A 288,358-nucleotide genomic window follows, 5' to 3' on the forward strand; every position below is an offset into this window, starting at 1 on the left:
AAGTTTCCAATTCCAAGTAATACCCCTTCACCCCATCTCTCTTCCCTGCATCCCCCAACCACATGGTGTATCAATTTCTCCCATTATTTCCCGCACTCCCAGTTACCCTGTTTCTTTCCCCTCATCCGTACATTCATATTCCGGTGAAGCCATGCGGCGGTGGTGAAGCCTTGCAGGTTGACCTGCCGTTGGCGGTCGATGAGGGCTTGAGGGAACTGCCATGGGGGAGGGAGGGGGAGAACAATGAAGGACCCGACGTGCCACACACTCATCTCCCTGCTACCTTCAGGTAGAAGGTACAGGAGCCTGAAGACTGCAACAACCAGGTTCAGGAATAGCTACTTCCCCACAGCCATCAGGTTATTAAACCTGGCTCGGACAAAACTTTGATTATTAATAACCAATTATCTGTTATTTATACTTTTATCATTTTATTTATTCATGTGTGTATATAGTGTTGTAGTAAATGCCTACTATGTTCTGTGTGCTGAAGCAAAGCAAGAATTTCATTGTCCTATCAGGGACACATGACAATAAACTCACTTGAACAACTACATTCCTCTCTCTGGCTTTACATTTTACTCCCCTTTCCCCCTTAAACTGACACACTTTGGCTCCTTTTCACATTCTGCCCTTGTCACTTACTCGATCCATCTGCCAATGAAATCCTCCCTCACCTCTATCCATCTATCACTTAACATAGAACATATAACTGTACAGCACAAGAAAAGGTCCTTCGACCTACAATGTCTGTGCCAAATTTGAAGCCAAGACCATCTCTTATCTACGTGCATATAATCCATATCCCTGCATCCCTGAATATTCATATGGCTATCCAAAAGTCCCTTAAATGCCACTATAGTATCTACCTCAACCACTGCACCTGGCAGCATGTAAGATGGCGGCGCCTCGCGGCAGCGGCCTCTCCAGTCCGTCCGTCTTTTGTTTTCTTTTTGTCTGTTAAGTGGATGTCTTGGTTTTAGTAGTTTATATTATTTTTAGCTGTGTATATGTGGGGGGCGGGGGGTGTGGGGGAAACTTTTTAATATCTTCCCTGTACGGGGACCCGACTTTTTCCTTGTCGAGTCTCCGTTGTCGTTGGGCCTAACATCGGCGACCTCCAACCAGAATCGACTTGGGGCTCCAGTTGCAGAGCCTGCGGACTCACCATCGCGGAGCTGGCCGACTTCGGAGCTTCGGAGGCTCCGGCTGCAGCCCCTGTGGATGGTAATGTTGGGAGCTCGCGGGTCCCTGGTGGGAGACCGCTTTTCGGAGCTCCCGCAACGGCAAACTTCGCCCGCCCGTATCGAGGGGCTTAAATCGACCCGGAGCGGGTGCCTTACATCGCCCGGCGTGGCTTAAACGGCCGCGGGACTTACCATCGCCCGCTGGGGGGGGGGGGGGGGGCTCCAAGAGCCTCGATCAGCTCGATGCAGCAGTTTGACTGCTTGACTGCGGGAGAAGAATAAGAACAGAGAACAGGGAAGAGATAAGTCTTTTGCCTTCCATCACAGTGAGGAGGTGTTTGGGGATTCACTGTGATGGATGTTTGTGTGGAATTGTGTGTTGTTGTTGTTTGTTGTTATGACTGCAGAAATGTAATTTTGTTTGAACTTATGTTCAAATGACAATAAACGGCATTAAAAAATGTTTAAAAAAAAAATAATAATAATGTTCCAGGCACTCAACACTGTGTAAAGAAGCTGCCCAGAAATCCCCTTTCGACCCCTCTCAACTTAAAGCTGTGTCCTCTGGTCTTTGATTTTTCCACCCTATCTGTGCAGCTCATAATTGTATATATTTCTATCAAGTCTTCTGGCAACCTCCAGCATTCCAGTGAAAACAATAAAGGTTTGTACAGCCTCTCCCTGTAGCTAATATCCCCTAATCAAGTCATCATTCTGGTATACCTCTTCAACAGCCTTTCTGTAATAGGTCGACCAGAACTGTACACAATACTCCACATGTGGCCTAACCAAAGTTGTATAAAACTGCATCATGATTTCCTGACTTTTATACTTAACTAGACCAAGTGCAGACCTGTTGGGTCCGCTCCCACAACGTAAGATTCCACCAGTCACCCGTTCCCCCAACGCAAACCGTTCCCCTAACGCAATATTGCACCACTCACGCTTAGCCCCCGACAGCGCAGGCGCGGCTCATTTCTCCTCATCCCCGAGCACTCCCTCCTCCTCCTCTTCACCCTCCCTCTTCAATCCCTAGAGGAGGGGGGGTAGAGAGGGAGGGATGGTAGAGATGGAGGGGTGGGAGGGAGGGCAGAGAGGGAGGGGGGTCGTCCCTGACCCCGGACCCAGGTTCGTCCTTGGTTCCAGCGGCAGCTTCTTTCTCGGTCCCGGCCCCATCCCAAGCCCCGGGCTCGGCCCTCACTCCAGCTCCAGCACCACCCTCCCCACCGGGCGTTGGGCGCCGGCAGTCATCGCCACTCCTCGTTCACAGCGAGCTCTAGAGTGCCCCCCCCTCCCGGAGTGTCCCGTCCTGCCTTGCCGGTGCATTGTGACGTCACTCGGGTTTTCTTTTCCGAAATGGGTGAGTTTTCGTGCTGTTTTTAAAACTTTAAAAGATTAACAACTTCGGAAATATAGGTGGCAATGCGACGGGAAGATGTTTATCGCCTCGATGGGAAAATGTGAGTAGGATGTGTGAAAATGGGAAGGCTATGGCCTAGCGTTTGGAAGAAAATAGGAATTAACCAGATATTGACACACACATACACAGCCACAAACAAGACAAAGAGTTTTAGTATTATAGAGATGCCCCGAACCATGAAAGCGAGCATACCAATACCATATGCCTTATTTACCACTCTATCTACTTATGTTGCCACTTGCAGAGAGTTATGGACTTGGACCCCAAGAACACTCTGTACTTCAATAAGGCTCATGTCATCAATTATATATTTTCCCTTACATTTGACCTTCCAGAGTGCAACACCTCGTACTTGCTTGGATTTTACTTCGGAGACACGTGAGTGACTACGTGAAGAAGCCCGCCAGGCGCATGCGTGCCATTGCGCTACACGCATTGCAACTCGTCATTGTCGGGAGGAAGGACGTTCCTCCCGAACGGCAGGATTTCGAACCTGCAACAGTAAGGTAAGGGAACTTCGTTCCATACTTACCTTTTTTCTACAGAAGGCTGTTGAAAGCTGGCGGGGGGATTTAATAGAGGCTTATAAAAACCTCACTGACATCAGCAAACCATCCATCAGATTGGTAGCCAAAGTAATTGGCATAATGATGGCTGCCTTTCCAGCCACACAATTTGGACCTCTACATTACCAAAACATACAGAGAGCAAAAAACAAGCACTCTAAATTATGCAGGTCACTTTGACAGATCTGTGAAACTACCAATCAGGCTAAAATGGAACTAAAATGGTGGATAGATAACTCTAGCCTTGTTCCTATCCAAGCATTGTCAGTAACCTTTTCCATGGTACTACAAACTGATGCCAGTACAATTGGTGCGGAGCCACCAATACCAATACCACCGTGGTAGCATACATTAACCACAGGGTGGAAACAAATCGACATCATGTGACAATCTGGCCATACAAATTGGCAATGGTGTCTCCAGAAAGATATTTGGATATCAACCACTTATCTACCAGGAAGACTAAATTCAGTGGCAGACACCAGGTCCCAGTTATCAAGTTATGTCACACAGGAACCAGACCCTGGGGCAGCGGCGACAGATGCATTTTTCGCTGCATTGGAGGGGAAGGGGAAATTGTTTATTTACGCATTCCCTCCTTTCCTGCCTCATCAGTCGGGTATTAAGGAAATACAACAGACTCTGCATCTGGAATTGGTAGTACCCGATTGGCCTACACAACCATGGTTCCCAGTGGTATCAAACATGGAATCAGAGACATGAACATCCCATCTGTTCTGGAATATCTGGCAGGCCTCCACTACGATGAGGGGCTCAGTTACAGTGCCATCAACTGCACCAGAAGTGCCCTATCGACTTACCTATGGCAGGGGACAGACCATTACACTGTTGGGACTGACCCACTGGTACAAAGCCTATGAGGAGTACCAGATACTCCCATATATGGGATGTGAGTATAATCCTGAAGATGCTCAGGAGTGGTCTCCAGCAACAGTTCTGTCCTTACACAGACTGACATTAAAACGGTCATGCTAATGGTATTGGTCACGGCACAGAGGAAACAGTCACTGCAAAACAAGACTGGTCAACATGACTTTCTCAACGGAAAATATTACGTTTCATATTTATGAGATAGTAAGCAGAACAGAAAAAGGGATCAGCAGGCCTCTATATACAATTAGGTCATACCCAACAGATGACCGTCTGTGTATAATAAAACATCTGTCGTTACACATGGAGAAAACAAATATCCTAAGAGGCAATGAAAAGGCACATTTTTTATCAGCCACTAGCAACCACACCAAGAGTGACGGTCCAGACCATCTCAAGATGGCTGAAACAGTTGCTAAACACAGGCTGGGGTGGATACTAAAATTTAAAAAATCTCTTTCCACCAGAGCTGCAGCTACATCGGCAGCGATACAGTTGGATGTACCAATGGACCAAATCCTCAAGGCAGCAGGATGGTCTGGAGGGGAAAAACATTCCAATTATTTGTAATAAACCAGTAATGAAACCTGGAACATTTGCAGAAACAATTTAAGTTCTGTAAATTTATTTAAACCCATATAAAGGGGTTATAAACTTGTGTTAAAAATTTTATGATTTCAATGTCGAATTCATGTCCAAATTATGTTAACACAATCCTCCCAACAGTCAAGGCAGACGTGATGCATGGACTCGTTCCACGGCATGAAATCACAGAGCTTTAAAATCTTCACGTAGTCACTCACGTGACTCCGAAATAAAATAGTAAGATTAAACGAGAACTTACCAGTTTGAAGTTTGATCTGTATTTTATGAGGAGTTACGATGAGGGATTACGTGCCCTCCGCTCCCACCCAGATCATATACTTAACTGGTACCTCTTCTCTAATCTTACTATGTTTAGTCATTACAGTTATCTGTGATTCCACACCGCTGCTTTGAAGAATGACACGCATGCGCCTGGCGGGGTTCTTCACGTAATCCCTCATCGTAACTCCTCATAAAATACAGATCAAACTTCAATGGTAAGTTCTCGTTTAATCTTACTATTAAACTCCATCCGCCATTTCTCCACCCATTTATGTAGCTGATCTATATCCTGCAGTATATTTTGACAGCTTTCTTCACAGTCCGTTATCCAGTAATCTTGGTGTCATCTGCAAACATACAAACCAATCAATATAGATGGGAGATAGTTACTATAAATACGTAGAAGGGGCTGGGAAAGAGGTGACTAAGAGGGTTCAGTCAGGGGCTATCGCTTTGCCTCCATGAGTTCCTCCAGCATTCTTTTATTGCTCTAAATTACAGCAACTGCAATCTCTCGTATTTCCATTTTCCAACTCCAAATTTTCCAAGATATGCCTGATTTGAAAAGGTTTTCCTCCTCTCTTTGATGGGCGTTTTTTGAGTTCCTCACTCACTGCTGCTCCTCTTTGGTTTCTACTGCTCTTCGACCTCATTCCACCCATCTTCCGCCAGCTCCTCATCGCCCCTCTCTAAGAGACACAAATTGCTGGGGTAACTCAGAGTAGTTGGGCATCATCTCTGTAGAAAAAGATGGGTGACGTTTCCGGTCGGGACCCTTCTTCAGACCCTTCTTCTCCTGACCTGAAACGTCACCCACCCTTTTCTCCAGCACTTTGTGTCTGTCTATCTTCTGTATAAACCAGTATCTGCAGTTTGTTTCTACGCCCCTCTCTCTAACCACTTTATTCTGGCTATTGCTCGTCTACACTCTCAGTCCAGAAACACTGATCCCTTTGCTTCCACATATGCTGCCTGACCAGCTGAGTTCTTCCAGCAGTTTATTTTTTTGCTCTGAAAATAAGCAGCTGTAAATCTGAAATCGCCCCTAACATTTAACAGTTTTGTAAAAGTTGATGTTAACTCTAATTCTCCTCCTAGAGATACTGGCTGATCCAAAGTCTTTTCACTCATTTATATTTACATTAAAAAAAATCCAATACTTTCACATTCAGTAAATCTTTAAGGAAATGAACGATCCTTCATACTGCATATTTCGGCTCGTTGGTCTAGGGGTATGATTCTCGCTTTGGGTGCGAGAGGTCCCGGGTTCAAATCCCGGACGAGCCCATTTTTAATCACATGGCGCTGGTCAATGGTTCACTTCAGACACATTTTGCTGGGAGACTTGGAGGAAAGCATTTGCGTTTCAGGCCGTGGTCATCGTGAGTCTGAAGAGGTGTCGCGATCCGAAATGTCTATTCTCTCCACAGATGCTGCCTAACCCGCTAAGGTTCCACGTTATTTTATATTTTGGTTAGGATTCCAGCACCTGCTGTTCTTCGCATCTTTAGATATCTAATCACATTTAGTCTGCATTAGCTTCATATAAACTGACGCCGAAAAGCTCGTTACAGCGGCTCGTTGGTCTAGGGGTATGATTCTCGCTTTGGGTGCGAGAGGTCCCGGGTTCAAATCCCGGACGAGCCCATTTTTTGTCGACAATGACCCCATTATATAATTTTGTTACTTAAAGTAAAATGAACCACCCTTCTTTTTACGGGTACACGTTTTACTTCAACACCATATTATAGATCATCGAGTAAAGGGAACTTCTCGTTGAGATCCAACGGTTTGAATTATTACCTAATTAGTAATTAATTATTACCCAATGAGTAGTTGAGAAAAATGATGTCAAGATGAATCGGTCCCATAACCAGGAAAATCTGCAAAAGTTGGGCTCGTCCGGGATTTGAACCCGGGACCTCTCGCACCCAAAGCGAGAATCATACCCCTAGACCAACGAGCCGCTCTTACGGTAATATGGAACCAGTTTAAATAAAGTAACATGCGATGTAATGTTGGGATTACTTGTTAGGTTATCATAAAACAACATCACAAAGGTTAAAATAGAAGGCGTATAAAGGAGTTACGGCATGTTGCAGTGAAACGAGCTGTTTTACCTGGGCTGAGCGCAGGTTGCTCCAGCAGCAGGCGTGCTGAGCCCCAGCAGGGGGAGCCCCCGCTGCAGCAGCTGCTGCCCGGGCCAGCAGCGCGCCAAAGGCAGACTTTCATTCATAAAGGCGAGCGCCAGCGTGACTGCTTAATTATATACCTGTTATCCGCACCTCCCGCAGACTTCACCCCTGCAAAGCAGCCTCCACAACTCGTCCACCCGTCAATCTTCTTAATTTGATTTAGTTTGAAAAGTGGAAATATCAATTATACCAGATTATAAATAAAATTCAATGAGTGTATATTTCATAAGATGTAATATAAATATATAAAGTGCTGGGGTAACTCAGCCGGTCAAGCAGCATCTCTGTCGAATTTCTCCATGATACAGCCTGACCTGCTGTTACTCCAGCGAGTTTTGTGGCTTTGGAATTTAACTTTTGGGGTCAGGAGCTAGTTTGGGAGTATAAAAAATATCTCTGTCAAGCGATTTAAAAAAATCGAATATGGATGTTATTACAGGAACTGCAGGTGCTGGTCTATCTAATATGGATGTAATGTATTTGCAAATATATTGAGATAGGTTCAATACACTTCAAAGGGGTAGTAGTTTATTTATAAGGCAGAACATTAACCTGGATACAGGTTGAATATTAAGCTTCTGTCACTGATCATTTGGACAAATACATGGATAGGAGAGGTTGAGGGGGATATGGGCAAAACGCGGGCAAGTGGGACTAGTGTAGATGGGGCATTTTGGTCGGCATGGGCAAGTTGGACCGAAAGGCCTGTTTACATGCTGTGTGACTACCACTCTATGACTAAGTATCAGTCAATGCTCCATTCTTACAAAGCAAGTAAACTGTACCACATTCCTGTGCAAGTTTCACAGTGTGTTCAGAGAGCAGTAAAAATAAAAGTCTGTGATGAGACTGTTACTTGCTAACTTTTAAAGTGATTAACAGAGAAAAACAGGTTGGCCGTTTATTGTCAAACTTGATGTACACAAAGGGAAGACATGGCAAAATGTGAGAATATTAAAAAAAATCTCTAGGTTTTACTCCTGTCAATATGGTTCCACATCGGCACACCTTCCATCCTCTGCTCTTTCAGCATTCTTAAGGGACCATTCGCTTTGCGATTCCCTGGTCCACTCTTCTCCAGTATTCTCCTCATGCAACCACAGAAGATGTAAGATCTGTCCTTTTACCTTTCCCTTTCCACCATCCACGGGCCTTTTACCTTTCCCTTTCCACCATCCACGGAACCAAGCAGTCCTTCCAAGCAAAACAGCTATTCACTTACACTTCTTCCAAACAAATGTTCTGCATTTGGTGGTCATGATGTGAGAACATTCTACATTGGAGAAATCTTACACAGATTGTCGGATAGTTTTGAACACCTGTGTTCAATTCCTGCAACCCTCAGCTACCATTTTGCTCTGACATTTAATTCTCCTTCTCACTCTCATCTATCTGTTTATCCGTTCCTGCACTATTCTAACAAAGCCCAAAGTTTGAGGAACAAAATATTGTAAACTCATTATTTAATTCTACAAATTTACTTCATCTATCAATCAGAACTGGTCAGTTCTGTATGCCATTCATTTATATCACTGGCTCAGTTTGTGTATCTTAATTAGCACTGCCTAACCTGCTGAACATTAATTGTCACTGTCCTGATTAGTAATAATAATAATATAATAATAATATATCTTTTATTGTCATTGCACGTCAGTGCAACGAGATTTAGTGTGTAGCTCCACTGATGTACAAGAAAGGTAAATAAATACAATACATAAATAAGCAAGCTGAATTGATTGACGTGACCATCTGAGGGAGACTGTCCAAAGGGAGTGGGTGGGGGGCACTCATTAGGGCCGGTTCAGAGCCGCTATGTTATCCCAAACAATAATAATTGGTTTGGGATAACATTGACTCACCAAGTTTCCATTTATTACAAAGTAAGTTACATTCTCATTGGTTTATCTGAATTCCAAAAAGATTACAAGTAAATTTGGTGAAAAAATGGGATTGTTCTGAGACAGCATAGACTCAGTGGGCAAAACAACCTCTTTCCATATCATAAAAACATATATAAACTAAAAGCCCTCTTGCATTTCCTACAGCTCTGCATTTGGCAGTTTTTATATTCCTTCATGTTCTCACTCCTATAATGTCTCATCGTGTTCCTCTATTCTCTCTAATTAGTAACCTATCAATCAGATGACTTCATGAACAGCTTTATCTACAGCATCAAGCAAAGTGCGGGAGTAACTCAGCAAATCAGGCAGCATCTGTGAAGGGTATGGACAGGTGGCGTTTTGGGTCAGGACCCTTCTTCAGACTGATTGTAATAAGGGGGAGAAAGCTGGAAAACAGAAGTGGGAATTGGACAAAGCCTGGTAAGTGATACGTCCATATAGGTGGGTGGGGGCTTAATTGGCAGATGAATGGGGTAAGTGACAAAGGCCAGAGATGAAAAAGAGACCAAAGGGTGAAAGAAGGAAAAAAGGAGTGAAATGTAAAGCCAGAGGGTGGGATATAGGTGGAAGGGGACGGCCAGGGAGGAGAGCGAAACAACTTTTTGTATTAAAATTTTGCTTGATTTTTATCTAATTTCACATCTGTTCCTATACTTGTATCAGTTTAGGATTTGTATCGGTTTAGGTCTGATTACAATAAATGAAAATTTATTGTTCCTCCTTCAGGTTAATATTTTAGTTGTATATAATTTATCCAAATGTATGTCTATTCACATATTTGTATATGTTTAAGATTGGATTAAGTTTTAAGATGTTCATATTAGTTTAGGTCTAATTACGGTATCTTCAAATTTATTGTTGCTCCTTGAGATAAATATTTAGGTGTATAAAATTTATCCAAATGATGGTGTATTCACATATTTGTATACATTTAGGATTTGATTATGTTTTGGGATTCGTGTAAGTTTAGATCCAATTACAGTAATGCAAATTAATTGTTCCTCCTTCAGATTAATATTTAGTTATATAAATGTATCCAAATTCACATCCATACATACATTTGTATAAATTTAGGATTTGTAAAAGTTTAGGTCCAATTCACTGCAAATTTATTGTTCATCCTTTGGATAAATATTTAATTGTATAAGATTTATCCAAATTCAGCTCTATTAAATATATTTGTATTAGTTAGGTCTAATCTAACTGCAAACATATTGTTCCTTCTTCTGATAAATATTTAGTTGCATTAAAACAAAATACAAAATACTGCAGACTGTATCAGAAGAAAGGAGCTTATTTGTTAAAACCCTGCTATCTTCTGTAATAGTCATACAATCATACATCATGGAAGCAGACCTCTCAGTCTAAAGGGCCTGTCCCACTGTACGAGGTAATTCAAGAGCTCTCCCGAATTAAAAAAAATCAAACTTGTGGTAAGCACGTAGAATGTACTTAGTAGCTACGTCGGAGCTCGGGACGTCTCTTAGCGGCTCGTAACGCTAACGGCAGGTACTCGGGAAATGCGGTAAGCTCGTGAAGACTTTTCAACATGTTGAAAAATGTCCACGAGAGCCCCGAGTACCTACGAGCGGCTATTACCGTAATTCTCCGAGTTCGAATCAGGGGAAACTCGGGAGAACTCTTGAATTAGCTCATAAAGTGGGACAGGCCCTTCACTTACCCAGGCCAACTAAGCGGTCTCAAACACACTAGACCCACCAACCCATATTTGGCACACATCCCTCTAACATCTCATGTCCATGAATCTGTCCAAATGTCTTTTAAATGTTGAAACAAAAAACTGCTATCTGGTGATTACACAAAAGGACACAAAGTGTCAGCAGGTTACACAGCATTTCTGGCGAACATGGATAAGTGATGTTTTGAGGCAAACCGTCACCTATCCATGTTCTCCAGAGATGCTGCCTAGCCCGCTGAGTTACTCCAGCACTTTGTGTCCTTATATCTTTTAAAAGTTGTAAAAATATCTACTTGAACTACCTCCTCTGACAGCTCGTTCTATATATATAACGAGTTGCTCAAATACTTATTAAAACTGAACTCTCTCACCTTAAACCTATGCCCTCTGATTCTTCATTTCCCTTAAGATAGACACAAAGTGCTGGAGAAACTCAGCAGTTCAGGCAGCATCTCTGGAGAAAAAGGATGGGTGACATTTCGGGTTGGTACCCTTCCGTCTATACGGAGTTTTGAACACCTGTGTTCAATTCCTGCAACCCTCAGCTACCATTTTGCTCTGACATTTAATTCTCCTTCTCACTCTCATCTATCTGTTTATCCGCTCCTGCACTATTCTAACAAAGTCCAAAGTTTGAGGAGCAAAATATTGTAAACTCAATATTTAATTCTACAAATTTACTTTATCTATCAATCAGAACTGGTCAGTTTCCCCCCCACATTCCAAAGACATACAGGTTTGTAGGTTAATTGGCTTCAGTAAAAATTGTAAATTGTCTCCAGAGTAGGATAGTGTGAGTGTACTGGAATTGCTGATCTGCGCAGAGTTGGTGAGCCGAAAGGCTTGTTTCCACGCTGTATCTCTAAACAAAAAATATGTTGCCTGACCTGCTGAGTTACTCCTGCAATTTGTGTCTAGTTTTGGTATAAACCAGCATTTGCAGTTCTTTGTTTCTGTTTCTTGATTTCCCCAACTCTGGGTAAAATACTCTGTACATTCACCCACGGCTTCTCCCCTCACCGCGGCTACGGGCAACTGCATCCCCCCCCCCCCCCGCCCCGGGGCTCGCGCGAAGCCGCCCAGAGCGCGCGCTCCCCCCGCCCAACCGTCAGAGCCCGCCCAGAGCGCGCGCTCCCCCCGCCCAACCGTCAGAGCCCCCCAGAGCGCGCGTTCCCCCCCCGGGGCTCGCGCGAGCCCGCCCAGAGCGCGCGCTCCCCCCGCCCAACCGTCAGAGCCCCCCACAGAGCGCGCGCGAGCCCGCCCCGCTAGAATCTTTGCTCCCCCCCCCCAATTCGAGCTGCCCCAGGCCACGCCCCCATTCGAGCTGTCCCAGGCCCCGCCCCCATTCGAGCTGTCCCAGGCCCCGCCCCCCGGGGGAGGGGCAGGGGCGGGCAAGCGACAAGTGACGTCACTGCGGCAGCAGCAGCAATCGCCCCGGGCCAGCGCTGGATGGAGCGGGCGGTGCAGAGAGGATAGAGCGCTTGCCTCCTATTCCCCCCCCCCCCTCCTACACACAAAGACCCACACACACACTAGCCTACAGCCTGACACCCTCACACCCTCCGCATCTCACACCCAAAACGCAGGTAGGAGACGCTGCAACTCTTGAGCCCCAGAATTATCATCTCTTTGTTGCTATGAGGGATCGTGGACGTTTTTTGACAAGGGAACTACTGTATTGCTGAATTCATATCCGTGTGCATCTCTTAAGGCGAGAGAGCCAAGCGATCGCGTTTGCTTCTTCTCGTCGGTGGACAAGCACCCTCGGAGGTGAATGAGCGGTTGCTGGCTTGTTTATTGTGTGTATGCATTGTAAGTACCACAGAATATGATTCCCACCTCCTTCCTATTTTGCAGTGGAGAAACGCTGCACTCTGCATACATAAGATGCCTCTGGGAGAGATGGACAAAACATGGAAAAAGAAGGAGGAAATTAAAGTGGCGTATGACTTCAAGGAAGTCCTGGGAACGTGAGTACAATCCGCTTTTTTTCTTGGGGTTTTAATCGCTTCTGGGAGCTGATTATATTTCTAAGAAAGGTGGAGACTCCGAGCTGGCATCTGAATCAATTCACATCTTAAAATGTGTGAATATTCTTCTGCCCTGAGACACTGGCAAGAACGCCTCAAACTTCCTTAATTTCATCGGGTTGCATAGTGGTCTAACTTTGCCTCCATATCGAACCAGTTGCAAGTAGACTACGCTGTTACTGGAATGGATTTGCATGAGACACAGAGAAGCAAGCAACGCCACTGTAGCATTAGTATGGAAAGACCTTCAAACTAGAATTAGTTCACCGTTTACATAATCTGATTAAGTCCTCGTCGAACCGAATACGTACACACATGCATCCTCTTCCGAAGTCAAGGAAAAGTAATCAGAAGAGGGAACTCCAGCAGCGATGCAGAGACAACCATTGCAGGACTGGGGTGTTAGAATTAAAATTAGGGTTAACAGACAAACTAAAGCACGTTCTTCTGGCACTGCCACCTGCCACTACAGTTGTTATATCTAAATGTCTAAAACAAGTTATTTCTTAAAGCGTGCGTCATGCCATTGAAACTATAAAAATATAAATTATCATACGATCTAGAAAAGGGTTTCGTAGATTGAGTTATTTTTAACCAATGTTGCTGTGTTTTTCCCATTCAGTGTCTTGTATTCTGTGGGCAAATGATAAAACCTTTTTTGTTATTGCCGTTACACCACTGAAATTATGTCGCTGTATGTAGTACACTGTCCTTCCTCTTTTTTTTGGCTTGTTGCTAGCCTTGAATACAATTTAAAATGTCTTTTCGCCAGCTGGTTAGACCTATCTTTGACTGATTCTATTTATTTCTGTCTAGTCAGAGTTAAAGAATCAAATGCTTTGGTATTCATCTGTAAAAACAAAGAACTGCAGATGCTGGTTTATACCAAAGATAGACACAAAGTGCTGGAGTAACTCAGCAGGTCAGGCAACATCTCTAGAAAAAAAGAATGGTTGACATTTTGGGTCTTCAAACTGAAAGTAGGGCGTGAAGAGCTGGAGGCAAGAAAAGACCAGGATCAATATTTTAATTTTTATTATATTGTATTTATATTGGTGTTCATCTCAAGAGCTCCATTTTGTTCATCTGCCACCACTCTACTCCTCATCACACCTCGATTACTTTTTTGAATTCCCTCATAACTTGACCAATACCAATGGCTGAACAATAAACAACATCTTGAAATAGCAAATCGAGGCCCTGGCTGCCAAATGCAATCTGGGATGAAGTAGTAGCCAGAATGAGAGGATTACAGACATCTCATGAGGTTATATGACTGGAGGATATTTAGAAGCCTGGACCCTGGAAGGATCTGTAAACTGAGACATAAACTTTAAATCAAAGCAATGCTTAATTGAGATCCAGTATCGATGAGCAAACAAATTAGTGATATATGAAGAGAAGAATGTATACATTAGGGTAGAAGAGTATTGAATGACCTCAGGTTCGTGAAGAATGTAATAAAGGAAGCTGCAAAACGTGGAATAAACAAACCTAAAACTAACTATCCTCAGTTAAATCCTCACAAAATCCAATGACCAATTTGTTTTTCTACCCCAGCCACAAATTCTCCACCCTTTTCTCTCATCAGTATTGCCTAGTATGTTTTATAGCAGGAGGGTTAGCTTGGAAGTTGTATCAGTTTCCGTAAGTACCTTGAGTATAACTTTTAGTTTAGTTTAGAGATATAACAATGGAAACAGGCCCTTCAGCCCACTGAGTACCACTATCGATCACCTGTTCACACTAGTTCTATGTTATCCCAATTTCTGATCCACTCCCTACACACTAGGGGCAATTTACAGAGGCCAAATGGCCTACAAACCTGCACGTCTTTGTGATGTGGGCGAAAACCGAGCACCCGTAGGAAACCCAGACGCTTACAAGGAGAGCATGCAAACTCAACAAAAACAGCACCTGAGACCAGGATTGAACCTGTGTCTCTGGCGTTGGCATTGAAACCAGTTTGAGCATTATTCTGGTGTAGGCATTTGTTGCAAAATAACCAATTTTCAGTAAACTAACCAAATATTTAACTAATTTTAGCAGGTTAGGCAGCATCTGGAGAGGGAATGAAGAAGGAACCCAACCTGAAAATTCAACGGTCCTTTCCCTCCCCAGAAACTGCCTGACCTGTTGAGTTCCTTCTTACATTCTGCTCATGATGGCAGCAGCTGCGTTTTTTTGTGTCTCATAACGTAATTTTATTGCCGTGTGTGCGTACACAAGTCCCTTGCTGCTGGATTATGTTGTACAAGGCTGCAAATATTCAGTCTGATTTTTGATTATGTTTCTATGTCTATTTTATCTGTTGCATACCTTGTTTATATCCATAAGAACAGTCTTTAACTATTGCAAAAGATTCACAAATAAAATCAGCCAAAGCTTCAAGCAAACTAATATCGAATAAGTTTTGTCCCAACAGTTTTGCAGAACCCGTTACATTTTATTACAAAAAAAATAGTCAAACATTACAAGAAGGAATTGATGTGCAATATTCTCTCAAATAATGGAATGGTGAAATCAAGATAGAAAATTAAAAATCAATTGATGAGAAAAATAGCCCTTACAAATAAAGTTTCATTCTACTGAAAGACATTTTGGACTCTATGTTTGAATGCTGAGTGAGTAAGACATGCTCGATATAAAACCTCCCAGTGAAACTGGAATGAGCGTTATACGCACAATTAAATGAATTTCTAATTGTAATTTCAAACTGATAATTGGAATAGGCTCCATTGAGAATACTGAATTCTAACAATTAAACATAAAAAGTTTTTGATGAAGCACCTGATGGGTTAATTTTTACACTTGCAGAAAATAATAGCTTTCTGACTAGCCTTTAATCCAATGTTCCTTTTAATGTGAGATTTAACTGAGTGAAAAGCAGTCTGTGTGAGATGTATAAAAAAAAAACATCCTGTCCTGGACAGTCTGAAATGGACATGAGAAATTAAATGATTGCTTTAATGCCAGGAAAAGATAGAAATCCCCTGGGAGGAGAACATTTGACATGAATTTCATTGCAATTGTAAAGTGATAGTAGTCATTTGAAATTGTTGACAAATTTATTTTGGAGTGAACTGCTTTAATCAAGGGCAGCTGATGTTTGTGGTATACAAAAGAATTGCAGGGCATGAAATAAAATGTAGCTCCATTAACCCCACACCCAAAATGTTATGTCGTGTGCTTTATATTGAGAGCTTGATGCATCTTTCTCTGGCAAATTCACAGTAATTTGCTGGGAAAACTTCCCTTGTGAGCTAGACAGTGGATTTTTTAGTAAAAATAAATGGAATGCTTTCCATTTTAATCTCACAGCAAATGTTTTTTTTAATGCCAAGGATTACCAAGTCTATTAATAAATTCACTTTGCCTGCATCCGGTGCCAAATGCTCTCGTAATTCCTATTCTTTAGATCATATCTCTATACAAATAGCAAGTCTTTTACTTGATCTGGTGTTGTTCAACGTAACATTTAAAGACATCTCAGTTGAGAACCTCTGTCTCGCTGCCTGTCTTGCTTGCTCTCCGCTTCTTTCTCTGCATTTAGTTTTCTTGTCCTTTATTTTTTGTTCGTTCATTTGCCCATCCTCCCTCATATGGATTGTGTGATCTGCAGCCTATAGGTATCCTATATATCCAGAAACGAATGTTTCTGGATATTTGGGATACGAGCACGATATGAGGAGGGCTCTGACACGTGTGAACACGAGGAAAGCTGTAGGCCCAGATGGTATATCTGGGCGAATACTTAAGTTTTGTGCTACTCAGCTAGCTCCAGTGCTCACCACAATATTCAACCTCTCCCTGGCCAAGTCCGTGGTCCCTGCCTGCTTCAAAAGATCCATCATTGTACCTGTACCAAAGATTGCCTCTCCAGCTTGTTTGAATGACTACCGTCCGGTGGCCCTCGCCTCAGTAGTCATGAAATGCTTCTAGACGCTGGTCAAGAACCACATCTGTGGCTTCTTCCCTCACAACATGGACCCGCTACAGTTCGCATACCGTCCGAACAGATCCTGGGATGATGCGGTCTCCCAGGTTCTGCACACCGCTCTCTCTCACCTTGACAGCCAGAAGGGGGCTATGTGAGGATTCTGTTCATAGACTTCAGTTCAGCTTCCAATACGATAGTCCCCACCAGACCTGCTGAGAAGCTGTTGCAACTGGGGCTTAACACTCCCCTGTGTGCCTGGGTCCTGGACTTTCTCACTGCCAGGCCCCAGGTAGTCAAGATGGGAGGAAATACATCGAACACCCTCACCCTGAACACAGGATTCCCCCCAGGGTTTCGTCCTCAGTCCCCTACTGTACTCCCTGTACACACATGACTGTGTGGCCAGGTTCAGCTCCAACTCTATAATCAAGTTTGCTGATGACACTGTGGTGTGGGTCTGATCTCCGATAACAATGAGAAGGTCTACCGGGAGGAGATGGCTGATCTGGCAGTCTGGTGTCATGACAACAGCCTCTTGAATGTCATAAAAACTAAGGAGCTGATTGTGGACTTTAGAAGGGCACAACATCCGAGGACGTATACGCCACTGGAGATAAATGGGGCTAATGTGGGCAGGGTGAGCTGCTTTAAATACCTGGGAGTCCACATCACAGAAGATCTGACATGGCAAGGCAGCGCCTTTACCACCTCAGGCAGTTGAGGAAATTCAGAATCACTCTGAGGATCCTTCAGTGCTTCTACTCAGGGGCTGTAGAAAGCATCTTGTCCGGCAACATCACAATCTGGTTTGGGAACTACTCTGCCCAGGACAAGAAGGCTTTGCAGAGAGTAGTGCGTTCGGCCGAACGCACTATGGGAACTACACTTGCCTCGCTGAAGGAACTATACATCAGAAGGTGCAGATCCAGAGCCAGCAACATCATGGGGGATCCCTTCCACCCCAGCAAAGGACTGTTCCAGCTGCTACGGTCAGGCAAACGCCTCCGCTGTCATGCTTTGAAAACAGAGAGGATGAGACGGGGTTGCTTCCCACAGGCCATTAGGACTGTAAATTCTTATCTCACCAGGGACTAAATTACTGTATATATGGGATACAATTTATTGTTGTGTTGTGCCTTTTTAAAATTGCTGGGGTTTTTTCTAATATGTAAATACTGATTCTGTTCTATTCTGTTCTGTTCTGTTTTTTGCACAATCCGCAGGCATTGCTACTTTCATTTCACTGCACATCTTGTATGTGTATGTGGCAAATAAACTTGACTTGACTTGACTTGAGTTAGTCAAAGTACTTGATAAAATTCTAGGAATTGTTATCTTTCTTTGCTCGCGTTGTGCAGCTGACTGCTGGGAAGGGACGGTGTGCAGCTCGGCTTCCTGCATTTCAGATCTTTAGCTGCACACCAGCAGGTTAATGAGAGAGTCGGGCAACATCTGCCCTTTTCTCTGTTCCCAGCGGGTTGACCAGACAGCCTGGAACTACCTGGTCTACTCTCAGAAGCTGTCTGAGATCAGAAACTCACAGGAGAGGGTGCTTAAAGCTTGACTATTCTGCTGCACATAAGGCTTTGTACCTGATCTGTCCATGAAATTATTTCAAACACCTACTTTTCACAATAAACGTATTCCTCAATAAAACCTTGAAACACCATTATTACTTTGCTCTCTAAATCACGCGTTCCAGACTATCTCTGCCAGCTGTATTCGCCAATAAATTTTGATTTTTTTGCCTAACAGTTTTATGGAGATCACTGCAACTGGAGTCTTACCGACATGTAGTATTCTTGTGTGTAATCCACAGCACTCTAAGGCAATGTACAGTATCTGTTCGTGTCAGTTTCATTTCCTGGTGCTGCCTCACAAGTTTCTGTCAGCACCTTCTTACCACTGTCATAACTTACAAACGCCACAGAATCACTATTATGTCCTTGGTTCCATAAACTAGTCATCTGATAAAGTCACAAACGGTGCTTTTATTTTCAGTCTTTTCACCCGTACCTTGTCTGAGACACAAATATATGTACAAGTGAAGGAGTTCTATTTCTGTGAGGAATTCCCCAGACTAATATCTGGATTGCAAGGGTAAAATGTTAAAGAGGAATTATGCAAATTAAAATTGTGCTTCCTGAAATGTGAAAGGCAGAGAAGAGATGTTTCAGACTATTGAAATATGATGAAGGGTGGGTGGAACAAAACTATTACCTGCTGTTGGAGGGCCAACGACCAGAGGGCAATGTGTACACATCAGACCAGATGTTGCAGGAGTGGAATTAGGAATAATTTCTAGCTGCATAGGGTCAGACAGATTTGCAATTGTCTCTGAGCAAACTTCAATTTATGCCAAGTCATTGGTAATTTTCATATGTGATTGTTAGATGATAAGCAAAATAAACTTTTTCTGTTCTAAATATTAATATTGCTGGGAAGCCCATTCTATATAGAGCCATATAGCACAGAAACAGGCCCTTCGTCCTAACTCATTCACTTTGACCAAGATGCTCATCGAAGCTTAACCCATCTGCCTACATCTGACCCATATCGCTCTAAACCTTTCCTATCCATGTACATGTCCAAATGTCTTTTAAATGTTGTTACTATTCCTGACCCAATCACTTCCTCTGGCAAAATGTGTAAGAACGAACTGCTGATGCTGGTTTACACCAAAGATAGACACAAAATTCTGGAGTAATTCAGTGGATCAAGCAGCATCTCTGGAGAAAAAGAAAAGGTGACGTTTCTGGTAGAAGCCCTCATGGTTTATACATATCAATAAGATTACCCCTCAGTCTCCTTTGATCCAAGGAATAAAGTCCTACCCTGCCCAACCTATCATTATATCCCTCCCTTGAGTCCTGGCAATATCTCCCTATGTAATTTCTGTAATTTTTCCAGCTTACTGACATCTTTCCTTTAGCCGGGTGATCAACTCTGACCACAATATTCCAAGTATGGCTTCACCAATGACCTGTACAACTGCAGCATAACATATCATCCTCTATGTGTAGGAAGGCACTGCAGATGCTGGTTCAAATCGAAGATAGACACAAAATGCCGGAGTAACTCAGCGGGACAGGCAGCATTTCTGGAGAGAAGGAATGGGTGACATTTTGGGTTGAGACCCTTCTGCAGACTGATGTCAGGGAGGTACATAGATAAGGAAGTGTAAGGTGTGAAAGCGGGACAAAGGGAATTGGGTTTCAAGGTAAATGTAGAATAGATTATTGTTAGTTGGGAGAAGGTAAAAACAAAGCCAACAGATAAAATGTAGTCGGAGACAGTAAGACTAGTCGGAGAACTGGGAAGGGGGAGGGATGGAGAGAGAGGGAAAGCAAGGGTTACTTGAAGTCAGAGCAGTCTGTACGTCTTTGGAGTGTGGGAATAAACCAGAGCTCCTGGAGAAAACCCACGCAGGCACGGGGAGAACGTACAAACAGCACCAAAGTCACAATCGTTCCAGGGTCTTTGGCACTGTAAGGCAGCAACTCTACCTCTGCGCTACCATACCTACTGTAAAGGTCAAACCGCAGAGGTCCAGGGCCTAAAAAAGAGGCCAGAACATCTAGGGAACTGGTGCAGTTTGGTATGGATCTGCTGGCATTTTTATGCATAATTGTCATAATTCCTGCACAATTGTTCTAGACGTTCTCTGGGCTGTTTCTGACTGCTTTGACAATCAACGTGGAGGAGCATAAGCTTGCTGCAGCTCCCCAACTGATTAGAGCAAGGGCTAATCAGAACAGGTAGGGCTAAAGGAATCAAGGGATATGGGGAAAAAGCAGGAACGGGTACTGTTTTTAGATGAACAGCCAAGATCATATTGAATGACGGTGCTGGCTCTAATGGCCGAATGGCCTACTCCTGCACCTCTTTTTCTATGTTTCTAGAACACACAGTGCTGGACAAATTTAGTGGGTCAGGCAGCATCTGTGGAGGAAGACGGGCAACGTTTTGTGTTAAAGAATCAGTCTGAAGATGGATCTTGACCTGAAACATCGCCTGTCCAGTACCTCCACAGATGCTGCCTGACCCACTGAATTACTCCAGTGCTATGTGTTTTGCTCAAGATTCCAGCGTCTGCAGTTCCTTATGTCTCCATCCCTGATTAGACTTGGGGTAGGAGCAGTGAGTCCATTCATTTCAATGGAAGGAACGGCTGGCAGGATCAAAGGAAGGATCTTAACATGGTTTTTTATTTAATTATTGGATTAATTGGCTCTTTTATTAATTATTTGCATTTACAAAATGAAAAATATTTTAATTAAATGTCAGTATTTTAATAGTATTTAAATGTTTCTGAATGACCTTGATGTCTAGAAACATTTGAAGTCAGAATGTGTGGCCAAGACATTTATCAAAGGTTTACTAAGCTTCACCATGTGAAGGCATTGCACCAGTCATCACTCCCACACCACACATGCCCATGCTCAGAAGATCATAAGTGATAGGAGCAGGATTAGGCCATTCAGCCCATCAAGTCTAAGCCATTCAGTCATGGCTCACTCCTAACCCCATTGTCCTGCCTTCTCCCTATAACCCCTGACACCTGTACTAATCAAGATTCTACAGTGCATTCAGAAAGTATTCTTACCCCTTCACTTTTTCCACATTTTGTTACGTTACAGCCTTATTTTAAAATAGATTAAATTCAATTTTTTTATCATCAATCTACTCACAATACCCCAGAATGAAGAAGCGAAAACAGGTGTTTAGAAATTTTTGCCAAGTAAAAAAAGAAATAACTGAAATATCATATTTACATACCACCCATGGCGGTAAGGTCGAGGGGGAGGTCTCTGACAAAGAGCAATCCAAACAAGACCTCAACGGTGGAACAGGCGGAGGACGATGGCTGACCTTAGTGGAGCGTCACAATGGCTGGGAAGGCAGATGAAGGCTGCAGCAGAAAAGGGTCTCCGGTCGTCTTGGACTCCATGCCACTGGATCCTGACCCAGATCTGTCAAGGACCGTGGGGTGGCTATCCGTGCACCAGTCTCCCCACGTTGAACAAAGTCACGCGCAGGCGTCCTCCATATAGGGAATAGCACCCTGGAGACACCCATGGTCAGACATGACCGAAGGGGGCCTAAGAAGAAATGTGCGTGGTGGTGGAAAGATTGGTAAAAACAGGGCCGCGATGTGAATGTTCTTTTCTTGACTCCATTTACTTAAATATTCAGACCCTTTGCTATGACACTCAAAATTGAGCTTAGGTTTATCCTGTTTCCATTGATTATCCTTGAGATGTTTCTACAACTTGATTGGAGTCCACCAGTGGTAAATTAAATTGATTGGACATGATTTGGAAAGGCACACACCTGTCTATATAAGGTCTCACAGTTGACAGTGCATGTCAGAGCAAAAACCAAGCTATGAAGTTGAAAGAATTGTCCGTAGACCTCCAAGATGAGATTGTGTCGAGACACAGATCTGGGGAAGGGTGTAAAATATTTGCTGCATTGCGGGTCCCAAAGAGCTCAGTGCCCCCCATTATTCTTAGATATAAGAACTTTGGACTCTTCATAGAGCTGCCACCCGGCCAAACTGAGCAATTGGGGGAGAAGGGCCTTGGTCAGGGAGGTGACCAAGAACCCGATGGTCACTCTGACAGAGCTCCAGAGTTGCTCTGTGGAGATGGGAGAACCTTCCAGAAGGACAACTATATCTGCAGCACTCCACCAATCAGGTCTTTATGGTAGAGTGGCCAGACGGAAGCCACTCCTCAGTAAAAGGCACATGACAGCCCACTTGGAGTTTGCCAAAAGGTATGAGAAACTAGATTCTCTTGTCTGATGAAACCAAGATTCAACTCTTTGGCCTGAATGCCAAGTGTCACGTCTGGAGGAAACCAGGCACTGCCCCTCACCTGGCCAATACCATACCTACAGTGAAGCATGGTGGTGGCAGCATCATGCTGTGGGGATGTTTTTCAGCGGCAGGAACTGGGAGACTAGTCAGGAATGAGGGAAAGATGAACGGAGCAAAGTACAGAGACATCCTTGATGAAAACTTGCTCCAGAGTGTTCTGGACCTCAGATTGGGGCAGAGGTTCATCTTACAACAGGACTACGACCCTAAGCACACAGCCAAGACAATGCAGGAGTGGCTTTGTGACAAGTCTGTGAATGTCCTTGAGTGGCCCAGCCAGAGCCCGGACTTAAACCCGATCGAACATCTCTGGAGGGACCTGAAAATAGCTGTGTATCGACGCTCCCTATCCAACCTGACAGTGCTTGAGAGGATCTGCAGAGAAGAATGGGAGAAATTACCCAAATACAGGTGTGCCAAGCTTGCAGCGTCATACCCAAGAAGACTTGAGGCTGTAATCACAGCCAAAGGTGCCTCAACAAAGTACTGAGTAAAGGATCTGAATACTAATGTGAACGTGATATTTCAGTTATTTCTTTTTAATGACTTTACAAAAATTTCTAAACACCTGTTTTTGCGTTTTTATTATGGGGTTTTGTGAGTAGATTTATGATAAAAAAATGAATTTAATCCATTTTAGAATAAGGCTGTAACGTAACAAGTGGAAAAAGTGAAGCCTGAATACTTTCTGAATGCACTGTATCTATCTCTGCCTTAAAAATATCAATTGACTTGGCCTCGACAGCCTTCTGGTGACACAAAAAATGGTGAAGGGACGACAGATGGCACAATGGGCTAAGTGTTCGGCTGGCAACCGGAAGGTAGCTGGTTCGAATCCCGCTTGGAGTGCATACTGTCATTGTGTCCTTGGGCAAGACACTTCACCCACCTTTGCCTGTGTGTGTCCTTGGGCAAGACACTTCACCCACCTTTGCCTGTGTGTGTGGATGTAATTATGTGAAGCACTTTGGGGTCAATGCAAGTTGACTAAAAATGTGCTATATAAATAAAGAAATTTAATTTAATTTATTTTCTGTGGCAAAGAATTCCATAGATTCACTGTCCTCTCACTATAGAAATTCCTCCTCATCCCCTCCCTAAAAGAATATCCTTTAATGGTGAAGCTATGACCTCTAGTCTTAGACTCTCCCACTATTGGTTTGTACTGGGGCAACCTCAGGTGATAATTTGATGTCTTCTTGTGCCAACATATTCATGTATACTACTGACTTTAAGATGGGAGGTTTGTGCAGTTAACATCCTTCAGTCTAAAGTGCATCGCAATTTCAATGCTTAACCTGAATGCTGTAAATTATTGATTTATGAAGGAATACTTGCTTCATCGCTTGTGGACAGACATCTGTTGGCATGATGTACCCAAGCATGCAGTAAATGTAATAATTCAGCGCATTTTATAAAATCCATTGTGAATTTTCTTGAATTTACAAAAAAGTTAAAAGAAAGACCAACTTCTAGTGCCTCTTGCATCTATTTCAGGATATGCATTTAAAATCAGTGACATTTTTGATTGGGTGACACAGTGGTACAGTGGTAGCGTTGCTGGCTTGAAGCGCCAGGTTCCATCCTGACTGTGGTCTGTATGGAGTTTGTGTGTTCTTCCTGGAACCGTGTGGGTTTTCTCCGGGTGCATCAGTTTCCTCCCACATCCCAAAGACTTGTAGGTTTGTATGTCAATGTGTCTTCTGTAAAATTTGTCCCTAGTGTGTAGGATAGAAATATTGTACGAATGATCGCTGGTCGGCGTGGGCTGAAGGGCCCGTTTCCACGCTGTATCTCTAAACTAAATTAAAGTAAACTAAATCTAACCACAATCATAAATTAAGAAACAGGCCAGACAATGTATGCAGATTACTGTCCCACAAACAGCAATTTAGTAAGAACCAGATAATCTGTGCTAAATAATGTAAAATGAGGGATAAATATCGGGTAAGAATCTGGGATAACTCCTCAGCCTTTTAAAATGCTTCCACAAATCTTTTAAATCCATCTGAGAGCACATAGGATTTCAACTTAACGTCATTGAAAAAACAAGTGAATGCATAAAGTACTCTTAAAGGAGTACTTCACTCATGGGTAAAGTACTCTTGAAGTGCAGGCTTTTGACCATCTGAGAAGCAAGATCATTGCTTTGGTCGAGAAAATGGACTGACAATTGGAAGTACTTTATTTCACTGTTGTTTTAGATCACAACCTTTTAAATCTACAGGCTTTCGGTGACAAAACTGTAGGGTTTTTAAAGCATAATTTTCAAAATTGAATTGAATATCACATTTCAAAGTGAAAAATGGGTGACTATAGAATGAGGCAAGTTGAATCTGGAAAAATGGCAAGATGTGCAGGTATTGTTTGAAGTGGAAATTCTACTCAAAGCTTTTAGGGCCTTGGCAGGTGCTTGGAAATGCAAAGATCAGTTGATATTGCTCCTTTGATTACTGGCAATCTGCACTTGAAATACTGATAAGATGGTGCAGTAGTCTTTAGCGCTTGGTAACAGAGCAACACCACACTGGTTAATAGGCTGGATGGCGCTGAAGCCAGCTTGCGCCTCCACTGGTGGCTTATAGATACCTCTATCCCTTGTGGCCACATGACTTCCAATGTCCTGCTGCTATTCCATCGAGCAGGCTGCAAACAGAAACAAGCTCTAGGCCATGGAGAGAAAGCCCATGGATCACCTGAAGCTCATATTGTCAGAAGACTTATTAATCGGTTTCCAAATTTCTCAGATGAGCAGAGATTGTTAGAAACAGATGGAAAATCATGTAAGTCATTAAAAATGGTAATACATTAGTCCATTTAAAACCACATTTTTGCTTGTGTAAATTATTTAAAATATTAGCAAACTAAATCATCATTAACGACAAGGAATAGGTTAATGTCTGCCCACTGAGATGCAAATCTTACGGTCCAATCATTTGTACGCAGTATACCCCCCAAAACAGCATTAACGTCCGATAATATCAAAATAGCATTAACAAGCATGATGAAGCATATTACAAAAATCTAAAAGGAAATGCTATTAGCTAACAATCAACTTCTACTCCGGCTTAGAAACTGAACTCACAAGATACAGCTGTGTTAAAAAAAAAGCTCCTTGTTAGAAAAATGCACAGCAGGGAGCCACTTGACGCAAGTGGTCTGGAAGCTGATCACTGCACTGATGCAATGATTAGTTCCTCCATGTGCACATACGCGTGTATATATATGTGTTGGAAAAAAATCTAGAGATGGGGCCTGGGGCCAGTTTTGCAAATAGCAAATCAGCAGGTAACGAGGACAAAAACAAAAGAGCATAGATTAAAATAAATTTTACAAAATCCACCACTTGCCATCACCTGCCTATTCAGAGAAGGTCATCGTCATTTAATGTAAAGGGGCTGTGTTTGATGTGCCAGCTATGGTTAAACAAAGTGTATTCAGCCAGAGAACTCCACTGAACTCCTGGACCCAGTAGTAACACGGGGTGTCGGATATGCCACCACATAACCGCCAATGTGCTCTGTGCGTCCATACTGCAGTGTGGGCATGGACCTCTCGAGTTACTGACACGCACACCATAGCCAGCCGGTCCTTCAGTATGGAACTGTAGACTTACTTAGAGTGTAGTATCTCATCTTGAACATCCACTTATTCCACTTAATGAGTCAGTAACAGGCAAGTAGCTTACCGAGAAAACTGTCTCACTACCTAATATGTGGCACAGTGGCACAATGGTAGAGTTGCTGCCTTGCAACACCAGAGACCCAGATTCGATCCTGTCTGCGGATGCTGTCCGTATGCAGTTTTAATGTTTTCCCTGTGACCCGTGGGTTTTCTCCGGGTGCTCCGGTTTCCTCCCACTCTCCTAAGATGTACAGGTTTGTAGGTTAATTAACTTCGGTAAGTTGTAAAAATTGTCCATGCCGTGTGTAGGTTAGTGTAAGCTATGATCGCTGGTTGGTGTAGACGGACGGTCAGCTGAAGGGCTGTGCCGTGTCCATAAAGCCTGCAAGTCTAAAGCATACAGCTTTTTTGTTTCTTTATAATAAATCAGCAAATAAGTTTGATCAGCTAGTTTTTATTTCTTTGCATGCCCTCAACCTAAAATTCACCTCCTGAGGCAACCAATGTGTATGGTTCTGATGGCTTCAGTGTTAATGTAACACTACAGGTCTCCCAAATACAATTTGTGAAAGTTCCATGAAGACCGTGAATTCTATTTGTGAATTCACAGAAGAGTGTTTGTTAGGTTTTGCTGGGTAATGGCAAGCGAGTACTGACATTCAGTTTGAATGAGGTTCACTATTGATGTGTTGCAAGTTCGCACTTTTCTCAGCAAGCAGCACAACATGTGTGATATTTGCAGGAAACTCTTAAAGGCACATACCGATGCAAGCAAAACGTTTCCAGTGACTGGTGAGTTTTGCTGTTGTAGGGTGGATGCTGAAATCGGGGACTGGTGCAGTCTTCAGGGGTCCCAGGGAAATGGGGAGGTTGCAAAGTGCCTGCAGGAGGCATGAAACACACAGCTTCCTCCCTTCCCTGACGAAGGGCAATAGCCAGCCATTCCTAGCAGGAACAATTGAGAACGTCTAGCAGCAGATGTGACAGCAGGTTGCCTGAGATGGTAGATTTCGAAATGATGTCTTGAAGGCTACAACATGATCGGGTGGTTATGGTGGACCATATTGTTAAACGTGCAGGAGGATTGGATGATCTGTCATCACTGCTGACTTAACTCACCATACTCTCACGCTCTGACCTATCTGTTTCATTGAAATTGAACATCCAGGTTCAGGAACAGTTTCTTCCCAACAACTCAGTTTATTGACCACAACAAACTGCAACTGAACCCTGAACGACTTTGGTTGCTCTAGGGACTTTGAGCTTTGTTTTGTTCTGCACTATATTGGGGTTTTATTTATTTAACTTTTTTTCCTTTCCTTTTTATATAATCTATTAAGTACTGTATTTACAAACCTGTTGTGCTGCTGCAAGTAAGCATTTCATTACTCCGTTTCAGTACATATGACAAAAAAACACTCTTGACTCTCTTGACACTTCTTGAGATTTGACTACATGGATGAAAAATCATGTCAGATGCTGAAAACCAGCAATAAGACCAGGAGATGCCCAGCAGGTTAGGCAGCATCTGCGGAGGGAGAAACAGAATTAGTAGGCTCGAGTGTATGACCTGATGCCCACAACCCCCTTACTGTTGGGTTGAAGCCACACCATGTCCCACTGGCATTCTTCAGGGTTTAGAGAGAGCATCCTCTCATGCTCGCAAGCATGAGTTTAAAACATTGAAGAGAACATTGACAATGTAAGTACCACCAGCTTCTGCCAAAATATCATGGGCCAACCTTGTTTTTCAGGCAGGCCCCTTCATGGGGTGGGGAGGACATGACCAGTGTGTTGATTACAACACTTGCTTCCTTTCCCCAGGTTTGCCAGGGATAGGATTATGTTTCCAGGTGATGAGGGATGAGGAACAGGTTCATACCTACATCCTATGAAAGGATACAGCTGACAGATGTCTTCAGGGTTTTTAAATCAATCGTTTGGAGAAAGCATGAGTTTAAAACATTTAACAGCATGTTTTAAAAGACAATTAGAACTAGCTTCTGCCCAAAAATATAATGGATATGTTGGCGTACATTTCGGGCAAGATTAACCAGGTACAGTCGGCATAATGGGGCAGTTTTTATTTTATTTTTATTTTTTTTTAAAAAGATTATTTTTATTAGAAGTAAGTACAATAATATGGTACCATAGGTACCTAGTATATATTGGCATGTTACAATTCATATACAGCTTCTTCTTATTTTTATTTTAACAATAAAAAGGAGACAGAGAAAGAATAGAAAAGAAATAGAAACGTGTGTGATATCAGAAAGTAAGAAAGGGAAAATGAAGAAAGAAAGAGAATGAAAAGAAAAGTAGCAGAGGTAGAAAGCAGAAGAATAAAGGAGAGATAGCTATTTGTTATTCTTGGCCACCATTCACCCAGTCCTGAAACGGATTGTTTCTACGTTTGTATTGCACCATATGCTTCCAAGAAATCGACAAATGGAGACCAAATCCTTTGGAATTGGTCTACTTTGTCTGTTAGGAGGTATCGTATTTCTTCAAGATGTAGGGTTTCCAACATGTTTGAAATCCATATCTTGAGCTTTGGTACGGGTGTATTTTTCCAAAATGTCAATATAAGTTTTTTTGCCGTTATTAAACCATAATTAAAAAATGATTTTTGAAACTTATTCAATTTATTCTCGCCTTCCGGTAATCCAAATATAATCAATTCAGTGTTAGGGTCAAGTTTTATCTTAAGTAATTTTGTGAAAACTTCAAAGATTTTGCTCCAAAGTTTGTATAATTTCATACAAGAAACAAAGAGTGTGTTATAGTGGCATTCTGAAATAAACATTTATCACAAATGGGGGAAGTATTTGGGTAGAATTTGTGCAATCTAGTTTTCGAATAATATAATCTGTATAGAATTTTAAATTGAATTAAATTATGTCTTGCATTAATCGAACATTTATGTGTATATATATCAAGTGTTTTTCCCAAGTTTCTTTCGGGATTTTTATCAGTAGTTCTCGTTCCCATTCTTCTCTAAGTGCCTCTGTCTGTGGTAATTCTCTATTTAAGATACTATTGTATAAATATGATATTAATATAATGGGGCAGTTGATAGAGCTACTGCTTCACAGCGCCAGAGACCCGGGTTTGATTCTGACCTTCGGTGCTGTCTGTGTGAAATTTTCATGTTCTCCCTGTGACTGTGGGTTTCCTCCCAGGCTCTGGTTTCCCACCACATCTCAAAGACGTGCAGGTTTGTAGGTTAATTGGCTTCTTTAAATTTGCCCCATATGTATTGGGAGCAGATGCATCCTGAGGTAGAATAGAACCTCGAGTAAACCTAGTTGAAAAGAAGGACTAATGGGGAGAACTTGACCATTTACTTGAACTTATAGCTGAGACTATAATGACCTGCCATTCCTCACAAATTTACATGACTGAGGTAGGAGTTGTTACAGTGTCCCACAGATGGAAACCTGGGTTGATTTTTCCCTCTATAGAGCATAGAACACAGAGTAGTACAGCACAAGAACAGGCCCTTCAGCCCACAATTTCTGTGCCGAACATGATGCCAAGACAACCACATATCTACCTGCACATAACCTGCATTGCCATATCATTATCATTGCCTGCATAACCATATGCCTATCCAAAAGTATTTTAAATGTCATTATTGTATCCACTTCAACCACTACCCCCAGTAGCAGATTCCAGGCACTCGCCACTCTTGGTGTAAAAAAAACTTGCTCTGCACATCTCATGTAAACTTTGCTTCACTCGCGTTAAAGCTAAGCCCTCTAGTATTTGATTCTTCCATCCTGGGAAAAAGATTCTGACGGTCCATCCTATCTATGCCTCTCATAATTTTATATATTTCTATCAGGTTTCCAGAGAAAACAATACAAGTCGGTCCAACCTCTCCCTGTAGCTAATACCCCCTAATCCAGGCATCATTCTGGTAAACCTCCTCAGATTTAGTCCTGTTTTCATCTCACCTCCAACACCATTGAAAGTCACGTCTTACATTATTCAGGAAGGGAAGAGGTCTGGATGTCAACTTGTTGTAATAGGCAGAACATCTTCCTTGACACTCAACAGGAAACAGAGTTGTTGTCATTGAAAAGAGGCTTCAGATGAGGTTTGTCACAGAGATCTTCTCCGAGTTTAACCTTCCCAGTAAGCTTGTAAGACACAGAGCACTACTGTTGCCTACACTGGTGCAGCAGATTTTATCAAGGTTTTTCCATTCGCAAAGATTTCTCGAGTTTGAATCTTTGGATCACAGTTTTTTCAACGAAACAAATAACACGGTAGATCCTACTACCGATTTGCAGACATAATTGCGGGTTTGGGTTTGCATCAGTAATGGATGATTGTACACCCACCACTCTTTCACACAAAGGGTGGTAGGTGTATGGAACAAGCTGTTGGATGAGGTAGTTGAGGCAGGTAGTCACAACGTTTAAGAAGCATTTAGACAGATACATGGATTGGACAGGTTTTGAGCGATATGGGTCAAAGGCAGGCAGGCAGGTGGGACTAGTGTAGATTGGACATGTTGGCTGGTGTGGGCAAGTTGGGTCGAGGGGCCTGATTCCAAGCTGTAAGATTCAGAGTATTAGAGTCGAAGTCTTAGACTTAGAATCTAAGTAAGCAAGATGATGGCAAAAATATAATCACAGCTTGGATCAGGGTGTGAAATTGACCTGCCACAACAACTAACATCCCACAGAAATTCTTGGGCATACATTTCTATGGTGTACATTACTCAGCTACAGCAAACGGGTTCCAAAGCATGACACATGGCAGGCTGCGTAATTATCTGCTATGTAAATAATTCTGATTATCAGCTTCAGTTTGAGTGCAATGGCTTGACTATGTGGTATTTATTGCACTAAAAACTGGCCAAGTCAAGCATGTGATCTCCGGTGCATGATGCCAGAATGTAAGGAAATTGAATTGTTCTGTGGTTCACTGTCTCTGTCACATCACACCCAAGATTGCATATTTAATATCTGCCAGCAGAAGTGTCCTGTTAGCTGGTAAAATGTTCAAACATTCTGGTTGATTTTTTTGGTGAGGACCACAGCATGAGGAGAGGTTACAAGTTAAATCTAAGCATGTGGTGGGGAAATAATGAAGATCGTTGCAGAGATGGATGACCAAATGGTTAAAGCTATGAATAATGGAATTGAGGCAATCAATTGTCAAAGATGGAAAAGGAGAAGGGAGGTACAAATGGGAGAAGCCTACAGTGCAGCAAACCTATATACCTTTCTAAAAACATACAACATGAACCTTGTCCTACATTCTTAATCTAAATTTTGGCTAATTGAAGCTTTTGATGAATAATCACCATCACAATAAGTATTGGTTGAAAAAGGTGGGCCATGGGCCACTCCATTTAAGGGCAGTGTTCTCAGTAGAAGTGCAGCACCACAGGATTTCACACTTAGTCTCCTGAGAAGTGTCTCTCAAAAAAAAGGAGAACCAAGGGTCAGGCAGGGGCGGCACAGTGGCCAAGCTGGTAGAGCCGCTGCCTCACAGCACCAGACAGCCGGGTTCATTCCTGACCTCGGGTGCTGTCTGTGTGAACTTTGCACTTTCTTCCTGTGACGGCGTTTGTTTCTTCTGGGTGCTCCGGTTGCATCCCCCATCACAAACACGTGTGGGTTCGTAGCTTAATTGACCTCTGTTATATTGCCCCTAGCGTGTGAGGAATGGATGAGAAAGTGAGATAACATAGAACTAGTGTGAATGGGTGATCAATGGTCGGCGTGGATTCGGTGGGCCGATGGGCATATTTCCATGCTGTATCTCTAAACTCATGCGTGTCGGAGATGAAAAAGTTGGATTTCGATGGATGGGGGTTTTATCTACCTATAGAGTCTACCACCTTCGGAATCAAATATATAAATATGTTGGGATAAAGACTCGGAAAGACTACCTGAAGTGCCTCCATTAGGTTCTGAGGGATTGATGATTGCAGAAGGATGGTATGTAATTTAATTGATCACTTCTGTGAAGATGTGAAATAGTAATTGGTCCCAGAAGGATCAGTTATTGTTGGAAGAGTTGCAACAAGGGAGTTTTTTATATTGCTTTATTTTGTTTTCATTTGATCTGATCCAGGCCTTTTGCTCCTGCGACCTGACCAATGTTGGAAGTAGTGCAGGAGAGTTTCTGTTGCAGCCCTCCAATAATATTTTACAGTCTCCTTCCTGCGATTTGAGAAGGCTCAGTGGCAAAGGAACGTGAGGAGAAGTAATCCTGTCATTTGTTTGGCCTGCACCATTTTGTTGGGTTTTCAGAAACATAAAGCTATTGATTATTATTTTCTAAATTGCATATGGCAAGGTGCCTTTGATTCTATTTCTTTACTTTTGAGGAAAGCCTGGAGTTCCCAGCAAGCCACTAAAATAAAAATAAAATAAAAACTAAAATAAAAACCGAAAAGCAAAAATAATTGCAGATGTAAGAAAACTGGAATAGCAACTGATGACGTTGGAAATACTCAGTGGTTCAGGTAGTATCAGTAGAGAGAGATCAGCAAAGCGAAATGGAGTTGACATTGGAGGTCGATGATCGATTGTTCACCTGATTTTTAATCTTTTGATAAGTAATTGACTTGAAACTTCAACTATGTTTTTGTCTTCATAGTGGCTGATTGACCTGTTGAGTATTTCCAGCATTTTATGTATTTATATGTGCAATAAAAGGTGATTTTAATTCAGGGTGAAACGATAAAGGAGTTGGTAAAATAAGATGATCAGGCTTTGTTTGAAATAAATGACCATGGCACTTTAGTCATGCAAAATAAATAAATTGAACTCTTTGATAATGCTCTACCCACTGGATCAGTGAGAAATAAGCACATGACATCCTTTAGAAAACGAATTTCCCTCTGTTGTTTTTAATTATAATTGCAAAACTCTTCACAAAATTATAAGAGGTATTTCACGACACAATTCATAACATTACTTGCCAATAATGGGAGAAATTTACTATTTCTAGACAGTTTCTAAACATTGAGAGACTCTGGAAATTACAGTTTGTGAAGGAGTTGGCTTTAAAAAAGCAGCCATTTTGCAAAACTGCAATTGAACAAAATGATATGCTAAAAATGAAAAGCTTTCCTGGTACAATATGAAAAGATGCAGAAAGCAGCATGTATTTTGGACTGCTACTAAACCAAGTAGGTGAGAAAAGGCAGGCCTAAAGTGCTGGAGTAGCTCAGCGAGCCAGGCAGCATCAGAATGAAGAAAGGTCCCAACCCGAAATGTCACCTATCCATGTTATCTAGAGATGCTGCCTGATCTACTGAGTTATTCCAGCAATTTGTGTCTTTCTTTGTAAACCAGCATTTGCAGTTCCTTGTTTCTATTAGCCACGAAAAGGCAGGTTTCTATACTATTAAGATACTGGAATTTCTTGTAAATGTGACACAAAGCTGGAATAACTCAGCGGGACAGACAGAACCTCTAGAGAAAAGGAATAGGTGACGTTTTGGGTAGAGACCCTTCTTCAGACCATTGTATGTGTGTTTCTTGTAGAATCTTCTACACAGAATTAAACGAAGATCTTCAAATGTGAAAATTAATTATTACATAAGATGCTGTTTATTGCAAGGTGTATTCCATTTTTATAATTTAAATAAAAAGTTAAAACTCAGAATAATACCATAAACCTCATTTTGTCTTTTTTAAACATTACATTAATTATTTTAATTTAATGTCGGCGGTATATCAATGTGACAGGTTTATTAAGCAGTCTTTGATGGGGTCATATTATTGACAGTGCTGCAGTCTCCTGTCTGCAATTGATGAATATTGTGGTGGGCAGTCAGTGTGTGAAAGATGGACGTTTGCTGCACTGCTTTGGGTCATTTGTTTCAAGAACTCACTGGGTATTGAAAAAATGCATGGTAACCTGAACAACCTTGGTTAGGTAATTTAGTCCCTTCAGTTGCATGAGTTTAGTCTATCCAGTAATGGTGCTGTATGACATTAAATGTGTTTTGCAATTATTTAAAATTGGGTGTCAAAGTCCAAGGAGTCACGTTTTACATGTTTCTTCAGCAAATTGTTTTTTTTTTTTAATCAGAAGGCAGTTGCAGCAATGTTTAAAGTAGAAAATAGCCGCTTTTCCTTCCTGTTTTGGTTTCCAAAGTGATGCCCTGTTATTTTGTGTTGAATGGTAAAATAAACAGCAGTTTGTGTAGAGACATCATTCCAACTTTCAATAATAATGTGTTGCTTCATTTTAGAAGTTTCCCGATGTCCCAATTTGAAAACCACCACAAAGTGGTTATCTTCTATGTTAAATGTTCCTGATATAGGAGAAGAGATTGGGTTGGTCAGGACTATATTGATTGGAGTTTTGAAAAATTAAGAGGTAACCTTATTGTAACTTAGTAGAATCAGACTGGGTAGTGTGAAGAAAGAATCCTGACCCGAAACATTGCTTATCCATATTCTCCAGGTATGCCTTGACCCGCTGAGTTACTCTCGCACTTTGTGTCTAATCAGACTGGTTTACTGGAGGCAAGGGAGTCCAGAACCACAGCACTTGGCCTTAGGACAATGGGCCATTAAGAACAGAGATGAGGAGAAATGTATTCCCCCAGATATTTGTGAACCAATGGAATTCTCTACCACAAAAAGCTCTGGGGGTTGTCATTAAATTTATTCAAGAAGGAAGTAGCTGTATCTTGAAATGCTGACAGGATATTGGAGAAGGCGGGAACAAGGTACTGAAGTGGATGATAAGCTGTGATCGTGTGCAATGGGCCCACTGAGCCCACTCATGCAACTATTGTCTGTGTTTCCATAAATGTACATAACCACGGCAAGCAGCGCAAGGAATTAACCCTATTGTGATTCATCTTGGTGGGTTTCCAAGTGGCACGTATTCAAAGTTAAAATAAATCATGTTGATTACCTACTCTGACACAATAATCTCTCCCTTCTTGGAAAATACTGGCTTTAAGCACTAAATCAATTGGGATACTTTCAGCGTAAAAGAAAATGTAGTTAGCAAGCTCTTACTAATAATTACCTGAGGAAATGTTTGGAAAGACACATACATAACTGAAAATAAATTGGGGCTGTAGAAGATTCAGCCTTTCGTTTCCATAGAACGATAAATTTTCTAAGTTTGAAGTGTGCATGTATTAATTTGTGATTATTTATTCTTGAAGTCGTAACATTTGGTTAGTTATGTCTGAAGTTTAAGTTGCATCTTTTTAAAATGTAATCAGCAGAAATATCTACTTTTAAAGCCAGTTTAGTTTTTAATTCTGGTCAAGGTTAAGACTGTTAATTGAAAGGATATGACTTTGAGAGAGAAAATTGTTTAACGTAATATAATCCCCAAATATTGTAAATTCTGCTCACACTGCTAAGATTATAAAGCAAGTAGTCAAAGACTGGAGGGCATGGCTTTAAGGCAAGATGGGCAAAGTTAAAGGGGATGCGTTGGGGCCAATGCTTGACCACAGAGGATGGTGGGTGTCCAGAATCCGCTGCGTGGCAGCGGAGGTAGATACAATTGTGGGGTTGAGGCTTTTTGATGGGTTTATGAATACGCAGGGCATGGAGGGATAGATATCATGTGCAAGCAGATGATATCAGTTTATCTTGGCATCATGTTTGGCCCATATATTATGGGTGGAAGGGCCTGTTTCTATACTGTATTTCTCTATGTTCTAAGTGTTATGGCGGATTTGAAACTGTTTCTCACTTTGTGACTATATAAATTCCACACATAAGCAAGACCTATTGTCTTTTTTTAAAGGATTAGAATTTGGATACAATCGGACTCTTTTTATGCATGATTTCGATTTTTTTTTAACCTGGGTTAGACACTGCTAGAAATCATTTTGGGGTGTAATTGTGCCAGCTGAAAATTGGCCTGGATATTTTTATGTCCATTTCACACCCGGTGTCCAATTAACACGTGATTCTGTCACAAGTTGCACACCATGTTTTCCCCTCTATCCATTTTTCAGTCCAATACAGGTCAGGAGAGGCCATGTTACTGACTTGCATTTGAGTCCATGGGTAACCTAGCTGGACAGGCGACTCAGACAACTTTGAGTCCACTGAGTGTGTGCTAACTCAAACAGGAAGTGTTTTTGTAACATTCAGCCGCTGAGATAGTGACTTGGTGGTGGTTGGCAACATGGTTGGGGCATTTCTATGCCAATGACTGACCAAGCAGCGAGCTGAGGACTCCTGAGCTGGAGACAATGAGATGCTATCAGTGAAGAGTGTCCTACTAAAGCTTCTTCAGTCACACCCAAAGCCTCCTGGTGAATAATGTTTCTCAGGCTTAGGCTCAGCTTTTCATCTCTAAGGTGTGTGACATTCATTGGAAAGACCTTTGGATGTTGCCGTTTATATCTTGGATGAGAATATTCAGGTAATTCTCACTAAATCTAGGCAGATCCCACCACCCTACAGGCTCCACGTGGCAGCTAACATGGTGTTTGACCACCAAGGAACATGTACCTTTAAACTCCTTGGTTTTTAGGCTCAAGATTGCAGCATCTGCAGTCTCTTGTGTCTACCTTTTAAGAGCTGATGTCTTGGTCTGATTGCTGCAAGAAGAGTGTTTCCAGGTGCTCGAAATTGGATGCGGTCCCATTGGGACCTGCCCAGGTTCTGCGTTATGGCAGGGAATGGGTGTAAGAACATAAACATAGGAGCATGTATATCAGGAGCAAGAGTATGCCATCTGGCCCTACGAGCCTGCTCTGCCTTTGATCAAGATCATGATTGATTTTGGCTTTATTTTCCCGCACAGTTCCCTGATTGAATTTATATTCAGAAATTTATTGACCTCTGTTTTTGAAGGTACTTGACTGAGCCTCAGCAGCCCTTAAGCATAAATAATTCTAATGACCTTCCGCATGAATAAATTACTCCTCAGTATGGTCATAAATGTCTTGCCCCTTATTCTTATGGCCCTGTCCCATGGTACGAGTTCATTCCAAGAGCTCTCCCGAGTTTAATAAAAATCAAACTCGTGGTAAGCACGGAGAATGAACGTAGCGGGTACGTTGGAGCTCGGGGACGTCTCAGCGGCTCGTAACGCTAACGGCAGGTACTTGGGAAGACTAGCTAACGGCAGGTAAGCACGGGAAGACTTGTGAAGATTTTTCAACACGTTGAAAAATGTCCACGAGAGCCCCGAGTACCGACGAGCGGCCATTACCGTAAAAGCCCGTACGAGTTCATTCCAAGAGCTCTCCCGAGTTTGCCCTGATTCGAACTCGGAGATTTACGGTAATGTCTTTGCTTTCTGTTGTAAAATAATTCTCATTCCTCGCACTTTCCCAAATCATATGTGCTCTAACCTTGTTGATGAAGTTCCTGTGTGTAGTGCCTTATCGAAATCTTTCTGAAAAGTCTGCACTGGTTCTCACTTATCTTAGCAATGTTATAAAATTTTGAGATTTTAAAAATCAAGTCTGCAATTTATCCCATCAGATAAAGCATAAAAAGAAGTTTAACTTGACACCTAATTCACTTTCATATCTCATGTATTTAAAAAGTTATGGCCATTTTCATACTCGGAAATTAGCATCTTGTTCCCTATTGATTTTCTATGGACATAACAAAAAAGCTGTGATCGTGGACAGTCAAAAGCCCATAACTTTTTTAAAAATTAAGAGAACGGAATGAAATTTTCAGTTATCATAGATTGAAGCATTCTGAAACAAATATAAAATAATCTTACTTGGATGACCTGAAATTAAAGCATATAATTAGTTAGTTACCCAATTGTAGCTAATTCCAAACTTCAATTACTAGATCTAAACATCTATCCATTTTTTAATAAATGATTAACATTTTTAAATACAGGTGCACAACCTTTTATCCGAAAGCCTTGGGACCAGACACTTTTCGTAATTCTGAATTTTTCTGCTTTCGGAATGGAAGATTTTTAGCGTAGATTTTAACGGCTGGCTCAGTGGTAGAGTGCTCGGCTCATATCCACAAGGTCGCGAGTTTGCGCCTCGATCCCGGCAGTTACTCGATCGCGAGTTTGAGTCTTCAATGTAGTTTTTTCTTCCAGAATAGGAGCGAATTGGGAGGGTTAGGCTGGGATCATTCTCTGCGAGATGATCTTAGTGCGGGAGACAAGTGTAGGAGAGGTGTACTGACTGTGTGGGCAGAACTTTGGAAGTGATTGCCCACCATTCTCAAAAGCCGCTGTGTCTCCCTGTCCCTCCAACTCCAGAGGAATCCGCTCCCCGATGGGCCGCGACGGCGACAAGTGGCAGTTCGCCCACAGCCCGAGCTGCGCCACCCCAAGAACAAGACGTACCTTGCACACCATCAGCTACTGCCCATCTGCGTGTTCCTCTGGAGTTGGAGCGGGGAAAAACCTCGATTTGAACAGCCTAGGGAAAATCACGTTTTAAACCCGCCCCCCTCTAAACGGCGCCAAAATCGCGCACACGGGCTGGGACAGATTTTCAGCGATCTTCTGGTACGTTTTGCAACATACCTACTTATCTGTTCAGCCAGTCAGGTTGTCAAAGGTCTCCGGTTTAATCATAATCATAATTATACTTTATTAGCCACGTATATTTTGCAACATACAAGGAATTTGATTTGCCATAGTCATACTAATAAAAACAACAGAACACATAAAATACATTTTAGCATAAACATCCACCATAGTCACTCCTCCACATTCCCCACTGTGACGAAAGTCGCAAAAAAGGTCAATCTCTTCCCTTCTTTGTCCTTCAGCAGTCGGGGGCCTCTAACCTTCCGTTGACGGGACGATCTTACTCCCGTAGCCAGCGACGGGCCTCCTCGTCAAGGCGATCAAGCTCCTGCATCGGTGGGGGGCGGGGTGATCTCAGCTCCCCCACGCTGTGCGATCTACCTCGGGTCGGGGCTAGTTGAACGTCATGCGGTTTTGGAGCTTACCGACTTGGTCTCTCCCGAGTCTGCGAGCTCCTTAATGTTAAAGTCTGCAGGCCGCGGTTGTAGCGTCGCTCCCAGGCAAGAGATCGGCTCCAATGGTAAGTCCACACTCCGTGGTGGGGCTCAAAGTCAGTCCCGAGCAAGGCCTTCAGCTCCACGATGTTAGGCCGCAGAGCGACCGGAGATACGACCCGGAAAACAATCACATCTCCGACAAGGTAAGAGATTGAAAAAAGTTTTCCCCGATCCCCCCCGCCCAACCCCCATATAAAACAAACCAGAGAACATTAACACAAACTTTTTAAACATACTAAAAATAACAAAAAAAAGACGAAAAGGACAGACAGACTATAGGCGAGGTTGCCATCAAAGCGAGGTTAGTCATTGTTATGGAGTCATACAGCACAACCAACGGGCACTTTGGACTAATACATCCATGCATTTCTTTTGCTCATCTGCACTAATTCTATTTGCCCGCATTAGGACCATACCTATCCATGCCTTGCCAATTAAGTGTCTGTCTGAATGCCTCCTAAGTGTAGAAACCATACTTGATTCCACCATCACTTCTGCCATTGCATTTATGTGGATAGTTTAACAGGAAGAAGGACCATACTGGACTGTTTTTCACTGGCATTTCAGTGAGAACATTTGGGAACAGAGATAGTTATGAATAAGGGTAGGTCAGGATTTGGGAGAGGTACTAAATTGGGGCAGGGCAAATTACAACATTATTAGGCAGTGCTAGGGAGAGTAAGTTGGGAGCATCTGTTATTGAGTTAGCCCACATCTGACATGTGGGTGTCATGTAAAGGCCAGCTAATTAGAGTTCATGACCATCATGTTCCAGCAAGGAGGATGGGCAAGGATGGGAAGATAAGGGAACTGTGGATGATAAAAGAGGTTGGAATTTGGTCAAAATGTAATCAGATTTAAGTTCTGGCAGCTGACATCAGACAGAATCTTTGAGGAATATTTTGTATAAAGCAAGAAAGATCTATTAAGTGGCGTAAAAGGGGCCTTCCAACATCCTTGTAGGATTAAAGAAAATCTCGTGGCTTTTTATGCATATATTAAAAAACAGGGTAACTAGGACGAGGGTAGGACAAGGATAAAGGAGAAAAATTATGCTTAGAATCGGGATGCAGCAGGACTAAACAAGTACTTTGCATTGTATTCACCAAGGAGACCAATGTGAATTATAGTGAGATCAGTGTGCACTTTAGGAGGTCGGATGAAAAGGGAAAGAAACTATACAGTTTATGACAGGACCCTTAATAACATTAATGTCGAGTGGGATATGGGGGTCCAAGTCCATAACTCACTGAATAGAGCACCACAAATAGCGAGAGTGGTAACAGGGCTGCCAACTCTCACGCTTTGAGCGTGAGACTCACGCCCTCAAGCAAACTCTCACGCCCTCATGCTCATCAGACATTTCTCACGCTCAGTGGTGAGAAATTTTGTGATCAACGAAAATGTCAAAACTCGGATAAACTGCATGGCCCGCGGGTGTTGGAGAGCAGGGGCTGCGGGAGGGATGGGAGTGGAACCAGCGGCGGGAACAGATGCGGGGAGCCGGGACGGACGAGTGTTTGCCGGGGCCGGCGTGTCGCTCGCTGCAGCTCTGGCCATGGAGCGCTCCGGACAGTGCATGTCCCGGGCGTCGGAGTCGTCGGAAGCGTTGCTGCCGCTGCCGCGAAAGTCTCTGTGCCGAAGGGACAGACTCTCAAAGGGAGGTGGAGAGAGAGAGAGGGGAAGGAGACAGGGAGACAGTGGAGAGAGAGAGGGGGGGGGGGGAGATAGGAGGGAGAGTGAGGTGGGAGAGGGGGGGGTGGAAGTGAGAGGGAAGAAAGAGGGAAGAGAGAGGGGGTAGAGAGGGGAGAGTGTGTAGAGGGGGAGATAGAGAGGGAGGGAGAAAGAGGTTGGGGGAAGCAAGGAGGCGAGAGGGGGTAGAGAGAAGAGGGGGAGAGAGAGTTAGGGGAAAGAGGGGGGAGAGAGAGTTAAGGGAGAGAGGGGACAAGAGAGAGGGGGAAGAGTAAGGTGGGAGGGAGAGAGGGGGGAAAGGGGGAGAGCGAGAGGGGGGAGAGAGAAGAGAGGGAGGGGGGGAGAGGGGGTGAGAGGAGAGACTGAGAGGGGGAGAGAGGAGAGAGAGAGAGAGGGGAAAGAGGGGGAGGGGAGAGATAGAGGGGGAGAGAGAGAGAGGGGGGTTGAAAAGAGGAGAGAGTGGAAGAGAGGGGGGAGAGAGAGAAAGTCTCTGTCGAATTTGCCCAGGTGACCGGCATGGATCAGGCTGCGGCTCGGTGCATCCTGGAGGACAACCAGTGGCTGCTGGAAGTAAGTACCAAGCACTGGGTAGAAACGGTGGAAGATAGTGGACTTCAAATGGGGGTGGTTGGTGAAAGCATCCTGTTTGCCTGCTAGATTTTCACTTACTGTAACTGCAGGAAAAATGTTCCCGATGTTGGGGGCGTTCAGAACCATGGGTCACAGTTTAAGAATAAAGGGGGGGGGGGCAGTTAGGAATGAGATGAGGACAAACTTTCTTCACGTAGAGAGTTGTGAATCTGTGGAATTCTCTGCCACAGAAGGCAGTGCAGGCCAATTCACTGGATGTTTTCAAGAGAGAGTTACATTTAGTTCTTGGGGCTAACGACATCAAGGGATATGGGGAAAAAACAGGAAAGAGGTACTGATTTTAGATGAATAGCCATGATCATATTGAATGGCAGTGCTGGCTCGAAGGGCCGATGGCCTATTCCTGCACCTATTTTCTATGTTTCTATGCTTGAGTATATGGCAATAAAACTCGATCACTTGATTTTGAAGCATTCATGCATGGTGGAGGTATAATGTAGTCATAGAGTGATACAGTGTGAATAAAGGCCCTTCGGCGCAACTTGCCCACACCCGCCAACATGTCCCAGCTACGCCACCTGCTTTTGGTCCATACCTCCAAACCTGTCCTATCCATGTATCAGTCTAACTTTTTCTTAAATGTTGGGATGGTCCCTGCCTCAACTACCTCCTCTGGCAGCTTGTTCCATACACCCATCACCCTTTGTGTGGATAAAGTTACCCCTTACAAAGTTACCTCTTAAAAATACTTCATACAAAAAACATTGAAATCATACTTCTACAGTGCACTAAAACATGATTTTAATACATCAAATTTCAAAAAGTTCCTTCTTCCACACCCTCTTCCCACTCGGTTGCTCCACTCCCTCACCGGGTACCCCCAAGGCCAGTGATCAGTTATCGCACAGCCTCCCCCTTTCAAAAACGCTCCAATCCAATTTAAAGCATATATATTGCATTCAAAGGTAAGTTATAAGACTCGCTACAGTATGCACCATATTGCACAATTTCAAGCTGAAAAGCCTCCTCCCTCCCCCCCCCCCCCCCCCCCCCCCCCCCCCCCGTCGCGATGCTCCCTCGGGCTTGGTCTATCGCAAATTTCTCACTCCCAACTCTCACCCAATGTTGGCAGCCCTGGTGGTAAGGAATATGTATGATACGCTTGCCTTTATTGGTTGGGGCATTGAGTATAAGAGGCAAGAAGTCACGTTGCAGCCTTGTAAAACTTTAGTGCAGTTGTGGTTCATTCATTACAGAGGATGTGGTGGATGCAGATGAGATTTAACAGAATACTGACTGGATTAGAGGGTATTAGCTATAAGGAGAGGTTGGACAAACCGGGATTGTTTTCTCAGGAACGTTGTAGAATAAGGAGAGAACTGGTAGAAGATTATAAAATTATGAGAGTATAGATGAGGTAGGTAGTCCATATCTTTCCAAGGGTGGAAATGTCAAATAGTAAAGGGCATAGATTTATTGTGAGAGAGGGAAAGTTTAAAGGAGATGTTTGGAGCAAGTTTTTTAAACTGAGAGTGAAACGCTTTGAACGCTTTGGGAGCAGATATGGTCATGGTGATTAAGAGACTTTGCGCCACTGATTTGAATATGCAAAAAATGGAATGATATGGAGCACATGCAGGCAGATGGGATGAATGTAATTTCATGGCATGTTCGACAGACAACCTGAGACCGAAGGTCTGTTCCTGTGCTGTTTTGTTCAATGTTCAATTCCAAATGTCAACTATTCACTGTGTAAAAAATAAAATACCCCTCAGATCCCCTTTAAAACTCCTTCCCCCTCATCTTACACCTATGCTCCCTTGATACACTTACCATGGGGAGAAAGGTATTGACCATTCTTCCATTTCTAAATCTTGTATACTTCTATCAGGGTAACCCCATTGATGGGTGAAACCTAATCTCTAGGCAGATGTGCCAGCATTGAGGGTGGATGTTGCTTTAGTTTTGATGATCAGGTTCATCCCATCAACATCAATGTGTTTCTAGAGGCTATACCTAGATCAGTTGACATTGGGCTCAGGATAAGGAGTGAAATTGAGCTGTACTTTCAATAAAAGTGTCGAAAATTTTATTGCTGAAAATAAAGTGTGAACGGGCAATCAATATGTTGATGTATCTTGCCGCTTTATAGTAGGATCTCTCAACCGTTGGGTAATAAGGACAGAATTAACTGATACACTTTCAATGTTGCTGCTAAACTGTTCCTTTAAAGCTCAGTGTGTGGGGCAGTCCAACAACACATTGGATGACACATTTTAATTACTGGCAGTCAGAGAGATTTCAAAGCTTATTTGATCTACCCTGAATATGTGTACAGTCATTAAAGCAGTGCATGTTGAGTAACTGGTCTTTTAAATGTGCAATGTGTAGCTTGCGTGCTTCTGAAGACATAAAGATTGAGAAGTTCCTATACCTTGTCGAACAGTGATTGCGATTGTTAATAAATTATTGTTATATTTTTCTAAATGTTACATATTTTCAAACCTGAGGGAAAAAAATCGCAATTTATAATTGATATAAATCAAATTAATAAATTTAATTTTACATCATTAGTTAAAATATTCAGAAGGATTCTGACATGAAACATTGCCGATCCATGTTCTGCATGGATGCTGCCTGATCCACAGAGTTACTCCAGAATTTTGTGTCCTATCTTTGGTATAAACCATCATCTGCAGTTCCATAAAAAAATACTACATAGTTGAATTTTGAATTTGAATTTGAATAATGTAGCCAAGTATGTATACATACAAGGAATTTGCCTTGGTGCTTTGGTCGCAAGTAACAACACGATATACAGTAAACAATTAAGAACAATGCATTATAATTTAAACATGTGAAGAATTAAATAAAATACCAGAACTAAAGGAGGCTACAGACTTTTGGTTGGTGAGTAGGGCTACTGATCGTGGGGGGGAAAAAGCTGTTTTTATGTCTGGCTGTGGCAGCCTTGATAGTCCGGAGTCGCCTACCAGAGGAAAGTGCTTCAAAGAGTTTGTGATCAGGGTGAGAGGTGTCAGAGATGCTCTTACCCGCTCGCTTCCTGGCCCTTGCAGTGTACAGTTTGTTGATGGGGGAACGGTTGCTGCCAATAACCTTCTCGGCTTATCGAACGATGCGCTGCAGCCTCTGGATGTCATGCTTGGTGGCTGAGCCAAACCAGACCACGATGGAGAAGGTGAGGACAGACTCTATGATGGCAGTATAAAACTGGACCATCATTGCCTGTGGCAGATTGTGTTTTCTCAGCTGCCACAGGAAGTACATCCTCTGTTGGGCCTTTTTGACTGTGGAGTCAATGGTGGCCTCTCATTTAAGGTCCCTGGAGATGATGGTTCCAAGGAACTTAAATGACTCCACAGATGTGACTGTGGTGTTGTTGATGGTGAGTACGAGGAGGGGAGGGGGAGCTCTCCTAAAGTCTACAATCAATTCCACTGTCTTAAGAGCATTGAGCTCCAGGTTGTTGCGATGGCACCAGGACGCCAGCTATGTCACTTCCTGTTGGTAGGCAGATTCCTCCCCATCCTGGATCGGTCCAATCACGGTTGTGTCGTCCGCAAATTTGAGAAGCTTGACAGAGGAGTCTGTGGAGGTGCAGTCGTTGGTGTAGAGAGAGTAAAGGAGAGGGGAGAGTACACAGCTTTGCGGTGTTCCAATGCTGAGGGTCAGCGGGTTTGAGATGTGCTTTCCCAGCCTCAGGCTGCTTCCTGTCTGTCAGGCCGTTGATCCACTGGAAGACGGGTTCAGGCACAGTCAACTGGGAGAGTTTGGAGTGTAGTAGCTCTGGCACAATGGTGTTGAATGCAGAGCTAAAATCCACAAACAAAATCCTTGCATAGGTCTCCTGGCGGTCTCAGAAGTCAATTGTTTTGTATTGAGCAAAGGACAATATTGTTAGGCATAAATATTCTATTATTTAGTTGTTTTTTGTTAATAATATTGATAATAGTTGGAGATTGAAAGATGAACAGCCTGGATCTCTCTTGAAAAAGTTGGCAAAGTGTCCCTTGGGAAAAAAACAAAATTAGAATCATAGGATTATTGTGTAATCATAAATTCTTTGACTTTTTTGTAGAATATCCATTTTCCCTTTCCACCACTCTTTCCCCATGGCACTCTGTTATTTCCCCTCAATTCCCACCTATCTACCTTTTGAGAGTTCTGACAGACTCCATGCTTAAAGGCAGTGAGTGCCAGAGCCACTCTGTGCAAAATAAAGGCTTTTTTTTCACATTGACACTATATCCTTCGTCTCTTACTTTTCAATTTCTGTTCTCTGGAGACAGAGGTCATTGTTATGACGTAGTCATCTACAAATCAAATGAAGAATTCAGAAGAAACTTTCCTATCCAAAGTCCTGAATAAGTAGAACTCACTCGTAGTTGAGATGAAGAGCATAAACTCAATCAATGGTTCAATGGTGCTTTTGACTGTGCCCATGAGCAGGCTTGACAAGCAAAACAAAGGGCTTGGGAATAAAGGGATGTGGTAGTAGATGAGGAAGGATGTGAAAGGGAAGTGGTATAAATTCCCACAATGACTAGTTGGGACAGATGACCCATGTTTGAGCACTGTGTAATTGGGGACAATTGAACGCTTCCCGTTTGGGCATCCAATGTCAATATTGAGCTCTCCTTGTGTAGGAATGAACTGTAGATGCTGGTTTACACTGAAGATAGACACAAAATGCTGGAGTAACAGCGGGATAAGCAGCAACTCTGGATAGAAGGAATGGGTGACATTTCGGATCGAGACCCTTCTTCAGATTCAGTCTGACAAAGGGTCTCAACTCAAAACGTCACCCATTCCTTCTTTCCAGAGATGCTGCCTGTCCTGCTGAGTTATTCCAGCATTTTATGTCTATTTTGAACTCTCCTGGTAGCCCTGTCCCACGGTGCAAGTTCATTCCAAGAGCTCTCCCGAGTTTAAAAAAAATCAAACTCATGGAAGCACGGAGAATGAATGTAGCGGGTACGTCGGAGCCCGGGGATGTCTCTTAGCGGTTCGTAACGCTAACGGCGGGTACTCGGGAAGACTCGCTAACGGCAGGTAAGCACGGGAAGATTCGTGAAGATTTTTCAACATGTTAAAAAATGTCCACGCGTGCCCTTAGTACCGACGAGTGGCCATTACCGTAAATCTCCAAGTTTGAATCAGGGCAAACTTGGGAGAGCTCTTGGAATGAACTCGTACCGTGGGACAGGGCTTTTAGGTGTTGCATAGTTGGAAGTAAAACTCCACTCTATTTTGTTCCGTTTGATACATTCCCTGATACACCAGAGAGATGGCAGAATTTATTTATTAATTTCTAGCCTGCTTTTAATAAGAATTAGAAGAAAGCTATCACCACAATAAATCGGACTCTATTGCATATTCAGAATATTTATTCACCTTCTTGTCAAATACATCAACTCTATTTTTTTAAATGTTTTATATTGTAATTTTATATCATTTTAAATTAGTACATTTTATTTGGGTCATTCTCTTCATATATTGGAAGATTTAATTAGGACTTGTCATTTTGAAAAAAACAAAGTCCAACTCTCTTAACCTTTTTGCTTATAACTTAAATTCCTGATAACCAGAATCATCGCTTGGCTCACTACCTTCAATCATATGAGTTAGTTGACCCAAACAGCGCACACCATTCCAGACAGAGTTTGGCCTTTGCCTTATATAGCAACGAAAACACCCTTTCTTGGCTTGCTACATTTTAAAGGTTTTAGTATTTTCCTCGTTGTCAGTTTTCTCTCTGATACATCTCCTTCACACACCACCTCCCTGCTAATTATAATTAATTGATTGTTTAGTTGTAATTTTGAGATACAACATGGAAACAGGCCCTTTGGCCCACCGAGGCTACACTGAGCTTCGACTACCCATCAACACTATTACTTCACTGCCTACACATTGGCGACAATTTTACAGAGGCCCATTAGTCTCCGAACCTATACATTTTTGGGAGGGCAGGAAACGGAGCACCTGAAGGAAACCCACACGATCACAGGGAGAACATGCAAACTCCACACATACAGCTCACGAGGTGATTAAACCCGTTTGATTGAAAGACACAGCCCATCGGCCCACTGAATCCACGCCAACCATCGTTCACCCGTGCACACCAGTTCTATGTTTCTCATCCGCTTCCTACACACTAGAGGGCAATTTACAGAGGTCAATTAACCTTCAAACCCACACATCTTTGGGATGGAGGAAGAAACTGGAGCACCCGGAGGAAACCCAAGCAGTCACAGGGAGAATGTGCAAACTCCACACAAGACAGCACCTGAGGTCAGGATTCAACCTGGGTCTCTGGCACTTCGCTCGTGTGTCAGACGACGTTCTGCCATCGCTTTGCCATAGCCAGTGCCACATCTGTGCCTCTGCGGAGATTGTCCTCAGTGCATGCCTCTCCGCCGCAAGTCAGTAGATGGGTCATTGTCTGTACCTCTCCACAGTTGCACTTGTCAGAGTCCCAGAAGCCCCACTTTTTCAGGTTGTTTGCAACATCCCAGTGCAGTGTGGAGATGGTTTAAGGCTTTCCAGGTTGTATAAAGCAGGTGGTGTCCTGATGCCATCTGTTGTTTTATTTTGGTGCCTGGCACGGTTGGCTCTAATTCCATGAAGCTGTTGCGACTCTTCAAGCGTTTCTTGGCATGTTGGTGATTGTGCAAGGGGCACCAACTCTACCAGCTGTGCCACTGTGCTGGCCCATTGGTATTTCATGTACCAACCTCTGTTTCAAGCTGTGAGGCCTGTTCGCACACCCTCCGTCCTTGGTACTGAAATGGAGTCCTTGCCTAAGAAAACAATTCAAGTCCTTCTGTGAGTTTACAGCTATTTAACAGGAAGTCTTAGTTGGCATTATTGGTAACTGATTGTTAAATATAGCACGGGCAGGAATGCTTGGTATCATTTGATCAAAGTAGGGAGTGGAATTATTTTTTGGAAGCATGAAACCTAATTAAAACATCTGTTGTGTGAAGATGGTGACCCAAACAAACTACACTGAAGTGGGTGGCATGATGGTGCAGCAGTTAGTGCTGCTGCTTCACGGCTCCTGTACTATCGGTGTGGTTTGCACAATCCCACTGAGCCTACGTGGGGTTCTGTCCTGTGCTCTGGATTCCTCTCACCTCCAAAAGACATAGCCGTGTGTTAGTTAGGTTATCATGGAATTTGCCTCATAGAGTAGTTAACTGGAAAATAGAATCAAATGGAAGGTGAAAAAGACAGGGATAGGAGGAGCAGGGGAATAGGAGTGATGGTGTTTCTCTGCATATGGGTCAAGTGGCCTCCTCTTTGTCACGGTAACAAAGCAGAGGCCAGAACACAGCACGTGGGTGGGGTGATTTGAAGGAAGGGTGTGTGTGGGAGGACTTGGGTAGATCAGAAGAAGAGCGAAAGGGACCAAGGAACTGCAGCTGCTGGTTTACACTGAAGATAGTCACATAATGCTGGAGTAACTTAATGGGACAGGGAGCATCACTGCGGAGAAGAAATGGGTGACATTCAGATCAAGACCCTTCTTCAGGGTTTGAAACGTCACCCATTCCTTTGCCAGAGGTGCTGCTTGTCCCACTGAGTTACTCCAGCATTTTGTGTCGATCTAAGGCACCAAGGGAGAGCAGGTTATCTGAAATTGGAGAATTCAGTGGGCATGCCATTGGATTGTAGACTATCCAGGTGGAATATCAGGTGCTCTTCCTCTAGTTTGGTGTTTGGCTTAACCTCACAGTGGATGAGGCTGGGGATAGACAGATCAGTGTGGGAATGGGAAGTTAAATCAAAATGGCTTACAACCGAGAGCTTCCAATGGAAATGGGTTGCTTGCAGTAGGAAGATAAATATTGCATTGATTATATGACTTCTGGATCATTTAATCTCCATGAGAATCCATGGGGGAAATCTGCGATGCTTTTAAAGATCACTCTCCATATTCCGTGGCTTAAATTACGTTACCAACTGAACCCAGCCAGCTTTTCTGAACGGGAAATCCTTTAAGCAGGCTGTAAATGAACACAGGCAAGAGTTGAAGTATTTTATGGGTGGAAACCTGGGAGAAGGATAGCCATTTGAAATAAATGTCTCTGTTGAATCAATAATTCAGTATCAGCTTGCATGTTTATCTTGGTACTCAAGCAGAAATGTGCTGTTGTAACATGAAAACTCAATTCATATGCTGTAACAGTGCCAGAGCCTCAATCTCCGGCACATTAATAAGAAGCGTAAAAGGTTTGGTTAAATCAGAACTAGATACAGTTCTGCAGTCTTGGTGGATTCGTGCACAATAAATTGTGCATTGGCTTGGCTGAACGTTGTATCTGTGTTAAAGGCTGGGCATTTGAAGGATGTTTGAAGGAGACTGGTAAAGTTTGTATTCACTATAAGCGTGCTACTACCAAGCACTATTGTTTAATGTTAAATATAGTTGTCTATTAACTACAACTACACCACAGTCTTGCACCATTCTGCTGTTTTGTGCACAATATGGAACATGGAGCAGCACAGTGGCGGAAGGAAATGCAGATGCTGGTTTACACTGAAGATAGACACAAAATGCTGGGTTAACTCAGCAGGCCAGGCAGCATTTGGAGATGCTGAGTTACTCCAGCATTTTGTGTCTATAGAGCAGCACATGACAGGAACAGGCCCCTCGGCCCACAATGTCTGTGCTGAACATGATGCCTATTTAAACTCATTTCCTCAGCCTGGTTATGATCTGGAGCCCTCCTTTCCATGCATATCTGTGTGCTTAATTAAACGCCTCTTAAAAGCCACTATTGTCATATTTAATGTTATACATATCATTGTATGCATGCTGTTTACTCTGAGCTTCATGTGAACAAGGAATTTCATTACACCCAGGTGTACTTGACAATAAACTAATCTGAATATGAATATGTTCTTTGAAATTGATATGATGTGATGTATTGCGGCTAGCCAGAGTACAAAGACAATGGATTCTACACTCTATTCCTGGGTCTTGTTATGTTTGCATAGAAGAAAGTACAAATATTTAATTTTCTGCACTGCCCAATGATGCCGATTGCAAGGAAGATATTTTCTTTAGAGTTCAAGACAATGTCAGATTCAACTTAAACGTGCTTTCTTATCTGAATTTGCATCTTGTCTCCACTGCCACCGCTTGTCCCCTTTCCACCCCATCACCAGCTGTGACTTGTTACTGGAGGCTTTCCATTCAATAAGCAGCCTGTCATCAGGAATAGAGCAGGGAGTTGCAGATGTAGCCCAGTCCATCACAGACCAGACTTCCCACCATTGACTCCGTCTACATTTCATGCTGCCTTGGAACTCAAGACAACACAATCAAGGACTTATCCCTCCCGATCATTCCTTCTTTTCTCCGCTTCTGTCAGGCAGAACATACATAAGCTTGAAAGCACCCACCACCAGACTCAGGAACAGCTTCTTCTCCTCTGTTATCAGGCCTTTGAATGATCCTTATATCAGTTAATGCACAGCCCAATTCACCTCCACCCCATTGCGGGCATTGGACTAAAGGGCCTGTCCCACGAGCATGTGACTCCATGCGGCAAGCGCGACCTAAGTGACTCCATGCGGCAAGCGCGACCTAACGTGGTCGCTTGAGCCGTACGGCCTCGCGGGGCCGGTCCCACTTCGATCGCCGGAGCCGTATGGAGTTGTGCGGAGCTGGTCCCGACATCGCGCGGGGCTCCGAAAAACTGACCGTGTTAAAAAATTCCGCGCAGCAACGGCCTGCCGGCCCCGCAGCCGCCTCAACGCCGTACGTCACACGTGAATTTCCCACGGACTTTGCTCGAACTTCATGTCACTCACTCGACCTCCGCGCGGATCCCGCTTCTGGTTAGGTTGCGCTTGCCGCATGGAGTCGCATGCTCGTGGGACAGGCCCTTTAGTCTCTGAAACTACAATGCTGGGAACTATATTCTGCTCTTCTCCTTTGCTCTATCCTATTTTACTTGAGTTTGGCTTGATTTATTTATGTATAGTATTATCTAACTTGAATGGATAGCATGCAAAACAAAGCTTTACACTGTACATTGGTCAGCATGACAAAAATAAATCTAAACCTAGTGACAAAATTGTTAAAATAATCGTTGTTAATTCTGGCATGACTGAGGAATTCTGGTCACCACATTTTGCCCTCCCATGACTAAATGATCAATTTGTCAGATTAAAGGTAGTGCCCGATGGATATGCTTTAGAAACACAGAGCAGATAAATAGATGCTTCGGCCCACATATTCATGTTGGATACAATTACTCATCAACACTAATTGTATTTACTTCCCCTTGGTCTGTGGCCTTCTATGTCCTGACTATTCTTCTCAGAACTGACTATTCTTCTCAGAAATAATAATGTAACACAAGGAAAACACTGTGGTATGAGGCAGATAAAAATCCAAGGTCCTGTTCCTTTCTTTATCCTATATTCATCATTGTCATGACAACGAGCATACAGTATTTGAGATATTCTGAAAACAGTGAAGCCTTGTACTTTTTATGGTGCATTGAACGAACATTCCTTTACCATTTTTAAGCCTCTCTTTCTCTATTTAACTGTATTGATTGTACCGAACAAAAATATTTTTCACAATGAACTTTTTGCCTCAAAACTGGATTTAGGATTAACAGGGATGATGAATGGATGAAGGATATTTAAAATATGATTTCATTGTATTATTTCCCCTTTTTTTTCTTATTTATGTTCTATCTTGAATGTCTTTGTAAGGTGCCTGGCTCCCTGGGTATATGTGGATGTGTGCAGTGGTTGTCAAGGTCAGATCTGCCAGATTGTCTGTCTGTCTTGCAAAAAAAAAATGTAATTGTTCCATTTTGGGACATATTACAAATAAAATACTATTGACTCCTGACTCCCGCATGTCTTTGCAATATGGGATAAACCGGAACACCAGAGGAAAATTGTGATGGCCCAGGTCTCCAGCAGCATCTCTATGAACTAAGCTACGGTGCCATCCATTCATTATCGTCTCTCCATAACAAGTTGCATAGTTAGCCATCAGTATGTTATTGCCCAAGAAGTCGACAGAGCCCCTTCTGTTACGTAGAGATTCTACACCATTTTCTTTTACATGGTCTTTGTTTTAAGTAGTATCCCACTCACGTGAAACCCATCTGATCATGGTTCTGTGTTGTTTCTTATCGTCACACTTTGGTTGCGTGACCAGCTTTGGGTCTTGCAGGTTTGCAGAGAAGCAAGAGTTGCCAAGTTTCAAAAGCATAATGAATGGGTGTTGCAGCCTGGTTTTAATTCAAGGAGATCTGTGGTGGTGATGCATACAAATTCAACAAGGCACTTATGTCCCATTGATTGAGGATACGTGATTGACTATTTGTTCGAAATCTGAGGAGTAACCTTTTCACACAAAGGGTGGCGGGTGTACAGAACAAGCTGCCAGTAGGGCAGGAATTATTGCAACATTTAAGAAACTGTTAAATGGATAGGTCAGGTTTGGAGGGATGTGGGCCAAACATAGGCAGGTGGAACTAGTGTAGCTGGGACATGTTGGCTGGTGTGGGCAAGTTGGGATGTAGGGCCTGATCCACCCTGTATTACTCTATGACTGCTGTCTTGAGGCTGTAAGTTTAAAGGTCTTTTATCACCTCCATTGTAAATAAGTCCCTAAATGCACAGAATTTCAAATGTAATATATAGACAGGCAGCATGGAAACAGGCTCTTCGGCCCACCGAGTCCGCACCAAACAGTGATCAACCATACACTAGTTCTGTTATACACTTTAATGACATTGTACAGAAGCCGATGAACCGGCAACCCTGCACGTCTTTGCGATGTGAGCAGAAACTGAAGCACCCAGAGGAAACCCACATGGTCACAGTGATAATGTACAAACTCCGTACAGACAGTACCCATAGTCAAGATTGAACCCGCATCTCTGGTGCTGTAAAGCAGCAACTCTACTGCTGTGCCACTGTGCCGCCTAATGCGGTTTTCTCCATGGTGACCAGAATGATCAACTGCACCATGAAGAATAATTTCCACTGTAATCTACACCAAAAATGATGTGAAGGGATCGGTCAAAGTCAGCATGGATTTATGAAGGGGAAATCATGCTTGATTAATCTTTTGGAATTTTTTGAGGATGTATCAAGTAGAATGGATATGGGAGAGCCAGTGGATGTGGTGTATCTGGACTTTCGAAAAGCCTTTAACAAGGTCCCACACATTTTATTGGGGGTATTGGCATGGATAGAGAACTGTTTGGCAGACAGGAAGCAAAGAGTAGGAATTTACGGGTCCTTTTCAGAATGGCAGGCAGAGATTAGTGGGGTGCTGCAAGGCTCGATGCTGTGAGCCCAGTTGTTTACAATATATATTAACGATTTAGACGAGGGAATCAATTATGACATCTCTTGGTTTGCGGATGACACAAAGCTGGGTGACAGTGTGAGCTGCGAGGAGGATGCTATGAGGCTGCAGGGTGACTTGGATAGGCTCGGTGAGTGGGCAGAAGCATGGTAGATGCAGTATAATGTGGATAAATGTGAGGTTATCCACTTTGGTGGCAAGAACAGGAATGGTGTCAGATTAGGAGAAGGGGAGGTGCAACGAGACCTGGGTATGCTTGTACATCAGTCACTGAAAGTAAGCATGCAGGTACAGTAGTAGGCAGTAAAGAAAGCCAATGGCATAATAGACAATAGGTGCAGGAATAGGCCATTCGGCCCTTTGAGCTATTCAATGTGATCATGGCTGATCATCCACAATCAGTAATTGTTGTGTGTATCAGTAATCCACGAAGTTGGCCTTCATTGCGAGGGGATTCGAGTTTAGGAGCAAGGAGGTCCTACTGCAGTTGTACAGGGCCCTGGTGAGACCACACCTGGAGTATTGTGTGCAATTTTGGTCTCCTAATTTGAGGAAGGACATTATTACTATTGAGGGAGTGGGTTCACCAGGTTAATTCCCGGGATGACGGGACTGACGTATGCTAAAAGAATGGGTTGACTGGGCTTGTATTCGCTGGAATTTTGAAGGATGAGAGGGCATCTTACAAAAACATATAAAATTCTTAGAGGATTGGACAGGGTAGATGCAGGAAAAATGTTCCCGATGTTGGGGCAGTCCAGAACCAGGGGTCACAGTTTAAGTATAAGGGGTAGGCCATTTAGGACCGAAATGAGAAAAAACATTTTCACCCAGAGAGTTGTGAATCTGTGGAATTCTCTGCCACAGACGGCAATGGAGGCCAATTCACTGGATGTTTTCAAGAGAGAGTTAGATTTAGCTTTTGGGGCTAGGGGAATCCAGGGATATGGGGGAAAAGCCAGAACGGGGTACTGATTTTGGATGATCAGCCATGATCTTATTGAATGGCGGTGCTGGCTTGAAGGACCGAAAGGCCTACTTCTGCACCTATTTTCTACGTTTCTATCTATGTTTCTATGTTTCTAAAACATTCAGCAGGTCGTTACAGGTCCCATGTTGTGGGCATTATCCAGCTCATGATCTATAAAAAATTTACTTTAGTCAGTGCCAGCTTCGAACATTTCTTGCTCAGTCTAAACAAGCCATCATTCAAGTTTAAGATCAGCCGATAAAGACGGGAATATTTGATGAAGGTGCCAAATTACTGCAGAGTCCAATTTTAACGCTAACACCACATGGCTTTATTTGAAGAAACTTTTTGTAAGCCACTGTGCTTTTTAATTTAGTTTAGTTTAAAGATACAGTGTGGAAACAGGCCCTTCGACCCACCGAGTCCATGCCAACCAGCAATCCCTGCACACTAACACTATCCTACACACTCTAGGGACGATTTAAAATTATACAAAGCCAATTAACCTACAAGCCTGCACAGCTTTGGAGTGTGGGAGGAAACCGAAGCTCCTGGAGAAAACCCACGCAGTGATGGGGAGAACGTACAAACTCCGTACAGATAGCACCCGCAGTCAGGATCGAACTCGGGTCTCTGGTGCTGCAGGGCAGCAACACTACCACTGCACCACCATGCCGCCCAATACTCAACTGCGAGAGACATTCCCAAGATGGTGCGCTCAGAGTTACTTTGAACAGCTCCAGAAAGAAACTGTATTGAAGAACAATGTAACCTGGGGCAGAAGGATATGATGCCAATTCCTGGGTGCCTCCACGACCCTGGCAGGAAATTCAGTCCCTGATTTTGCGGATGTTTTTCATGAACAACGGACATTCATTTTTTAGACAAAAAGTCTCCCAGATAGTGCCAGCAGTAGTGCAATGCCAAAAGTTATTTTTCCTTCCGAGCTTTTCAACCTAGCCATCCCGAACAATGACAGTCCTTATTTAACAGCCAGATCTTAATAACCTTGGTCTACCTGAAAGCACGCTGTTTAAAAGGGCAATATTCAAACTGCTTTCTTTGTCCTTGCTGATATCTGTGATTTCCTGTGACCTCAATACAAGCTCACACATGCGCCTGGTTTGGTTCGCCAGTGGAGACCCTGGTCAAGGTCACTCTGGATGTCCCATCCTTGGGATCCCTGCCGTCGACCTGTACAATGCTTCCATTTGTGGTTCACTACTGCGTAAGGGAGGCCAGCCATTGTAGAGCATAGAACGTAGAACACAGTACAGGAATAGGCCCTTCGCACCAGTGGCTGTGCCAAATATAATAATAATAATAATAATAATAATAATAATAATATATCTTTTATTGTCATTGCACGTCAGTGCAACGAGATTTAGTGTGCAGCTCCACTGATGTCCAGGAAAGGTAAATAAATACAATACATAAATAAACAAGCTGAATTGATTGACGTGACCATCTGAGGGAGACTGTCCAAAGGGGGTGGGTGGGGGGGCACTCATTAGGGCCGGTTCAGAGCCGCTATAGCTCTTGGGATGAAACTGTTCCTGAGTCTGGAGGTTCGGGCGTAGAAGGCCTTGTAACGTCTGCCGGAGGGAAGTAGTTGAAACAGACCGTGGCAGGGGTGTGATGAGTCCTTATGGATGCTGAGGGCCTTCCTGAGGCACCGCGTGTGGTAGATGCCCTCCAAGGCTGGTAGCTCTGTCCCGATGATCCTCTGCGCTCTGTTGACGACGCGCTGAAGAGCTCTCCTCTCCGCCTCCGTGCAGCTGAGATACCACACAGAGATGCCATACGTTAGTATGCTCTCTGTGGTGCAGCGGTAGAACGTTGTCAGCAGCTGTTGGGGCAGACCAGTCTTTTTTAATGTCCTCAGGAAGAACAGTCGTTGCTGTGCCTTCTTGTCCAGCGCGGCGGTGTTTGTGGACCATGTGAGGTCTTCTGAAATGTGAGTGCCCAGAAACTTAAAGCTGGACACTCTCTCCACACTTTCCCCATAAATGGAGATTGGGTCGTATTCTCCAGAATGGGACCTCCTGAAGTCAATGATCAGCTCCTTGGTCTTGGAGGTGTTTAGTGCCAAGTTGTTATTGGCGCACCAGTCCGCCAGGTTCTGCACCTCCGCTCTGTAGTTTGTTTCATCACCGTTGGTGATCAGCCCAATTACTGTTGTGTCGTCTGCAAACTTCACGATGGTGTTGGTGTCGAATGCAGGGACACAGTCGTGAGTGAAGAGGGAGTAGAGCATGGGGCTTAGTACACAACCCTGTGGTGTGCCGGTGCTCAGGGTGATGGTGGAGGACAGGTGCGGGCCCAGTCTCACTGCCTGCGGTCGCTACGTGAGAAAGTTCAGGATCCAAGCGCATATCGGTGAGCTGAGGCCTAGCTGGTGGAGTTTGGTGGTGAGCTTGGTGGGGATGACCGTATTGAATGCAGAGCTATAGTCAATGAAGAGCATCCTCACATACGTGCCCTGTCTGTCCAGGTGAGTCAGGACAGTGTGAAGGGCCAGAGAGGTAGATGTATCCCACACAGAGAGCGGTTAGTACCTGGAATGCACTGCCAGGGGTGGTGATGGAGGCAGATACAATAGAAGTGTTTATAATATTTTTGGATAGGCACATGAATATGCAAGGAATGGAGGGATCTGGCTCACGTGCAGACAGATGTTTGGCATGGACATTGTGGGCCGAAGGGCCTCTTTCTGTTGTGTGCTGTTGTATGTTCTAAATTCTAAGTGGAGGAAAGGTGGCACTAGTGTAGATGGGGCATATTGGTCGGTGTGGGCAAATTGGGCCGAACGGCCCGTTTCCACGTTGCATGACTGTGCCTCTATTATGTCTAAATTCATGCCTCAACCACTTTTTGCGGTGATGATTTTCACATTCTACCCACTCTATTAGTAAAAGTATACTTTACTTCCCTTTATTCACTTTCATGCCTTGCATTTATGTCTCCTGGTTTGGCTTTACCCCGCAGATAGAAAAAATTTATCTCTAAATATACCTACCAGCCCATTTTCTTCTCTTTTCTGAAGGGTAACCCCCTCCAAATTGTTCAATCTTTCCCAATGACTTTAGCCTCTTAGCTCTGATGCAATTCATATCTGCATTTTTATCATGTTTTCTATACACTGGAGATCAGATCTCTGCATAGCTTCCAAGTTCAACCTTTTCACAGTCCTGTACAATTTTACCATCCCCTAACTTTTTTGATTGTTTTGTACCCCTACAAAAAAATCAAAGTGCCTTGCCATCATTTGTATTGTAACCTCCTCCTGCTTGTATCCCAGTACCTGGGTGTCCTAGTACATCAGTCACTGAAAGTAAGCATACAGGTACAACAGGCAGTGAAGAAAGCTAATGGCATAATGAGAGGAGTTTAGTATAGGAGCAAAAAGGTCCCTTTGCAGTTGTACAGGGCCCTGGTGAGACCACACCTGGAGTATTGTGTGCAGTTTAGGTCTCCTAATTTGAGGAGGGACATTCTTGCTATTAAGGGAGTGCAGCGTAGGTTCAAGAGGTTAATTCCTGGGATGGTGGGGTTGTCATCTGATGAAAGAATGGAGCGGCTAGGCTTGTATTCACCGGAATTTAGAAGGATGAGAGGAGATCTTATAGAAACATATAAAATTATTAAGGGATAGGACACTCTAGATGCAGGAAACATGTTCCGATGTTAGGGGAGCCCGAACCAGGGGCCACAGTTTAAGAATAAGGGGTAGGCCATTTAGAATTGAGATGAGGAAACACTTTTTCACACAGAGAGTTGTGAATTTGTGGAATTCTCTGCCTCAGAAGGCAGTGGAGGCTGATTCACTGGATGCATTCAAAAGAGAAGGTAGACAAAAATGGTGGAGAAACTCAGCGGGTGTGGCAGCATCTATGGAGCGAAGGAAATAGGCAACCTTTCGGGCCGAATCCCTTCTTCAGACTTCTTCTGAAGAAGGGGTTCGGCCCTAAACGTCGCCTATTTCCTTCGCTCCATAGATGCTGCCGCACCTGCTGAGTTTCTCCAGCATTTTTGTCTACCTTCATTTTTCCAGCATCTGCAGTTCCTTCTTGAGCATTCAAAAGAGAGTTAGATAGAGCTCAGGGCTAGCGGAATCAAGGGGTATGGGGAGAAGGCAGGAACGGGCTACTGATCATGGGTGATCAGCCATGATTACATTGAATGGTGGTGCTGCCTTAAAGGGCCAAATGGCCTACTCCTGAACCTATTGTCTATGTATCTATGTATCTTTGTACTTCAATTCGATTCAGTTGCTCAGCCTAGAAATATGCCTATAGAACTCCAGAAAAAGCAAGTTGATGCAAAGATTGCATTAACCAATTTGCATATTTCTTAGAAGAGTTACTACTATCCTGAGGTTGTTTATATCTTATGGACCTATGTGAGAGATTGTTTTGAACCCTGGCACTTTTTCTTCCAGTGTCCAGCTTGTTCAAATGATATCAATAATGGTTCAATGCGGAAAACAAATCATCACCATCAAGATTTTCAATACCATCATTCTTGGCAACTTCCTGCCATAAATTCTCTTTAGCAACTTCCTGAGTGCACTATATTGGCATGTTCCTCAGCTCCTCTGAGAGAAGTCAGTCACACCTCTCCCATCGTGCATTCATTCCATACCATTAATAGACACGAAAAACTGGAGTAGCTCAGCGGGACAGGCAGCTTCTCTGGAGAGAAGGAATGGGTGACATTTTGGGTCGAGACCCTTCTTCAGTGTAAGCCAGCATCTGCAGTTCCTTCCTACACATTCCATACCATTCCTCCGTAGTAGCTGAAGGTGTGCTGCTTCTGTTGTGGTGTGACCCTTCAAGGACAACTTCCTGAGGTCAGACCCGGGAGCAAAGATGCAAAGAACATGGGAAATTCAACACCTAAAACCCATCCTCCATGAATCAGAGTAAGATTACGTGAGAGAGCCTCTCGATATTGAATTGGAACTGGTACTGCAATATATATATATTTTTTTTTTTAATGGCATTTGTGAGATGTGCTTTGGCTGCTTTTAACATTCTACAATTTTTCAGGCCATTATTTTCTCATTTCCATTTTTCCTACCAACATTTATTAGCATGTATATTTTTCCACATTAAATGAACGTGCTTCTTGACCAGCCAGTCTGCAGTGTTAGTTACACTCCATCTCGCCCCATCCCACTGCCTTCCTCATTGATATCAGCTGCACGTTTTGACATTGACTTTTAACGTTCTCATGTGTGCATCATTACTATGAATTATGAAGAATATTGATCCCACTACCGATCCCTGTGGAACACTAATTTCTACCTAGCTGTAAGCTTCCTGACTAACATTTACGTACCACTTTTTTTGTCAGCATGGTTACCGCTGAGAAATTGAGGGCATTCTGAGAATCTATGACATCAGATCCAATTAATCTCAGGATTTGCATGCCTAATAATTAGTGATCTTAAAGTTTGATCACTCAGCAAGAGATGACCGTATTGTGCATTTTCATGGTGCAATCCCATCTTTATAAAGGCACAAATGGTCGGCTTATTCATAAACAACACCACTGCAGATCAGTTAATGTGCAAATAAAATGCAGCAAATGTCTTTATCGGGAGCGAGACAGCAATCAGTGACTCCACTGATTGCGGAAACGGGTAAACTGTAGTCGGCTTCATGTAAAGACGTTTATCTCTTTACTCAGCCAGCCAGGTGGCTATGATGTTCTGTTTGTAGGATGTGAACATTCACCCAGTGAGTCAGGTGTGATGCTGGCAACTGTCCAGTTTCTATTCCAAGTGACCATTTCCTTAGTGCGGGTCCAGATGATGAATGCAGTTAGCGAAATTAGTAGGAAGGAACTGCAGATGCTGTTTTAAAACAAAAATAGACACAAAATGCTAGAGTAACTCACCGGGACTTGCAGCACCACTGGAGAGAAGGAATGGGTGACGTTTTCGAGTTGAGACTCTTCTTCAGACTTCAGACTTCTTCAGAAGGGCCTCGACCCGAAACGTCACCCATTCCTTCTCTCCAGAGATGTTGCCTGTTCCACAGTTAGCTATATGATGTAAAGGACATTGCAGTTAAACTTAATTCTGATTTTCAGTCAACTTCATTGGATAGGAGTACAGAAGTTGCAATCAGGGTACTTTTTTTACCCTGAGTTTGGGTTGCATGTAGCTGGAACCAGTGGCCGACTGGGTCTAAAAATATTGGTTGCCAGGAGACAAAGGGGGCCCACTTCATCAGGGGCCCACTTGATATAGGGGACCCACTTCATCAGGGGCCCACTTGCCATCAGGCAAGCTGACACCCTGGCCAGTCCGCCACTATCTGGAACTGAAATCAGCTGGACCCTTCAGCCATCTAAAAAATGGTTGAGAAAGAGAAATAAGTTCAGTTTAGTTTATTGCCATGTGGCATCGAGGTACAGTGAAAAGCTTTTGTTGTGTGTTGTCAGCAGAAAGACAATACATGATTACAATCAAGACATTTACTGTGTATAGATACTTGATAAGGGAGTAACGTTTAGTGCAAGGTAAAGCCAGCAAAGTCCAATCAAGGATAGTCCGAGGGTCACCAATGATGTAGATAGTAGTTTAGCACTGCTCTCTGGTTGTGGGAGGATGATTCAGTTACCTGATAACAGCTGGGTAGAAACTGTCGCTGAATCTGAAGGTGTGCGTCTGAATCTGGGAGCTGTGCAGAATGACACAGAGTTGAGACACATCTTAACATCCTTGAAATATTATGGCCACTGAAACATCACTCCATAGCTGGATGCTTTGATATGTTCCACAGATTGCTATCATCCACTATGGGGAGAACTTCGAAAGTTCATCCATGAATTAGAAAAATATGCAAGGAGCATTATCAGGTAAACTTAGATTGAAATACCGACACTGGTGAGGCACTGGAGCTTTTGTTCGATGTGGTGTAATCTGCTGGCTCTTAATGTCACAGAAAGTAAACTCAGTGGGTAAGATGTTGACAGTAGTGATGGAGAGATCCTCAGGAGAAGCTTGCCTTACCCCAAGGGTAGTAGATGGTAAATGGTCTCAAAATACACAGGTAGGAGCAGAGTTCTCTAGTCCTTTTAGGGATTGCTAACAATTGGACAACTAGCTGGAAGAGGTGGTAATCCACAATGCTCTCCATTCTTGACCATGGTTGAACCGAACACACAAGAGATGAGGCTGAAGCCTTCGCAATTAGTTCCTTCAAAAAATGTCCAGTGGACAATAAATACAAGTTCTCTCCTGTTTTCGGCAACAAACAATCTGCTGGAGAAACTCAGCGGGTTGGACAGCATCTGCAAAGGGAAGGAGACAGTCGATGTTTTGGGATCCTTCACCTGGGCCATCATCCAGCAGTCTGGATAAAGTGTCGTGACCTGATACGACCTCCAGTTCGCTCCACAGATGCTGCTCGACCTGCTGAGTTCCTACAGCAGATTCTTTGTTCCTCTGGATTCCAGCATTTGCAATCTCTTTCGTCTTCTCTTCTGTCTTCTTACCTCTCTCCCCCTGATGAATCCATCATTTTTGGCAGGACAATATTCTGCAAAAGTCTGCATGATACCAGGGTGAGAGCAACATCAATGAATCTGTGGACAACCAGTCCTGTGAATAAACCTTGCCAGCATCTCAACCACCTCCAGAACAAGGGTGGCACGGGTGCGCAGCATTAAAGTTGCTGCTTCACAGCACCAGAGACCTGGGGTTGATCCAGATTACGGGTGCAATGTGTACGGAGTTTGTACGTTCTCCCTGTGACCTGCGTGGGGTTTCTCCGGGTTCTCAGGTTTCCTCCCACACTCCAAAGACCTACAGGTTGTAGGCGAATGATTGGCTTGGTATAATTGTAAATTGTCCCTAATGTGTGTAGGATAGTGTTAGTGAATGGGGATTGCTGGTCAGCACGGACGTTGAGAGCCAAAGGGCCTGTTTCCGCGCTGTATCTCTAAACTAAACTAAACTAACAAGTAGCAAAATGAAGAGGTCAGCCCTTTGAGCTGCTCTTGTCTGGTTCACCGGATTTCTGAGACTAAGGAAGAATGCTAAAGATCGAAAATTAAATAGAGAAAATGCTGGAAACACTCAACAGGTCAGACAGCATCTGTGGAAGGAACAACAGAATTAACATTTCATGTTGAAGATTCTTTGTCAGTTTTTTGTTTTTATGCAGTGCAGTGGGGCAATTAGTAGACTGCTGCTCCACGCACCAGTGACTCGAGTTCAATCCTGCCCATCTGTGCGCAAGTTATCCCTTCTTTCTGTGATTGGATGGATTAACTTGGGATCCCCATTTTCCTCCCACAACCAAAAGTGTCCAGCATTCTGAATTGCCCTCAGTGTGTAAGTGAGTGGTAGAATTGTTGGTGAAGAAGGAGATTCAAGGGCCTGTCCCACGAGCATGCGACCTGCATGCGGCAAGCGCGACCAAACTGGAAGCGGGGGCCGCGCGGAGGTCGAGTGATCCCTGTACAGGGCCGGTCCCACCAGCATGCGCCTGCATGCGGCGAGCGCGACCAAACCGGAAGCGGGGGCCGCGCGGAGGTCGAGTGAGTGACGTGAAGTTCGAGCGAAGTCTGCGGGAAGTTCGCACAACGTACGGCGTCGGGACGCTGTGTACGGTGTCGAAACGCTGCGCACACCCGACGAGGCCGTGCGTACGGCGTCGAGGCGGCTGCGGGCCGGGAGGCCGTTGCCGCGCGGAATTTTTGAACACGGTCAGTTTTTCGGAGCCCCGCGCGATGTCGGGACCAGCTCCGCACAACTCCATACGGCTCCGGCGATCGAAGTGGGACCGGCCACGCTAGGCCGTACGGCTCAAGCGACCACATTAAGTCGCATGGTCGTGGGACAGGCCCTTCAGAGTCATAGAGCTATATAACATGGAAACAGGCTCTTCAGCCCTTCAGCCCAACTTGTGCAATCTGACTATGCCAAGCACGTTTGCACTGAATAACTTGTTGGGACTTTCGGGAGAATAGATTTGATGGAAAATTATTGGATTGCTGTGTGAGCTGGCATTGATTCGATGGGCAAAGATTTTGGCGGCATAGTGGCGCAACGGTAGAGTTTCTACCTTACAGTGCAAGAGACCGGGTTCGATCCTGACCTCGGGTGCTGTCTGTATTGAGTTGTACGTTCTCTCAGTGACCGCGTGGGTTTTCCCCGGGTGCTCCAGTTTCCTTCCACATTCCAAAGACATGCGGGTTTGTAGCTTAGTTGGCTTTGGTAAATTGTAAAAATAATTGTACAGAGCGTGTACAAACCATGGGGTATTTACTGGTCAGCGCAGACTTGGTGGCAAAGGGCCTGTTTCTGTGCTGTATCTCTAAAGTCTAAGTAAAGTCTAATTTTTAAAGGCTAAATGGCTTCCTCCTATGTCATACGGGCTACAATGGTCCTTGTTTCCTGAACCTGCCCCTTTGTACTCTAGCGACCCCCAATCGCGGGCCATCAATTATCAATTGGGGATCCGGAGTTAATCCATCCAGTCACAAAAAGAGACCCATCACGGGTCTCAACAATTATCCATCAGTTGAGTCCGCACCGATTCATCCCTACTAATCATCCTGTAACTAAACATCTGTTCATCAGCTGTAGACATCCAGGCAGTTAATCTGACCAGCTGTCAGACAAGAAACCAGTAGAAAAATATTTTTATTTCCTGCAATTAATTTCTGCAAGAGGTCTGGGAAAAATTTTCTCCCAGGTTTTTTTTGGAAAATACTCCGTCTAATTTTCCACTTCTTCTGTTCTCCCCAGCTCATCATAAACATCAGGAACTCGATAGGGTCTCCAAAGTTGTGTCTCACTCAGTAATGTTTTCTACATATGGTGATGATGCACCTTTTTTGGTTTTGGTTTTTAGAATTGAAGAAGATCTTCCTGGATTCATGGCCTGACAATTCAGCTGATGTGGGTGTTTAATTCACAGAGACAACTCAGGGGATCACAGTTGAGAATGAATCTAACAGACCAGAAATCGTCAGCTAAAAGAAAAAACATTTTGAACCAGCTTCTATTCAAAAAGTCGCATTCATGCTAATATGACACTAATTGCATCTTTTTCCAAAAAAACTAATTATCCTTGAAGATAAGGGAGAGCACATCTGACGTGAAAGAAGAAACTTAAGAAGGGGAAGTGATGATAATCACTATTTTGAGACTGTTTGAAAAAAAAAATAGTCTGGCATTGCACCAATTGCATTCATCATTATAACATTCACTTTAACTGGATGAACACAGCACACAAAACACATGTATATGTATCAAGGAGCAGGGGCAAGACATTGGGACTCTGTCATTAATAGACACAGGGGTGTAGCTAGTAGTAACTGGAGTGACCCAGATTCAATCCTGACCTTGGATGCTGTCTTCCTGGAGTCTGCACGTTCTCCCCGTGACTCCGGGTTTCCTCTGGATGCTCCGGTTTGCTCCCACATCCTAAATACATGTGGAGTGGCAGGTTAATTGGATATCATATAGTGTACATGATCAGTAGACGTGACCTGAGGTGGGGAAGAGCGGTGGTGGAAAAATGTGATGAGAATGTGGAGAATAAAAAGTGGGATTCATGTAGGAGTAGTATTAATAGGTCATTGATGGTTGGTGTGCATGCAGAGAACCGAAGAGCCATTAACCGCACTGAACCTCTCTCTATGACTCTGAGAACGTAACCTCACCAATTTAACCACCATAATCCTACACCTGCTTGCTTATCACAAATCTGTCTACCACGGTCTTAAAAATATCCAAAGACTTTACATTTACCACTTTTAGAGGCTTTCCAAGGCTCACCTGCTGTCAGAGAGAACAAAAATCACCAGTTCTTTCCTTAATGGCCAACCCCTTATTTAAAAATGGTAGATGGTAAAGCAGCAGAGAATCAAATGCAAGATTTTTGAATTGTTGGAAGTTGCAAGTGGCACTCAGTCATTTAAGGGAAAAGGAAAAGGAAAATGCAAACTACCGTAGTGCAACATCTTTTTGTAGATGTGAATTATTGGAATAATTATTGTTTAACAAAGAACTGCAGATGCTGGAAAAATCAAAGGTAGACAAAAATGCTGGAGGAACTCTGCCGGTGAGGCAACATCTATGGAGAGAAGGAATTATTGTGCTCAGAGTGACTGAACAGTTGAAGAATTAGCTGATTATAGAGAAACAGCTGATTTTGTTTTGAGGTGTTCACTGACCAGATGACAAGTAGATGTTATTAATATAGATACCATATGATACGGTTCATCACCACAGTTGATTAGCTGCAAGCACCATTGGATATAGTGTGCAGTTCTGGTTGCCCCACTACAGGAACGATGTGGAGGCTTTGGAGAGAGTGCAGAAGAGGTTCACCGTAATGCCGCCTGGATTAGAGGGTATTAGCTATGAGAAACATATGAGGAGCATAGTGTATAAAATCATGAGGGGAATAGCTCGGGTGAATGCACAGAGCCTTATACCCAGGATAGGGGAATCAAGAACAAGAGGATGTATGTTTAAGGAGAGAGGGACAAGATTTAATAGGAAACTGAGGGACAACTTTTTCACTCAGAGGGTGGTGGGTATATGCAATGTGCTGCCAGAGGAGGTAGTTGAGGCATATGCTATAACTGTTCAATTGACACTTGGAGAGGTACATGGATAGGAAAGGTTTAGAAGGATTTGATCTAAACGTGAGCAAATAGGACTGGTTGAGATGGAGCACCTTGGTTGGCATGGACGAGTTGGATCGAAGGGACTGAATCCGTACTATATGACTCAAGGAGCAGTTGAATAAACATGGATTGTTTTCTCTGGAGTGTCGGAGGATGAGAGAAGACCTGAAAACCATGAGAAGTATAGATTGCATGGACATTCCCAGGGTGTAAATGTCAAATACTAGAGGGTATAGCTTTAATTAGGAAAAGGGGAGACATGGGTCGTGGTACACCAGTCATTGAAAGTAGGCATGCAGGTGCAGCAGGCAGTGAAGAAAGCGAATGGTATGTTAGCATTCATAGCAAAAGGATTTGAGTATAAGAGCAGGGAGGTTCTACTGCAGTTGTACAGGGTCTTGGTGAGACCACACCTGGAGTATTGCGTACAGTTTTGGTCTCCTAATCTGAGGAAAGACATTATTGCCATAGAGGGAGTACAGAGAAGGTTCACCAGACTGATTCCTGGGATGGCAGGACTTTCATATGAAGAAAGACTGGATAGACTCGGCTTGTACTCGCTAGAATTTAGAGGATTGAGGGGGGGATCTTATAGAAACTTACAAAATTCTTAAGGGGATGGACAGGCTAGATGCAGGAAGATTATTCCCGATGTTGGGGAAGTCCAGAACAAGAGGTCACAGTTTAAGGATAAGGGGGAAGTCTTTTAGGACCGAGATAAGAAAATCATTTTTTACACAGAGAGTGGTGAATCTGTGGAATTCTCTGCCACAGAAGGTCGTTGAGGCTAGTTCATTGGCTATATTTAAGAGGGAGTTAGATGTGGCCCTTGTGGCTAAAGGGATCAGGGGGTATGGAGAGAAGGCAGGTGCAGGATACTGAGTTGGATGATCAGCCATGATCATATCGAATGGCGGTGCAGGCTCGAAGGGCCGAATGGCCTACTCCTGCACCTATTTTCTATGTTTCTATGTAACATAGCTTTAAAGGAGATGCATATGGTAACTGAGAGTGGTGGGTGCCTAGATCTCACCAGTGGTGACGGTGGAAGAGATATAATATGTAGTATTTTAGAAGCATTTACGTTGGCACTTGAATATGCAGGGAATGGAGAGATACTGTCCATGAGCAGGCAGAGGATAGACTCAAAATGCTGGAGTAACTCAGCAGGACTGACAGCATCTCCCGAGAGAAGGAATGGGTGATGTTTCAGATCGAGTCCTTTCTTCAGACCTTTCCTTCCCCGTCACCCATTCCTTCTCTCCAGAGATACTGCCTATTCCGCTGTGTTACTCCAGTATTTTGTGTCTATCGTTTGTGTAAACCAGCATCTGCCGTTCCTTCCTGCAGGCAGAGGAGATTAGTTTAATTTAGCTTCATGTTTGATATAGACATCATGAACTGAAGGGCCTGTTCCATAGGAATGCTAAAAGTTCTATGTTTTAGAGGTCAAAGATTTAAAAATACCCCCTCTGTGTGTTAATCTCCTTGTGATCTACTCCGTGGTCTCACATTTTCATCGTGCTGATCAGTGATTTGGATGAAGGAGCACCAGTGTCGTACGCAGAATTGTCGTCACTGTTGTAAAGTGGGGAAACAGCAATGATGTGCACGCAGCTGGCTCATTATTAAGCAGTTGTGTGATAATGACTCTAATTTGTTTTAGCGATGTTGAATGAAGGGTGAACATTGATTAAGCCATGGGGAATAACTCTGTCTTGTCTTCAAAACAGCATCATGGAATCTTTTCTGTCTACCTGAGAATGCAGACAGGCTTTTGATTCAACATCCCCTCTGAATGTTGGTGCTTCTGATAACGCAGCACTTCCCCTGAAGCAGAGTATCACTGTAGATTATTATACCCTTGTGTTAAACTGAGCATGAATTAACAATGTTTTATGTCAGACACAAGGGTTCTGTATAGTTTGCACATGGCGTTGCGATAGACTTGCTGCCTTGCGGTGCCAGAGACACCGTTCGATCCTGACTACCGGTGCTGATTGTACGGAGTTTGTACGTTCTCCCCGTGACCTTCGTGAGTTTTCTCTGAGAACTTCGATTTCCTAGCACACGCCAAAGACGTGCAGGTTTCTAGGTTAACTGGTTTGGTGTAAATGTAAAATTGTCCCTAGCGTGTGTAGGATAGTGTTAGTGTGCGGGATCGCTGGTCGGTGCAGACTCGGTAGCCCAAAGGGCCTGTTTCCGCGCTTATCTCTAAATTAATCAAAACTAATCTGAGTGTGTCTGATAACCCGGGTGGAAACGCAAATGTGTTGGCAAGACCCAACTACTACTGCCGAGAGTGGTGATACAAATGAATAGACAGGTAATGAATAAGAAGGGAGTGCGGATATCCAATCCAGTTGGTTATTTTTTATACCTTCCTGGCGAAGCTCAATTTATTGGCAGTGAAATCAATAATTGATAGTTAACTTATAATTTAAAATCTTAAAAGCTTTTTGGAGACCAGATTGCAATTTGAACATCTGCTGAATCCTGGTGAATTGGATCCTGGTGAATTGCAGTCATCAGTTGGCGACCTGATGGCACAAGATTGGTTTTGCTTGAGAAGGCTAAGCTGGTTGTACATTAAGGCATTGGGAATTCTGTTGAGTATTGAAGCAGTTTAATATGGTGGTGTGTTTAATACATGGTCTGCATTTGAATTGTAAATATTCTATGTCTGAACGTTAGAAAAACGACATGGCTGAATTGACCTGCATTTCTGTCTTCCTTGGTGTTTTGGTTTCCTAAAGTATGAGTGCTCTCAGTGTATATTAAAAAAAAAGCTCGTGGTTGCTGTGTGTCTGTCAGTCACCTTCCTGTTATGAATGAATCAGCAAGCCGATCTGTTCCCTTTCTCTCTGCAGCAGCACTCACATGGTTACGTTCACAATCCCTAATGTGGCACCTTCCCCTAATGTGATTCTGCTTCTCTTCCTGTTAATGAAACCAGAGGAATCATGGATTTCACCAACTACATTTGCTAAAAGTTTTGCTTGTCAACTTTTCAGTTTCAAATGTAATTAGAAAGGCCGATCCCAATATTATTGCTACTACTAATATTTACTTTTTTTTAACTCCACCATTATCTAATTATTTTTCTGTCACCCAAATGTTTTTTTTCCTCTCTCTGTGGAAATGTGCAAACCTTTCGGGAAGCGGGATGCAGCCTGAGGGAGAGGGGATATTGTTGAGGAATAGTGAAATGACTAGAGCAAAAGTTTGATTGAGTTCCCTTGGTAAAGATGGATTAAAGATGGACCTAATTATCCACTGCATCGTGAATTGAAATTTATTGATTATTTCATCCATATATATCGTATTATTTTGCCGGGATTTCCACTTTCCTCAATAATCTACCTGTAAATGACAGCACATTAACAGGCTAATTTTACCCAGCCAGTCTTTGCTGGTGCATCGGTTCAATTTTTCCCACTCAGCTTCAACTCAACCTATCAGCGTATTCAAATGTTTCTTCCTCCTTCAGATACATACCCAGCCTTCTTCTTAAGGTGGCACAGTGGCACAGCTGGTAGAACTACTGCCTCACAGTGCCAGAAACCTGGGTTTCATCCTGATCTCAGGTGCTGTCGATGTGGTGTTTGCACGTTCTCCCTAGGACCGTGTGGGTTTCCTCTGGGTGCTCCGGTTTCCACCCAGTTCCAAAGAAGTGTGGGTTTGTAGTTAATTGGCCTCTGTAAAATTGACACTAATGTGTTGGGAGTGGATGAAAATGTGGCACAACATGGAACTAGTGTGAAAGGGTGGTCGATGGTCAGCATGGAATCAGTAGGCTAAAGGTCTGTTTCCATGCTGTATCTCTAAACGAAAGTAAACTAAACTAAATGACATTCAACTGAGCCACTGAAAGTGAACACTTCATAGCTTTCTGTGCAAAGAAGGCTTCCCTGAATTCCTGGAAACCATCTTAAATTTCCATTGAAGTGTAAATTCTCACAGATGGTTTTGAAAACCAGTTTATGTAGATTATAACACAGGCAAGTGGGACTAGTGTAGGTGGGACTTGTTAGTCGTAGTGGGAAAGTTGGGCCGAAAGGACTGTTTCCACACTGAATGACTCGATGACTATGACTCAATATTTGTGGCTTCTGGTTTTAAAGTGCCGCTTCCATTGTACTTAAAGGTGTGTTTAAGGATTAAGTGATTTTCTCGTTACAGATTTGTATTAACTGCTGGCATCTATCTGATTATCTAATGATGAGGCACAGATTTATTGTCATGTGTCCTATCTTGGACACATGACAATAAACTCTCTCTCTCTCAGGTTCAAAAGGTCAAACAGAACACAGAAATTCTTGCCCTGAAGTTGGACCCAAATGTTAATTTCAGTTGTGAGCAATTTGCATGTACAAGGTAGTACACAAAGTGCTGGAGTAGCTCAGTAGGTCAGGCAGCATCTCTGGAGAACATGGATAGGCAATGTTGTGGGTTGAGACCCTTCTTCAGATTAATTGAGGATGGGGGAGAAGAAAGCTAGAAAAGGCGAGAGACCGGACAAAGCGTGGCAGGCAATAGGTCAACATAGGTGAGGGTTTTTTTTGATAAGCAGATGATTGGAACAAAGGTCAGAGATAAGAACAGAGGGCTAGGCCTGGGAATTTGTCAGACTCATTTTTCAGTGCTCCACATTTTACCTGCAAGCACCATTGACGATAACCCCATGACTGCAGGGGGGCAGCACAGTGGTGCAGCGGTAGAGTTGCTGCCTTACAGCACCTGTGACCTGCGTGGACTTTCTCCGAGTGCTCCGGCTTCCTCCCACACTCCAAAATTGTGCTGGTTTGCAGGTTAATTGGCTTCTGTAAATTGTTCCTAGTGCGTAGGATAGACCTAGCGTATGGGTGATTATTGGTCAGCATGGACACGGTGGGCTGAAGGGCCTGTTTCCACGCTATCCCTCTAAACTAAACTAAACACTGGCTCGTGGCCGTGTGTGGCGCAGGGCTGGGTCACACCACAGCATTCCGCCATGAGTGCCCAATCCTTCAGCTCTCGCCATGGCTGCCATTCACTCTTTTCCAGCACTGCCTTTGTGTTGTTGCACTGTGGCTACTATGGAGAATTGTTTATTTAACAGCTGACTCTCTTTTTAGTGAACGACGAGTCAATGACACGTGGGCTCTGTCGACAGCTGCTGTTCGGAACAGTGTGACCTGTGGTGTAAGCCACCTGGCTGGTCTTTATTTAAGAACCAAGTTTTGCCCCGGTTTCAACATTTTGTTTGCTGTTACCCCACTGCGTGCTGCACTCCTTCAGTTCAGCACATCACACAAGGTGGAACTCCAGTGTCCATACAAATAGAGCCCCTCTGGAAACAAATGGGGGTTGTTGGGCTATTTTGCTTTTCACATGATTAATGTGCAGTTACAAGAGAGCAGGCAACAAAACATTTATGTTAAAGAGCTCACACTTGCATGAAGAACAGAGCACTCAATTGGCCAGCAAGTCTCTCCCAAGCTGCTTGTTTAGATAGACAACACTAAACACATTCGTGAGCTGGTTCAGACTTGTTCATCGTGATATCACGGTAAAACGCTTTATGGTGCGGCCATGATAATCACGTCGTAATTTGTGCCATTGACACCATACCATCTTCAACCTCATGGTTATGTAGACCAGTGGTTCCCAACCTTTTTTAGCTCATGGCCCTCTTGGGATCTTTTAATTTTTCTGTGGCCCCCCCCTGACATTATTAGCAGAAAAAAAGTACTTTAATATTATAATACCTTCCATAAAAATATCAGTGTCTATTAATTGCACATATATTCTCTTTTATTCTATTCCACAAACATCAAAAATATTTCAACTACATAGATTTAAATTTATTAGAACTGGAATTTAGGAGGCAACATGGTGGTAGCTCTGTGGCCCCCTTCATTGAACCTGTGGCCCCCTAAATCCCAAAATGTTTCTGTGGCCCCCCTGAAATTTGCCTTGGCTCCTTTGGGGCCATATGGCCCCAGGTTGGGAATCACCGATATAGACTAATGAATAAACCCCCCTGTGTGGGAAGGAACTGCAGATGCTGGTTTACACCAAAGATAGACACAAAATGCTGGAGTAACTCAGAGGGACAGGCAGCATCTCTGGAGAAATATAATTTGAGAATCAGACTGAAGAAGTGTCTCGAATAAACCCCCCTGTTCATTTGCATTTACAGTACAGCTTACAGGCCCACATAATTGAACTTAGTAAAGAAACAAGGAACTGCAGATGCTTGTTTTTTTTTTTACACAAAAGGACACAAAGAGGTGGAGTAGCTCAACAGGTCAGGTGGCATCTCTGGAGAGCATGAATAGGTGACGTCTTGGGTGGAGACCGTTCCTCAGTCTTTGATTTATTTTGGTTTTAGTTTCAGGTTTTGATTTAATTTTCTTATTGTCACGTGTACCAAGGTAGAGTGAAAAGCATACAGTGTTTTGCATGCAATCCAATCAAATCAGATTATACTATAAATCGATACAAACAAGTCAAACTCAAGATCATGACTGAAGATGGGTCTCAACCCGAAACGTTACCTCTCCATGTTCTTCAGAGATGCTGCCCAATCCACTGAGTTGTTCCATCACTTTATGTCCTTTTTAATTCAACTTATTGTTTCAACATCTGCATCTGCAGTTCCTTCATACACATATTAGTTTTATGTTACTGATCTTGCAGTGTTTTTTTTCATACTTTTTGTTGTTTTAATGTGGCTTGGAACTTTAGCACATCAGCTCAAACAGGTGGTGACATGAGTATGTACATGTCGACATATATTTTAAGATCCAGCTGGATTCCTGGCGCCTGCAGCCGAACGTGTGGTGGTCCTTGGCTGCGTCACGTCCTGCCTGTGGTTAACGTCGCTCTGTGATGATTGAGGAGCATGGTCTGATCTCACTGTGTCTGAGATGGCTTGAATCTCTAAATGGCCCCATCTGAAAGCTTTGTGAAAGGTCCAGCTTCTTCTCGTAAGTGTGGCTGGTCCATTTCAACCAGCAGTGGTTGACATCATGCCAGTCATTCCCGCTGAGCTCCCTCCTGGCCCTATGGTCATGTGTTGATCTGAACAATTTTTCATAAGTACATAAGATATAGGAGCAGAATTAGGCCAATTGGCCCATCAAGTCTATTCCGCCATTCAATCACTGCTGATCTATCTTTCCCTCTCAATCCCATTCTCCTGCCTTCTCCCCATAATCCTTGACACCTTTACTAATCAAGAACCTGTCTATCTCTGCATTAAAAATATCCATTGACTTATCTAAATGGGCTATATATATATATATATACATTTTTTTTTTATCCTTTGATTTGAAATTTAAAGTTCATTGTTTTGATGTGATCAAAACAAAACTCCAGTTACTTTGTTTTCTGGGTTTTTTTCTGCCAACTCCTAATCTGTGAAGCAGACAGCTCCCTAATTGTGTCTGACCAGACTTATGAAGTACATTGACCTATGGTGGAATGGAGACTTTCAATATTCTCTGCACAACAAGTTTCCAAATTTGGCTCCAGTTGAGTTCTTGAATTATAGCAGTGCACCAGCAGAACTTTGTCCAGTCCTCTTTCTGGTTTCACTCTATTACATGTAGGGTTCTTAGACAAAATGTGACAATCTGTGAGTTAAAAATACATATGAAAGGGAAGTTGCGTGAGAGGCCCACACCAGATTTTCGCTGAAGCCACTTTATATGTTGGCTAGGTCTAGGATGTTATTTGCACACAAAGGCATTTACACCGCAAGCCAGTGAGGGAAGTAATTTTCCACTGAGCATTGAGGAGATGGTGAGGTGTGGCTGAGAGAAGATCACAGGATTAGCCTGGACCTCGGCTGAGGGAGATTTAGTCTAATAAAAGATTGGACTCTGGAGCAATTGCAAGCTGATTAGCGAACTGAACTGGATTAGTCAGAGAGGCATTGGGGATGTCAACAAGGAAGAGGAGAGTTAACACGCAGAATATCATTTGAAATATTTACCTGGAAGATGAAGGAGGTCTAGGACATCCCAGCGGTTGATCAGGAAAGGTTGAGCAAGCTGCGAGGCCTATTCCACTGTGTGAGGCCCATATCATTCATGAGGCACAAATCCACAGGACAATTATGTGGAAATAATGTCCAAATGTGCGTCACATGCCACAATATGCAACAGTGCAGTGCATGCCCAGCATGTGTATCGTTGTCATTTGTACAGGCTGCGTGGAACAAAGTTCTGGATATCTTTGCTGCTGCATTAAGCAGTGATCATTCTTTTGTCGATATATAATACGACACAATAGAACTATATTTTCCCAGGAGGGAAATTGGGCTACCAACAGTCATAAAACACAACAAGATACACGAAAATTAAGTATTGGGGATGTGCAAATATTGGGGAGAGGGGGGGGGGGGGGGGGGGGGGGGGGGGGCGGAGTAACTCTTGACAGTTGCATAAATGTCTGTGCTGCAGAAAACAGTTTGGAGGTCTTCTTATCGAGTCCACACACAATATTAGAAGTTGTTCAGCCAGAGCATCTACACACAATGGTGTCTGTCTTGTCGCTTCTTGTGCTTCTTGTGCATGGTGGTGGAAAGATTGGTAGAAACAGGGCTGCGATGTGACCGCTCTTTCCTTGACCCCCCTGTTTGGAGGTGGTGTGGTAAACCCGGTGCGTACTGGGTGCAAATTGAGAGATGCGCTTCTATTGCATGGAGCTTGCATGTTCTCCCTGTGACCATATGTTTCCCCCAGGTGCTACATCTCAAAGAGGCGCAGATTGGTAGGTTAATTGGCTAATGTAAGCTGTTCCCCGTGTGCAGATAAGTGGAAGAATCTGGGGGGAGTTGATGGGATTGAAAGGAGAATAAAATGGGTGTGTAAATGGATGCTTGGGATATGTATCACATGCAGGCAGATAAGATGAGTTAATTTTGGCATCATGTTCAACACAGACATTGTGGGCCGAAGGGCCTGTTTCTGTGTTGTTCCAGAGCATGGAACAGTGCAGCACAGGAACAGGTGCTTTAGCCCACAATGTCTGTGTTGAACATGATGCCAAGATAAGCAGATGCATGTGACTTGGATCCCCCCCATTGCTTGCATATTCATGTTCTCAACTCCCTTTCCCCTGTGGAGGAAGGTGAATAACGCCAACAAGGTGAAAGTGAGAATGTTTCTCTTGTTCAGACACAGCCCAGTCAGGTACAGAGTTGGCAGCTACCAGCTCCACTTCTAATTTCAGTATCTCGATTCAGTCCTAAATTATAGAGGTAGATGCAGACATTGTTCATTGTGATGTGGGGCGTAGTTTGGAGTATGGACTCCTGAACAATTCTCGCGAATTCACCATCTTGCTGATGTGATGCATGATTGCTGGGTTGCCTGGAGGTAAAAGCGATAAGAACAGGGTTAGTATTGTAATCAATAGATGATCATCAATTTTTAACCAAGCTGATTACCCTCGTCTGGTTAATAAATGATGAGAAATGAGGAAAAGGCATGTGTAAAGTGAGAAAGTCTTTGCTGAATTCTCTTGTCGTTTCACCAGCAGTGTGGCAACAAATGCATAACATTGATGTAGAATTACAGAATACTTGCTAAACTCGGCTGACAAGTCAGTAGAACATTAAAAGCTGTGGTAAAGGATTAAAGGAAAGTGGAGCTAGTGCATTGAAGGTATTGTGGATTTGAATGCAACGCATTTGAAACCCATTATCAGTTATTAAGTGCATGGTTAAAATAAACCTGCTTTCTGCATGCTCAGTATCAGCTAGAGTGAACGATGGATGGAGAGAAAGTAGTTGACTGAGTAAATCTCCAGAGAACAAGATTTATAGGGTTTAGGTAAAATATTGTCACTTATACCTGAGGTACAGCGAAGAGCTTTGTTTCACATGCTCTCCAAACAGAGCAAATACAATATTCATAAATACAATCTGGTCAAACACAAGTACAATGGCTAGAGCTAAGAGAGTGTAGAGAGCAGAATACAGTTCTCAGCATTGTGGTGCATCAGTTCCACAGTCAAAGTCCAATGTCCATAATGGGTTAATTTTGCACCACTAAATACCCCCTGGTGTTAGTGTTAGTTAGTTTCTCAACCTCTCATGTTTTAAGAATTATTTTACTTTCTTCAAATCTTAATTTCTTGGGCACCTATGTGTACCACAGCTATACCGTGCCTCCCCACCTCTTTCTCTGCCTCGCCAATGTTTTAGGGCTGACTCCTGCACCCGTGCAAAATTCATCAACTTTACCACCAACTTCCACTCTACCCTCAAGTTCACTTGGATCATCTTTACAACTCTTTCCCCTTTGTTGATCTCTCTCTCAGGAGACGCATTGTACACAGACATCAAAAGCCAAGAGATCTGCAAAGGGAATGAAACAATGAAATTCTTACTTGCTACAGTTTTATAGGCACATAAACACACCACCATATCGTAAACAATAAGCAATAATACAATAAATTATCAGTTATACTACATAACCAGACTAATTATGCATGCTGAAGTACATAGTACAACCTATAAAAAGTCCATCGTAGTTTGTCGCTGAGGTAGAGTTGTTGTTAGGGTTGTGCAGTGTCGTTCAAGAGTTTGATGCCTGATAAATATTACTACAAACCCACTGATTTCCATAGCTATCTCGACTGTACCTCCTCCCACCCTTTCTCTTTCAAGGACACCTTCCCTTTCTCACAGTTTCTGTCTCTGTTGCATCTGTTCTTAAGATGAGAAGAGGAATCTGAGGGGCAACATTGTCACACCAGAGGGTGGTGGGTATATGGAATGAGCTGCCAGAGGAGGTAGTTGAGGCAGGTACTATAAACAATATTTAAAAGGCATTTGGGCAGAGGTACATGAGTAGGAAAAGTTTGGGAATATGTGCCCAAAGCAGGCAGGTGGGACGAGTTTAGATACAGCATTTTGGTCGCACGGGCGAGTTGGGCTCAAGGGTCTGTTTCCGTGCTGTATGACTCTATATAATTCTCTACCCACAAAGGCTGAGTATATTCAAGGAAGAGATGAATAGAGTTTTGGATGTTAAGAAAATCACAAGATGTGCAGGAAAGTAGCGTCATGGAAAAAATCAGCCATGATCTTGTTGAGGGCAGTGAAGTGAATCTGTGGAATTCTTTACCACAGAAGGCTGTGGAGGCCAAGTCAGTGGATATTTAAGGCAGAGATAATAGATTCTTGATTAGTGTGGGTGTCAGAGTTTATGGGGAGAAGGCAGGAGAATGGGATAAGGAGGGAGATATACATCAGCCATGATTGAATGGCGGAGTAGACTTGATGGGCCAAATGGTCTAATTCTGCTCTTATCACTTATGACCTTATGAATGGCAGGAGCTAAATGCTCTACTCCTGTATCTGTTTCTTGCATTCCTGTGTTATATTCTAGTACATTGATCCCTCTACCACCCTAATGCTAGGTATGCAATGGCATCATATATTTAGCTATTGAAGAGAGTACCAGGTATAGCTGTGTGAACTCCTTGCACATGGGTCATTGAAAGTTAACATCCATGTATAGGAAGCAATTAGGATATCAAATAATCTATTGCCTTTCCCATAGGAGATCAGATCAGATAGATATTTATTTTCACGCATTGAATAGTTGGTATCTAGAATGAGCTGTCAGAGGAGGCAGGAACCATAACAACATAGAAGAGGCACCTGGACATGTACTTGAATGAACAGGGCTAATAAGGAGATGTAATAATACAAGCAAGTAGGATTAGTATAGACAGGCATTATGGTTGGCATAGACGCAGTGGGCCTAAGGGCCTGTTTTTAAATTTTAACAAAGCTGGGACTCTAGGTTGTCTTAAGAATAAACAAGGAAGTGCTGATGCTGGTATCTTGAGCAGAACAGCAAGTCAGGCAGCATCTCTGGAGAACATGGATAGACGGATGTTTCGGGTTGGAGCCTCTCTTCGGACCCGCCTTCAGTCTGAAGAAGGGTCCCGACTGAAAACATTGCCTATCTATATACCCCTTAGGGAGAATGTGTAATGAGTTGTAACTGGACTAAATTTCAAATTACCTTTTCGAATATACCCAGTCCTTTGGGTGCTAGAAGTGATTAACGTGCTGAAACATTTCTTGCAGCCAGCTTCCAGGTGGCACCTTCCAAAAATCAAATCACCTGAAGGGATATTTAAAGCAGAAAATGCTGGGAATACTCAGCAGGTCAGGCAGCGCCTGCTGGGAGAGAAGTAGTGAATGCTTCCAGCGACTGCTCTTTTACTGAAGGGACAACCCTGCCCTCAAAATTTTTTAAACTGATGACTCAATTTGAAGTATCGCCTTTACCATGTGCAGAATCCAGCAGCACCCGCCCACTAAAGGAGTACCACAGATGTACAGCAGATAGCGAGTACCAGATATTTTTAAAACTGAGATGTTTTGTAGACACCACGCTGTAACTAATTGGCCACAGGATGCATGAGCTTCAATACTGACACCAATGAGGATATTGAAGGCTCTTTTATTGAAAGCTCTTAAGGCGTGGTAATTTGGTGCACGCAACCGAAGTTTTTCTGAACACATGACAATAAACTAAACTAATTTGGCTGGGGCAATTGGAATTGGAGTCCTTTCAAAATCCTATTTAAAACCATTTCAAGTTTTCACAAATCACAACTATTAATAGTTTAGCTTAGTTTTGTTTATTGTGGCATGTGTAAGGAACGGGCAGGAGGAGGAATACAGGAACTTGACCAGTGCCTTTTGTGCCTGGAGTGAAGAGAACTGTCTCATCCTGAACACAACTAAGACTAAAGAGATGGTGGTTAACTTTGGCAGGTCCAAGCTCCCCCTTCAGCCGGTCAACGCTGCAGGGGCTGACATTGAGGTGGTGCAGACATATAAATACCTTGGAGTGCACCTTGATAACAAACTGGACTGGTCTGTCAACTCTGACTCCCTCTACAAAAAAGGCCAGAGCAGACTCTTTTTCCTCAGAAGGCTCAAATCCTTCAATGTGTGTAATGAGATGCTGCACATGTTTTACAACACTGTGGTTGCAAGTGTTATTTTCTACGCTGTTGTCTGCTGGGGCAACAGCATTAGTGCAAAAAACAACAAGAAGCTGGTCAAATGAACTAGCTCAGTGCTGGAGGGGAGAGTAGACTCTGGGATGGATGTGCTTGAGAGGCGTATGAGGCACAAGGTGCAGGCCATCCTGAAAAACCCCAGGCATCCCCTCCATGTAATTCTGGAGAGTCAAAAGAGCACTCGGAACAACAACCGGCTCCTCTCCCTGCCCTGTAGAACGGAGCGGTTCAGGAGATCCTTCACCCCTGCAGCCATTAGATTTTATAATTCGGACCACTAGGCTGTAAGGGGATGCATTTTGCAATTTTTAATTTTTAATTGTTAATTATTGGTCTTTTTAAGTATTTATTGCTCTCAGGTAGTGTCCACATTGTATTCTATGTATTTTCTGTCTGCGTTCGTTTTGAATCTGTGGGTTTGTTGGTTGGGGGCTTCTGGACATCTGAATTTCCCTGAGGGGATCAATAAAGTATTTATTATTATTAGTATTATTATTATTGTTGTCACGTGTACCGAAGTACAGTGAAATTTTTTTTGTTGCATGCTATCCAGTCAGCAGAAAGACTGTACGTGATTATAATCAAACCATCCACAATATAGTGATACAGAATAAAGGGAATAACATTTGGTGCAAGATAAAGTCCAGTGAAGTCCGATGAGGTAGATGGTAGGTCATCTACCAAATTAGGAAGTGCTCTTGTTCCCTTAGTTACCTTGCACTGGCTTCATTAGGTGGGGAAAAGACAGCAGCGTAGGAAAGGATGGGCATATCTATGGAACCTTGTGAGTTGTCTGGAAGAATAACCCACAGGATTGATTCCTGACATTTGTTACAAGCAGAGATTTTATCACCTCTTGCAAGTTTCTGTTCTCTTTCCATTGGCCCCTACCCAATCTCCAGAAGCTGGCAGACAATAAGAGTCTGCCCTTGTTTTAAGCCAATTGTTTTGGTTCCTATGCTCCTCAAAGTAAGGGGTTGGCCATTGGGGAACGTTTTGGGAAGAAATTTCTTTGTCCAGGGGAAAATGAATCATTGGAATGTTCTACCCAGTGGGAGATGTCAAGCGAGTTAGTGCAGAAATATGCTCAAGACGCAAGGTCAACAGATTTTCCTTCATTTGGGGATTTGAGGGATTATGCTGTGAGTGCAAAAAACTGGTTCTGAGGTAAAAGTCTGCCATGATCTAATTGAATGGCAGGGAGTCAAATGGCCCACTCCTGCTTATAATAATTTCACAACATTTGTACTTTGTGCTCATCTTTCTTGAGATTCTCACGATTTTGTATTATTCAAACCATGAACTTTGCTCCTGCAGTGGTTTTCAGCCAAGTATCCAGAATGCATGTGCTCAGATTGTTTTCTCACTTGTATCTGCTGTACTCCACACCACATGGCTATTGCTGGAGTTGTAGACAAAGGGCTGGTAGTTGAAAGGGAGATTCTAATCTAAAGTCAGCTGCGGGGGCACGAAGGCTGAAGGCCTGGAGAGGTGAAGGATGGTTCGCTGGTGATCCGAATGAGGTGATGGCTGCAATGAGCCTTTATTGGACTGTGCAAAATGGTGCCAAAATCTGGCGACTATTGCATATGGATTCAGTGGTGTGTTTTCATGCATGGGGCACTTAATCGGGGATTATCTATGTATTGCAATAATCTCACTGAGCTATATGCAAAACATTTATTTCACTTTACCTTTGGTACATGTGATAATAAAAAGATTGAAGCTTGCTGGGAATGATTTGTCATTTTTCTACATCTAATGTTGGGGATCACCCAAAGATGATAGGCCATCGTTCCTGCAGGAAATGCTGGATATTTGCCACAGTCTCACTACAGAGTGAAGATGGGTTAATAGTTGGAACACATTCTTCTTCATAAAAACAAGCCTGGCACCAGGCTCGATTTAATGGGGGCGGCAATATGGCGCAGTTGTTAGAGCTGCTGCCTCATAGCACCAGAGATCTGGGTGCGATCTTGATCTCGGATGCTGTCTGTGTGGCGTTTGCACGTTCTCCCTGTACCGCTTGGGGTTCCTTTGGGTACCCTGGTTTCTTCCCAAATCCCAAAGACATGCGGGTTTGTATGTTAATTGACAGCTCTATGATGCCCCAATGTGTAGGGAGTGGATGCGAAAGTGGGATCACATTGAACGAGTGTGAATGGGTGACCGGAGGTTGGCATGGATTCAGTGGGCCGAAGGGCCTGCTTCCATGGCTGTTTCCCTGAACTGAACTGAACCGAACCATGTCTGTTCGCTTCACAAAGAGGAAGAAGATTGGAGTTTTTTGCCTTCCATCACAGTGAGGAATGTGGGGAATCTGCTGTGGTGGATGTTTATGTTAACTTTTATGTAGTTGTGTGTCTTGTTGCTTTTTTTCCCGTATGGCTGTATGGTAATTCGCATATCACTGTACCTTAATTGGTACATGTGACAATAAAAGATCTTTGAAACCTTTGATGATGGATCTGCTGCAAATTCATTGCATTTGCTGTTTATTTTCTCCCAGTTAGGAGCTTAGGTGCACACTGAGCTTTTAGAAGCAACCATAAATATGTTTAAATTTTTGATCATTAATAAAGAAAATAGAAGTGGGATATTCTTTCCAAATCGACGTAGTGTTTATTCCCATGTATTTTTCAATAGAATACCTTTTGTGAAACACAATGGCCATGTAATTCATGTTGCCTTAGCAACGTGATGTTCTCAGCTGTTGGAAAATTCACCTTCACCCGCTGTACCAACGAAAATTGGCAAAACAACTTGCTGGGATTTTCTTACATTCCACAAAATGGATGGTTTACCTCGGCCTTTTTTTTGTTGTTTTTTTTTGCACTTCCCGTGTCTGTGGTATTTAGGTAGCCCTACCATATATCAGGGCTTGTGAGTTTTATCCAGTATTTTGAATTCTGATAAAAATCCAAACTCTTGGTATTTGGGAAGCAGCATTCTATGTTATCCTCCACTGGAGATCTTCAGATATCACAACATTGGGATCTGGGTCCTGGAATGGACTGGTTGGTGGATTTGACAGCCAGGGCCTGGACCTCCCTGGATTTAGGAGTGTGATTGGGGACAGTGTGGCCTTCCAATGAAGCGTGTGCACAATTTCAAAGGTATGATAGGGGCTGACTTACAGTGGCTCCCAACATAACAATGTATGATTAAAAACATAGTGTTGGGACTGATTAGGGAGGTGATAGAGTTGCCTTTTTGAACTGCTGCCGCCCTACTGGCAAAACTACTCCCACCGCCCTGTTTAGTTTAACGGAGGATGCGGAAACAGGGCTTTCAGCCCACCGAGTCTGCGCCGACCAGCAATCCCCGCACACTAACACCATCCTACACACACTCGGGACAATGTACAATTTTACAGAAGGCAATTACCCTAGAAACCTGTATGTCTATGGAGTGTGGGAGGAAACCCGAGCACCCGGAGAAAACCCACGCAGGTCACTGAGAGAATGTACAAACTCCGTTCAGACAGCACACGTAGTCAGGATCGAACTTGTGTCTCTGGCGCAGTAAGGCAGCAACTCTACTGCTGCGCCACTGTGCCGCCCATAAGAGTTGAATAGAGAGTTCCACAGGGTAGATGATGATGATGGAACACTACCAGGAAAGGAGCCTGTAGATGGCAATGCTCCATGTACCTGCTGCCTTTGGCCTTCTTTGTGGTACTCCTGACTTGGGCAACCCTGCTGCAAATCATTGAAATAATGACTAAAATGTACCCATTTATAGACAGCTTGGTCCAAGTTCCCCTTAGCAGTGCTCGAAAAGCAGCGTTACATGGCAAATGACCTCATCCCCTTTGCCACTGATACAGGAGTTACACCAGAAAGTGAGTGGGCAAATCACTCCAGGATGTCCCTAGTGGGAATTCTGGACTGAAGTGCAATAATCCAGAAATAAGTGTTGTCGATTTCCAAGCTGGAAAACATTGATACAAACACTGAAAACAAATATTGCAGTATAAAATTGAAAGCTAAAGGATGGCTTCCTAAATGCTTGTAGGAAGGCTTGGATAAGCTGGGAATGGAGGGATATGGCTCATTTACAGGCAGAGTTTTACCTGGCATGGACATTGTGGGGCAAAGAGCATATTCCTGTGCTGTACTGTTCTATGTTGTATGTTATTTTGGTTTGGAGCATGGACAGGGTTTGGTGAACAGTGGGGAGGGATACCTGATGACACAGAATATTTGTGGATATGTTGGTGGCTTGTAGCCAAGAACATGGTAGAAGAACTGAACGTACTGGTTCAAATGGGATGAAGGACAGTCTGTGCTCAGTGTCTCAGTACCCCTTATCCAATCTCCTCTCCATGCCAACCTCCCAGGACTCTTTCTTGGTGGCCTACATTCCTCGTCCTGCCCTGATCCCAAAGCGTCCACGACAATATGCCCAGCCTGTGCTTTTGGAAAACCTCTACAGAATTCCCTGGACTTCTCACCCAATGCTGCTGGATTACTGGGCCATGTCCAAACTTTAACTGGATGTTGAGATCTCGTCCCTGTCCCTCTGAGAGTTCCCACATCTTGAGGCAGTTTCAGTGTTGATAACAGGGACCCTTTGTAATACTATTTGCAATAAAACCTTACTCTTGCAAGACCTTTTGTATGTATTTATTGGTTATGGCATTGCTAATATAGATCATTGAACATAAAATATGTACAGCACAGGAACCTGGACTTCAGCCCGCTATGTGTGTGCCGAATATGATGCTAAACTAAACTAATCTCATCTGCCTGCAAGTGATCCATATCCCTCAATTCCCTGCCCAACCATGTGCCAATCTAAAGGCCTCTTAAACAGCAGCATCATATCTACCTCCACCACCGCTCCTGGCGAGTATGTTCCAGGCACCCAACACTCTGAGTAAAACAAAAAATGATCCCGCACATCTCTTTTAAACTTTGCCTTTTTAAAGTTATGCCCTCCGGTCTTTGACATTTTCACCCTGGGAAACAGGTTCTGACAGTCTCCTATATCTATGCCTCTCATAATTTTATATACTTCCATCAAGTCTCCCCTCAGCCTCCAATTCTCCAGAGTGTCCAACCTCACCTCACAGCTAATACCCTCTCATCTAGGCACCATCCTGGTAAATCTCTTGCACCTTCTCCAAAGCTTCCACATCCTACCTGCATTGAAACGACCAGAACTGCACACCACGGACAGCTATCGTCCACCTCTCACTGGCCTTGTGGAGGTGATAACGAGAGTTGCCTTCTTAAACTGCTGCAATCCTTCTGGCAAAACCACTACCACCATGTTGTTTAATAGAGAGTTCCAGGGTCTAGATGATGATGATGATGATGGAACACTACTAGGTGAACAGTGGTAATGCTCCATGTACCATCTGCCTTTGGCATTCATGGTGCTACCAATGACTTGGGCAACCCTACTGTGTCACTAAAATAATTACAAAAATGCACCCATCTATTTAATGGCAGGCAGATACACTGGGAAATTATAGGGGAACCACAAGAGAATCTCCAACTTATCCATACTTGGGAATAGGAATACTTTATTGTCACATGTGACTAGGCACAGTGAGATTCTTTGCTTGCATACAATATATACAAATAGCAGCCACCTACGGCACTGACAAAGTTACAAAGCACGCCGGCTCCCCCTTTTGTTCCTCCCACCCCCACCCCCAACAGTTCCCCCACGCCGGGTCCCCATTGTCCTTTGCCCCCCTCCCCCCATTGTCCATTGTTCTCCCCCCCTCCTCCCTCACTGTGGTCCCCCCACGCCGGATCCTCCATTGTTCTTCCCCTCCCCCCTCACAGTGGCCATCCATGCTCTCGTCAACCGTGGGTCAACCCGCGAGGTTTCACCACCGCCGAGGCCCCCATCGTCGCGAGGGTTCCCAGTTCACAGCCGCGGCCCGTCGGGAAGCCTTCAGACCGCGCTGCCCATCGTGAAAGTGGCAACATGTCCATGTAGTACTCGATAATATCTGTCATATAACATTTTTTGACAACATTATGAAGCAGTTTCAAAATTAATGAAGTCCTGCAAGGTGGCAGTTTCTTTTGTCACTTAATCTCTGTTTCATAGTGACACTGCATTCAATGACACATTGCTAATGATAATTTGATTGTATTTGGAGTCAGATGTGCAAGGCTCCTGCGTCAACGGTGACTGGTGTTTTTATAGACCAGCCTCACAGCACAGTTTGTGGAGCAGTCTGAAACCTGGCTCTCCATTCGAGTTCCTCATCTCTAGTAATATCTTATGTTTCATAAATTCATAAGTTCTAGGAACAGAATTAGACCATTCGGCCCATCAAGTCTTACTTTGCCATTCAGTCATGGTTGATCTATCTTTCCCTCTCAAGATCAGTCTCCTGCCTTCTTCCCATAGGCTCTGACACCCTTACTAATCAAGAATCTTTCATACTCTGTCTTAAAATATCCACTGACGGCCTCCACAGCCTCTATGGCAATGAATTCCACAGATTCACCACCTTCTGATTAAAGAAATTCCTCCTCATCTCCTTCCTAAAGGTACGTCCTTTTTAATCTGAGGCTATGGCCTCTGGTCCTAGACTGTCACACTAGTGGGAACATCCTCTCTAACCAGGCCATTCACTATTGGGTAGGTTTCAATGAGGTACCCCCTCATCCTTCTAAACTCCAGCGAGTAGAGGCCCAGTGCCGTAAAACGCACATCATATGTTAACCCAATCATTCCTTGGACAGGTAGATTCCAGGTAGTTTAGGTGATGCAGTACTTCATCCAAGACGATTAGTGATGGAGGAGTGAAGCAATTAATATTCATTAATAAAAAAGTTTATTTTTCAAAATAGATTTCAAAAAATTTAGATTGTGTTTTCAAATGATATGTTCCTGGCACAGAATAGAATGACGGCCTTCAATTTTGTAAGGCAATTATGTTATTTTGGATCAGTTCCTGCATAAGCCCATTCGTGTATTAGTGCCCAAAGGTTGTGATGATTGTGATAGCATTGTAGAAACAAGGCTCTGCAGATAGACACAAAGTGCTGGAGTAACTCAGCGGGTCAGGCAGCATCTCTAGAGAGAAAGGATGGGGAATATTGCGGGTCTGGATCCTTCTTCAGACGTTAGTCTTGCTCCAAAACGTCAGTCTGAAGCAGGGCCCCGACCCAAAAAGTCACCTATCCTTTTTCTCCAGAGATGCTGCCTGACCCGCTGAGTTACTCCAGGACTTTGTGTCTGTCTTCGGTGTACACCTTTTGCAGAAAGGAACTGCAGTTGCTGGTTTACAAAAGAAGACACAAGGTGCTGGAGTAACTCAGCAGATGAGGCAGTATCTCTGGAGAACATGGATAGGTGACGTTTCGAATCAGGTCCCTCCTTCAGACTGAATGTGGTGGGGGGTGGGGTGGGGGGGGTGGAAGATAGAAGAGAAGAGGGGCAGAACAAGGCCTGGCAGGTAATAGGCTGATAGAGGTGAGGAGGGGGTTTTGAAAGGCATATGGGGTTGGACAAAGGCCAGAGATGAAAAGACAGAAGGCGAAGACTAAAGAGTTACAAATGGTGAGGAAGGAACGTAGGCAGAAGGGGAGTGGGAGAGGAGAAATAGGTGAGTCCAGGTGGGGCGAGGGGGCGGAGGAAAGAAGAAGGGGGGTTATATGGGGGAGAGATGCGATGGGAGAGGCTTACGCACATTGACATTTGGAGAATTCGACTTTCATACCATCGGGTTGTAAGTGGAATATGAGGACGGCATTTTGTTGGAGGTAATTATCAGTTGGAGGAAATTGGCCTGGGGAGAGTAAGGAGAAAGCCTGGGACACAGACAGAGGAGGTGAGAGGTGAATGATGAGAAAAGACAGCGGGGTACAAGTGAGAGAAGGAAAGAAATTGCAAGAATAGAGATATTTGACGTAAGGTAGGTATGGATGCAAGTAGGGATGACTATGATTGGATGAAAAGATGTGTGGATTAAAGAAAAATGTAAAGGATCGATATAAAGGATGAGAGGCTCAGATTGTATTAACCTCTGTTCTTGCTTGATCAACATTTCTTCCCCTTTATTCTTCCTTGATATTCAAATGGGAACGATTAACAAAAATAATTAAATGCGCTTTTTTGTTACTTTAGCCCAGTGTTTGTACATGATGCCAAATCGATTCTGTCAATGAGCATTAAGATTTCATTGTGCTTGTCATGCAGACAGCTTCAGATTGTTAGCACTGAGAGAGGGTGCTCAAGTCTTGTGGATCAATGGAAGAATTACACACTCGGGCAGCTTCCTGGTTCACAATAAACTGATGTTGGAGAAATTTCGTACTTTAACATGTTGGTCAAATTGGAATTTTATTTGTCATGATAAAAATATTTGCCGAATGCATTTGGAATTGTAATATAGTGGTGATTCACATTGAAAATCTGCACTATTTCTGCTCTGGGTCATTGATGTATTATGCTACAACATTAATCTGGCTTTTGAAATTATCCAGAAAATGTTCTGATGGAAGCTAGCCACAAAGCATAAAGGCAGTTATAATTCTTTAAGATGTCTGGAATGTTCCTAGACAACTATTTTTACAGCTGCTGGTCTCAGTGTGGAGATTTGCAAAACCAGCTTTTCATTTCTTCAAACAGTGATGCATTGGAACTCATTCAAAGCCTAGTTTCCTATAGATCAGGATGCCTTAGACCAGTTTTGCCACATCTCTGAGATGGGTTGTTTATGCATCAGTAGTTTTGTTTCGTTTATTTAGTTTAAAAATACAGGGCAGATACAGGGCGGATACAGGCCTTTCGGACCACCAAGTCCGCGTCATCCAGCGATCCCCGCACACTAACTGTATCCTACAAACACTTGGGACAATTTACAACTGTACCAAAGCCAATTAACCTACAAACCTGTACTTTTTTGGAGTGTGAGAGGAAACCAGAGCTCCTGGAAAAAACCCACGCAGGTCACGGGGGAGAACGCACAAACTACGTACAGACAACACCTGTGGTCAAGATTGAATCTGGGTCTCTGGTGCTGTAACACAGCAACTCTACCACTGTGCTACTGTGTCGCCCAGTCACTGGCCTCTAGCTGTCTGCAGTTGGCAACTGAATCGTTGAGTAGTTTTCTTATATTTTCATATAGTTACCTGCCACGCCAACCCTCTTGATGGTTGTAATGATCGTTACAGTGGAAGTCTGCCTTGTTATGATCCCACACTGATTTGAGCATGTTGTGGTGGGGAGGCAGAAGTAGGAGGGATATCAGGGGAAGGGTCAACTGGCAATGTCTGGTGTCGTGGATTTCTTCATTGTTATTTTCGTCTCTCAATCTGTGAATGCTTTCAGTCCCGAAATAACTTATTGTCCATTCGACTTTTATTGGACAAGGCAAACTTTAAACTTCACATTGGGAAGTCCCGTACGTCAATGCTGGGGTTTTTAACAGTAACACTGTGGAAATAAAATGAGATTGAGAGCAGCTTGGGTTCAAGCAGTGTGCTCAATAATGGTCTCTCCGCAGCAGAAACAAGCACTTTTTTTTCCATTGACATGCTAGCACTTCACAAAACTAAACACTGCCAGCACATAATGTGCTGGCAATCAAATGGCAAAATGAAAAGCAAACGCAATGTGCTGGAGGAACTGAGACAGGCACAAAATGCTGGAGTAGGATCAGGCAGCATCTGGTAAGGGAATGGACAGGCAACCTTTTGGGTCAGGAAGCTGCTGAGCACTGATTGGAGTAGAGTGGGGGAAGGGAGAAAGCTGGTAATGAGAGGTGGGGTGGAACAAAGCCAGGCAAGTGATAGATGGGTACAGGTGAAGGAGGGGTTCGCATAACAAAGACTAAAGGCGAAAAGGAGACAAATATGCGTCAGATAAGGGCAGAAGAAGAGGAGTGAAATATAAAGCCGGAGGGAGGGATATGTGAAAGGAGATGAGGGGAGTGAAATCTAAAGCCAGAGGGAGTGATGTGGGTGGAAAGGGACAGAAAGGAGGGGAAAGAGGGGGGGGGGGCGGAAGGAAATAGGGAACTCTGAGATGAGTATATGAAGGAGGGGAAAGGAGGAGGATGACTGAAAGGAGATGGTGGGAGAAATGTATGTACACCCGAATTGGGGTGGATGTTACAGGAAAGAGTGTGTGGAAGAGGTATTACTTGAAGTTGGAGAATTCAATATTTATATCGGAGATAGCACAAAATGCTGGAGTAACTCAGCGGGACAGGCAGCATCTCTGGAGAGAAGAAAATTAGTGATGTTACGGGTCGAGACCCTTCTTCAGTGTTTATACTGTTGAATTGTAGGATACCCAAGCGGAATGTAAGGTGCTGTTCCTCCAATTTACATTTTGACTTACTCTGGCATGGATGTGTTCAAGGACAGAATGGATGGTATGAAAAAGGGAGTTAAAATGGTTAGCAACCAGGGGATCCAGCAGGCTTTGGCAGACAGAGCATAAGTGTTCGACGAAACAGTCACGTAGCCTACACTTGGTCTCGCCGATATAAAGGAGGCCAGATCAGGATATACCCATTATACCCTCCAGTATTTGGTGTTTCCATCCTGAGAAAAAGATTCTGATTGTCTACCTTATTTGTGTTGTGCAGATTTTCACCCACTGCAGGGATTTTCAGATAGACAATAGACAATAGACAATAGGTGCAGGAGTAGGCCATTCGGCCCTTCGAGCCAGCACCGCCATTCAATGTGATCATGGCTGATCATCCCCAATCAGTACCCCGTTCCTGCCTTCTCCCCATATCCCCTGACTCCGCTATCTTTAAGAGCCCTATCTAGCTCTCTCTTGAAACTATCCAGAGAACCAGCCTCTACCGCCCTCTGAGGCAGAGAATTCCACACTCGCAACTCTCTGTGAGAAAAAGTGTTTCCTCGTCTCCATTCTAAATGGCTTACCCCTTATTCTTAAACTGTGGCTCCTGGTTCTGGACTCCCCAAACATCGGGAACATGTTTCCTGCCTATAGCGTGACCAATAAGATATCCTCTCATCCTTCTAAACTCCAGAGTGTACAAGCCCAGCCGCTCCATTCTTTCAGCTTAAGACAGTCCCGCCATCCCGGGAATTAACCTTGTAAACATATGCTGCACTCCTTCAATAGCAAGAATGTCCTTCCTCAAATTAGGGGACCAAAATTGCACATAATACTCCAGGTGTGGTCTCACTAGGGCTCTGTACAACTGCAGAAGGACCTCTTTGCTCCTATACTCGATTCCTCTTGTTATAAAGGCCAACATGCCATTCGCTTTCTTCACTGCCTGCTATACCTGCATGCTTATTTTCATAGACTGATGAACAAGGACCACCAGATCCCGTTGTACTTCCCCTTTTCCCAACTTGACGCCATTTAGATAGTAATCTGCCTTCCTGTTTTTGATACCAAAGTGGATAACTTCACATCTATCCACGTTAAACCTCATCTGCCATGCATCTGCCCACTCCCCCAGATGTTTCAGAAGTTATTTATCTTCCTTCAAATGATTGTGGCTGTTGTTTTGAAGTCAAAAACAATGCCAAACATAGACAAGAAGAGCAACTCCAAGGAATGAATAATGCAAAGAGTTAAAGTTACCACTTTTCACATTGATTTTTGGACATGCAATTGCGGAAACAGACGGCAGCAGCCAGGAACTTAAAAATATAGCTGACAGCCTTGACTGTACTGGCACAGGAGATCTGCTCCATAACAAAGGAAAAATTGACAGCACAGTGGATTGTATAACCCAGCTGATAGAAAATGTGCACACTTTGTTCAGAACAGGCTATTCTTTTAAAATTTAATTCCCTCTCTACCCAGGGCTATTTTCAACAAAATTGTTCCAGTCCTTGTTGTTGTGTCATTTACCTCATAGCTGTTTGTAGGAGTTTGTTGTGCATCGATTGATTGCTCCCTTTCCCTGCAGCAACCCCGCACCAGATCACTTTTCACACAAAATCAAAATTGAAACACTCCAGAAATTAAAAAATAAAAACAGAACAATGCCAGATGGGCTCAGCAGGCATGGCAGTGTCTGTGGAGAGACAACATTCATGTCTTAGGTCAAAGACTCCTTGTCAGACTTTCCTTATATCTCACCTTTTTGTTATGATCTGTTGTGAAAGGATAATACCGAGGCACAGCTTGTAATACTGTCCTGACCTGTGGTCCTCTGGTGCTAGCCACGTGAAATTTGCATATTATCTCTGTGACTGCATGGATTTCCCCGAGATACTCCAGTTTCCTTCTAATGACACGTGGGTTGGTAAACTAATTGACCACTGTTTATTTACACACACCTTTAGGTAGGTGAATGGCAAAATCTGGAGGGAGTTGATGAGAAAATAGGAAGAATAAAATAGGATTACTGTAGGATTACCATAAATGTGTGCTTGATAATTAATGATCCCCAATGAGCAGAACGTACTGTTTTCTTGCTGTGTGAATCCATGTTTAATGTATTTTAGTTTTGTTTAATGATACAGCATGGAAAGAGACCCTTTGGTCAAATCCTCATATTAAGCCCTTAATAACCAAAAAAAAATCAGCTTCTTATCAATAGGCAGATGAAATTAGTTTATCTTGGCATTATAATCGATACAGACATTGTGGCCCGAAGGGCTGGACATTTCTATGCTCTATTTTCCAATATACACATGCGCTCGACCGTCCATTGCCATTTAGGTTACATATTTCTCAAGATCGCATGTTCTCCCCATGTCGGTCTCCTCCTGATGCTCCAGTTTCCTCCCACATCCCAAAGACCTGCAGGTTTGTAGGTTAATAGGCCTCTGTAAATTACCCCTGATGTGTAGAGAGTGGCTGTGTAAATGAGGTAATGTTCAATAGTTTGATGGTATGTTATTGTCACATGGAATTAGTGTGAATGGGCAATTGATGGTCGGCATTGACTCATGGGTCGAAGGGCTTGTTTCCATGCTGTACCTTTCATTCTTTCAATCAGATTTGCCAAGCACGATTTCCCATTTACAATTCTCGTTGTTGCTGTCCAATCCTATTATTAATTACTAAATGCCTTGCTGTAACTTTCTTATTAATAGCTTATGCTATTTTCTCTATTACTAACGTTGGGACCTAGACCGCCAGGGGACCTGTGCAGGGATTTTATTTGTGGATTTTAGCTCTGTATTCAATACGATTGTGCCAGAGCTACTACACTCCAAACTCTCCCAGTTAACTGTGCCTGAACCCCTCTGTCAGTGGATCACCAACTTCCTGACAGACATTAAGCAGCATGTGAGGCTGGGAAAGCACATCTCGGACCCGCAGACCCTCAGCATTGGAGCAAGGCTGCATACTTTGCCCTCTCCTTTACTGCACAGACTCCTCTGTCAAACTTCTCAAGTTTGCGGATGACACAACCCTGATTGGACTGATCCAGGATGGGGAGGAATTTGCCTACAGACAGGAAGTGTCACAGCTGGCGTCCTGGTGCCTTCGTAACAACCTGGAGTTCAATGCTCTTAAGGCAGTGGAATTGATAGTAGACTTTAGGAGAGCTCCCCCTCCCCCACTCTCCATCAACAACACCACAGTGATATCTATGGAGTCTTTTAAGATCCTTGGAACCATCATCTCCAAGGACTTTAAATAGGGGGCCGCCATTGACTCCACAGTAAAAAATGGCCCAACAGAGGATGTACTTTCTGCGGCAGCTGAGGAAACACAATCTGCCACAGGTAATGATGGACTAATTCTATACTGCCATCCATCATAGCCTCTGTCCTCACCATCTCCATCATGGTCTGGTTTGGCTCAGCCACCAAGCACAACAACCGGAGGCTGCATCGAATCGTTCGATCAGCTGAGAAGGTTATTGGCTGCAACCTTCCCCCCCCATTGACGAACTGTACACTGTAAGGCCCAGGAAGCGAGTGGGTAAGATCATCTCTGACCCCTCTCACCCTGCCCACAAACTCTTTGAAGCACTTCCCTCTGGAAGGCGACTCCAGACTGTCAAAGCCGCCACAGCCAGACATAAAAACAGCTTTTATCCACGAGCAGTAGCTCTACTCAATAACCAAAAGTTTGTAGTCTCCTTTTGCTCTGGTATTTTATTTCATTCACATGTTTAAACTATAATGTTTTATTCTTAATGTTTTAATGTTTTATGTCTTAATCTTAATGGTTTACTGTGTGTTGTGTTGTTACTTGTGAGCGGAGCACCAAGGCAAATTCCTTGTATGTGTACATACTTAGCCAATAAACATTCATTCATTCATTCATTCATTAGGCTGGCAGGGCTGTCGTTCTCTGTTTCCTCTAGATTTTTTCGTAGATAGTGAAGTTACATTTGTTTCCTTCTAACCTGTGATAACCACACGAGAATCCATGGACACGATATTTTCCTTATCCATGGATAAATATAACTGTAAAATTGCAATTTGTGTTACAACAAACCTATCGCTGTGGGATAATGTTAAGATATAGATATGTTGTAGCTGGAACCTATATCAGAGCCAAAGGCTTCTCTTTACACTGTAAAGAATCAAATTGCTTACAAACCTTTACAGCTGTGAAATTGCTGCAATACCAAATTGCCTAGCAGTTTATATCATTACATTTTTGAAGCTTTACTGAATATGCATTTTAACACCAGTTTTTGTTATTAATTATGGATTATTTTAATTTCCAGCTATGAGGTTATATTCACTGGGCTTCTCTGAAATAGTGCAACTGATAAGAGAAAGGATGCATCATTGGCAATTTTTCACTCTTGGCATAATCAAATGCGATAAGATGAGTTTCTAAAGCTATTCATCAACATTTTCTGAAATCTCAATGCTCAATTACCTTGTGGTGCTTTAGATGACTGCAGGAGATCTTTCTGCTGCTTCTCATGTCATGAGCCGAGGCGCTGATCATCCAACCTGACCCTTCCATGTCACTGTTCTCACTATGATCGTGGAAAAATCATCTGAACCAGGGGGGCCAGCTGGAGGTGATAAGAAATTCAGTTCTACCTTCTGAAGGAAATTAGTTAATTCCATGAAGTAGGTTTTGAAGGGATATGGGGAAAGTGCATGGTGGTGGGAAAACATGTATAAACCATCAAAGAGATGCACCGATGGCAGAATGGCCCCCTACTCTGCATCATTCTATCAGTTTATATTAGGCAAAGGCAATCAGGGTCTTGTAAATTCATGAGATCAGCCATAAACAATACAAAGTTTGCTTGATTCCGTCTGAAAAAGCAATCTGAAGAAGGTTTCGACCCGAAACGTCACCTATTCCTTTCCTCCAGAGAGGCTGCCTGACCCTGTGAGTTACTCCAGCACTTTGTGTCTATCTTCGGTGTAAACTAGCATTTGCAGTTCCTTCCTAAGCTTACAAAGTTTAGTGATTAAGTCTAGAACAGGCTTATTTTGGGGGGAGAAAGTCTTGTATCTGTGTCCATGTGAAATCTGGATGCAAAGTACATACAAAATTTGCTTTAAATATATTGCCATGTCTTTAGGGCATTACACACATTGAGCCAGAGGCTGCAATGTAAGGGGAAATAATGACTATCCTCAAATAAACTAATGTAGGAAAATGTGTGTAGAAGTGTTGTCCAGGCTCAATGAAATAAGATTGTTCCTGGAAGATTATTATTATTATTTTCCCTTGCTCCTGGAGCTGCAGAACCAGTTTCCACCCCTGCATAAATAATGTACAATTATTTCACAATTCTTTGTAATACTAAAATGATAGCAACTTTAACCATTAGAATCCTGGATACCATTCTTTATTGTCAAATGTTCCCCATTAGAAAGGAGCTAAATATGAAGTATGCAACTGTTCTGCAATTATTTGGCAAAATAAATTAAATCACAATAACAGTTGGTTTAGTTTAGTTTAGTTTATTGTCACATTTGTCGAGGTACAGTGAAAAGCTTTTGTTGCATGCCTACCAGTCAGCGGAAAGACTAAAAATGATTACAATCGAGCCATGGTAAAGGGAATAACGTGAATAACGTCTAGTACAATTATTGGAAGATAGGTATTTTCTTTTTGAAACTAGTGTAGACGCTTACTGGGAGAGTTTTCACTTTCACACTCCAGCTTTATGAGGATTTTTGGGCACAAGTGGAGTTGTCGCCTTTTCGGATGAGAAGATCAGTTCAAGACCATGAAGTTCTATATTGATTGGAGAGTACTCAAATACTGACTGTTATATTGAGGTTTATTATTGTCCAATATACTGAGGTTTTGCATGTTATCCAATCAAATCAGATAACACTGTACATAAATATAATCAAGTCAAACTCAAATACAATAGGTAGAGCAAAGCAGGCATGGAAATCGCTATAAAAATATGGAGGGGACGGGGGGAGACACTATTTCTTGGCGGTCGCGCGCGCACTCGGCTGGGGTCGGGACAGCGCCGGAGAGCCGGGATCGATCCTGGCTGCGGATGAGGTGCATGTCTGTGCCGAGAGTGTTTTGGCACGTCTCCCTCCTCCAATCACCGTGCTCTATCCTCAGTCCCACCCCCCACCCCTCCCTCCTCCAATCATCATGTCCCGCCCCCATTGCCTGCTGACCGACATCTCTCTCGTCCAATCTGCGCCCTCGATCATCAGTCCCATCCCTACTGTCTCACGGAAAGCGGAGATTTCACCGGATTTTAAAATCCGGATTACATAAACTTGGGGGGGATCGTCCCACACCTCTCAAAACAGAGAGGGGACGTGTCCCCCCTGCCCCCCCCCCCCCCCCCCCCCCGGGATTTCCACCACTGGAGCGAAGGGAAAGATACAGAGTGCAGAATATATTCTCAGCATTGTAGCACAACAGTTCCAGCGACAAAGACCAATGTCCACCCTGAGGTAGAGGAGAATTGGTTTGTACCCACGCTTATGAAAGGACTGTTCTGAGGCCCGATACAGAAGGCTATAAGCTGTTCTTGAGTCTGGTTGGTACACTCTTTCAAGCTTCTGTATCTTCTGCCTGACGGGAGCAAGGGGAAAAAGGAATGGCTGGGATTCCTGAGCCAGTGTCAAGTGTAGGTGGAGACACTGGTGGCGAGTCTAGAATGTATGAAGGACTGGGCTACATCCACTACTCTCTACAATTTCTTGCGGTCATCCAGTAGAAATATATCTACATTCCTCATAACCATCTTGGTTTCCTTGCTCATAATCTAACACAAACATCAATAGTTTTAATCTTAAAATTACCTGACAACCACAACCTTGTGGGGGCAATGAGTTCATTCCTTTGTTTTTGTGGATAAAATACTTCTCATTCTCTCACATAAATGCCCTAACTGTGTTTCACACTTTTGTTCCTTTGATAGGAATTTCCCAATCACCTATCGTGTGAAACCTTTTATTTCTTACAGTAACTTGATAAGATCACCCTTAATCTTAAATCCAAGTTAATGGCAATAATCTTTCTGCATATTTGCTCTAAACTGACCTGTATCGTGTTCCCACATAAGACTTTAATGAAATGCATGATTTTCTGTGAACAATGATACAAACCTTTTTTTTTTTTTTCCGCGAAAATATTTGCATACATTTGCCTCAGAATGCATTCTCACTTATACCAATTATAGAATTTGAATAGATCACCTTCCATGTGCTGCATTTACTTAGAGAACAATGAACTGAATTACCAAGCAAAATGACAGCACTGCTGTGGCATTTTTAAGATGGTTATTTGATCGTCTTTGTGATATGAACAGAGGAGTAAAAGTCAAGTCAACCAAGATGAAGCACATACAAAGGTCCAGGACATTCAGATGCCTTTTTACGATCATATAATTTGCCCTTCAAGTGTTGTTATTTAACTAAAAAGCAAAGTGCAACACTTTGGAGAAACTTGGAGTATGGGAGTTACTATGTGCCAAATGCTGTGGAGACTAAGAGATTTGTTGAGCCTGTACTCACTGGTGTTTAGAAGAATAAGGGGGGACCTCATTGAAATGTCCCGAATCGTGAAAGGCTTGGATAGTGTGAATGTTTCCACTGGTGGAAGAGTCCAGGACGAGAGGTCATAGCCTCGGAATTATGGATGTTCCTTTAGGAAGGAGATGAGGAGGAATTTCTTTAATCAGAGGGTGGTGAATCTGGAATGTTTTGCCACAGAGAGCTGTGGAGGCCAAGTCAATTGATATTTTTAAGGCAGAGATAGATAGATTCTTGTTTAGTACAGGTGTCAGAGGTAATGGGGAGAAGGCAGGATAATAGGGTTAGGAGGGAGAGATAGATCAGCAATGATAGAATGGCAGAGTAGACTTGATGGGCCGAATGGCCTAATTCTACTCCTGACATGAGATTTCAGAAGCTTATCTACAATATGACCCATTTGTATAGGCAGGCATTATTCTGAGTTTGCACATATAATTTGTAATGGCAGAGATAATTTGTGCAAACTCAAATTGATTAATTGATTAATGCTCCTTTGCAGCATTACTTTTTGAAGGAAATATCAATATTTTCGTGATCAAAATACATTCCAGTTCTGTGCAATTTTGAACATTTCTTAAAACATTGCTCTGCTTTGTGCATGACGTTTTGAAGCTAATAGGTTTTAAAAGATGCCATTCAATTGCAGAACAACCATTAGTTTTTATAAATTTGTATCTGCAACATCTGACATGCATCTAACACAGGCACGGACAAAATAGCTAGTTGGTGGCAAAATAGGTAGTAGGCCTGGGGTATGATTTTCGATATGGATGGAAACATAGAAAATCGGCCCTTCGAGCCAGCACCGCATTCAATATAATAATAATAATAATAATAATAATAATAATAATAATAATAATAATAATAATAATAATAATAATAATAATAATAATAATAATAATAATAATAATATCTTTTATTGTCATTGCACATCACTGCAACGAGATTTAGTATGCAGCTCCAACCGATGAAAAATAAAAATAAAATAAATAAATAAGCTGTGTGTCGTGACCATCCGAGGGAGACAGTCCAGGGAGGATGGGCTCCACTCAGCAGGGCCGGTTCAGAGCCGCTATAGCTCTTGGAATAAAGCTGTTTCTGAGTCTGGAGGTTCGGGCGTAGAAGGCCTTGTAACGTCTGCTGGAGGGAAGTAGTTTGAACAGACCGTTACAGGGGTGTGATGAGTCTTTATGGATGCTGGGGTTATTGGCTGATCATGCCAAATCAGTACCCCGTTCCGGCTTTTTCCCTTAGCCCCAAGAGCTAAATCTAACTCTCTCTTGAAAACATCCAGTGAATTGGCCTCCACTGCCTTCTGTGGCAGAGAATTCCACAGATTCACAACTCTGATGAAAATTGTTTTCCTCATCTCAGTCATAAATGGCCTACCCTTTATTATTAAACTGTGACCCCTGGTTCTGGACTCCCCCAACATCGGCAACATTTTCCTGCATCTACCCTGTCCAATCCATTTAGAATTTTATATGTTTCTATAAGATTCACTCTCATCCTTCTAAATTCTAGCGAATACAAGCACAGTCAACCCATTCTTTCATCATATGTCAGTCCTGCCATCCCGGGAATTAACCTGGTGAACCTACGCTGCACTCCCTCAATAGCAATAACGTCCTTCCTCAAATTAGGAGATCAAAATTGCACACAATACTCCAGGTGCGGTCTCACCAGGGCCCTGTACAACTGTAGTAGGACCCCCTTGCTCCTAAACTCAAATCCTCTCACAATGAAGGGCAACATGCCATTGGCTTTCTTCACTGCCTGCTGTACCTACATGCTTACTTTCAGTGACTGATGTACAATCACACCCAGGTCTCGTTGCACCTCCCCTTCTCCTAATCTGACACCATTCAGAAAATAATCTGCCTTCCTGTTATTGCCACCAAAGTGGATAACCTCACATTTATCCACATTATACTGCATCTGCCATGCTTCTGCCCATTCACCCAACCTATCCAAGTCACCCTGCAACCTTATAGCATCCTCCTCGCAGCTCACACTGTCATTCAGCTTTGTGTCATCCGCAAACTTAGAGATGTTACATTTAATTCCCTCGTTTAAATCGTTAATGTATATTGTAAACAACTGGTGTCCCAGCACCAAGTCTTGCAGTACCCCACTAGTCACTACCTGTCATTCTGAAAAGGACCCGTTAATTCCTACTCTTTCCTTCCTGTCTGCCAACCAGTTCTCTATCCATGGTTATGGTCTGAGCGCAGGTATATGGGACTAGGGGAGATTATGTGTTCGGCACGGACTAGAAGGGTCGAGATGGCCTGTTTCCGTGCTGTAATTGTTATATGTTATATGGTTATATGTTAATACCCTACTCCCAATACCATGTGCTCTAATTTTGCACACTAATCTCTTGTGTGGATCCTTGTCAAAGGCTTTTTGAAAGTTCAGATGCACCACATCCACTGGCTCTCCCTTATCCATTCTACTTGTTACATCCTCAAAAAATTCCAAAAGATTAGTCAAGCATGACTTCCCCTTCATAAATCCATGCTGACTTTAAACGATCCCATCACTGCTTTCCAAATGCACTGCTATAACATCTTTAATGTTATTTAATGTTTTTTCTCTCCCTCCTTTCTTAAAAAGTGGAGTTAAATTGGTTACCCTCCTGTCCACAGTCGAGAGAACATTGGAAAATTATCACCAATGCATCCACAATTTCTAGTGCCACCTCCTTGAGTATGGGATGCAGACCATCTGGCCCTGAGGATTTATCTGCCTTCAGTCCCAACAGTTTACCTAACACCATTTTCTGACTAATGTGGATTCCCTTCAGTTCCTCCCTCCCACTAGATGCTCGGTCCCCTAGTATTTCCGGGAGATTGTTTGTGTCTTCCTTAGTGAAGGCAGAACCACAGTACTCGTTTAACTGTTCTGCCATTTCCTTGTTTCCCATTAGATGTGAAGGATGAGGTTTCAAATTTTGGATGAACCGTTCTTTCATGTGGATATGCAGGGAATGGAGGGATATGGACCATGTGCAGGCAGACGAGATGAGTTTAATTCAATGGTGCGGCACGGTGGCTCAACTGGTAGAGCTGCTGCCTCACAGTGCTGGAAACCCATGTTCGATCCTGACCTCAGGTACTGTCCTGACCTCAGGTACTGTCTGCGTGAAGTTTGCACATTCTCCATGTGACCGCGTGGATTTCCTCCGGTTGCTCCATTTTCCTCTCATATCCCTAAACCAACGCGGGTTTGTAGGTTAATCGGCCTCTGTAAATTGGCCCTAGTGTGTAGGGAGTGGATGAGAAATTGGGATAACACAGAACTAATGTGAACGAGTGATCGATGGCCGATGTGGACTCGAAGCGCCAAAGGGCCTTTTCCCATGCAGTATTTCTAAACTAAACCGAACTAAACATGATGACTGCATTCTACAATATGTATAAGTAGCCAAAAGCGTCCATGTGTTTCTGGAACCTTTTTTCTACCATGCATTTTTTTGTGTTTCTATTCATGGTGGAGGCCGGATGATAAATTTAAAATAGCCAATCTTACCTGCCAGTGGTGGTGTGAACAGCATTTGGACGCACATTTTTTATAATAATTATATCCTATTTTACCAATTATTCAATCAATAATTTTTAAACTAAATTCCTTCTTTTCTGGTCAATTATAGCATTTTGGGGCATTGCAATCCAGAACTGACAATGTCTCCAGTGCTTTCAATACATAGCAACGTTGTGAGTCATTTTACGAATGGTACATTTTAAAAATATCAATTCAAATGTGTATTTGCTGTGAATACGATGGATGATTAAATTGTTCCAGAATTGACAGTGTACGGGACAGGTGTCGTGGTATCATTTGAAGAGATTGAGTGCATTGGTTCTGGCAGGTCTTGTTCTGTTGTGAGTGGGTTTTTCGAGGTCTTTAATTCAAAGTTGTCACAATGCACGGTTCTATCCTAATTGTTTCAGACAGCTAACGAGGCCGACTCGTTTCAGCTCAGTGTCGGTTTAGGGATTTATTCCGCACCCATAATTCTGTCGGTGCTTTTTGGTACATCGGTGATGAAAGGGTATGAGTAGGAAGGAAATGCAGATGCTGGTTTAAACCAAAGATAGACACACAAAGCTGGAGTAACTCAGCAGGACAGGCAGCATCTCTGGAGAGAAGGAATGGGCGACGTTTTGGGTCAAGAGTGTTTTATTGTCATATGTCCCAAATAGAATAATGAAATTCTTACTTGCAGCAGCACAACAGAATATGTAAATATAGTACACTGTAAACAATATAATAAACGAGAGGGGAAAAAAAGTCCAGTTGATAAAAATAGGTCACAAGAAAAAGTGAATTTTTAAAAATTTGATAATTAGATTGAATCTTTCTGTGGGCCAGCATGGACCAGATGGGCTGAATGGCTTGCTTCGATTTATAAGAAAATATGGAAATAGTTTATTCATAACAGTAATATTCTTCATCTAATGAAGAGTTGGCTGAAACAGATGTTTAAAATCAAATTTATGCTGTTTATTTAATGTCGTATAAGGTACAATTTAATGATCTATTTTTGTTACATCATTTAGGACTCTCAATGGTATAAAACAATCATATTATTGAATAAAATAATTCACTGGAATAAGTGGCAGATAAGCTTCAGGTTTTGAAGGGTAACAATATAAATCAAAATGAAGAAGCTCTACAGTTGCTGTATTGGATGGGTGAGTGGGAGGAGATCAGCTATGTCCTTCATGCTTTTATATGTACTGTGTGCAATAATATCTGATTAAAACAGGCTTGAGAGTGATCATATCTAGGTTATTCTCTTGTTGTCTCATTTGTATCATTATGGTTTTTAGGGAACACGACATTTACAGGCACTTAAATTAAAATTTATAAATCTTTAATTGAAACATTAACATAATATCAATTCGAGTCATGTTTATTGTTGCATTGAGTCATAAAGCGAAGAAACAGGCCCTTCAGCCCAACTTGTAACAGACCAACCAAAATATCCCATCTAAGCTAGTGCCATTTGCAGGGCCGGATTTAGATGAAGAGAGGCCCTAAACTGTTCCACTTGTGAGGCCCCGCCCAATCCCCCACCCCCACGACTAGAGGAAGATGGTCCACCAGATTGACACTGATTTGCAGCCGAGCGTGGCCAATGAGATAAGGGGCTGGAAAGCCGCGCTTTTTTATTTATTTATTTATTGCCAGTGCTAGTGTTGAGTTATTGGCTTAAAACACTATTATTCTGAAATGGAGGGCAAGGGAAATTACTGAAGGGTTGTTTAAAGACTACAGTGTGTTGTGACAGCATATGTAAGAAAGGCCTATGACAGTGTCAAAAATATTTTACACCTTGCACGGCTCTCACTTAATTATTTTTCTCTTTTGTCAGCCGGGCAACCATGGCAGCTTTTTAAGTTGCCAAATTTAGGTGGTTTAGCTGGTCATTTATGACGGCTTGTATGACCCATGCGATAATGTGCTCGAACGAGGTGCGTAGTTACCAGTCGGAATTATGCTCAATGAAGCATTCACATATTATTTCTGCTTCAAATAGTCACAAACCAAACATATTCATCAATCAAGACATGATATATACCGCAATGACAAGCAGCAAAATTATAATGCGGTATCTCAACTCGTTTTACACGTTGCAATTAATGCAATTTCTATTGTTTCTTTCCATTTCCAAACAAAAATGTGGTTGGATTATTCAGCGTATGATCAACCTCGGTGAGACCAAGCACAGGCTTGGCGATCGCTTCGCACAACAACCCCACTCAGTTCGCAATAACCAACCTGATTCTCAACACTTCAACTCCCCCTCCCATTCCGAATCCGACCATTCTGTCCTGGGCCTCCTCCTTGGCCAGAGTGAGGCCCACCGCATATTGGAGGAGCAGCACCTCATATTTGCTTGGGTAGTTTACACCCCAGCGGTATAAACATTGGCTTTTCTAATTTCAGCTAGTCCTTGCTTTCTCCCTTCTTCCGCTCCCATTCCCAGCTCTTCCACAGCCTCATGTCTCCGCCTCTTCCTTTCTTTTTCGTGTCCCCCCCCCCCGACATCAATCTGAAGAAGGGTCACGACCCGAAACGTCGTCTATTCCTTCGCTCCATAGATGCTGCCTTACCTGCTAATTTTCTCCACCTTTTTTATCTACCAATGGGATCCCACCACTGGTCACATCTTCCCATCTCCTCCCCTGTTGGCTTTCCGCAGAGACCGCTCCCTCTGTAACTCCCTGGTCAATTTGTCCCTTACCACCCAAACCACCTCCTCTCCTGGCACTTTCCCTTCCAACCACAGGAAAAGCTACACTTGTCACTTTACCTCCCCCCTTGACTCCATTCAAGGACCCAAGCAGTCTTTCCAGGTGCTGCAGAGGTTCACCTGCACCTCCTCCAACCTCATCTATTGCATCCGCTGTTCTAGGTATCAACTGCTCTACATTGGTGAGACCAAGCGTAGGTTTGGCGATCGCTTCGCCCAACACCTCTGCTCCGTAATAACCAATCTGATCACCCGGTGGCTCAGCACTTCAACTCCCCCTCCCATTCCGAATCGGACCTTTCTGTCCTGGGCCTCTTCCATGGCCACAGTGAGTCCCACCGTAAATTGGAGGAGCAGCACCTCGTATTTCGCTTGGGCAGTTTACACCCCAGCGGTATGAACATTGACTTCTTCAATTTCAGGTAATCCCTGCTTTCTCCTCCCCTTCCCAGCTCCCCCTCAGCCCACTGTCTCCGTCTCTTCCTTTCTTCTACCCGCCTCCCCCACCCTCACATCAGTCTGAAGAAGGGTCTCGACCCAAAACGTCGCCTATTTCCTTTGCTCCATAGATGCTGCCTCACCCGCTGAGTTTCTCCAGCATTTTTGTCTATCCATTCACACAAGTTCTGTTATCCCACTTTCCACACCCACTCCCTACACATTAAGGGCAATTTTACAGAGACAAGTTAACCTACAAAGCCAATGTATCTTTGGGATGTGGGAGGAAACCCACACGCTTGCAGGGAGAATGTGAAAATTCAACACAAACAGTGCCCGAGGCCAGGATCGAACACAGATCTCTGGCGTGTGACGCAGCAAGTCCACCAGCTGGGCCACTATATTTTGTTTTCCATCACACAAAAAATTATTCGTTGATAACTTTGGACAATGAAATTCTTGCTTGCTGCAGCACAACAGAATATGTAAACATCACACAGAACAGGAGATAAACATTCAGTGTGCTTATATACCATAGACCATATATATACAATAAACAGATAAAATGCAATACGCTGTTATTATTCAGCCCTCCACCACCTAAAGTTTAAATTCCATTTAGAATATTTATGGAGGACCAGTAAACCAGAAGCAAGAGTTACTCCAGGGAGTTACTCCAGATCCAGGGTCAGGGAGTGATTCTGCGTTGGTTTTCAGCGACCGGACAGCAATGGCGGCCAGATCTCCCACAATTCAAAGCGAGGGAGAAAGTGCCCAGCGCCGACCAGTTGTGGTGGCAGTGCGCATGCGCAGGGCGGCCGATGATGTGCTGGCCGTGGTTGTGCGCATGTGCAGGGGTGAGGATGTGCTGGCCGTAGCAGTGCGCACGTGCAAGGTGGCCTGTCGTGCCGGCCGATGAGGAGCGAGGGGAGAGCGGAGACCCGGCGGCCCGGAGACGGAGAGTGACAGACAGAAAGAGAGAGAGAGAGAGAGATAGAGAGGGGGCCCGCCCAGAGTTGAACGGCAGGTGTCCTGCCTCGACCGGAGGCCGTCTTGATTTCGAGGCCCTAGGCTTCAGCCTGCGAAGCCTAGTGGTAAATCCAGCTCTGAGAGGCCCCCCTAGATCTCGAGGCCCTAAGCTTAAACTTGTTAAACTGATACGTAAATCTGGCCCTGCCCATTTGGCCCAGATTTTTCCAAACCTTTCCTAAACTTGTACCCGTCTAAGCTAGGCAACTCTTTGTGTGCTGGTCACGGACAGCACGGAAGTGGATCTGCAATCACGCATTACAATCGCTCCAATCTTTTAAATGTCTACTCCAACAAATTCCCTTTCTCGTGTATTTGTACACTGTGGATGGCTTAATTGTAATCATGTATTGTCTTTCCACTGGCTGGACAGCACACAACAAAAGCTTTTCACTGTAACTTGGTACACGTGACAATAAATTAAACATGAAATAAATTAAACTCAAGCTCAACTATTTCCTCTGGCTGCTTGTTGTATGTACCCACCACATGCACAAGTACATTGAGGTGCAGGTACAATGAAGGTCTTGCTTACAGCAGCATCACTGGCGCAAAGACAATACACAAAAGATAAATTCTACGCAAAAGCGAAATGAAACAGACTTGTAGCACAAGTGGAAAAATAAGTCCATGGTAGTGTATAAGGTGGTTCAGAGTGCTCCATGGTTGAAGTAGGGATATCAAGTTCAAGTTCAAGTGAGTTTATTGTCATGTGTCCCTGTATAGGACAATGAAATTCTTGCTTTGCTTAAGCACACAGAAAATAGTAGGCATTTACTACAAAACAGATAAATGTGTCCATATACCATGATATAAATATATACACACATGAATAAATAAACTGGTAGTGCAAATAACAGAAAGTGGTTGCTAATAATCAGAGTTTTATCCGAGCCAGGTTTAATAGCCTGATGGCTGAGGGGAAGTAGCTATTCCTGAACCTGGTTGTTGCAGTCTTCAGGCTCCTGTACCTTCTACCTGAAGGTAGCAGGGAAATGAGTGTGTGGCCAGGATGGTGTGGGTCTTTGATGATACTGCCAGCCTATTTGAGGCAGCGACTGCGATAAATCCCCTCGATGGAAGGAAGGTCAGAACCGATGATGGACTGGGCAGTGTTTACTACTTTTTGTAGTCTTTTCCTCTCCAGGGCGCTCAAATTTCCGAACCAAGCAACGATGCAACCGGTCAGCATGCTCTCGACTGTGCACCTGTAGAAGTTAGAGAGAGTCTTCCTTGACAATCCGACTCTCCGTAATCTTCTCAGGAAGTAGAGGCGCTGATGAGCTTTTTTGATAATTGCGTTAGTGTTCTCGGACCAGGAAAGATCTTCAGAGATGTGCACCCCCAGGAATTTGAAGTTCTTGACCCTTTCAACCATCGACCCGTTGATATAAATGGGGCTGTGGGTCCCCCTCCTACTCCTTCCAAAGTCCACAATCAGTTCCTTGGTTTTGCTGGTGTTCAGGGCCAGGTTATTGCGCTGGCACCATATGGACAGTTGCTCGATCTCTCTTCTGTACTCTGACTCATCCCCATCAGTGATACGCCCCACAATAGTGGTGTCGTCAGCGAACTTGATGATGGAGTTCGCACTGTGGTTCGCTACGCAGTCATGGGTATAGAGTGAGTACAGCAGGGGGCTGAGCACGCAGCCTTGAGGTGCTCCCGTGCAGCTGGGATATGGTTGTGCAGGTCAGTTAAAAAATCTGATAATGTAACAAAATAGCTGTCTTGAACCTGGTAGTATTGGTCTTCTGTACCTCCTGTCCGAAATTAGCAGCGTGAAGAGGGGATGGCCCAGATTGTGGGGATTCTTGGTGATCAATGCCGCCTGATTGAGACATTGCCTCATGTAGATGCTTTTGATGATGGACCGGAATATGTCCATTACTTATTGTACCCACTTGAAATACCCATGCCACAAGTTAAGTACGAATCAGATTAAACTGTTCTTTAAAAAAAAAGGGAGCTGCAATTTAATCTGGATTACTCTTAGATCAGCAACAAAGCAAGAGAGAGGAAGAAAGCCAGGAGAGTTGAAATGTGAAGAGAAGCACTTAAATATGTTAATAATTGAAGCACCACGGCAATTGAAGTATCTGATCTCTCTCCGTTCTCCTTGATGTAAAGTAGCACATGATCAGGAAGTGCTTATAATGGGATAGTTGCAGGATGTTGCCAAGGGCACAGCATTAAATGCTTTCTGGATTTGATTTGAAACACCTGGGAGTTGTCGGCACTGAGAGGACACATTGAACTAGGCGTGAATAATCCAATTAATCTCATCCATCAGGAGAGGAGAATACTTAAATTAAATGCATTAGAAAACATTACTAGCTTAATAAGTGACTGTGGAGAATGTTATTTGTCTCAGAACATGAACCAATTATGAACCATAACAGAAAATCTTAATTCGAGAAATTATATCTGTCCATGTTCCAATAATCTTGAAGAATTCATTATTCTAATTTATCACCTGTTTTTATGAGTCTAGACAAGTTTATAACTGGTAATTAAATGTAGTTACTTGTAGATTTTTTATTAATTTGGTATTGGCATTGCGGTCATGCCCGTCACTTCTCGTGTTGCCACATTTGTATCATTATGGAAAGATCTAAAGTTCAGATATAAAGTTATCCAGCAAAAGTTTTCAACAGCTCAACATTAAGGCTGAAGCCAATGTCTGCTATAAATTCATTTCCCTTGTCTTATGTTTTATCCCTCTTGCATTGATTCAAGCCACTTCCTGTGCTTTGTAGCCTTAGTGTCTAGTTTCACCACTCGTAATGTTTAAACAATACCTGTCCTTTGCCAACATTATATTTGTCCATCATATCAAAATTAGCTTGCTTGCTCAGCCGGTCTTGGCTGAAACTTAATCCGTGTCTTTGTCAAGTCTAGACTCGACTGTTTTTCAAGTTTCCTTTCGAAGGCCCAACTTTTCCTTTACATCCAGGCAGTTTGTGCACTTGATAATGACGTGGCCATGACTCCCTTGTTGACAGAGCCAAGGACAGTATTTTAAGAGAGACTTGCAACGCAGTGGTATCTATCATAACCTTTCAGTGAGTGTTATGGCCAAGTGTATCCTATTAACTTCTGGAACAATTTTATCTCCATGCGGTTTTACGTGGCCTTGATGGAAATTCTATTTCATAAATTACCAGGATTAATAGTATCTCTGAAAGCAGACACATCCCTGGATAGCCTTGCTCATGAAGATTAAATGTCAAAAGTCAAGTGTGGAATTTTATATATTTATGTTGTAAATCAAAGCTATCCCCATGAGATGCTGGGCTTGGTCCACCTAGATGATATAAGATCTAGTAACTGGAATCAGGCAGAGGTGGCTAAATGTCTCTTGTAGTTGGAGTCGGAAAATGCCTCAGCTGTTTCCATTGCTGTGATTGTATATAAATTAGTTAAAATTAGTTAGCAATTAGTTTAAATTATAATTGTATATCTGTTGCTTGTGCCTTTATCTTCAAAGTTTTGTATGTTTGCCCAAACATCGATAGTGTACTGTGATGCTCTTAATACTTATGGCATTCAGAACTTGTTCCTTTCTTTCATGAACCAACTGAAGAGTATGCTATATTTAAAACAACTGAGTTAAAGGATATCACCCGGAAGGATTCTGCCTTTTAGTAGTTTAATATCATCAATGAAATTAGTAGAATGTTTCCAGTAAATTGTTTGATTCAGTGACCTAGTAGGAAAATTGTATGTAATTACTTTATTAAATTATAGAAAGCCCACAAAGGTGCCCTGATTAAATGCACTGCTCATGAGAGCATTAAACTGGGATGTTAGGAACAGGGAACTTCAGATGCAAACACAAAAAAAAAGACACGAAGTGCTGGAGTAACTCAGCAGGTCAGGGAGTATCTTTGGAGAACATAGATAAGTGATATTTCAGGTCAGGACCCTTCTTCAGAATAATTGATTGTTCAAGACCGGGCCCTTCTTCAGACTCAATAGATAAAGTTTCGGGTCGGGGCCCTTCTTCAGATTCATTCGTCAGGATGTCACTCATGTGGACTGCTGTGACTGTTTTTGAATTGGCCACCATTTGGGATGTTGCAATTGGTGAGTTTCATTCAGATATCATTTACCATAATTTGATCTGTAACTTGTTGCTGAGGCTTGTGCAAAGACGTTGTCTGTTTGGTTGATTTACAGAAAACCTGATTATGCCCTAAAATTGATAACTTCCAAATCTGCATCTTCAGGAAAGGAAGGAAAATCAGAAAATGTTGGAGTCTGCAAAGAAATCTATTCAACAAATGAACTCTATGACTGTCGAGACTCTCTCTACCCATTACCAAATGGACATCTTCTTTGTCCATTGCCTTGGGTTTATATGAATCCCTAAACTAAGTACTATCTTGTTATCATGATGTGAATGAAACCTACCTGCCTTAATAATTGAATGGAGGAAAATGCATTCATCGAGTGCGCTGGCAAGTACAGGTCTATATTCTGCTGTAAAATCTTCATTCCTTTCATTGAATGATCAGAGGTGCATCAAATCTTCTCCAGAACCTCTCATCACTTTCCTACATCCAACAATCATTGACCATGGCCTCAAAGGCTGGGCCTGGATATTGGATGGCACTGTTTTTCAGGGTTATGTGATCCATATTTGATTTTACTTTGCATAGATTTTCTTATTTTTTCTGTTTGCAATCTTTTTTTTCTTTGAAAGCGAGCCAAATATGAAAATGGACCTGGCATGTCCAGTCATGGCCCACATTCCAAGTCCAATGTTTTTCATGGCATTAGGCACATACGTGATGATCTCAGTGGACATACCCTCCTTTTCTGACATGAATTGGAGCTCAAAATCCACACAACAACTGTTTTGGAACAGATTCATGAGATCCAGCAGCACATGCCGTTCCGTTTACTCACAATTTAAATGGTCTCTCAGCTGACAATGGAAACACTTGGGACAGATTCAGAACTGATTGGACCTTTCCTAGTCCAAAGACTACGCTTATACCACCAGAACCGAGTGACCCAACACTGTTCTCCTCCATTGCCAGAGTGAGGCCAAATGCAAATTGTAGGAACTGCAACTCGTATTTCGCTTGGGCGGCCAGTATATATATTGTTTTAACCTCAAGTAACTCGTGCATCCACTCTCTCTGCACCCCGCCCCACAATAGTCGTCACACTAGTTTCACTGTTAACCTGCTGAGTATCACTGTTTGTATCCACTCTTTATCACTTTCCCCACAGCCAACAACAGGCTGTTGTGGGCTCCACCTTTCCTTGATCATTATTGCTGACTATGATCGGTCCTTTTGCATATAGAGTTGTAGAGTGATACAATCTGGAAACAGGCCCTTCGGCCCAACTTGCCCACACCGGCCAACATGTCCCAGCTACACTAGTCCCACCTGCCATCTTTGATTAAATAGTTCTATGGACCTTTTCATATCTGTTTTTCTTTTTGCATATATCTTCGGTGTGAATCAACATTTGCGGTTCTTTCCTACACACAAGGTCCACTTGCTGATCAGGTTTTGTTTGGAAGACAAAAGAATTACATCTTTGGTCTCAGGTCAGGTTCAGATTGAGTGTGGTCAAGATGAGATTTACCTCTATTGTTGTGTGCACCAAGAAGACTTTACTGACCACTTTAGGACTTTAGGGAAGAAGACTTAAGGGTGGCATGGTGGCGCAGGGATCGAGTTGCTGCCTTACAGCACTTGCAGCACTTGCAGCACTGGAGATCCAGGTTCGATCCTGATAATGGGTGCTGTCTGTACGTAGTTTGTACTTTCTCCCCGCGACAGCTTGGGTTTTCTCCGAGATCTTCGGTTTCATCCCACACTCCAAAGACGTACAGGGGTGTAGTTAAATAGGCTTGGTAAATGTAAAAAAATTGTTCCTAGTGTGTGTGTGGGATACTATTAATATGCGGGGATCGCTGGTCGGCGTGGACTCGAGGGCTGAAGGGCCTGTTTCCATGCTGTAACTTTAAATTATACTAAACTATTGCAACATTTAGCTGCTGAGCTACTCATTTTGTAAGTCCCCATGAATAGGCTGTGTTAGGAGATTGGGGAGGGTCAGACTAAGGGCAGGAGACAAAATAACGTCCATGTTGGAGACACCGTGTTGATAGGGATCTTTCTAATAAGCAATGTCTGCCTCCACCACCTCCCCAGGCAGCACATTTCAGGAATCTTTCACACTTTAAAAAAATTAGAACTTGCCTCTTACATCATTCTTAAACTTTCCTCCTCTCACCTTAAATCTATGCCCTCTAGTATTTGACAAAGACTGTCTTTGCTATTGGAAGAGAATGTACAAGGCAAGATTTGTAAGTTTGCAGTTGATACTAAAATGGTTGGTATCATAGAAAGTAAAGATGGTTATCAAAAAATTGGGCTGAGGAATGACTAATGTAATTTAGTTCAGATAAGTACAGGATGTTGCACTTTGGGTCTAACCAGGGCAGGACCTTCCCACTGAATGGCAGGGCCCTGGGGTGTGTTGTAGAGCCACGGGATCTAATATTGCAGTTACATCGTTTCCTGAAAGTGCTGGCACTGGTAGATAGGTTTGTCCGGAAGCCTTTCCGTACATAGGGGCCTTCTTCAGTCAGGGTATTGAGTATAGAAGTTGGGATGTTATGTTACAGGTGGTGAGGCTGCATCTGGTGTATTCTGTTCAGTTTTGGTCGTTGCTATAGGTAAGATATTATTAAGTTGGAAAGAGTGCAGAGACGATTTACGAGGATGTTGCCTGGACTCGAGGGCCTGAGCTTAGAGAGGTTGGGCTGGCAAGGACTTTATTTCTTGGAGTGCAGGAGGCTGGGGAATGATCTTATAGAGAGGTGTAAAAGGGGAATTGATAAGGTCAAAGTCTTTTACCCAGAGTAGGGGAATCAAGAACCATAGGTTTAAGGTGAGAGGGGAAAGATTTACTAGGAACCCAGGGGTAATTTGTTCACAGAGAGGGTGGTATGGCATAAGCAGTCAGAGGGGATAGTTGAGGCAGGTACTTAAAACAACATTTAAAAGACATTTGGATCGACACATGGATTGGAAAGATTTAGAGGGATATATCAGCCATACGTGGGCAGGTGGGATTAGTGTAGATGGGGCATCTTGGTCGGCATAGACAAGTCAGGTCAAAGTGCTTGTTTCTGGGCTGTATGACTCTGTCTAGGCAGTTTACAGTTTTATAAATGTCTCTCGGATCTCTCCTCTGTCTCTGATACTGCAGAGATAATCTAAGTATATCCAGCCTCTCCTTTATAGCTAAAAGTCTCTAATCCAGGTAATATCCTGGTGAATCTCTTCTGCACTCTCTCCAAAGCCTCACATCCTTTCTGCAATGGAGCAATCAGAACTGCTTGCAATACTCCAAATGTGACCTACCTACAGCTTTATGAAGCTGCATTCCAGTCAGACGGATTTGTATCCTCTTTAAGAATGAAAATCAATCTACATCAGTGTCGATCTCAGTGTAATGAAGATGTGCAGGGCAAGTCTTTTACACAGAGTGTAGTAGGGGCCTGGAATGTATTACCAGGGTTGGTGGTGGAGGCAGATATAAAGTGACATTTATGAGAGTTTTAGATAAGCATGTGGAAGTGCAGAGAATAGAGGCTAACTTCAGTTTAACTTGGCACCTTGTTTGGCACGGACATTGTGGCTGAAAGGCTGTTCCGGTGCTGTATTGTTCTATGTTCTTTGATCATTATCTGTTGTCTGGTCCCTTCTTTTCCTCAGTGTCACATCTCTGCAAGCCTGATTGTGAAACACTGGTGTGAGAGTTGGTTTACGTGCCGCTTCTTGTACAGCAGAGAAACGAGTTTGTACACGCCACATCTCTGCTCCTGTGGGAATGCAATCCATTCACAGGTGGCATCTTCCTGCTCCTGCAGAAGAGCAGTCTGCTGACAAGCAGCATCTCTCTGTTCATGGGGTACAGCTGGCTGCTTGTGCAACGTCATATTGCTCCTGCAGAAGTGGGAACTCTTCACTGGTGGCACCCTTCGATCCTTTGTCTACAGCTCACGAGAGGTATCTATCTCTCTGCTCAGGGAGAGAATCTGATTGCTCCCTGATGGCAGATCACTCTATCTATGGAACTAACAGCTTGATGGAAACCAGCCTTCAGCTGGATCAAGGTGATAATGCTCAGAAGCAGAAAGACATTGTGCGCCCTACCTCAAAGCAGCTGTCACCTGAACCAGTGACTGGCTTGTTGCCGAATCCTGGCTGAAAAGGCTGCAACATCTTCAGACTTGAGGTCATGGTCTAGAAGCAAGGAAGTGCAGATGCTGGTTTACATAAAAGCACACAAAGTATTCGAGTAACTCAGCGGATCAGGCAGCATTTCTGGAGAACATGGATAGGTGACGTTTCGGGTTGGGACCCTTCTTCAGACTTGATAGGTGATGTTTTGGGTCGAGACTGTTCTTCATAAGGGTCCAGACCTGAAACATCTCTATTGGGTCTGTTCCACTTAGGCGAATTTTCAGGCGACTGCCGGCTACAGTCAAGTTGTCGGCAGTCGCGTGAAAAACCGCCAACTGAACGTGGACTGTCAGAGAGAGAGACACACACACACACACACACACACACACACACACACACACACACACACACACACACACACACACACACACACACACACACACACACCCCCCCCCCCCTTCACCAGCCCGTTATGCGGGCGGGGGACAGGGCAAGCGGGGAGAGCACTGTGAGTGGAATTTACACGGTGTAAAGCCAAGGTGATACAGACATGCACCGCGATGTACAGGAAGGTTGGCGCTGTAATTAAGACGGCTAAAGCACAGTGTACGGTAAGTCCTTTAAGAGGGGAGGGAATGTGGCGACTGCATAGTCTCCTGCAGTCGCCTAAAAAGTCGCCTCAGTGGGACAGGCCCATAACCATGTTCTCCGATACGTGACGTTTCTGGTCAAGGCTATTCTTCAGAAGCGTCCCGACCCGAAACATAATCTATCCATGCAACCTGACCCGCTGAGTTACTCCAGCGCTTAGTGTCCTTTTTAGATTCTAGTCTCCTGACTCTTAACCATGTTATCATCAACTAGAGAGTGGCCCTGACCTACCATTTACCTCATTGGAGACCCATAAACTATCTTTAATCAGACTTTACAAGACTTTATTTTGCCCTAAACGTTGTCCTCTTTACACTGTGGGCTGCTTGATTGTAATCATGTATAATCTTTCCGTGACTGGATGGCACACAACAAAAAAGCTTATCACTGTACCTCGGTACACGTGACAATAAACCAAACTTAACTTAACTAAACGGCATAGCCTCCTTCACTATGCTCCTTATCATCCCTGCATTCAATCAGGCTGACAACGAGCAAACCATCGTGCTTGTACATGTCTGGATAGACTGAAAAGACTCCATGAATCCTCTGGGACAGTGCAGGGAGAAAAACCATCCCTTCACCTCATCTGTTGAGCTCCTGCAATTGCTTTCCTGCACTTGGAACATGGAACAGTACAGCACAGGAAGAGGCCCTTTGACCCACAATATCCATGCCATGATAAACTAATCCCACCCGTCTGCACATGATCCATATCCCTCCATTCCCTGCTTATCCATGTACCTATCTGAAAGCCTCTTAAAAGCCACTATCATATCTTCCTCCACCACCACCTCTGGCAACACATTCCAGACACCCACTGTTGAACAATACAGAGGTCAAAGTAACCACACTGAGGCATTGTAGGTGAGGTTATCAGGGCTATTTTATGTTGATCTCTGCTGAAGGGTTTGTTTGCATCTCACTGATCCCTCTGGTCAAGAGGAGAAGGATTGTCACCCTCACCCTGATTATGTGTTTTACAGAAAGCAGCTGCCTTTGGTCTGGATGATCCCATCTGTTCCTCACTGCTTCACCTGTAGTGGAGGAAGTTAAAGAAGTTGAGGAGCTTCTTCATTATGCTGCATTTTGAGGCTTGCCCTGTGTATGTGTGGGTGGAAAGGGCAGTGTAGAGGGTGCATGTGTTTATATGCAAGTCTGTGTGTGCGTGCATCAGGGAGCTGTGTTTACTGTGGCCTGGAGCTAACTTGGGAGATGATGGTACTTTCTCTGGCATTACTCCATTCAATGGAGGTTTTATTTTTTCTAATTTGAGACCACTCCTGCCCCACTTTTGACAGTTGTCTCACTTATGAACAGAAGTGAATCTGGGTACCCTGCCACTCGCTTTCCTCCATGACAGCCGGTGCTTGTGTATTACAATGTATTGCATTGTGTATTGCAATGAAGCTCTTCAAAATGATCTTGAATTAAGCCCAGCTCCACTGTTGCGCTTTAGTGCTGCTTTTTTGATGCGTCACATCCTAACACATTCTTGTTTGTGACCAAGTTTGTAATCTTTTCAGGATATCCATCTCGGCACTTGGCAAATGCCGTAATGGTTTAGTGCATCAATCCTATCTCTGGACATGGCAGTCTTCCATCTTTTGGCCGCAGTGGGCTGCTGTTCACATTGTGCCCGGAATCTGTTGTCAATTGCTCAGGGGCAAACGCTGCCAACTCTAGAACGTCACCATTGCAATCGAGCCTGATTCTCCACAGTTGATATGAATGCATATTCATCTAATGCCAGTGATGAGGAACTGAAGTTCTGGCGCACTTCCTTTCTTATCTACTCAACATATCGCCTGAACTGTGATAATCGAACAACTTCTGCGCCAAGGTAGCTAGTGATATGTTTGATTTTCTCAGTTCCAGGAAGAGCAGGTTTACGTTTATAATCAGTCTGACTTTCAGGTATTGGAAAAAAGTAAATTTCTCTCCGCATGTCTCCTTGCGGTTAAAGGCTAGCACCTGGTGCACTTGACCCGGTTCATTTCCTAACCATCTGCAAATTTTAGCAACCAACATTTCACAAAGCAACCATGACAGAGGCACAAATTAACAGTAGTAATGCGACAAAGTTAGTAAGCTATTGCTTTAGGAATAAGAACACAGATTTTGGAATTGAAAGGTTTTGGGACTCGATGCAAGTTGTGTACTTGAATAAGTAATGCAACCAAAGAACTGGTTAATAGTAAAAGGTCCATAGTCTGTAAATAGTCAATATTTGTTTTCATCTCCAGTTGTTTTGCTGGGCAACAAGTATCCAAATTCTATAGAGTTTGAAGGTACATGGTATAACTCCTAGCTTGTGCTGCATTACCTGATCATAGGTTAGCATAGTTTGAGATGATTGATAAATTTAAAGAGGGTGGTGGGTATAGGGAACAAGCTGCCAGTGGAAGTAGTACAAGTAGGTACAAGAACCACAATTAAAATACATTTGGATAGGTAGATGGATAGGAAAGGATTAGAGGGATATGGGGACTAGCTTAGACTGGGCATCATGGCCGGCATGGATGTGTTGGGCCGAAGGGCCTATTCCCATTCTGTATAATTCTATGATGTATCCCACATTCCCTTTTTACAAAGGCATTCTTCAACCGCTTAAGGCATCTACTAAAGCTTTGCTATCAGTGAGCCATCTGGAACAGTGAACATGGTAGTCGGCCTGTGCTAATTTCTGCATATTCCACTCCTGTTTTTACCTTGATATTCTTAAGAACTTTTTTTTACAAAACAGTATTTGGCAAAAAATAATAATTTCAAACAATACAGCAGATACTGCAAACCTGAAAAGAAAACTGAAAGGCTGGAAGTATTTATTGAGTTGGGTGGCATTTGTGGAGATTCACCAATTAGTCGGTGTTTAGCTTTAATGTACTTTGTTTCAATGTGCTTTTGATGAAACAGTTTGGGACTAAAGAGAGTTTTTTCATCTCCAAAGTCATTTTCCTCATCATAATAATTGGTATTAAAATGCAGGAAGGAAATGAAGTTGCTGTACTTGCCCACAAAGTATACAGCAAACATGCAGAAAATGAATAAAGGTTGGTGCCTTCAATTATAAACACATTTTTAATGGTGTGGTATGGCAATCACTTATTTGGCCTTGAAAATGTAATTAATGAAACTGTATTGTCATTCCTTAAAAATGTATTTATTGTTGGCAAATTATTTATTTCCCTTTATCATTGTCTTCATTTCATCTTTTTACATATCAGTTTATTTTGCTCTGACCACTTGATTTTATAATGAATCATTTTAAAATGTTCCAATTTATACTAGTTCTTGGATTCGGAGAGCTTTAGATTTTGTTTTTAGTTTATTTGTTTGGATATACAGCATGGAAACAGGCCCTTCAGCCCACCAAGTCCACGCCAACTGTCGATCACCCATACACACACCCATACACATGTTATGCCACTTTCTCATTCACTTCCTACACATTGGGGGAAAGTTACTGAGGCCGATTAACCTATAAATGTGCATGTTTGGGGCGGAAACCAGAACAACCTATGCAAATCCAGGCGGCCACAGGTAGAACTTGCAAACTCCACACAGACAACACCTAAGAACAACATCAAACCTGGGTCTCTGGCGCTATGAGGCAGCACTGCTACCAGTTGCGCTACTGTGACGCCGCAAAGACTTTTATACTTTAGAGTTTATGAAAGTATTAGAAACTTTTAAACTGTTCACAGAGATTTATGGGGTGGATGAAGTGAGGATGTTTCTCTTGGCTGAGGAGCCTAGAATCAAGGCTCAGAGTCTCAGAGAATAAAGAGAAGATAATTTAAGGATTGAAATGAAGTGAAACATCATCCTGAAGGGTGGTGAATCTTTGAAGCTGCCATAGAGTTAATTCCAAGCAGAGGTTGATAGGAATCATGCAGTCCTGAAGGACAAGATGGCCTTGTCCTGCTGCAAATTCTGATGTACTGATGTTTGTATCTGAGCCCCTATCCATTTCCACTTTCATATCCTTGCACAAGTTCATTGAGCACCAGCTCATCTGTCACTGCAAGTTCCAAACATGACCTTGTTAAATTGAGACATGATTATTCAAGCACCCTCCTCATCATCTTCACTAGTTCTACGCTTTGAGGTCATCCAAAAGTCTGCTGCCAACATCCTAACATTTTAAATCTAGACTGAAGACTTTTCTGTTTGCCGCTGCCTTTCAGTAAACAATACAATTTATTAATTACCTATACTGCACTGTAACTTCTATTCCTGGTTTTATTCTATTTTAAATATTTTATTTGATTGCTTTTAATTTTGTAATTACTTTATCTGAATAATCTAATAATCGTTTTACATCTAAATGTCATTTCATATGTGTTTCTTTCCAATGCTTATAATGTTTTATGTAAAGCACTTTGAATTACCTTGTTGTTGAAAGGTGCTATACAAATAAACTTGCCTTGCCTTGCCTTGCCTTGCCTTAACTCGTGCCAGCTCCAGCACATGTGTTGTTGAACTACTTTGCCTTCATATTAAGCAACAACTTGATTCTAAAGATTCCCACATTTTCAAATGTCTGCCCGTTCTTGCCCTTCCCCTGTTGTTTCTCCAGCCCTGTAATCTCTCTTTCTTTCACTCCTTCTTGAAAATGCTGCCTAGAATTTCCCTGCAAACAATCCTGCCTCTCTTCGGATTCCATTTTGTTTGTTTGAATGAGTTTGGAATTTTTTTCTAGCTTAGTTTAGGTTAGTGATACAGTATATAAACAGGTCCTTCGACCCACTGGGACCACGCCGACCGTCGATCAACGGGTCACACTAGTTCTATGTAATCCCACTTTTCTATTCACTTCCTATGCACTAGGGGCAATTTATAGCTACAAACTCCCACGTCTTTGGGATGTGGGAGTAAACCCGGGGCACCCAGAGGAAATCCACACGGTCACAGGGAGAATTTGCAAACACCGCACAGACAGCTCCAAAGGTCAGGATCGAACCTGGATCTGGCGCTGTGAGGCAGCAGCTGTACCAGCTGCGCTATTGTAACTATGAGAAAAGAACTATAGAAAGGAAAGTAACTGATTGGTCACCCAATTAAATATTATGCAAATAAATGTCACGTGGTCTGCCCTGTTTCGACGAATGCAATCAACCTGGCGTGCACAACTTTCGGATGTGCACACAATACGCAAGAAGAAGATAGGTGTGTTTAATTGCCTCCTTAATGCAGGTACAAGAGAGCTCTCAGCACCTAGTCTTTCCTCCAGTCTTTCCATCACCGTTGGAACTTTTATTGCTGTTAATCAATACGAGGACCAAAGTTGTGCCAATGAAAGTCAAAGAAGCCATTATGAGACGGAGAAACAAGAATAAAAATGTTGGAGACATCAGCCAAACCTCAGTCTTACCAAAATCAACTGTTTGGAACATCATTAAGAAGAAAGAGAGCACTGGTGAGCTTACTAATCGCAAAGGGACTGGCAGGCCAAGGAAGACCTCCACAGCTGATGACAGAAGAATTCTCTCTATAATAAAGAAAAATCCCCAAACACCTGTCCGACAGATCAGAAACACTCTTCAGATGTGGATTTGTCAATGACCACTGTCCGCAGAAGACTTCATGAACAGAATTACAGAGGCTACACTGCAAGATACAAACCACTGGTTAGCCGCAAAAATAGGATGGTCAGGTTACAGTTTGTCAAGAAGTACTTAAAAGAGCAACCACAGTTCTGGAAAAAGGTCTTGCTGATAGATGAGACGAACATTAACTTATATCAGAGTGATGGCAAGAGCAAATTATAAAGGAGAGAAGGAACTGCCCAAGATCCAAAGCATACCACCTCATCTGTGAAACACGGTGGTGGAGGTGTTATGGCCTGGGCATGTATGGCTGCTGAAGGTACTGGCTCACTTATCTTCATTGATGATACAACTGCTGATGGTAGCAGCATAATGAATTCTGAAATGTATAGACACATCCTCTCTGCTCAAGTTCAAACAAATGCTTCCAAACTCATTGGCCGGCGGTTCTATCTACAGTAAGACAATGATCCCAAACATACTGCTAAAGCAACAAAGGAGTTTTTCAAAGCTGCAAAATGGTCAATTCTTGAGTGGCCAAGTCAATCGACCGATCTGAACCCAATTGAGCATGCCTTTTATATGCTGAAGAGAAAACTGAAGGGGACTAACCCCAAAACAACCATAAGCTAAAGATGGCTGCAATACCATGGCAGATGGCAGAGCATCACCAGAGAAGACACCCAGCAACTGGTGATGTCCATGAATCGCAGACTTCAAGCAGTCATTGCATGCAAATGATATGCAACAAAATACTAAACATGGCTACTTTCATTTACATGACATTGCTGTGTGCCAAACATTATGGTGCCCTGAAATGGGGGGACTATGTATAAACACTGCTGTAATTTCTACATAGTGAAACCAAAATGGATAAAAAATGGCCTTTATTAAAATCTGACAATGTACACTTTAACCACATGTGATTTTTTCTATTACAAATTTCAATTTATGGAGAACAGAGGCAAATAAATAAATGATGGGTCTTTGTCCCAAACATTATGGAGGGCACTGTATACTTTAAAAAAAAATCATGATTCTCTAATCAGCTTGAAATAGAACTGGCTAAGCTTTTCCACTCTTGCTTTTTTTGGCGGAGGAAGTATTTTGTCAGGGTTATGTTTGTAAACTTACAGACCATCATGGTTTGAATTCACAGGCTCGAGCAGCTTCATTGTGGATGGTTTAGTAAAGTCAGGCTGCAGTTATGGGCAGTTAAAGCCGATCATCCATGAATTCACATTGGACAAAGACGAATCGGTATTTATGGAACTCCGTGCGTGCAAAGATGCAGGCACAGCTGCATGTATGCCTTTACGAAGGAAAGATCCGGCATCCTACAATTCTACATCCCTGTCACACATCTCGGGATGAACCAACAATCTGCTGGAAGAACGTGACGACTGTGGGTGGAAATGGACGGTGGACATTTCAAAATTCTTCATCAACGGACGGAATGAAGGCCAGTCAAGACGAAGGGTCCCAAACCAAAACTAAGACTTTTCATTTCCCTCCACAGATGCTGGTCGACCCACTGATTTCCTCCAGCAGATTGTTAGTTGCTCCAGACTCCAGCACGGGTGGATGGGATTTCCCTCCCATTTGGAAGAGAAGGGTTTATTTAGGGACAGTAAACATGGCTTAATACATGTCCTGATCAGCCTGGAGAATGGTGTCTCAACCCAAAACGTCACTCATGCTGCCTGTCCTGCTGAGTTCCTTCCTACACATTATGGGAGCAGAGGCAGGGCAGATAATGATAATAATAACATTGTCCCTATAACAATGGTGTAAAAAATGAGAGGATCACTTCTGTCACCCATTCAGACAGTGTTTTCCATTTTCCAACCAGCCGACAGGTGAAAAAAAACTTTCTCCAACATTTTACCCCAATAATTTTGGATATGGAGTGAAATGTTTAGGGGGCATGTGAGGACTTTTTTTTTTTACCTATCTGCCGGTTGGAAAGTGGAAAGCGCCGCCTGAGTAGGTGGTAGAGGTGGCTCCTCTCATAACATTTAAGAAGAAGCAAGACAATCACTTGAATTGCCAAGGCGAAGAAAGCAACACACCAATTGGTGGTAACTGGGATGGTGTGGGTGTGTAATTGATGTTGATATAGATGTGGTTGCTAAAGGGCGTGTTGTTGTGCTGTGGGAATATCTCATGAAGTGAGAGTCATGTTTCACTGCATTCAAAATATTGAGGGAGTATCTTGCAATGCAAGCATTTAGTTGATATGCACAATCGTGCTGGAGACAATTCGAAAGCAGCTACTCACTCCATTGAGATGTTTGCATGGATAAGTTGGGATTTTAGTGTCAATATAAGTTTCAGAAACAGGAAGAGTGACTTATACCAGCAACGTTTAGTTTAGTTTAGAGATACAGGGTCAAAACAGGCCTTTCGGCCCACCAAGTTTGCAATGACGCCCATTAACACTACCCTACAGACACTAGGGACAATTTATTTTACATTTATACCAAGCCAATTAACCTACAAACCTGTATGTCTTTGGAGTGTGGGAGGAAACAGACAATCTCGGAGAAAACCCACGCAGGTCACGGGGAGAATGTACAAACTCCGTACAGACAGCACTTGTAGTCAGGATCGAATGCGGGTCTCTGGTGCTGTAAGGCAGTAGCTTTACCTCTACGCCACCGTGCCACCACAGGATTGTTTTAATTGGAGACAGTTTAGGAAATTTAATATGGCTTTTCCTTTTAACTAGGTTTATCTTTGGAGAATTGGGAGACGCAGTGGCTTTACACCCCGTCCTTTCACGTTGAAGACCTGTCTTCGACTTCACTCACCTTGAAAAATGCATAAGACAATGATCACTTTTGTGAAATTGTATATCTAAGATAATTTATATATCTTCGATGTCTAGTTCTGGAGTTTGGATTTGGAGTCTGTACGTTCTCCCCGTTACCTGCGTGGGTTTTCTCCTGGAGCTCCGGTTTCCTTCCACACTCCAAAGCCAAACAGGTGTGTAGGCTACTTGGCTTGATAAAATTGAAATTTGTCCCTAATGTGTGCAGGATGGTGTAAGTGTGCCGGGATCACTGGTTGGCATGGACGCGTTGAGCTGAAGGGCCTGTTTCCATGCTGTATCTCTAAACTTAAAAACTAAAATGGTATCTTGCATCCACATATCTAGTTTAGACCACAATAATTTCAAATTCCTACTCTAATCGGCAGTTAATTTTGGACAATAACTACACTGAATGAAAAGCTGTATTTCTTCGAATCTCCCTTGTGTCTTCTACCCAAAATATGTGTTCCTGGACATTGAAATGTTTGTTGATGGGGAAAGTCTCCTTTTTTACCATAATTTGACCTTGTCTTGGTTCTTTGTTGGACAGCAAGGAAAGACATAGTATATGGAAAATTATGGGCGGCATAGTGGCACAGCTGGTAGAGCTGCTGCCTCAAAGATCCGTACTCCCGAGTTCAATCTTTACCTTGGGTGTTGTCTGTATGGCGTTTGCACGTTCTCCCTGTGACTGTGTGAGTTTCCTCTAGGTACTCGGGTTTCTTCCCACAACCCAAAGACATGCAGGTTTGTAGGTGAATTGACTGCTGTAAATTGCCCCTAGTGTAGATAGTGACGCGAAGTGGGATAATATAGAGCTACAGTGAACAGGTGATCGATGGTCAGCATGGATTCGGTGGGCTAAAGGGCCTGTTTCTATGCTGTGCCTTTGAATCAAACAATCATGGTAGAGCTGTCAGGTGGTCGCCTGGATGTAAACCGTGCTTAAAGCATGGCCAATCTGAAACCTTCCAGGTACCCATAGGTTTGTTGAGGAATTGAATATTGATAGGTTTAAAAGGGCTGCCTACATCCACACATGTATTGACACTGACAGGTGCGCACACGTACACTCGCACACACAGCCACTCTGTACAGTCTCACCAGAGAAGGTCTCCTCATCTCTCAAGGACCAGATGAACAAAATAAGATGGATTCAGAAGCATTCCTGGGGTACCTCACAATAGATTGCAGTATCCTGTAATCTATTATTCGTACGATAAGTTACAATTGTGCTCAGAATTGAATAAGAGACTCTGTGGGCAGCAATAAAATTCAATCAAACAATAGAATGAGATGAATGTGCTCCTGGTCGCTTGTTCAAAATTATATGAATTTAATGATTTTTTCTTTCTGTCTGATTGAACCAAAGCTTAAGCGGGTCTTTTTTGATGGGTTTGGTTATTATTCGACTTGGATATATGATCTGTTAATTACCTATTTTAAATATTTAGAGAACCAGCTCTTAAGTACCTGACTATTTGTCAGTGAGCTGTTCTTATCACTCAGATAAGAGGTTCTCAATCTCGCTGTCTGAGGTTACAAAATTGTTTCTGGTTTGAGAGCTGATTTTTCTTTTAACGAGAACTCTGCAGCTTTAGGTTCCAAGCGTGTTCTGGGATAGGGCGTATTTAAATTTTAAAAGCAGTGGAATTTGACTATTCCAGGTAATATTATCTTATAAACTTTGCATTGTTGAAGGATGATATAGCAGAAACACCTCTGCATTCATTACCATATCTCATTATCTGTAACTGTCATACAGTCTGACTAGACCTCTTACATAAATGTATTAGTGCATACATTGTTGTCTTAGTGCATCAGTGCACCTGTCACTGAATGTGATATATGGGTCTGTGCTTATATTCTTCTTCATCTGTTTTTCTCTCAATGTAATTCTGCAAATATTTGCAGCCTTCATGTGTTTCCTTCACCTTCCTGTTCACCCACATGCATTCATACTCTCTCTTTCTCACTCTCACTCATAAACACACATGCACGTGCACTTGTGCACTCACTCTCTCTAACACACACACACAACCCCTGCATTCCCTCCCCACTAAACCCTCCATCTCACACACAACACATGTGACATTACCACTATCGACAGGCAGTGCTATATCTATATAACTAAAAGTCTCATCTTGACCACTTCCTATCTGCATCGTATATTGATTGTAGAAAAAACGCTACCAAATATATCTATGATTTTTGGCCATCTTACTCACAGTCCTTCTCCGCTGAGGCAGCCCCGAGGATTTTTCCGATCAATGAAAAATAAAAAAGTTAAGAGTGTTAAAAAATCTTGTGATCAGCTGATTGGTCCTCTCGCATGATGAAGGCAGCGCCCTTTCCGGGGGGGGGGGAGGACTATAAAACCCCTGATGCCTAGACGTGAGTCAGTAACTCTGGAAGATCGCGAGGGAGTGATCTAAGATTCTAAGCTGTGAATCAACTGAACTGTGAGTCTGCGATGTACTTGCAATAAATGATTTGTTAGCCCTTAATGACAATTCAATGAAATTGAATTTGGTGGCCTGCACTCTGCTTGAAATACTGTGAAATTGAATTTGGCGGCCTGTGCTCTGCCTGAAATGCTGCAAAATTGAGTTTGGTGGCCTGCACTCTGCCTGAGATGCTGTGAAATTGAGATTGGTGGCCTGCACTCTGCCTGAAATGCTGTGAAATTGAGTTTGGTGGCCTGCACTCTGCCTGAAATGCAATAAAAATGAATTTGGTGGCCTGCACTCTGCCTGAAATGCTATGAAATTGAGTTTGGTGGCCTGCACTCTGCCAAATAGCCGTGAGTGAACTGTCAGCCCACCAGCCCTGTGTGACAGATCTACCAGCCCACCAGCCCTGACTGACTGATCTGCCAGCTCACTAGCCCTGAGTGACTGTGCTGCCAGCCCACAGTCCTGAGTGACTGAGCTGCCAGCCCACGAGCCCTGAGTGACTGAGCTGCCAGCCCACCAGCCCTGAGTGACTGAGCTGCCAGCCCAGCAGGCCTAAGTGACTGAGATGCCAGCCCACCAGACCTGAGTGACTGAGCTGCCAGCCCAAGAATCCATTCGGCCCACAATGTCCATACTAGGCCTCTGGTAACCAGTCCCTTTGGCCCACAACACCCATACTAGTGCTCCAGAAGGCCCCCAGCTTCCCTCCACTGACCACCAATATTGGAATTGGTGGAGAGGTGGAATATTGCATTGGGGGACCAGCCCTCCCGTGTGAACATGGGACCCAACGGGTCCCACTTAGTTTAGTAATAATATAGAGCCATGCCTTTACATATCAGGGCTCGAAATTAACGGTTGCCCGGGTGCCAATGGCAACTTACAGTCCCGCCGGGCAACCTAAAAGCCATGCCATTTTGCCCGGCTTGGCAAGCAACCGGGACACCCGCCTGCCAACCGTGTCCGGGTCTCGGCTCGGCGCTAGTTCTCGGGTCTCCGCTCGACTCTAGCTCTCGGCGCTAGTTCTCGGGTTTCCGTTTGGCGCTCGCTCTCGGCTCTCCGCTCGGCGCTAGCTCTCGGCTCGGCGCTAGCTCCCGGGTCGGGTCGTGGGTATCCGCTCGGCCGAGCACATCATCGGCCGTGGTTGTGCGCATGTGCGGCCCTGCACATGAGCACTGCCACGGCAACTGGTCGGCGACGGCCACTTTCTCCCTCCCTTTGCATTGTGGGAGCTCTGGCCGCCATTGCTGTCCAGTCGCTGCCTTACCGCGACTGCTGAAAAACAACGCAGAATCACTCCCTGCAGTAACTCCCTGGAGTAACTCTTGTTTCTTGGTTTCCTGATCCTTCAAAAATATTCGAAATGGACCCACCACCACCAAACTCCAAACTCTGAAAAACTCCATGGAGCTGCCAGCATCTCTGGATAGAAAAAATTGGGTGACGTTTCGGGTAGAAACCCTCCTTTACATTTCCTCTGGTTTTAGTGTTTTTAGTTTAATTTAAAGATACAGCGTGGAAACAGGCCCTTCGGCCCACCGAGTCCACGCCGACCACCGATCACCCCTACTCTAGTTCTATCCCACACATCAGCGACGTAAGTCAAAAGTGTTTTATTCTCTCGCGTCCCAGTTAGAACAATGAAATCCTTACTTGCAGCAGCACAACAGAATATGTAATCATAGTAGTCTGTAAACAATGTTATAAATGAGAAAACTAAACTCCATACAGACAGCACCCATATTCAGGATCATTTCCAGGTCTCTGGCAATTTTAGGCAGCAACTTTATGGCCAATGTACTGCCCCAATAGCCTTGAACTAAATTAAAACATACAGTAAAGGGGGACATAGCGTCACTTAGAGATTTAAGACTGAAAATGGATAGTTTCTTTTTTTTTTAGTAACCAAAGTTATCAACGTATATTTTTTTGTGTGTTGGAAAATAAAATATAGTGGCACAGCTGGTGGACTTGCTGCCTCACACGCCAGAGATCTGTGTTCAATCCTGTTCTCGGGCACTGTCTGTGTTGAATTTGCACATTCTCCCTACAAGCATGTGGGTTTCCTCCCACATCCCAAAGACGCATTGGCTTTGTAGGTTAACTTGTCTCTGTAAAATTGCCCCTAATGTGCAGGGAGTGGGTGAGGAAAGTGGGATAACAGAACTTGTGTGAATGGGCAGACGAAAATGTTGGAGAAACTCAGCAGGTGAGGCAGCATCTATGGAGCGAAGGAAATAGGCGAGACCCTTCTTCAGACTGATGTCTGGAGGGGTGGGGGGAGCGGGAAAAAGAAAGGAAGAGGCGGAGACAGTAGGCTGTGGGAGAGCTGGGAATGGGAGGGGAAGGAGGGAGAAAGCAAGGACTACCTGAAATTGGAGAAGCCAATGTTCATATCGCTGGGGTGTAAACTACCCAAGCAAAATATGAGGTGCTGTTCCTCCAATTTGCGGTGGGCCTCACTCTGGCCAAGGAGGAAGCCCAGGACAGAAAGGTCGGATTCGGAATGGGAGGGGGAGTTGAAGTGCTGAGCCACCGGGAGATCAGGTTGGTCATTGCGAACTGAGTGGAGGTGCTGTGCGAAGCGATCGCCAAGCCTGCACTTGGTCTCACCGAGGTTGATCATACGCTGAATAACCATATTTTGGTTTGGAAGTGGAAAGAGAAAATAGAAATTGCATTCATTGCAATGTGTAAAAAGAGATGAGATACCGTATTGTAATTTTGCTGCATGTCATTGTGGTATATATCATGTCTTGATTGGTGAATATGTTTAGTTTGTGACTTTATTTGAAGCAGAAATAATATGTGAATGCTTCATTGACCATAATTCCGACTGGTAACTACGTACTTCATCCGAGCACATTATCGCACACGTCATGCAAGCCGTCTTAAATGACCACCTAAACTGTGATTTGGCAACGTAAAAAGCTGCCAAGGTTGCCCGGCTGGCAACAGGGAAAAAAAGTTAAGCGAGAGCCCTGCATATACTTCCACACTGAAGAAAAGCCTTTAGTTACTTTTGTGATCTAAATATATTAGGGAGCACCCAAATATATTTAGATCACACAAGTAACTAAAGGCTTTTCTTCAGATGCAGAGCGGGTGCAGCGGGAAGGCTGACGGGCACAGATCGCCTCTATTGTCATTAGCCACTTCATGTACTTAGACTTACATCTGGATACAAATAACAAGCATTTTTTTTAAAGAGGCTCTACTAAAACAATGATACTTTAATGGTGGGTCTTGATGACGCGTTTTGGTACTTTGGACATTGACTGTTGGGGAGACAAGATGGGAAACGGAGCCCTGTAGATAGACACAAAATGCTGGAGTAACTCAGCGGGACACGCAACATCTCTCGTGAGAAAGAATGAGTGACACTAATGGTGGAGACCCTTCTTCAGTTCAGTTTGTGGTTGTCAGGACCAGCCGCATTAGAGCCACGTGGTCTGCCGACTGGGAATGAGAGCCATCAGGGGTCTTTGCTGTCAGGGTTGTGCAGATGTAAGGGAGAGATCTGTGTTGTTGTTGAGGTGGGTAATGTAGGGGGAAGAGGGGAACGATCAGGCCAAGAATGAGACAAGTTGGGGATAGATTATTTGGAGATTTTGTTTTGGGGCCTAGGTCTCGGGTGAGTTAGGTGGTTAGGGCGTGGGGATTAGGTGATCAACAGATTGGGATAGAGGTTGGGTGATGGGGGAGAGAGGGGGAACTGATTAAAATAGTAGAGGATTAAAGGCAAGCAAGAGGCTTAACACATTGATGTCAATTCAGCACTGTATGGAAGGACCACATAGTCCTGAAGGGGCACATGGACGGTTGTTCCAGGAAAATGTCCAGGTGCTCCTACAATGCTCCATCAGCTTGCGCTGTCCTGACTTGGAAATCACCTCACGGATGCTAGAGCAACTCAGGCTCGGAGGAAGCTCATCAAATTTCCAGAATATCACGTCGTGAACCAAGGAGGGTCATGGTCATGTTCAATATGGCAATATGGCAATACTCCATAAAACTAGAAATTTGAACCTTTTCAATATTGAATTTCAATCAGTACAAAAATATGGTTTTGTATAAAGTCATCTATTTTTTAAGAAGGTTCCATTGTTGTTTTTGTTCAACTGTGGAACGCCCATTCACGGCGTTGTTAGGACATGACTGAATCAGCAATCTATTCGGCATCTACAATTTCTTAGAAAACTGTTACTGGCATAAACATGCTTAGCTATGGTAATTAAGATTGTCATCATTTTTGATTCATTTTCAGAAATAAGATAATTTGGTCATTGAATTTTACAAAACAAGGCACTACCTTTGTTATTATTTGCTGTTTTATTTAAATCCCTGTTGACCGTTGGAAATGAATGATAAAGGTTGTGGCGGCCAGAAGAAACTGGGCGAGGCAATAGCTGGGAATGTGAAAGCTCTCTCAGAAGAGACAGCTTGAACATCATCAAGGGCGCTGGCTACCAAACTGTTTTCCAAGTAATTTACTTTGCCGAATCGAAAATAGAAACAAAATGCTGGATTAACTCAGCGGGCAGAGTATATCATCGGTGTATAAACCTTCCATTTCGTCTCCTTCTCTGAATCATCAGACTGAGGAACTAGTTGATGAATAGAATTTATTTTCCATCACTGGCTCAGAATTAATTTTGTTTTATTGACAGAGTAATTTGAGATGAAGTGAATGTAAAGACTACCCTTCCCTTTCTTCAGACATTTAGGATTTTGTTTGTATGTTAGACAGAGCGGCACACTGGCGCAGTGTTAGATCAACCGCCTCACAATGCCAGGGACCCGGGTTCGATCCTGACCTCGGGTGCTGTCTGCGTGGAGTTGGTATATTCTCCCTGTGACCACGTGCAAGTCTCCAGGTGCTCCGGTTTCCTCCTACATTGCAGACGTGCGGTTTTATTAATTGGCTTCTGGGAAAAAAACGCAATCAGTTGAAGATGGAACAGAACGCAGATGCTGGAATCTGCATGAATAATAATAATAATAATAATATATTTTATTGTCATTGCACATAAGCACAACGAGAGTTGGTATGCAGCTTCCATCCGATGTCATAACTTAAATAACTAATAAAATTTAGATTTAGATACCCCAAGAACATGGTTTGTAAAAAGAACAGTAAAATAGTCAAATCAGTTCAAACAGACTAAAGTGCAAATGTGTCTGTGCGACGTGACCATCCGAGGGAGACAGTCCATGGGGGGTGGGGGGCACTCAGCAGGGCCGGAAGTGGCTAATGATGCTGGAATCTTGAGCAAAATACAAATCTACTGAAAGAACTCAGAAGGCCAAGCAGCACCTGTGGAGGGAAACGGAGAGAAAGAAATGTCCCGACCCAAAACATCATCTTTCCATTTTTCTCCACGGACGCTGCCGGACCTGCTGAATTCCTCCAGCAGGTTTTGTTTTGCTCAACATTTAATTGATTTTCTATGCTTGTTGTAATATTTTAATAATGCACAGTATTTCGTCAGTGTGACTTCTTCAAATTGCAATTTGGGTGAGGCTAATTTAGCTGACTTCCTCCTTATCTGTCTGATCGGCTAAAATAGTCTGAAATGGTTTGAGGTTCTGAGTAATATGGCAATACTCCATAAAACTAGAAACTTGAACCTTTTCAATATTGAATTTAATCAGTACAAAAATATGGTTTTGTATAAATTCATATATTTTTTAAGAAGGTTCCATTGTTGTTTTTGTTCAACTGTGGAACGCCCATTCACGGCATTGTTAGGACATGATTGAATCAGCAATCTATTCGGCATCTACAATTTCTTAGAAAACTGTTACTGGCATAAACATGCTTAGCCATGGTAATTAAGATTGTCATCATTTTTGATTCACTTTCAGAAATAAGATACTTTGGTCATTGAATTTTACAAAACAAGGCACTACCTTTGTTATTATTTGCTGTTTTATTTAAATCCCTGTTGACTGTTGGAAATGAATGATAAAGGTTGTGGCGGCCAGAAGAAACTGGGCGAGGCAATAGCTGGGAATGTGAAAGCTCTCTCAGAAGAGACAGCTTGAACATCATCAAGGGCGCTGGCTACCAAACTGTTTTCCAAGTAATTTACTTTGCCGAATCGAAAATAGAAACAAAATGCTGGATTAACTCAGTGGGCAGAGTATATCATCGGTGTATAAACCTTCCATTTCGTCTCCTTCTCTGAATCATCAGACTGAGGAACTTGTTGATGAATAGAATTTATTTTCCATCACTGGCTCAGAATTAATTTTGTTTTATTGACAGAGTAATTTGAGATGAAGTGAATGTAAAGACTACCCTTCCCTTTCTTCAGACATTTAGGATTTTGTTTGTATGTTAGACAGAGCGGCACACTGGCGCAGTGTTAGATCAACCGCCTCACAATGCCAGGGACCCGGGTTCGATCCTGACCTCGGGTGCTGTCTGCGTGGAGTTAGTATATTCTCCCTGTGACCACGTGCATGTCTCCAGGTGCTCCGGTTTCCTCCCACATTGCAGACGTGCGGTTTTATTAATTGGCTTCTGTAAGATTGCCTCTAGTGTGTAGAATGGGAACGTGGGATAACATAGAACTAGTGTACGAGTTGGCGTGGACTGGGTGGGCGGCCAGTTCATGTTGTTTCCATGCTGTACCTCAAAACGAGTAAAATCGCGAGTTCTGGAGCCAGTTTCTGTTCATTAGATCATAGCTAATCCATATCTTAACTCCATTTACCTTTTATGGCCATCTAATCCTTATTATCCTTGCCTGACATATGTTGATCAGTGTTTGGTATTTGCACAGTACAAGCTTTCGGAGCAAATGCGTTCCTATGTTTTAAAACAATTTGAATTTAAGCCAATATGAGACCAAGTTATTGTGTGTATTTATGCACTTGAAATAGTTGTGTTCTCAGAGTAAAATCGGAAACTATGGCCCACATAAATAGGAGGGCGAGAGTAACAACTTTGTTTAATGGAGAGCAATGTCAGTAAATAAACTAGCGCTCAAATGATGCTTATCATCTCCCTTCATGGCAATGAGGGTTCCACTAGTTAGCTGCAGGGAGGATGACTGACCGTTTGGGAACTAGGAGTCAGACTGAAAATAAGTGGCTGTCCGTTTACGACTGAAATTAGGAGAAGTTTCTTCACTCATGAAGTGGTGAATCTTTGGAAATCTCCGCAACTGGAGACAATGAAGGTTCAACCATTAATTTGCTTTCTGGTTATTAGAAGATTCCTCAGCCATGAGGCTAGGGCAGGAACATGGTGCTGGAGCAAAGAGCAGCCGCATTGTGTGGAATGGTTGGGGTGAACTCATTGCTTTCTATTGTCCCTATTTCTTAGCCTCTGACCCTTTTGAATGCAACCAGTCTTTTAACAAGTAAACTTGTAGCATAGACTACAACAAGTAACTCGCATGCATCAAGCAGAATTTGTCATTGAGAGAAATATTATCCACTGCACTTAGATTCCCTTGTTTGCGATGATACCATGGCAATGTTTTACATACACTTTTAACATCGTCTACCCATGTCCTCCAGCAATGTTGCCTGACCCACTGAGTTACTCCGTGTTCAAAAGGGAACTGCAGATGCTGGAATATCGAAGGTACACAAAATTGCTGGAGGAACTCAGCGGGTGCAGCAGCATCTATGGAGCGAAGGAAATAGGCGACGTTTCGGGCCGAAACCCTTCTTCAGACCAGACCAGAAGGGTTTCGGCCCGAAACGTCGCCTATTTCCTTCGCTCCATAGATGCTGCTGCACCCGCTGAGTTCCTCCAGCAATTTTGTGTACCACTGAGTTACTCCAGCACTTTGTCTCTTTCTTTGTGAGCTAGCATCTGCAGTTCTTCGTATTTCCAAGATCCCTCTACTGTGTGCCCCTGTCCAGCCCATTATTCCTCCGCCAACTGAGGACCAGCTTTCCACAAAGTAATCACCACATGATTCATGCAGCATTAATCTCTGTGGCAGAAGAATATGAAAGGCAAGACCACAGGTGAGACCCAGGACATTTATTCCACCATTACTCAATGCAAGGTTAGAGATTTCTCAGTCAATCTTCAACAGTATTTTGCACCCAGTGCATAGGCGAATATTTTGCCCAAAGATAGGCACAATGTGCTGGAGTAACTCAGCGGGGCAGGCAGCATCTCCGCAGAAAAAGGCTGAGTGACATTTTGGGTCAGGACCCTTCCTCAGACTGAAGAAGGTCCCGACCTGAAACGTCACCCAGCCTTTCTCTCCGGAGACGCTGCCTGACTTGCCGAGTTACTCCAGTAGTTTGTGTCTATCTTTGGTATAAATCAACATCTGCAGTTCCTTGTTTCAACAGATATTTTGCCCTTTCGTTCAATGGTGGTGTACAAATCTTCCACAGAGCAAAGCTTCATAAGTCAATCAATTTCAGAGCCACTGAATGAGATAAAATATTTTGTAAAATGCAACTGGATTATTTGAACTGAATAAATATATTGCTCAGAGAAAAAAGGTGCTATAAAGAGTATATCTGCATCACGAACTGCAACATCAGAGAGTCCACACCTCTGCACCTTGGTTCTGTTGTGTTGTGGCTATTTATTACCGATGGTGTGTTCTGTGGTAATGTTCTCAGTGAAACGATGAATGGTGGAAGCAGCGACACTATACACACTATACAACAGAAGTCTTTGTATCCAACATCATTGTTTTCAATTAGGGAATTTCTCTTCCAAGGAACAGTTGGGCTAATTCTGAGAAAAGAGACATATCAAAATAAAGAGAAGGTGCTATCTATACTGCCCGAAGTGCTGATATTACAATCAGTTTAACTTCCCTTGAATTAATTTATCTTCCTATTTAAAGATGGTAACACAATCCTTCCCACTCTCAGCGTCACAGTGTTCTTGTGCGATTGTTCTTGACGGATCTGAGATTCTAGCGGAAGGCAGATTTGCTTAGGGTCGGAGGGAAATTAAATTAGTTGGTCAGATGATGGCATGCTGTAAAACAGGAATAATCTCATTCAACCTTTACCCCCATGCAATGGATTTAAATGAACGGTTTGTTACACCCAGCCTTACTTCACCCAGATCAGAGACAATCCGGCAACAGTGTAACAGATTAGTTTAGTTTAGAGATACAGTGCGGAAACAGGCCTTTCGGCCCACTGAGTCCGCACCGACCAGCGATCCACGCGCATTAACACTATCCTACACACACTAAGGTCAATTTACTCTTGTACCAAGCCAATTAACCTACAAACCTACACGTCTTTGGAGTGGGAGAGGAAGCCGAAGATCCCGGAGGAAACCCGTGCGGTCACAGAGAGAACGTACAAACCCCGTACAGACGGCACCTGTAGTCGAGATCGAAAGTGGGTCTACTGGTGCTGTAAGGCAGCAACTATCGCTGCGCCACCGTGCTGCCTTACTACGTGTTTTGACTTGTTACTAGAAAGTACATCGTAAAATAGACCCTTGGGTGAGGCACCAAACTGTCAAGAGCCTAACCTGCGTTACCATCTTTGGCGGAAATATAGTTACATCACAATATATGTTTATTTTAGACTTTAGAGATACAGTGCGGAAACAGGCTCTTCGGCCCACCAATCCACACCAATCCACACTGACCAGTGTTCACCCCATACACTAGTACTGTCCTACACATCAGGGACAATTTACAATTGTCAAAGCCAATTAACATTCAAACCTGTACGTCTTTGGAGTGTGGGAGGAAGCTGGAGCACCCGGAGAAAACCCACGTGGTCACGGGGAGAACGTACAAACTCCATACAGACAGCATCCACAGTCAGGATCGAACCCGGATCTCTGGTGCTGTAAGGCAGCAACTCTACCGCTGTGCTGCCCTGGTTATGTTTACATTTTACTCTGCTCTGCAGAAGATGTCTGTCCACCCATTACTCTGGGAGGAAGAGATAAATGCCAAAGATATAGAGAAGGAAGTTATATTTGGTCCCCCCACTTAAGGTCCTTGGAGATGATTGTTCCCAGGAACTTAAAAGATTCCACAGATGTGACTGTGGTGTTGTTGATGGTGAGTGGGGTGAGGGGAGGGGGAGCTCTCCTAAAGTCTACAATCAATTCTACTGTCTTAAGAGCATTGAGCTCCAGGTTGTTGCTACGGCACCAGGACGCCAGCTGTGACACTTCCTGTCTGTAGCTTTGCAGCTGTAAGATCACTTGAATTAAATAAGCTTCTGCTTGACTTGACAGCCGACCTGTTTGAGTGAGTCTTTGCTCCACGCATTAGTAATAACGTCAGATACAGTATCATTCGTAATTGTGTTTGATATTGATCACTGACTGGCTGACAGTCCCAGGCCAAGTGGCTTTATCAGGTGAGTTCTTTGCAGATTGGTTAGATAAAAAGGATTTAATCTTTGTGTTATTCAATGACTAGGTGACGTACCCTACAACCAGTTCAATGTAAGTAAGCCCTAACATCTTTGCCTTCTTATTTCAGAGGCGCATTCTCTGAAGTGGTGCTGGCGGAGGAGAAGAGGACCCAGAGGCTGGTTGCCATAAAGTGTATCCCCAAGAAGGCTTTGGAGGGTAAAGAGAACAGCATCGAAAATGAAATCGCTGTCCTTAGGAAGTAAGTAGTAGGGTTTACATAGAAAACGACAAATAAAGGTTGGTGGGGTATAGGGGTCATAAGATCAAAAGTGATAGAAGCAGAATTAGGCTACTCAGCCTGTCAAGTGTACTCCACCATGGCTGATCTATCGCTCCCTCCTAACCCCATTCTCCTGCCTTCTCCCCATAACCTCTGACACCCGTACTATGGGAATTGCAGAAGTGAATGGTTTCTAATTACAACTCAGTTAAAATAAAGATATTCTTTTTGTTAGTAATAACTTGCACCCAAGTGTGAAAATTCTTAGCAAATTATTTATTTAGGCAGGTTGCACTGTGTAGATCAATCTGTTTCATTCCACTGAGTGGGTGAAAGTTGATGTTTTTACCACAGGGGCCTTAAAGTAATCAATATTTGAATTTTCCATTTACATCAATGCTGTTGCAGGGTTTTTCAGACAGTTTGTTAATTTGCTCTTCATTGCAAAAAAAAATTACAAATCCTTTCCAATTAATCATCCTACCATAAGTAGAGAGTAGTCCTGAACTACTATCTACCTCATTAGTGACCCTTGGACTTTCCTTGGTAGACAAGAATGCTGGAGAAACTCAGCGGGTGAGGCAGCATCTATGGAGAGAAGGAAATAGGCGACGTTTCGGGTCGAGACCCTTCTTCAGAAGAACTAGCTTTTGTCTACCTTCGATTTTCCAGCATTTGCAGTTCCTTCTTTGATTGGTCTTTTCTGGTTTTACCTTTCCTTATCATGTATCTATGCACTGTAAATGGCTCAATTGTATTCATCTATTGTCTTTCCGCTGACTGGTTAGCACGAAAGCTTTTCACTGTACCTCGGTACACATGACAATCAACTAAAGGACAAAGGACATTTATTGTCACATACACCAATTGGTGTAGTGAAATTTGAGTTGTCATTGCAGCACACCAATAAAATAAACACAACATTATAGAATTTAACATTAAACATAAAAAACATCCCCCCACAGCGGGATCAACGTTTCCCACTGTGAGGGAAGGCAGCAAAGTTCAGTCCACTTCCTCCATGTTCACCCGTGGTCGGGGCCTATTTGAGGCCTCCGCAGTCGCCGCTACGGCGGCCCGATGTTTCAGGCCCTCTCGCCGGATGATGGAACTCTCAGCGGCTTAGAGTTTCGAAACGGCCGCTTGCTACCGGAGACCTCGGCTCCCGAAGTCCACAGGCCGTGCTGGTCGGAGCTCCAACACTGGCGATCTCGGCGAAAGATCCCAGGCTCCGTGGTGTTTAAAGTCAGCTCCGCCGCGCTGGAAGCTCCGCAGACTACAACTCCACGATGTTGAAGTCGGCAGTCCCAGCACTTCGGAGCTCCAACACGGCGACCCGGGTAAGGCATCGCCCGCTCCGCGATGGTACCTCAGTGAAGTTGCAGCTCGAAGCTCTGGCCATTCTCTGGCAGGAAAGGCCGCACCTATGCAGGTGGTAGGTAGCGAGGAGGGGACGAAGATGCAGCTCGGAGGAAGGACGCATCCTCACCCAGGTAGGGACTGGAGAAAACAGTTCCCCCCCCCCCACCCCATCCTCCACATAAAAAGACTAAAAGGCCTCCAGAACAAAACTTTTTAACAAACTAAAAAAAAAAAAAAGGTGAAGAATGAACAGTTGCAGGCGAGGCTGCCACACTCTATGGCACCACCAGTAAACGGAACTGAAGTGTGAGAGATACTAGAAATCAAAAGAATGTAAAGAGAAAACACTGGAAATACTCAGCAGATTTGGCAGCATTTGTGAGGGGAATAAATGGAGTTAATATTTTCAGTTTTCTGACCTTTCAACTGAACTGGACAATTTGAGCGATGCATGGATTTGGATTACTTTTGAAATGGAGTCACTGTTGTAATACAGGAAACCAAACAGCCAAATGTTGAAACATGGAACTGCAGATGCTGGTTTAGAAAAGAAAAGCCAGAGTGCTGGAGCAGTGGCTCAAGCAGCATCTCAGGAAAACATGGATAAGCGACTTTTTAGGTTGGGACCCTTCTCTGTTTCCCTTTAGGACAGTTTGTGAGCAGTAAGATTCCATCACCACCAATGTTCTAATGACCAGAAATCTGATTTCAACAGAGGGGAGAACTCCCTTGGTTTTCTTCAAAATAGTGCAGAGTGACATTTCACATCCATCCAGAGAATGTCTTTGTCCTTAGTTTAACACCTCATCTAAAAGACGACACTTCCAACACTCCAATAGTCACTGCATTACAGTCAGCCGAAGTCAAGTCCAAAAAGGATCACCCTAACATAATGAGACCTACCTTCCACACCAAAGCACCCCACCAAAGCTGTTATATTTGAACTTCACATTAGTTCTCAATGTAGATGAAGCGCCAAGGCCTCTTTTATTGTACATCCACCCTGCAGAGATGACGCTAAGTTTTTCCTGTGTTGAGTGTTATCCCACAGGGATGGATTAGTCCAGGATTTTGGCCTGAATCCTGAGCGGAAAAATAAGTTGTTGCTTCCTACTGACATTTGCATTTCACCTGAAAATGAGAGACACAAACTCCAACAACACATTTGTTGCGCTGATAAAGATTCCCCACCATATTCAACTGTGCTGTGTAGTGGGGCAATGAATGATGCAGGGTAATAGTGCAGGATTTGCCCGAGTGAGTGAATTGTTTGTGAGTGAGTATGCTGTCTTTGGGCAGAGATGGAAAAGCAAGGTAGGATTCTAAAATAGGAAGGAAGCTAGGTTGTGAGGAATTAAGCTTTTGATGATTTCAGCGATGCCATGAGAAGAATTCATGATTTTGAACAACAAAATACATTGCAGAGTTGCTAGTTGGCGGTTGGCAATGACTGAGTGATGTTTGTCTTGGAAAACGCATATCGTTTTGCAAACTGAAAAGTTAACAGCAGTGTTTTGTTTGGAATAAAATACCGTTCAATGTTAATGGTCAACATGTTACTTCAGAAATGTGTTTGGTGCAAATTTCTTGTGGAATTCCACTCTGTCCAGAGGAGATATAGAGCTGCTGCACCCGCTGAGTTTCTCCAGCATTTTTGTGTACCTTCGATTTTCCAGCATCTGCAGTTCCTTCTTAAAGACTTATTTTTACAGACTGGACTAATTGGGGATTTTTTTTGCTGGCTTCACCATGAGTATTTGACCTGTTCTACCGGTGTCGTTGTGCACTAATCACCTCAATGTTGTCGTACCAGGAGGAGGCAGGAAATGGCCAGATAACTGATCAATGAGCTTCATGGATTTGCCTTTGCAGTTCAGATCAGCAATTATCAACAGTGTTATTTCCTCACTGCTCTTTGACCTGTTGAACAATGATACATGGGTAGAGGTGAGAAAAAAGGCCAACAACCCATAAGTGACAAACTGTTTGTGATGACATTGTAAATGACAGCTTTATTTTTTATTTCAACAGGTTTGATTCTAAGTACTACTTCCTGAATCCAATATCAATGATTTGCTATATTGCATGATCAACGACCAGTAATAGATAAAGAAAAAATGTCCCTAACCTTTTCTAATGGTTCTCCTGTAAATATGTGCCCAGATTGTTTTTATATTTTTCTAGATGTAGTTTTATCTAGTAAATGTCTTGCACCAAATACTACTTGTGTTCATCAATTTATGCTTAAATCCTCTGAACATTAATTCACATTTTGTTTTGTAAGGTACATTCTATTAACAATCTTTGTAGTTGGGTTTCCTAATCTCTAATCACTTCTATTCTGTGGAATAATTGTTCTTTATCTCGGCAAACAATTTTATGTTACTCTTCAATGTTCTGTATCTGCACAGGAGCATGGAAATTGCAACATTTGTCACTCAGTCCAACTAGTTCATTTTACTGTTTATCCACCATGTGGGCAAAAATCCAAATTCCATGTGCATACCATTTCCCCGAGCCCAATTATTTTCCCAAGTCTCTAACCTCGACCTAAATATTGATGTCATTTATTTAAACCAACTCCAGAAGTGCATTCCATGATCAAGTCAGCCTTCTCTTCAGAAATGAAATCTCTTTCTTTCAGTTCTAATTCCCTTTCAATTCTCTGTCATGTATTTTATATTAACTGGTAGTTCTTTTCATCTTCAAGCCTGCTATATCTTTAATTTGGAATTATCAACAAGCTCTCCTGCCTGGAATTAAATAATTCCTGAAATAACTAAACTGGACATTGTTCATTTTTACTCTGCAAGCCAGAAGTCAGGGATATAAAATAATAAGTTTTACAGTTGCTGCAATGACTCCTTCATGACTAGTAATTATCCAAAGTATTATGGCCTTCACAGAGGAGAAATGAAGCCATCTTTTTACTGATGGAGGAAACTAGGTTGGAGGAAACTACGTAGCACAATCAGAACAAAGCAAAAAAACTCTTAGCCTGTGACTTCCTTTGTTATGCATCTCCATATTAATTGGGAGAAAAATAATTCCTGTTTATGTGCTATATCTATATTTAGGACTTCAGCCAGTCCTCCCTTCCTTGTTTGAATAGACTGTATTGATCTTTCAGGATTTCCTTATTTACTGTAAGTTCATCCCTTCTCTGCTGTTTTCATGTTCTTTCTCAGAATTATTCACAGAGAGGTGAATAAAAAATCCATATGCCTTTTGGTCACTCCGTAAATTACACATAAATAGTCTCTGACACATTTCAAATCACAAAGTTTGCTTGTCACACTGGCATTTTAAAAACTTTGCAATATGATCTTTCAGTGTGCCACGGGGCAAATTGATGGTTTGACGTCATGTTTATTTGGCAATGAGGAGAACAGTACTGTGATGGCCGTCAGCCTGGTTTGGTGATTGAGTTGCAGCATCCTTTCAGATCAGTGTGATGGAAGAATTTTTATTGAAATATAAACACTCTGTTCTGATTAGAGTGGTTGCATGCCAGTTACCAAGCAATGTTGTATTTTGCTGTTTCCATTACAACAATATCTACATGATCTGTAGCAAGGAAGGCTAGACCAAGTTTATTTATAGTGTGAAATTTATCCCTTGTATCCCTCCCCTCCTCCTCCAGTTCCAAGTTCATTGGTGGTGGTGTCTCTCCGGTACCCTGTACCCTGCCCAAGTCCTCGCTCTTGAAGGGTGAACTTGGACAATGGGGAAAACGAGATCATGAAGATTGTTCAGGAAGAGCATGACCTTGCATTCATTTCATGCCCAAGCACTTGCATGGGAATCAGGAATAAGGAAGCCGAAGACAATAAATATGTTCACTAAGAATGTAAATAGGATCACATAACTCAGCACAGACCATAATTGGCATTCTGTGAACTTAAACAGTTGGGCACATCAACGTCAGTGCATCTATCAACTGAGGCACACATTGGGGTAGATGCTTTCAGAGTTGATGAATTGTCACAAAAGCTGCTCTCTCTGCAAATCTCTGGAGTATTTCCAATGCCTTCTACAGCAATTCTTGCAAAGAATTTCTCAGTGATTCACTAGTCCCTCCTCTGCTGGCTGTGTGTGGCAAAAATAATCCCTCCCAAATCCAGACTGCCCACAGTATGATATGTGAGACATCTGATCTGCCTGATGTCCGTCCTTTGCATTGCTATAAGGGGAAATAGAGCACATTGGCAGATAAATGTTGCTGCATCCATATTTGTAGTAGGCCATGGCATAACATTTAAATAGCCTCCAAAGTAACGGAATGTATTGGGCATTGCACATTGATGTGGGGAATATATACTGCCTTGCCCTTTATTGAAGATGATCTCAAGAGCTCCTTGGACAGAGGCCAGGGGAACAGAGGATCGGAAAATAAAATCATTATGAAATCGAATGACTGAACTATAGGGATAAATAAACTTGCTGCTGCAGTTCAGTTGTATTTTGATAAGCTACAACGTAATGTATATCTTAAAAGATAAAAGAACCACAGATGCTAGCACCTTGCCTAAAACACAAAGCTCTCGAGTAACACAGCGGATCAGGTGGAAATGGATAGGTGAAGTTTCAGATTGATTGTAGTAGAGGGGAAACAGGTTGGGGCGGGAGAAAGTTTAGCAAGTGATAGGTGGATACAGGTGAAGGGGCTTTAATTGGCAGGTGGACAAAGTCTAGAGATGAAGAAGGGTCTTGACCCGAAACGTCACCCATTCCTTCTCTCCAGAGATGCTGCCTGTCCTGCTGGGTTACTTTAGCATTTTGTGTCTATCTTTGGTATTTCTTTCATCTGTTTGTTGTGGAGAGGAGAACGTTCTAACATCCATCCATTGGTAAATGTAAGGACAATTACAGCATCAAGTGAAGTTGAGTCTATTGTCATACGCAAAAAGTGATTGGAGGAAAGTAGCTGTTCCTAAACCAGGTCAAGTGAGAATTCAGGTTTCTGCTCCTCCTGCCCTACAGTAGTAGCAAGGAGGGCATGAGCTAGATGGTGGGGATCTGGTGAGAGAGGGCACCTTCTTGAGGCAGCACCGCATGTTGATGCTTTTGATAGAGAGGAGGGGTGTACCCGAGATGTATCAGGCTGAGTCCACCACTCTCTGCAACCTCTTGTGTTCCTTTCATTAGAATCGCTGTACCAGACAATAATGCAACCAAGGATCCTAACCCAAAACGCCACCTAACTGTGCTCTTCAGAGCCACTGCTTGACTGGCTGAGATACTCCAGTACTTTATGTCTTTTTTAATAAACCAGCATCTACAAGATACTGAGTCTGAAGAAGGGTTTCGGCCCGAAACGTCGCCCATTTCTTGTTCCCATAGATGCTGCTGCACCCGCTGAGTTTCCCCAGCAATTTTGTGTACCTTCTACAAGATACTGCTACACTGCGAGTCTGAAGAAGGGTCACAACCCGAATCGTCACCTATCCATGTTCTCCAGAGATGTTGCCTGATGATGTAACGTAAGATGTTAACTCCCAGGAATGTGAAGCTGTTAGCTCTGCACTGTAGCCACACCAATGAAAACTGGCACTGGCTCGCAATTTCCCCTTTCAAATCAACGATTGGACCTTTGGTTTTGTTGACGTTGAATGAGAGGCTGTTGTTGCTGCATCATTCAACCAGGTGTTCTATCTCTCCCCTGTACACACTGACTCATCACCAGCCGTGTTTTGGCCAACAACCGTGGTGATCTTACCAATGGCATCGGAGCTGTACTTAACCAAATGGTGCTGGATGTAAAGAAAGTAGAGCAGGGGACTCAGCATGCAGTCTTGTGATTCACCTGTGTTGAATGTCTTTGGGAAGGAGATGTTGTTATCAATGTGCATTGATTGGTATCTGGTGGTGGAGATGCCAAGAAGCAAGTTGCAATGGGAGGTATAGAGGCCCAGGTCCTGGAGCTTGGTAATGAGTTTGGGGGAGTTGATTGTGTCACACGCCAACCTGTAGTTGACACAGCAGCCTGATGTATGTATTCCAGTTATCCAGATGGTCCAGAGCAGGGTGGAGAATAAATGAGACAGCATCTGCTGTTGTCCTGTTGTGGCGATCGGCAAATTGAAGTGGTTCCAAGACATTTTCATTGTAAGGAGAAATAAAACATTCAGCACAGTTGCATTGGTTCAGACACTCTGCTGGAATACATGAGTTAACAGGTTAAATTAATTGAAGAATTAATGCAGGTGAAAGCACATGGAGAGGAACATGCACAATTACCTTGTCATCTAAATAAAAATGGAAAATGCTGTAAATATTGAGTATGTCAAGCAGCAGTTTGTAGGTTCGTGCTCATTGCTTACAATTGGGAAAAGTTTTAAATGAATTGAGTTCAATGAGAGTCGGTAGTCAGAATCCTTTCACGTTGTAGTGGTATCGAAAGCAAGAGGACATAGCACTAAGGCAAGAGGAAGGATTTTTAAAGGAATGTGAGGAGCACATTTTTACACAAATGGTTGATGTCTAGAACGTCCTGCTAGAGAGAATGATGAGATCAGATGCAATCACTACTAGAAGGATACAATCCTAATGCGGGCAGATGAGCTTATTGTAGATGAGCAGAAAGTTGGCATGGTCATGCTGGTCCAAAGAACCTGAGGCTGTGTTGTTCGACTTGTAACTAAGGTATTTTGGACCCTGGATGTTAAAAGGGAGGAGAACAACTTGAAAACTGTTAAATCACCTACATTTGCGTGGAAGAACACTATGGGGTTGGAAAGTGGCCTAGAGTTCACATTATAGGAGTAGAATTAGGCCATTTGGCCCATCAAGTCCACTCCGCCATTCAATCATGGCTGTTCTCTGCCTCCTCATCCCATTTGCCAGCCTTCTCCCCATAGGCCTTGACACCCACTCTAATCAAGAATTTGTCTATCTCTGCCTTAAAAAATATCCACTGACTTGGCCTCCACGGCCTTCTGTGGCAATGAGTTCCACAAATTACCTACCCTCTGACTAAAGACGTTCCTCCTCACGTCCTTTCTAAAAGAGTGCCCTTTAATTCTGAGGCTATGACCTCTGGTCCTAGACTCCCCCGCCAGTGTAAACATGCTTTCCACATCCACTCTATCTATGTCTTTCATTATTCTGTAAGTTTCAATGAGGTCCCCCATCAACCTTGTAAACTCCAGCGAGTACAGGCCCAGTGTCGAGGAAGGAAAGTTCCCCACAGGATGCTGGGTTGGGATAGAAAGAGATGTCTGGCAATTGTTACAGAACCACCAAACCAGAAACTTCTTTGCAGCCAGTTTCTTGACATGATTGCCAAAGCATTGGACACCTTTAGATGCGCATCAGGCTTCTGGCGGTTATAAAAAGTTGATCCGAATCTTGTAACCTAGAGTAACCAGAACAGCCAGAGGACATAGAATAGTAATGGGAACAGGTGCAGTCATATTTTAGTTTAAGGCTTTTGAATGGTCTTTGTTGACTGGCACCGTTTATCTGATTCTTTTTAACATGCCCAGCTTAAATAACTTATCTACAGAATATAATCAGCTTTTTCTTTCTTTTGTAAAAGACGTCAATCAGGTTTCCAATGTCTATGATTCTCCAGCATTTTGAGATCTGGTCTGTTGAGCCTAAAACCGGTTTTGACTATATCTTTTTCAAACATTTGGCACAGAGGAAATTAGTCTGCTAAAATATAAACAGAAAATGCCAAAAATGCTCAGCAGGTCACGCCACGTCTGTGGGAAGGGAAACGGAGATAATGTTTCAGATCAAAGACTCTTCATCAGAATGGGAAGGGCACAAAAGAAGCCCGTTCACTGTAGGGAATGGGTGGGGGGACAAGTGGGGGGGGGGGGGGGGGGGAGGTATTGGTGCATGTCGCAGATAGGGTTGAACCTGAGGCGACCAGAGGGATAAGCTGCAAGCAAACTTCTCTATTCAATGAGTGAATGTGAGCAGTTGGAGAGCGAGAAGATAGACAAAAGAATGCAGAACCAAATGAAGAATGCAGAAATAAAATGCAAAATCCAGAGCAGGAAGGCATGCTCGGCTGGTGAGTCTGAGGATGCGCGGTACGTCAGTCTGAGCACGTGTTGTATGTCAGTGAACGTGAGTAATAAGTTAGTCTGGGCACGTGTGGTTGGTCAGTTTGATCATGTGTGGGAGGTCTCTCTGATCATATCCTCTATTCCCAGTTGAGATATAAGGGGGAAAGTCCCAACAGACAAGCTAGGCCAATATCGCAGATGTGTGACTGACACAGATAGTAATCTAGTTTTTGTTGAAAGTAACCAGAATTTGATTAATGGTGGCCAGGAATCCCCTTCCCTCTCCCTGCTCCATTGCCCCACTCCTAGAACATTGAACGTTAGTCCGGTCAAGATTTGAGTGTGCCTGTCATATCCAAGAACCCAAGGTGGATTTTCTGTATGTAATGTTTCCTGATTGTATAGTTGCACTAATTTCAGCTGCAACATAATGATGTTCCTCTAATCTTAGGTGAAGAAGGGTTTCGGCCCGAAACGTCGCCTATTTCCTTCGCTCCATAGATGCTGCTGCACCCGCTGAGTTTCTCCAGCATTTTTGTGTACCTTCCTCTAGTCCCATGTTGCTCCATGACTCAGTACAGTTGTGCGCCCTCATATTTGCCTGAACAATACCAAAAGTTGAACATTGAGCTTTTAGTTTCTATAATAATAATAATAATACATTTTATTTTTGGGCGCCTTTCAAAACTCCCAAGGACACCTTACAGAGATTAACAAGAATAATAAAACATATAATCAGAATAAAATAAATAATAAAGACATCACAAAAACACAAATTAAAAACAGAATTCAATCCAAAGACAAAAAAAAAAAATCAAAAACACAATGTGAAGAGAGAGCAGCGGCAGCTAAAGCGCGCCAGCGTCCACTCTCCCTTCCGACAGCCATCTTGGACACAGACTAACATGTTTACTTACAGACAAAAAATCATCCCCCCACAATGGTTACCACTGTGGGGGAAGGCACAATGTCCAGTCCCCATCCCCAGTTCACCCAAAGTCAGGCCTATTGAGGCCACCGCAATTGCCTCTACGGAGGCCCGATGTTCCTGGCCGTTCTCACCGGGTGGAGTTGCCCCGGTGTCGGGAGAGTCCTCTCAGCGGCTGGGCCACCTGGAACGGCCGCTTCCTAGCTGGGGACCGCGGCTTCCGAAGCCGACAAGGCCGCGCCGGTTTGGAGCACCCAGGCTCCCGACGTTAGAGTCGGCGCCGCCTGCTCCGCAGACCCGCAGCCCGGAGGTGTTGATCTCGGCGGTCACAGCTCACCGGAGCTCCAGCGCGTCGATCCAGCACGGCGACCCAGGCAAGGCATCGCCCGCTCCGCTCCACGATAGCGCCCCAGCGCTGTGCTGCCACCGAAGCCGAGGTGCTGGGCGGTCCCCGCCAGGAAACGGCGCTCCACGCCCGCTGGTAGGCCACGAGGACGGGTCGACGGGGCAGCCCGGAGAAAAAACTGCCTCACCGACCAGGTAGGGACCTAGAAGTATAATTACCTCCTTCCCCCCACATTAAAAAGTCCATTCTCCAACAGACAAAGGACAGGACTTACAAAAAACTCCAAAAAAGTGAGTTAAAACGGACGGCTGCTGGTTAGCAGCCGCTCCCCAAGATGGCTCCTCCCACTATTTGAGCCATCGTCTGTGATGGTGTCACTTTAATTTCATTTTTTGTGCTTCACTAACACATCAGTCGCCGCCCCAGTTCCACTATGCTGTCTGCCAAATCTGGGGGGGGTTTTTGCGCAGAGTCTCATGAATATTTTTCTTCCCTTTGAGATAAAACCTGCAGAGTTTTATAATTACTTTTTGGGGAAAAATTCAATCCCATCCCATTCCCATTCAAACCATTGTGTCCTTGGTCCATTCCACTGTTCCAAAAGAACTCCAACTAATCTTCAAGAACAGCACTTTATTTTATCATTTCAATATAATTCAATATCAATTCGATATTGATTCGATATACAGCAGACTTCTGGATTCAACAATGAGTTTAGCGTTTTCAAAGGATAATTCTGCTATTTTTTATTACCATTACTAGACCTTATCTGCTGACTCTTCACTTGTTCAACCACAGTCTCCTTATGCCTTTAGTCATTTAAATCCACTTTCTACTCTCTTACCGAACTGCCCTTCAGTTCGATCTTGCACTTTCTCTGCACCATTAACATTTTTTGCCCCTCATGAAAGGTCATCGACCTGAAATGTTTGCTCTGTTTCCCTCTCTACAGGTTCTTCCTGACCTGCTGGGCATTGCCAACATTTTCCGTTTTAATTCACCTTTCCAGTGTCCGCGGGATGCAGTGTCAGTGAATTGATTGGACCAGTGTCAATCTCCACAGAACACAGAGCGTTCTGAGCTCGTCATCAATTTTTATTATACTGTGCTTCATTTAAAAAAGGCTGCCATAAAGTTAATGTTGTAACTGCAGCGTTACTGATAACATCTGCACAGAATTTGAAGGAAATTTTGTTTAATGCAAAGGGATCTACCCTCGCAATTATGGAGGCGGGTTGCTAGGAACAGAATAAAAATGCCTCGGGGAGAGCTTGAGGGCGGTGAAGACAATTTGACATATTATGCATAAATGTGAAATGCTTGCATCATGGCACCCGCACGCCTTCTTTAAATAACGCAGCACACGTTTGGGTCTCATCCAACTGAGCAGGAGATGGAATTAAAGGGGGCTCTTTAGTTTATGGAGCCTGTCCATCACTGAATGAAATGTTCTCACATTGTCTTGTATCATTTGAAGGGAACGATTGGGTTTATTGAGTCTACAGCATGTCAGTTTTCAGAGTAATCCCATCGATTCATTCCTCAACTATTGTCTCTCGTGAGCTTATCAACTGCCCCCAAGGCCCCGACTCTCCTGCCACTACGCACCCACTTGCCCAACCAGTATATCTTTGGGATGAAGGGAGAGGAGGAGAGGGGTGGGTAATGATTCAATTATACATTATTGTCATATATACAGGGCCCTCCATAATGTTTGGGACAAAGACCCATCATTTAATTATATGTCTCTGTTTTGAGATTTGTAATAGAAAAAAATCACATGTGGTTAAAGTGCACATTGTCAGATGTTAATAAAGGGTATTTTTATACATTTTGGTTTCACCATGTAGAAATTACAGCAGTGTTTATACATAGTCCCCCTCATTTCAGGGCACCATAATGTTTGGGACACAACAATGTCACGTAAATGAAAGTAGTCATGTTTAGTATTTTGTTGCATATCCTTTGCATGCAATGACTGCTTCAAGTCTGGATTCATGGACATCACCAGTTGCTGGGTGTCCTCTCTGGTGATGCTCTGCCAGGCCTGTATTGCAGCCATCTTTAGCTTATGCTTGCTTGTTTTGGGGGCTAGTCTCCTTTAGTTTTCTCTTCAGCATATAAAATGCATGCTCAATTGGATTCAGATCGGGTGATTGACCACTCAAGAATTGACCATTTTTTAGCTTTGAAAAACTCCTTTGTTGCTTTAGCAGCATGTTTGGGATCATTGTCTTGCTGTAGAATGAACCGCCAGCCAATGAGTTTTGAGGCATTTGTTTGAACTTGAGCAGATAGGATGTGTCGCTACATTTCAGAATTCATCATGCTACTACCATCAGCAGTTGTATCATCAATGAAGATAAGTGAACCAGTACCTTCAGCAGCCATACATGCCCAGGCCATAACACCCCCATCACCGTGTTTCACAGATGAGGTGGTAGGCTTTGGATCTTGGGCAATTCCTTCTCTCCCTCATACTTTGCTCTTGCCATCACTCTGATATAAGTTAATCTTCGTCTCATCTGTCCACGAGACCTTTTTCCAGAACTGTGGTTGCTCTTTTCAGTACTTCTTGGCAATTGTAACCTGGCCATTATATTTTTGCAGCTAACCAGTGGTTTGCATCTTGCAGTGTAGCCTCTGTATTTCTGTTCATGAAGTCTTCTGCGGATAGTGGTCATTGACAAATCCACACCTGACTCAAGTTCAATTTCAAGTTCAAGTTCACATTTATTGCCACATGCAGTGGAATCTGACTTACCATGCAGCCATACAAATAAAACAAAAGAGCACAATACACAATAGAATATAACATAAACATCCACCACGGTGGAATCAACATTCTTCACTGTGGTGGAAGGCAATAACTTTGTAAGTCCTCCTCCTTTGATCATCTGCGGTCGATGCCGTGAACCCTCTACAGATGGCCCGATGTACAGGCCCTCTCGTCGGGATGCTCAAAACTCCGACGTCGGGACGGACGGACACTCCGCAGCTTGGAGATCCCGAATCCACTGCATCCTACCGGAGACCGGGGCTTCACTATGTTATAAGCCGCAGGCCAGCGGTTGGAGCTCTCAAAGTCCACACTGCGCCCGTGGCTGTAAGCTCCGCAGCTTCAGTATGTTATAGGCCGGCGGTCGGAGCACTTTTTCTGGTAACCACGGACAAGGGCTTGCCCGCTCCGCGATGGAAAGTCCATGCCGAATACGCAGCTAGAAGCTCAGCTTCAGGATGTCGTAGTCCACGGGCCAGCGATCGGAGCACTTCTTCTGGCCACCCTCGGCAAGGGATCACCCGGCTCCGCGATGGAAAGTCCGCACTGCCCCCGCTGCTGAAGCTCTGGACCGGACTCCGGAAAAGGCCGCACCAATCCACGCTGTTAGGCTGCGAGGGAGGGCGAAATGCAACTAGGAGAAAAATCGCATTCCACCGAGGTAAATGACTAAAAAACAGTTTCCCCCAATTCCTGCCCCCACCCCCCACACTAAAACACACTTAAACACACTTTTAGACATACTAAAAACAAAATAAATTGGGAAGGACGAACAGCTGCTGGCGAGGCTGCAGGCTCACGGTGCCACCCGTCCCAAAGTATTCTGTGCTGAGACTCCCGAAGACTGTTTCTGATCTGTCGGACAGGTATTTGGGGATTTTAATTTATTATAGAGAGAATTCTTCTGTCATCAGTTGTGGAGGTCTTCCTTGGTCTGCCAGTCCCTTTGTGATTAGTAAGCTCACCAGTGCTCTCTTTCTTCTGAATGGTGTTCCAAACAGTTGATTTGGGCCAGCCTAATGTTTGGCTGATGTCTCTAACAGTTTCATTCTTATTTCTCAGTCTCATAATGACTTATTTGACTTTCATTGGTACAACTTTGGTCCTCATGTTGATAAACAGCAATAAAAGTTTCCAAAGGTGATCGGAAAACTGGAGGAAAGTCTAGGTGCTGAGAGCTCGCCTATACCTACATTAAGGAGGCATTTAAACACACCTGAGCAATTACAAACACCTGTGAAGCCATGTCCCAAACATTATTGTGCTCTGAAATGGGGGAATTATGTATAAACACAGCTGTAATTTCTACATGGTAATAACATCTGACAATGTGCACTTTAACCACATGTGATTTTTTTTCTATTACAAATCTTAAATTGTGGAGTACAGAAGCACATAAATAAATGATGGGCCTTTGTCCCAAACATTATGGAGGGCATTGTACCAAGGGAAATTCTTTAATTTTGCATACAAATACAAAACGCACATAAAGATTAGCACCGATTCTGGCACTGACAAAAGTATTCATTAGAGTCATGTTGGTCCCTCTTCGTTCTCGTACCCCTCTCTCCCCCCCCCCACCCCACCTCACCCAGTACCTCTTTGTTCCCGGCCACACATCCCTAGCCTGATCATCTCTCCTCTCCGACCTGGGCCTCGTAATTGGAGAACCCAGGGAAAACCAACATGTAAACTAGATATAGAGATATAGTCACCATCCAAAGTCAGAACTGATCCCGGATCCCTGGGGCACTGACGCAGCACCTCTGACTGCAGAACCAATTCCCTCTCACTCCCCTTCTCTCCTTATCTGACACCCTTCAGTCTCCTTGTCATCGCAGGCCTGGATCGCAGGATGTGGTGTCCAAGAGGATACTATTAACAAAAAACATAATTCCCCGCTGCATTTGAGTGAAAAAGCTTTCTGTCATTAAAATAGGAATTAACTAGACTATATCCTCCACAGGTGTTTGGATATTTGGCACCATAGAAAAAATAGTTAAATGATATTTATAATGGTCAGCCAAAGAAGACAAAAAAATTACATTTTCATTCTTGTGAGGGAAGACATTTATCATTTTGGTTTCTTTTAACATTTGAAAGCTCGTTGGAAAATTAGATTGGAAAAAAATGGATAGGGCATGTGTCAGTTCTGAAATGTGCAAACAATATAAAGCATTTAGAGCATAAAGTGCTGGAGAAACTCAGCAGGTCTGCCCGCATCTGTGGAGGAAATGGACAGATTACATTTCCGATCGGAGCCCTTCTTCAGACTCAACGTCTCCATTTATGTAATCTATTAAAGATAAATTGAACTGGAATTTATTTAAGCATCAATTTAGATTATTTGATTTGCTGACCAATTTGCTAAATATTCCAGTCAATTTATATCTGTAAACTAGGTAAGGAGCCTGAATGGGTTTGAAGAGGTCTGAAGAAGGGTCTCGACCAGAAATGTCACCCATTCCTTCTATCCAGAGATACTGCCTGTCCCTCTGAGTTGACACCAGCATTTTGTGTCTATCTTCAATGTAAACCAGTATGTGCAGTTCCTTCTTACACAGAATGGGTTAGATGGGCTGAATATTTGCAGTGATTCTATGATTCTATATGATATATTCCGATTTATACGCATCCAATATTTCTATGACAGTTTCCTAATTTGCTAAATTCTTGCAGCAATTTCACAAAGCTATCTGCATGACGTACAACTACATTGACTGCATTGACATGTTGATGAATGGTTTAATAATAAAGGAGAGCTCATATAAAGAGGAACCAGGGGAAAGATTGTTGAAGAGTACATTATAAAGACTCGCGTATCCTCCTTCAGCTTCATTAATAGCAGCTCCAGAGGGCATGTGTAAATAAATGCCATAAATGGTTTATAAGGCTCATAGGGACATATCGAGGGTGTAAAACTGCCACGGGATATAGCAAGCAGATCCTGAATAAATTAGGACACTGTTGCTGATATCTCGCTGCAGAAACAATACCAAGTCCTCCATCATTGCATTTCTGCCAGGATGAGGTCTATTTATGAGATTAAGTGCTCATAATGCTCTGTGATATGTTGAAAGGATTAAGTTTCTACTGCACGATGCGTAAGTAATTACGAGTTCAAAGAAGTACAAATCTATTACAGAACATCGTAACTAAGAATGAGAAGAAATGAAAAGCAGTAAAGATGATAAATAATTGCATTTGAATGTAAATCGGTAGAAAATGTTATTTTTAACAGTGAAATTTGTATTGATGGAATGTGGGTGTCGGTGGCTCTCCTGTTTTACATTAACTTGATGGATTATATCTCTGGCTTCTAAAATGTTAACCAGGAAGAGTTTAGTTGTCCAAGGTTGGTGTGAAAGCGAGTGGTACTGTCAGATATTACACAGGGAACTTCAAATGTTTGTTTAAGAAGGAATTGCAGATGCTGGAAAATCGAAGGTACACAAAAATGCTGGAGAAACTCAGCCGAAACGTTGCCTATTTCCTTCGCTCCATAGATGATGCTGCACCCGCTGAGTTTCTCCAGCATTTTTGAGTAACTTCAAATATTTAATGTGTAGAAAGGAACTGTAGATGCTGGTTTAAAACGAAGATAGACACAAAAAGCTGGAGTAACTCAGCGGGACAGGCAGCATCTCTAGAGAGATGGAATGGGTGACGTTTCAGGTCGAGACCCTTCTTCAGACTAGTCAGGGGAAAGGAAAATGAGAGATATAGACAATGATGTAGAGAGATAGAGGACAATGAATGAAAGATATGCAAAAAAGTAACGATGATAAAGGAAACTGGCCATTGTAAGCTGTTTGTTGGTTGAAAACGAGATGCTGGTGTGATTTGGGTGGGGGAGGGATGGAAAGAGAGGGAATGCTGTGTTTACTTGAAGGTAGAGAAATCAATATTCATACCGCTGGGCTGTAAGCTGCCAAAGCGAAATATGAAATGCTGTTCCTCCAATTTGCATTTAGCCTCACTCTGACAATGGAGGAGACCTAGGACAGAAAGGCCAGTGTGGGAATGGGAAGGAGAATTAAAGCGTTCAGGTAGGTCCAGGCGGACTGAGTGAAGGTGTTCAGCGAAACGATCGCCCAGTCTATGGTTGGTCTCGCCGTTGTATAGGAGTCCACATCTTGAACAACAGATACAGTAGATGAGGTTGGAGGAGTTGCGTGAACCTCTGCCGAACCTGAAAGGACTGTCAGGTTCGCTGGACAGAGTTGAGGGAGGAGGTATAGGGACAGGTGTTGTCTGTTTTGGCCTGATAAACCTGCAAGGCAGGCTTGTGCACCTTGCATTGCGAAATTTATGAGCCTTCAGAGTTGCTGCCTCAGAGGAGAGTATGCTCATCCTGTGAATTGGGTTTAAGGAGGTTTGAATTTGATGAGAGAGGCCGTCTTCTCGAGGCAGCTCCTCATGTTGATGCATTTGATGGAGAGGAGGGCTGTGTCCATGATGGACCTGGCTGAGTCCCCCACTTTCTACAGCCTCTTGTGTTCCTGCGCATTGGAATCGTTACACAAAGCCATAATACAACCAAGGTTCCCAACCTGAAACGTCACCTATCCAAGTTCTCCAGAGATGCTGCTGACCCGCTGTGTTACTCCAGCACTTTTTGTCCTTTTTTGTAAACCAGTATCTGCAGTTCCTTGTTCCTACATTTTACTGCTCTTTCAGGGAATCAAGGGATATGGGGAAAAAGCCGGAAAGGCGTACTGATTTTGGACGATCTGCCATGATCATATTGAATGGCAGTACTGGCTCAAAGGGCCGAATGGCCTAATCCTGCACCTATTTTCTAAGAAGGGTCTCGATCCGAAATGTAATATTTAATCCTGTTGTTGTTTGATAATGCTTGCAAGCCAATCTTGTGCAACCTGGACTCATGCACCGTCCACAGAGTTGCTGCCTCATCGAGTATCGAGAGTGCTCATCCTACAAACTGAGTTTAGAGGTTTGAATTTGTAATGAAGACTATTGTGAGAAGGTTCAATGGCTTTATTCCTGGGCTGTTGGGGTTGACATGAGGAAGTATTGAAAAGATTTGAGTTTAGGAGAATGAGAGATGACTAGATTGAAAAGTGCACGATTTTATGGGGGATTGACAGGGTGAATGGTGAGAGGGAGTTTCCCCCAGTGAGGTAATCGAGAACCAGAGGGAATATTTCAGAATTATGGGCCTGTGCCACTTAGGCGACTTTTTAGGAGACTATGCAGTCGCCACATGTTCGAGGGTGGTTGCTGGGGAGTCGCCTTCATGGTTGTGCACAGTTCCTGCATTCTGGGAACTAGTCACGGCCTCATTATGGTCAGCGCAAATTTTTCAACATGTTGAAAAATTACCTGTGACCAGAATGAAGCCGCCATGGAGAGTTGTGAGAATTCTCGTGCCGTAGGTGGGTCGCCAGGAGGTCCTTGTGGGTTGCCAGGAGGTCGAAGGTTCTCGTAGGTTGTATCTGGTAACTGGTGAAAATAAAATGTAAGCAGTAGTTTTCAGAACCAAGGATAACTGACCGGTAATGTTAATGTCCGCCGATCTTCACAGCCGTGTATCTCTGGCTTCATAAAAGTTGTCCCCACTCTTTCTCCCCTCTCTACCCCCCTCTTTTAAAGCACTTACCGCACACTGTGCTTTAGCCGTCTTAATTACAACGCCAACCTTCCTGTTCATCGCAGTGTGTGTCTGTATCACCTTGGCTTTGCAATGTGTGAATTTCATTCAGACAGCGCTCCCCTGCTTGCCCTGTCTCCCGCCTGCATAACGGGTGTGTGTGTGTTCCACTCTGACAGTTGCCGTTCCAATTGCCGGTTTTTCAGTCGACTGCTGGAAACTTGGCAGTCGCCTGAGAAGTCGCCTAAGTGGGACAGGCCCATATGGAACTGCCCTTTTAACATGAAGAGGAATTTCTTCTCCATGGAGTGGGAATCTTTGAAATTCCCAACTCCAGAGAGCTGTGGAGGTGGAGCCCAGAGGTTGATAGAAACACATTTTTGGTCTATAAGGGGATCAAGGGTATGGGAAACAGACCAGGAATTCAGGATAGACAAAAATGCTGGAGAAACTCAGCGGGTGAGGCAGCATCTATGGAGTGAAGGAAATAGGCGACGTTTCGGGTCGAGACCCTTCTTCAGACTCTGATTCTTCAGATTCTGATTATTCAGATTCTTCGGAGGTCTGAAGAAGGGTCTCGACCTGAAACGTCACCTATTGCTTTCTCTCCATAGATGCTTCCTCACCGACTGTGTTTCTCCAGCATTTTTGTCTACCATCGATTTTCCAGCATCTGCAGTTCCTTCTTAAACAAAGGAATTCAGGATAGATAAGATCAGCAATGATCACAGCGAACAATGGATCCACATTGGGTCTGTCTCTGCTCTTGGTAACTAATAATCAAGGAACAATTCATTGATGTAGTAAAATAAAAGCTGAAACCTCAGGCAATATATATATAATATCAATATGAAAAATATTTTTAGCCTGTGTATGTATTGGAGAAGAAGTTAGGGCTTGTATGACGTAGTAAAGTTCTCTCCATCTAATATTTGCCAAGGCGTTATCTCAGTTAGTGAAGGCAATTTTGAGACGCTGTCTATCAGTATCAAATCACACTGACCAGTCCACTCAGAGCATCCAGGATGAACTTCTGCCAACAGACGCTAGATGAATGAAATTATTCTTTATCAATAAAACAAGTCCAAATAGCTTTGCTTTGAAGAATAAAGAATACTTTGATGACTTTAGCCACAGCTATTAACACAAGCTGACCTTTTGCAACTTATTTAGTCTGCTTGGCCCATAGCCTTGACATTTATATGTTTTGCTCATATTTAACCATTGTTGCACCATGCATAGTGATTTTGTTGCTTATAATGGGGCCCAGGATGTTTCAGTGTTAAGACAAGCCTGGGTTGTTTTTTGGGGAACATTAGCCGAAGCTGACAAACTTTATCTTTGGAAATGTGCCAGTATGGCTTAGAGCATGAACTGGTTATATGTACCAGCAACGGAACAATTACATTCTTACTTGCTGCAGCTTAACAGACACATAAATTTCCTTATTGATATTTGGCACTAAAATCTAAAGTTACTTCAACTTGTGGAACTTCCAGACAAAAAGTTGATCCAGTGTTGACTATTGTATTGAACACACGTTAACTCCACCAAGGGCACAGAAAGAACGATTGAAAAACCCTTTCATGTTACTGCAAAGATTTACTTCTGCTCCGAATCTATGCTGGATTAGTAATAATTATAATTGTGGACTTCATTTTTGCGTAGGAAGGTGTCAGCAGTCAGATGAGATAAAGCTGCAGGATCTGTGAGTCAGTGTGGCATGCTGCTTATTTGCTGTAGAAAAAAATTAACTCCTTCAATGGTGATTTCTTGCGAGGAATTGCTTCTGCCTTTCAAGAGGGTCAAGAGTGTTTAAATGCCAGATAGACCCAAAATGCTGGAGTAACTCAGTGTTTCAGGCAGCATTGCTGGAGAGAAGGAATGGGTGATGTTTCGGGTCCAGACCCTTTACACCAGCATTTTGTGTCTATGTTCGGTTTAAACCAGCATCTGCAGTTCCTTCCTACGTATTTAACAGTCATATATACTGACAACAGAGCAATGAATTTCTTACTTGCAGCAGCAGAGCAGGCCTGTAAACGCTCAGCACACAAGTAATATATAATAAACAAAATTCAATAGATTAATGACAAGTGCGGAAAACCTCACAGTCGTTAGTGCAACTAAAGACAGCCCATAGACGTCCATAGTTGAGGTTAGTGTTGTGCAGTGTTCAAGAGCCTGATGGTTGCCGAGCTTTAATTTGCTTCCGATTGTTGCTAAAGTCATGCCTCTTTCCTCTGAACACAGTGATTTTGCAAGCAAACGTTGTGGCAAATAAAAAACAATAAGAGATCAGAAATAAAATGACTTCCAAAGAAGAACATGACAGACAGCAGCAGCGGCAATATTAGGTTTAGTTTTATTATTGTCACGTGTTCCAAGGCACAGTGAAACGTTTTGTTCTGCCTGCTATACAAACCAATCAGATGTACTATACAAAATACAATCGTCAAACTCAAGTACAATAGATAGAGCAAAGTGGAAGATACAGGGTGCAGGATACAGTTCTCGACGCATTTGTAGGACATTTGGATTTTTGACTGGCTGTGTAATGGGATGTGGAATGCAATACACCAAAGTCGATAAGAATGATCTGTAATAATGATCAAGGGATAGAAATTTGGCCACCAGCACAAAATGGGTGCCATAGCATTTGCCACCTGTTGCATTTCATGTATTTGGTTTTATTGATTGCCTTTGAACTCAATGGAATGGAAAGTTAGGAGGAGGATAAAACAGGTGGCTAATGCTATAACTTTCATTTAGCCCTATGACCGAAGATGAATTTCTGCCTCCATGTATCAAATGTTGGTTAGCTGTCATGCAGGCGTTTAATAATTGTATTCCCTACACCACATTCCGGTGGAGCTGTGAACTCTCTGACTGTGGTCTTGTTCATTGCATGTTTAACTGAGGGCTTCCCCAGTTTCTGCAGGTTTGCTGTCTATTGATAGTACAGAGACAGACATCTGCTAACCACATTTCGGGAGCTCCCAGAGAGGGTTGGGTGGAAATCGCATGTGATTGTTACAACTTGGCATTTGAATCAGTGAACATATTTATACAAGCTTGAATCAAATCACATTATTTCTTTCAGAATTAAACATCCAAACATCGTGTCACTGGAAGATATTTACGAAAGTTCAACACATCTCTACTTGGTGATGCAGCTGTGAGTATCAAATGCATATTTCACTCATCGCACAATAATATACCAGTAACTGCTATGCATATTTGCAGTTGCTATGCATATTTGCAGCTCACAGTTTAATGCACACAAGCCCAGCAATGCGTCTACGACTGTTCATACCTTGGAAGCATCCATACAAAATGGGAGACATGCTAAAACTAATGATCATTGACTAATGACTGACCATTGCCACCAATGATCATTGCTTGTGAGGACATTTGGACGCGCTAGGCTTGTATCTCTGGCCTTTGTAACAGTGAGAGGTGTCTTCATTGAAATATTTAACATTCTGAGTGGTTTTAACAGGAGAAGATATTCACTTATGAGAGAATCTAGAACTAGAGGTCACTGTTTAAAAGTAATGCATTATCCAACTGATAGACCGAGAGAACATTTTTGACTGTGGATTATGAGTTTTTGAACACTCGTCCTCAAATGGTGTTGGAAGCAATTTCAAAACAGAGGTACAGTTTATTATTGTCTTGTGTACTGAGATTCCAGCTTTGTTTTGCATTCTATCCAGGCCAATTGTGCCAAACGTGAGTACAAGTCAAGTCAAGTCACATTTATTTATATAGCACATTTAAAAAACAACTCGCGTTTGCCAAAGTGCTTTACATTTGTTATAAGAATAGTATAAACAAACAAACTACATACATATATACATGTAGCCCTCGCTCAGTGGACGTCAGGAAAGGCTTGGGAGTATAGATAAGTTTTTAGTCTTGACTTAAAGGAGTCAATGGAGGGGGCAGTTCTGATGGGAAGGGGATGCTGTTTCACAGTCTAGGAGCTGCAACCGCAAAGGTGTGGTCGCCCCTAAGCTTATGCCTAGACCGCGGGATATTCAGCAGCCCCAAGTCGGCCGATCTGAGGGGCCTGGAGGTGGAGTGGTGGGTGAGAAGACTTTTAATGTAGGAGGGGGCAAGCCCATTGAGGGCTTTGTAGACATGGAGGAGGGTCTTGAAGTGTATACGGAACCGCACAGGGAGCCAGTGGAGAAAGGCCAGGATCGGGGTGATGTGGTCCCTTTTTCGGGTGCCCTTCAGGAGTCTCGCTGCGGCGTTTTGGACCAGCTGCAGGCGGGACAGGGAAGATTGGTTGATGCCAGTGTAAAGGGAGTTGCAGTAATCTAGGCGGGAGGAGATAAATGTGTGGATGATCTTTTCGAGGTCATCAGAGTGGAGGAATTGTTTTATTTTAGCTATCGTCCAAAGCTGAAAGAAGCTAGCTTTTACCACGGCATTGACTTGTTTGTCAAATTTCAGTGCTGAGTCAAATATCACTCCAAGGTTTTTGACGTGAGGTTTGAGTAGTGGGGTAAGGCTTCCAAGGCTGCCTGCTATCAGTTTGATTGAGTCCGAGGGGCCGAGAAGGATGACCTCAGACTTACTCTCGTTTAGTTGGAGGAAGTTCTGGACCATCCAACACTTTATATCCTCGAGGCAGTGGGTAAGGTTAAGCAGATTTGATTGGTTTTTGGGCTTCTGGGGGAGATAGAGTTGGGTATCGTCTGCGTAGCAATGGAAGGAAATGCCGTGCCTTTCAATGACTTGGCCTAAGGGGAGCATATACAGGGAGAAGAGAATGGGGCCAAGGATGGAACCTTGTGGAACCCCACAGCAGAGATTAGCTGGGGAGGAGAATGAGTTGCCTATGTTAGTCGAGAAACTCCTACCTTTGAGGTAAGAGATGAACCATCTCAGGGCAGTGCCATCAATACCAACCCCCTACCGGAGACGGTCAATTAGGATGGTGTGGTCGACAGTGTCAAATGCTGCGCTGAGGTCAAGAAGGAGCAGGATTGCACAGTCGTCGGAGTCAACGGTGAGGAGTAGGTCATTGTGTACCTTCAACAAGGCAGACTCTGTGCTGTAGTGAGCCCTGAAACCTGATTGGAAAGTGTCCAAGATAGTGTTTTGGTGAAGGTAAGGTATAAGTTGACTTAAAATTACATTTTCAAGGGCTTTTGAGAGGAAAGGCAGTTTAGAAATGGGTCTGTAGTTGCTTGGCGAGGTGGGGTCGAGGTTAGGTTTTTTTCCGGAGTGGCTGGACCACCGCATGCTTGAAGCAGGTAGGTACAATGCCAGTGGGCAGAGAGCTGTTGAAGATGGCGAGGATGCTGGGACCGACTGTTGTAATGACATCCTTTAAAAGGGCAGAGGGGACAGTATCGAGGGGACAGGTAGCAGGTTTCATGGTGGTGATCAGTTTTACAAGGGAGGGTAGAGTAACGAGTTGGAAACTGTCTAATTTTGAAGAGCAGACCAATGAGACAGCCAGGTAACAGGTGGGAGGGGAAATATTTGTTCTTATGTTTTTTACCTTGCTGGTGAAAAATGTAGTAAATTCCTCGCACTTAGCAGGGGACCCAGTTAAGTACAATCAAACCATATGTGAATGAGTACAATAGGTCGTCCCAAAAGAGAAAGGAAACAGATTGCAGAATATAGTGAGGCATATAACCATATAATAATTACAGCACGGAAACAGGCCATCTCAACCCTTCTAGTCCGTGCCGAACACGTATTCTCCCCTAGTCCCATATATCTGTGTTCAGACCATAACCCTCCATTCCTTTCCCGTCTATATAACTATCCAATTTATTTTTAAATGATAAAAACGAACCTGCCTCCACCACCTTCACTGGAAGCTCATTCCACACAGCCACCACTCTCTGAGTAAAGAAATTCCCCCTCATGTTACCCCTAAACTTCTGTCCCTTAATTCTCAAGTCATGTCCCCTTGTTTGAATCTTCCCTACTCTCAGTGGGAAAAGCTTATCCACGGCAACTCTGTCTATCCCTCTCATCATTTTAAAGACCTCTATCAAGTCCCCCCTTAACCTTCTGCGCTCCAAAGAATAAAGAATAAAGAGGCAGATGGGTAAATTCTTGATATCGGAGATTATGATGGAATCGGGGAGTTATGTTTGCAGTCGCATCAGCCACGGGGAGCATTGATGGGAATGTGGCAAGAATAACAAAGAATTAGTGTTAATGGTGAGGACGGACTTGGTGGGCTGAAATGGCTCTATAATTAGGGCAGGTACTCTGTGGGTGTGTGTGGAGAGGACTTCCTGGGTATGATATTAATGTGTATCATGAGACACTAATAATACTAATTGTGCCTACTTTAAAGAATTGATGGGGGCAGTCCATTTTGTGTGGATTATTGTTATTCCCAAATAGGAAATAGAAAATGTGAGATATACAGTTGGGTCATCTTTTACACTTTCATTCGTGTACAAGCCGCGTGTACAAGCCGAGTCTATCCAGTCTTTCTTCGTATGAAAGTCCTGCCATCCCAGGAATATAAAGTAACAACATAATCCAGAGAAACCTCTGCAAATTTGGCTCTGATCGATGGTACCTTCCACGTTAATTTCTTCTTGTCTAGTAGGTTGAATCTTAGAACTTCCCAATGGGAATTATTCCCGTGTGTAATTAGATGACATTTATGTCACTACTACATCTTTCGCGTCTTGCTGTCCTTGGCTGAGATGCGTTGAATTTTGCGTTGCTCACTTTAGACCCTATTTGTGTGCTCAGCATAAAATTTGCAAACTAATTGAGGTTTTAAAAATCAATGGCCCAACACATCCAGCGTGTGTTCCACAGCACCTAATCTGCATTGATACTGAGTGCAGAATAGTGTGAATGGAATGAGCTCTTATTGTTGTCGAGAGAGCTCTGATGTCTCTGATCTCTAATGTTCACGGGCTGTGTGTTCATGTCGGAGGAGTGTGTGGGATGAGTGGTGAAGGTTGGTGTCATCTTTTTCTTTGCTGCTCCACAGGGAGGAAGTCGGAATCCACGACCTCTGTCACTAGTAAATAGTGTTAACAATTAATTACAGTGTGGGAGAGTGAGCTGTAGATAGCTCATACTGTACATGTTGACGCCAAGAGTCATGTGCCCCTGTGTGACTTAGCAGAATCGAGCAAAACCGACGAGAGAATGTATTTGCCATATGCTGTAAGTTTTCATGCAAAAACACAACTTTTATTACGAATAAGATTATTTCATCTTTGAAACATACATAGATTCGGTTTACCTTCTAAGGAGCCAGCTTGTGTGAAGCTTTGTTCTGCTAAGTTTCTGCTCCAATGGAGCCTTAAGGGCCTGTCCCACAAGGGCAACATTTTAGGTGACAGCTTGAAAAGAGGTTGTCGCGTAGTGGTCGGGTTGTGACGTGCCGTGACGCGTGGTGACGCATGTAGTGCCGCGCGGTGTCTCCTTGCCACCCCATGTAGTGACGCCCGGTTAGGGTTAGGGTTAGGGACCACAGATGGGCTGTAAAATATTATTCCTTCAATGCATGGTTTTTAAACATGAATTTATTAAAATGAATACAATAAAATCAATTGTGCAAATGAAAAGATGTCTGAGTCGTTCATTTTTATTTACAGATGTATTGGTCCGCTTCCAGATCCAATCACCATCTCTAACTTTTCACAGGGATGGATTCAGTGAGTGTAGACTAAACTCCCCTCTCCCCCAATCCCGCCCCATCCCTCCTTCTCCACTCCCCCCCCCCTACCCGTCTCCCCTCCCCACTCCCCCCCTTCTTCCCTTTCCCCCTCTTTCTCCCTTCTCCCCACTCCACTTCCCCCCTCCCCTCGCATCCCCTTCTCCCCCTCTCCCTCCCTTCTCCCATTATCCAACCCCACCCCCCACCCAACTTTTTCCCGACGCCCCCCATTTGTGGACCCAGCCTGTGACAGCTAGATCCCACTAATAGTACTGCACAAAGGCCAGATCATCTGTTTTAGTAACATTGAGTCTGGGATAAATGCAGACTTTGGGAACAATGCCCCCCCTCCCTTCGCCTTGCTTCAAAATGGGTGTTGGGTATTTAGACTCGGTGGCCGGAGCAGGTGGGTGGCATTGGTAAACGGACAACATTGCCTGTACCCAGTTGAAAAGCCCGCTGCCTCTGGGGGTTTGGAGAGACCATTGGAAGAGAGATCTGCCTCTGGGACAACTCGTGGCCAACAGTTTAGTTCCCATACAGAACATTGGAGGTTAGAGTCCAACCCCTGAGGGCCCCTGTGTCACATTTAATTCAGAGATACAGTGTCCTTCGACCCACCGAGTCCGCACCGACCAGCGACCCCCCGCACACTATCCCACACGCGCTCGGGACAATTTATACTTATACCAAGCCTATCAACCTAGAGTTAGGGTTAGGGCTTCCTCCCGCACAGGTTTGTATAAATTGTCCCTAGCGTGTGTGGGATAGTGTGCAGCTGGGTCCACAAATGGGGGATGTCAGGGAAAGTGGGGGGGGGGGGGGGGGGGGTTGGAGAATGGGAGGAGGGAGGGAGAGGGGGAGAAGGGGATGTGAGGTGATGGGGGGGGAGTGGAGCGGGGAGAAGGGAGGAAGAGGGGGGGAGGGGAGGGTAGGGAAGAAGGGTATGGGGGGTGGAGATGGGGGCGGAATGGGGGAAGAAGGGGATTGGGGGAGAGGGGAGTTTAGTCTACACTCACTGAATCCATCCCTGTGAAAAGTTAGAGACGGTGATTGGAACTGGAAGCGGACCAATAAATCGGTAAATAAAAATGAAAGACTCAGACATCTTTTCACTTGCACAATTGATTTTATTGTATTAATTTTTATATATTAATGTATAAAATCCATGCAATGAAGGAAGAATATTTTACAGCCCATCTGTGGTCCCTAACCCTAAACCTAACCCTAGCGGTAACCCTAACCCTAAATCACCCTAACAAACCCCCTAACCGGGCATCACCCGCAGGGCAGCATACGTCAGCGTGTATGTCGTGCAACTTGACGGTTTTACGAGCGTCAGTCACTGACGCTCCGCAGTCGCCTAAAAAATCGCAAAGTGGAACAGACCCTTTATAATCCTCCAAGGCATTGTGATTAACTCTATAAATGGCTTCTCGTAGTGAGGTGGTACCAATACATGGGATATGCAGCAGTAGGGCAGCACAACTCCGGAAACAGGAGCAGCTACTTAAAAAATAGTAAGCACTCAAAAGAAGTGTGAAATATGTGTTTTTAGGATGGTGTGAGTTGAGAGAGGAGCATTAGCTAAGAAACTCAACCTTCTAAGCCAAGAGCTGCTACTGTAGGTTTTGTGTAGGCAGGAACTGCTGATGCTGGTTTAAACCAAAGTTGCAAACAAAAAGCTGGAGAAACTCAGCGGGTCAGACAGCATCTCTGGAGAAAATGAATAGGTGACGTTTCGGATCGAGTGTCTCAACCCGAAACGTCACCTATTCCTTTTCTTTAGAGATGCTGTCTGACCCGCTGAGTTACTCCAGCTTATTGTGTCTGTCTTCAGCTGCTAAGTTTTTGTCCTTTATGATTTTGTGTTGGATCTGTACAAAACTAACAAGCCATTTATTTTCAGCCTGAAGTTGCCCTTTATCCGAGCAGTTTGCAAACCTATTTCAAGGGGCTCTGTAAAGGGCCTGTCCCACGAGCAAGCGATTGCATGCGGCAAGCGTGACCAAACCGGAAGCGGAGGCCTCGCGGGGGTCACACGGAGGTCGAGTGATCCCCGTACAGGGCCGGTCCCACCAGCATGCGACTGCATGCGGCGAGCGCGACCAAACTGGAAGCGGGGGCCGCGCAGTGGTCGAGCTCTGCACAACTCCATACGGCTCCGGCGATCGAAGTGGGACTGGCCCTGCAAGGCCGTACGGCTCAAGCGCCCACGCATGCTGGTGGGACAGGCCCTTAAGAATCAACCGCTTTGGTGGGTCTAGACATGGGTGGCATATTTCCTAGAGAATATTAGTAAACCAGAAGGTTTTTTTGCAACTGTTCCAGATGATTCACTAATTTTTAATTCCAAAGCCGAGCAGGTTTAAGATAGATGAACCTTAACTCGGCAAAGTGGAAATATCAAACAGTTTGGTAGGAAGCATGTGAAGTGGGAATAGCATACAGTCATAGAGTTGTACAGCATGCAAACAGCCTTTCGAACCAACTTGTCCATACTGACCAAATTGATAATCTGGGCCAGTCCCATCTGCCTGTGTTTGCACATAAAGACCTTAATTTTAATGCAGGGTGTCGGGAAACAAAGTCATGTGCGTGTGTGTGTGTCTAGAGCTTTGCAAGTAGGAGGACTGGTTGAACCACTCATTAAAAACACAGAGGATCCTGGGTTTTATAAAGAGAGGCATAAATGTATAAAATGAGGAAGCCACGAGGAACATTCCTTAAACAAGGTTCTACCACAACTGTCCTTTTATGTATTTCAAACTAAACTTTATTCATAAGAAAATATATGCAAAACAAAAAACATTCATAAACTCTTCATACATTCTCAGTCTATGTGTCTATATATTCAGTAGTCATACTGGTCATACTGGTAGCATTGGTACATGTTTTTACACAAAACAAGCACTCCATTCTTGGCTCCCCTGAGGTGATATTCTTTTCCTTGTTTGAAGGGTGTCCCTGCTGGACTCAGCCCTTCAATGTCCATCAGCAGAAGGACCCTAGACTGTGGTCCTCCCCGACAGAGCCTTGGTGTTGGCTGTTCCAAACTTCAGTGCATTCCTTAGTACCTACTCCTGCAGTCTGGAATGGGCCTGTAGGCAACATTCTCCGATGGACATCACACCGTGCTGGAGGACCAACAGGTTTTGGGCAGACCAAAGAGTGTCCTTTGCTGATCTTCCAGCCAGCACTTGATATCTGTCTCCGAGTGTGTCCCTGGGAATAGCCCCTAAATCAGAGAATCCTCTGTTGCACAGCTGCCAGGGAGAATCTTTTTTTAATTTCAAAAATAAACATTATTCTTTAGATAAAGATATGCAAAACGACCGTGAAAGTACATTAATAAATTAATATCACATTGACTGTGATAAATCTGAGTGCTTTCCAAACTTTGTTTCTCCCATTAAATCCCTGCCCTGTCTCTCTACACTCAGCGAGAGATCAATTTGCTGCCTTGTTCATGTTAATTAAACTCACGTGAATTTGGCTTTTAAGTGATTATATTGACTAAATTATCAAGAGTAGGTGGAAGTTAGGATCAGGAATAAACCATTAATCTGCCTTTAATAATGTAATCAAGTCTGTCTGCTTCAACTGAATGAGCACTGCTCCCTTGAGTAGGAATGTCTAATTTAATGGAGCTGAACAGCCATTAATATTGAATGGGATTGATAAAAGGGACTACTCGTGTAGTTGATGTGAAAGGGAGATTTGGACCAAGGAAAGGGAGAATGGACTGTGTGAAGAGCCTTGGTGAGATTGAACCGGGAGTATTGCGTTCCATGTTGGTGTGCTACCATTTTGGTCTTCTAACCTAAAAATAGGGTGCACTGGCTAATGAAATTGACAATATAACACGGGATGGGACAATGAAATTCTTACTTGTTGCAGCACAACAGAATATGTGAATATGTAAACATTGTATATAACGAGGGGGGAGGGAAAAGAAAAAGTTCAATAAATAACAAAAATATAGTGCAAATAACAAGTAATAATATAGTCTTTTGCAGTTCAGAGCTCATAGCTTATTTGTTGTGTTTAATAGCCTGATGGATGTGGGGAAGAAGCTGTTCCTGTACCTGGACGTTACAGTCTTCAAGCTCCTGTACCTTCTTCCTGATGGGAGTGGTGAGATAAGTGTGTGGCCAGGATGGTGCGGGTCCTTGATGATGTTGGCTGCCTTTTTGAGGCAGCGACTATGACAGATCCCTTCGACGGTGGGGAGGTCAAAGTCGGTGATGGACTGGGCAGTGGTCAAACTTTTTGTAGTCTTTTTCGCTCCTGGACGTTCAAGTTGCCGAACTAGGCCACGATGCAACCAGTCAGAATGCTCTCAACCGTGCACCTGTAGAAGTTTAGGAGAATCCTCTTTGACATGCCGAATCTCCGTAATCTTCTCAGGAAGTACAGTCGCTGATGTGCCTTCTTTACAATTGCATCGGTGTGCTGGGTCCAGGAAAGATCTTCTGATATATGCAAGCCCAGGAATTTGAAGTTATTGACCGTCTCCACCATCGTCCCATTGATATAAACAGGATTGTGGGTCCTTATCCTTCCCCTACTAAAGTCCACAATCAGTTCCTTGGTCTTACTGAAGTTGAGAACCAGGTTGTTGTGCTGGCACCATTTGGTCAGTCGGTCGATCTCACTTCTATACTCTGACTCGTCCCCATCTGTGATTCATCCAACCACAGAAGGACCCTAGACATCGGCGAACTTGATGATGGAGTTCGCACTATGACCGCCTACGCAGTCATGGGTATAGAGTGAGTAAAGCAGGGGGCTGAGCAAGCAACCTTGAGGTGCTCCCGTTCTAATTGTTACTGAGGATGAAGTGATTCCTTCAATTCGAACAGACTGTGGTCTGTGGATGTGGAAGTCGAGGATCCAATTGCAGAGGGATGTGCAGAGGCCCAGTTCCGTGAGCTTGGTAACCAGCTTGGAAGGGATGATGGTATTACACTCCGAGCTGTAGTCTATAAACAGCCTGACGTAGGTGTTTTTATTGTCCAAGTGGTCCAGTGCGGAGTGGAGAGCCAGTGAAATTGCATCTACCGTTGACCTGTTGTGGCGGTATGTGAACTGTAGTTGGTCGAGGTTCTTGTCGAGGTAGGAGTTAATGTGCACCACAAACAACCTCTCAAAGCACGTCATCACCACAGACGTTAGTGCCACTGGTCGATAGTCATTGAGGCACGTCGCCTTACTCTTCTTGGCAGGTGGGAACCTCAGACCTCAGAAGTGAGAGGTTGAAAATGTTTGCAAAAACTCCCGCCAGTTGGTCTGCACAGGTCTGGAGAACTCGACCGGGTATACCATCAGGTCCAGGTGCCTTCCGAGGGTTCACCCCCCTGAAGGATCTTTTGACGTCGGCCTCTGTGACTATGACTGTAACACAGTCAGGGCGAGTAGGGGCTCGGGAAGGCACATCAGTGTTCTTCCTATCAAACCGTGCGTAGAACGCATTGAGCCCGTCAGGGAGTGATGCTTTGCTGTCGTTTGAGCCGCCTCCTGATTTCGCCTTTTAGGAGGTGATTGCATTCAAGCCCTGCCACAGCTGCCGCACATCCGTCTCATCCTCCAGCTTAGAGCAGAAGTCCCTTTTGGCCTTTTTGATGGCCTTACCAAGGTCGTATCTGGACTTCTTATAGACCTCTGCATTGCCAGACCTGAATGCCCAGGATCTGGTCTTCAGAAGAATGCGGATCTCATGGTTCAGATTCAGATTCAGATTCAACTTTAATTGTCATTGTCAGTGTACAGTACAGAGACAACGAAATGCAGTAGAGACAACGAAATGCAGTAGGCTTTCACCCAAGGCTTCTGGTTAGGAAACACTCGTAAGGTTTTTGTTGGAACGCAGTCCTCCACACATGAAGTCTGTAACGACTGGCGTATTCATTCAGGTCCGTTACCGAGCCCCTGAACATTGCCCAGTCTACAGACTCCAAGCAGTCCTGGAGTTGTTCCTTTGCCCCCACCCCCCGACCAGCTCTGTACAGTCCTCACCTCTGGGGGTGCTTTCTTCAGTTGCTGCCTGTATGCAGGAAGAAGCAGCACCACTGAATGGTCGGATTTTCCGAAGTGAGGGCGACGGATAAAGCGATAGGCGTCCTTGATGGTCTTGTAGCAGTGGTCAAGGGTGCTGCAAGAAACATGTTGGTGGAAGTTAGGGAGCGATTCCTTCAGGTTGGCTTTGTTGAAGTGCCCGGCTACGGTGGTAAATGCCTCGGGGTAAGCCGTCTGGTGCTTGTTGACCACGGCGTGCAGCTCCTCCAGTGCCAGACGGACATCTGCCTGGGGTGGGATGGAGACCGCGGTCAGGATGATGGAGGTGAATTCCCTCGGAAGGTAGAAGGGACGGCATTTCATCGCCAGGTGTTTCAGGTGCGGAGAGCAGGAGTTTGATAGGACTGCCACGTCTGAGCACCACGCAGAATTGACCATGAGGCAGACGCCCCCTCCTCTCCCTTTCCCAGATGCCAGTGTACGGTCCATACGGTGGATGGAGAACCCTTCAGGCTGGACCGCTGAGTCTGGGGAGCTGGGGGTGAGCCATGTCTCAGTGAAACAGAACACAGAGCATTCCCTCAGCTCCCTTTGGTAAAGCAGCCTTGACCTTAAGTCCTCCACTTAGTTTTCAAGTGACTGTACGTTGGCCAGTAGGATGATAGGGAGAGGGGGCCGAAGTCCCCTACGCTTCAGTCTTACTTGTAGTCCTGCCTGACAACCACGTTTCCGTACTCCATGAAGCCTTCCTCGGTGTTTAAAGATACAGTACTTGCGAGTCTCCGCGAGGTCGGGGATTCCCCTGAGATCGGGGATTCCCTGATGGGGCTTTTTCACGGGGCGAGTTGACGCAAGATGTCACCAGAGTGAAGAGGTCGTGGTCCAGCACGAGTCTAGCACGATATAACGGGTTAGATAAAGAGTTCCCACGGTACTCGGCATTTCTGTTATTTGTGCGAGTGACTTGTCCGTTTCCCGAGCTTTCGCGTTAAATCTTGAATGAACATCGTGAACTACACGTGACACAAATGATGTAACTTTTTTTTCACGCACTATATATATCCTCCCTTGGTTGAATTGGCTCATTTGGAGACATATTTTACAGTGTATGTGGGAGACACAGATGGACTGAGCACAGTACCTCGGTCTTACTATGTGTGGGAGAGGGGGAGAAAGAGACGTACACTCACAGAGGCAGAGTCTCTCAGCCTGTGTAAGAGGGAGGGAGAGAGAGAGAGAGGCACACACAAGGCGGATGTGAAATCTCACCTGCCTGTTTCAGTGACAGACACCCGCCGCCAGTAAATGAAGACACCCCCATCTGTCTCCCCCTCCTCTCCCTCGACTCCCCCACCTTTCCCTCCCAACTCCAGTCCCGTCCCGACCCCCTGGGAAACTGAATAGAGCAACAATATAGATATAGAAACTGAAACAATATAGAAACTGAATAGCGCATCATGGCAAAAACATCTCTGACACGCTTTACCCCCTTTCTTTGAGATTTTCTGGGAGCCATCTCTGCAAGTGTTCCTGTTAAAAAGATTATCCAACAATGACAATTAGGTGGGACGTCCTCGAAGGACACATGTTCCCTTGTCGATATTGAGACCACGTTTTTTACTCACCTTCTGTCCCCTCTGTCCAGCTTCCGGGTTTACCGTTCGCAGGAGTTCCCACGCGCTATATCTCTAAAATCTGAAGTTAGGTAATGTCTAAAGGAACTGCAGACGCTGGTTAATGCTGGTTAATACGCACAGAAGGACACAAAATGTTGGTGTAACTCAGCAGGTAAGTCAGATCTGGGAAGAAAAACATAAAAAGCTGGAGTAAGTCAGCGGGTCAGGCAGCATTTCTGGAGAAAAAGAATAGGTGACGATTCGAATCGGAACCCTTCTTCAGACAGCCTAATCGGAATTGAGTCTGAAGATGTGTCTCGTCCCGAAACATCAGCTTTTTTTCTCCAGAGATGCTGCTTGACTCGCTGAGTTACTCCAGCTTTTTGTGTCTGTCTTCGGTTTAAACCAGCATGTGCAGTTCACTCCTTACACGGGTCTCTGTACAACATTGATTGGTAGCGTTCCGAACCCCTGGACCCGAGGACTCCGACCTGTATCTCTCAAAGAAGTACATGTGAAAAATTTCTCACGGACCATAAAAATGCGTAACCTTTCAGTAAAGTCCCTTTTAAAGTCCCTTTTAAAGATTATAGTTATTTTCTTGAATCTCATTAACATAACTCATGAATAAGTTGATGTCCATATGCGGATGCAAATCTTTATTTTTATTTATTTTTTAAATTCAATCCCACAGAAGATAATTTTTACTCACCTTCTGTCCCCTCTGTCCAGCTTCCGGGTTCACCGTTCGCAGGAGTTCCCACGGTACCCGCAAGAGTTATTACGGATATCGCACTGGCCACTACGTTCATATAATGTTGCAATACTCAACCACAAGTGTACAAGTCACTCTTGGAGAAATTCAAACTTTCTTGAATTTTCTCCCGAGTGACCAAGTTACACGATGACCTGCCGTTAGCGCTACGGTGGTCCACGGTGGTCCACGGATGCCGTACTGTTATCGCACGAGGTTCCCACGATGTTAAACTCCGGTTAACTCTTGCGTCAAGTCGCCCCGTGAAAAGGCCGCTTAACAGTCGATATATTCGGAGGTTCGCAGTAGTGCTAATGCATTTGTCTGGTTAGCACGCAACAAAAGATTTTCACTGTACTTTGGTACATGTGACAATAAGCTGAACGAAACTAAATTGAGGATATGCTAAACTGATTTTTAAGATGGCTGGTTTTCTGTAAAAGAAGAGATTAAGATTCATAGGGCTATATTCTCTAGAGTTTAAAAGATTGGGAGATGATCTAATTGAAACTAACAGAATTCTAACTAAGACTCAATAGGTGGATAAATCACAAAGATGTTTCCTCTGGCTCCAGAGCCAGGGATCGAGGCCACAGATTGAGGGGTTGGCCATGTAGGAATGGAAGCAGGTGAAATTTCTTCAGGTAGGGAATGGTGAATCTTTGGGACTCTCTCCCCAGGAGGGTTGTGGAAGTTCAGACATGGGACTCATTTAAAAAGAGCTCAATTGATTTCTGAATGTTACAGGAGTCAAGGGACACAAATGGCACTATGGTGAAAGAATAGCTGTGCTCTTGAACTTTACACCACGCTTGAGGGGTTGGATGCTTACTCCTAACTGTCTCGTTCTGAAGGGAGCAATAAAGCAGAAAATAGTGGAGGTACTCAGCAGGCTAGGCAGTATCTGTGGAGGGAGAACCAGAATTGAATCCACCATGGACAGGCACAGGGACAGGCGCAACCAACATAGTGTCCTGACTTCTGAGCATGCTTTGTACCCATTCATGAATCAAAGACAAGACTAGGAACATCGCCAAACTCAGACCCTCTCTCACACCGCCCGCTGCTGAAAGATTCATCCATGCTTTCATCTCCTCCCGACTGGACTATTGCAACTCACTTCTCCTTGGCATCAGCTCCACCTACATCAACCGACTCCAACTGGTCCAGAACGCAGCCGCCCGACTCATCACCCACACCAAATCCTGGCATCACATCACTCCAGTCCTCAAAAAACTTCACTGGCTTCCCATCTCCCACCGGATCACCTACAAAATCCTGGTCCTCACCTACAAAGCCCTCCACCATCTGGCCCCCCCATATCTCACTGACCTCCTCTCCCCCTACCAACCCTCACGGTCCCTCAGATCCACATCAGCCGGTCTCCTCTCCATCCACAAGTCCAACCTCCGCAGTTTTGGGGACAGAGCCTTCTCCAGGGCAGCTCCCAGGCTCTGGAACTCCCTCCCCCAACTGATCCGCAATTCCGTGTCCCTCACCATCTTCCAGTCCCGCCTCAAGACCCATCTCTTCACCTCTGCCTATCCTTAGCCCCACGTCCCCGTCCCTTTTCATCTGTGCATTAATTGCCTCATACTGTGTTTTGTATTGAATTCTGTCTTTACTTTGTGTACTAGTCATGTCTCTACTATTTATTTCATTCCCCTTACATGTTTTTCCTCTACATGCTCAATTTTTGTAAGATGTCCTTGAGACTCTTGAAAGGCGCCCATAAATAAAAATAAATAAAAATAAATAAATGTATTATTATTATTAGTGACTGAGTACGAGCCATGCTCAGAAGTGACAAGATCAGGACACACACTAGTTGCACCTGTCCATTCTAAATTCACTTTCATTTCACCCTTGCCATTGAAGTTCTCCTTAGCATCTAACATGCTCCTTAGAGGATTACAAAATTGCATGGTCCCATATGAGTCCATTGGTTTCATCATGTCTATAAGGGCACTTTGAAAGAGCAAATTGCCCCACTCTCCTGTTAATTTCCTGCAGCCCTACAAATTCCTTCTTTTCAAATGCGGATCTATTTCTCCTTTGAAAGTTACAAACGAACACGTTTCCCCCATTTCTCCAGGCAGTGCATTCCAATTCATCGCCTACTCTCAATTTCTTTGTCTCCACCACATCTGTTCCCAAGTTGAGTTCCATACTAGGCCCCATTGTTCGGGTAACATGGGTTCCCCCCATCTGTCATAGTGAGGCACTCACACGTGTCTCCTCTGTATCCCGTAATTCTGCTCTCACTCCCCTTCCTCCCAGACGCAACAAGGACATAGTTCCTCTGGTTCTCACCCTTCACCCTCCGCATCCAACACATTATCCTCCGATATTTCCGTCATCTCCAATGAGACCCCACCATTAATTACATCTTTCCATCTACACCCCTTTCAGCCTTCTGCAGAGACCGCTTCCTCCACAATTCCTTGCTTTACTCGTCCCTTCCCACCCAAACCACCGCCTCCCCAGATATATTCCCCTGCAACTGCAGGAGATGCAACACCTGTCCTTATACACCCGCTCTCAACTTTATCCAGGGACCTCAAAAGTTTTTTCAAGTGAGAGCGAGACAACCGTTTCGCTTAACACTTGTGATCGTTCAGCCAAGGCCTACAGGATCTCCCGGTTGCTAACCATTAACTCCCCTTCCCATTTCGATACTGACCTTTCTGCCTCGGTGGTTCACCATGAGAGCACACACAAATTGGAGCAACAGCACCTCACATTTTGTTTGGGTAGCTTGCAACCTATTGGTATGAACGTTGAATTATCTAATTTTAAGTAACTTCTAATAACCAGTTCCACATTTCACCATATTGTATCCCTCTTGAGATCACGCCTTCCCAATCCAACAATGGGCCTATCAGGGCAACTCCCTGTCTGAGGCCACTTGTTGCCAGACCTGATTGGTCCTGGTCTTTTCTTGCCTCCAACTCTTCCACCCCACCCCCCCCCTGTCCATGTCTCCCATCCTTTTTCCAGAGATGCTGCCTGACCTCTTGAGTTAATCCAGCACTTTCTGTCTATATTTCGCATAAACCAGCACCTGCAGTTCTTTGTTTCTACGCCACATGGTCCTGATTGGTTCATGAACATTGGAGATAAAGGCCCTAAGGTCGAACTTGTATACTCTTAAGGGCCTGTCCCACTTGGGCGTCATTTACGCAACATTATTCGCACGTGATGCACGCATGGCACGCCTAACGCGCGCATGGTGCGTGTTGACGTAGGCAGTGACACGCGGTCGCGCACAGCACCCCAGGATTTTGGGATTCACAAAATCTTTGTGCGCCACCTGCGTGACACGCAAATGACACCCAAGTGAGACAGGCCCTTTAGTCCACAGTAAACCTCTTTAAAATATTTAACCCTATACCATTGCTCTGGTATGTCTCTGCTAAATTTATTCTTTGACAACTGATCTTTAAACTTTGTCAACAGCGTTCTTGCTGAAACCTCATCACTATTCATGATCATTATGGCCACTTGTCTCCTTGCAATCTACAATTTGAACCACACGCTCCCTTAACTCTTGCTCCTCCTCCAGCTGCTTTTAGCCAAGCTACCCCTGAACAGTGAACTCTTCCACCCTCATCCTCTGGCATCCTATCTAGCACCTTAAGCATCAGCAACATTTGTACAACATTTGAAGAGGCCATCTCTAATTACTTCCACGTTTCCTTCAACACACACACGTTCTTCTTTCTACAGAAAATCTCAGAAATTCCAATTTGGCTGAAAATAACATCTCCATATCCAAAACAAGCCACTGCACTCTTTCTGTAACTTTACTGAGGGAAATGTATGAATATTCTCTTAAATTTTCACTTTCTATTCTTTTTCCCTCTGTTCAGCGCAATGCAGCCTTCTCTTTGAGCTCTGGTCTTTCTCTCAGTCCTGCCAGGTGCTGTACAATTGTCCACCTTACATCCTTTCACTCTTATATTTGAGGCTGTGAATTGTGGTTACGATGTGTGGAATTCCAATAAGAAATATTCTTGACTCTGCCCAGCCAAATTCTTCTATGGATGAGAACTGGCAGCATGTAACATCAGAAATCCTTACGGATTGCTGGTGGCGCTAGTAGGGCTGCTTCCTATCAGCGCCAGAGACCCAGGTTCTAGTCTCCAGTTTCCTCCCACATCCCAAAGACCAAGTGTGGGATTGTAGGTTAATAGACCTCTGTAAATTGCCCCAAATGTACAGGGAGTGGATGTGAAAGTGGGATAACATAGAACTGGTGTGAACGAGTGATCAATGGTCGACTCGGTGGGCCAAAGGGCCTGTTTCCATGTTGTATCTCTGAATCAAACTTTCTCTAAACTAAAATAAACTAAACAGAAGGTCTGCTGCTATGATTATTTTGTTGTTTACCCGTGACCATTCCCCTTGCCGTGGCTTGTTTTGGATATGGAGATGTTATTTTCAGCCAAATTGGAATTTCTGAGATTTTCCTGTGCCTTTCAAATGATACTGCTTGTTGTTCTACTGTACAATAATAGAAGGGTCACTGGCATCTTTGGCAGTCAGAGCTGAGGCAGCTGTAATCCCTATGCTTCTCAGCACTACTGGACTTGGGAAAGATCACCCCATGCACTGACTCCAATTCCCTATTTGGCGAACACTGATGGATTTAAGTATAATATACTTAAGATTCCTATCATGTTGCAAAGAAGCTTGCAGTGTTTTTTGTCCAAGCTGATCCTTGAATAGCAGTCTAATTTGTCATAGAATCATAGAGTGAAACAGCTTGGAAATGTGTCCTTCGTCCCACAGAGTCCATACCAACCATCAACTAACTATCTATTAAAGTAATCCTACATTAATCTCATTTTGTACTCTCCACATTTTCTATCGTCTCCCTCAGATTTGACCATTTATGAACACATAGAACATAGAACAGTACAGCACCGGAACAGGACCTTCAACCTATGATAACTGTGCTGACCAAGATGCCAGTTTAAACTAATCTCATCAGCCTGCACATGTATATATCCCTCCATGTGTCTGCCCAAATGCCTCGTAAACATTGATTTTGTATCTGTGTCCACTACTTTCCCTGACAGCACATTCCAGACACCTAACACTCTTTAAAACAAAACTTGCCTCATAATTCTCCTTTTAACTTTCCCCCTTTCACCTTAATCTATGCCATCTGGTATATGACATTTTCACCCTGGGGAAAAAGACTGGCCATCTACCCTATCCATGCCTCCCAGAATTTGCTATACTTCTATTAGGTCGTTTGTCGACCTCTGACATTCCAGAGAAAACAATCCAGGTTTGTCCGAACTCTCCTTGCAGTTAATACTCTCTATTCAAGCAGTATCCAGTAAACCTATTCCACACTCCCTCCAAAGCCTTCATATCCTATCTGTAATGGGGTGACCAGAACTGTACACTATACTCGAACCAATACACAGACACAATATGACCTCCCAACTTCTACACCCAGCGCACTGGAAGCAATTTGCCATGGCTGATTAATCTTCCAGTTGGCACCTTTTGGAGATGCAGGAGAAAACCATGTAGTCACGGGAAGAACGTGCAAACTCCACACAGACAGTGCCTGAGGTCAGGATTGAACCCACGTCTCTGATGTTGTGGGGCAGCGGCTCTACCAGCTGCAACACTGTGCTGTCTGTGCTGAGAAAGGACTGATGCCGTTGAATGTGGAGTAGTTTTATGGCAAGGCTAATTGTCTTTGGAAAGATGCATTCAAAACTGGGAAACAGTTTTAGAAATGTTCCCTCAAAGGTTACCTTGCAAGTTCTTGTTGAGTGCTGAAGATTGGGTGGTGTTAATGGATTAATCCTGTTCTGAGACTGCTGTGCCGTTATCAGTTACGTGTCAGCATCTTTGTGCCATGACCATTTCTGTTAAGGTTACAGAGAAAGATTTTGTATTTCACTTTGGAACACCAAGCACTACAGAGCTCAGGTGCCATAAGGTTTGAAGCTGTATCTGATACAAATCCCAGCCCAAGTGCAATGATGTGCCTGCTCATCTCACTAGGTGCCTCTGAGGTTGCTGGAGCAATCCATTTGCTGCACTTTAAGCAATGTGTTGCATTGGTCCTGGCAACACAGTTAAATAGCCACAGTTAGGTGACACAGAGGCACAGCAGTGGAGCTGCTGTCTTGCATTGCCAGAGTCCCGGGTTTGATCCTGGCTACAGGTGCTGCCTGTGTGGAGTTTGTATGTTCACCCTGTAAATGTGTGGGTTTCCTCCAGGTACTCCAGTTTCCTCCCACATTCCAAAGACATACAGGCTTGTAGGTTAATTATCCTCTGGAAATTGCCCCTAGTGTGTAGGATGCAAAAGTGGGATAACATAAAAGTAGTGTATGGGTGATCGATGGTCGGCATTGACTTGGTGGGCTGAAGGGCCTGTTTCTACGCTGTATCCATTATATTTCAGTAGAATTGAATGAAGGGTTATTATTGGCCTGGACACAAGGCCAGTAATAGTTAATTCTTCTTTTGGATTCATTTGAGAGAGTTGATGGGTCTCAGTTTCAAGAGTCTTTAATTGTCATATGCACAGGGCAATGAAATTCTTACTAGCTACAGCTTTACAGGCAAATTAAGACAGTACTACAAATAAATATAAAAAGAGATGGCATTTTTGGTATTGAATTGAAGTGCCAGCCTAAATATACCTTCGCAACCAAATCTCTGGAATAAATTTTGAATCCACAGTCGTCTTGTAACGTGCCACGTAATGTGAAATCTTCTCCATTATTCAAGCTGCATTGAAACAAAGTGGAAAATGCATCCATTCGAAGAGCTTTCATTTCTGAGTAAAAAGTCAGCCCAGAACAGTAATACTAGTCATTTTAAAGCAAAAAGAAAAACTTCAAATGCTGGAAATCTCACATAAAACAGCAATGCTGGGAGACGAGAAGAGAGACAAGAGGCTGCCAGATCAGCAGAAAACAAATTGCTGGAGGAACTCAGCTGGTCAGGCAGCATCTGAGGAAGAAAATACACAGATGATGTTATGGATCAAGGACTCATAAACAACCCAAAACGTGGTCCATCCACTTCCTTCTAGAAACGGTGCCTGACTCGCTGAGTTCCTCTAACAGTTTGATTTTTACTCCAGTGCAGAACATGATTAGGCAACACTTGTACTGAGAGAATCAGAGTTAATTTATCAGTCGTTTCTGATGTAAGATCATCAAACAGAAATATTAATTCTGCTTCTCTTGTCACGGATGCTACCTGGCCTGCCGACAAATACCATGCAATTTTAACATTGACTTTGGAAAAGTTAGATTGGTTCTGTGTTCTAGTACTTATTTACATCCCTTTGTTTATTTCTTTGCTTTAGGTAGAATGATAAAGTGAACCACAGAGACCTTTCAGAGCCTGAAGAGACCTAAATCTCCAAAGTTAATGCCAGGTTCAATGGCCTTTACATATCATGACATGGAAATTTTCTAGATAAAAATAATGTTGTAAAGAGAATATTCACTGTCCACCCATTTTGCCTTGGTGGTTGGGCTTCTTCTTGTGGACATGTTGGTAGAGAACTTGCTTTATGAGGGTGCACTGTTAGATTTCCACGTTTTAGTTATTTAGGTTTAGAGATACAGCGCGGAAACAGGTCCTTCGGTCCACCAAGTCCGCAACAATCAGCGATCCCTGCACATTAACACTATCCTAGGGACAATTTATATTTATAGAAAGCCAATGAACCTACAAACCTGTACGTCTTTGCAGTGTGGGAGGAAACCGAAGATCGCGGAGAAAACCCACGTGGTCACAGGACGATCGTACAACTCCGTACAGACAGCAGCCAGTAATTGGGATCGAACTCAGATCTCAGGCACTGAAAACGCTATAAGGTAGCAACTCTACCGCTGCGCCACCATGCCACTCTTCAGGTGCATTGTTAGCCGAGGGAGGCTTGGGAGGAGAACGGTGTTTCTACATGTTGCTTGTGTATCTTGGTGGTTGAGTCATTTTTTGAGGACCAATTGCATAATCCATCTATTTTGATGGGTGGTTTGGCTAGTTGATTTTAGCGTACCTCCACTTTTCCACGTATGTGTTCACGAGCCAAGAGTAATTGTCATTTGTGCTGAAGTGGAACAATGATATTCTTACTTGCAGCAACACCGCAGATTTGTATAACAGGTTTATAAACAGGTACAAACAAAATAAAAGTTCAATAAATAAAATAACTCAGTAAAGTGCAAAACAAAAACCAAACCCGAAGTGCCGAGTGCAACCAGGGCAGATTGTAGTGTGGAATTTAGATGGAGTTCGTAGTGTTCAATAGCTTGATGGTTGTTGGGAAGAAGCTGCTCCTGAACCTGGATGTCACAGTTTTCAGACTCGGAGAGTGTTGGATGTTTCACGACTTTCCAGATTTGAGACCTGTAGAGAATGGAATGGGTTTGTTAGAGATGGGAGGTGAAGTAGTGGCTTATTGCAGACCAGTTCACCAGTATTAGCCTACATTTATTGTTAAATTATCTACACCGAAGATGCTCATCCGACTTGTTACCATTTGAGGCTGATGGTGCTCACTCAATTGGCTTATTCTGTTGTCTTCTGGGCTCTGGATACTAGCTCCGTACCATGGAGAGCCCTCAGGTAGTTAACCTGGATAGTCGCTCCATACTACGGAGACTGGAACAGACCCTACAGGGTAGTTAACCTGGCCCCCTCTGCTGTGGAGACTGGCACACAGTGGAACTCAGAATATAACCTAGCTTCCTGTTTCTTGAAGATGGACACAAAATACTGGAGTAACTCGGCGGGACAGGCAGCATCTCTGGAGAGAAAGAATGGGTGACGTTTCAGGTCCAGACCCTTCCTTGGCATTCCAGTTCTGTTCAGTTTAGTTAGGTTTATTGTCACCTGTACTAAGGTACAGTGAAAAGCTTTTGTTGCATGCATTTTGTGTCTATCTTCAATGTAAACCAGTATCTGCAGTTCTTTCCTACAAATTCCTGTTTCTTGATTTTGACTTGATTGTATTTACGTATAGTATAATCTGATGTGATGGGACAGCATGCAGAACATGACAAAAATAAAACAAAATTTAAACCTAAAACTAAGACTAAATCCAGGTCTGAAGAAAGGTCTTGTCCCGAGACGTTACCTATCCATGTTCTCCAGAGATGTTGCCTGACCTGCTGAGTTACTGCAATACTTTGTATCCTTTTATGTATGAACCAGCATCTACAGTTCTTTGTTTCTAAGTCTTTATTTGTTGTATTGTTCAACCAGGGCATGCAACACCCAAACTATCTTTCAAACGCGTGTTGCATCTCTACCCCTGTGCACTACAAATAAGATTGACCACATTATTGAAGTATTTTTCCATGAACATTCCCTCTGTGATTCCCTCCGTAAACCTGAGTACTTTACCATCTTCCTCTTTACCATTGAAACCAAATTAAAATCTTTTGCCTCAATCTCTTCCAACGTTTTTGTCCCGCTCTCCCACTTTTTTACTGCTTATTATGGTCTGAGGCAGCTTTGTTCAAGTTGAGTGCAATGACCTGCGGAGGTGCCTCGAGTCCTCAAGTTGAGTCCCTGTCCACCAGACGGCAATGTGGCTCCATGGTCTGAGCTCCACAACTCTCTCCAGCAGGTGGAGCTCTGAGCCCACAGGTAGGGGATACTGCCTCTGTTATCCAGGTGGCTCTGCAGCTCCAGGTATCTGGCTGATTATTTTCTGAGATAGAATTTCACTGCACAAAATGCGGTTAATTATGCTCCACATTTCTTTCTACCATCTAATTCAATTCCTTCTACCATTCAGCTCCAAATACAAACTGCCTTCATTGCACTAAGGACTCAGGGCTTTGTTTTTGTTTTTGCACAATATTGTTCACTTTTAAAATATTATTATTGAACTTCTTTTGTTGTTTTTGCCTATATCATCTACTGAGTACTATGTACATATGTGCAAGTAAGTATTTCATTGTTCCATTTCCGGGTTATATGACAGACAATAAACTCTTCTCGTTTTGTACTTCCCTTCAAATGCATCTGTGCTGCCTACGTCACACTCCCTTGTTAAAGCTCGTTGCATCATTGCAAATTCTAACCACTCTCTGGGTAAAGAATATACTCTGCTTTCCTTATTGGATTTGCTAGTACAGAACAAAATAGTGCACTTTGGAAGATTGACGTACAGAAGGATGTTGGGGTCAAGTCCAGACTTTCCTGAAAGTGGCAACACTAGTAGGTAGAGTGGTAAAGGAGGCATATGGTACGCTTACTTTCATAGATTGGCATTGAGTATAAGAGTCAGGAAGTTATATTGCAGTTTAAAAAAACTTTGGCTACTGAATGCAGTTCTGGTCACCCTATTGTAGGAAGGATGTGGAGGTTTGAAGAAGGTGCTGAAGAGGTTTACCAGAGTACTTCCTAAGATAAGGTATTAACTATAAGGAGAGGTTGGACAACCCTGGATTGTTTTCTCTGGCACATCAGAGGTTAAGGGGAGACATGATAGAAGTGTATAAAAGTATGAGAAGCATAGATAGGGTATAAAGTCAACTCTTTTGGCCTGAATGGAAATACCAGATGCTAGAGGCCATAGGTTTAGTATCAGGGGGGAAAAGTTTCCAGGAGATGTGCAGGGTAAGTTTTTTACACAGTGAGTAATGGCTGCCTGGAATGTGCTGCCAGGAATGGTGGTGGAGGCAGAAACTATAGTGGATTTTAAGAGACATTCAAGCGGGCACGTGAACATGCAGAGCTTAGAGGGATTTATGTGCAGGGAGGTGGGGTAGTATTATAGATGGCACAGACATCAGGGACTGGAAGGTCTATTTTGCTGCTGTGCTGTTGTATGTTCTAGATGCTGAAACTAATGAAAATCCAATTTCTTGGTAATATTCATAACTGTCAGTTTTGGACTGTACAGATTAAACTAACTGCTGTGAAGTTTATTTCTTCTCATCATTATGTTTGCTGATGCTCTGTTTAAGGAGATCATTTTTTGCTATTATTGAAAAGTTTGATAGACAAATCACTTTCCCTTTTGTGGGCAGGCAAAAATGCTGGAGAAACTCAGCGGGTGAGGCAGCATCTATGGAGCGAAGGAATAGGTGACGTTTCGTGTCTAGACCCTTCTTCAGACTGATGTGGGAGTGTGGGGGAGCGGGAAGAAGAAAGGAAGATGCGGAGACAGTGGGCTGTGGGAGAGCTGGGAAGAGGAGGGGAAGGAGGGAGAAAGCAAGAAGTACCTGAAATTGGAGAAATCAATGTTCATACCGCTGGGGTGTAAACTACCCAAGCGAAATATGAGGTGCTGCTCCTCCAATTTGCGGTGGGACTCACTCTGGCCATGGAGGAGGCCCAGGACAGAAATGTCGGATACTGAATTGGAGGGAGAGTTGAAGTGCTGAACCACCGGAAGATTGGGTTGGTTAATGCGGACTGTGCGGAGGTGTTGGGCGAAGCGATCACCAAACCTGCGCTTGGTCTCACCGATGTAGAGCAGTTGACACCTAGAGCAGCGGATGCAATAGATGAGGTTGGAGGAGGTGCAGGTGAACCTCTGCCTCACCTGGAAAGACTGCTTGGGTCCATGGATGGAGTCGAGGGGGGAGGTAAAGCGACAATTGTAGCATTTCCTGCGGTTGCAAGGGAAAGTACCAGGGGAGGGGTGGATTGGGTGGGAAGGGACAATTTTCTAGGGAATTATGGAGGGAGCGGTCTCTGCCGAAAGCCGGAAAGGGAGGAGATGGGAAGATGTGGCCAGTGGTAGAATCTCGTTGGAGGTGGCAAAAATGTCAGAGGATTATCTGTTGTATGTGACGGCTGGTAGGATGGAAGGCAAGGAAAATGAGTCCTTGTTACGAGTGGGTGGATGGGGAGTGAGAGTGGAGCTACGGGATATTGAAGAGACCCTGGTGAGAGCCTCATCTATAGTCGAAGAGGGGAACCCCAGTTCCCTAAAGAATGAGGACATCTCCGATGCCCTGGTTTGGAACACCTCATCCTGGGTGCAGATGCGGCGTAGACGGAGGAATTGGGAGGAGGAGATAGAGTCCTTACAGGAAGCAGGGTGGGAAGAAGTGTAGTCCAGATAGCCATGGGAGTCAGTGGGTTTGCACTATTCAGTATTCGGAAAACTCCTTTCTCAGAATTAGAACATACATGGCATAGGTCAAGAAAAAGGTGTTAAAACCGTATTTATTTAATTAATAACATTTCATGCTTTATTTTACACTTTTACTACTTCAAGCAAAAATCAGTTATTGTAGAAAAAATCGATAGAAAACACTGACTAAGATGTCCCTCCAAGCTAGTCACATTTGCCCACCAAGGAGAGATGGAGATGGACATAAAATGCTGGAGTAACGCAGCAGACAGGCAGCCCATCCCTTCTATCCAGAGATGCTGCCTGAGTTACTCCAGCATTTTGTGTCTGTCTTTGAAGTAAACCAGCATCTACAGTTCCTTCTTACACAAGGATAGATGGAGTGTAGCCAACAAACTAAGGTGGATCCATCCGACCCCTGTGATGGCTTGGTGTGAGTCAAGTGAACCCTGTTAGACTTGGCAGAACCGTCATTGTGATTTCAGCAAGGCAGAAAGGTTGTCATTTATTTGATTTTTATTATGAAAAAGGAAAAAGAAAGTTTGCATAATATATTCCGGAGTTTGTACCAAAGATGCTTTAAATGGTAGTTCTTCCCCTTTGGACTTTGGTGCAAATACACCAAGCTTCTAAACACTTTCAGTGGCAGCACTTTACATTGAAGGTGAATCCGTGGCACTTCACTGGTAAATCAACCATTTTGGTCGTATCGCTGAAGTTCATGCAACCAGGCAATTGTGCGAATCTTACATTGGAACATGGAATATAGAACAGTCCAACATTGGAACAGGCCCTTCAGGCCATAATGTCTGTGTCGAACATAATGCCAAGATCACCCTTTGACTACCTGCACATAATCCATATCTCTCCACACAATGCATTCAAATGTGCCTAGCTTCAAGTCTCTTAAATGACACTACCATATCTGCCTCCACAACCATCCCTGGCAGCACTTTCCAGGCACCCTCCATTCTCTCTCTGCATTAAAAATGCTTACCCTGCACATCTCCTTTAAACGTTGCCCATGCCACCTTAAAGGTATGCCCACTAGTATTTGAAATTTCCTGGGAAATCCCGGGAAAAATATTCTGTCTCTAACCTATCTATAATTCTCATAATTTTATATACATCTATCAGGTCTTCCCTCAACCTCTGATGTTCCAGAGAAAACAATCTAACCTCTCCTGATAGCAATTATCTCCCCCCCCCCCCCCCCGCCATTCAGGTATCACCCCTCTCTGACCCTTCCCAAAGCCTCCACATCCTTACTGTAATGGGGCAATACTCCAAATGTGGCCCAACCAACATTATGCATGATATTAACTGCGAGCCTTGCACTCATCCATGTGAAGGATAAAGTGAAGAAGGGAGTGGCCAGGGTGCGATTCACCCTTGATTATGTTGGTGGCCATGCTGAGGCATAATCAAGGTTGAATTGTACCCTGACCACCCCCTCATTTCCCCTCTCCCATTGGGCAAAAGGTATAGAAGTGTGAAAACACGTACCTCCAGATTCAGGGACTGTTCCTTCCCAGATGTTATCAGGCAACTGAGCCATCCCACCAACAACTAGAGAGCAATCCTCAACTACTCTCTATCTCATTGGAGACCCTCGGACTATCTTTGATGGGTCTGTTACTGGCTTTATCTTGCACTAAATGTTATTCACGTTATTCCCTTTATCATGTATCTGTACACTGTCAATGGTTCGATTGTAATCATGTATTGTCTTTCCGTTGACTGGTTAGCATGCGGCAAAAGCTTTTCACTGTCCCTCGGTACGATAAATAAACTAAACTAAGTATCCACAGATCATCATGGGACTGTAAGCAAAGGTGATATGTTGAAGTGTGCCAGTCTCACTGTGTTCCCTGCGTTGCCCCCTTAACAGTGTGTCCGGTGGTGAGCTCTTTGACAGGATTGTGGACAAAGGCTTCTACACCGAGAAAGACGCCAGCATGTTGATCCAGCAGATCCTAGATGCTGTCACCTACCTGCATGAACTGGGTATCGTGCACAGAGACCTGAAGGTGCGTGGACACTCACCTGAATATCATAATATCATAAGTGAGAGGAACAGAATTAGGCCATTCAGCCCATCAAGTCTACTCCACATTCAACCATGGCTGATCTATCTCTCTCTCTCCAAAATCCATTCTCCTGCCTTCTCCCCACAGCCTCTGACACCAGTACTACTCAAGAATTTACCTATCTCTATCTATTTCTGCCTTAAACATATCCACTGACTTGGCCTCTACAGTCTTCTATAGCAAAGAATTCAACAGATTCACCACCCTCTGACTAAAGAAATTCCTCCTCACCTCCTTCCGAAAAGAATTATGAGGCTATGACCTTTAGTCCTGGACTCCCACTAGTAGAAATATCCTCTCCACATCCACTCTATCCAAGCCTTTCACTATTCTGTACGTTTCAATGAGGTTCCCCCTCTTCTAAACTCCAGCGAGTACAGGCCCAGTGCCGTCAAACGCTGTCCTGTCATGTCCTATCATGCTCTTCCATCAGTTTGACGCTTCATTTAGTGTCAGTTTTGGTTTTAGAGATACAGTGCGGAAATGGGCTCACCGAGTCCACACCGACATGTGATCCCCAAATACTAGCACTATTCTACACACTGGGGACAATTTACAATTTTACCAAACCCAATTAACCTACAAACCTACACGTCTTTGGAGTGTGGGAGAAAATCCGGAGGACCCGGAAAAAATCCCGGTCACCGGGCGAACATACAAACTCCGTGCAAACAGCATCTGTAGTGAGGATTGAACCCGGGTCTCTGGCGCTGTTAAGCACCAACTCCACCGCTGCGCCATGGTATTTTCTCACTCCGAATGCAACTGTAGTGATCTGCTTTACGAGAGAAAGATGCACCACGCAGAAAAGAAGGACTATAAGTGCTATTTGCAACCACATTATCAGCAACTAGTCATAAAGTTATGCAGCACATAAAGTTATGCAGGTCCTTCGGCCCATCAAGGCATGCTGACCATCAAGTGTCCATAAATACTAATTCCTTTAACCAGCACTTGGTGATTAGCCTTATACATCTTCACAATACAAGTGCTCGTTTAGATATTTTTTTAATGTGCTGAAAATGTCTGCCTCCACCATTTTCTCTCAGGCATTGCATCCCAAATTGAACGCACCCTTCTCCCTTGTATCTCCTCTAAGCTGCTTGCTTTACCTTAAACCTACGTCCTCGTATTATAGATCCCCCTGCCATTGTGTACCGTATCAAGGCCCCTCCTGATTTTGTACATGGTGCAGAGACCAAACATTGTGAACGTGACGATGGTTTATTAAGTAATACAGTTTTGGCACACACTCGTGTTTGGTAAGGACTTGAGCAAAGTTCCTGCCGTAGCAGTCAGGCACACCAGTTGACTGACGACTTTCTTAATCAACTCCCGCCATTACCCTGTCACGTGATAGTCCCAGCTCTCCTGTCGAGGGTTCTAGCAATAAGTGGCTTGACCACCAGATGTCGCCACAACGGTATCTTTTGACATATAATTTTAGATGTAGTTCAGGAAGCATGGAATTTGCACACACATTCAGACCTTGCGTTTCCTGACTGGGTGGCACAAGTGGATTTCAAGAGTGAAACTCCTCTGGATTAAGCAACTGATCTTAAATGGGTTTTTTTGCCACTTGTCTACAGCCAGAGAATCTGCTCTACTACAGTGCTGACGAGGATTCCAAAATAATGATCAGCGATTTTGGCCTGTCTAAAATCGAGGGAACTGGGAGTGTGATGTCAACAGCATGCGGCACTCCAGGATATGTGGGTGAGTCCACAAGAACGCCCACATAAATAGGGGGGGGGGGGGCGGGGGGCACATTATTGGCCTTGCCAAGAGTACTCTTACCCAGAGGACCAGGAATGAAAGGATGCTTGGAAGGCTGATGGTGAGTAGCAGCAACAATGTAAAACATCGGCAGCAGGCAGGGTTTCAGTGGATGGAGGAGAAGCAGAGGGAGGTAGGTAACTAACAGTTGGTACCTAAGAACTGAGTTAATAATTTCCTCAGTGCTTTGTGTTTGGAAGTAAAAATAGGGTTAAGAACTTAAGGAACGAATGGGCATTACCAAGGTTTCCCAAAGCTTGTTTGATTGGAGTTTTCTTCAAGTTTGATCCAAAATTGGATTGGCTTGCTTCCATTGGCTTGCATGAGCAGGGCTGGAGGGTGTGTGACAACTGGTCTTCTTTGCAAATCAGTACAGGGCCTGTCCCACCAGCATGCGGTAGCGCGACCTAACGTGGTCGCTTGAGCCGTTTGGCCTCGCGGGGCTGGTCCCATTTCGATCGCCGGAGCCGTATGGAGCTGTGCAGGGCTGGTCCCGACGTCGCGCGGGGCTCCGAAAAACTGACACTGTCCAAAAATTCCGCGCGACAACGGCCTGTCGGCCCGCAGCTGCATTGAGGCCGTACGCAGCGCCTCGACGGGCGTACGCAGGGTCTCAACGCCGTACGCAGCGTTTCAACGCCGTGCGCAGCGTGTGGCGTTGCGCGATGACGTCACCGCCCGGCGTGCCGTTGCGTGATGACGTAACCGCCCGACGCCGTGCGACGTCCAAATTCTGTCAGCCCGCCTCCAGCCCAGCTGATTGGTGAGTATGATGTCGGGACCAGCCCCGCACAACTCCAGACGCCTCCGCGGTTGGAAGTGGGATCGACTCCTCGAGGCCGTACACCTCAAACCACCACGTTTGGTCTCGCTAGACGCATGCAATCGCTTGCTGGTGGGACAGGCCCTTAACAATGAAGGTGCTGGGGGATAATTCCTTGTTGACAAGTAGACCGACATGGCAAGGCTAACAGCCGTGGTCAAGTTCCTTGATTTGAAAGTGAGTTTAGATCTGTGCTACTAAGAATCATTTATGCATACTGGCTGTTACAGAGTGGATTGTCTGCCTACTGCTAACCTAATCATCTGTTCACTTGTTTTCCCAGCTCCAGAGGTCCTGGCCCAGAAGCCTTACAGTAAAGCAGTCGACTGCTGGTCCATAGGAGTCATCTCCTACATTTTGTAAGTTACGCTCAAATGCACCTGTACGTCTGTCAAGTGGGCAGTATGTTTCAAATCTGTTAATGCTGACTTATAAAATGTTCTGTCAGGAGTGACCAAGGTTTGAAGGCTTTCACTTTGAATTTACAGTTGACATGCTTCAGATCCAGTAGGAAGTGAGGAAGGATAATCACAAAATCTTCCCAAAACTAAATACTAATGGTGCAAAGAATGACTGCAAGATTGTCTTTCTGAAGTGAGAATCTGGCGTGTACTTCAATATTACACAGCTGGGTGGCGCTGCTAGTAGAGCTGCAGCGTCACAGCACCAGAGATCCGGGCTCGATCCTGACCTCTGGTGCTGTCAGTATGAATGTTGCATGTTCACCCTGTAACCACGTTGGTTTCCTCTGATGCTCTGGTTTCCTCCCACATCCCAAAGGCATGTGGGTTTGTAGGTTAATTGGACTTTGTGAATTGTTCATAATGTGTAGGGAATGGATGAGAATATTGGGATAACTGAACTAGCATGAGTAGGTGATCAATGATCTGTATGGATTTGGTGCCATGCTGTATCTCTAAACTAAACTAAAGTAAGTACTTTAGTACCTAGATACAGTGAAATATTTGTTTTGCATATAATCCAGTAAAATCATACCGTACATAATACATATGTACAAGAATGTAATAATTGTAGGGTATAGTAGATTACTTCTGACGCAGTGCATAAAGCATCATATTTCCAATCCCATCTTGTACCTTTCAAGTACAAAAATGTCAAAAATATTGAGTCTAATCATGGCCTTAAAGACCCATTGTCCTGGTGGTGGCACTGGGTGGGTGACGTAGGGGGCAGTCTAGTCTGGCCTGGTGATGCTGTCGATGCCTTCCACCACTGCTCCTTGCCCTGCAGCCTTTGCCTGGATTGTGTGCTCGTCCGATCTCTGTGCGGCCTGTAGTGACATTCGATCTATCAGATCCCCAGGCTTCTGTAGGTCCCCCAGCGGCCCACTCCACCCACACCGCGACCCACGAACATGCCAGCCTCTTGCCTCCTGCAGCCACCTTTCATGCTTCCGTGCACCGATGTGCTTCCTGTTGCAAGCCTCTGAGGTTTTGGCGCTTCCGAGGGTGCGTGAGGCCTGCGCACAGTCACCGATCCTCGGCTCCGTCCGCTGCAGATGTGGGTGTACTTGTATTTGGGATACCTATGCACGTGGAAAGTATACAGTTGTCAGCACTGTCACAGAGAGCAGAACCATCCATCAAAATCATCGCATTTAATTTAAACTTGTTCAAAGCTGTCAGTTTGTGTGTAGATGGATGGAATGGCTGTCCAAGTGAGCAATGTCCTTTCCGTTCTATTCCACCTCGAGAAGAAAGAAATACTTTTTGCGCTTGGAGCAGCATCTTTCACGTACCCTTCACGATGTGCCAAAGTGCATTACAGCTAACAAAGTAGTTTTTGAAGTGTAGTCACTGGTGTAATGCAGGAAAGGCTCCCGCAAAGAGCATGTGATAAAGACCAGATGATCCTTTCAGTGAAGCAAAATGAGGGAAAGGTATTGATCAAGACAGTAAATCTCGAGATTGTGTGCTTGATATTTGCTTTCACTCTCTCTCCTCTGCAGATTGTGTGGTTATCCTCCATTCTACGATGAAAATGATGCAAAGCTCTTTGAGCAGATTCTAAAGGCCGAATATGAATTTGATTCTCCATACTGGGATGACATTTCTGACTCTGGTACTATCTCGTTACTACATTTGATTGTTAGATTGAGATTCTGATCTCCATTCATTGAGTTTCCTCAGACTTGGATCACATGCAGGGCTGTTTAATTTGGCCTAAGCCAGCTGTAGGAATCTAACTCCAATTTCTTGTGGTGCCTTTGGAGAGGAGGGTGGAGATTTACCAGAATTCTCTCTAGATTAAAGGGTAGTAACTATAAGGAGAGGTTGGACCAACTTTGTAACTTGGAAACGCCCTTTATGGATGACTAGTTGCCTCAGAGGGCTGTGGAGGCCAAGTCAGTGGATATTTTTAAGGCAGAGAGAGATAGATTCTTGATTAGTACAGGTGTCAGGTTATGGGGAGAAGGCAGTAGAATGGGGTTAGGAGGGAGAGATTGATCAGCCATGATTGAATGGCAGAGTAGACTTGATGGGCAGAATGGCCTAATTCTACACCTTTCCCTTGTGACCTTATGACCTCCAGCAGTTACTTGCTTCAATCCCACTGAGTTGAGCTTCATTGGGATATGGCTCTCAGCCAACTCAGATACAGATGGTGATAGCAAGGAACTGCAGATGCTGGTCTATACCATAGACACAAAGTGCTGGAGTAACTCAATGGATCAGGCAGCATCTCTATAGAAAAAGAATAAGTGACATTTCGGGCCGGGACCCTTCTTCATCCCGACCTGAAACGTCACCTATCCTTTTTCACCAGATCTCTCTATAGAGTTTTATTCTTTGAGTTGCAGCCTTTTATTTGTTCCTTTTCCCTCAATGTACAACCACACATTTCTCTTCACTGTGCTATATCAGCCCCTTTCTGCTCATCTTGCAGTCTCTGAAATATATCCTAATTGCTTCTAAACTTTCCACTTGCAGACTTCAATACACCTCTTCATGAGTCGTGGCTAATGAAGAGCCAGGTAGTGCACGGAAAATAAGTGTTTCCATTATAGATACCTGAATACACTGCTCGTGTCAACTCAACTGGAGAAATATCCATTTAGCACACACCTTGCTTTCTATTTTGAAGCCCTGTGTGGGTTAAAATACACTCCTTTTAATTCATATGTTCATAAATCAATGTCTTGAGGTGGAATTTTATGGAACATCTGTACAAATATCAATCACATTCCCTTTATATTGACGTAGTTTTAAGCTTTCAACATGTTCTAGTTTTTACCAAAACCATGCAGATTATCCCATCTTGCTTCATGTTTCATTTTGCCTCTTAAATTACAAATTGTAAATGCTCAGATATAATAAATTCATGTAATTTCTTGTCCTTTTCTTGAGCAGAATTTATCTCCTTGTTAGTCTTTGGCGTAGTGCCAGTAAGTTTTGTATATTGTTGGTTAAAGGCAGTCGAAGCTCTTCCCTCAGCTTTCTTCTCTGTAGTAAATCAAATCTGGATCTGCTGTGTTAGATCTTGGCTGCTTCCTGATGTTATCCCAGCTGATCTTTGGCCTATTCTTTGGGTTACGGGTCTGGTGCCAACTAATTCTAGATCCAGCAGTGCCTTGCCTTGGTTACAGAGGGCTGTAGGTGTCCACACCAGTTTGTCCTTCCTTCCTCTGAAGCCACTTAACTGTGAAACCTCTCCTCACCACACAGCTGGAATTGGATGCTATTTAATGTATGCTCGTCCTTTTTTATCCTGCACACCTATTTATGGGCATTATCGTACAGATAAAGTCCATCATGTCTATGCTCTCCATCAGACTCTGCTCTCTATCTATACTAATCCCACTTGCCTGCATTAATTCCATATCTTTCTCTCTGCCCTGCTCTTTCCAATACCTATCCTCTTAAATGTTATTACTGTTCCTAACTCTATCTCCGCCCCAGGCTACTCATTCCAGATACCAACTTAGTCTCAGATTCATAATTTTACATAGATTCATCATGTCATCTCTCAGCCTTTTTCACTGCGGGGAATACAGACACAGCGTATTCGATCTCTGCTGAGTGCCCCAGTGCAGGCAACCTCCTCTGTTTGGTCATCGGTGAAGCTGGTGGCTTCTGGAGCCCGTCTTTACCGCCCTGGCATTTATATGTCAACTTTCGGACAGACCAAGAGTAAACAGTGTTTTTTTGTCGTATGTCCCAGATAGAACAATGAAATTCTTACTTGTAGCAGCATAACAGAATATATAAACATAGTATGCTGTAAACAATATAATAAATGTGAAAAAAAATGTTCAGTGTGTATATATATATATACATATACACACACATATATATATACACACATACACACACATATAATGCCAGAGCACTTTACAGCCCAGTGAAGTATTTCTGCTCATTGTGATACTGTGAGAAACACAGCAACTAATTTGTGAGCAGTATGTTCACACGGATAATGATGAGATAATGACCAGACGATCTGTTTAAAGTGCCATCCTTCACCCATACTCAGGAGAGGATGGGACTTTAATTCAACATAGCACCCCACAGTCAGAACCCCCAGCAGTCCCTCAGGTCCCTCATCCCTCGGCAGTCTCAGCCGAGATTTCCGTGCTCAAGTCCCTGGGGCGGGATTTGAGCCATTAACCGAAGACCAAATGCTAGCAATAGATTACACTTTAGTGAGGACTTTTTTTCGCACGGTGTATGTGCAGCTGGATAAAAAAAACTATTAAGGATTGTGGATGTCTTTTTTTGCCACTGTATTAATTCAAGTTTTAATTGGTTTCCCTTTCAGCCAAAGATTTTATTCAACATCTAATGGAGAAGGACCCGAATAAACGTTACACATGTGACCAAGCTTTGCAACATCCCTGGTAAGATCAGAACTGAATTGCATCTGTTCTCCAAGCCAATCAAAGGCTCACTAATGCTTCAATGCTACTTTTTTTGTCACATGTACCAAGGTACAGTGAAATTCTTGTGTGCATACTGTTCAGCAAACATTGCTATACATTAGTACAATCTTAGTTAAGTACAAATGTATAGGAATAGCACATTGAGACAATATACAAGAGTCGGCATGTTTTGTATGCTTCTGCAGTGAAATAAAGATACTAGTGGAGTATGGGTGGGGAAATAATTAAATTTAGCTCGTTATTGCAGGAGGAATATGTCATTAAATGGAACCTGTGTTTGGGCCTAAATGATAGTAATCTAAATGGGCCATGTTTCCCATACATTTGTACAGATGGTACATAAAATTCACCAGTATTCATGTATTTAATTGTAGACCTCTGCCAGGCAATAATAATTGGACTGCTTCATTATCTGCGATACTAATGAGCAGTTTCACCTCAAACATTTTCCTTTGGTCATGCAGGATTGCTGGTGATACCGCCTTGGATAAGAACATCCATGAGTCGGTCAGCGCACAAATCAAGAAGAACTTTGCAAAGAGTAAATGGAAGGTGAGTTGCCCGAGGCAGTGGCATGCTTAGAGATTGTGCCACATCCTGTGCATTTGCAAGATGTTCTGCATTTATCTGATGAGATTCAATCCCTAATGCTTGAAAAGTAGCATTTGCTGGGATTGCATCAAAAGGTGTGGAATTAGAAACCTGTGTACTAGAAGTGGAGAGTTTAAAAGAAATTACTAGTTATACAACAATCTTGGTGAACAAAAAACATGACAGTAAATCGTCATTCTCTTATTAGAATTATCTTAGTAAGTACAGGTATGTCATTGTTACAATGCAAATGACAATTAAACATTTGACTCTTGAAAGGCACTGTCTGTGGAGATTTGTAGAATGGAGCCCTGGACTAACAAACAATTGTCCCAAAGCATCAAGACATACAATACAATACAATACAATACAATATTTATTGTCATTTGAGCCTCAGTGAGGCTCAAACGAAATTCCGTTTCCACAGCCATACAAACAAAGACAATGTCCTACAGACATACACACAATTTAGTTCACACAAACATCCATCACAGTGAACCCACTGTGATGGAAGGCAAAGTCTTTTCTCTCCCCTGTTCTCCATGTCTCTCCCGATGTCCAAGCCCCAGGCGGGCGATGATAAGTCCCACGGCCATTTTAGGCTGTGCCGGGCGATTTACGGCCCCGCTCCTGGTCTAAAAGTCACAGTGTTGGAGCCCCCGGCGGGCGTTGTAATGTCCCACGGCCATGAAGCCGTGCCGGGCGATGTACATCCCCGCTCCGGGTCGTTCCAACCCCGCGACACGGGCTGGAGAAGTCGCATTGCGGGAGCTCCGGGAAGCGGTCTCTCCCCCCGGACCCGCGAGCTGCCGATGTTCCAGTCCACCGGACCTGCGGCTGCGTTGCTGGAGCCTCCGAGCCCCAGGAGTCGTAAAAAGTGAAGTTCCCCATAAGGTGCAAGACCTTGACTAACTGTAAGTGAGAGAGGCAGAAGATATTGAGAATAGACACAAAATGCTGGAGTAACTCAACGGGACAGGCAGCATCTCTGAGGAGAAGGAATGGGTGATGTTTCGGGTCGAGGCCCTTCCTCAAACTGAAAGTCGGGAGACAGAAATGGTGATATGGAAGGGTAAGGTGTGTAAATGACAGATCAAGGCAGACGATGATCAAGGAAATGTAGAATGGTTCACTGTTGGCTGAGGGGAAGGTGACAACGAGGCACACAAACAGTAAAATTAATCTAGAGGACATTGAAACTAGTTGGAGAGGGACACAGAGAGAGAGGGACAGCAAGGGCTACTTGAAGTTAGAGAAACCAAACATTTCATACCACTGGGCTGTAAGCTGCCCAAACGGAATATGAGGTATTGTTCCTTCAATTTGTGTTTGGCGGGTTTGATTTGTACAGCGTATAGAATCCTGGGGTTCATAAACAGAGATTCAGAATACAAATGCAGGGATTATTTATTAGAAACATAGAAAATAGGTGCAGGAGTAGGCCATTCAGCCCTTCGAGCCTGCACCGCCATTCAATATGATCATGGCTGATCATCCAACTCAGTATCCTGTACCTGCCATCTCTCCATACCCCCTGATCCCTTTAGCCACAAGGGCCACATCTAACTCCCTCTTAAATATAGCCAATGAACTGGCCTCAACTACCTTCTGTGGCAGAGAATTCCAGAGATTCACCACTTTCTTTGTGAAAAATGTTTTTCTCATCTCGGTCCGAAACGATTTCCCCCTTATCCTTAAAATTGAACTATTGAACCATTCTAAAGTACTAGTTAGGCTAGAGCTGGAGAATTGCACCCAATTCTGTTTACCAAAAAGTAGGAAAGATGTGCAGGTCCATGAAACAATGGTTACAGAGATGAAGATTCTCAGCTATAATGGTACTCTGAGAAGCTTGTGTTGTGCTCATTGGAACAAGGAAGATTGAATGGAGATTGTGATGCCTTTACATCAAGCAAATAAAAATAGCTGTTTGCTTTAGTACATGGTTCAAGGAGCAGGGACACAGACTTAAAACAAATCGAAAGGGAGAGTGGAGGTGTGAGCATTTTTTCCCCCCAGAACAATTATGATTTGGAACTATGCTTGCAAGGAGTGGAAGGAGAGTTATATCAGGGCTTTCAAAAGAGAATTGGATAGGCAGTTAAGGGAAACAATTGGCAGGGGAATGGGTTCAACTAAGTTGTTCTACTATAAGCCAGTATGGATTCAATGGACTGAATGGCATCCTGTACTGTGAAAATTTGGTAAGTCTATGACCAACAAGGATTGAAGTATTTAACCTTCATTTTAGTATGAATACCAAAATTATCTCATGGCATTACAACAAAATAGGAAAGTGACAGTGCATTTGTGTCTCCTTCATTTATCTCTTCCTCACAACTTCCGTCAGTAACACTCGTATCTTTCCATCTTGTTCCGACAGCAAGCTTTTAATGCCACAGCCGTTATACGTCACATGAGGAAGCTGCACTTGGGCACCAGCCAAGAAGGGTCAGTGCAGAACACGCCAACCAGTCCGTGTGACAGGACACTTGTGCTACCAGGAGGGAATTCCAAAGACGGTAAGAGTTTGAGGTTGTTCTCCTGCTTGTAAAATGTACTGCAGATTGCACCAACTAGGTTTACAGTTAACAGTTTAGTTTCTTGTCACGTGTACCCAGATACAGTGAATAGCTTTTTGTTGCGTGCTAACCAGTCAGCAGAAAGACAATACATGATTACAATCGATTCATTCACAGTGTATAAATACTTGATAAGGGAATAACATTTAGTGCAAGTTAAAGTCCGATCAAGGATAGCCTGAGGGTCACCAATGAAGTAGATAGTAGTTCAGCACTGCTCTTTGGTTGTGGTAGGATGATTCTGTTACCTGATAACAGCTGGGAAGAAACTGTCTCTGAATCGGGAGGTATGTGTTTTTTCACACTTCTAAACCTTTTGGCTGATGGGAGAGGGGAGAAGAGGGAGCGGCCAGGGTGCGACTCGTCCTTGATTATGCTGCTGGCCTTGCTGAGGCACCGTGAGCTATAAATTGAGTCAATGGAAAGGAGACAGACACAAAATGCTGGAGTAACTCAGCAGGACAGGCAGCATCTCTGGAGAGAAGGAATGGGTGACATTTCGGGTTGAGACCCTTCTTCAGATGGTCTGGGCTGTGTCTACAATTTGCTGCAATTTATTGCGGTCTTGGGATATTCTAGATGTTGGGGGTACTTGGGGTATTAATGAGTTGGAGATGTTTGATTAAATTCAGTTAAGTAAATTGGATAAACAGCTAGGTCAGTAATCCTGATAGTTACAGCTCTGGGTTGTTGTAAAAACTCATATGATTGTTAGAGAAGAGAAGCTTTTTATTCTTTCCTGGTCTGACCTTTGTGACTAAACCTAGACCATGTGGTTGACTAAACTATCTTCCACTGCCCATGGGAGCCGCACAGGGCAAGGGCAGTTAGGAATGGTCCGTAATTGTTAGCTTTCCCTGTTGATAATTCATCACAAGAAAACATCCAAAATCGTTCTTGAACAGTATGAGAACATTTCCAATCTAATTTTCTAGAAGCATCAGAATGGCTGATCAGACATTAGCAAAGACCAAAATACTTAAAAACAGAGATGATCAAATCTACCAGAGTTTGCTTGATACAACATCTAGAAACCATCATAGTCTCAAAATTCTCTGCCTATGCCAGCTCCATTCATATGGTAAAGACGTCCACAAAGAACAGTTACTCTTGCAGTGATGAGATATGTTTTGTATTAAATGGATTAACACAATGTTAAAATTGGCTTGATTAAGATCTTTATGCATGAGCAGGTTTGTTTTGTGTCAATTATTATTTTTAAATGTTATAACGGAGCATTAACTTGCCATTATGTTTGGCACACACATTGTGGGCCAAAGGGGCTGCTTATGTGCTGTTCAATGTTCCATGTGTCGGAAGGAACTGCAGATAGACACAAAAAGCTGGAGTTACTCAGGAGAAATCTCTGGAGAAAAGGAATAGGTGACATTTTAGGTTGAGACCCTTCTTCCATCTGAAGAAGGGTCTCGACCCAAAACATCACCTATTCCTCTCTCCAGAGATGCTGACTGACCCGCTGAGTTAATCCAGCTGTTTAGACAATAGACAATATTGTCCTATGTTCCATTTCAGTTTCAGGTACTAAATGCCTCGTCTGTCTTTCGTGACTGTAACACTGTCCTTCCATTTCAAGGTTCACCGTGTGAAGAATTCCCACTTCCTTCCTCTCCACACTCTGCCGTACAAACGGAACAAAACCTGCTGACCGCCCATTCTCACAGCTGCCAGTACAACCGAGTCTAAGTCCAGATGGGGACCATCGATGTTCTGGTTGTTGATGACGTAGTCAAGGCTCAGAGGCAATTTAAATGCAACACTCATTCCATTCTCAGTACATGTTACCTGAGAGCCTTGCACTTGGGGGGGGCCTCCTTCTGAATGCTCTTAACCCTTCCTGTTTGCCAGAATGTCAATCCAATAGAACTCCTCCCACCTGTGATATGATTACTGCTTCTGGGTGTGGGCAAGGTGATTGCAGGAGTGATGTTCAGTGGTGGTGACAATTCGATCATAGGCTGTGTTTTAAATTCCATATGTGGAAAAATAATTACAGAACAAGTTAAAAGTCAAATATCTGTGACAGCCTGAAAATTGGGACAGGAATCCTCATATTTTAAATGTTTTAAATTGATTTTTTTTTAAAGTTTAATAGAGAGCATTGATAAGAAGAATTTCTCTTGCCTCACTGAAACCCAAATGGGTTGCCTAATCTTTTTCTTTACTTGTTTCGATGATTTATTTGTCAAAGCTAATCCCATAGGTTTCTTATGGTTGGTGACATCTTAACGCTGCCAATTCCTTGGATCCTGTCCGTAATTTTAAGAGAACAGCCCCAAGTATCATGGAAATGTGTCACATGAGTCTGACTGGATATCGAGGTTCTTTTGTGTATGTGTATATATTGTGTAAGATATGATAAACTTTGTCAAATGGTCTCTGATCAGATCCAGCGAAGCTCTTTCCATGTTGGCCTCTGGATTCCTGAAGCTTCTGAGTTTGCAGTTTGATAATGTGACCGTCACGTATGATCTTTCTTGAAGTGTCTGAGATCATTCTTATCCATTTTTATGTTAAACCTTTAATCCCTAATAGTAGTTGGTTTAAATATCTTTGTGTTTGCTTGAAATGTTTCAGAGCCTCTTCTGCGAGAGTTAGTGCTTGTCTGATCAGTGGATACTTTTACAAGAACAGTTTCTCATCCTTTGACACGACAAGTGGCATTTTAAGTTACTTAAATTGTGCTGCTTTGGAAATTATTCAGACTTGCCAACCAGTGCCATTTGTTTAAGTTAGTGAGTTTTATTGAGTTGAAAGATTATAGACAGAAACATAGTTGCTTTAATTGGGCCTTTTGTACTTGCCTTTTTATGGATTAATAGTAGATTTCACCATTTAAAACTGCTGAAATAGTCAGATTCACATTATGTTGCTTTTATATTTAAGATGCTAAATGGTTGGAGCTTCAGTGTTGAATGCTAGATAAGGTACCAACGAGAAATGATTGATTGACTGCTGTAGAGACCGTAGATTTTTATTCGCACTTTGTAAAACATGGATGAAAGGGAGGTTTGCATTCCTGACAGAAACGCCGTCAGATCAGTTGTGCATCTCAGTGGTGTTCAGACCATTTAAATCTGAGATATTTCAGTTCAGTTTAGTTTATTGTCACGTGTACCGAGGTACAGTGAAAAGCTTTGATATTTGATATATCCGCAAGGGATAGACCACTCTTAATGTCCGACGAGATCTAGCTCTGGAATATTTTTTACACTACATAGCAAGCTTTGGTTCTTGGCGATGAAATTGCACACTTAAGAAATTTTAAAATATTAAGGGCTAAGTCATTGAGTTATGCAGATTAAAACAAGTCTCCGCTTCCACCCCAGAATATGGGCCCCTCATAATGTGGACTAATTGAGACCACGATTTTCCTACCATCAAAAAAGATACAAAGTGCTGGAGTAACTCAGAGGGTCAGGCAGCATCTCTGGAGAACGTGGGTAGGTGACGTTTTGGGACAGGTCCCTCCTTCAGACTTGACCATGGTTTTTCCGACCATGTTGGCTAGAACACAATAGGATCCCTTCAATAGGGGAAATCAGAAGCGGCTTAAGCAGTGGCCCTGATTCCAATTGAGCACACATTTCCTTGCAATGTCTTTTACTGAGAGTGCAGTATAGCTACGGGGGAAGCTATTGCTGTGGCTATCATTTCCGTTGCTTTTTGATGTGTTGGATTGTGCTTGCTTGCAAATAAATGATCAGTAAGTCAATTTCAATGATGGCAGCTCACACCACCAAGGGATCTAGAACTGTAGAGGCTGTAGAGGCTGTAGAGGCTGCTGCCATCTTGGCACTTTGGACCAGCTGCCACTTCTAATACACGTTGGGTAAAAGGTGCTACTGCACTCGGGTCTGAACTGTAAATCCTGGTGCTAATTCTGTGCAAGTGCAGTGCTTTTAACTGGGTGAATTAGATTCTCATGGCAAACTAGAAAAGACATGGGTCAAACTCTCCCTAGCAGCATCCACACCTCAAGGATTACAGTTCAAGGATTACAGTTCACTACCACCTTCCTAAGGGCAACTGGATATGAGGAATTAAATGTGTAGGAAGGAGCTGCAGATGCTGGTTTAAACCAAAGATACACACAAAAAGCTGGAGTAATTCAACGGGTCAGACTGTACCTTTGGAGAAAAGGAATAGGTGACGTTTCGGGTCTGACTGATGAAGGGTCTCAACCTGAAATGTCACATATTCCTTTTTCCAGAGATGCTGTCTGACCTGTTGAGTAACTCCAGCTTTTTGGGTCTATAAGGAATTAAATGTTGGCTGATGTTGCAAATCCCACATCCCTTGAATGGATATACAGAGAAAAAAGATGATTAAAAATGGGAAAAATCCTGCCAATCAACAAGGGTTTAGATTTTAATTTGATTTTGTGCTAAAACCTACAGTTTTTCCCTCTATTAATGGAGGCATGAAGCAGCAGTGGCGTGACTCATACCCATTAGCCAGCTTATCTTTATAACACGCTGCCCACTGTGATGTACAAACAAGGAACTGCAGGACCTGGTTTACAAAAATAAGACATAAAGTGCTTGCTGAGTAACTCAGCGGGTCAGGCAGCATCTTTGGAGAACATGGATAGTGACATTTCACGTTGAGTCGTCACTCTGATGTTTAGCCACGGTGCTCAGGCGCTTAGTTGGGAAAGGGTCCCCAGAACTATTTAAAAAAGTTTAAGCACTGTTTCTTTAGTCAAGTTTAATCTGGAAGCATGACCTATACACGTAAACTGCAATGGTATTAAGCCATGAACAAGTAAATCTTGCGTCTCCTCATTGAGGGAGTCTCCTTGCATTTTGAAGGGCGGCACGGTGGCGCAGCTGTAGAGTTGCTGCCTTACAGAGCCAGAGACTCGGATTCATCCTGACTACGGGTGCTGCCTGTACGGAGTTTGTACGTTCTTCCCATGACCTGCGTGGGATTTCCCCGGGTGTTCTGGTTTCCTCCCACGCTACAAAGACGTACAGGTGTATAGGTTAATTGGCTTTGGTATAATTGTAATTTGTCCCTAGTGTGTAGGATAGTGCTAGTGTGCGGGGATCGCTGCTCGGCGTGGACTTGGTGGGCCGAAGGGCCTGTTTCTGCACTGTATCTAAACTAAATTAAGTCCAAGCAACTTGGTCATTGCCCGCTGATAGAAAAAATCTCCTTTTTGCAAAAATATATATTAATGTGGGAAAATGTAAGATAAATCTGCGAAGTTCTTAATCCTATGACCAGGACGCATTCTCAGTTGAGATGCCATAGATTAATCTGGGAAGAAGCTTCGGATATTTTGTGCACTCATTTTTAATGTCCTCATATATGAATGGATTATTCAGAAAGAAATATGATTTTAAGATTTTAGAAAATTAATATGATATTTGACTTTGTATGTGAGGGTTTAAAATCCACAAAAGCTGAAAAGAAAATGTTGGAAATGCTGGGAACCTGTGATGAATAAACAATCTGAGGGTGCACCAGAGGCGCCTGTGATAATGTTTCTGGGGTAGACACTTCCTCAGAGGTTTGCACTTAAAACTTTATACATTCTTTCCAGTTCAATGATGCTGACGGAAGTGCTCTTATTCTGGAGTTTGGTTTTACTTGAATAACTTATCATCACCCAGGATACCAACAAATGTTTTGCGCTTGTACACTCATGTTAATGGCTCTGAAGACCAGCTTCCTACTCTGATGTTTACATTTTGAAACAGCTCTAAAATATCAACTGGTCAGCATACGTTTTTAAAGAAAATATGTTTTTTTTTCATGATATCCATTCACAGGATGAGAAGAGCAACAAATATTAATATTTTAAAAATGGCCCCAGGCCACTCTGCAGCCAATGTTGTTCATCCCTAGTTCCTCCATCAAAGTGATGACAGGATTTCTAAACCACTCTGGTCATTTTATACAGCTTGAGTAGCTTGCTCGACCTTTTCGAGGGCAGATTGCTGTGAGACTGAAGTCACATAAATGGCAGGCTTCTTTCCCCAAGGAAGTCTAGTGAGCCAGCGTTTACTTTTATGACAATCTCGTGGATCCGAGGGCAGCATTTACTGCTACTGGTTTTATTTTGTTAAACAGTTAGTTGAATTTGTTAATGTGCCATGGTGGAAAAGCAACCTTCATTTTCTTAATAGATTGGCTGGTGATAAATAATCACAGTTTTAACCTATGATAAACACTGAGTGCTAGAGTAACTCGTACGGTCAGGCAGCATCTCTGGAGAAAAAAGATGGATGATAGGTTTTCCAGAGATGCTGCCTGACCCACTGAGTTACTCCAGCACTTTGTGCCTATCTTTTGGCATTGTCGAGGAAATTGACGGGGGGAAATTAAAGGAAAAACAGAGACTTTGAGTTTCGCTTTAAGAGGCTTTATTGCATGATATCATGGAGAGATGGCGGCCATTAACTGCTCACCAGTTCTCCGTCTTTGCAGCAGAATTAGCCGACAGTTATACAGTGCAGTAAACAACTTTTTTTATTGTTAGATACAATTATACGAAAACATACTTCGTCCTCAACTATATGTTTTCCTGTTATCTATCTACATGTTATCTATGTACATTTCCTACTATCTACTACATGCGTATTAATTATTTCATTAGTCATAATATACTTTTTGTTTATGTAAATCTTATTCAACAGCGGATGGTTAAAGCAAGTCAAACATAATACAAGGGCATCGACATTTTATCTCGTCTTTCAAGCACATCGCGCCAGTGCAGGAAACACGTTGGGGGTGTCCAGAACCAGGGGCCACAGTTTAAGAATAAGGGGTAAGCCATTTAGAACGGAGACAAGGAAACACTTTTTCACACAGAGAGTTGTGAGTCTGTGGAATTCTCTGCCTCCGAGGGCGGTGGAGGCCGGTTCTCTGGATACTTTCAAGAGAGAGATGGATAGGGCTCTTAAAGATAACGGAGTCAGGGGATATGGGGAGAAGACAGGAATGGGGTACTGATTGGGGATGATCAACCATGATCACATTGAATGGCGGTGCTGCTCGAAGTGCCGAATGGCCTACTCCTGCACCTATTGTCTATGTCTATTGCCCCCTCCCCGAGCCAATCATAAGCCCCCATTGTCTGCAACGTTTCTGTGCTTCTAGGGGCAGGGTCGCGGGCGGTCTACCCAACTATTGCTGTTGTGTTTCGTTTACCAACGCTATGCATTCCCAGACACAAAACGCAGGAACAAGGTCAATTCTAGGAGATAATGTGTCTGAAACTTGTTTTGCTCTGCAGCTGGTCAACAACAGATGTCGATTGCCATATCCGCACACCCTTTCGTTACCTTAACGAATTCCAGCCATAATTAAGTATCTGGAGATTTTAATTTTTCTTCTACAGGCATAAACCAGCAAAAGCAGTTCTTAGTTTCCACAACATGAACCCAACCTGTCTACATTCTGAGTTGCAGACCTTAATTCTCAAAGTTTCAATTTGCTTTCAGAATTGGCATCTCCTCAACTCCCAACCTCCAACCCATAACCTGCCCATATTTTCTTTTTGAGCATGTATAAGGCTAATACAAAATCACTTTTAGTGCAAAGTATGATCACGAGACCCTTCACTCTGCACCCTGAGACATGATGAAAGATGAAAGATTAAACTCACTAGTTAAAATGTAATGTGGCTGAATGTCTTATCTTTTCGGGCCTACCTCTATTCCAACAGAGTACTAGGCATTGGCAGGGCCCAGTCTTTACTAGAACAGGCAACTATGTCATTCCAAGGGTTCCTGTTACCGTTACCAACGAGGATTGAACCGAGACTGGAACCTGTTATTATGATCGAAAAGGTGATAACCATGCACTGTACATCTCGTAATAGTTTGCCATTGAATTGTTGAAATTGAACTTCGACCATCGTTCCCAATCTTACAAAAGGGGATTTGTATTCTATTGGTAGCGATAGATATCAGTGAGAATATAATTACTGAGGAGAGTCTTTAGGTCACCTGCAACTCATTCTGCATGTTCAGTCCATTGCCCTTAAATAGAGTAAAGAGAGCAGTGGTCCTAAACAGAAATTATAGTCTGTTTAATTACAATATATTGAGGATGAAATGGAGCCATATTTATCTGGCTACAAATGAATGAAATGAGAAATTGAAAGACTTAACCTTTCAGTGGGTTAATCAGGGTTTATCAGAGCGGTTCAGCAAGTGTGTGTGTGACAGAATGTGTCGATGCACCAAATGGACAGGTTAAATGTGCTTCATGCTCCCTGCATGATGATAGCACCTCTGTGGAGATTGTTTGTCCTCTGTCACGTTGAGTCAAAGTGACGTTTGTAATTATGTGAAAGGGTTTTTACCGGCAATGTGTCATTGGCATTGGGGTTCACATTCCCAGCAGCTTCATTGCTGACCATTTTCTCTGTGACTGTCCTGTTAGCCTCAGTCCATCTCTTCGTGTGAAAAAGCAGCTATCAGTGCAGTCACTTCTCTGCCCACTGCTGAGTTTGGTTTAATACCTTACGTGGATGTTACAGGTGAAGTCACAATTGTCTTTATTTTGCCTGTATGAACTCAGCAGCTCTTTGCATGATGGGCTATGATGTATAGTAAATTTTCAGGTTCAGGTATAGTAAATATTCAGTGTGATAATACAAGAAGGAAGATGCTTACTAAACATAAACTTATTCTTTAGCTCTCAATACTATGATTTGAAAAGATGGTTTACTACTGTACATTTGAACGTTTGCTGATTGATGTCGAATCAAAATTTGCATTACAGCAGTAGTTATTCTGACGTCACTATTGTACCTTGTAGTGTAGGAAAAGGGGGCGAGATAGATGGTTTTGATTTTATTTTCGTATTTTTACTAAGAATACCACACGATTCTCAGAATTCATATTTCAACGCAGCCTTACACTGTTGTCACACATATTTTGAAAAGGTTTATCTGATCCACACATCCGTTCACATCTTAGTCTACTGCCTAACTTTAGAAATGTCAGTGTCTGTATTTACAATGGTAGCTATTTGTGCCAATCTATTACAATGACTATGACCTCCCACCACCGAGGGCACTGTTGAGTCTCAGTTTTTAAGCTCTGCTTCCCTGCCGTGCTGCAAATAAATTCCTAACAATCGTGGGCTACCCAGATCGCCATGTGTTTTCCTTTAACTATTATCTTAATTATCAGAGTATCTTGCTCCAGGTATCTCTGCCCAGTTAGTGATTTCCTGTGCTCAATATCACCTTTCTTTTTGGCCTGAAGCAATTAAATGTGCAACACTAATGAAATGTACAGAGCTGTTGGTAATCGACGAGAAAATTAAATTAAATTTGGGAGATGCAGGGATATAGATACATAGTTCCATGAAGTTAGTAATAAAGATGGACATGGCAGGGAGGAAGGTGTTTACATGCTTGCCATGAGGTCCCAGCTGTACCATGAGGTTCCAACCCTTCTACAGTGTATTGTGTAGAAGGCTTGGGACCTCATGGTACAGCTGTATAAGATGTTGGTAAGCCCAAATTTGGAGATTTATGACCAGTCCTGATCACCCTGTTATGGGGAGGATGTCATTAAACTGGAAAGGATGCAAAAAAGGATTTACCAGGTCTGGGCAGTTTAAGTTATCGGGAGAGGTTGGACAGACTGGGTCGTTTTTTACCCCTGGAGCTTAGGAGACTGTGGGGGGGAGCCTACAAGGTTTATAACATCATTAGCAGCTAGCTTACATGAATAGCCACTGTCTTTTCCCCAGGGTAGGGGAGTCTAAAACTAGCAGACAGGAGTTCAAAGCGAGAGGGGAAAATTTAAAAGGGACATGAGGAATAACATTGTCACAAACATATTAGTTCATGGAAGAGCTGCCACAGGAAGTGGAAGAAGCAGGTACAATTATAACATTTAAAATACACTTAGATAGGTACGTGAATAGAAAAGGTTGGGAGGGATATGGTCCAAGCACAGGTATGTGGGACCAGCTTGGTTGGGCATCTTGGTCAGCATGAAGGTGTTGGACTGAAGGGCCAGTTTCCGTACTGTATAGCTCTGTGACTAAATCAGCAGATTGGTTTGGCTTCTCTGCATCTTCCCCTCTTGCCTCATTTGTACTTTTAAGAATGTAATTATGCTTTTAAGGGAAAAAAAACGCAGGTGAAAAATGAACATTTATTTGCAATTAAACAGTTTCAGGAGAACTTAGTGGGATGCTAGAAAAAATTCTCATGTTAAACATTGCGACACTGCACTTCCTTAGGCTAGACTGTCTTCCACAGATCACATCCTCCATCCCAATTAGTGGTGGAATTAAGAAATCTCATCATAGGATTGCCACTGAAGAGATACATTCTCTACAATAGAGTGCACAGCGAAGGTAAATGTAGCTAACAAGACTTTAATAGGAAACTTTAATTTCCATGATTAAAATGGCCTTGTACAGTCCTGCAGATCAATATGGTTCAGCACAATATTACATTTACTTTGACAACTGATGTATATTCATTATTTTCTGGAACTCATGTTTTTGTTTTTTAAATATAGATTAGGTATAACGTTAAATAGGGGAAGAGGGGGAAAGATGATGCTAGTTGTGTTGAGCAAACATCTTCCTTTGCCAGTGCTTGTATTGTGTTCTTTCTGCTCATGTTTAATGAAGACTGCACCAAATTGCAAGCAGTTCTGAACTCTTTTGGTATGGATGCAATGCATCATGGGTAATATTGATTATGCTAATGGAAGCCATTGATTTGTACCTTTTTGAAATTTGTTATTGACCAATAAAATTGTTTGTCTACCCTCTGTTTGTATCTAAATGCATCTGAGTTATGAGTCTTTTTGGTCTTAAATGAATCGGCCTCATGATGTCACTAACCAAAGTTGAAATGGTGTGATGTGGTTAATAGAATTTTCTTCATGAACCCCTTTAAACTTACACGGAGGGTGGACGGTGCACGGAATGCACTGCCAGGGGTAGTGCTGACATTTAATAGGCTTTTAGATAGTCACATGGATATGGATTACATTCAGGCAGAGGAGATTAGTGTAACTTGGCATCATGTTTGGCACAGATATAGTGGGCCGAAGGGCCTGTTCCTGTGCTGTACTGTTCTATATGTTCTAATACACAATAAAGTCAGACAAGTGCACGAGGAAGAGACCAATAGTTGCTTCAAAATTAGTTCCAGACATTTTAATAAGATACTGGACCAAAGGGGTCATGTTTAAAAAAAATAGTTTGGAGGGTGGAGTTTCTGGCTTACAGCGCCAGAGAGCAGGATTTAATCCTGACTACTGGTGCTCTCTGTACAGAGTTTGTACCTTCTCCCCGTTTGCTCTGGTTTCCTCCCACACTCTAAAGACACACAGGTTTGTAGGTTAATTGGCTTTGGTAAAGATCGTAAATTGTCCCTAGTGGGTGTAGGATGGTGTTAGTGTATGGGGATCGCTGCTCGGCCGAAGGGCCTGTTTCCGCACTGTATCTCTAAACTAAACTAAACTAAAAAATATTTGCGTGTGTATTTTATCACAACTAATAATTGTCTTGATCAAATACACTTGCGCATTGGCATAAAGTTGATACTTGCTGTTTTAATAAAGGCAAATGATGTTTGACATATATTATTCATAAAGATTACAAAAGCAAATAAAAGTTAAATGTGAATATTTGAAAGTTGTTCAAGTGGAGGCTCTATTTAAAGAGCTTTGCAAAAATAATATCTAGGTGCCTGCCTCGTCGTTAATTACGCAAAATATCAAGAAGTTAATGCATCTGTGTGGTAGATATTAACTATAAGCTTGCCAAAGAACAATACCTGTAAGTTTGCATCTGCATAACAAAATAATAAGTGGTAATTACTGCAAATCGAATATCAACTAACAATGCAAAAATCCACACATGGGATGCAATTCATTCTTCAAGGCATGAACTAAATCTGCAAATTTTTATTGTATGTCCTTAAATCCATTCCATCCCATTAAGGCAACATTTCAGAAGTGGACCTGTATCATACAATAATCCAAAATGTGTAGCAAGGAACTGCAGATGCTGGTTTAAACCGAAGATAGACACAAAATGCCACAGTAACTCAGTAGGGTCAGGCAGCATCTCTGTAAAATAGGAAGAGGTGATGCTTAAGGTTGGAACCCTTCTTCAGACTGAATGAAGAGTAGGCCAGAATAAAACAGGGCCGGCAACTGCGGACCTCGGGTAGGGTGGAGTCAATAATGGCCCGTCCATCGGGTTCTGTGGCAGAGAATTCCACAGGGTCATCACCCTTCTGAAATAAATCTTAGTTCAAGATGTCTTATGCCACAATCTGAGACTTTGACCCCTCTTTCTAGACCCTCAAACCAAGGGAAATATTCAAGGAGACACAAGAGACTGCAGGTGCTGTAATGTAGAACACCCAAAACATCATCTATCCCCTTGCCTCCATACTCCTAATGCAAGGTCACGACCCAAAACCTCCATTGACTTTTTGGCTCCATAGATGCGGCATGGTCCACTGAATTCCTCCCTGACTTATGTTTACTTCCTGAGAAGATTACAGAGATTCGGCGTGTCGAAGAGGATTCTCCTAAACTTCTACAGGTGCACGGTAGAGAACATACTGACTGGTTGCATCATGGCCTAGTTTGGCAACTTGAACGTCCAGGAGCGAAAAAGACTACAAAAAGTTGTGACCACAGCCCGGTCCATCACCGGCTTTAACCTCCCCACCGTTAAAGGGATCTATCGTATTCGCTGCCTCAAAAAGGCAGCCAAAATCATCAAAGACCCACACCATCCTGGCCACACACTCATTTCACCATTGCCATCAGGAAGAAGGTACAGTAGCCTGAAAACTAACCTACGGGTTCAGGAACAGCTTCTTTCCTACAGCCATCAGGCTATTAAACACAACAATGAATAAGCTCTGAGCTCTGAACTGCAAAATACTATATTATTATTACATTATGTATGTTATTTATTGAACTTTTTTTTTCTTCCTCCGTTATGTACTATGTTTACATATTCACATATTCTGTTGTGCTGCAGCAAGTAAGAATTTCATTGCCCCATCCGGGACATATGACAAGAAAACACTCTTGACTAGTCCCGAAATCCAGTCTCCCTATCCCTATGTTTCAATGAGGTCACCTCCCGTTCATCTAAACTCTAGTGGATCTAGCCTTAATTGGTCCAGTCTCTATGGCAAGAGTATGAATTTCTAAAATATGAGGAATATCACTACACAATATTCTAGATGTGTTCTCAGAAGTGAAAACCAAAAAAAACTGCAGATGCTGCAAATCTTAGACAAACATGCAAATTGCAGGAAATATTCAGGTTAGGCTGCATATGTGGGAAGAGAAAAATAATATTTCTTGTTGAAGTCCATCAGAAATTTATTTGACAAAAGGTCATTTGCGTTAAATACTAGATCTGTTCAGTTTAGTTTATCGTTATGTGTACCGAGGTACATTGATGTGCGCTATCCAGTCAGCAGAGAGACAATGCATGATTACAATCGAGCCATTTACAGATACATGATAAGGGAATAACGTTTAGTGCAATGTAAAGCTAGCAAAGTCCCATCACGGATAGTCTGAGGGTCACCAATGAGGTAGGTAGTAGTTTAGCACTGCTCCCTGATTGTGGTAGGAGGATTCTGTTGCTTGATAACAGCTGGGAAGAAACTGTCCCTGAATCTGGAGGTGTGCGTTTTTACAATTCTATACCTTTTGCCTGATTGGAGAGGGGAGAAGAGGGAATGGCCAAGGTGCGACACAACCTTGATTATGCTGCGGGCTTTGCCAAGGCAGCTTGAGGTATAAATGGTGTCAATAGAAGGGAGACACAAAACGCTGGAGTAACTCAGCGGGACAGGCAGCATCTCTGGAGAGAAGGAATGGGTGAAGTTTCGGGTCGAGACCCTTCAGGGGAGGTTGGTTTGTGTGATGGTCTGGGCTGCGTCAACAATTAGCCGCAATTTCTTGCAATCTGTTTCTCTTCCCAGAGTTGTGGCCTGCCCTGCTGAGTATTTCCAGCATTTTCTATGTTTATGTTATATGGTCTCAACAAGTCCATGTAGTGTTGTAGAACCATACACAAAACTTGTGTAATAAAGGCCAACATAATGGCACAATTTATTGGTCAATGTTCCACATAAACAATCAGACAGCAGCTGACAGGGGTAACAGAGAAAATAGGTGGAGGTAAGTAAGTGTGAGAAAGGGACTAATGTATTGCCCAGCACTAGCATTACCTCAATGGGCTGAATTACTTCCTTCTATGTTATACAGGAATACCTGAGATGTATATAGGTCTAGTTCATCCATGCACAGCAAAGATAATACAGTGAACTTGAACACATTCAGGGAGGATTTTGAATCAGAAAACAATTGTGCATCAGAAAACTCAGCAAATAGAACTACCAATGATTGAAAAATAAGAACAAACTGCAGATGCTGTAAATCTAAACTAAAATCAAAATACTCTGGAAATGCTCAGCATATCAGGCAACATCAGATTCCAGTTGAAGTTTGCGAGAATGATCCCAGGGTTGATTGGGTAGCATTTGAAGTCCCTGAGCTTGTACTCGCTGTAGATTAGAAGGATGAGGGGGTGGGATCTCATTGAAACCCACCAAATAATGAAAGGCCAAGATAGAGTAGATGTAGTGAGGCTGTTTCCACTCGCGAGAGAGTCTAGGACCAGAGGGCCCAGCTTCACAATGAAAGAACGTACCTTTAGAATGGAGATGAGGAGGAATCTATTTAGCCAGAGGGTGGTGAATCTGCAGAATTCATTGCTATGGAGGCCAAGTCATTAGGTATTTTTATACATACTCATACTTTATTAGCTTGGAGGTTGATAGGTTCTTGATTTGCAAGGGCATCAAAGATTATAGGGAGAAGGCAGGAGAATGGGGTTGAGAGGGTAAATTAGATAATAATAATAATAATAATAATAATAATATCTTTTATTGTCATTGCACGTCAGTGCAACGAGATTTAGTGTGCAGCTCCACTGATGTACAAGAAAGGTAAATAAATACAATACATAAATAAGCAAGCTGAATTGATTGACGTGACCATCTGAGGGAGACTGTCCAAAGGGAGTGGGGGGGGGGGGGGGGGGGGGCACTCATTACGGCCGGTTCAGAGCCGCTATAGCTCTTGGGATAAAACTGTTCCTGAGTCTGGAGGTTCGGGCGTAGAAGGCCTTGTAACGTCTGCCGGAGGGAAGTAGTTGAAACAGACCGTGGCAGGAGTGTGATGAGTCCTTATGGATGCTGAGGGCCTTCCTGAGGCACCGCGTGTGGTAGATGCCCTCCAAGGCTGGTAGCTCTGTCCCGATGATTCGCTGCCCTCTGTTGACGACGCGCTCAAGAGCTCTCCTCTCCGCCTCCGAGCAGCCTCCGTCAGCCATGATCGAATGGCAGACCAGACTCGAGGGGCTGAATGGCCTAATTCTGCTCCTATGTTTTACGGTCATCTGTTAAAGCAAATATAGTTAATATAGTCAATGCTTTCATCATATCTAAGAAAATATGAAAAATTAGCATGAATAGATTTGTAGGCAAGGGAGAAGAGTGGAGAAAATAAAGGATTATTGTGATATGGGGATTGATAATTGTTTATGACACATATCGAACCCCTGGCAATAGAATGAGATAAACCACTTGGGATCCTGCACCACAACAGGGGATTCTGTTAAAGAAAGGACAGCTACTTTCTCATGCCTAGGCTTATCAGAAGAACTATTTGTGGATGATTGTGCTCAGGTTTTGATCATTTTTATTTAAACATATCATGACACAAAATGTATCAACCACACACTTATTTCACCAAATCGCCCAGTGTCAATTTTTGCTGCTCAGAGATCAGAGAGATTGATCAAAGAAATCAGTGAATAAGACATTTGAGGAGATGTCCAAGGTTAATGAGTCCTTTGGAAAATATTTGACAAAAAACAACGCAGTTTTTCAATAGGTTATACTCGCCACTGAGTTACCGATGCATATAATATGCGGTACATGTCTGCTAAATCTTGAGTGAAGAGCAGTAGGCTCTAGTGAGACCACACCTTGAGTATTGTGTGCAGTTTTGGTCCCCTAATTTGAAGAAGAACATTCTTGCTATTGAGGGAGTGCAGCGTAGGTTTACAAGGCTAATTTCCGGGATGGTGGGACTGTCATTTGCTGAGAGAATGGAGCGGCTGGGCTTGTATACTCTGGAGTTTAGAAGGATGAGAGGAGATCTCATTGAAACATATAAAATTATTAAGGGTTTGGATACGCTAGAGACAGGAAACATGTTCCCAATGTTGGGGGAGTCCAGAACCAGGGGCCACAGTCTAAGAGTAAGGGGCAAGTCATTTAGAACGTAGATGAGGAAACACTTTTTTCTCACAGAGACTTGTGAGTCTGTGGAATTCTCTGCCTCAGAGGGCGATGGAGGCCCGTTCTCTGGATACTTTCAAGAGAGACCTAGATAGGGCTCTTAAAGATAGCGGAGTCAGGGGATATGGGGAGAAGGCAGGAACGGGGTACTGATTGTGGATGATCAGCCATGATCACATTAAATGGCGGTGCTGGCTCGAAGGGCCGAGTGGCCTACTCCTGCACCTATTACCTATTGTCTATTGTCAGAAGTGAGACAATGGAGACAAATAAATTTGTGACTCAAACCATGAAGAAAACCAACTTAAACAAGATGATAATGTTTGCATGCCGATTCCACTTGGAGTCTTCCACATGTTAAAATGAGATGTTGGTGGGAAAGTTGGACATTTACAACAACAAAAAATGGCATGTGAAAATGAAGATTAAATTAGATGGATTATTGTACATATAAATTAGTTAGGCGCAAGGCACTGCAGATGCTGGTTTTCAAAAAAACACAAAATACTGAAGTCAACAGATCAGGCAGCAATTCTGGAAGACATATATGCACATATGTGCCGTGCATTTAGTTGTTTGAATGTGCCATTTTGGGTCAGAATCGTTCTTCAGAAATAAATCAGTTAATTCTATCAAAGATGTACAAGGGAATATTCAAAAGTCATATGATTGAGGGAATTCTTCAAGTTAATTCGGAGGAAGAAACAGCACAAGACGGGAAAATTAAGATTCAATTTCAAAAAGATTTAGTAAACATGTAAAGTGATTATAATTGAAAACAATGTGAAAAGATGAATCACTTTTTTCAATGAAGAGAAGGCATTGTACTGCACATTAAGGAATAATGTATATTATCTATATTAATATATTGTATAAGATATATCTGACATATATGCACATATGTGCCGTGCAATTAGTTGTTTGAATGAACCAGTTGCACATGTTTGGGAAATAATCTGCGTCGCGTGTGTGTTTTTATATGCACTACATTTTTCAAGTTGGAAGTGTAGATGACTGCACGCATTCATGCATTACAGTCACGATTTCCTCATGCAGTATTCAGTGTGCTTTTAGGTCTAATAAGATTAGTTCATTATGGGCTTCTTTATTTAAATAGAGGACATGTTTAGTCTAAACTGGCTTTAATTTGCATCTAATGTCCTGAAAGTACATTGGTAACAGAAGTCTCCCATCCTCCGCAGCCTCATGCTCAAATGATTCATCTCCTTGTTGGCTAATGCTTTCAATCACCAGGGAAACTTCAAGCACCACATCTAAATCCATCACATATGCCTAGAGACATGCTTGGAATTCCATTAACCAGTCGCTTTGTGCCTTTTTTCAGTAATAATGTGGATTGTTTTTATAATCCACTTGAACATCAGCCTCCTTATATGAGTTCTTATCTAACCTTTCATGTATCCCATCTCTCAAGTTGCTGCCAATTTTCCCCAAGATTTCCCAGATCAAAACATCCAAGAAAGCAGCAGAACGCTGTCCAATGATGGATAGAGGCAGCCTGCTTAATGGACTGACAATAAACCCTTGCAAATTGGGGGCAACAAAGAGAAACGTTTCAAAAAGCTAAGGGTTTGCAAATAGAGGTAAATTGAGAGTGAAAATACTCGTTACAATCTGATAAGAAAATGTTTATCCTTGGGATTCTTCTATCAATAACAGAGAACAAAAACCTTCCAATCAAGCCAGTGTTTAGAAAAAGCATTTAATTAAATAATGATTCCCAAGGAGTCAATGATTACAGTCCAGAAACAAATGAGAGAGTTACATCTTCCACAAGGCTCTCAATCAGCTGCCAATTGAAAGTATCATCGCAGATGTTGAAACGCTATCTGATATGCCCTCCAGATAGAACTTAAATCTTTGTTGGAAGTTCTCGGAAATTGGCAGGAATGTCAGGTCAAAGATGAGAAGGCGGCTTCTTTCCCGTGAGCTCCCTCAGTTCTAAATGCAGCAATAACCACCATTACGTTGTGAAGCCGAGCCAAAGGCAGTGCTGACATTTACGCTAGTCATCTCCTGAAATTTAATATGGGCATTTGCGGCATCAATCCTTGTTCCGACCCCGACTCTAGCTTGAGTTGGTTAAATTGCCTCAAGCAGTTTAGTTTTATAATGCAAATTGTGTATAGACTACTCCTGCCCACAGAGGTCCCAACAGCTGCGTCCCCAAAGGGCAACATCACTGACAGTTCTGAGAACCCAAAATAGTTTTAATCAAGGCAAACTGAATCAAAGAAGAAACAGTCAGTAATTGTAAAAATAAATCCCAATTGTTTATTTTGGTTGAATATCAGATTTGGCACAGACTGGGGAGAAAGGGATGATTGAAATTAAAGCATCTGTTCATTGTGAGTGGGTGATTGATCTAGCTAATTAAACATCGGAAGGTGGTTACCTGCAGGTTAGATGAAATGATACAGATTGATAGTGAGGTCAGGCTGCAGTATAATTACATTTCTAATGCCACTTCAAGATGGAAGAAGGTGGATTACGGCATATTCCACAAAAGTATAAACATTTAAGATAGACACAAAATGCTGGAGTAAATCAGCGGGACAGGCAGCATCTCTGGCGAGACCCTTCTTCAGACTGAAAACTGGAGACTGAAGATGAACGTTTCAGGTCGAGACCCTTATTCTGACAGAAGAATGGCCTCGACCCAAAACATCACCCATTCCTTCTCTCCAGAGATGCTGCCTGTCCCGTTGAGTTACTCCAGCATTTTGCGTCTATCTTCGGTTTAAACCAGCTTCTGCGGTTCCTTCCAACATATAATTTAAATAGATTTACAGGATTCCTATTATATTGAAACGTTGTATCCAAAACCCGTAACTATGCATTAGTGGTAGTAACCATTTGTGTTAAAAAATAGTCAGCTTCTAATTGCTTCCTTTGTCAAATTGGTTATTACAAAACCAATCAGTCAATCAACAGATTATGCACATACTTTAGATTTTTAAATATGTGCATGGAAAATACTTAAACAAAAGCGTGGAGAAAACATTAAATTTAAATGTTAGGACACCAAGTGCTGGAGTAACTCAGCAGGTCAGGCAGCATCTCTGGTAAAGGCCAGGCCAAGTACAGAACAATAATGAGCTGAAGGAGCAGGTTTACTTTCTCTGTGACTGTCGATTGATATATCTTTAAAAAACTTCATCCTTGTTCTGGCCTTTGCCTACCTCCAGTTCCCAGCCCCCCACCCCCCTCTGCTTTTAGTCTGAAGAAGGATTTTGCCAAGAGACGTCATACATCCTTTTTTCTTCAGAGATGCTGCCTGACCCGCTGAGTTACTCCAGCACTTTGTGTCTATCTGAAGTATATAGAATATCAGGTCAAGGGAAACAAGGACATAGATGGTAGGATTCAGCAGTGTAAATGCAGAAGGAGAGTTGAGACAGGTAACATTACAGAGGAGGAGGGGGAGGTAGAAAGCCTTAATGATGACGCAGTTATATATGGCTCAAAGCCTAAGGGAGGATACAATGTGTGGGGCCAGGTTGGCAGTTTACATGGATGGAGAATTTAAGTTATTTTAAAGATATATCAAACAACAATGCCAGCTTCCTGTCACAGCAAAAGTAAATCTGCTCCTACAGCTCATTATTACTTACACGCAAAGTTTAATAGTAATTGTGAAATTGAAATGGAAACTTCTCAGCAAGTCAGCCAAGGTTTACGGAGAGACAAAAACAGGAGTCAGTATTTCAGCACGATGAGCTTCTATCGGAACTGTAGATCACTCAGTGGAAGAGCAGGGAACACAATTCGTGATCAATCCACCTTCGGGGAGACTGCGATTGCAGAAGCTTTGTGTGTTTTACACAGGAGCAGAGCGTTGTACAGATGGCACAATGGGCTAAGTGTTCGGCTGGCAACCGGAAGGTAGCCGGTTCGAATCCCGCTTGGAGTGCATACTGTCGTTGTGTCCTTGGGCAAGACACTTCACCCACCTTTGCCTGTGTGTGAATGTGTGTGAGTGACTGGTGGTGGTCGGAGGGGCCGTAGGCGCAGATTGGCAGTCACGCTTCCGTCAGTCTGCCCCAGGGCAGCTGTGGCTACAGAAGTAGCTTACCACCACCGAGTGTGACTGAGGAGTGAATGAATAACCATATAACAATATAACAATTACAGCACGGAAACAGGCCATCTCGGCCCTACAAGTCCGTGCCGAATAATGCGATGTAAAGCGCCTTGAGTATTAGAAAGGCGCTATATAAATCCCATCCATTATTATTATTATTATCTGGCAAGAACTGAACCTGTGGCTGGTTTTTGTTGCAAATTATTATTGATAAAAAATTATTGATCACTCAGGCAAAGGCAGTGTTTATAGAGTGTGTAAGAAAGAACTGCAAATGCTTGTTTAAATCGAAGATAGACACAAAAAACTGGAGTAGCTCAGCGGGTCAGACAGCACCTCTGGAGAGAAGGAATGGGTGAAGTTTTGGGTCGAGACCCTTCTTCAGGCTGAAGCAGTGTCACAGTGCCTGCACACCTGAAATCAAAACACACTCAACCTTACTCAGCTGATAAGATCTAAAGAATGGAGTTATAAACAAATAGAGCTCACAATTTCATTGCTAAATATTTTGCTATTTAATCATGCACAACCAGTTTCTGATTGTACAAATTAAAATGAAGGATTGAGAAATGTTTCCAAAAATAAAATCCACTACAAGATCACATCAGCTGTTGGGTGGAAAGTCTCGGTGATAAGCATTGAATAAGATAAGATTGAATCGCCCCCCCTGCAGGAACTATACATCAGGAGGTGCAACTCCAGAGCCAACAATATCATGAGAGACCCCTTCCACCCCTGCAACGGACTGTTCCAGCTGCTACGGTCAGGAAAACGCCTCCGTTGCCATGCGGTGAGAACGGAGAGGTTGAGAAGGAGTTTCTTCCCAGAGGCCATTCGGACTGTAAACGCCTATCTCACCAGGGACTAACTCTACTGAACGTTTTTCCTTCCATTATTTATTATGTAAAAGAATATGTGTGTTATGATTGTGTTTATATTTTGTTTGGTTGTTTGGTTGTTTGTCTTTTGCACAAAAGTCCGCGAGCATTGCCACTTTCATTTCACTGCACATCTCGTATGTGTATGTGACAAATAAACTTGACTTGACTTGAGATAAGGTGTAATAAGGTCCTTATAACACTGCATTGTTCTGTTCTAATTTGTACCCAAGACATGTTTAGCCAGCATTTGTCAAATCTCAGGAGGGCATAGAGTTTAGAGACCACCGGGTCCTCGCCAACCAGCGATCACCCCGAACACTAGCACTACCCTACACGAGGGACAATTTACAATCTTTACCGCAGCAAATTAACCTACAAAGACATCACAATGGGACAGGGGTGGGAGATTGCAACCTTCACGTGTTTCCACGAATGCAATCAACCTGGCGTGCACAATCAAATAAGATCAAATAGAGCATTGTCCTCCCCCTCCCTCTCTACTCCCTCCCTCTCTACTCCCTCCCTCTCTACCCTCCCTCCCTCTCTATCCCACTCCCCTCCCCCTCCCTCTCAACCATCCTCCCTGTCTACCACCCCTCCCTCTCTGCCCCCCTCCCTCTCTACCACCCCTCCCTCTCTCCCTCTCCCCCTCCCTCTCTACCCCCCTCCCTTTCTTCCCCCCGCTCTCTACACCCCACTCCCTCTCAGCCCCCCTCCCTCTTTACCACCCCCCTCCCTCTCTAGGGAGTGGTGAGTATTGGGACCTATGGGTGTGTGGTGGAGTATTACGTTCGGGGACCAGCCCTCACCTGTGACGCCATAAGTCCCCCCCCCCTCCCTGTCTACCCCCCTCCCCCTCCCTCTCTACCCCCTTCCCCCCTCTCTAGCCCCCCCCTCTATATCCTGCCTCCTTCTCTGCCCCCTCCCTCACTGCCTCCCTTCCTCTCTGCCCCCTCTCGCTCTCTGGCCTCCCCTCCCTCTCTACCCCCCCCCCCACTCTACCACCACTCCCTCTCTACCCCCCCCCCCCCATCTCCAGGGAGTGGTGAGTATTGGGACCTGCAGGTGAGTGGTGGAGTATTGCGTTCGGGACCAACCCTCCCCTGCTATGCCGTGTGCCCCCCTACCTCTCAATCTCTACCCCCCACCCTCTCCCTCTCTATCGTCCTCCCCCTCCCTCTACCCTCCCTCTATACACTGTATCGCTTAATGACTATGACTATAACCTTTAATACATTTCACACACTAACAGAACTGTATGAAAACAAGAGGTGCTAGCTCAAAGTTCTTATGTAAAGGTGATTGTATCTTTGCATTTATCCCAATGTCTGTAGTGCGCTCTCTGTTCACTTTTCATGATTTGTGCACTGAATATGAAACCTCTGCTCTTCATACCTGGGATTACAATCTATCACGGTGCTAGCAAGTAAGGCGTGAAAGTTGCTGGTTGATAGAACAAGGTCCAAGCAAGTTGCTGTGCAAACTGATCTCCTCCCTATCAGCCAGATGCCCCTAACCTCTCAGCTGCTACCTTATTAACTGCAAGGTGCAAATTGTTCGTGGCATCTGTAAACTTCACAGGGATTTAATTTAGCACACCTGGAAGCAGTGCACCGTAAGTAATGGATACCTACACATGGGTAAACACCCTCTTATAAGCGTTTGTTTTAAACTGAAGGAAGGCTTGACTTCTGTTTCAAGAGCTCTGAATTTACCACAAATAATGTCTTTGTCTCGCAAGTGCAGCAGACCAGGATCTACTAATACTGAAATGCAGGGTGATAAATTACAGAGGACATCACTTTGGTTCAAAGAATTGATGACTGATTTGCACAGAATGAACTGAAACCCTGTGACCCAGATATTTTGGAGTCATATAATTCTCCAACTTCAAATAACCCTTGCTTTCCCTCTCTCACCGTCCCTCCCCCATCCGAGTTCTCCGACTAGTTTCATCGACCTCCTGATTAAATTTTACTGATTGTATGCCTCATTGTCACCTTTCTCTCAGCTAACAATGAACCATTCTACATTCTACATTGCCCCTTTCTCGTGACTTTCAGTCTGCAGAAGGGTCTCGACCCAAAACGCCACCCATCTCTTCTCTCCAGAGATGCTGCCTGCCCCGCTGAGCTACTCCAGTTTTTTGTGTCTATCTCTGGTTTAAACCAGCAGCTGCAGTTCGTTCCTGCTACATGTCCTTGATCATCGCCTGCTCTGATCTGTCGTTTTCACAGCTTACCCTTCCATATCCCTAGTCTCCCTCTCCCCTGACTCTCAGTCTGAAGAAGGGTCTCGACCCAAAATGTCACCCATTCCTTCACTCCAGAGATGCTGCCTGTCCCGCTGAGTTACTCCAGCATTTTGTGTCTATCTTCCATATAATTAACTTCTTGCCTGCAGCCACTGTTGCCTCATAACTCAAAGACGACCCTCTTCATTAGGTTACAAGTGCTTCATTTTATGGTTAAAGGGCTCAGCACATTAGATCTTCCTCAGCCTCTTTCTTCCTTGATGTCAATTAAGTTTTCACAAAAAGTACACTTCAAGTACCCATCTCCAACTCCAGTCCCCTGCGACTCGGCTGCACATTCACATACAAATAGTCACACGCACAGACATGCACTGAACAACAAGTTCCGTATTTAACAATACACTAAACCTTTGCTGCAACAGACCACACCGGGGTCTGTCATTACCGATTGTCCGCTATATCTGAATAATAAGGGGCTTAATATGAACAGTACTATTGGAAAAACAGCCGATAAACATACACTACACAATAAACAGTGGTCGGGTGCACTGGTTCTATCCTGCATCTTCTACTTTGGGGATTCCAGCTCTGGTTCCATACCTCCCAGTTCAGACCCAACCCAGATTATAGGTAGCGACAGTCAATCTGCCGCTTTTACCATTCTGACCGTCTCCGACTATCTGTTTGCTTTCTTGTTACCTTCTCCCAGCTAACAATGATCTATTCTATATTTTCCTTGAGCTCCTTTCCCCTTTGTCCTGTTTTCACACCTTACTCTTCCTTATCTATATATCTCCCTCTCCTCTGACATCAGTCTGAAGAAGGGGTTCGACTCGAAACGTCACCCATTCCTTCTCTCCAGAGATGCTGCCTGTCCCGCTGAGTTACTCCAGTGTTTTGTGTCTATCCTCCTTTTAAACCAGCAGCTACAGTTCCTTCCTACACACTGTGAGTCGTCCCCAGTGTGTGGGGTGGAGCTGGTGAACTGGGGTCAGACCTGGGTCTGTGGCCCTGTGGGGCTGTGGGTCTGTTGGTGGTTCACGGTGGGGCCAGTTGGATTGCAGGCCTGCACGTCTGCAGTGTGCCTCACTCAGAGGCACCCTGGTGGGGGGACACCCACGCTGTCTCAATGTTTTGTTTTGCCATGTGGGAAGAAAGACAGAAAACATTACGGTTGTTCTATGCTACACACTGCAATGTCCCCAGTGTGTATGATAGAACTGGTATACTGTCTAATCCTAAAGATAGCGGAGTCAGATGATATGGGGAGAAGGCAGGAATGGGGTACTGATTGGGGATGATCAGCCATGATCATATTGAATGGCGGTGCTGGCTCGAAGGGCCAAATGGCCCACTCCTTTGTCTATTGTCTATTATACGGGTGATCGCTGGTCAGCGGTGTTTCTATGCTGTATCTCTAAACTAAACTCAGCTAAACTGGTTAAAAAATACCATTCACTTCGTGTTCATTCCATGACACAACAAACTCGGTCTACAACTGATTTGTAGAGACAAAGAACTGCAGATGCTGGTTTATACCGACGATAGACACAGATTTGGTCCGCGATAACCAAATTCCATTGCAAAGAAGTTCTGTTAAAACGAGTGTCTGTTGTGTTATACAATCCTTATCAATATGCCATTCTTATATCATTCTATTAGAGGTAAAGAATATCAATTTCTGCTTGGATTGTTGAGTTTTTCACATTATTTAAAGTGTTTCCAACCAACTTATTCATATTCTTCCAATAAGAATATGTTTTTATTCCATCTCCCCACTACCACTGCCAACCTCCCATACACTTATGTTCTTCACACCTGCCTCTTGTAAACTCCAATCCTCTCTGCTGACTCTGTGGGCTAAATTGGATGTCCCCCATGACCACACATCCCACGGAAATGCAAAACATAAAGGCAAATAGTTTTTATTCAATGTTTATAATTCACCAGGTTGAAAATGGGCACCATAAAGTAACACATCTCCCTGAAGTATGATGCAACAAAAGGTCTGGATCGCCTTAGCGCAGAGGGAGAGCAAGGGGGGAAGAGACAGAGACTAAGACTTTTGCCTCCATCACAGTGAGGAGGTGCTTGGTGAACTCACTGTGGTAGATGTTAATTTGTGTTTATCGTATGTTTTGTTATTTATCAGTATTGTGTATGACTGCAGGCAACGAAATTTTGTTCAGACCGAAAGGTCTGAATGACAATAAAGGAATCAAATCAAATCAAATCAAATCAAAAAATTTAAGATGCATGGTCTAAATCAATGGCCTAAAGATCTATGTCAAACTTCTTCTCCACATTTCCTCTCTTAATTTCCCATGTATTGATTAACTATCTTCATACTCTTCTAAAAGACCGGAAATGCCTGGTCATTTAGGTCATCATTCTCTCTTTGCCCAGCACCCACTCTACAAACATTTGTGTTACTCTGCGTCACCTGTGTTGTAGAGAACCCATGAAATAGGCGCAGGACCCTGTGGGATGAGGTGGATGAGGTAAGCATGCATCTCACTATAATACAATGACAAATGTATTTTCAAAGAACTTTGAGATAACATCTGATGAGATGCTTTATTTTTATTTATTTTTTCTTTCTCTTTTTAATTTGACAAAGAATACATGCACAGATTGCTTTCAATTACGATACGATACGATATGATACAATATGATAGAACGTTATTTATCCCAGGAGGGAAATTGGACTGCCAACAGTCATAGAACACAAGATATATGAAACATGAAATTAAAGTGACGAGTGGAAAGGATTGGGGATGTGGCAAACATTGGGGGGTAGGGAGGGTAGTGGAGTCAGTCTACCCCACGACAGAAGGGGGAGGAGTTGTACAGTTTGATAGCCACAGGGAAGAAGGATCTCCTGTGGCGTTCTGTACTGCATCTTGGTGGAACCAGTCTGCTGCTGAAGGTACTCAAGTTGACCAGTGTGTGCCATGGAGGGGGTGAGCTGTATTGTCCAAGATGCTCTGCAGTTTGAGGAGCACCCTCCCCTCCAAGACCACCTCCCATGAATCCAACTCCGCCCCCAGGACAGAGCCAGCCTTCCTGATGAATTTGTTAATCCTATTGGCATCCGCGGCTTTCACCTTGTTGCCCGAGCATACGACAGAGAAGATGACACTGGTTATCACCGATTGGTAGAACATCCGCAGCATCTCCCTGGCCTTCATCACTAATCAATAAGACCGTGACATTTCCTCAATAAAAACAGAAAATACGTGGGGAAAACTCAGCAGGCCAGGCAGCATCTGTGGAGGCAAAGACAGTCAATGCTTTGGGTGTGTGTTCCTCTGTCAGAAATTATTTCATTTTATTTTTGATTTTCGTGAACAATCCTTGGCCCATAATCCTGCTGGATTTGCTTTGATTTGCTTGCCCCCAAAAGTCACCTCATCTAAGTTATGAATATATCCCAATCTTTTGCAGCACGGAATTTCAAAGATTCACAACCATAAAGAAATTATTCTCCACTCCTCATCCAACGATCGTCCCGTATAGACCAAAGATCATAGAACAGTACAGCACAGGGATGGGCCCTTTGACTCTCAATGCCTGTGCTGAACATAATGGCCAACATTTATCTATCTGTACCTGATCCATATCCCTCCATTCCCTGCATATCCAAATGTCTCTTAAATGCCTCTCTAGTTTCTGCCTCCAACACCCCTTGGCAGTGCATTCCAGGCACCAAATGATTTTTATGCCACTTAGCTCTAAATTGTCCAGTGGGAGAAATAAACCTCTCAGCATACAACCTATCAATCCTTTTCAGATTATGTTACAATGAGCGTTTCATTTATTTTCAATTAATCCTACTCAATCTGTAATTATAAGATAACTCCCCTGAAATTCTACACACTCAGCCAAATATAACCTTCCTTAGAAACAGACTGCAAAACTGTAATTGTGGTCTCACTAAAGCAATGGCCAATTTCAATAAGATTTTCTTACTCTTATGCTCCCAACTTCTTGAAATAAGTAGCAACAGATTTTTTTTTTAATATATTTTTTTATTAAAGGTAATCAATTACAATGCTTCAAACAACTTTGTATCAAATTAATTCAATTTGCATTAAGTAAAACACTAGTAATACTTATCTACTATTTTTTTAGAAATAATGATAGAGAAAGAATAGAACAGTTATAAATCATTAAGAGAGTGATTAAATAATAATTTGATTATATATAAGAAAGAAAAGAGAAACGAAAAAAAAAAAAAAAAAAATTTTAGTAACCACAATATGTATTATTAATAACACTACTACAAGTGATAGTATCAATAAAGACATATATGTAATTCCAATATAAAAATGAATTATTCTCACCAAATCCCGCAGGGTGCACGCCGAGCTGTGTTGCCAAGAACAGCTACTTCTCTAAATACTGTATATATGGAGACCATATCTGTTCAAAAGAATTATACTTGTCCAATAGGACAAATCTAATTCTTTCCAGATGTAACGTCTCCATCATCTCTGTTGCCCACATTTTGGTTGTGGGGGATAATGTTCCCTTCCAAAATTTCAATATGATTTTTTTTCCAATTATTAAACAGTAATCAAAGAAATTTCTTTGATTTACTGTAAGTGATAGATGTAAATCCGGAATTCCAAATATTATTAGCTTTGGGTTAGGGTCCAATTTAACTTTGATGACTTCAGAAATAACTTTAAAAATTTCTGTCCAGTAATAATTCAATTTAGGACATGTAACGAAACTATGTATTAAATTTGCCTCTGCTTTCTTGCACTTATCACAAATAGCGGAGAGATTCGGAAAAATACTATTTAATTTAGTTTTCGAATAATGTAACCTATATAATACTTTAAATTGTATCAGTATATGTCTGGCGTTTAATGAACACCGATGTATTCGTTGTAGACTTTCTTCCCAGTTTTCTTTTGTTATAGCCAATCCCATTTCATTTTCCCATGCTTGACGATATACTTCCGTTATTGGATTCTCCTTATCCAAAATGATGTTATATATATAGGCTATTAATTTTTCTGTATTTGGATATAAATTAAACAGTTCGTCTAACAATCCTGCTTCTTTATTTTTATAATCTTGTGTATTGGATTTAATATAATCTCTAATTTGTAAATACCTAAACAAATGTTGTGGAGACAATCCATAAATATCTTGTAACTCCTGGAATAAAAGAAATTTTCCTTTTCTATACAGGTGTTCTATCCTTGTAATTCCTAAATCATCCCATTGTTTAAACCCCCCATCTAATATAGCAGGTTTAAACGATGGATTATTCATAATTGGTAATCTAAATGAGAGATTATCCAAGTGTAGAGTCTTAACTATTTGTTTCCAAATACGTCTATTATTATATATTATTAGGTTGTCTTTATAATATTTTTTTTGTACTTCCGTTGGTGCAAAAATTATCGAACCTACATTGAAAGGTAGACAGTCCTCCTTTTCTATATTTAACCATGTCGGTTCATGATCCATATTTACCCACCAGAAATTCATATTCTTAATCTGAACAGCCCAAAAATAATATAAAAAATTTGGAAGTGCTAATCCTCCATTTATCTTAGCTTTGCATAGATGTTTTTTATTTATTCTGTGATTTTTATAATCCCAAATAAAGCTATTGACAATATTATCAATTTTTTAAAAAAAAGTTTTCGGAAGAAAAAAAGGAATAGCCTGAAACAAATATAACAACTGCGGTAGAAATACCATCTTTATGGCACTTATTCTACCAATCATGGATATAGGCAGTGTTTTCCAATATAAAATATTTTTTCTAAGTTTATCTAATAGTTGAGGATAGTTGGATTTTATTAATGAGTTATGAGTTTTAGTTACGTTAATCCCTAAATATTTAAGTTTGTCTGTAACTACTTTTAATGGGTATTGTTGTAATGTATTAAGATTTATTCCTGTTATTGGCATAATCTCGCTTTTATCCCAATTAATCCTATACCCAGAAAATGCACCAAACTTAGTTATAATGTTTAGCAGGTTGGGAATACTAATTTCCGGTTTTGTAATATAAATCAAAACATCATCTGCATATAAAGAAATTTTATTAATTGTTGTATCAGTATTATAGCCATATATTTCAGGTTCAGATCTAATTTTTTCCGCCAATGGTTCTATCACCAATGCGAACAATAAGGGTGATAACGGACATCCCTGTCTGCATCCCCTAGAGAGTTTGAATTTGGCTGATAAAATTTGGTTAGTCAAAATTCTTGCCATAGGATTCGAGTATAAAATTCTTACCCATTTACAAAATCTATCCCCCAATTGAAACTTTTCCATTATATTAAATAAATACATCCATTCCACCTGATCAAACGCTTTTTCTGCATCTAGTGATATAACCGCTAGTTCCGTATCTCGTATTCTTTTTGAATATATAATATTAAACAAACGTCTGAGATTATGGGATGAGTAACGTTTTGGGATAAAACCTGTTTGATCATAATGTATTAATTTAGAGATCACTAAACTTAATCTCCTAGATAAGACCTTAGTTAATATTTTTTGGTCTGTATTTAAAAGGGCAATCGCTCTATATGATCCAGGATCTTCCAAATCCTTATCTACTTTAGGGATGAGTGTAATTGTGGATTCATTTAAAGATTCTGGTAATTTTCCTTGGTCATATGCATATCTATACATTATTTGTAATCTTGGGGAAATCAGATCTTGAAATTTTTTATAAAATTCTGCACTCAGGCCATCTGGGCCCGCTGCTTTTCCGTTCTTTAGCGAACTAATTGATTCTATAATATCTTTTACTGTTATTTCAGCATTTAACAATTCTCTACCTTCCTGATCTAAGCTATTGATTTGACATTCTTGTAAAAATATTTCCATACTATCTGTTTGTCCTGTTAGTTTTGACGAATAAAGATTTTTATAATATTGTAAAAATCTATCATTAATATCTTTTGGAGTAATTAATATATTTCCATACTCAGATCTAATTCCGTGTATCATCTTCTCATCTTCTAATTTTCTAAGCTGTCGTGCTAGTAATTTTTGTGGCTTATCTCCAAATTCAAAATACACTTGCTTAGTTTGTTGAAAAAGTTTAATCACTTGATTAGAATATATTTTATTTAATCTATATTTTACTGATGCAATTTTATTACTTAACTCTTTGGAAGGCTGTTTTATATTTTCATTATCTAGACGTTTTATCTCATTTTCTAAATTTTGTTCTATTTTTCGATTTTCTTTATTGAGATGTGCTTGTGCGGATATTATTGCGCCACGCATGAATGCCTTAAATGTGTCCCAAAATAGTGATGGAGAAGTTTCAGGATTATCATTAGTTTCAAAAAATAATTTAATCTGATCCATCACATATTTACAACAGTCATTGTCCTTTAATATCTGAGGGTTAAATCTCCAGGTAGTAGTTTTATTAGATATATCTTTTAATTTTATCTTAAATGTTAATGGCGCATGATCCGAGATGATAATATTATGATATTTTGCATCATACGTAAAAGGAAGTAGTTTAGAATCTATTAAAAAATAATCTATCCTCGAATAGGTTCCATGTACGGGCGAGAAAAAAGAATATTCTCGTCCGGATGGATTATCTAACCTCCAGATGTCTTTAATATTAGATGTATTGATAAAAGCATTTATGAATTTACTTGATTTCGAGGCAGCTTTCCTTTTTGCGGATGATCTATCTAGATAATTATCTAAAGTACAATTTAAATCACCTCCAATTATTAAATTGTGTTGAGTGGATATAGGAATATTATTAAATATTTTCTTAAAAAATAATGGATTATCAAAATTAGGGGCATATATATTCATTAAAATTACCTTTTTTGAATATAATTCCCCTGTAATTATTACATATCTGCCTTCTTTATCCTCTATAATAGAACTTTGTATGAAAGGTATACCTTTGCGAATAATTATTGCAACTCCTCTAGATTTATGAATAAATGTAGAATGATACACCTTAGAAATCCATTTAGCTGTTAATCTATGTTGAGCATCTTTTTTAAGATGAGTCTCTTGAAGGAAAATGACATCTGTCTTCAATCTGTTCAACTGAGCTAACACCTTTCCCCTTTTAATTGGTTCATTAATTCCTTTTACATTCCAACTGCAGAAGGTTACTCCATCACCCCCAGTCTTCACCTTTATATCATGCATTTTACTATTAGGGCGGCTTTTTTTGGAGTAGCCTTCTTGACTCACCCAGCTCCCCGTTGCACCCGGACATCAATCCAATGAGAATTTCTTTCCACCTTAATCCACATCTATGTCTTCTTAAACTAAATACACAATATCCTTCACATCTACATTCAAATAATATATAATATAAGATCAATAAAAAACAAAAACAATAAGAAATATCAATAATAAAAAAAAAGTAAAGAGTGTTAATAGGGTGCTCAGAAAAAAAAGAAACTACACTTGTATAGTGTGTAGTATGTGAAGGTGAAAGCCACACTAACGTGGCCATTAATCTAAAGACTTCCGTTTTTTTAATAAAAAAAAGATGTTGATTATACCAGCTCCTATCTCAAATGCTATATATATTGGGGTGGGGTACTAACTTTATATACTTAGTACTTAGTAATTATTTCTATTATTCATATTACTATTTGCTAATTACTAATATCAATTGTATTTAATACTATAATATGTAATACTATTATCATGGAATAATTAAATATTTTCTAATAATTAATACAGAACTACTACTAAATGCCCATTATTCCACTTCCTTCTAAGTGAGTATTTCATAACCACAGGTCGATGATGAAAGTTCAGTCCTCTCCTTCTCCCTCGGGTTCTTCCTCCGCATCTTCTCTCTCTTCATCTTCTGGCTTCTGCTGTATGCCTCGGGCGAATTTCAATGCTTCAGTATGCTTAACGAAACGATATTCCTTGTCATCATAAGTTACTCTCAGTATTGCTGGGTACATCAAGCCATATCTCAGATTCTTAGTATTCTGTACATTCCTCAGGATACCTTTTGTTTCTTTAAATAGTGCTCTTTTCTTGGCCACTTCTGCTGGGAAGTCTCTAAAAATACTGATGTTGTCTCCTTCGTATTTCAGGTTTCTCTTTTTTATTATTATCTTCATCATGTCTTCGAAGACATGGTCAAAGGCCACTTTTACAATCATTTGTCTGGGCGATGAACCTATCCCAGGGGCCCGTCTTAGAGCCCTATGTGCACGGCTCAACAGGGGTTCATGATCCAAATTCAAAATATCCATTAAAAGTTTTGCAACAAATTTTCGAGGATCTTGACTCCCCTCACGACCTTCGCTCAGACCAACTATACGCAAATTTTTACGGCGTTGGCGTCCCTCCAGATCAATACATTTCTCGTTTGTTTTATGTAATAATTCTAAGAGGCGTTTGTTCTCGGCACGGAGTTTTTCGGTCTCCTTAGTATTCACTTCAGCAATTTTAGTTAGCTCTTTAATTGCTTCGCCTTGTTGGTCTAGCGAAATTATAGTAGGATCTATCTTGTCATCCAGCTTTCTTTCCATCCCAGCAGCTATTTCCTTTACATCCTCAATTTGAGTTTGTAACTCGGCATTAGCCTTTTCCTTCCACTCATCCATCATACTTTTTACCGTCGTTATAACTTGTTTTATTAAGTCTTCTTTATCTTCTTTATTTTTCTCGTGAGACACCAGCATATCCGCTTTTAAACTTTTTATCTCCTCCATATACTCCTTCCTCTGCTTCTTTATCTCCTCCATATACTCCTTCCTCTGCTTCTTTATCTCACCTAGAATGGTAGTCTTAAGTTCCTCCATTTCAGCTTTCCTCTGTGAGACATCTTCTTGAGAAGCAGCAGTTGCACCTGAGCTGAGGCCAGTTTCCTTTCTCGTAGCTTTTTTTCCAGCGGTGGGGGTGGGGGAGCGCTGGGTCATAATTTCTTCTTAAATCGCGCGCCTGATGACGTCACGCACCTTTTAAACGCTGCCGGAGCCGTTCGCAATCGATCTCCTGTGGTAAGTGCGTTTGTTTGACCCTTTTACCCCCGTTTTAAATGCAGTTTTTTTCGGAGCTGTAATGGCGCGATTCCACTCACATCGTGGCGCCAACCGGAAGAAGTAGCAACAGATTTTGACTTTATAACCGCTTGCTGTATCCACATGGAGAAAGAAAGAGTGTAGGAAGGAACTGCAGATGCTGGTTTAAATCGAAGATAGACACAAAATGCTGGAGTAACTCTGGAGAGAAGGAATGGGTGACCCTTCACGTCGAGACCCTTCAATCTGAAGAAGGGTCTCGACCCGAAACGTCACCCATTCTTTCTCTCCAGACATGCTGCCTGTCCTGTTGAGTTACTTCAGCATTTTGTGTCTATCTGTAGAAACAAAGAACTCCAGATGCTGGTTTATACCAAAGATAGACACAAAGTTCTGGAGTAACTCAACGAGTCATGCAGCATCTCTGGAGAAAAAGGACTGGTGACATTTCGGGTGAGGACCCCGTCACCTATTCCTTTTTCTCCAGAGATGTTACCTGACCTGCTGAGTGATTCCAGCACTTTGTGTCTATCCTTGCTATATCCACTTGTTTACTTTCTGCATTTTGCACTTCATTTCTGCACTGACAATTGTTTCTCTGATACAAGAAAGTTGAACATAAACAGTATCACCAAAGATTCTACAGCTCCGCTATAAGATCTTTGGTATCACCTTGATGAATATGAGAAACAATATTGTTCTCCTAAAGAGATTAGCAGAATAATGTAACTCAAACACTTAGTTTACTTTTAAGATGTATTAAAATGGGGGTGTAGTGGTGGGAGGATATTCTTATATCGTCTCTTGATGAAGTTTGATGCCACTATCCTGCATTAACCTAATCATCTATAATATTGTTGCAATGAGGTAAAACCTAAGTTTGAGGAACAGCATCTTACCTTCAATCTATGCACTTTGCAAGCCTTCCAGACTTAATACTGAATTTTACAACTTTAAGCACACTGCTTTTTGTAGGCATCAGTAGATAGGATTATGATTAGCTTCATGTTCGCTCAAATTGCTTATTTTTTCTCCCAGGGTGTCTCTCTGCATTTCACAGCTCCTACATTCTTTTGCTTATGTTCTCACTTTCTGCCCATCCCGCTGAGTTACTCCAGCATTTTGTGTCTATCTTCGGTGGAAACCAGTATCTGCAGTTCCTTCCTACGCAATGCTGTTCCTTTCTGTTTTAAGTAAATTATCAGCAAGATTTTTGCCTTGGGTTCCATGAACGTGTCTCAATCTATTCCATAGTAAAAGTAAACTGGGATTCGCTCTCATGTATATTGCTCTGATTAGGAATTCCTGGTGTCAAATAGACCATCAATAATCTTATAATAACTGTAATTATCCACTCAGTTGTGACATTCCTGTAACATTCTTTTCACTGACATCATGCTCAATGGGTTTCACAACATTTAACACATTTACTTATCTATCTCCCTGTGTATCTATTGGTCTATGTTTTGATATATTTCTATAGCTATCACTGTAGCTACATGTCCTAATAAACTCAGAACAAACATAACTGAAGAGCATGGCAAAATTTAAATTGTTGTTGACTTCCCATTGAGGGTCAATGCAATCTGTTTTTTTATTGTTAAAGAATAAGTTGCTGAAATATTTTGGAAAATATGTCTTCTTTGCCATTTTTATTCTTTGTAAAATTCTTTAAAACCAATTAGATGAGGGGGGAAAGATTTAATAGGAATCTGAGGGGTAACTTTTTCACCAAGGGTTCAAAGGTTCAAAGGCTCGTTTATTGTCACATACACCAATTGGTGTAGTGAAATTCAAGTTGTCATTGCAGCACATTAACAACATAACATTATAAAGAAATTTAGCATAAAACATCAAAACATGGTGGTGGGTGTATGGAACGAACGGCTGAAGGAGGTAGTTGAGCCAGGCACCACCACAACATTTAAGAAACATTTAGACAGGTACATGGATAGGACAGATTTAGAGGGATATGGGCCAAACCCGGGCAGATGGGACTAGTGTAGCTGGGACATGTTGGCTTATGTGAGCAAGTTGGGCCGAAGGGCCTGTTTCCACTCCGTATGACCACGAATCTATGACTCTATCTAGTCAAGATTGAATCCAGGTCACCAGTGCTATAAGACTGCAACTCTTCCCCACCTCTACTTTCAGTCTGAAGAAGGGTTCTGACCCAAAACATCACCCATCCTTTTTCACCAGTAATGCTATTTGACCCGCTGAGTTACTCCAGTACTCTGCGTCTAATACTGATCAGGCTTGTTTTAGATAAATATGCTTTTGTATTATTCAAACCTGATTTGCTGCAAATGCACTCCCAAGGAAAATAATTGCACTTCATTTATCTTCATTTTCTGCTTCATAATGATCTTGTTTTTCATTGCTTGCATTTCTACAATAAAAGTTAAATAATGACTGTTATTAATTCAGTACAAAATCTCATTCTCTTTCGCATTAGTTTGAGTGAACAAAGACTGCACATGGTACTTATTTTTATTTATTGGGATCTGCTTCAATTATGTACATATTTGCTCCAGAACATTAATAAAATGAAAAACATATTGTTGTTTAAAGTCACCCTCCAAGGCTCCATGTATTGTAGATTAATAGTTTCCCACTTCATTCCCCCTCCCAGCAAAGAAGCCAATATTGGAGCACAGCTACAGAGGTGCTTAAGGCTGATTAGTTTCATGTTGTATGCATCACCACATGGGTGAATTTATAAGATTGGATTCAAATGTACATTCACTTGTGGAGTTTATTTTTGTAATGGCAGAAAGACTGACGAGAGGGTCAGAAACACAGGAAAGTGGTCTGGGACATTTAGGAAGAGGGAGTTGTAGGTTGGAATGGTTACAGCACAGAAGGAGATATTTTAAATCTACAGTGGAGTTGAATTGAGTTTAGTTTCTTGTCGCATGTTATTTAACATTACTTACAACATGGAAAGAGACCACATGGCTCATCAAGTTATCATGTGCAGGAACTGCAGATGCTGGTAAACCAAAGAGACACAAAAGATGGAGTAACTCAGTGGGTCAGACAGCATCTCTGGAGAAAAGGAATTGGTGATGTTTCGGGTCGAGACCCATCTTCAGTCTGAAAGAAGGGTCTTGACCCGAAACATCATCCATTCCTTCTCTCCAGAGATGCTGCCGGTCCCGCTGAGTTACTCCTGCATTTTGTGTCTATCTTCAATTTTCTTGGCTCCGCTCTGGGAGTAGAAGTGGGGGCGGATCCGGACCGTAACGGCCGTGAGCCCCAGGCCGAGCTCGACGATTGTTTGCCTGCTTCTGCTGCTGTTGAAGGTGAGACATGGCGCCGCGCCAGGGTCTTGGGGCTGTCCCACTTTGGCCGTCAGTTACGCGACAGGCCGTTGGCACGCGAAGATTTAGTTCACTACAAAATTTCGGAGCGCCGCGCGATACCGTGCACAACTACATACCCCTCTGCGCTTCTCAGTAGGATCAGCCCCGCGCAGCCACACGATGCCCGTGCACCTCAACGCGACGACGAGGTCGCGTAATTTGCGTGCCAAGGACACGTAAGTGGGACAGGGCCTTTACTCCAGCTTTTTATGTCTATGAGCAAGTCAATGCCAGCTCTCAAACTATTCCAATCAGTCCCATTTCCAAACTTATTTCCCTGTAATCTACTCTCTCCCACATGCGCATCAACTCCAGCCTGATTCTTGTGCCACTCACCTGCATATGGGGCAATTCAACAGCCATCATGAATTTTAAATGTTGTTGGGAAACTAGAGCATACAAGAATACCCTAGTCATGGGGAGAGCACGCAAACTCCAGACAGACGCATATTGATGCACATCTGATACTAAATTTGAGTCAGGTGTGCAAATCTGATTAATACTGGAAGTTGTAGGAGTCTGAAGAAGGGTCCCGACCCGAAACCACCTATCCGTGTTCTCCTGGGATGCTGCATGACCCGCTGAGTTACTGCAGTACTTTGTGTCTTTCCTTAAAACTGGACATTGCTCAGTGTACATGATAACAATTAGAAAAGTACTATGTTTCACACTATCCAAAGTGCATTTTCAACTGCACTTAAATAGACAGCGCGACCAAATCACATTTTGTAGTCATTCCACTCCTTTACTTGGGATCTTTTACTGCATTAACAAAGTTCCTTATAAATGTAACGTCCTGTTGCATAGGTAGGAAATCAAGAAAAAAAACCTGATACTTAATTTTATCTTAAATCATTATTGCTATAATAATAATAATTTTTGTGCAAAGGATGGAGATTTACCTGGTATGTTGTTCTGACTTGCACGGAAAATTGTAAAATGTTAGGCATTAATGACTCCAGAATGAAGAGTTCACTGATTATCACCAGTTGAAAAGAATTGGCCCGAGGGGACACTCTTGATGAGAATTTACAGAGAAATAAATACCAGTCTGCTGTCTCTTCAAAGGCTTCATCTCAGGGCAAGAAAGAATGTTGCAATGAAGAATGAAGCTTTACCGAGAGAGGCATTGGGGCGTCAGACAGTCTGAACATTTCCAAGGAAACTACATCTGTTACTAACAAGGTTCGAAGGCTGTACGTGCTGTTGAATTTGGTGTAAGAATCAGAGTAATGCTTGTTATTATGTGTAAATCTGTCACATATTGAATTTATTAGATAACCTCTACATAGAGGCAGTTGAAGCATTGGCTCAAGGTTTGCACAATATTTCACCTTAACACAATTAAGGGATGTTCAGAAATACTGTACACTTAATTTTTACACTATAATATTAAAGGGTTTTCTAAATTTTACCTCTCCATCCTAGAATTTAGCTAACAAATAATATCAGGCACATGACAAGTGTTTTAGAAATTAATAAATAAAGTTGCAACCATCTAACTCCAAATTAGAATGGCCCAACAATGACATTTTGGCTTGCAATATGATTACTAATATGGATATGAATCTTTGTAATTATATATGTAACTTCCCTCATTAATCTATTAACCAGTCAGCCTCAACACCTTAGATAGGCACAAAGTGCTGGAGTAACTCAGCGGGTCAGGCAGTATCTCTGGAGAAAAGGAATAGGTGACGTTTTGGGTCGGGTTCTTTCTTCATAATATCAAATGTATCTCACATATCTGGGCCCAAACTCCAATTTCTGTGCTACCTTCAGTATTTTCTGGCTATCAGTCTCACCAGATCTCTCTATAGAGTTATATTCTTTAAGTTACAGTTTTATTGTTTTTTACTGTTCCTTTTCCTACAATGTACAGCCACACACTTCTCTCTAGCGCACTATATCAGCCCCTCTCTGTCTCATCTTGCCGCCTCTGAAATATATCCCCATTGCTTCTAAACTTTCCACTGGCAGACTTCAATACAGCTCTCCATGAGTGGCGGCTAATGTTGAGCCTGGTCACCCATCCTTTTTCTCTAGAGATGCCTCTTGACCCGCTGAGTTATTCCAGCACTTTGTGTATTAACCAGCATCTGTAGTTCCTTATATCTACTTAGCTTCCACAGTTTATCACCATGGCAATACCCTTCCCATCTTATCAAGAATATTGTCTTCATCCTATTCATCCCTTATTCTTGCTCCACATTTAAGATTAACTTGTTTATCACTCTCTCACAGTTCCGATATCGGGTCCTTGATAGAACATAGGACATAGAACAGTACAGCACAAGAACAGGCCATTTGGCCCACAATGTTTCCACCGAACATGATGTTAAGACCAACACTTATCTATCTGCTCATAACCCATATCCCTGCATATCCAATTGCCTATTCAAACGTCTTTTAAATGCCGTGAATGTATCTGAAACTTTAACTATGTTTCTCCTTCTGCAGATATTGCCCCACCTGCTATCCATAGTCCTCCATTGCCTGCCTGAATATGGATCATGGGCAGGCAGAGAGTGATTAGTTTAACTTGCCATCATGTTGGGCACGGATGTTATGGGTCAAAGAGCATGTTCCTGTGGTTTATGTTGCTAGCAATTTAGATTTTGATTTCAGATTCAGATCTGCAGTTTTTTAAATTTTGATAACATAAACTACATTATTTAATTCTACAGAAATACAAAAATCTAGAGATATATGAAGCTTATAATAATTCAAGTTAGCCTACAATGAAGATAGACACAACACGATGGAGTAACTCAGCAGGTCAGGCAGCATAATCTTTCCCCTGACTCTCAATCTGAAGAAGCGTCTTGATCCGAAACGTCACCAATTCCTTTTCTCCAGAGATGCCGACTGACCTGCCGAGTTACTCCAGCTTTTTGTGTCTATCTTTACTTCCAATGAAGTCAGTTATAGCTTAACAAATTATTAATATTTTAACATTTTGGTCGCTCCATTAAATCTTGCACGAGGCTGCCTTTTGTGCAGTGTGGGGTGTTTGATTTTTGCACTTTAAGCAGGACTTAGCCTAAATAAATTATTTTCATGAACTCATTCTTTAACTATTTTTAATCATAAGCTTCGGAATTCTGCCCAGATCACGAGCTAAATATGGACTTATTCTTGAACTTAGATTTTATAATTTGACTCTATTGGAACAGAATTTCAGAATTGGAAAACCATGAACATATCATATTATTAGATGTTTATTGCATGCAATCAAGAAGCAATTTCAAACCATTAACCTCTGATAAGAAGACAGAGCAACAAGAATGAATTGGATTTTAATTGGATTTAATTCTGCATTACACTTATTGCAAAGGTTTGCAGATATTATTAGCCAGGAGAATTTGCAGTGTTATTTACATTTCTCCAGCTTTTTTCACTTCCAGATTCTTTTGCTGCCTTTGATTTTCCCTTTCATCAGTTTAAATGTTTTTTTTAAATAGAGATACAGCGTGGAAACAGACCCTTCGGCCCACCGAATCCGCGCCAACCTTCGACCCCCCGCACATTAACGCTATCCTACACACAATAGGAACAATTTACAATTAATCCATGCCGATTAACCTACAAGACTGTGCGGCTTTGGAGTGTGGGAGGAAACTGAAGATCTCGGAGAAAACCCACGCAGGTCACAGGGAGAACGTACAAACTCCATACAGACAGCACCTAAAGTCGGGATGAACCCTGGGTCTCCGGTGTTGCAAGTGCTATAAGGCAGCATCTCTACTGCTGCACCACTGTGCCGCCCCTTGCTGCTGTTGATGCTCTTTATGTAGTTGGAGTCGCTCCTATTAATTTGAGCATTCCAAGCCAGGACATAATTGTATACGTAAGATCAACAGGGAGATATCGATGATTCTTACTGCATGCCACATATGCAGAAGAAATACCAACCTCAGAATTGAGGTTGAGAATTGAGAATCCACCTCAGCACCTCACGGGAGGCATGGTGGCACAGTAGTAGAGCTGCTGCATGACAGCGCCAGAGACCCGGGTTCAATCCTGACTATGGTTGCTGTCAGTACGCAGTTTGCACGTTCTCCCTGTGACCGCGTGGGTTTTCACTGGGTGCTCCGGTTTCTTCCCACACTCCAAATTCACCCCAAAGACACACAGGTTTGAAGGTTAATTGGCTTTGGTAAAAATTGTAAATTGTCGCTAGTGTGTAAGATAATGCGAGGGTATGGAGATCGCTGGTTGGCGCAGACATGTTGGGCCGAATGACCTGTTTCCGCGCTGTATCTCTAAACTAAACCAAACTAACTTGATTGTGATCGGAGCCTGACTTCAGACTACAACTACATGTGTTGGATTCATTAGGGTTGAATGTATTTTCCGATAGGCTCAGTACGTTATTCAGGTTGAGCTGATATACTTACTATTATATATAGCATGTTGTTCTGATGATGATCGGATTAGGTCATTTGCACATGGAACGTATTGTAAGTACTCAGGCGCAGTCTGAAAAAGGGTCCCGACCACCTCATATTTTGCTGGGGCAGCTTACAAATCAGTGGTATGAATATTGATCTCTCTAATTTCAAATAACCCTCGCATTCCCTCTCTCTCTCTCTCTCTGTCCCCCCCGCCCCCACCTTAATCATCCTGCTAGTTTCACTGTTTGTATCCCCTCATTAATACCTCTTCCACAGCCAACAATGGACCATTGTGGGCTCCACCTGTCCTTGGCCATCAGTGCCGGCTCTGATTTGTTCTATACCTTTTCATTCCTCTATTTTCTCTCTCCCCTGACTCCCAGTCTGAGGAAGGGTCTCGACCCAAAATGTCACCTGTTCCTTTTCTCCAGAGATGCTGCCTGGCACGTTGAGTTACTCCAGCAATTTGTGTCTATCTTCAACATCTACAACCCTCCACAGATACTGACCCACTGGGTACATCCAGTGTTTTGCTCATACTGATTTTAGATGGGCTCTGCTCAGATCGGGTTTTATTTTTATACTGAATGCCCTATAATTCTGATTGCAACCTGCCATTTTTTACTATCTTCCTTTCCAAGTATTCCTGTTAAACACTTTAAAACCCGATGAAACTGTTCTACTTAAATGTCTTTTTTTTGGAATCTTGACAGATTGATATAAAAGTCCATTGCATTTCCCTGTTAATAGATAGACCGCAGACATAACAGTTCAGTGTTGGAGACACTGTTGTTTTAACACAGAGAACAAGTTAAGTAACTTATCGACTACTGGTCTTTCTGTCAATTAGTTTTCTTTAAATATGTTCAGCTTACTCTTTATATAGAATACATACGCAGCACATTCTGACACTTCAGCAAGTAATATTAATTTATCACTAATGTATAATTTAATGTATATTTAGTCTGTGTGGAATTGAATTTATGGACCCCCAGCAACACATCATCATTATTTGGTTGGGCGTAGCTCCAAGCCTAAAGCAGTCCATACTCATCTGGAGCCCATATTCTCTGCGTTCTACATTACAGCTTTTTCATCCCCATTAAACATCTGTGGAAAGATAAAAGTAGGGCAAAATGGCAATGGGGGAAAACAAATGGAACTTGAGATAGATATATTTCCAGCTCCCGATGGTTTCCACTTGTAGATAGCAAAATAAATAAAAGATGCAATTAGAGATTATTTCATTTCCTTTTCCTAAGTCCTCTAGATCCAGTTACTGTGGCTATGAACAGAAATATTTTAACTCGCTTATTTATGAGAGGGGGGGAGAAATCAGGTAACTACAGGCCTGTCAGTTTGACATAATTGCTATGTATCTGCATGGTCGATCCTGTGACATACACAAATGCATTTAGTTCCCTCAATATACTAGCATCCTGTAGTCTATTCCTATTTATACAATATTTCACTTTTCTATTCCTTTTTAACCTATTGGTCAATGGTGCATTTACTGTCACATGTGCAAACGCACAGTGAAATTATTTTCTTATATATAGTCCAATAAAGTATTGCCATACCCAAGCACATCCCCAATTAACAAAGTGTATAGCAATAGTCTACTGAGGCCGCATGCAAGATTTAGGCACCCATGTTCAAAGTCCAGTCCGCACTCTAGTTCTTATGAACGGTGCCTGATCCAGGCGAGCCCCAGGCTGCTGCGGGGCCTCCAGCCATCGCCTTACTTGGACGTGTGGGTCAACTTCTGAACTGATGTCCCTCTCCTCGGCTGTCCTCCTAATATATCTCCACACGTTTTTCCACATTCACTTAACCTATTGCCATCCCAGTTAAAACTCTCAAAGCTTGGTTCTTGGCCTATCTACTTTTGATTTATCCAATCTGCCTGCCATACAGTTGGGAATCAACTGGTGTGGGAAATGGCATTGTAGCCAAGAATACATCAGCCATGGTCTTATTGAGCGGCAGGACAAGTCCAAGTTGCAATTCCGGTGACACTGGCGCTGGTGCCAGCAGCCTCCACCTACAGCCCGGTATCTTTTTGTTTTTTTGTTTATTTAGTTATGTAAAAGTGTGTTTTTGTGTGTTTTTTTTGTGTTTTTATGTGGGGGAAGAGGGTACGGTGCGGGGGATACCGTCCTTCAGCCGCTTCCTGGTGAAGACGCGACTATTATTCGAGTCGCGTCCTCGCCCCCCCCCCAGCGGCCTACCTACTGGATTGGCGCGGCCTTTCCTGCCGGGATCGACCAGAGCTCCAGCAGCGGCGGGAGAGCGCTGTAACATCGCGGGGCTGGCGATGCCTTACCGGGGATCGCCGTCTGGAGCCCGGAGTGCTGGACCTGCGGCACCGACATCATGGAGCTGCGGTTTGCGGGCTCCCAACGCGGGTGGCGCTGATGGACAGCGCAGGGTCCTGCGACTCTGCCCGGCTCGGCCTGCGGACTCGGGAGCTGCGGACTCCGGCTGCGGGAGGTGGCTGATCAGGAGGTCCGGCCGCTGAGGAGGATGTTCACCGTCGGGGTTCCACCAGCCCGGCGTGAGGGCCTGAACATCGGGCCACCCGGGACGGCGACTGCGGGTGCTAGGAAGGCCTCGACCACGAGTGAACATCTGGGAAGAACGGAGGGGAGGCTGGCTGGACTATGGTGCCTTCCTCACCTTGGTGCCACTGTGTTATGTTGTGTCGTGGACTTTCAGTGTTTGTGCTTTTTAAAAAATTCTATTTTATTTTTAATATGTTTTATTATTTATTATTATTTATTTATTTTTATTTTTATGATACTGCCTGTAAGGGAAATTCATTTTGTTGTCTCTAACTGAGACAATGACAATAAATTTGAATACAATACAATACAACAACAAAGGGCCCAACTGGGACCACTCCTGCTCCTGTCCCTTTTGTTATTTTTAGGCGACTGCCGGCAACTGTCATAGTCATAGCAGGTGGCCGAGAACCCCCTCCGCAACTGGACCCCCCTTCGACATAAAATTTGAAATAGAATCATTACTTTAACAGCAAAAAAAAAACTGAAGTCAGCACCGGCGCCAACCTATGTTAACCCGGCGACAACTACGACAGCACCTATGTCAGGCGACGTCAAGCGTCATTGGCGTCAAACCCACTATCACCGACTGTCTCCGAAAATTTTCTTCGAACTTCTCTCGAACTTCCACAGGTGCACAGTAGAGAGCATACTGACTGGTTGCATCGTGGCTTGGTTCGGCAATTTGAGCGTCCAGGAGCGGAAAATAATGCAGAAAGTTGTGACCACTGCCCAGTCCATCATCAGCTCTGACCTTCCCACCATTTAAGGGATCTATCGCAGTCGCTACTTCAAAAAGGCTGCCAACATCATCAAGGACCCACACCATCCTGGCCACACACTCATCTCTCCGCTGCCATCAGGTAGAAGGTACAGGAGCCTGAAATCTGGTACATCCAGGTTCAGGAATAGCTACTTCCCCACAGCCGTCAGGCTATTAAACACGACATCAAACAAACTCTGAACTATAACAGCCTATTGCACTTTATCTGTTTATTTATGTGTAATATATATGGTCTATGGTATATAGACACACTGAACATGTATTTATGGTTACAATATTCTGTTGTGCAAGCAAGAATTTCATTGTCCTATCTGGATCACATGACAATAAAACTCTCTTGACTCTTGACTCTTTGGGCGACTGAGGAGACTACTCACGACCATACAGGTGACACCCCAGAGACCATGTGGCGACAGCCTAGTTGCCTGTAGTCGCCTAAAATTAGCCTAAGTGGGACAGGCCCTTTATGCTTTTATCTTTCAGATTAGCAGAAAGAAATGTGAAAAAAAACCTTAACCGGGGTGCTGCTTTTCCAGTAATAGTGTTGCAAGATCATTCAGTCTATCTCTTTACAGCATTTGGATTCCTTCAGTACTTCAGGTTGAAGCTCAAGTTGAGTTTATTGCCATGCACAAGTATGGTGAGGTACAGGTACAAAGAAAAATATTTTCAAAGAATATTTCTTCCAAGTCAAATCCACATACCTTGCAATGTGGCTTGAGTCTTCAATCAACGAGCTTGTGTCAACTACGCTACCCTTGTTGAAGTTATGCTGATGCAAAGTTATAATACACGAATTTCTTCAAACCATCAATTTATCTAGTTTCTATTAAGCTGCTGCAGAACACATTTTAGTAGTCTTGAAAAAGACTCCACTTCTGTGCACTTTTTAGTCTTTCAAAGGATGACTCCATGATAATCTTCAACAGATTTTATAGTCACAAAGAGATACAACAGGGACACAGACCCTTCAGCACACTGAGTCTGTGCAGACCATCAATGACCCATTTACATTAATACTCAATGTATTAATATAATCCATTGATCGCATTAATGATTCAATTAATATGATCATAAGGTCATAATAAATGACAGGTGTAGAATTAGACTATTCGGCCCATCAAGTCTACTCTGCCATTCAAACATGGCTGATCTATCTCTCCGTCCTAACCCCATTCTCCTGCCTTCACCCTATAACTGACACATGATCAATGTAACATTAATCACATTTTAATCAAATTAAAATTAAATTAATCAGTTTTTGTTTTATTCTCTCCGCATTCTCATCAACTTTCCCTGGAGTCAACAAATCACTCACATGCTAGAGGCAATTTAGAGCGGCCTTCCGATTAACCTACTGAACTGTACATATTTGGGATGTGGGAAACCAGGGAGAACAAGCCAACTCCTCATAAACAACACCTGAGGTCAAGACTGAACTTGGGTCTCTGGCGCTGTGAAGCTTTAACTACACCATTGTGTCCCCCAAACCATTTTACTGTCAAATTTTCCTTCAAGGTGGGCTATCCATCTATTGAGAGCAAAGCAGCAATATCATTTTGAAAGACAAATCAATAACTCTCATGTATTAAAATGTAATGCTTGATGGACTAAGTGTTTCATTGTAAAATAAACACTGACTAAGGTTCTGAGCACCGCTTAAATTAATCAACATGTTTGCACAGGTGTTGTCCGTTTGGAGTTTTCATTTTACATCTTAATTAAACTGTCCAGGATTGCCCATAGATGAAAGAGAGATGATATTAACTAATCTGTCAGAGAATGAAAGATCTTCCCATCTTCTCACAGAAGGATTGGGGCTATTATTTTCATTGATCACAGGAGCGAGAAAGTGACAGACAGCATTTACAGATAGCCTCGCCTATTACACCACTGGGGTTGAAAGAGTCAGACAGGCTTTACCTTGTAGTGAATCACAGTTACACAGATTTGATACTGACATTTCATTTATTTTAAAGCCTCATGGTGAAACACTCCATATTTGTATCTTGTTCAATGTTTAAAAAAAAATAGTGAATGGTTTTGCTGAACCTCTAAGGAAAACTCATTTATACTTCGGGGCAAGCAAAGGGATTGTTTCTCTCTGATATTATTTCCTTCTTATAAAGCATGAAGAATTTGCTGCCTTTATTCATGTTCTAAGCTGCAGATGTGTCAGGAAATGAGCAGAGAATGTCTCCCTTTAATTAAAAAGGAATTTGCAGTCCTGCCAATAATTGAGCCAGTGGATCAAACGCTGGTTTACACAGCCAGATGCATCAACAGGCAGCTCTGTAATCCGCACTGACTGTTGTACAGAAACACTTCTCTGCTGGCCAAAGCAATAAAAGAGCATGTGATAAAGCTGGAATGTTGTGTTATTTTTGCAACATCTAATGTTGTATTAAAAACAGAAGATACTAAAAAAGATACTCAGCAAATCAGGCAGTGTCCGTGGAGTGAGCTAGATTCTTGATACTACAGGTGTCAGAAGCTATGGGGAGAAGGGTGGAGAATGGAGTTAGGATAGATCTGGCATGATTGAATGGCGGAGTAGATTTGATGGGCTGAATGGCCTAATTCTACTCCTTACGACATGACCTTATGAGAGAGAGAAATAACAGAGGTAATGTTTCAGGTCAATGACTTTTCTTCATGTCACTTGAAGAAAGATGTGAAGTAAGTCATTGATCTGAACCTAATTTCTTTTTCCATTGATGTTGTTTGACCAGCTGAGTATTTCCAGTATTTCATAAAGTCATAGTGTTGTACAGTGCAGAAATAGGCCCTTCAGCCCAACGTAAACCATGTTACCAATCTACTAATCCCATATGCTTGCAATTAGGCCCTTATCCCTCTCCCATATTCCTATTGAATGTATCTGTCCAAGAGCATGATGTAATTGCATCTATCTCTACCATTTTGTCTGGCAGCTCATTCCATTTTACCACCCACCCTCTGTGAGAAACCTGCACCTCAGATCTCCATTAAATTTCTCCTTTTGGACTTTGGACTTTAGAGATACAGTGTGGAAACAGGTCATTAGGTCCACTGAGTCCGTACCGACCAGTGATCACACCATACATTAGCACTTGCTTATACGCTAGGGTCAATTTACAATTTTTACTGAAGCCAATTACCCTACAAACCTGTACGTCTTTGGAGTGTGGGAGAAAACCAGAGCACCCGGAGAAAGCCCATGTGGTTACAGGGAGAACATACAAACTCCATGCAGACTGCACCCGTGGTCAGGATTGAACCCAGGTCTCTGGTGCTGTAAGGCAGCAACTCTACAGCTGGGCAACTGTGCCAACCTCAAACTCTGACCTTAAATCGTTGCGCTCTAGTTTTAGACCTCTACGCCCGGGAAAAAGACTATGAAGACATCACCTCCCTATGGCCCTCATAATATTATTTCCTGCTATGTCTCAGTCTTTTATATTCCATTGCGAAAGAACTCAATTTATCTAAGCTCTCCATATAAATAAAGCCCTCAATTATAGGCAACATCCTGGTAAATCTTAAAAAAAAGAACTGCAGATACAAAAAAAAGACACACACTGCTGGAGTATCTCAGCGAGTTAGGCAGCATCGTTGGAGAACATGGATAGGTGTTGTTTCGGGTCGGGACCCTTCTTCAGTCTGAACGTTACCTATCCTTGTTCTCCAGAGATGCTGCCCGACCCGCCGAGATACTCCAGCACTTTGTGTCTTTCCCTGGTGAATGTCTTCTACACTCTACATAATCACCTAATCTATCACTTATTTCCCAAACTGTGGCAACCAGAATTGTAGACTGTACTCCATGTATGGCCCAACCAACATATTGTACAGTATAACTGCAACGTAATATCCCAACTCTTAAATTTCCAGTTTTTATTTCAGATTTTCAGCATTGCCAAAGGGTCTATTCATATGCTGTAGTGTTCTGTAGAGATTATAGGCTGACTCTGGGCTATTGGAGTAGGTGGATAACAATGCAGCTTTATGCTAGTTTTAGGTTTGAAAAAATACTTCAGTATTTATTTAATTAGATCTCCATAGCACATTTCAAGATCATCCAACTAAACTATCACATTCCTTCAGTAGCAAGTTGTTGCATGTCTGTTTCTGAGGCAGGTAAATCTGTATATGCATGATATCCATTGATACTCATTGTGCTGCTCTATCATCACCTATATGACATAATCACATAGGAATCACTGTAATATTACAGGTTTCTCAGACCAACTTGTCTATGCCATAGTTTCTGCTCAAGATTGGCCTCCTCCCAACTTCATTTAACACCTTTGCATCCTTCAGTCCTTTCCTGTATTATCTTGCTCTACTTACCATTCATTTAACTCTTTTGCGTAGGAAGGAACTACAAATGCTGGTTTAAACCGAAGATAGGCATAAAAAGCTGGAGTAACTCAACGGGACAGGCAGCATCTCTGGAGAGAAGGAATGGGTGATGTTTCGGGTCAAGACCCTTCTTCCCGAAACGTCACCCATTCCTTCTCCCCAGAGATTCTGCCTGTCCTGCTGAGTTACTCCAGCTTTTCGCCTTTTTATGTGGAATACGGATCCAAATCACAGTTCTACAAGGGGATCCTGCTCCTCGTCATTCTCTCCCTACATACAGTATATGACAAACCAGAGTTGGTGAATTCAAGTCCAGATAATCATTGCATAAATCTGGCAATTTAGGGGCCAATACCAATTCCAATTATCTAATTGATTTTAAAATGTCCCACAGGAAAGAGTTCATCGTCTTAAAACCCTGGGGCAACTAGTAATAAGTGAAATGTTGTGGATGCTAGAAATCTGAAATAAACCAAAATCACTGGGATTACATAGAAAGCCAGCCAGCATGTGTGGAGAGAGAGAAAAAAACACAGTATATATATTTTATGCGGGTGAGCCTTCTTCAGGAATTAGAAAGAAGCTTTCATGGTGGTAAATAAAAAATACATTTCTAAGCCAAATACTGCACCAAAACTGTAGATGGGACATAACCAGTTTATGATATAATAATTTGAGTGAAACTACAAATTACTGCAAAAGTAAAAGAGGTGTTTATGTACCAAATTTTGAGGCAATTTTCTTATAAAGAAGGGACTTATGTTAGTGTAGTTTAGAGGTACAGCGTGGACTACCGGGTCCGCGCCGACCAGCGATCACTCTGTACGCTAGCACTATCCTACACACTAGGGACAATTTAGATTTTTTTATAAAACCCAATTAACCTACAAACTTGTATGCCTGTGGGAGGGGGGTGAAAACCGGAGCATCCGGAGAAAACCCACGTGGTCACAGGGAGAACGTAAAATTCCATACAGACTACACCCGTGGTCAGAATCAAAGCCGGGTCTCTGGTGCTGTGAGTGAGCAGCTTCACTGCACCACTGTGTGATTGATATTACGTAATTGCCTCTGTATGTACAATGTCATGGGGTTGCTTAGGACTGGGAGAGTATTTGACCAGAGGAATCACAGATAAGAGATTTGAAAGTAAAGCTCTAAGGTATAGAATTCTCCCTCTAAACCTCGAAATCCTTCTTTTCCTCTTTCAGCTTGTAGTTAGAACTGATAACTTCAACATTTGTCTACTCTGCGCACATTTTAATAAGTGTTGAACTAATTCCAGAATGGGGTTTTGATGTGAATCATGCAAGAGTTCATGTTGATGATGGCTCTCATGTATGTGTGTGTAACTGTACCCAACCTGCGGTATATAAAGAACCAGGTATGATATCAATTGCAGTGTAGATATGAAGGCATGTTGCAGTTTAATTAACTATCTCCATTAAACTTCCAAATAGCACAAGAGGACACACACTTATCTATTGCAACAATGTCCTTATGGAAAGGAAATCTGTGGCCTGTTTTTTCCACTCTGTCTAACTTCTATATAACTCCAGACTCATGGCAAAGTGGATGATTATTAACTCCTCTACGAGTGGAACAGTATTGTTAAAAAAAAACTGCTGGAGGAACTTTCGCAGGTCAGGCAGTATCTGCAGAAGGAAAGGGACAGGTCGTGCTTCCGGTTGAGACCCTTGATCTGCACTTAAGGAGTACAGGGGACACAGACTGTATAAAGAAGTGAGTGGGACGGGTGGGGCAAGAGCTGGCAAGTGATGGGTGAGCAGACTGAAGAGCGTTGATTGGAAGTAGGTTGATTGGAAAAGGGAGCCAGGTGGGAGAGGGAAGGGTGGGGATAGTGACAGAGGATGGGAGGGGATGTGGAGGCAACAAGGGGCTGCCGGTTATGGATATGAAAGGAAGAGTGGAACCATATAAGAAATGGATGGTGGGTGTATGAGAAGAGTGGGGTGGGTATTTGGGGACCATCTGGGAGGAGTGCTTAGCCCCCCTATACATCATAGGCGAGTGTGTGGAGAGGGTCTACACCTTCCGGTTTCTCGGCGTCCTCATCTCCGCTGACATCTCCTGGACAGACAACATCACAGCGGTCATCAAGAAGGCTCAACAGCGGCTGCACTTCCTGAGGGTCCTCAGGAAGCACAACCTGGACTCCAACCTGCTGCTGACCTTCTACCGCTCGTCCATTGAGAGCCTGCTGACATACTGCATTACAGCATGATACGGCAGCTGCACCATGGCAGACAGGGAGAGGCTTCAGAGGGTAGTTAGGGCAGCACAGAAGATCATTTGCTGCCCTCTCCCCTCCCTGATGGACATTTACACCTCCCGCTGCCTCAGCAGGGCGAAGAACATCATCAAGGACAGCTCCCATCCTGCATTTGGCCTGTTCGACCTGCTGCCCTCAGGGAGGCGCTATAGGTGCATCAGAACAAGGACAAATAGACTCAAGAACAGTTGCTTTCCAAAAGCCATAACCTCCCTGAACTCACACATGCAGTGACTTCACAGCCTAACCCCCGGACTTCCATCTATCCACCTACTGTAATTTGTACTGTAACTGTAATTTTTTTTTTTTTTTAATTAAAAAAAAAAATATGTGCAATAACCCATACTGTATATAGGAATCCTATTTATTCACTCTATTCATCCATTGTCCTTTTATAGATATGTATATAGCGCCGCAGAACTGTGCAGCTTATCCCCCCCCCCCCCCCCTTTGTTTTGTTTTTTGTTTTTTGCACTAATTACATGTCTGCACTGAGTAGGAGCTGCTTTTAATCTCATTGTACATGTGCATAGTGGCAATAAAATGGCATTCTTCTTATTCTTATAAAGTATCGATGGAGTAGACGGGGGAGGGGAAGGACACTGGGTGATAGGAGACTGGGGTATGTGAGAGGACCTGGGTAAACCAGAAGGAGAGACAAAGGGAAAGAAGGAGTGCATTACCTTAAAATGGAGAATTCAGTGTCCATGCTATTGGATTGTTGAGTATTGGAGAATAGCCAGTTTGGTTTTAGATTACTCTGTGCTCCAGATTCCATCGTTTGCAATCCATGGCGTCATCAATATAGCGAGATAGATGTACCGTGGTTAAATAATCTTACGCTAAGCTGCGATATCAGAGACCTGTGTTCAAATTCCACCAAAACAGATGTGAAAATGTTAAATTCAGTCAATGAAATGGAATCTAAGTTAAAATAAAACCTTGTCATTAGTAATGATAATCACGAATCATTATTAAAACAAAACAAACTCATGGTCGGCCAAAACGTGACTCCATAGTGAATGGCTTGAAATTAAACAAAAAATCCACTCATTTCAATATCTTTGATGGCAGTGATACCTTGATAATGTAAAAACAGAAAAAACACCACTCCAGAGCTCCAACACGGCGATCCCCGCCAAGACATCGTCCCGCTCCGCGATTGTAATTCAGTGCTGCGCCGCTGCTGAAGCTCTGGCTGGTCTCCGGCAGGTAAGGCCGCACCAATCCAGTTGGTAGTCCGCGATGGGGGGGGGGGGGGGGGGGGGGGGGGGGGGGGGGGGGGGGGGGGGGGGGGGGGGCGAGCGAAGATGCGACTCGGAGAAAAGACGCATCTCCTTCCAGGTAAGTGACTGGGAAACGGTTTCCCCCTATCCCCCCCTGCCCCCAACCAAACCCCCCCACATAAAAAAAGACGAAGAAACCATTAAAACATAATTTTAGATACGCTAAAAATAACAAAAATGGTGAAAGGACGGACAGCTGCTAGCGAGGCTGCCACACTAGATGGCGCCACCCGATGGAGTTTGGCACATTGGCCTTCATCTGTCAGTATTGAGTATAGATGTTGGGATGTCATGTTACAGTTATATAAGATGTTGGTGAGGCCACATTTAGAGTATTGTGTTCAGGTTTGGTCACCATGATGTATGAAAGTGTGGAGAGAAGATTTAACGGAATGTTGCCAGGGTTCAAGGGACTGAACTAAAGGGAAAGGTTGAGCAGGCTAGGGCTTAATTCCTCAACGTGCAAGAGGATGAGGGGTGATCTTATAGAGGCTACAAAATCATGAGCAAAATAGATCGGGTAGCTGCACAGTCTCTTGCCCAGAGTAGGGGAATCAATAACCAGAGGACATAGGTTTAAGGTGAGGGGGGAAAGATTTAATAGGAACCTGAGAGGTAACTTTTTTACACAAAGGGTGATGGGTGTATGGAATAAGCTGTTGAAGGGGGTAGTTGAGGCAAGTGATATCGCCATGTTTAAGAAACATTTAGATGGGTACATGGATAGGGTAGGTTTAGACCAGGGGTCGGCAACCCAAAATCATCCGGCCTGCAGGCGTTGTTTTTTTCCCGTAATTATCCGGCATGCAGACATCCGTCATCTCCGGTACCTCTCGGGCCCAAGGCCGCGACGCCCAGGCTCGGTGATGTTAGGAGACAAGGAGGCCTGTGATGGCAGCTGCAATGACGGAGCCGCTGAGCAATGGTGAGTGCCAAGCAGCGGCGAGCAGTGCCGAGCGCTGAGCATGGCCGAGCGCCGACGAGTGGCGAGCACCGAGCGCGACCGAACACTGAGCGCCGAGCTCTGGTTGTACCGCATCCTGTGCAAAGCCACCGGCACAACCGCGCACCTTCTGTGGCGGTGCTTCGCTGTCAGTATCGGGGTTGTCAATAGGCCGGGGATGAATGAGTGTAATATTTGAGCCACCGCCTTCAGGACAGACCCAAGGCAATGGTCCGTAGGTGTACCATGTTCGTGAGCACCCGTAACTAGGGGCCAGTGCATCCTCGAAGGGGCGGGATCCATGTGGACACGTGATAGATGTGGCCTGCCATCCGCTCACAGACATGTGTCCTGGCCCCTATGCAGAACAAGGTTGCCGACCCCTGGTTGAGAGGCACACTGATTATTCACAATTTACACAGTGTCAGCAAAAAACATCAAATGCCATCCACCCCCTAGCAACTAGGATTCACTACATGCCACTAGAGAGGGCTCTGGAGGAACATGTTCTACTTATCTACACACCAATAAATACATGTCCAACTACGTAGATCCACGATTTGTAAGTCACTGGATAATGAGGACTTCGTCAAAGTACAAAGTCATTGTATGAATATTCACATTAAATTTATCAGCTAAAAATGGTGTAATTTTTATCCTTTGCACTTGTTTTACCATTAAAAACATCCTGCGAATGTTCACCTCAGATAACGTGCCTTGGAGCCTCGATTTTGATGAGGATCTTGTGTTGTGTTTAATTTCTGTTTAATGTGCGGAGGAGGCTAACACATGTGGGATCTGGTTCAGGATTTACACTGGTTTATTTTGGCTCAAGGTTAATTCTCTTGCTGCAGCACTTGGAGAAATAGCAGAGCTAGAATCCAATGGTCCTGGCTTCCTCTGGGGTCTGTGGAATGAGTTACTGCTGTGTTTAGGAACTCGAGCGGTGGTCGACCTACTGAGCCATGTAGCACTGCAAGTGAAGGGAGCAGAGTTCCTGCATGTGTGGTCCCACATTGCATGACGTGGGAAAGATTTTCAACTTGGAATTAACTCCTACAATTCAAGCTTAGATTTATATTGAACTTTAGGATTAGATAGAGATGTGCATTTGGGTTTATTTAAACCAGATTCTGTTACCCTGGGCCCACGGTGCAGTGTTTCAAAAATAACACAGTTGGTCTTCATTTCCTGACCTTAATTTAGCCTCAATTTAGACCAGACATTGTTCACTATCTTTAGCAATGGTCCACAATTATTTTTTGGCTTTCCATAATTTGCACACAATGGTTGATATTTTATTAAGGGCTGTTTATATTTTTTTCATTTGAACAGGTGGACCTGCTCTTTCTTCTTTGAGTGGCATTTGGGGTTATGTCTGGTTACCATTTTCCACCGAGCTTTCACTTAAAGGAGTGAAATGATTAATTTGCAGACATCGGGGAAAACGGGTCCGGAAACTGAGAAAAGGGAAAGGGAAGACAAGGTACAGCAGGAAGGGGAGAGATTGAAAGACGAAGAGGTAGAAAGAATAAGAGTGGTAGAGAGAAAAAAGAAAAAGACAATTGTGTGACTGGATAAATCACATGGGGAAGGAGAGAGAGAAAATGAAATGACAATGGAGGTAAAGAAACAGAAATGGAAAGTCAAACTGAAAGAAAAGGGGATATATACATATCTTAAATGTGATAGTTAGCGTAAAGTTACAAACACGGCAACGTGCACAGCAGTTTCAGTGACAACTGAAGTAAATGGCAAAATAATCTAATTTTAGATGAAAGCAAAAGGATTAATATTTGCTTTTCTTTAAATATAGAATCCTAACATAAAACTGTGCAGAGAAGTCTATGCCAGCTCCTACTACAGCAACCCATCAGTCCAATTCCCCGGCTTTTCCCCCATAGCTCTGCAAATGTATTCTAAATCAGGTTCTTATTCAATTCCCTTTTGAAGTCATTGCTTGCTTTTGTTCCCACCATCCTCACAGGCAGTGAATTACAGATCACAACCTTTTTCCGTGTAAAAAAAAACCCAATTTTCACACTCCATCTGTTATATTTTATGCAAAAGTTTATAAAAATCAGTATCATTTGGTCCTTTAAACTATCCCATACCCAGTCATCATCTTGTGCTTTTATTACCAAGACGCCTGTGAATTGTTTTTAATGCAGGAAATACAACCACAGCCATCCCACTCCCACACTTTAGCTGAAAATCCCTCCTCTACTGAATCAATCTGGTAAATCTTTTCTGCAACTATCATATATCTCCCCAAGTGTAGTGACCAAAATTGGACAAAATACCTTAGTTGTAACCTATCCAGTATTTTGTACAGTTCTATATAAGATCTAGTCTGTTCTAACAAGTGCTTCCTATTATGAATCCAGGACCCATACAGAGAAGCATGTAGCCCAGTCCATTACACAGACCAGACCTCCCACTATTGACTACACTTCATGCTGCCTTGGAAAAGCAGCCTACATACCCGGTTGCCAAACATTTTAACTCCCCTTCCCCAATACTGACCTTTCTGTCCTGGGCCTCCTCCACTGTCAGAGTGAAGCCATGTGCGAATTGGAGGAACTGCACCTCATATTTGGCTTGGGCAGCTTACACCCCAGTGGTATGAATGCTGATTTCTCTAATTTAAAGTAACTCCTGCATTCCCTCTCCCCCCACCCCCACCCTAGTCGGCCTACTAGTTCCAGTGTTCGCATCTCTGTATTCCTCTCGTTATCACCACTTCCCCAGCCATTGTGGGCTCCACCCTTCCTTGGTCACCTGTTGCTGGTCCTGGTATGTTCTGGCCTTTCCCTACCTCTAGTTCCTCCCCCCCTTCCTCACCTCTACTTTCAGTCTGAAGAAGGGTTCCAACCCGAAACGTCACCCATTCTTTTTCTACCGAGATGTTGCCTGACTCGCTGAGTTACACCAGCACTTTTGTCTATCTTCGGTAGAAACCAACATCCGCAGTTCCTTCCTCCACAAAATAAAGGACATGTCCCAGCCCTTTCATTCCTTCTTCTCTCTGCTCCTGTCCCGCAGAAGGTACAGAAGCTTGAAATCATGCATCACCAGACTCAGGAACAGCTTCTTCCCCTCTGCTATCAAGCTTTGGAACGGTCCTTCCATAAGCGAAGATACTGTCCAAATCATCCCATCTCCATTGTGAACATTGGACTTGTCTATGGAACTGAAGCACTACAATGTTGGGATCTATATTCTGCATTATATATCTTCCCCTTTGCTGTATCTATTGTATCTGAATCAGGCATGATGGTATTTATGTATTATTAACTGATCTGATTGGATCGCATGTAAAGCAGAGGTTTTCACTGTACCTTGGTACACGTGACAATATTAAAACTGAACCTAAACCTAAACCACATGCTTTGCTAATCATTCCCTCCATATGCCTGCCACATGCAAGGATATGTGCCCAGATCCAACTCCTGCACACACTTTAGACACCCACTTATTCTATATTCTCTCTTCCTATTTCTGCTCATCTTCCTTGGCTACGGGAGTGGTGTTGGAAGACTGGAGGATGGCTAAGCTTTGACTGTTCCTTAAAAAGGAAGGAAGGGATAAACTGACGTCCTCTGTTAGTTTAGCCTCAGCGGTGGGCAAATGATTGGCGTCAATTCTAAGGGATAGTATAGGCCTTCGTTTACAAAGACATAGATTAATCAAGGCCAGCCTGCCTGAATTTGTTTGGGAACATCATGTCTGAGTTGATGGTAAATATTACAGGTTGGGCAACCATTTTACAAAGCACTTGTGTAAATCTGTAAGGGTGACCCTGAGTTTCCAGTCATCTCTCACTTTCATTCCACATCTCATTCCCACTCTCATCTCCTTGTCTTTCGTCTCCTGCAGTGTTCCAATGTTGTCCAACATAAGCAAATGGCATCTGAGCACATTGCAACCTCCAAGTTTCGATTTGAAGACAGCATTTTCTGCTCACCACTCATTCTTTTGCAGTTCCTCTTTTTGTTCCTTTGCATCTGTTCCTTTTCATCTCAAGTCCCCACGATTTAAAGTCATGGTTACCTTGACTACTTTGGTTTGCATCATGTCACGACCATGTCTCCTTCTCTATTCACCAGTCTCTTCTCTGGTTTAGACAAAATGTGTAGGAAGGAACTGCAGATGCTAGTTTAAACCAAAGAGACACACAAAATGTTGGAGTAACTCAGCGGGACAGGCAGCATCTTTGGAGAGAAGGAATAGGTGGAGGTCACGGTTTTGGGTCGAGACCCTTCTTCAGACTGAAAGTCAGAGGAAGGGGGAAAGGGGGATATAGACAATGATGTAGATAGATACTGTATACTGTAGAACAATGAATGAAATATATGCAAAAAAGTAACAATGATAAAGGAAACAGGCTATTGTTGCAGGGTGAAAACAAGAAGCTGGTGCGACTTGGGTGGGGGAGGGATGGAGAGAGAGAAGGAATGCAGGGGTTACAAAGTTACTTGGGCAGCTTACAACCCAGTGGTAATATTGATTTCTATAACGTCAAGTAACCCCTGCATTCCCTCTCTCTCCATCCATCCCCACCCAAGTCGCACCAGCACATCTTGAATCCAAGCATTCGCGGTTGACCAGCACCGGAGACCCAGTGGAAAATCACGTACAGACCTAGTTTCTCCCCTATGCATCCTCTGTTGCACAGCACTGTCAGAAACATCTCTGAACTCCCCATCTTAACCATGAGCACTGGTATTTACCAAGCGACTGGGCCTGTGCTGAACATCCCATCAGGTTGTGTGTGTTTATAATTCAGCTACATCTCCACATTGAAAGTCCCAGTGCTCCTAGGCACCTATTTCACATGTGTTGCTTCTGTGGTCCCAGGAATGGGAATGGTGAAGGATGTGGGGATTGGAACTTCAATGGAGAGATGCAAGTTCTCCATTAGCAAAATGCCAAAGTAAAGGAACAAAAGCCAAAGGATCATTTTGTTTCTGCACTTGGATTGAAATGTTCAAAATTGGTCCAATTTAATGCCACTGCTTTTGTTAATCCACATGACAAAACAAATGTAATATCTTTCCTTCTCATGGAATTCCAGAGGAAGTAGTTTATAAGCCCCTGAGGTTACAATTCCAAACTCCATTCACAGCTGTTCCAAGTCAGATGTGTTTTTCAACACATAATTTCAGCGCCAATCTTCATTAAATTAAACCTCCTAGCTAAGAACTTGAGCCCTTTGTTTCTGGTCACCTTCAACTCATAGTAAGGCTACGGCTTTGTGAGGGTTAAATTTCACAAACAAACTTTTGTTGCATAACTCTTAATTGTCCGAGACACAGACAATTATGTAAAATGATAAAAGTGAAGTCATTTGGTTTCCTTTGAGCGAGACCCAGGAGGACTCCATGCCATTGCTTTCCAGAAAAAAAGCCTGGGGCAAATAATGATCTGAAATTACACTGTGTACTCAGAACCAGATTCTGAGAGAAGGGAAGCTAATCGTGTGTTGTTCTGTAAAATCTTTTGTGAGCTGTCTTTGTGAGATGCAAAGCTGGGAACTCTGCGGCTTGTAAAACCGAGCTTGAAACTGAAGCGATGGGGGAGATCTTTAGCGGTTCCCCCTAGTGCTGTCAGTGCATGATTTTTATATACGTACCTAATGAAAGAGGGTGTCCCATGTGGAACATCAGCTGCAGTATTTTCCATTCATCCCGTCCCCGAAAGGATATTCAAGGCACAATATAGACATCCTGACTTTTTGTCAAGAAATGACAGTGACCTGTATCATCTTGGGGTGGCAAGATGGCGCAGCGGTAGAGTTGCTGCCTCGCAGTGCCAGAGACCCAGGTTTGACCCTGACTACGGCACGGTCCGTAGGGAGTTTGTACGCTCTCCCCGTGACCGCTTGGGTTTTCCCCAGGTGCTCCAGTTTCCTCCCACACTCCAAAGACGTACAGGTTTGTAGGTTAATTGGCTTTGGATAAATTGTAAATTGTTCCTAGTGATAGTGCTGGTGTACTGGGATCATTGGTCAGCGCAGACTTGGTGGGCCAAAGGGTCTATTGTGTCTCTAAACTAAAGTAAACTAAATTAAATCTGACTCCCCAAGTCTGTAGCATTTCACATTAACACATTACTCATTTTGTCAAATAACTTTCCCCATTAATGGTCAGTGCAAATAAGTTCCAGAGTTCTGGGGTCTGCTATAACTAACTACAACTAATTAGTCTCATTCCTGTACCACTTAAAGAGAAAATGACTTCTGAAGCCTTCCACGACTGGCAATTAGTCTACAGCTTAGGGATCACTGAGAGCAATCACACTAGCACAACGGGATTCTCTCGAATTTTGAGGAAAGACATTCTTGCTATTGAGGGAGTGCAGAGTAGGTTTACAAGGTTCATTCCCGGGATGGCGGGACTGTCATATGCTGAGAGAAAGGAGCAGCTGGGCTTGTACACTCTGGAGTTTAGAAGGATGAGAGGGTATCTCATTGAAACATATAAGATTGTTAAGGGTTTGGACACGCTAGAGGCAGGAAACATGTTCCCGATGTTGAGGGGAGTCCAGAACCAGGGGCCACAGTTTAAGAATAAGGAGTAAGCCATTTAGAAAGGAGACGAGGAAACACTTTTTCTCACAGAGAGTGGTGAGTCTGTGGAATTCTCTGCCTCAGGGTGGTGGAGGCAGGTTCTCTGGATGCTTTCAAGAGCGAGCTAGTTAGGGCTCTTAAAAATAGCAGTCAGGGGATATGGGGAGAAGGCAGGAACGGGGTAATGATTGGGAATGATCAGCCATGATCACATTGAATGGCGGTGCTAGCTCGAAGGGCCGAATGGCCTACTCCTGCTCCTGCTCCTATTGTCTATTGTCTATTGTCTAATGTCTCTCCTTCAACAGTGCTTAGAGTCACAGAATCAAACAGTGTGGAAACAGGCCCTTTTGGCCCAACTTGCCCACACCGACAAACATGTGCCATCTCCACTAGTTCCACTTGCCTGTGTTTGGGCCTTATCCCTCTAAAACTGTCCTATCCTTTATACCTGTCTAATAGCTTCTTAAATGTTGTGATACTCCCTGCCTCAACTACCTCCTCTGGCATTCCATACACCCTTCGCCCTTTGTTTGAAAAAGTCACCCCTCAGATTCCCATAAAATCTTTCCCCCTTAAACCTAGGTCCGCTGTTTATCGATTCCCCTACTCTGGGCTTTTGTGGAATTGAAAGTCCACTGTGTTGCCTGTGAGAACCTGGTCCCAGCATTACAAGACCTTTAATGATCTCACACTAGATGTCAAAGTTAGCGGAAACAGCAACAAATCCCATCCGCCAACACATGCTCCACTTCACTCAGGTGCTAACACCTACTTTAACAGTTAATCACGTATTTTCATAGGTTACAAAGACTTCCATCCATTCAACCTTGGCTGGTATAATGTGCACAATCATTGCACACTCACTCTTTCCAGACCAACCCCAGATCTCAACATCACAGCATGTGGTAGAGTTGCTGCCTTACAGCGTCAGAGACACAGGTTCGATCCTGACTATGGGTGCTGTCCAATCCGCCTGTGATTCGGTCTGAACGAAATGTCGTTGCCTGCAGCCATACATGTAATAATAAACAACACACAATAAACACAAATTAACATCCACCACAGTGAGTTCACCAAGCACCTCCTCACTGTGATGGAGGCAAAAGTCTTAGGGTTGCTGTCTCTTCCCTCCTCTTCTCCCTCTGCGCTGAGGCGATACCCCACCGGGCGATGGTAAGTCAGTCCCGCTGTTCAAGCTCCGCGGCCCGGGGATGGTCGAAGCTGCCGCCCTCCAGTCCAGCGGACACAGTTGTTGCCACGGGAGCTCCGGAAAACAGGCATCAACCTGTGACCCGCGAGCTCCCGACGATGTCATCCACTGGCCCGCGGCCGAGCCCCAGATTCAGGTCACCGCCGCCTCAGCCGCCGGAGCACCGTCTCCGCCCCGCACCGGGCCGCCCACACGGGAGCGTCTCAGCGCCGCACCGGGCCACCCACACAGGAGCGCCTTCCAGCCGGGAGCCGGGCCGCCCCCACGGGAGCGCCTTCGAGCCGGGAGCCGGGCCGCCCACACGGGAGTGTCTCAGCCCCGCGCCATCCACCCTCACCAGAGCGCCGAGTCGAGCCGCTGCCCGAACTCCGCCGCAGCTCGAAGACGGCCAGCCTCGCGTTGGTAAGTCCTGGCTGGCTCTACCTCCGGATCCTCGAGGTCGGTCGCAGGTTGGAGGCCGCCAGCTCCGCCATTAGGCCTCAGCTCAGACGGGGGAAGAGAAGGGGGATACAACAAGAAAGTCGCATTCCCCCGAAGGGAGAGACAGAAAGCCCTGTTTCACCCCCCCCCCCCCCCCCCCCCCCCCCCCCCCCCCCCCCCCACACATAACACAACCTAATAACCAAAAGTTTAACTGAACAAGACAAAAAAAACAACACAAAAAAGTAAAAACATACAGACTGCAGGCGAGCCGCAGCCATTTCACAGCGCCGCCACTTCCGGTACAGGCTATCGTTGGTCGGCGTGGACTCAGTAGGGCAAAGTGCCTGTTTCCACGCTGTATTTCTAAAATTAAAACTCCTCTGTGCCAATTCCCTATATCCCATTTATCCCCTCATGTTTCAACAATATATCTACCGTCAAAGGAGCCAGCTGAATGAAAAATTTGTAAACTGTAGCTGCAGACTGTAGGTAGATCCTAGCATCTGCATAGACTTTGATATGAAGACAAATTGCTGGCATTCATCGACTCAGGCACCGGGGAACCACTAGGCACACCCTCATGTTTGGAGATCAGTGAAGATGATGGTCTGCTTTGTGCACAGCAAGTCCTACAAACAGCAATGTGATAATGACCCAGATTGTCTGTTGAGGTCACATTAGTTTATGGACAAATATTGGCCCCAGGACACTGGGATGAACTCCTTCTTCTTCTTCCAGTTACTGGCCCAGGGATACTTCCCACCCAGCCGAGAGGGAAGAGGACCTTCCTCAGATGGAGTGGAGGGGTTGAGGGAAGGCATTCACGAGATCGATTCTTGACTAGTATGGGTGTCAGAGGTTATGGGGAGAAGGCAGGAGAATGGGGTTAGGAGGGAGAAATAGATCAGCCATGATTGAATGGCGGAGTAGTCTTGATGGGCCAAATGGCCTAATTCTGTTCCTATCACATGATCTTATGATCTTATGCCTCATATCTAATCCCACTCTTCTTCTTGCGTATGGCGTGCACAGCCTAAAGTTGTAGGCCACCTTATTCTATTTGATCTTATTTGATTGTGCACGCCGGGTTGATTGCATTCGTCGAAACAGGGCGGACCACGTGAAGGTTGCAATCTTCCACCCCATCCCACACTTCACACCACCCTTCTCCCACAAGCCACAGCATCCTGAGTCCAGATGTATGATCAAATGTCTCAAACTGTGCCTGACACTAAAATGTCCGCAATGCTACAATTCAATCTCATGGCACATAGAGACGTGAGTGAATTTCTAGCCTAGTGTTTAGTTTAGTTTAGAGATACAACGCGGAACAGGCCATTCGGCCCACCGAGTCGGTACCGACCAGTGATCGCCACATACTAACACTATCCTATTTACAACTTACAATTTTGCCAAAGCCAATTAGCCTACAAACCTGGACATTGCAGTTGTACAGGGTCTTGGTGAGACCACACCTGGAGTATTGCGTACAGTTTTGGTCTCCAAATCTGAGGAAGGACATTATTGCCATAGAGGGAGTGCAGAGAAGGTTCACCAGACTGATTCCTGGGATGTCAGGACTGTCTTATGAAGAAAGACTGGATAGACTTGGTTTATACTCTCTAGAATTTAGGAGATTGAGAGGGGATCTTATAGAAACTTACAAAATTCTTAAGGGGTTGGACAGGCTAGATGCAGGAAGATTGCTCCCAATGTTGGGGAAGTCCAGGACAAGGGGTCACAGCTTAAGGATAAGGGGGAAATCCTTTAAAACCGAGATGAGAAGAACATTTTTCACACAGAGAGTGGTGAATCTCTGGAACTCCCTGCCACAGAGGGTAGTCGAGGCCAGTTCATTGGCTATATTTAAGAGGGAGTTAGATGTGGCCCTTGTGGCTAAGGGGATCAGAGGGTATGGAGAGAAGGCAGGTACGGGATACTGAGTTGGATGATCAGCCATGATCATATTGAATGGCGGTGCAGGCTCGAAGGGCCGAATGGCCTACTCCTGCACCTAATTTCTATGTTTCTATGTTTCTATGTTTCTATGGTTGGAGTGTGGGAGGAAACCGGAGCACCCGGAGAAAACCCACGCAGGTCAAGGGGAAAACGTAGAAACTCCGTACCGACATCACCTGTAGTCGGGATCGAACCCGGGTCTCTGCTCTGTAAGGCATCAACTCTACCGCTGCGCTACTGTGCCACCCTAGTTTTTTCAATTCATTTGTTAATTCAGCGTGAGAAAGCAAAGAAGAACCGAAGGGGATTTTTAGCAGTATACAATTACTAGAAGCTAAAACTATTCACTGCAGAGGGATCGAAGGTATTATACAATTAATAATTAGAAAACACACAGTTTTGAGTTATTTTTAAAATCTTGTTGATTATTTTTAAATTTATATTAATAACTGACCCAAATGATATTGTGGAAGAAGTGGTGCGTTGCATCTGTTGAAATGCAGAACAAGGGGACAATTGTCAAATTAATTGTTGTTTAAACTAAGCCAAATAAATACTTTTATGAAAAAAAACTCAGATGATAAGGTTGAGGGAATGTTGGAAAAGTACTTCGCAAACCATCTGTTTTCAGTTGAAGGCAATTGGATGAGGCACCACATTAACATAAGAATATTTTAACTTTCTTGTTCTCTGCCTTCTAACACTAGGACACTGACTCCAGTAGGTATCTCTCCTATCTTATGAACTCACATTGTTTTATCCCCTTAACAGGTAAGTGCCGGGAACACAGTGGGTCTCGGGCTTTCTGCGGTATGTCAGAGAGGACTCTCTTGAACTTCTACAGGTGTACAGGAGAGAGCATATTGACTGGTTGCATCATGGCCTGGTTCAGCACCATGATCTCTCAGGAGTGAAGAAGACTGCGAAATGTAGTGAACACTGCCCAGAACATTACGGGTACAGACCTCCCCACCATCGAAGGGATTTACAGGAGACCCAGAGACCCACACCACACCGGCAACACACTCAGTTCACTCCTGCCATCGGGAAGAAGATATAGAAGCCTGAAAACGTTAACGTCCAGGTTCAGGAACAACGTCTTCCCTACAAACATCAGGCTATTAAACACTGCACTACATAGCCTTGGGGGTATTGGGTTTGTGTTTTTAGCACTGTTATTGTTTGTTTGTTTTGTATGTGTGTGTATGTGTTTGCGTGTGTGTGTGTGTCTATGTGTTTGCGTATGTGTGTGTGTGTCTATGTGTGAGTGTGTGTGTGTGTGCGTATATGTGTTTGTGTGTGTGCCCGTGCGTATATACGCACGCACACACAAACTGGACTTTTTCCTCGTTTATTATATTGTTTCACGTTATATTGTTCACGTATTCTGTTGTGCTGCTGCAAGTAAGAATTTCATTATTCTATCTGGGACATATGACAATAAAACCATCTTGACTTCTTAATTTTCCCCGCATTCCCAGCAGTTTGGACACGATACTCTGTGCATCATGAGAGTTATCCTGGAACAACAGCAAATAACACAGATAGGCTGGCCCCACTTTATTTAGAAAGGGCAGCTCAGCTGTGCATAGTTCTGCCGATTTGCTGTCTGAGGACATAGTATTGTTCCATATATTCTTGTTTACCCAGAAATCTCTCACATGGAACTGAACCACAAATCAAGATATTGACTTTGAAATAGTTGGTTTGTCCTTTCCTCTTTCTGTGTTACAATCGTTACTCTTTCATTCTGATGTACCAAAATAGAAAAAGCATTGATACCATGGAACAACATAGTTTGCACAGCTGGTAGAGCTGCTCCTACAGTGCCACAGACCCGGGTTTGATCCAGACCTCGGGAGCTGGCCCAGTTGAGTTTGCACGTTCTACCCGTGACCGTGTGGGTTTCCTCCAGGTGCTACGGTTTCCTCCCACATTCCAAAGACGTGTGGGTTTGTAGGTTAACTGGGCCTATGTAAATTGCCCCTAGTGTGTTGGGAGTAGAAAGAAAATGGGTAAACATAGAATTAGTGTGAATGAGTGATTAATGATCAGCGTGGACTCGGTGGGCTGAAGGGCCTGATTCCATGCTGTATCACTAAACTAAACAAACTAAACTAAACTAAACTACACTAAACTAAATTAAACTAAACATTTGTTGAGTTTTCCTTATTTTCTCCTTGATCTTGCATTGCTGTTTTTTTTCAGCTAAGTTATTACTCTCTCTTTCCAACGACCATTTGTTTAATGCTGGCTCTGGTCAGCATGATAGAAAATTGCAACATATTAAACACATCTATCATTTGTTAATGATATTTGCATAGTAGCACATGATCATCATTGTGAATAGATTCTGCTGCTGGGTTGTCGACCAATTCCTATCTTTGCCAGAAATATATTAAAGAAAATCTGAAATATGAATGGAATCTTCTGGAAACGCTCAGTGAGCCAGATGACCAGAACGATGAGGGAAATAGAATGGAAAGTTTAAAAAAATCTGCAGATGCTGGAAATGTGAAATAAAGCCAGAACATGCTGAAACCACTTGGCTGATCAGACAGCATCTGTGGAAAGAGAAATAGATTTAACATTTCCAGCATTTTCTAGTTTCACAACACGGGTAAAACTGAGAATAATTAGGATGTGTATTTATTACGAGCAAAGCTTAGCAACAAGAAGCGATTTGGAACTGTAAGAATATTTTTATAGTCTTTCAAAAAGGCTCTTCAGCCCACAGAGTCTACGCCAACCGTTGATCTTCTGTTCACATTAGTTCTATGGTGCCCGCTTTTGCATCCACTCCCTACACTCGAGGACAATTTACAAAGAGGCCAATAAACCTACAAACCCGCGCGTCTTTGGGATATGGGAGGAAACAGGAGAACGCGAAGGAAATCCATGCCATCGCAGGGAGAACGTGTAAACTCCAAACAGACAGCACCCAAGGTCAGAATCGAACACAGATCTCTGGCGTTGTGAGGCAGCGGCTTTACCAGCTGAGCAATCGTGATGCCCTTTGAAAGATACAGCTTGTACAGGCCCTTTGGCCCACCGAGACCACGACAACCTGAGCAATATTACGCTTTACCCAACATCATCCTTTTTATCCTCATCATGTTCTTGGTGGTACCGCCCTGTTAGTTTCTGCTTGATTTTTAACTGGCATTTGCTCAGATAACATAAGGATTTCGTTTTTCGAAAGTTCTTTACACTTGCTGAGGCCCACCAGGCCACGTTTTAGAGAGCTCACGATTCTTTACAAACCAGGTTGCTGTATTAATATGAAGCATTAATAAGCATTATTATTAATAACAGGGCTGCCAACTCTCACGCTTTGAGCGTGAGACTCACGTCCTCAAGCAAACTCTCACGCCCTCACGCTCATCAGGCATTTTTCACGCTCAGTGGTGAGAAATTTTGTGATCAACGAAAATTTCAAAACTCGGATAAACTGCATGGTCCGCGGGTGTTGGAGAGCAGGGGCTGCGGGAGGGATGGGAGCAGAACCAGCGGCGGGAACAGATGCGGGGAGCCGGGACTGGTGAGTTTGCGGCGCTGTTGAGTGTTTGCGCGGCTAGCGAGTCGCTCGCTGCAGCTCTGGCCATGGAGCACTCCGGACAGTGCGAGTGTCCCGGGCCGCGGAGGCGTCGGAAACTCCGCTGCCGCGAGAGTCTCTGTGCCGAAGGGACAGACTCTCAAAGGGAGGTGGAGAGAGAGAGAGAGAGAGGGGAAGGAGACAGGGGGGGGGGGGGCGTGAATGGAGAGAGAGAGAGAAGAGGGAGATGGGGAGAGAGAGGTGGGAGAGGGGAAAAGATAGAGAGATGGGGGGGGGGCAAAGAGAAAGAGGAGATAGAGACAGGAGAAAGAGAGAGGGGAGAGGGAACCAGGGGGAGAGTGAGGTGGGAGGGAGAAATGTGGGAGAGAGGATGAGAGAGAGAGGGGAGGAAGAGAGAGGTGAGAGGAGAGACAGAGAGAGGGGGGGAGAGTGTGTAGAGACGATGAGAGAGAGAGAGGGAGGGAGAAAGAGAGAGAGAGGGGGGGAGAGGGAAAGAGAGGGAGGGAGAGAGAAGAGGGGGAGAGAGAGAGAAAGAGAGGGAGAGAGAGAGGGGGGGGGGAGAGTTAGGGGAAAGAGAGGGGAGAGAGTTAGGGGAAAGAGAGGGGAGAGAGAGGGAGAGGGGGGGGAGAGAGGAGAGAGGGGACGAGAGAGAGGGGAGAGAGTGAGGTGGGAGGGAGAGAGGGGAAGAGAGAGAGGGAGAGAGAGAGATGTGGTGGAGAGAGAGGGGAGAGAGGGTGGGGGAGCTGGGAGAGAGAGGGGAGAGAGAGGGGAAGAGAGGAGAGAGAGGGGGGGGCAGAGAGAGTTAGGGGAAAGAGAGGGGAGAGAGAGTTAGGGGAAATAGAAGGGAGAGAGGGGAGAGGGGGAGAGAGAGAGGAGAGAGGGGACGAGAGAGAGGGGGAGAGTGAGGTGGGAGGGAGAGAGGGGGAAGAGAGAGAGAGGGAGAGAGAGACGGGGGAGAGAGAGGGGAAGAGAGGAGAGAGAGAGGGGGGAGAAAAAGGGGGGAGAGAGAGAGAGAGGGGGAGAGAGAAGAGAGAGAAGAGAGCGGGAAGAGGAGAGAGTGAGGGGTGAGATGGGAGAGAGGTGAGAGAGGGGGAGAGAGAGGGGGATTGAGAGGAGAGAGAGCGAAAGAGGGGGAGAGAGAGGGATGAGAGTGAGGTGGGAGGGAGAAAGAGAGAGGGGTGAGAAAGAGAGATGGGAGAGAGAGAGACGGGGAGAGAGAGAGGGGGGAGAGAGAGGGGAGAGAGAGAGAGGGGGAGGGGGATTGAGAGGCAGGGCTGCCAACTCCCATGCATTGAGCGTGAGAATCACGCATTTCACCAAATTCTCACGCTGATCACAAATTTCTCTCGCTCTGTTGTGAAAAATTCTGTGATCAACGAAAATTTCAAAACTCATATCAACTGCATGGGCCACGGGTGTTGGAAGCAGAAGCAGCGGCGGGGACAGATGCGGACGGGGAGCGGGGCTGGAGAGTGTTTTCCGGGCTGGCGAGTCGCTCACTGCAGCTCCGGCCATGGAGCAACCTCAGTGCAAGAGTCCCGGGCCGTCGGAGGCGTCGAAGCGTTGCGCCGCTGCCGTGAGAGTCTCTGTGCCGAATTTGCCCAGGTGACCGGCATGGATCAGGCTGCGGCTCGGTGCATCCTGGAGGACAACCAGTGGCTGCTGGAAGTAAGTACCAAGCACTGGGTAGATACGGTGGAAGATAGTGGACTTCAAATGGGGGTGGTTGGTGAAAGCATCCTGTTTGCCTGCTAGATTTTCACTTACTGTAACTGCAGGAAAAATGTTCCCGATGTTGGGGGCGTTCAGAACCATGGGTCACAGTTTAAGAATAAAGGGGGGGCCAGTTAGGACTGAGATGAGAACAAACTTTCTTCACGCAGAGAGTTGTGAATCTGTGGAATTCTCTGCCACAGAAGGCAGTGCAGGCCAATTCACTGGATGTTTTCAAGAGAGAGTTACATTTAGTTCTTGGGGCTAACGATATCAAGGGATATGGGGAAAAAACAGGAAAGAGGTACTGATTTTAGATGAATAACCATGATCATATTGAATGGCAGTGCTGGCTCGAAGGGCCGATGGCCTATTCCTGCACCTATTTTCTATGTTTCTATGCTTGAGTATATGGCAATAAAACTCGATCACTTGATTTTGAAGCATTCATGCATGGTGGAGGTATAATGAAGTCATAGAGTGATACAGTGTGAAAACAGGCCCTTCGGTGCAACTTGCCCACACCCGCCAACATGTCCCAGCTACGCCACCTGCTTTTGGTCCATACCTCCAAACCTGTCCTATCCATGTATCAGTCTAACTTTTGCTTAAATGTTGGGATGGTCCCTGCCTCAACTACCTCCTCTGGCAGCTTGTTCCATACACCCATCACCCTTTGTGTGGATAAAGTTACCCCTTAAAAAGTTAGCTCTTAAAAATACTTCATACAAAAAACATTGAAATCATACTTCTACAGTGCACTAAAACATGATTTTAATACATCAAATTTCAAAAGGTTCCTACCCTGGGAGGGGGGGACACCCTTCTTCCACACCCTCTCCCAACTCGGTTGATCCACTCCCTCACCGGGTACCCCCAAGGCCAGTGATCAGTGATCGCACAGCCTCCCCCCTTTCAAAAACGCTCCAATCCAATTGAAAGCATATATATTGCATTCAAGTGTAAGTTAAAAGACTCGCTACAGTATGCACCATATTGCACAATTTCAAGCTGAAAAATGCAAATGTTCCGTACCAATGGGAGAGGGCACCCTCCTCCCCCCCCCCCGGTCGTTATACTCCCTCGTGCTTGGTCTTTCGCAATTTCTCACTCCCAACTCTCACCCAATGTTGGCAGCCCTGTTAATAAGCAAACCCTTGGTGGGCGGCTGACCAACGAGCAGAGGGTGTGGAGCGCAAGGGAAGCTCTTAGAAGAAGAAGGAGGAGGAGGAGGAAAGAACGTCTATCTACAATAGAAAAAGCTCTGGCCTCAATTCTACCTCAATGCATAGAGAATATCATTTACCCAGCATCATTAAAGGCTGTCATGATTGTGAGCTTCTAAGTGTTGCACAGAGTAAGTACCTACCTCAATGATGACCCTCAGACTATCCTTGATCGGACTTGGCTGACTTTACCTTGCACTAAACGTTATCTTGTGTCTATACACTGTAAATGGCTCGATTGTAATCATGTATTTTCACTGACTGGATAGCACACAGCAAAAGCTGGTCACTGTTCCTCAGTACACGTGACAATAAACTAAACTGAACTGAACCGAAGCCGATTAATTTGAAGGCGAGCCCATCATTTTAACATCTGCAGAGTACAAGTTGCTGGAATAAGATATTTATACCAATGGGTTCAGTGGTGAAGATGCATACAGTGACCACAGGAATCAATAGGCAGCGATCAAGAGGAGGAACGTCAATGATGAAGATTCCCGACCCTAAACGTCACCTGTGCATGTTTTCCAAGGATGCTGCCTGACCCGCTAAGTTACTCCAGTACTTTGTGTTTTTGTGTCTTTTTTTTCTCACTGATTTTAACTTTCCTGACGCTGGAATGCTGAGGCCAATGGCAGTTACCCAACTGTATTGGATGGCTAACATGTGAAATTGGTTGATTAGATTTAGTCAGTTATATAACGGTTTAGTCAATCCGAGGGCTCCTTGCTCATTAAAGCGCGATTGATTGTTCACGGGTCAATACGTTAACCTAAACAGTAAGGTCTGCACTTAAGTAAAATTGAGTAGAAAATCTACCTGCAGACGATTCACAGCAACAGAGGGTTTACTCGGTCTTTACACTGAGACTAATCATGTTAAGGTCTTGCAGGGAAACAGAGCTCTTGCAGGGAAGCAGAGCACGAACATGGCCGTGCTGACTCTGTGACTTGTGCTTCCATAGGGAGCCACATTGCTATCTTTCCCTGGTGTTGAACCCCACTTCAGAGCAAAGTGGATGAGATTCTCAGCACTCTCAGGAACATGGGTTCCTATCTATAGACTGAGGAAGCATGTTCACAAATGAATGCTCACTGACAAGACAATTTAGTTGAGTTTGGTTTGGTTTGGTTTGGTCTAGTTCAGTTTCGCCTAGACTAGTCTAGAGATGTGGCAGTCCTTGAACATCGATCATCTGTGGACAAGTTCCATGTCCTACACACAATGGGCAATTTACAGGGTCAATTTACTTACAAAATTGCATGTCTTTGGAATGTGGGAGGAAACCGCAGCACCCGTCGAGAAACCACGCAGTGGTCAGGAGAACGTACAAACTCCGTACAGACTGCGCCCGAAGTCTCTGGTGCCGTGAGGCAGCATCTCTACCTCTGCGCCACCGTGCCGCATGATAATTGTAGCACAAATAAAAATAGAAGTACAAACTTCTGTACTTTCTAGCTGAGTTTTATACGATTACCTAACATTCTCCATGGTCTTGGAGTGACTCACAGAATGAAGGAACACTTTGCATAATCAGCACTGTCTCGGGTCACGATTAAATAATTGATTTATTAATTTTCAGAAAATGTCTAAATTGCCCATTTAGCAAAGATTACATTTGCATTATGTTTGTGCAGAGATGATTGCTTTTTAAAAATCTAATTTAAAATGGCCTTAAACAGATAATAAGAAACAGACACGTTTTAAAAATGGAAAGTAAATCTAACATGCCAATTGGCCAAAAAGAGGAATGTCGGTTTGGCTAGATTGATGAGAATAATCTGTACTTTATATAATGTGGTCCAGAAAAGAAATATTGCTTCCAAGACCCCGCTGTTCTGCTGACTAGGGCAATTTACTTCACTGGTTTTCCATCATTTACTGCAGGGGCTCCTCTTTCTCCCTGGTACAGCTCATATAACTGCACAGGGAAATCAAAGGAAGCCCAATTCTAACGGGGTGTTATTGCCAGAATTTCTTATTTAAAAAAAAAACTTGCTTTCTGCAGGAATGTCTTCACACAAACTACTCTCTTTCAATATTCTCCATGAAGAGGAAGATTACCTCAGCTTTCAATATCCTTCGACCTTGTTTTGAATTGGCCTTTGGAGAATTTTCTGTAAATAGAACTTGAGATCCTACAGGAATTAGAGGAATTAGTCAGTTTCGAGCCATCCATCATTGGCACACAATCTGTTCTGCACTTGTGTCCAAACTCTCCTGCGTTTGATGTATTTTCCTGCTCATTCTCCTCCTTCTTCCCTCCCACTCTGTTAGGTTCCTTTTGCTTGTTTTGATTTTCCTCTCTTCCCACTCATTTAGCTCCTTCTTTGATCGTCACTGCAGTGTACTATCACTCTCGGATTCCCTAACTTGGCCATTCTGATCCTCCTCCTATCGTTAATTCACTCTGTGGGATCGTCTGCGATTTGTTCCACTCTGATCTGTTTGCGTATTGGTCACATTTATCTTCGCTGCCCTTCCCCCTCCTGGGATCCCCAATTGCCTTTTCTCCAGTAACACCATATTACTCTCTAATAACAAATTTAGAATTCACATGTTTTCCAATAACACACTGCTCTGTTTCCCTCCAGCTCACATGGCCATTTCACTGTCATTGTACTGCCTGACTTCTCATCTCTAGTGTAGTAATAGAGTCATGGAATGATAGAGGCCCACAGCACAGAAACAGGCCCTTCGGCCCAACTTGCCATGCTGACTAAGATGCTAGTTTGGCCCATGTCCCTCTAAACCTTTCCTATCCATGTACCTATCCAAATGTCTTTTAAATAATTTTATAGTACCTACCTCAACTACTTTCTCCGGCAGCTTGTTCCGTATAACCACCATCTTCTGTGTGAAAACGATGCATCTCAGGTTCCTATTAAATCTTTCCCCTCTCACCTTACACCTATGTCCACTGGTTCTTGATTGCACTCCTCAGGATAAAATATACTGCGCATCTACCCCATCTATTCCCCTCAAGATCATACACTGCTATAAGACCACTCCTCGTCCTCCTGCACTTAAAGGAATTAAATCCTAGCCTGCCCACACTCTCCCTGTAGCTCAGGCCCTCAGGCCCTGTATAAACAATAACTCTCAGAGAGTCACTACACAGCGAAAATTGGAGGCATTCTCTCCAAATTCCTGCCAGTTTCTCTATCCTTGGCTAACGTCTGCACCACCCAAACTGGGATTCTATTTGCCTCTAAGTTTTGTTTTCAAACATACATCCTCTTGATTACAAAGATTTAATTCTTACACTGAGGTTTCACCTTCCATAAGTGTTCTTCTTCATACTTTGGTCTTCATCCCAACTGATTAGACTCTCCTTGTTCGACTTGCATTCTTAATGTTTCATTATCTGAGCCACTGCCAGGGTGTCCACGTTGGAAGTCTTTCCGTACTGGTGATCCTAACTCCCAACATTCATCTAAAAACCAGGGGAAGAATCCATGGCTTAAGGAGACAAAGTAACATTGGTTGTTTTCTGACAGATACCACAGGTATCTAAGTTCCAGAAGGTTACATAATCTAGGATCCAGGGCAAGATAGCCAATTGGATACAAAATTAGCTTGATGGTAGAAGTCAGCGGTTGATGACTCCATCCAAGGACCCCGACAGTCCTTTCAGGTTAGACAGAGGTTCACATGTACCTTCTCTAACTTCATCTACTGCATCCGGTGTTTGTGATGTGGGCTCCTGTTTGCATGACCAAACTTAGACCTGGAGACAGTTTTGCTGAACACTTACGCTCAGTCCACCAAGGCCTATGGGATCTCCCGGTTGCCAACAATCTAAACTCCCCTTCCCCTTTCCCAGACTGACCTTTCTGACCTGGGCCTTCTCCATTGCCAGAGTGAGGCCACATGCAAATTGGAGGAACAGTACCTCATATTTCTCTTGGGTAGCTTGCAGCTCAATGGTATAATCATTGAATTCTCTAATTTTGAGTAACTTCTGCGTACACTTTCCTCCCCGCACCCCCCTCGCCCTCTTTCTCCACACAAGTCATTTTACAGTTCCACAATTCTCCAGATTGTGAAATCGTGGGCAATAAATAACATTAAAGTGTCCCTGCTCACACAAGCACACTGAATGATTTTACTTTTCCTGTGCAGAGCTATAGTTCTCATCCATGGTTTGTTGCAAGTTCTTTTGTTTGTTTAGGCTTGTGGACAACATTGCTCTTGAAGTTGCAGGGTTCTGAATTCACAACTTTATCTGAAATTAGGTGATCCAATCATAGAAATTTAGGTGTGTAGGAAGGAACTGCAGATGCTAGTTTACACCGAAGATAGACACAAAATGGAGTAACTCAGCAGGACAGGCAGCATCTCTTGATAAAGGAATAGGTGACGTTTCTTCAGTCTGAAGAAGGGTCTCAACCCGAAACTTCACCCATTCCTTCTATCCAGAAATGCTGCTTATCCCGCTGAGTTACTCCAGTATTTTGTGTCTACCATCGAAATTTAGATCTTGGAAGGAGGGCATATAATTATTGATGCTGAAATATAAGCTAAATGCTGTCTTTTTGTAGGTGGAAAACAAACAGATATATTGAGTAGGATTTTGCAAATCAAATAACTGTAGATCAGAGGCTGAGTGGAGGCCAGATAGTATACACAATTATGAGAGACATAATAGATAGGATATATGAAGTCAGAATCTTTTTTCCGCAGGGTGGGCATAGCTTTAGGATGAGAGGAGTAAAGTGGAAATTAGTTGAATGGGGCAACACTTTTAACACAGATAGAGGTGGTTGCCTTTAATGGGCTGCCAGGGGTGGAGGCAGATATGATAGTCGCACATGAGGTTGTTACATAGGCTCCCTGATAATCAGGGCACTAAGTCATGTGCGGATTTGGATGAGGGGATTGAAGGCTTTGTGGCAAAGTTTGCGGATGATACGAAAATAGGTGGAGGGGCAGATAATGTAGAGAAAGCAGAGACTCTCCAAAATGGCTTAGACAGGTTGTGAGAGTGGGCAGAGAAGTGGCAGATGGAATATAGTGTAGCAAAGTGTGGAGTCATGCAGTTTGGTAGTAGGAATAAAGGTGTAAACTATTTTCTAAATGGGGTGAGAATCCAGAAATCGGAGGTGCAAAGGGACATGGGAATGCTGATGCAGGATTCCCAAAATGTTAATCTGCAATTCAAATTGGTTGTAAAGAAAGCAAACTCAATGCTCGCATTTATTTCAAGAGGGCTTGTATACAAAAACAGGGATGTAATGTTGAGGCTCTATAAGGCCGCATTTGGAATATCATGAACAATTTTGGGCACCATATCTGAGGAAGGATGTGCTGGCTCTGGAGAGGGTACAGAGGAGGTTTAGAAGAATGAGTAGGTTAGCCTATGATGAGTATTTGTCAGCACTAGGCCTGTACTCATTGAAACATACAGAATAGTGAAAGGCTTGGATAGAGTGGATGTGGAGAGGATGTTTCCAATAGTGGGAGAGTCTAGGACTAGAGGTCATAGCCTCAAAATTAAAGGACGTTCTTTTAGGAAGGAGATGAGGAGAAATTTATTTAGTCAGAGAGTGATGAATCTGTGGAATTCTTTGTCACAGAAGGCTGTAGTGCCAAGTCAGTGGATATTTTTAAGGCAAAGATAGATAGATTCTTGATTAGTACAGGTGTCAGAGGTTATGGGGAGAAGACAGGAGAATGGGGTAAGGAGGGAGAGATAGATCAGCCATGATTGAATGGCGGAGTAGACTTGATGGGCCAAATGGCCTAATTCTACTATTCCTTATGATCTTATGTGCAGGCAGATGAGATTGGTTTAACTTGGCATCATGTTTGGCACAGACATTGTGGCAAAGAATTCCATGGATTCACCACCCTCTGACAAAATAAATTTCTCATCACCTTCATAAAAGAACATCCTTTAATTCTTTGATACAGATGAAAAGTTGAATAAAGCCACTGCAACTATTGATAATAATAGTTAATTGACATCGTCGTCTAAATCAATTTGAACCAGGGTTTCGGTAGGAACATCGATCATTGTTTAAGCTGTGAATTGGATGTTGTTATCTCTTGAAGAAGGGAATCAACCCGAAACATCACCCATTCTTTCTTTCCAGAGTTGCTGCCTGACCCGCTGCTACTCCACCATTTTGTGTCTATCTTCGGTGTAGACCAGCATCTGCAGTTCCTACACGCTGTTATTTCTTATTTTTAACAAGAACTTTGACCAAATTTCCACAACATAGAGAGAGAAAAAAAGTTGAGCAAAGCGTTTCCTTAACTTTGGAAAATGGTCGGGTTACGTCATTGAGGAAATGAAGCTTCTTATTTCAGTAAAAACATCAGGAAATGAGTTTGGGAATGGAGCTGTCCAGTTTAATCAATAGAAAGTTTTTTAATATTCAGTTTGCTTTCTCCCTAAGTGCACTTTCTAGTCATTTACTTTCCTAATTTACTGCCGTTGTGCACATATGAATTCTCCTGGATCACTTTGAGTCCCAAACCTGTCATGCCTTGATAATGTCAGCTAATTTAACAGGAAGAAAAGCTTTGAATAGACCTTTTATGAAGTTTAAAAAATCCTTCCGGAAGGTCTCTGGTCGTGGTCCTTCGTGGGACCCATTACAAATGCAGACAGCAGACTGTCGAGGGATCTGTCCGGGCTAACAGCCTGTCTCTTTCCCAAGGAAGTGTCCATGCTTAGGTGTCCCTGGAGAGGGAGCAAGTGGTGTCTGCTGCTTGCTGAAGGCCTTCCCGGGCCGATGGGAAATGCAGAGGCTGTAGTATGTCCTGAACAGTAAGGTTTGCAATATTGTGATTATACAATTAAACTTCTTTTTACAAAAAAAACAGAAACTTGCGACAAGAAATTTGGTGAATGCCAGGTGGTATGAACCTCAATGGCTATAATCTCTGTGCTGTCAGATACATGAGAAATGGCACAGCAGTGTGGCAGAGTGGTGCAGTGGGAGAGTTGCTGCCTTACATAACCAGAGACCTGGGTTCGATCTTGACTATGGGTACTGTCTGTACACAGTTTGTATGATCTCCCTGTGACCACGTGGGTTTACTCTGGGTGCTCCGGTTTTCTCCCACATTGCCAAGACGTACAGGATTGTAGGTTAATTGGCTTCGGTAAAATTGTAAAATTGTCCCTAGTGTGTAGGATAATGCTAATGTACGGGCCACAGGTTGGTGCGGACTTGATGGGCCGGAGGGCCTGTATCTCTAAACTAAACTGAGGGAGTGCAGCGTAGGTTCACGGGATGGCGGAAATGTCATATGATGAAAGAATGGAACGACTGGGCTTGTATTCACTGGAATTTAGAAGGATGAGAGGATATCTTATAGAAACATATAAAATTGTTAAGGGATTGTACACGCTAGATGCAGGAAACATGTTCCCGAAGTTGGGGGAGTTCAGAACCAGGGGCCACAGTTTAAGAATAAGAGGTAGGCCATTTAGAACTGAGATGAGGAAAAGCTTTTTCACCCGGAGAGTTGTAAATTTGTGGAATTCTCTGCCTCAAAAGCTCACAGACCAACCACGACCTCTCAGATCGATAAATCATCTTACTTCTCCTATTTTCTAACATTCTTTAATCCACTCTTCCTCACAGAGGACAGACACTGTACAAGGAGACAAGGTTATCCCAATCTTATTTGTTATTGTTCTAAATCCACAAGGGAAATTCTTCCAAAAAGAGCCTGAACAAGAGTCCCAGCCTCAAATGTTCTCCAGAGATGCTGCCTGAACCGCTGTTACTCCAGCATTTTGTGTGATTTTTTTACGCCAGCATCTACAGTTCCTTGTATCCACATTATTTTATGTCAGGTTCGCAGATAATCAATCATTTCCTATATTATTTCTTGATTCATATTTGATTCTCTTTTACTATCATCACCATCTCTCCTTTCCTGATCTATTTGCTCGGAAAAAAACAGGTTGTTAAAAATTCCCCTCACAAACTGAAACCATTAACTGGAGCTGATGATATATTTTACATCTTCTAGATGTAATTTTCAAGCCCTATTATGTTTTTGGTATAATGCTGTTTTAATGATACTTAATGATACTTACTGCAATGGTTTTCAGATTCATAAAATAAGTTAATTTATGCCATAAATTTTGTTCATAATAATTTCCCATTTCTTGACATTATGTTCTATAATTATCATAATCGGAGTCACAAAGTCACACTCTAAGCACACTTCTTAGATGAAGATGGCTGAATAATGTAATGGTACCTCATTTGCCATGTTAGTTCTATGTGTAAGATAGACACAAAATACTGGAGTAATTTAGTTGGTCAGGCAGCATCTCTGGTGAAAATGGATAGGTGACCTTTTGGATCGGACCCTTCTTCAGCATGGCTACCCAACCAAACCCAACAGGACCTATCAATGCACATCTAATTCCTGTCAAATTGACCATCTACTCGGGAAAACATTTTGAATTGCAAGGATCATAATATACTGGCCATTCTGTCAAAGTTCCTTTCTTAAAAAGCAGATAGCAGTAAAAACTGTTAAAGGTAAACCATGGCAATCTTTAATTGATTCGTCAGACAGGAGTGGCAAGATCTACAATGAGCACAAACGTTGCTCAATGCTTCTCAGGCTCCACTCACAGAACAAAGGAAAGTTAGCACAATTATACATTTTTCTTTTCAGTAAAACACTCCTACCAATTCTGAATATGGCATGACTGAAAGATTCTGCAGCCTTTCAGAATATAGGAAAAGTTGGGTCCAAATCAAGCTCATCCAATAACAAGTTATTACTTATCTCTGGAGCATCAGCTATTTTTCAATCTTGGCCTCTTTATGGCCTTGAAAGAAGCACATGTTATTACTGCAGGATTCCATCTTAATTTCTTTATTGAAAAGACAGCCAATCCTCCATATTGTGTTCCATATAATTTACAAAGTTATTCAGATGGCACCGAGCCATTCTTTTGTTTTAGTAGTCCATGCTTTTGAAGAAGAACTACTTTGACTATTAGATTTGACTATTAGCTCTTTCAATGCAGTATTTTAAGCAAGACTGAATGAGTTGCTTAGTATTACTGGTTGTGTCCTCGGTTTGGACTTTACTTTAGACTCTAGAGATATAGTATGGAAACAGGCCCTTCGGCCCACTGAGTCCGTGCCAACCAGCGATCACCCTGTACACTCACATTAACCCACACACTAGAGATAATTTACAATTTGTAGAAGCCAATTAACCTACAGACCTGTACGTCTTTGGAGTGTGGGAGGAAACCAGAGCACCCAGAGAAAACGCACGGGGTCACAGGGAGAAGGTACAAACTCCGTACAGACGGCACCCGTAGTCAGGATCGAACCTGAGTCTCTAACGCTGTAAGGCAGCAACTCTACCGCCTGCCACCCTGTTGTCGATCAAAATATGTGGTTTCTTCTGCAAACAAAGTTAAGATTATTGTAGATATACACAAAGTTAAGATTATTGTACTTGTGCTGATCTTAAGGTTTGATCAGGTGTGGAAAAGTACGGTTTCCATGGCCACGTTTGTGTTGGGATCAGGTCAAATGTTAATGTTATAGTGAGTAGTGGTCTCCAGTGCTGCACCTACATATGGTGTGGTCGGCAGTTTAACGTACTTCAGATATTTGAAAATAAGGACCACAAATGCTGGAAAAATTCAGCATTTCAGGAGGCAGGAGAAACAGTTCAGTTCTGGGAGCTTCATAAACTCGCAGTTTCTACAGGTGCTACCTACCCTACGTTTTTCTAACATATTGTGTTTTTATTTCAAATTTCCAGCATCAGCATTTTCTATTGAAATACTTCCCATAGGTTTACTGGAGGTGTATGACTTCAGGTGAAATATTAAGCCACGGATTGTTGGCAGCAGAGTGACGCGGCGGTAGAGTTACTTCCTTACAGCGCCAGAGACCAGGGTTTGATCCTGACTATAGGTGCTTTCTGTACGGAGTTTGTACAGTGCTCCCCGTGACTGCGGGAGTTTTCTCCGGGTGCTCAGGTTTCCTCCCACATTCCAAAGACATACAGGTTTGTAGATTAATTGGCTTTGGTAAAATTGTTAAATTGTTCCTAGTGTGTAGTTTAGTGTTTGTGTATGGGGTGATCGCTGGCCTGCGTGAACTCGGTGGGCCAAAGGGCCTGTTTCTGCACTATAACTACAAAGTCTAAACTTTTTAGAGTCATAGAGTTGTACAACCCTTTGGCTCACCCTGTCCGTGCTGGACTAGTCCTTACACCTTTTCAAGTGAATGTTTTACACCATTCAAGAACAGGTCAGATTCTGTACTTTCTTTTTGACCTCATTAAATTAGGAACCCTACTAAAGATTATCAGGCCACATACCCCAACATCAGTAATGGGCCCAACTGTGTACAAAATGACCATGCTTGTCCCCATGCGAGTGTGGCAAATACACTTCAGAACAATTCAATGGATTTGAAATATTGCAGATTATTGCTGAAAAACCCAATAAGGTACAATATAAAGAATGTACTTTTACAGTACCATGATAAGAAAATCTATCTTTTGTCTCAGTGCCAGCAGTACTTGGCAGCCCAAAGCTAATCACCCCATGAGAGTCTTATCTTGTAACATTTTGGCCTCTAGCATTTTATCCATTTTTGTCCTAAAACGAAGCAACAATTTTGCCTTAAATATTCTCTATTGCAAAATGCTCCGTCTTCAATGACCTTTCTGCATTATTTGTAGATGCAGGTGTAAACGTATAGACGCGTAGATCTTTATTTTAGTTCCAAATCTAGTTGTCTTCTCGTTCCTTTCAGTGACAACTCTCATTGTCCTTTCATCCTCTTGCCTCCATTACAGAAGTGATTGCCACTGTTTAATTTAGTTTTAGTTTAGAGAAACAGGCCCTTCGGCCCACCCAGTCCGCGCCGAGCAGCGATCCCCGCACACTGACACTATCCTACACACATTAGGTACAATTTACATTTATACCAAGCCAATGAACCTACAAAGCCACATGTCTTTGGAGTGGTGAGGAAACAGAATATCTCAAAGAAAACTCACGCGGCCACAGGGAGAATGTACAACTTCCATACAGACAGCACTCACCTGTTATAATATGTGTTGGTTGTTCTCTTCCAAGCCAGCAGGCAGCAAGGTGCTTTTGGAAGTGTATCGTATTACTGTTTTGATCTTCGATCTAAATGCCATTTTGTTTGATCTCTGTAAAGATTTAGCAGACTAGGGGAAAATATATAAATTTCCTAAAGTAACTCAACCATCTTTTTGTATGTTAAGATATCACGATCACTTTCAATCAGACATCTTTCCAGGTTACAAAGAAGTGTAGGGTTTGTTGAACCTTTGCTCAAATTCTCAGTCGGATGTTCCTTTGTTCAAAATAAGTCGCACCACTTGACCTTCTTTTCAATTGATGCTGACTTCCTGTAAAACCATCAGATGTTGGACTGAAGGTAATCCACTTCCTTTTTTTTTATCACACAGGTGCAACACTGAGGGTTGAACTCACATTTGTACCTTGACAAGATGGGCTAAATTTTACACTCATTTGCAGCAGGCTGACAAAAACAGTCAGGGCATACCTCGGTATCAAGTCACACTCCCAAGACTGCCTGATCATCACCAGCAAGACACGTAATGCTGAGAGGGCAACCAGTGATGTAAAACAGATGTGTAGGAGGGCCAGATCAAGCCCTGGCCAACAATCAGCTGGAGAAACATGCTGACTATGTCTTCCCTGTGATTTGACAATCTGTGTTTAGTTGGCAATATGCCTTAACATTCAGAAATGTTCTAAAATGACCAAGAATTATTCAAACTAATACACTAAAACAATTTACAAACCTCAACATAAATATTTTTAAAATTTTAAATTTACTAATGCATACGTCTTAGTCCTTTGCAATCTTTAGAGTTTAGAGATAGAGTGTGGAAACAGTTCCTTCGGTCCACCGAGTTTGTGCCGACCAGCGATCCCCACACACACACACACACACGGGACAATTTACAATTTAGCCAAGCCAATTAGCCTACATACCTGTATGTCTTTGGAGTGTGGGAAGAAACCGGAGCACCTGGAGAAAACCCATGGTGGTCACGGGGAGAATGTACACACTCCGTACAGACAATACACATGGCCAGGATCGAACCTGGGTCTCTAACGCTGTAAGGCAGCAGCTCTACCACTGCGCCACTGTGCTGATCATTCCAGCTATTCTTAGATATTGAAATTTCCATTCATTGTCTGTCCCAATGCCTGAACCAACAAGGCACAGTTTGATTGAACAGAGTTCCCATTCGAAGTGCTGGTTAATATTCACAGTGGATTGTGATGTCGATGAATATTCTCTTGACCTTCAACAGTTATACAGTAGAGAACATATTGACTGGTTGCATCATGGACTGGTTAGGCAACTCAAACGTCCATGAATGAAGGAGATTACAAAGAGTGGTGGACATTGCCCGGTCCATCACAGGTACTAACCTCCCATCTATCGAAGGGATCTACAGGAGGTTCTGCCTCAAAAAGGCAGCCAGTATCATTAAAGACCCACGCCAGCCTGTCCACGCTCTCATTTTACTCCTGCCTTTGAGAAGGTGGAGGAGTTTGAAAACGGTGACAACCAGGTTCACGACTATCTTCTACAGGTGTACAGTAGAGTGCATATTGACTGGTTGCATCACAGCAACTTGAACGCCCAGGAATGAAGGAGCCTGTGAAACGTTGTGAACACTGCCCAGTCCATCACGAGTTCTGACCTCTCTATCATCGACAGGCCTTACAGGAGTTGTTGCCTCAGAAAGGCAGCCAGCATCATCAGAGACCCACACCACACTGGCCACACACTCATTTCACCACTGCCATCGGCCTGAAAACTGTAATGTCCAGGTTCAGGAACAGCTTCTTCCCTACAGCCATTAGGCTATTAAACAATACAATCTCCAATAAGCTCTGAACTTGGTAGTTTTGGGGGCATTGGCTTTGGCTTTTTGCACTATTATTGTTGGTTGGTTTTTATGTGTATGCATGAGTGTGCTTGTGTATTTGTATGTATGTATATGTATGTATATGTATGTATACACACACTGAACTTTTTTTCTTCTTCTCGACACCCCGCTCTTTGGACAATTGTCAGCTGACCAATGACCTGAACGAGTTCTACTATAGGTTCGATAAACAGAAACATAACCCTGGTACCCCCTCCCTCCCTATCCAACCAACACTTCACACCTACTCACAGCCTGACTCCAGTCTGCAAAGACTGGTCACTTCCCCACCCACTCCTCTCCAATCACCACCACACTTACTTACAGCCTGACTCCAGCCTACAAAGACTGGGCCCTCATCCACTACCCACCCCCTCCTTGCTGCCCAACATCAGTCTCGCCACTTCTCCATCACCAACAATAGAAATTGAGGAGGTGGAGAGGCTATTCAGAAGACAGAAAAGCCAGAAATCAATGTTTCCCCCTCTACCCTCAAGATCTGTGCCGAACAACTGGCACTGGTCTGCACAGACATTTTCAATCAGTCCCTGCAAACCTGCACTGTCCCTGCCTGCTTCAAAGTCTCCACTATTGTCCCAATACCCAAAAGGACAAGGACTACTGTTCTTGATGATTACAGGCCTGTTGCACTGACCTCTGTGGTCATGGAGACCATTGAAAGACTTGCGCTGGCCAAGCTGAAAAATATCACAAACCCCTGCTGGACCCTCTGCAGTTTGCATTCTGTGCCAATAGATCAGTGGATGACGCAGTCAACCTAGGCCCGCACTTCATCCTCCAGCACCTAGACCTGCAGGGGACCTATGCAAGGATTTTGTTTGTGGATTTTAGCTCTGCATTCAACACCATTGTGCCAGACTCCAAACTCTCCAAGTTGACCGTGCCTGAACCCCTCAGTCAGTGGATCACCAACTTCCTGACAGATAGGAAGCAGCATGTGAGGCTAGGAAAGCACATCTTGGACCCGCAGACCCTCAGCATAGGAGCACCGCGAGGCTGCATGCTCTGCCCTCTCCTCTACTCTCACTACACCAACGACTGCACCTTCACAGACCCCTCTGTCAAGCTTCTTAAGTTTACGGATGACACAACATTGATTGGACTGATCCAGGATGGGGAGGAATCTGTCCAGAGACAGGAAGTGACACAGCTGGCATCCTGGTGCCGTAGCAACAACCTGGAGCTCAATGCTCTTAAGACAGTGGAATTGAATGTAGACTTTAGGGGAGCTCCACCTCCCCTCACCCCACTCAACATCAACAACACCACAGTCACATCGGTGGAGTCATTTAAGTTCCTAGGAACCATCATCTCCAGGGACCTTAAATGGGAGGCCACCATCGATTCCACAGTCAAAAAGGCACAACAGAGGATGTACTTCCTGCGGCCGCTGAGGAAACACAATCTGCCACAGGCAATGATGGTCCAATTCTATACGGCCACCGTAGAGCCTGTCCTCACCTTCTCCATCATGGTCTGGTTTGGTTCAGCCACCAAGCACGACATCCGGAGGCTGCAGCAAATCGTCCGATCAGCTGAGAAGGTTGTTGGCTGCAACCTTACTCCCATCAATGAACTGTACACTGCAAGGGCCAGGAAGCGAGTGGGTAAGATCATCTCTGACCCCTCTCACCCTGGCCACAAACTCTTTGAATCACTTCCCTCTGGAAGGTGACTCCAGACTGTCAAAGCCGCCACAGCCAGACATAAAAACAGCTTTTTTCTACGACTGTGGCTGAACGTGAACTCCCAGTCAAAGCAGCGAATGTGGTTGTTTACAACGTGGTATCTTGGTCCACGTGGCTCGAACTGGAGGGGGCTGTGGGTTTAAAACTTCTGGCGAGGTCTCAGCGAGGCGTAGTTGGGATCCGCATCTGTCCTTTGGATCTCTCTCTCATTCTCTCACTCCCTCTCTCTCACCCTCTCGCCTCGGCATTCCCGGAATCATTTGGTGTTTTGCGGGGACGGCTGCATCTGTGGTTCCTTCCTGTTAGGAGGGGGGGTGGGGGGAACCCTGGCCCATTGCGGCTCCTGGTCCGTTCCCTCTGCGGGTGCCGCCTGGCCCACTGAGTTCCTCCAGCACTCTGTGTTTTTTGTCTGGTTCTGGGGTGGCTCAGCAGGACGGGCGACGGCTCTGGGGAGTGGGTGGCGTTTCAGGTCGAGACCCTTCTGCAGACAATCACAAGTACTCTCACTGACGAGAGTTCAGTTCAGTCTGAAGAAGGGTCTTCTCTCCAGAGTGGTTGTCTGTCCCACTGAGTTACTCCAGCTTTATGTCTAACTTCAATTTCAGGAGTTAAATAAAAAACAGAGTGCTGGAGGAACTCAGCAGGCTAGGCGGCACCTGTGGAGAGAATGGATTAGGAGTTGTTTCAGGCCAGGGTTATTTTTCAATAGGAAGGATCTGCAGATTAAAGATACTAGAGCGGATACTAGTATCTTTGCTGCAGATCAGGCATGATATTCTTCTGATTTAAATCGTAATACCGATTTTATTGTTTTCCTATATGTCAATTTTTTGTGCCCGATTATTTGGGGGCAAATCAGCCGCTGTCTCTAAGGGGGTTGTGTCCAATCACCGATCAGCTTCCCTTAAAATTCCCGTCCAATCAACAAAATTCCCGTCCAATCAGCCGCTGTCTCCAAGGGCATTGTGTCCAATCACATAATATGCTGGTCACTCGGCGGCCAATCAGACACAGTATCCGACGGGCCTTTTGATCAATCACCGACCTGCTTCCCTCACCGAAGCAGACGATGGCTGCAGCCAACACAGAGAGAGAGAGAGAGAGCAATGCAAGAAAGCAGCTATGACATATAATACACAATAAACTACATTATAAATACACAATAAACAAGTTATGCATTCTTGTACTCTTACATAGGTATGATCGCACAAAAATCCCCCCCCCTCCCTCCTTCCCAACATCAACCTCACGGACCTTAAAGTAGCTCTATTTCCTAAAACCCATTTCCATCACTGTCGAAGACACTCTTCTTAACTTGCGGATTAGGTCGCCGCAGTGGGATAGCCCCTTTAGGAGTGTTCTGATGCAATTCAACGCCGCAAACAACCACCCGAATGCAAGCTTTTGAGAAGATAATAAAAGCCCGGCAACTGAAAAGTTTCCAGTTATTTATTGAAAGCAGTGATTTGATTGAAGTTTTCACGTCACCCTACACCACATGGTTCAGTGATGATGCTTTAGGAATGAATGACAAGAAAGAGGGTAAAGTTGTGGAGTGATATGTTCTGAGTCCTATACTAAAGGTGTAATATGTAGTTGTGTAGCCACAGAGAGGTCACATAAATACTCTTCCCCATTCAGACTCTGAACACATTTGATGTCCTTTCTCTCTCCCTGAATGGAATAAATCGAATGATACTCTTATATTGTTACGAATCTGAAGTGAGAGATAAGCCTGGATCAAGGTGGTTAAACGTAGCATTGGCAGAATAAAATTTAAGATGTGACTTTCTGCTTTATTTTTAAATGCTCTTGAGGGCTTCTTCCTTGGTTTTCTATCAACAGTTCATTTCTCAATCTGGTTTAAATCACGAGCCTTATTTTTACGTGCTGTTATGTTGGGAAAAGAAAACACGTTCACTAAAGCATTTGGAATACTCTTGTCCCCAAATACATTCCTGATGAGGCACAGATGTGGCTACAGTAACACTCTTTAAGCCATATGCAGTTAATTTTAGGCAAAAACAAAGAGGTATAATTTAAACGCAAAGGGCACGAACAGAAAGACCTAGGATTCACATGCGCAAATCTTTGACAGTGGCGGGACAAGTTGATAAATGCTGTTCCAAATGTACAAGAGATTCTTGGCCTTACCGTGGAAAAACATACAAAAGAAAAATATATAAAGGAAAATTAATTAATTAAAGCATGGTACCCATCTATAATAATGAATGGGATCTGCGCAACAATTTATACAGGTTTCGCTACACCATTATAAATCACTGGTCAGATTCCAGGCATTATTATACATGGGTACCATATTTTTATTTATTTATTTATTTATTAGAAGTAGACATATGTAGTTACATATTATAGTAGAAAAAAAACTTTTCATATACATCAGTCATACATTATTAAAATTTTCCATTATCAATTACTTCTGCTTCTAGTATTTTTATTTTTTATAGAAAGCGAGAAAAAGAGAGGGTAGAAAGTTACAAATAAAAAAGAAAGCAAAAAAAAACACAACAGAAAAACAAGGGAGGTGGAATGGGTTACCTGTGATACATCAATGGAGATAGGTTCGTAGGTTATAAAGTATAGAGTATAGTTTTTCATCTGTTCCTGAGTTCAAGTTTCAGCTGGGTCCTCGTGCTGTGCCAGTCTATCCCTTCAGATAGTTAATGAATGGAGCCCAAATTTTATGGAAAAGATCTTGTTTGTCCATTAAGACAAGTCTAATTCTTTCTAAGTATAGGGTCTCCGACATTTCCGTAATCCACATTTTGATTGTGGGGGTTGTAGGGCCTTTCCAAAATTTTAATATTAATTTTTTTCTGGTTATTATACTGTAATTGAGGAAGTTTCTTTGGTTTGTTGTGAGTGTTAAGCTTTGTTCTGATATTCCAAGTATTATTAATTTTGTGTCTGGGTCCAGTTTTGTATTAATAACTTTTGAAGTTATTTCAAAAATATCTGTCCAGAAATGTTTAAGTTTTATACAGTTTGCAAAAGTATGTGTTAAATTAGCCTCTAAATGTAGACATTTATCACAAATAGGAGAGATTTGTGGGAAGATTCTATTTAGTTTTATTTTAGAGAAGTGTAGTCTATGTAAGACCTTGAATTGTATTAAAATGTGTCTGGCATTTAATGAGCATTGATGTATTTGTTGTAAACTTTCGTCCCACATATCTTTCGTGATAGGATGACCTATTTCAATTTCCCATTTGTATCTATGTAGTTCGGTCGGTGGTACCTCGTTATTTAGTAGGGTGTTATAAATATAAGCTATTAGTTTTTCAGTATTAGGATGCTTGTTCAGACACTCATCAAGAATTTCTGATTCCCTATTCTTGTAAACTTGTGTATTAGATTTAACATAATCTCTAATTTGTAGATATCTGAAAAAATTATTTGAGTGCAGTCCATAATTCAGTTGTAACTCTTGAAATGAAAGAAAAGTACCTTTCCCATAAAGATGTCCTATATTTTTGATTCCATGATTTTTCCATTGTGTGAAACCTTTGTCCATAAAGGATGATTTGAACAAAGGATTATTTACAATGGGAAGGCAGAGTGGTATATTATTCAATTTTAAATCTTTTTTTATTTGTTTCCAAATTCGTATTCCACTATGTATTATGGGGTTTTCTTTATAGGTTTTTTTGTGCTGTTTTGTGGGGGCAAATATGATCGGTCCAATTTCAAAAGGTAGACAGTCTTCCTTTTCCATCATTAGCCAATCTGGTTGTTGGTCCATTTCTTCCAGCCAAAAATTCATGTTTTTAATATGGACTGCCCAAAAATAAAATAAGAAATTTGGCAAAGCCAGACCTCCATTTATCTTTGATTTACATAAGTGTTTTTTACTTATTCTATGATTCTTATAATCCCAGACAAAACTTGTAACAATGGAGTCGACTTTTTTGAAAAAAGTTTTTGGGATATATATCGGAATTAATTGAAGTAGGTACAGTAGTTGCGGTAAAAAAATCATTTTTATAGCATTAATTCTCCCAAGCATTGAAATGGGGAGTGTTTTCCAGTATTGAATATTCTTATGTAGTTTATTCAGTAAGGGTGGGAAATTTAGTTTAAATAAAGAGGTATATGTCTTAGTTACCCAGATTCCTAAGTATTTAAATTTATCTTTAACTATTTTAAAAGGGGATTGTTGTATTGTATGTAAATTGAATTTTGTTATTGGCATGATTTCGCTTTTATTCCAATTGATTCTATATCCCGAAAACTGACCAAATTGAGTTATTAGATTTAATAGGTTTGGAATACTAGTTTCTAATTTTGTAATATATATTAGTATATCATCTGCATATAAGGAGATTTTATTCCTTGTGTCTCTAGTATTGTATCCAAATATTCCTGGATGGTTTCTAACGCTTTCTGCTAGGGGTTCGATTGCAAGAGCAAATAATAGTGGGAATAGTGAGCATCCTTGTCTACAGCCTCTAGAGAGATTAAATTTAGTTGATAACATTTTGTTTGTTAATATTCTAGCTGTTGGGTTAGAATATAACAATTTAACCCATGTACAGTACTTCTCTCCTAGTTGAAATTTTTCCATCACCGAAAATAAATATGGCCATTCTACCTGGTCAAATGCTTTTTCAGCATCTAACGAGATAATTGCTAGCTCTGCGTTGGGGATTCTATTGGAGTATATAATATTAAATAATCTTCTCAGATTAAAAAATGAATACCGTTTGGGGATAAACCCTGTTTGGTCAGGATGTATTAATTTACTGATTACTAAGCTCAATCTATTAGATAGAATCTTAGTTAATATTTTCTGATCAGTATTTAAGAGGGCTATAGCTCTGTATGAACCTGGGTCTTCAAGATCCTTGTCCGTTTTTGGTATAAGTATGATTGTTGATTCATTTAGAGTTTCTGGGAGTTTCTGTTGAGTATAAGCGTATTTGTACATTGTCTGTAGGCGTGGGGAAAGCAAGTCATAAAATATTTTATAAAATTCCGAATTTAGACCATCGGGTCCTGCCGACTTTCCGTTTTTTAAGGACTTTATTGATTCTTCAATGTCTTTTATCGTAATTTCAGCCCCTAGCAATTCTCTCTCTTTCTGATCTAGACCCGCAAACTTACAATTCTGTAAAAATGTTTCCATTCCCGTTGATTGTTCTGTTATTTTAGATGAATACAATTTTTGATAGTATTGTAGAAATCTATCATTAATATCTTTAGGCAATGTTAATGTTTCTCCCTTATCTGTTCTAATTTTGTATTGGGTACCATATTTTAACTAATCGATTAAAAGATACAGCCCTTTGGCCCACCAAATCCACTCTGACTATTGATCACCCCTTCTGACTTCTTCCATGTTAACACATTTTTACATCTACTCCTTACAGACTAGGAAACATTTACAGAGGCCAATTAACCTACAAACCCGCACGTCTGGGAGATGTGGGAGGAAACAAAAGCACCTGGAGAAATCCCCATGCGGTCACAGGGGGAACATGTAACCTCTACTCACAGGTCAGGATCGAACCTCGCGCTGTGAGGCAGCCACTCTATCTTTATTGACTACACAATGTATTGCTGAGAGTGTGGGAAAGATTTACCCTAATGGTGGCTATGATGAAAATTATCAGGCATTTTCATACCCATGAGATACACAGTCGAGCAGAGCTGATTATGTGAAGACTTGACAAGTCAAGTCAACTTTATTTGTCACATACACATACAAGATGTACAGTGAAATGAAAGTGGCAATGCTTGTGGGATTGTGCAAAACAACAGAACAGAACAGAACAAAAGCAGCATTTACATTAGAAAATAAGAAACAGCCGCATTAACTCGCTGGTGAGATCAGAGTTTACAGTCCTGTTGGCCTGTGAGAAGAAACTCCGTCTCATCCTCTCTGTTTTCGCAGCGTGACAGCGGAGGCGCTTGCATGACTGTAACGGCTGGAACAGTCCATTGCTTGGGTGGTATAGGGTCCTTCATGATCTTGCTAGCTCTGGATCTGCACCTCCTGGTGTATGGGTCCTGCAGGGGGGGGGGGGGTGGGGGAGTGTAGTTCCGAACACACTACTCTCTGGAGAGCCTTCCTGTCCTGGGCAGAGATGTTGCCAAACCAGATAGAGATGTTTCTGGTCAGGATACTTTCTACTGCACCAGAGTAGAAGGATTAAAGGATCCTCAGAGAGACTCTGAATTTCCTCAGCTGCCAGAGGTGGTAAAGGCGCTGCCTTGCCTTTCTCACCAGTGAGGCAGTGTGTGTTGTCCATGTCAGATCATCTGTGATGTGGATTCCAAGGTATTTAAAATTGCTCACCCTAGCCACAGTGGTCCCATTAATCCCCAGTGGCGTGTACGTCCTCAGTTGTTGTGCCCTTCTAAAGTCCACAATCAGCTCCTTAGTTTTTGTGACATTCAAGAGGAGGCTGTTACTCTGATACCAGAGTGCCAGGTCAGCCACCTCCTCCAGGTAGGTCTTCTCATCATTATCAGAGATCAGGCCCACCACCACTGTGTCACCAGCAAACATAATGATGGAGTAGGAGCTGAACCTGGCCACACAGTCATGTGAGTGCAGGGAGTACAGTAGGGGGCTGAGGACAAAATCCTAGGGGATCCTCTGTTCAGGGTGAGGGGGTTGGAGGTATGTCTACCCATCTTGACCACCTGGGGCCTGGTGGTCAGAAAGTCCAGGACCCAGGCACACAGGGGAGTGTTCAGTCCCAGTTCCAGCAGCTTCTCAGTAAGTCTGGTGGGGACTATGATGTTGAAAGCTGAACTGAAATCAATGAACAGCATCCTCACATAGCCCCCCCCCCCCCCCCCTTCTGGCTGTCAAGGTGAGAGAGAGCGGTGTGCAAAACCTGGTTGAGGTAAACACAACTATGAAAGGTTTTGGTAGGAATTATGATGACAAGGCAGCGCAGTTAGCAGAGCTGCTACCTCAGCGCCAGAGGCCTGGGTTCAATCCTGACCTCCTTCAGTGTTGCACATTTTGGGACAAGTTTCAAAAGGGTACTTTGGTTTCCTCTCACATCCCAAAGACATGCAGGTTGATAGGTTAATTGGTCACCAAAACTTTCCCTAGTGTGTAGGGGAGTGGTATAATTTGGGAGGAGTTGATGAGAATGTGATGAAAATAAAATGAAATTCATATAAGATTGGTGTAAAAGAGTGATTAAGGACCAACTTGGATGGAGGGCCAAAGGGCCTGTTTCTGTGCTGTATTTGTCTATGACTAACATAGATTTTCTTCTCTCCAGGTTGGTGAGTGAGTGATTAGAGGCATTTCAAAGCTATTATAAGAACCAGTGGTGGTCTCACACATCGAATAGTTATGGCCTGGAATAATCGCTTAACGGGGTGGTGGAAATGATTCAATAGAACTTTCATTAACAGGAGAAAGAGCAGTGTGCTGTGGGTATCATGGAGATGAGGTGGTGAGCTGCATGCTTCTTCAAGGAATAGACATGATGGGCTTGTTGCTTCCTCCTTCCTCATGTTTTATGAGCAAGATTTTACATGCAAGATGAGAATTAGCATATTTACTTTTACACTAATGTGGAACCATTTCGTTTTCAGGAAAGCAAAGTAACAATACACAGCAAAAATGTCCTTCACACTGCTTTACATCCAATTTACAGAAAATCATAAAACATTTGTAAATATTTATGTTAAGTTAAACAGCCTAAGTTAGGCTAAATTGCCACAGATGTCATTATAACAGTTTGCCTACACTGTACTAAGGGTGTTTGCTATTTGTCAACATTTATTTAAATCTGTAGATGTTGGGAATCTAAAATTAAAACAAAAAATGCTGCAGGCTTGATCGGCAAGAAGGATATTTGACCTCAAATGTTAACTCTTTTTCTCTTGCGGAATATTTCCAGCAGTTCACTACAGAGCCATTTAAAAGCTCCCGACGTTTGAGATCAACTATCTCGACTATTACCTTCATAGATGAGGTCAAGGAAAGAGCGTTCACGTCGCGGCCCTG

At 43.2% G+C, this 288,358-nt stretch overlaps 1 protein-coding gene and 3 non-coding genes across 5 annotated transcripts; 3 read left to right on the forward strand and 1 right to left on the reverse strand.

Moving 5' to 3' along the window:
* Window positions 1–6,146: 6,146 nt before the first annotated feature.
* On the forward strand, window positions 6,147–6,218 carry trnap-ugg. Its single transcript has one exon. It is a non-coding gene; the product is annotated as a tRNA-Pro (tRNA).
* Window positions 6,219–6,506: 288 nt separating this feature from the next.
* On the forward strand, window positions 6,507–6,578 carry trnap-ugg. Its single transcript has one exon. It is a non-coding gene; the product is annotated as a tRNA-Pro (tRNA).
* A 247-nt stretch (window positions 6,579–6,825) lies between these two features.
* trnap-ugg lies at window positions 6,826–6,897 on the reverse strand. The gene has a single exon. It is a non-coding gene; the product is annotated as a tRNA-Pro (tRNA).
* Window positions 6,898–12,130: 5,233 nt separating this feature from the next.
* Window positions 12,131–199,747, forward strand: camk1 (calcium/calmodulin dependent protein kinase I). Of its 2 annotated transcripts, none has more exons than XM_033037171.1 (12): window positions 12,131–12,312; window positions 12,584–12,696; window positions 135,295–135,426; window positions 157,601–157,675; window positions 184,543–184,681; window positions 186,331–186,457; window positions 187,624–187,699; window positions 189,310–189,422; window positions 192,120–192,198; window positions 192,705–192,792; window positions 195,215–195,353; window positions 197,008–199,747. In XM_033037171.1, the coding sequence occupies exons 2-12, from the start codon at window positions 12,614–12,616 to the stop codon at window positions 197,115–197,117; spliced, it is 1,161 nt and encodes a 386-aa protein (XP_032893062.1). In that variant the 5' UTR covers window positions 12,131–12,312; window positions 12,584–12,613; the 3' UTR covers window positions 197,118–199,747. The 2 variants fall into 2 exon arrangements, with proteins under 2 accessions (XP_032893062.1, XP_032893063.1); XM_033037172.1 differs by lacking the exon at window positions 12,131–12,312 and adding an exon at window positions 12,364–12,496.
* Window positions 199,748–288,358: the final 88,611 nt, after the last annotated feature.

The sequence above is a fragment of the Amblyraja radiata genome, chromosome 18 (assembly GCF_010909765.2).
Source record: "Amblyraja radiata isolate CabotCenter1 chromosome 18, sAmbRad1.1.pri, whole genome shotgun sequence".
Taxonomy (NCBI): Eukaryota; Metazoa; Chordata; class Chondrichthyes; order Rajiformes; family Rajidae; genus Amblyraja; species Amblyraja radiata.

Excerpts from the sequence above, each read along its gene's own strand:
- camk1 (XM_033037171.1), top strand. The coding sequence starts at position 12,614 with ATGCCTCTGGGAGAGATGGACAAAACATGGAAAAAGAAGGAGGAAATT. Across the intron at positions 12,697-135,294 it reads TTCAAGGAAGTCCTGGGAAC|AGGCGCATTCTCTGAAGTGG; the intron begins GTGAGTACAATC and ends TTCTTATTTCAG. Across the intron at positions 192,793-195,214 it reads TTGCAAAGAGTAAATGGAAG|CAAGCTTTTAATGCCACAGC; the intron begins GTGAGTTGCCCG and ends TTGTTCCGACAG.